Source organism: Sciurus carolinensis, chromosome 6, assembly GCF_902686445.1.
Source record: "Sciurus carolinensis chromosome 6, mSciCar1.2, whole genome shotgun sequence".
Classification (NCBI taxonomy): Eukaryota; Metazoa; Chordata; class Mammalia; order Rodentia; family Sciuridae; genus Sciurus; species Sciurus carolinensis.
The window spans coordinates 14,487,050-14,775,407 of NC_062218.1; the positions used below are offsets into that span (position 1 = coordinate 14,487,050).

Genomic DNA, 288,358 nt, shown 5'->3' on the forward strand with positions numbered 1-288,358 from the left:
AGTCTGCGGCTCAGAGACCAGCAGGAGTCTTGAACAAGAGCAGATCCGGGCAGATGGAATGGACTGTACAAGAACTTGGCAGAGGCATGACCAAGATGAATTCAGAGGCGCTGGCCAGCTCAGTGTGACTGCATGGGACAGAGTACAGACAGTCCCTGGCTTGCAATGGCTCAATTGAGGATTTTTCAACTTTCCAATGATGCAAAAGCAATATACATTCAGTAGAATCCATATTTTGATTTCCGATCTTTTCCTTGGCTGGAAATGACGTGCAACAGCAGCCAGCCACAGCTCCCAGTCAACCACACGATCAGGAGCAGAAACAACTGGGGTGCAGGATGTGCCGTGTGGCTCAGCTGTGAGGTGCAGCAGGCTCAGCGTGCTCAAGGTATTTTTGACTTCCTGGCATTTTCAACTCAGGATAGGTTTATCCAGTCATTGCCCCATTTGAAATCAAGGAGCCTCTGTACTTGAAAAAGACTTTTGGATAAACAGATCAGATAGAAGAAAATTTTGAGTATCATTCACAGAGCTTGAGACCCAGTCCTGTGAACAGTAGAGTGTTCTGGAGATTGTGGTTCCTTTGTTGTTGTTGTTTGTGTTTCCCAAAGAAGTGACAAAATCAAAAAGCACCTATCTTCTGAGGTCCCTGGAACTCCAACTTGATGCCCGTGGTGTGACTATCTTCAAATCCAGGTCTCCAAATCAGGTCTCCAGTCTCCAGAGGTATTTCCTATGCTAAAATTAGATTAGTGGAATGTAGAGGAATAATTGTGAAAGTTACAACCCACAAACAACCGGTCAGAGTGTGTACTTGACTTGTCACGTGTTACTAATTTTAGCTCATTAGAAGTTAGGCACAAAATCTGGTGGCACTTTAGGTTGTGATAACGGCTGCAGGCCTGCAGTTAACTGGTGTGACAAATGCCCTCTTGGACCATGCATAAACAGCACAGCAGGTGTTTCTTTTTTTAAAAAAATGTAATTTTAGTTGTTAATGGACCTTTATTTAATTTATTAGTATGTAGGAAACGAACCCAGAGCCTCACACAAGCTAGGCAAGCACTCTACCACTGAGCTACAGCCCAGCCCACAGCAGGTGTTTCTAACAGCCAGCACACTGCAAGGCTCAAATGATTTCTGAAACACGGAAGAAATATTAAGATTGTATTTGTTGTAGTTGACAATATATATGTCAGCTTGTAGGTTAATATATTGAAAATTGATGCTTTCACCAGGCCTATACTCCCAGTAACTAGGGAGGCCGAGGTAGGAGGAGGATCACAAGTTTGAGGTCAGCCTTTACCACTTAGTGAGACCCTGTCTCAAAGTTAAAAAAACGGAAAGGTCTGGGGATGCAGCTCAAAAAAAAAAAAAAAAAAAAAAAAAGAAAAGAAAAGAAAAAGAAAAGGAGGGAGGGAGGGAAGATGGGAGGGAGGGAAGAAAGCAAGATGCTTTCTCTCTTCCTCTAAATTGTTTTCTTTTTCTGCTTAAAACACTTCTGACACCAAATAAGTAGGGTTTTCCATATCAATCACCAATTCTCTAACTCTCCAGACACAAAGGACCAACAATTCTGATGCCAATTACCTGGAGTAAGCATCAGAACCCACAGGGTGGAGGCTAGATCCCATGAGGCTGCCGCTTCAGATGCCAATCACAAGTCCCTGGCTCCCACCCGGTGTGACCTACCACATATAAATCAGGGGTTTCCATAGCCACTCCTGACGTTTGACAATTTGCTTGAACAGCTAGAAAACACGTTATTTACTATTACTGATTTATTCTAAAAGATGTTATAAGGGATAAAAATGAGCATCCTTTGGCAAGGTCCCCAACCGTCCCAAACATAGGAGCGTCTATCTCCAGAAGAAGCCCCTTTGGGGAGCTGACATACTCTACCCTGCTGGCACTGGAAACATGTGCTGACCAACCCCAAACCTCCTCACCAAAGGTTTTTTGTTTTTGTTTTTTTTGGTAATGGGGATTGAACTCAAGAGCACTCCATCACTGAGCCACATGCCCAGCCCTATTTTGTATTTTATTTAGAGACAGGGTCTCATTGAGTTTGTTTAGCACCTTGCTTTTGCAGAGGCTGGCTTTGAACTTGCGATCCTCCTGTCTCAGCCTCCTGAGCCACTGGGATTACAGGTTGTGCCACCGTGCCGGTTCTCACTGAAGGTTTTAACGAAGCTTGCAGTATGTGGGCGAGATTGAGTGAGCCGCTGGCCAGTTGCGATGAGTTCATCTGCAGTCCCTCTTCCTTCCCTGGCGTCTGGGAGCTGAGCTGAAAATGTCAACCTCTAATGGCACAGCTAGTTCCTCCGGCTAAAGACCTCATTCTGCAGTTACCTAGGGACCCGCGAAGAATCACCTCACTAGCCGAAGCTCAGGTATGGCTGAGAAGGGCTCACGGTGAATAAAACACCTACCTCTCACTCAGCACTCAGAAGTGCCCAAGGATTTAGAAGCGGAGGGTGAAGACCAAATATGTACTCTTATTACGTCAGGAGGTCACCCTGCCCCACTAGCCCCTCACTCCTGCCCTGCAGGACTAAAACCAGGTGCTCTGGAGCAGCAAGCAGAACTGTCCCAAGTGGCCTTGAGCCTTCAGTCAGGGTGTGCAGACCAGGGCCTGACTGGGACAGAAGGTCTCTTGGAAGCAGGTCTCCCAGATTCAGTGGTCCCGTCCCAGCCAGTTCCCACAGATCCTCGAGTTCCCCAGGTGTGGGCAGCTGGATGCCCGAGAGCTCTGCAAACTGCTAGCTTCCAGTGTGCTTGAGGACCGTGTTCCCGGTGGCGGGCTGTTCTCGCTCTCGTCCTATAATGAGATGCGAGGGGCTCCTGCCTTAGAAATGTCACCTAGTGGATCCCAGACAGCATCCTGGCCCGGGCACAGACCTCTCTGGGTGGTTAAGAGGAGTTTGAGGAACTGTCCTCCTGAACCGGGACCTCCCAATTTCCCCTGGAAAACCTCCTCCTTCCCCGCTCCATGAGGGGCCGTCCGACTCCTCACAGGCTCTGTGGGCAGGACAAGTGAAGGTCACAAAAGACTTTCCTTGCTAAAGAAGTGGCACGGACAAGAGCACCTGTAGTCCTCAGGGCAAGAAAGAGGGTCGTCACTCCGGAGTCCCCATCGTCCCCTCTATCTGGAGTAACCAGCCGTGCGTCCGGCTGTCCTGGTGTGTGTCGCGTGCTTGCCGTCTGGCGTGGTTATCGGTGGTGCTTCCCTCTCTTCCTCAGACCTGCCCAGCGTGGATGGTACACTCCATGGGTTCCCTGCTCTCTCCAGTCTACCGACCAATGCTGCGAACTCCCCTGGAATGCTCCCCCCACGTAGGCCGGTTCTTGAGTCTCAGGGCCTCAGGCAGTCATCCTGGCTCGGGCCTGTCCACAGGGCAGCTGCCTCCTGTCCCCTCTTTAGCCCAACCATGTGCTTCTCCTTTCAAACGCTGCCTTCAACTCATAGCACCCACCCCCAAGTGCTTAGCCACGCCCCGTTTTCTAGAACCATAAGGCTAAATCACTCTGAGCTGCCTTTCAGACCCCTGGTTCCATCGCTTTCTAGAAGCCGCGCTCCTCACTGCTCCCTAAGCTGAACGATTGCCTGTAGCTGGTCTCACTTTCCTGAGTCCCTGCTCCAAGCAAATGTTCTCATCCATGCTGCTGCTGATGCTGTAAAACCCTCCACATCTCCCCAGCTCTTCACGCCTCCCTGTATCTGCAGCTCAGCTCCCACCTCGTCCATCAACTCTTGATAAGTGGAAAGAACGCGGGCTTCTTAGGTAGGGCCGGAGTTGACCGTAGATGCCCTCTCTCCACTAACTACTATGTTTCATTGAGTTCAAGGAACACATTTTTCCTCCACATTCTAACATACCTCAAAATGGAATGTTGCTTACAAATATGAGCATCTTGGATCCAGGGGAGTGTGGCTTCTCTGTAACTTTGTGTCACAACACAAACTCTCTGAGTCTCAGTGCCCTCGTTGGGACGGTCGGTCAGAGTGACACTTAACCCCCCAGGCTGCTGTGGGAATTGCTTGAGATCACTGTCCTCAAGACCCAAGGTAGGAGTATCCCCGTGGGAATCTGGATTCTCTTCCTGGCCATTTTGTAGTGATTCCCTGAACCACATGGGAAAATCCCATGACAGGTACCAAAGCTCGTACAGTAATGGAACTGCACAATAGTTCTCTGCAGGGGAAAAGGCGGAAAGAGAAATCAGTTGGGGTCACAGAGGTGGTTTAACCACAATACTCTACCAAGAACTCTGTTGGAGGAAGTCACCGAGGGGACATTGCTCCAAGGACAATGAGCCAAGCAGCTTTTTGTTGGATAAATGTCCTTTGCACAGAGAAAACAAAAGTACCCTTGTCCTGAATTTAGTCTTCAGTAGGAAGTCTTCAAAAGCTGATGTTATGTTAAGAAGTCCGCAGGTGGGTTTCTGAAGAATCAGGTCACAGGTGTATGTTTGGATAATGTCCAGTTGAACAGTTGTCCTCCTTTATAGCTTGCCCCCTCCAAGAAGGCCCTGGCAGCCAGCAACCTGGGTACAGTCCAGCTGCTGGCCAGGAAGTCATACTTTCTGCTCCCCGGCTGCCAGGCCCAGCAAGAAACTCAGCCACCACAGAGAAGAAGCCCATGCTCAGGTCCTGGGGTCGTTTTACCTCTTGCCCTTGGAACTAATGAGGGTTTTCAGAGAAGTGAGCTAGAACTCGGACTGGGGTGGGGGATGGAGAAGCCTGTGGTGTAGGGCTAGAATGGAAGCCATCAGCAAGTAGGAGATAAAGACCTAACGTGGCCACTGGAAAAACCTAGAATCAATGATAAACCCAGAGCACAAAGTTCATTTTGGGACCAGATAATGGTTTCTTGCCAAAAGAACCTGAATTCCTTAGAGAATGTGCTGATACTCTGTCTGACTTAGGAACATCTTGTGTGCCAGAGAGCAAAGACGTGTTCACAGATGACTTAATAATCTGTGTCAAAAGGACACAGAAGTCAGTTAGGGGAGGGACGCCGTGTGACAAAATTGAACATTTGACCTAAACATAACAGACAGAGGAATCCAGAATGTGGGACGTTCTGCAGATCAACCAGCCCTGGTCTTCAAAGAGCTGAACGTCAGGAACAATGAGATCAGGGAGAATGGAGAGGAAAATTAGCCCAGTCAGTGTGGAGCTGGACCTGGCCCAGGCTCAAACAAGAGTGTTGCTATCGAGAACATTCTGAAGGATAATTAGGGAAATGGGAGCCCAGAGCATATGTGGGATGACCTTGTTAAATTAAGTTGATTTCCTTAGGGTGATAATGGGGTTACGGTGGCTTAAGAATATGTCCTGGTTCTGGGTGGTGCAAGATGAATTTAAGGTCAAATGCCATGACAGCTGCTGCTTGCCTCCTGCAAGAAGGAGGTGTGTGTGTGTGTGTGTGTGTGTGTGTGTAAGACAGAGACAGAGGAAGTAGGTGTGGTCAGATGTCGGGGAACCTGCGTGAGGGGCATCCGGGTGTTCAGTGTATTGTGCTTTGAATTCTTCTGTGGGTTTGAAATTTTTCAAAACAACAAAAAAAGGTTGTTCAGAAGATGTTAGGAAAATTCTTATACAAAGTTTTTTTAGAGATCATTTTATTCTACTTCTTCCCTAAGATTGTGCCCCTTGGTGATAGTGGTTTCTCCTTTCTGTGAGCTCTTGCTGACTTGAATCATCGGGATATCACTTAGCAGGGAATCCAGTGAGGGCTGACATGTCTGTCAGCAACAGGAAATATCCTATCAGGCGCAGTGGCACACATCTGTATTCCCAGCAGCTTGGGAGGCTGAGGCAGGAAGGTCCTGTGTTCAAAGCCAGCCTCAGCACTTTAGCAAGGCCCTAAGCAACTCAGAGAGACCCTGTCTTTAGATAAAATGTAAAAAAAGGGACTGGTTTATGGCTCAGTGATTAAGCAATCCCTGGTATCAAAAAAATATTTTTTTAATAAAATATCTTTATTTTCTCCAGAAGCAGAAGTTTGTGTCTTACATTCAAATTTGTTATATTGAGATTCAACTATTTCCAGGATCCTGGGAGACAACTGGTGGGAAGATAAACATTATGGTCTCTGCCACCAAGGGGCAGGAACCAACCCATAAGACACTCAAAAAAACACTGCAGCTAAACAGAACACTGGGACTGGATGTCTACGAGTGAGACATGGGACCAGCCCAGATCCCTCGGCTTCTGGGAAATACAAGTACAGTTAACTTCAACATATTTCATCAGGTTTATGAAAAGACCATTATCATTTTCAAAAAATTATAACCAAGCATTCAGTACAACTTTAGAACAAAGAGTAACTCTAAGCCATTTTTTAAAGAATAGTTCAAAAGGCTTTCAGAAAAATCGGTAGCATAGCTCAGTTGGTAGAGTGCTTGCCTTTTAACTTTTAAGCACAAGGCCCTGCGTTCAATCCTGAGCACTGCAAAAAAAAAAAAAAAGAAAGAAAAAAAGAAAAGAAAAATTGGTAGCCAACTGGACATGGTGGCACATACCTGTAATCCCAGAGACTTGGGAGGCTTAGGCAAGAGGATCACAAGTTCAAATCCAGGGCTGGGGAGATAGCTCAGCTGGTAGAGTGCTTATCTTGCAAGCACAAGGCCCTGAGTTCAATCCCCAGTACCAAAAAAACAAACCAAAAAACAAGTTCAAATCCAGCTTCAGTAGCTTAGTGGTAAAGCACCCCTGGGTTCAATCCCTGGTACAAAGAAAAAAATATGTATATATACGTAGCCATCCCAAGCAAATGAGACAGAATGTGGGAAAGCCTAAATGTATGAAATGAGCATGATGTATTGGGGCACTGACAACTAGTTGATTTTGGCTGGAACATGGGGTACTTATAGAGGAAACAGGAGAGATGAAGCTGGGAATTTATCTTGGTCTAGTTGATAAGAGTTCTCATGTTATATGTGCAAGTGTGAGCTGTTTTAATCAGTTTTTCATTGCTGTGACCAAAAGCCCTGACAAGAATAATTGTAGAGAAGAAGTTTGAGGTTCATAGTTAAAGAGGTCTCAGTTCATAGACGGCTGAATCCATTGCTCTGGATCCAAGTGAGGCAGAACATCATGGCAAGAGTGTGTGGTGGAGGAAAGCAGCTCGGGACATGACAATCGGGAAGCAGAGAGGTACAGCTCGGCTGACCAGGGGCAAAATATATACCACGAGGGCACGCCCCCAATGACCCACCTCCTCCAGCCACACCTACCTGTCTACAGCCACCACCCAGTTAATCCACTCAAATGAATTAATCCACAGATCAGGTTAAGACTCTCAAAACCTGATCATTTCGCCTCTAAACCTTCTTGCTTTGTCTCACACAAGAGCTTTGGGGGACACCTCACATCTCAACCATAACAAGCTATATCCTATGGGTGACAAGCAGCCACATGGACACTTTGGAGCTAAGTGACATGGTCAGATCAGACGCTTATTCAAGGAGGTAACTCTGTTGATGGAGTGGCAGGTGGTTTAGAAGATGAGGCAGCGAGAATGGGTGGGAGATTTTTCTAATAGTTCAGCTGAGAGATGCAGAGACCAAAGCAAGAGCCGGGTAGCAGAGACAGAGTGGATCTGGAGAGCATAGGTAGCTTGCAACACAGAGCACAGCTACAGAGGGAGGGCTGGGCAGTGAGCTGGAGGTGTCATGTGGACCAATAGAGTGTGTGTGCATGTGTGTGAGTGGGTGTATGCACAGAAGGAGAGAGAGATTTTAAAGACCCGACTCACTCGATTGCAGGTATGGGCAAGTCCCAAAACTACCAGGTAGCTGGCAGTCTGGAGGCTCCAGCAGTAGATGATGCTGCAGTCTTGAATCCAAAGGTGAGCTAGAGACAGATTTCTTCCTTCTTGGCAGAGGAGTTTTCTCCTAGAGGAATCTAGTCTTTTCTTTCAAGGCCTTCATCTGATTGGACACGGCCCACCCCCATCGCAGAGGGTATTCTGCTTTACTCAAAGTTTACTGATTTAAATGTTCATCACCTCTTGAAAAATACCTTGACAGCAACATCTAGACTGGTGTCTGACCAGAAAACTGGGCACCATAGCTTAGCGAATTAGATGCATAAAATTAACTATCCCAATCCTTTACCAAATCCTTTACATTTTGGTGTCACTACTAAGATATGGATAGAGGACAAGGGACAAATCCACGAGGGGCTGCTGGGGTCATCAGTGCTTTTGGCCCCAGGGGCTAGATGGCTGGCCATTGGCTGGGCTGATGTGCCTCAGTTTCCTTCATGTGGAGCCTCCTGTCCTGCAGTTGGGGATCCATGAGGACAAGCCCTTATTGGTCTCTGTTCGGGTCACATCTTCCAGTGTCTCAGTGACCACGGCAAGTTAACATGATGCTCTAAGACATGCTAAGTGCCAAGAGAGGGCCTGAACGGGGGAATGACAGATACACATGAAGGGGAGACTTCCACAGGCAGCGCGCTCGGGAGGTGACATTTGAGCAGAGACTCGAACAAGGTGGTCCCGGAGGCGAGGCCATCCCAGACCGTGACCTGCACATGGAGAACGTGGAGTCAGGACTCACCCCAAGTGCCCGAAAATCCAGAGAAGGTGAAGACAGGAGAGCAGAGGGAGGCAGGCCGAAGTAGAGGAAGGAAGGGAGACCAAGAGGAAGGCCCGTGGACCGTCCTGCAGGTCTCTGCAGAACATCACCGGGAGTCTCGATTTCATGGTAAACACTAACTAAAAAACAAAACATGGAGCTAAGTCACCGTGAGATAAGAGCAAGAAGTCCTGATGTGCTATTCACTGTAGGGTAACTATAGGTCCCAAAAATCTACTATATGTGTCTAAAAACTTGAAGAGCTGGGCGCAGTGGTGCGTGCCTATAACCCCAGCAGCTGGGGAGGCTGACGCAGGAGGATCTCAAGCTCAAGGCCAGCCTCAGCAACTTGGAGAGGCCCAAAGCTCAGGTGAGGACTGGGGGTGGCTCACTGGTAAGTGGCCCCTGAGTTAAATCCCCAGTGCCAATAAGTAAGTAAATAAATAAAAACTTGAAAGGATTTTGTAAGTGTTTGCCATAAAGAAATGATAAAAGAGGAGATGAGGGGCTGGGGAGATAGCTCAGCTGGTAGAGTGCTGGCCTCGCAAGCACAAGGCCCTGAGTTCGATCCCCAGTACCGCAAAAAAAAAAAAAAAAAAAAGAGGAGCTGAACATGTTCAACGTGATTTAACCATTGCACAATTTACACATGCATGAAAACATTGCACGATACCCTAAGTACAATTTTATGTTTTTGTGTATGGGTTAACAATATTTTAAAAAACAAGTGAGGGATTTTGTGCAAGAAGTGACTTGATGGAATTTTCATGTTTCATCACTGATGAGGAGACAAGGATAGAAGCAAGGATATCAGGTAGGGGCTGCTCCAGCAGTCATAGAAAGATACTGGTAGTGCTGGAGGTGGTGAGAAATAGTTGGGTTTGTAAAGAGGTAGAGTCAACAGGACTTGCTAATAGAGTGTAAGGGAGTCACAGACTTGCTAATGGAGTGTAAGGGAGTCACGGGGAGCACAGAGGACAGCAAGGAGCTAAGGATGCCACCTAAAAACCGAGAGAGCCAGAAGATTTTGGAGAGAAAAATCAAGCATTCTCTTTAGGATGATTTCTATGTTGTACACAGCCCAATGGAGACACCAGGTAGAACACTGGATAGAAAGACCTTATGCTCAGGGAGGGAAAGCCAGTCTCTAAATGACATTAAAGCCACAGGGATATGTGGGATGAGTTGGAAGACGCCATAGAAAGAAGATGCAAATGTTCTCTGCTTATTCTTGGGTTTTCACAATGAAATCAATGAAGGATGGACAGAACAGCTGTAGGAAGTTATAAGAAAAAGGAGTTTGGAGACAGAGGTCTTTGGGTGCAGCATGCCATGGGAGACTGATCCCCCAGGGTGGTGGGAAGGTGAATGGGAAGGGGCTCCTGGCTCCTGAAGCTTGGTCATGAACTACAGTGCATCAGCATGGCTGTGGGTATCTACAGCAACACCCAGCACCTGCCCGCGTCCATGGCGCTAGCCAGGGCTTCCCAGAGAGACAGGAGCAGGGAGTATATGTATAGGTATATATAAAGATTTATCCTGAGGAAGGAAAAAGTCCCGCAAGCTGCTGCCTGCAAGTCTGAGCCTCGGGAAAGCCAGTGGTATAGTCCGAGGCTGAGATGCACAGCCAGTGTGCACGTCCCAGGCTGGGCTAGACGGCCCGAGAACCCAGGGCTCCGAAGGCAGAGGCTCGGAGAGCCAGCACAGCAGCCAGCAGACAGTGGCCGCAGCTCTCCTCTCCGCCCCATCCGTTCAGGTCCAACAGACGGCGCCATGTCCACCCACACAGGGGAGGGCCATCTGTGTCCTGAGTCCACCAGTTCAAATGCTACTCTCCTTTGGAAACATCCTCACAGACACACCCAGAAATAATGTCTAGGCAGCTGTCTGCCTCCAGTGGCCCCGTCAAGTTGACACATCCAGGCTTGGAGAACCAGGCTCATTGGTGGGTGGAATTTTCCAAGACAAGCATAGGAGACGAAGGGACCAGGTGGGAGTGGAAGGTACCTAACAAATGAAAATGAAGTGACCGGCCAGAGATCCTAAGCGGGGGGAGGAGGCCAGACACTGAAGGAGGCGGTGGCCTCAGGTCTTCAGGGGACGTCAGCCACTGTTGGAGAAGAAGCACTAGCAGGTGCGCTGAGAAAAGGCGGACATGGAGCGGCTTAGGAGAGGAGGCTCGAGCGGAGAGGGGGAAGGCTGGGGAAGGAGGGAGGTCAGTGGGCCAAGAAGCCAGTCACTGGGTGGATTGGCGGTGAGAAGGGAGCCTCTGGAATAGTGGTAGAGAGAAAGATGGGGCGGAGACGTGGACAAGGAAGGAGAGTGGATGGATGGACCAATGGCATTGCTTCAAAGTGCCTTCGGACTTTCTGCAAAGAAGCGAGAGGGGGAAGCACACGGGGCTGGTCATCGCAGCCAGTCCTCGCTGACGAGGTTTTGTCGTCTGGGGGTTCACTTAGAGCCAGGCGGTGCAGAGAACTCAGGGGACTGGTGGCAATTAGGGGTTCTGCAGATGGCAGATCACGTGCCACAGAGCGCTCAGGCGAGCCGGGAGAAAGGAGGCGTCTGTTGGGCATGAAGACAGAGTTTTTCTGATTTTTTTTCTTATTTCTTTTTGGTGCAGAAGAGGAATCGGCGAAGCTCACGTGGACAGTTACTAGTTACTCACATGAAGCAAGTTTTGCTTCCTCGCAGATTCCTGGCCCTGTTCTGAATGATTGTTTGCCAAGTAAGAACCATATGAATGATTCGTCATTACAGAAAATGTCACTTACTATGTTTTACTTACATAACTCTGTTTGAAGAAAGGATCCTACATGTCTCATTTATCGTCAGACATTGTCTTATATTCTAATTTAAGGTCATTTGACATTAGTTCCAAAGACAGGATTCTAAGGAAGAATGTGGTACATTGCACATAGTGTGCACTCAGGCCAAGCTCTTCTGACCCGGCAATGACGCCACATCTGGCACAGCAGGTGCCACGGTGACTTACTCTTGGCTGAGTTTGCCATAGGTCACTGTCATCCACTAGGATCACTCTGGTTTTAGCAAGGCCCAGACTTGTGAATTAAATGGCAACCTAATGGGGTCGACCGCCCATTCCTGCCATTGGCTCCAGGATGCATGTTGTCATGGAGGAGATTCATTTCACAGAATTGTCCTGGGTCCTCTACTGTGATAGTCTTACCCTAAGCCAAGGAAGCAATGTGAGATTGTGCACTACAAAGGATGTCTAATTTCATTATATATGTGGGTCATAGACGGATGACCATTGGTTGGCCTGCAGACCACTGGTCCCGGGAGGCTGGATCTGAGTCAGTCTCCATGTTTTGCCCAGCCCCAATATTCTTCTACTGTGTCTGGGGGCCACGGTGTGGATTTGTGTCCCTATGTATCACATCTGTTAACACCTTGTCAACGGTCTCAGTCACCTAGGCAGATATCTTGGGGGAGTAGATCTAGGACCTCATGCAGTTGCTGAGTTCTTCCTCCTGGGGACCCGGACTTTTCTTCAGTTGGTGGGCCTGGCTCCAAACAGGCTCAGGCCTAGAAACTGTAAAGAACTGTGACTTGTGGGCTCCTGATCATCCATCCTTGATTTCTTTCCATTACACAGATTGAGTGTCTCGTTAGCTGCCCATTTCGTTCCTAGGAATTCAGTAGCTCATCTGGGTTTCGAGTTGACTTACTTTTGTGTTCTTCTTTGGCAGTAGGAGGAGTTTTCTGTATTTGGGGGAGTCTTTATGGATATTTCTTGGCCAGAGAGGCAGACTGTGGCAGCGGCAGCTCACCGACCAGCATCGCTCTCCCTTACAGAGCGAAGCCCTGTTACTGAGGGGTAATTGCCCAGCCTGCAGCTACACTTCCCAGCATCCTTTGCTCATAAGTCATGCCACCTGACTAGCTCTTGCTGGCAGATCTTAAGCAGAGGTGACATCAGCTCTGGACTGAGGAGGTCAAGAGGCAGAGGTCCTTCCCAGTCTACTGCTTCCTTTCTGTCCGCAGTTTGTGCCAGGGAGACTGTGTAAGCTAAATATTAAAGAAGGATGAGTGTCTGTCAGTCCAGGCCCTTGAATAGCCACAAGGAATAGCTAGCACCCTCCCACTGTTATACCAGTATTGAACTGTCATGTAAGCAGGAAATCATCTTTGTGCTAGGTAGTAGAAATAGAGGGTCTGTTTGCTAAAGCAACTAGAGCAACTACATATATATATACACATGTTATATGCATGTTATATATATTCTGTTTATAAATTCTATATCAAATCTAAATAAAAGGGGCTGGAGTTGTGGTTCAGTGGTAGAGTGCTTGCCTGGCATGTGTGAGGCCCTGGGTCTGATTCTCAGCACTGCATATAAATAAATAAATAAAATAAAAGATCCACTGACAACTAAAAAATAAGGGAAATCTGTTTCTGGCTACATAGCTTGGGATCAGGTTTGAAAGGTATGTTGTGATGGGCTTGTGTAAGATTATAGCTTATGTGACACATAAAATTTGCTCTCAAGGGCCAGGAGATGTCTTATGGAGCTCAGCAGTGATTCTTCACAACCGGAAATGAAGTACGATGGAAGGCAGTGTTCATACAGTCGACTCGCACACACGCTCTCTGCCCACACTGCTGAATTTAAGCGGCCGTTTTAACCCTGGACTCCCGTACTCAGCTCATCCTGTGCACCTCTTCAGCTTCTCAGGGCCTCATCTGCGCCCCGGGCTCCAGAGGCCTGTGCAGCCTCCCAAGATGGCCCACCGACTCCAGCGGGGCCTCTGCTTTTCTACCCGTAAGCCTGACGTGCAGTGTACCTGGAGTCTCTGGATCCTCCTGCCATGAAGTTGGATGAAATTCTCCGCTACAGGGCGTGTAGATCAGCTTCCGATTGCTGCTGCAACAAACTAGCAACAGTGATTTAGAGCAAAATACATTTTCTTACGGTTCTGGGGGTCGAAAATCTGACGCGAATTTCACGAGTCTAACGTCAAGGTCTTGGCAGGGCTGGTTCCTTCTGAGGACTCCAGGCCCCTCTTGGCTCCAAGGCTGATGGCATTCCTTGGCTTGTGGCTCCTTTCTGGCGTCACTCCAACCTCTTCCATTGTCACATTTCTTCATACTGACTCTGATCTCCTGCCCTCATCTTATGAGGGACCCACTTGGACAAACGGCATAATCTTCTCCTGTCAAGGTGCACAACTTAGTCATGTCTGAAGTCCCTTCTGATAAAGTAACACCCACAGGTTCTGGGAATTAGGACCCGAGTATCCTGGGGGCTGGCACCAGAGAGATGACATGGGAACCTGGGAAGCTGGCTTCCATGAGGGAAGGAAGGGGAGGCAGAACCAAGCCAGGAAGATAGCTCATCCTTCCTGCCCCCGGATGGGCTTCCCTGGCTGCCCCTGGCCCTGGTGGGAAGAGCCGGCCCAGGAGAGCCCACTGCTTCCCAGCCTCCCGCCCGCTCCCTCTCCTGGCTGCCCTGGGATCGTACTTCCCGAAGCACCTGCAGTTCATTTCTGCCTCAGGCCCTGTTCTCTAAGGAATTTCAGCTAGCGTGACCCCAGATGGATAGTTACACATTATTCACTTAAGAAATTCTCAGGACCTAGACGTTCAGACGCAGTTCTAGATAACAGAGTGATAACAGGAAACCATTTCTGCTCTCACAGAACTTACAATTCTTGTTGGGATAAAAATCATTTAGGGCTGGGGAGAGAGCTCAGCTGGTAGAGCGCTTGCCTCGCAAGCACAAGGCCCTGAGTTCGAGCCCCAGTACCGAAAAAAAAAAAAAAAATCATTTAGGGGCAAGTGCTACTTCAAACGGTGGAGCAATAGTGACTCAGATTTGGTGGTAAGGCAGGACCCTCTGGAGGCGATGTTTCAGCAGAGGCTGGAATGACAAAGAACAAGTCCAGCCCCATCGGGGCAGAGGGTGTGCCTTGCCGCAGGTATCAATTTCAATCAATGTGCTTCCTGCATGGGTGATTCCGGGGACGAAGGCAGGAGCTGAATAGCAGCCGAAACTCACCTCTAAAAAATTCATGAGTCTACCACGTAGTGGAAGGTCAGCTGGATTAAATATGAAATAAACTTTCCACGCGGGAGCTCTCTCTCCTAACGAATAAATGGGGCTCTCTCTCTGTCATGAAGGAATGAATTTTGTTTTGTTTTAGAAGTTAGATTGTCCTGCCGTTTCACATTCAGCACAAGGACCAGCAGAGTGAGTTATGCACTGGGCCTTCCTCATCTGCGTAGATATAAATCGGGTGGTCCGCCCTGGTTCTTTTCCATTTGATACACAGTTTTGCTGTTATGGTTGGTTGACATTCACATCAGAACAATCTCCACCTTTCATTTCATATGATTTTGTGAATCAATTTACTTTTCAGGGTTGTGGCTCAGGGGCAGAGCGCTTGCCTACCACACGTGAGGCACTGGGTTTGATCCGTAGCACCACATAAAAAATAAATAAATAAATAAAATTAAGGTATTGTGTCCATCTACAACTAAAAATCTTTTTAGAAAATTTACTTTTCAGTTCAGACTAGCGTAAAGAAGTCAGGGGCTGTGACATAGGAGGACACTGTTTCTTTTAGATTTCCTTTCAAAGGTTAAATGCTTGTGATAGCATGGTAAAGGTATCATTTTAAAATTTTGTTTTATAAATGTTTGTTGCTCCTGTATAGAAATGCAGTTTTCTTTGCATTAACCTTTATCTAGTGATCTCACTTTATTCACTCTAATAGAGAATTCAGCATGGTCAGCTGAATACCTAGCTTCATCAGATCAGCACCTTTATACGTAACAGTTATTTCTTTAGCTTGTTCCTATCTTTTAATTATATGCAGCAAAACGAAACCATGTGGTCCCTTCAACATCTTCTCTGGGACCCTCCTCAGCTTATTAGGTACATTTTCTATTCTCATGACCACAGTCAGCAGTGTTGCTGAACTTTCTACCATTGGCTCACAAAGGACTCCTTTCTTCCAACTTCCAGCAAGAAGTTTTCTTTCCTTGGTTCCCAGTAAATCCTCACTGACAACCACCTATGGGTACTTCTGCTCTCTTTGAGTTTTTTTTTTTTTTTTTTGGGTACTGGGGATTGAACCCAGGGGCCCTTAACCACAGAGCCACATCCGCATCCTCTTTTTTACATTTTATTTTGAGACAGGGTCTTGCTAAGTTGCTTAGGGCCTCTCTAAATTGCTGAGGCTGGCTTTGAACTTGTGATCCTCCTACTTCAGCCTCCTGAGTTGCTGGGATTACAGGTGTGTGCCACCACACCAGGCCCTTTGAGATTCTTGACCTTCTTCATGGTTCTTTTTTGGTACTGGGGATCGAACTCAGGGCCTTGCACTTGCGAGACAAGCACTCTACCAGCTGAGCTATCTCCCCAGCCCTTCTTCATGGTTCTTAAGTTCAGCTTCTTCCCATTGCTTGACTCCAAAGCCACACGTTTTAGGTTGTTATGGCGGTGCCCAAGATCTAACACCAAATACTGTGAAACTAACCACACCCAAACTTAGTGGTTGTTCATTTATTTTGCTCATGAAACTGAAGTGTGGGCAGATCTTAGCTAAGAGAGTTCCTCTTTGTTCTTTGTTTCCCTTGGCATGGGTTAGAGTGGCTCAAAGTTAGAGTCTAGACTAATCTGAAGAGTCATGAGCTGCATCTTGATTAGGAAGGACAGCAGCTGAGGGATGGAGGACCTGAGGCTTGTCAGGCATCTTTCCTCTATAGGACTTTATTTTTAAAAAATTTTTTAGCTGCTCTTGCTTCTGAGCTCTGTGTTTTACAATTTATTCCTTTTTTTTTTTAACCTTTTAATTTTTTTCTAGGTGGCTTTTTTAGCATGGCAGCATCAGGTCAGAGAGGCTTCTGTGTGAGTTGAGCGTGGTGGTCCAAGAGCATCCACCACAGGCTAAGACTTGGGAATCCTAGTATCAAAAGGCAGGAGGAAAGAGTGGACAAATGATTGTGGGATGGTCACCTTCTTTATGAGAAGAAATTAAAAGCTGAAACTGGTTGTCACATGAATAGGGAGGAAGGTCGTTTCATGCAAGGGAACATAGCAGGTCCGGGAAGGGAGCAATGTGGGCACCTTGCAGCTTCACATCCACAGTGCAGGACCAACAGGAGGAAGCTGGTGGCAGAGCGGTGGACCATGCCACATGCAGTGGGGCAGAGAAATGGAGAAAGTGCTTCTGCTTTGTATACTCTGTCCCGAGTAGTAGTGGGATTTTCAGCAAGAGTGGCAGATTACTACCTGGCCCCAGGTCTTCATCTAACCTCACGCTAAGTGACTTTGTGGCAACTTCCAGCAAGATACAGTGTGGCTCCACCCACCTCTTGATTAGGGTCTGGCACTGCGTCTTCCTTTGGCCAAGAGAATGTGGAGGAACTAACAATGTGCAGTTTTGAACCTAAATCTCAAGAGGGCTCACCTGTCCCCATTAGTTCCCTTGAGACCTTGTCAAATGCTCTGTGACAAGCCGAGGCTGGCTAACTGGAGGACAGCAGCACCTGCAGCAGAGCCCCATCAGCTCATCTGAAGGTGGAAACGTGGGAAAGCCAAGGCTAGATCAGCCAACCTGGCCTGGGGCTTGAAGTAAGGATCAGGAGCGACCAGCGGGAAGGGCTGCCCAGGTGACCCAGCTCCCATGGACAACCTATAGACTCAGGAGCTAAATTAATGGGTGTTGATTTTAGCCACTGAAATTGGGGGTGACTTGTTCTACAGCAAATCTAACTGCTAAGCAGTGCGAGTGAGTTACTTTCCACATCTCGGCATCGTCACTGTAAGGGATTGGCGAGAACCTGCATCCTGGCTACCGAGGACAGAATGGGAGAACGTGGCAGTGCACTTGGCCCCGAGCCTGAAGCGGATGTGCTGAGTGAATGGCAGCTGTTGCCCCATCACTTAGAGAGAACCACCCAGAAATCCACTCTGCTCACGTTCACTCCGAGTTCGCTTCATTCGTTTGTCACTGCCCTGGCACACACACTAAATGTCACACATCTGCATGTTTTGGCTCCATGTCCCCTTTCAAAACTGCCTCTGTGCACTGCTCTTCTTGGGCCCCCTCATCACATGCAGACCGCCCACAGATGCTGCTCTTCCAATTGTTGTATTGTTTCCTGTATTTCCACCCTTGCTCCCAGCGAGGCTGCAAGCTACTTTCTGAGGATACTTTTGTTTCCTTTGAAATCCCAAGGAAGGAGTGTTGTTTTTTTCTCATCCAAATAGCAACAGAATAGTAAGTACTTATTAAAGTTAATTAAATTATGTTATGGTTGGTGTCGATCCTTGGGGTTATATTATCTCTAATCGAGAGGCCTATTAAATTTCCTCAATGCTAAGTCACATGGTGTATTCACAGAGAACTGTCCTCCCAAGAGATCAGATTTATAGGAATGATTCCTTTCCTTTTCTGGCCTATCACGGGGACATGACAATAACTATAATCCAGCAACTGTTTGCTACCAAGCAAATGTACGGGTGCCTGAGGGGTCACGGACCTGTTCGGTCTCAAACTGCTCATCAGGGCAATCCTGTCACAACTTGAAATGGAAAAGAGAAGTGCCTGGGAAGAATAAAGAGAGAGGCAGATTCTGTATTTTAAAAACATCTTTTATTTTCCCACATTCATTCCCCACCCCCAAGCAAAATGCCTAAGGCTTTGTAAGTTTCTACTTCCTTCAAGGTTTTCTTCCGAATAAGCAAGTGCCAATTCTTAAAGACTGAAATAAAGGACATTCCCTTTTCTGTGCATATATCATCAGTGATGTGCAGGCCCTGGCTCCTAGCAGCTTGAAAACTAGACTGTGCATCTCATTCTAACTCCACATTCAGTGATGCCACCTCAGAGCCTGAAAGCAGCCACCGTGGGCATATTTACACCTAGAAAACCAACAAGCACTCTGAAGTAGACCTTTGTTCCTGGAGAGCTGGCTGAAAAACATTTACCAGGCATCACTGCCGCAGTTCCTAAGGCTTAGGAATTCCAGCTCTGGTCTTGTGGGGTGCAGGCACTGGGTGTCACCAGTATCCATTACCTTCGTCACTGCTGGGTAGCAGAAGACCAAGTCAGGGACTGATAAAATGGGGACGAAATGAAAGTAGGCTTTTGGCTTTGCACCTTGCCCGCCCCACGCCCATCTCTACTCCACACCTGAGCCTGTGTTCTTCAGGGCCCCTCAGCAGGAATTTCTTCCTCTCCACCACCCTCGTCCTGCCACATTGCAGGCCCAGCTCAGGGGCCACCAGCCCTTTCCCACCCATCCATCTGCCTGCTTTGGGCGTCTGCAACACCACTTCCTGATACTCACCTGACTCTTGTTGGGCTACCTGGCACTTATTTAGCATTTTCATGTATATTTATCTCATTTTCATAATAAATTTGCTAAAAGTGGGGCTGTAATTTGTTCACTACTTACAGCTAAGTTGAGCCCCTACAGTATTTGAGGCAGGCAGGATGCTGGATGTCCTGGGGCAGGTGGAAGAATATCTTTATCTGGAGAAACTTTATAATCAGTTTGCTGACAGATCAAGTAGAAATGAGAGGTGATGCTGAGTTAGTTTGTAATAATGAGGAAATGCAGGGAGAGAAGGAGATTCACTCAAAATAATGAACGAAAACAATTCAAAAATCTCAAAACTAGGGACTATAACACATAGAATTGCATAACATATAGAATCGAAATTCTAACCACAGCTGAAACTGGTTATAAAAGAAATATATTTCCATAGTTACCTAAACCAGCAACGTCAGTAAACCCTTCCTTCTCTCTTTCATGTTTAATTGAGAGATTGAACCCACCGATGCTTTACCACTGAACCACATCCCCAGACCTTTTTTGTTTTTTTGGTGGTGCTGGGGATTGAACCCAGCGCCTGTGTGTGCTAGGCAAGCACTCTGCCAACTGAGCTACATCCCCAGTCCCTAAATAAAAGCTGTGATGTCTTCCCTCGCCCCCACCCCCAGACCTTTTTAAACTTGAGACAGGGTGGGGCTGGCCTTGAACTTGCCATCCTCCTGCCTAAGCCTTCCGAGTCCCTGGGATTACAGGTGTGCCACTGTGCTTGGCAGCAAATTCTTTCAATCAAGTATGAGACAGTAAAGATTTTCAGACCTGTGGGAAGTCTCTGTTGGTGGCCACTCAACTCTGCTGGTGTAACACACATGTACCTGTAGGTGCAGATCTGTTCCAATAAAACTTTATTTACAAAAACATGTGACAGGCTAGATTTGGGATTCAGTTTACTGAAACCTGGTCTAAAAGATTACATACTTTGAAAACAGAAGTGCCAAACTTAGAATCCAAGTCCAGTATTTTCCAGTATGTATATCATAATGCTTCTCTGATCAACTGTATGAAATAGCTATAAATACGTTGGTTAAATTTAGCTCTGGAGGCTGAGGCAGGAGGATTGCAAGTTCAGATCTGTCTCAAAATAAGATTAAAAAAGGGCTGGGGATGTGGTTCAGTGGTTAAGTACCTTGGGTTCAATCCCCAGTCCCACCCCAACCAAAATTAGCTTAGGTATATTTAGTTTTTTTCTCATACTGAACCAGACTTTTGGTGCGTCGGGATCTTTGTATTTTCTCTAACTTGCTTTTATACTTGTGCAAGCAACACAAATATTTCTAGAATTTATTTAAGGTCCCCAACACATGACCTAGATAATGTAGAACTTTATTATGGCATATTTTTACATCGACTTTAATGCTGTCTGAATCAAGTCTCATAACTGAAAAAAAACTGCCCTCTTAACTATTTTTAGAAAGAAATTAGGTGGCCGTTCCTTTTTCCCACAAAGCTGTCTGCTGTACTCTACACTGGTTGAAAGGAATGAGAACATCTCTAAGTATTAATGAAGAATGGCAGTTCGAATAGTGTTCTGGGGAAAAAGCAAGGTACAAAGGAGTATATGCTTTTATATTTTCTTTAAAAAAATAACAGGCCGAGGGTACATATGTGAGTACATGTTTGGGACAGTTTAAAGTATTCCTGGAAGACTGTTTAAGAAAATGGCAACAAAATTAAAAAACCTTTCTTCTTTGGAAGGAAAACTGGGCTGTGTTGGGAGGAAAAGTCAGTTTTTACCTTTAGTGTTTGAATTTTTAAAAAAATCACCTGTGTATTCTCTTCTAAAAAATTAAAAATGAGAAACGTGGAAATGCAGTGTTCAGATCTGAGCGACGCTGTCCTTCTCAGAGGCCACCCTCAAGAGAGAGGGCAGGGCACTTGCAATTACCCTGCCCACCGCGTTCCAAGTCATGGACGTCCCAATACTGATGAGCACGAACAGAACCGGGGACTCAGAATGGATCTTGGGTCAAGGAAGCCCCGGCTCCTCCCCAGGGTGCAGGTCCAATCCCAGCACTGCAGGGTGGGATCACCGGGGACCCGGTGGCATGGACCTCTCCCCCTGTATGCTGCGCTGCAGTGCCCTGTGAATCTCCAGCTACTTCCAAAGATAACATGAAAGGCACCCCAAGCTACTGAGCGTCAAGTGGAGGTGTGTTCTGACACCTTGATTGAGTGGTGCCTCCCCTCCCCTGCCATTTCCTCACTGTATTTAGAGGGTGGGGGTGCCCTTCTTGGGTGGCAGTCCCAGAGGGGATCCAGCCTGGACAGCAGTGGAAGCAGCTCACCAAAAGGACAACAGGCAGCAGGCCTCTTCACCCGCCTTCCTAGCTCCCTTGAGACCACAGGTGTCAATAGCGCCTGGCTTCAGGTGACTTCCCAGGGCACATTTGTGGCCAAATCGCTTACCTGCGTACTCTGCAGCACAGTGAGCTACAGGCAGGTCTGGATCATGGATTTCAAGGTTAGGCACATTTTGGAGACAGGCAAAAGAGACTGACATAAGCACATTTCAAATTTTAGATTTGTGTAATGGCATTTACCAGTCCTTTCACCTGAGAGCATGGTCAAGAGCAGGGAGCCAGCCCTCCACATCTACTGCTTCCGCATCCATGGGTCCAACCAACCACAGATCAAAAACTAAACTGTTCTGAGCAGAGCTGCCATCAGTATTCCCAATACAGCACATGTACAGAGCACTGACCTTATCAGTATCACATGTAATCTAGAGATGATTTACAGTATACGGACGGATGTGTGAGGCTTATGTGCAAATACTGCGTGACTTCACCTAAGGGAGCTGAGCACCTGCAGATTTTCACACATGCAGGTCCTAGAACCAGTCCCCTGCAGATACCGAGGGATGAATATACAGGAAACACAGAGCTTAGACCCTCTGAAGCCAAAAGCAATACAACCAAAAACCTAAAGAAAAATGAACCCCTCACAAAGTTATTTAGAGTCACCCTGATAAAGGCAACACATGGTGTGTTAGCTAATATCTTTTATTGTCAGACTTTCTGTGAGCCAACAAACAAGTTCACATAGTTGTTCATAAGGGATAAGGCCAATTTCTTTTCTTTTTTTTTTTTATTTTAATGGGTAGACTTCGTTGGCCCAAGTCTTTATAACTTTTCCATATAAAAATAAAGGTCCAAGTTCAGGTTATTCTTCCGGTTGTAAATGGTGATTTAATTGTAGGGGCCTGTTCTGACCACCAACGTAAACTTGGGGTAAAGCAGGCGCATTTCACCAAAGCGTCAGCTTTTAACGCAGGTGCTTCAGAGACCCCCCATGTTACCCCTTGCGGCAAGGCAGCAGCTTCCCCGATTCAACGCCGTTATGTATGTAATCTATCCAGAGCACGGGCCAACCTCCAAAGGAAAACGTTTTTTAACTTAACTCTTTTAGAAATAAAAAAAACCCTCCAAAATGACTTCTTATTGTTCTAAAGACAGCACTGGAGTTGGTAGTTGTTAAGAGTGGTTCATAAATACAGTTATTTTGTGGGTTGCAGATCTGTTTGCAATACAGCAGACACAGAGTGCAGATTTTGCTACATATAAAACAGAACTGAGTCAAAACATGATCTTTCAAAATACAGCAATGACAGGAAAAATCCAGGATACCGGTTTGTTAATAAAACCACCTTAATAAAGTAACAATTGAAGACTATAACTCTGAGCTATGAAAATATACAGACTGTTTACACCATTGCACATCCTCTTCCCTTTGTGTTTAATGCTCATGGAACAATGATTAAAGTGTTGAGTTTATGAACACACGCATGCACAGGCAAGCACAGACACTCGGAAGATGAAACGAAGCGCAACAGTTCCTAGTGTCCAGAGGGAGGCCGCCAGCAGCGCTCCAACCAAGACACCGCCCCGCCCCCGCCCCGCCCCCGCCCCGCCCGCACGCACGCAGGGCAATCGGGCTGGGGGCTAGTGCACAATCCAGACAGGCGACCCGTCTCCCGCCGGGTGCCCCCCTCAGTAGCACAGTTAAGGTCCTCGGGCTGGTTCCCAGTTAAGGCACTTCTGGCTGCTTTGGTGGCAGCATGATTCCCCCCCTTTCTTTTTTAAGGCATGTGTCATCTAAGAGTAGTAAAGCTTTGGAAATTGTGCAGACGGTTAAGGTTGACAGCTTAGTACGTGATCATTGAAGCTGACAGGGCGAAAGGATCCCTGGAGATTCCTCCCTCCAGCGAGGGGCTTCCAGAAAGCCTGGGCAGGTCGGCATCGGCCAGACTCAGGACCCCGGAGGGGCCGAAGCCCGAGGGTGGCGTGTTCAGGTACCAGCCGGGTGGGCTCTTCCGTCTTCACCTGGAGCTGCCCTGGCTGCTCACGGAGCGGGTGGAGCTGTAGCGCTTCTTCACGATCATGCTGATGTAGGCTTTCATGAGCTTGGCCACGTCCACCACCTGCCGGGAAGCAGAACCCACGCGGTCACCAATCTCCATCGGGTCAAAGGGCCCAGCCTAACACTGCCTCTGCCCGTCCTCCGAGCAGAAGCCCCAGCACTCCATACTAACACGGGGCTCCAGTCTTGAACAGTCAGCAGTTAACTGCCTCACCCTCTCCCAGCCAGGGGAAGGCGAATTCTGCTTCTCCAAAGGCCACGTGCGCCACCTGGTGGTTCATGCACACAAAACGACAATTTTTGCTTCCGTAAATTATGAAAGCTTGCAGCCAAGCAAGTCAGAGTATCATGCGGGCTGCAATGACTTTCCTCACTGAAAATTAATGTGAACTGTGGAGTTCACGATCAGTCCTGAAGTCTGAATCAATCAATTCTGGTCCACGCCTCGGAGGCAGCTAAAGAAACAGAACTGACGTCTCGGAGGCCAGCAGAGAGCTGTGTGGCAGGCTGCCCCGACAGGGGCCTGCTGCTGTTCCCTACCAGCCACCTCGTAACACTAGGAGCTCCCATTAGCTTCTTCCACTGCCACCCTCTGGCCAGCCCTCCTCACTGCTGGCTGTGTCCTGTGACATCCTACCAGGTTTCCATTTCCCAGGTCCCTCCGCCCTTCCAATCCCACCCCAGATCACGGCTGGTAAAATCACTGTGGAAATGTCGTGCCCGAGATCCCACAACAGCCCTCTGTTGTCTACTGGATGCACCCAAATCCTGCAGCCCTGCACTTGGGGCCCTCTAGTCGGGGAACCCCCAGCCCTCTTCTCTCAGTGTGCATTACTCTACCAGGCTCGCCAACCCGCTGCACGGCACCCTTGGCCTCCCCGCCTTCCAGCACCTTCGACACCCTCCTCGTCACCTCTCCATTGTGCGGCGGGAGCATTTCCATCTACCTCTTTGCTGGCCAGCAGCTCCCTTTGTGCAGAGTTCAGTAGGTTTGTATTCTGGTTACATTTTCTAAAGTTTGGAGCTGATAGCACAATATGTAGAGGTTATTTTGTGTATGACCCTGAGATTGAGAATTTACGCCCAGATGGTCACACCACGTGGCTCCCTTCTGCTCTGTGGTCACCACTGCAATCAAGTCTCACTGCTGCAATTCTTTGTCACAATTATCTAATCTTCACATTAAACGTTATGCTTCTTCATGGACATCTGTATCACTTCCTTTCTTTTCCTTTCCTCCCTAATAAAATAGAACCAAATTTCTCTATAAAAAGTAGACAGAAGAAATTTGGGCTTATCCGAGTTTGGCTTTTTGGGAACCTGCCCTTGGGGGAGGTTCATATAAAAACATGGTGAGAACTACCTAGATGGTCAGAGGTGTCGGGAAGAGGGGTGCCACTGACCCTTGCCAAGGCCATGGGTGGACGCAGTGCCCGCTCTGCCTCTTACCTCGCTGGTTTCGAAGAGCAGTTCCCGCTCGTCCACCACAATCTTGTACGTGTTTGCCAGGGGAGCCCCGAAAGAGAGGATGTGTTCGTACTGGAAGACTTCCAGTGGCCTTCCCTCTCCACGCTTGTAGACGGAGACGGCGTCCGCGCTGACGCCCAGCCAGAGCTCCTGGGGGAAGCCGCCTTCCTTGCACTGGGGGTCAAAAGAGTCAGGATAAGGGTTTAAGGGCCAGGCAGGAAACACACAGTCGAGAAGCCGCAAGACAGAGCAAGACAAGAGCTCAGCATGGAGCTGCCTGCATTCGCTGCGCAGGCTGCTGGGGGCTTGCCCCAGGAGAAGTGGCAGCTCTCCGGCTGTCCTGCCTTCTGACTGGAAAGCCCAGTGAGTCTGAGGCGGCGCGTCGACTCCTCACTTCTCGGCACAGTCCACTGTTTAGCCCTCTCAATCGGCAACGTGGAAGAGGCCTGATGAGGCGCACGCTGGCCAAGGAAGCTGAGGAAGCTCTCGGCCACCAGGCACCCTGAGCCACTCTAGGGTGCTGCCTCTAGTTCCTCCTCTAATCCCTTCTGGGATGGTTACTCTTCAACTACGAAATCCAAGGCCACGGAGGGAAATTCTCCCAGGCCCTGTGTGCCGGGCAATTTTGGCTCTTCTCCATAGAGTAGCAGCGGCCTTTTGCCTGTTTGGTGTAAGCAGATATTTCACTAACTCAGACTTTCTTACGTAGATCGGTGGAAGAACAGCAGCCTAAGTGGAAAGAATAGCCGTGCAAGCTAGTCTGAACCAGTGCACACAGGGACAGGTATAAACTGGGGACACTGAAAAGAAGAGGAAGATGGTACGAAGCACCTGATTCACACCAGGGAACAAACATAATTGAACCAGTCAATTGACCAAACCCAAAGAGAAGCAATTAAAAGATCTTAAAAACTAAAATCGACCTGTACCATTTTGAGAGAGTCTCAAGTTAAAGTCATCAGATAACATGCTGAATTGCTGTGACTGTAAGAAAACTGGAAGCTAAGCCAGACAGGAGAGGAACTATTTAGGCTTTGAAAGTCATGTGGTCTCGATCACAACAACTCTACTGTTTCTGCATGAAAGCAGCCAAGGAAAATACCTAAAGGAATGAACATGACTGTGTTCCAATAAAACTTTATTTATAAAAAAACGGGGGCTGGGGGTATAGCTCAGTTGGTAGAGTGCCTGCCTCGCATGCAGGGTTGGGTCTGCATGCCACAGTTTGCCAAAACCTCCTTTTGACCATTGGTAAGAATTCCTTTCAATCAATGGTCTACTTAAAAAAAGGAAAAAGGGAAAGAAACCACAAATTCATTATACCTCAGTGGGTGGCTGAGGCATAAACAATTTGCATATCCAAAGTTTCTAATTCAAGTACATAATTCTAAAAAATTTAAACAACTTAAATGCAGATTTCTACCAGCATTTAAAAAATGAGTGCTGTAGCTTTCATAAGAGTAGAAGTTATTCAAGAACAGATGATATCTTAATTTTGTGTTCATTCCTAATATCATAGGAACATCAACTACAAAAGGGAAAAAAATGCTTTGGGGAGGTAGCGGGTGTTAATGGTAAGGTTTAGGGGTGTTCATGAAACGGGGTGCGAGTGTTCCAGCTTGACCTCCAGCCAAGGGACCTGGCCACAAGGGGTACCCTGCCTGCCCACCGCGCAGCAGCCAGCTCTCACCTCCACGTCAAAGAGTGTGGACCCGTAGCCAGGCCACTCCTTGATCAGGGCCATGTACTTGGCCATGGCCTGCTCCTGGTTCATCCCCTGAAATTTCTTCCACTTGTCGATGATGCTGGCTCGAGCGGAGCACACCTCCTCCTTGATCCACATGTCCAGCATCTGCTCCTCTTCGGCCTTCTGCCGAACCCCGGAGCCCGTCCGGAAGCTCCGCCTCAGAGTCCCCTCCAGAAAGCTCGTCCTCCTCTTCTCCAGCCGCTCGCAGGGGGTGAAGCTTTTGGTGGACTGGCTGATGCGGGCTCTGAGTCTCTGCAGGGAGTAAACCTCTTCGAGAGGCGGGACTGCGGCGTGCGGAGTGTGATCCCCCTGCAGGTACTGGAGCCGCAAGGCAGCGAGAACCTGGAGGTTTTCTTCAGGGGCTGGATGGTGGCCATGGATTACGGCTTCGTGGGCCTGAAAGGAGGAGGCAACAGCTCTGGGGTCAGAGCAGCGCTGTTACGGGATGCCCACGAGCCTCACTCCCTTGTGACCGCTCTAGAATGTCACCTTCCCTGACAGCCTGAAGAAAATCCTACCCTAAGCCCCTTCGCCATTTTCACCTTAAATTCCTCCCTGGCACAGATACCATTTAACTTGTTCCAAGGCTTCTATTCCTCATGGTCTGTCTGTCTTCCTCAAACTAGAAGAGTTCCTGGCAGGGAAGTGAAATAAACTATGCAGAAGTTTCACTCTACAAGTGAACACTAGAGGGCTGGCCTGTCCTGCTGGGAGATCTACCGCCATGTGCAGCTTCTGAGGGCCAGAGAGGATGATTTATAAGGTGCAGTCAGGGGACTCTCCTGCTTGCCAGCAAAGGATCTATTTTAAGAGTTCCCTTTACCTGTTCAAACATAAATGCAAATTCCACACTGTCTTTTGGCACGTTGTCCGTGTCCAGGAAGCAGTAAAGTTTGAAGTAGAATTTCCAAGGCAAGTCCCCTGCTTCTGATGTGGCAGTCAGTCTAGAAAGAGAAGTCACAAGACTCAGAAAGCACAATGGGAGACAGCCCTTGGGTGGCCTGCGGGGAGCTGACTTACATAGCTCATTCTCTCTAGGACGGAGGCACTAACCATGCTCAGGTGACAGTGAAGCTGGGCTTGGTGATGGGGATGGGACTCATCACAGTTCCTTAGCAGTTTTATTTAACTAGAGGTCTCACTCTACAAACAGGAAGGCTTCAGTTATGGAACTAGCATTTTCTGAGGGTCCCAGATTAATCAGTACTGGTTAGGTCTTACACTGAATCCACAGAACAGAAAGAAAGAAAGGTCATTTCTTCATTCCCTTTACCAATCCTGAAATAAATTATAGCAACATTCATAAATATTGAATACTCTTGAATGGAGATGGTGTTTATGCTGAGGAGTAACTTTTATGCTACCACTCGGGGGACACGAAGTCAAAAACGAAATAGTGTATAAATGTAATATTGCAGGTGCATTTTACATTGGAGACATCAAAAGTGGTTTGATAGATTTTAAGTCAGTTGATGTCTACTGGCCTAATTTCAAAGCTTATGACAAGTGAAAGCCTAAGAATTGAGAAATTCTAAGACAAAGGACACAACAAGTGACTGAGAAAGAGAATGGGATGAAGTCAAGTTAATCCATCTTCGAGACTGTGGCTTCGTGTAGGAACCATGGAACAGCTGGCAGAGATGAACAGCTCCATCTGCTTCAGCACAGTAAAATAAACAACTTGAACATACAGTGACGCGCAACGTGGAAGGGCGGTCCAAACCCTCAGCCCTCGCTCTGACGTTTTTTATTTGCTCTTCCAACCCTTTATGAAGAACTTACTTTTCAAACTTTGCCAGGACATCAGCTACAATGGTTCGGCTCTCGATGGCTTTGTCCAAGTGTCCGTTGTACTCAAACAAGGCGAACATGTTCCTACTGTCCTCCATGGCGAGGCCCCGGATCAGCTTCTCCACCACCTGGAAGACACACAGGAAGCCCTCAGCTAGGAGGCTGTTGTCCCACCACATGCTTCTAGAATATGTCTTCCAGGGGACCCAGAGAGAGCTGCTAGCACATGTATGGTCACCCAGAATCTCAAAGGTGACATTTTTCTCTTTTTTTTTTTTTTGGGTACTATAGATTGACCCCAGAGGCACTTTTAGAACTAAACCACATCCCCAGTCCTTTTTAAATTTTGAGACAGGATCTTGCTAAGTTGCTTACGGCCTCGCTGAGTTGCTGAGGTTGGCCTCAAACTTGTGATCCTCCTGCCTCAGCCTCCCTGGTTGCTGGGATTATAGGCATGTGACACTGCACCTGACTTTCCCTTCTCTTAAAGTAGCCTTATCTCTTTCTTGCCAAAGTGGAACGTAAGGTACTTTACCAATCAATGGACACATTTCTTGCAAACCCATACTAGTAGGAAAAGGAATGAAACACTGAAGTCCTGTCTTTTTAGCTAATGAATTTGTGAACTCCAAAAAATAATAATGATTTCAAATGATACCTCTTCCACACAAGAAGCCTTCTGAGGTTTTACTGCACTAATCCTTTTAGCCAGTGAGTTTCATAATGCTAAGAGTAAATTTAATGAAGATAATAAGCTGGGCATTGTGGTACATCGATATAATACCAGCTTCTCAGGAGGATGAGATAGGAGGACCTCAAGTTCAAGGTAAGCCTGGGTTATTTAGTGAAGCCTTGTCTTAAAATTAAATTAAGAAAAGGGGAGTGACTGTGCATGCAGCTCAGCAGTAGAGTGCCTGCCTAGCATGCCCTGGATTCAATCCCCAGTACTGCAAGGAAAAAAAAAGTTCATCTGACCCAATGATCTCAAAATTCATGTGGCAGGGGCTGGGGAGATAGCTCAGTTGGTAGAGTGCTTGCCTTGTAAGCACAAGGCCCTGGGTTCAATCCCCAGCACCAAAAAAAAAAAAAAAAATTAATGTGGCAAAAAGAAACACCCTGGGGGGCCGGGGTTGTGGCTCAGTGGTGCAGCACTTGCTTAGCATGTGTGAGCACTGGGTTCAATTCTCAGCACCACATAAATAAAATAAAGGTATCGTATCCATCCACAACTAAAAATATTAAAAAAATAAATAAAGAAAGAAAGACCCTGGGGCTGGGGTCACAGCTCAGTGGTAGAGTACTTGCCTCACCCATGTGAGGCACTGGGTTCCATCCTCAGCACCACATCAAATAAGCAAATAAAATAAAGGTATTGTGTCCATCTATAAAAAAATACTTAAAAAAACACCCAGTTGCAGAAATAACACGATATATCCTTGTCACTGCAATGTTCCTGAATCAAGTCTGCTGCCTCTACTAGATTCCCAGCTGCTCCTCAGATTAGCAGGATTACATCTCAGATATTTTGGCCTGAGTTCAACTTTTTGTTTCCTCTCCTCTTTAGTAACTACTTGAACTCTATGTACATGTGATAGGTTGCACTTATTTCCTTGTTTACTCAGCAGCTGCATACAGTACAAGACAGTCTAATCATGCGCCCATCTAATTCAGCACGACTTGCAGACTCGGGTGTGGGTAGTTGTGCATCAAGCGGGATGAGGGGCTCCGCCGTGGCCTGACCTCGCCGGCTGTGGTGTGGGAGTTGATGGTGATCTTGCAGGAACCTCCGCCATGGCAATACACCGTGGATGTCATCTCCTGCCTGTGGATCAGAGCTTCGATCTCATCCCGGGAAGGCACAAACTCTCGGCATTTGGTTTTCTTAAGTGATTCGTAGATGAAGAGAGCGTATTTTTCCATCTCAGTTCCTGGAAACTGTTCCCGTATCCTAGGAGACAAATGTGAACTGTTAACTGTAGATGGAGGCTGGCCGGCCCGGGGAATCTAGGCTGTGGGAAGGTCCAAGGGCTCGAAATGGTGAAGCGGGCAGTAGCTTTCTGCTGGGTGCCCAGTTCATCCTGTGCAAACTCAGCCTAAAGACCAAAAAAATAAAGCGCTGGGGGCACCCCCACCGCCAAGCACCTTGCCAGTGCCATTAACATCTGACAGACTCATGCTGCTGCTGCTTTTTTTTTTGTACTGGGGTTGAACGCAGGGGCACTTAACCACTGAACCACATTCCCAGCCCTTTTTAAAATTTTTTATTTCAAGACATGGTCCCACCAAGTAGCCGAGGCTGGTTTTGAACTTGTGATCCTCCTGCCTCAGTCTCCTGAGTTGCTGGGATTACAGGCGTGCACCACTATGGCTGGCTCATGCTTCTGAATGTCTTCAGAAAGCTGTTTCCCCAGTTAACCAACTCAGTAGTTTTTAGCTCTTGTCACAGATACACATAGAATTAAGTGAGGTAATAGATGCGTTTATCTTCTATACAATAACCATTTTACTATTTAATGTATCCAATTAAACTATTTTGTAAACCTCACACAATTACCAATAAATAAAACACAACTCTCCAACATCTTTAAAAAATTTAAATCAGATTGTTTCTACCTGTTTGGCCTGAAATAAATATCCAAGTTGGTTTTTCTGTTTATGTAAGAGTAGTGGTAATCAAATGTACCCAACATCCTAGGATACTATGCCCAATGTGACCTGGTCCCTGACATGGCCTTGCATGACCTGAAGAAAGAAAGGACACGTGTGTCCTGAGAGCTTGCTGGAGCAGACCAAGAGGCCCCTGCCTACAAGGGGCTCTCTATCAGAATTGGGGGACCCCCCCCAGTGAATCAGGTCTGGCTCACCTCGTAGCCAGGGGCTTTACCTTTTCAGGTGGAACTTGAGATACTTGAGGATCCCTCGGCTGGGCAGGAAGGTACAGCTCAGGCATGTCAGGATCTGCCAGCTGTACAGGTTGCCCACGCTGCCAGGATGGGGCACTTTGTTGGTCTGCTTGATGAGCTGGCAGTACAGCTCGTCCCGCAGAGGTCGGAGGTCATGCCCCGTCTGCAGGATGCCCTGGATTATTGGGATAGGATCAGACATGGATTCCAGCTGCTGAAGGGAGTTGAATATCTTAATGGCTTCATCCTGGAGGGTTGTGTAGCCTTTGTCTTTGAGCACTAGGAAAAGCAAACAAAGGGAGGTCTCAAAGGAGCATAAGGAGATGAGAGGAAGGAATGAATGGAGACAGCCACGTCCTGATGCAGTGTCCACCCTGTGCCCCACACATGAGAATCAGCTGAACAAAGCAGCAAAGCAGGTGGGGAAGTTACACTGTTGTTATATGATTACTTTTTACTATGTGAAATGCTTTCTTAAAAAGCAGTTTATGGCTGAACAGGTTCTGTGCTTGGAATGCAAAACTGTTTAAGATCTGTTTATCTGGTATGGATGCACCTCCAGCTAATGGATGGGGTTACAATCTGAAAAGTCTATCATAACTTAAAAATATCCTAAGTCAAAACTGGATTAATGCACCGGGCTACAAAACATCTTGCTTAAAATGTGTTCTGAACACATGTGCGTGAGCCCACATTTTAGTAAATTCATCTAATGCAGGCCTATTTCATCATTTCATAATGAAGAGTTGAATAGCTCATGTAAATTACTGAGCATTCATGTGGAGTGCTAGCATTTTGAGTCCCTTCAAACCTTTTCACGACTCTAATAGCCTTTGCATCTCTAAAACCAAACTCCGAGATTCCCACTCATGATGACTAAGCATCTTTGAGTTAAACCAATGTAAGATGTTGAGCTCAGAGTTATTATGGAAAATGAAATCACAGCCCCTGAGTGTCAAATGGGATTCTGGACTTACAGTTGAGATTGATGTCCCCATAGGGGAGGGGCAAGAGAGGAGAGTGCAGGGGGTGGTGGGTGTATCGCAGGATGGGGTTCCGCTTGTAAATCTGCTCCACCACGTCTGAATTCAGGCAGTTCTCCTTGAAAACAAATTAGTCATTACAAAGAAAGCAAAAATATATACCTAATTGGGGGCTGGGGAGATAGCTCAGTCGGTAGAGTGCTTGCCTTGCCAGCACAAGACCCTGGGTTCGATCCCCAGCACCCAAAAAAGAAAAATATATATATACCTAATTGAACAAAATTGATGATAATTTTCCATACATAGAAAAACTGTGCCTAAAAACTCAAATATCCACAACAAGCTTAATTGGGCAATGCTGGTGGGAAGCTAGAGATGATCATTTGAAACAAAGAGAGAACCACAAAGTGGTTTAAAGAAAAAACACACAAAGGTACCTCCTTGCATAGTTCACTCTGTTTCATGTGTATATATTATTCCCCTTATTAAAACTGCCCCTTTAGCCAGGTGCAGTGGTGCATGCCTGTAATCCCAGCAGCTCGGGAGGCTGAGGCAGGAGGATGGCAAGTTCAAAGCCAGCCTCAGCAACTTAGCAAGGCACTAAGCAACTCAGACTCTGACTCTAAATAAAACACAAAAAAAGCGTGGGGATGTAGCCTAGTGGTTGAATGTCCCTGAGTTCAATCTCTGGTACCCCCTCCATCCCCAAAACAAAAACTGTTCCCTTGGAGATTATACATACTTAAGAAAATTAATTTAAACTTCTCTTCCTAATGATCTGGCCATCAATCATGTGGATCTCCCTATATAATTCATTTTTAAATTCCCCTTGTTAGTTCCTTTTCCCTCCAGCACTGGGGATGGAAGCCAGGGCCTCAGGGTCTCACCACATGCTAGTTTTTTTTTTTTGGTACCAGGGATTGAACCCAGGGGTGCTTAACCACTGAGCCACATCCCCGGACCTTTATATTTTTCTGTTTTGAAACAGGGCCTCGCTCCTCCTGCTTCAGGTTCCCAAGCTGCAGGGATTACAGGTGTGCGCCACCGCGCCCAACTCTTCACTAGTTCTTAACTGTTCTTCTGAATTCTCTCTATACCTGAAAACTACACATGTTCACGTGTTCTTGGGGAAATTCTTCCTTTATATGCCTGCCCTGAAAATTAAGAGATCTTCCCACAGAATTAGATCATATATTGATGCTCCTAAAATGTTAATCTGGAATATGAAAAAGCTAAGTTACTTTTAGAGCTTTAAATAAACAAAAGCTGGAGGAGAGGCGATGAATCATTCTTTCGTGGTAATTTCATTTCCACGATGAAACTTCTTCAAATAACGCCCAGTTTGAAGGCCAGAAGAAAAAAATTTTAATTACTTTAAAAATTTTCTATGGACTTAATTAGGATAACTTGTCTCATTTCTTATGCAGCATTAATTCATATCTGGAAAATTCTATTTATTCTTTGAACGTCTGAATTCGTAATTAGAGAATATAAAAATAGATACAATACAGCTTTGAAGAGACAGTGTAGCTGAAATGCAATTTCTTCTTTACTGTCTTTTCAAAAGAAACCTTCAAGAAATTATTTTTTTTTTAAAAGCTCAAAATGAAATAATTTATATCCAACATCCCGGGTTTCACGGAAATCTCTGGAATGTTAGAGAATAACTTGTTAGAATTTGGACCCAAATGCTTACAAACATCACTTTGGAGCGAGGAGGCCAACGTCAGTCACCTCTCAGCCCCTTTCCCTCCACAAAGGCACCTTCGCCTCCTGGCTCCACTGACTACACTGTCTTTGATGTACATTAGTAAAGCACCTCCTCACTACCATTCTCACGTCTTCGTTCCGCGTCAGAGACGGACAGCTCTGTGAACAAGGCAACCAGGAACACCCTTGTCAACATTCCACTCCTGGGAAATGGGTGCAATACTCTTGCCCATGGATAATCATTTATTGCTTCAACTGACACACATTTGCTGAGTCACTAAACTTATAAACAAGAAATTACAATTTAACATTATCAATGTTAATCCAGAGACTTGGAGCTTCTGGGCACAAGGAGGTGCCTGTCAGGGATGCCAAGAGTGCTAAACCAATCTGGGCTGTTCATGAACCTGCGCCTATGGTCTAGAAACTGCACGGTCAGAGCAGAACTGTGGTCTTACTCCTAGAAGGTCCCCGACTGGAGCTGAGGACCTGAGACTGAGCCCTGAGACTGGTCAGGACTCAGATCGTGCACATCACTGTGACCAGGAGGCCCTACAGTCCATCTGTCCTTCTGCCTATCTGTAGGCTTTTGTCAGCAGCAGCGTCTAGCACCTTCCTATAGGCAAAATGATTTTAGTGTAATATTTCTCTTAAAACCTCACATTTAGATTCCTAACTTCAGATTAACCACGCCCTCATTTTGACTGCCCTGGCCCACTCTGTGGTCTGGATGGCCCAGGGCACAATCTGTGCGCTACTCTGAGCTACTCCCTTTACCTTGATATCCTGGATCAGCTGCTGGGTTGGGGTGTCAATCGGAGCCTTGGCGTCTGTCACATTTTGAATGGCACTGGACCATCTGGTGGCCTCGTTCAGCAGCTTGGTGTAGAGCCGGTAACAGTGCTTGCGCCCATACACAGTGACATTCCAGTAGCCTGCAAGGGCAGCAGAGCGCACACGTTGATGCCAACTCTGAGACCGAGGCGAGGTTCTCGCACCAGAGCTCCGGAATTTAGTGCCATCAGAAACCTATGTTGTTCCCGACTGGGGGCCCCTTTAAATTAATTAGTGATTTAATTCAATAATGACTAATAAATCCTACATGTGCTCAGTATCCAAGAACCTTAAGAAAAATGTGTCTCTTGCACTATGGAGGGAAAGGTATTAAAACAAGAAACCCAGAATTTCAGACGTAAGCTGTATGTTCCCTCTCACAGAGAGGGTGTAGCCAGTGTTCATTTCTAGGCTCCGGAGTGAGCCAAGAGCCATCCTTGGATTTTGACTCTCCACCCCTCTGTGCCCGCTTCTCCTGCTGTGAGGACAAGGAGCTAAGGGGTGGGTATGGCACAGAGACCACCTGACCCACCCAGACCTGAGGCGACCGTGTTTAAAAAGCACAAAATCACAACTAGAAACAAAAGCCTAAGAGAGCAATCTTCCAGAACACTTTAGTAACACTCTTAGGAGAAAAACAAAACAAAGCAACCCTGTATGCTCGCACCAGAAGTCAGGCCTTCCCTGGCGTAGGCTGCACACCCCTTAGGGCTCAGGGAAGAAAAGGAGAAAACACCAGTGCTAACAGAGCTCTGTCGTGTGCTCCGTCTGTTTATGCTTTCTTGTCCCCATCAGTCTTTCTACACCTCTGTGAATCAAAACCCGTTTACTCTGGCTTAAATGTGAGGAGCTCAAACAGCTAAGCACAGCCAGCCTCCGAGATAACTCAAGAGCAACATTCCTCTTTCGGGGTATGAAAGTACACATGGTACCTAGGAATCTCACTCCTCTGCCTGGGGCAAGCCCAGGCCTTGAGATTCGATGTCCGAGTCGCAGGACAGCCTGTCTCCAGCCCACAGCCTGGTTACCTGTCTCCTTGAATATCTTCTCATCTGGAGGCACAACGGAGCAGAGGCTGTTGAGGACCAGGGTCCCCAACTTCAGGGCGTTCTTCTCTGAGCTCTTGTAGTAATCCAGGGAGTTGTGGGTCAGCACAAACCACCGCTTCTTCAGCTTCAGTGAAGACGTCTTAGGACTGTTCTTTACTTCTTTGTGTAACCACCCTGGAGAGGAAGATTCAAATGTGAATTAAAACTATGAAGAGGGGTTGGGGCTGCGGCTCAGCGGTAGAGCACCCACCTAGCATGCATGAGGCCCTGGGTTCAGTCCTCAGCACCACCTAAAAATAACACATTGTGTCACCTACGACTAAAAAATACATATATTTAAAAATGACAACAACAACAAAACTATGAAGAATTAAAAGAATTAAAAACTACGGGCCATAGAGCAGTTAAGTAGTAGAACACTTAACAGCACACACAAGGTCCGGGGATCCATCCCTAACACTGAAAAATGAAAACAGAAAGTTGTGAAGAATTGGGTGTGGTGGCCCATGCCTGTAATCCCAGAGGCTCAGGAGGCTGAGGCAGGAGGATTGTGAGCTCAAAGCCAGCCTAGTAACTTAGTGAGGCCCTAAGCAACTCAACAAGACCCTGTCTCTAAATAAAATGTAAAAAAGGGTTGGGGATCTGATTCCATGGTTAAGCAACCTTGCTTTCAATCCCCAGTAGAAAAAAATAAATAAATTAATTAAGTTTATGAAGAGAAACCCCAATCCCGAGCAGACATTTGCCTAACACAAATGGGTTGCATTTCTACCTGCAAGGAAATGGCCATGGTTTTTGCTTATTTATTTTTAAAAACTTCAAGAATCAAAGTGACTCAGAAAAGTTGCTTCCTGTGGAAATGATGCACATATTTACACAAAGAAAAACAGAAACCCAGAAAAGAAGCCTGGAGGGCAGTCACCTCTCACTATGAATTCCTGGCCCTCCACTCTGGTGTCCCCCTTGGACCTCTGCAGCAGCGTGATCCAGTGGTGCATCTCCTCCGGCGTGTCCGCGTTGCAATGCAGCACCCGGTTGGCCGTGATGATCACAAACGAATTGGGTCTGAGTGACAGGGCAAGAAGGAAGCACAGCCTGTTAGCGCTAGTGTCAGCATCACCTCCGTGCGCACCGGACCTAAATGCCTTTTTCCTGGCTTATGGGTCACAGGGAGACACACTGTTGGGCTATTTGTACTTTATGTGAAGGCAAACTTTGCTCATTTCTGCAGGATTTATTTTATGCATCATTAACCTTTAAACTTGGAGCAACACATTCATTCCAAAGGTCCTAGGAGGGAAACATTTCTTCATGCAAAACTTTCCAGATGAAACTCAGTTCCGGAAAGGCTAAATAAGGTGACTATGGGGGAAAATTTTTTTTTGATGTTTCTCCAAAGTCAATTTCTTTTTGCCTCTGGATATTGCCTTGGATAGTGTTTCTGCGGGTCAGGAATGAGCATTAGACACCAGTAATAGAAGAGGATCAGTAAATACGTGTAAGTGGAACATCTTATGCACTTGGTTATGCTTGGTACAAAAAGCCACCTGGGTCCACATTTCCAAAGCAATCCAACGAGGGCACATCCCTCCCTGGGGATAAAGTGATAATGGAAATTTACTTTCTCCCTCAGCTCTTTCTCTCTGACAAAGCACTGAACTGCTCATGAGTCCATGCTCCCACTTAATTCCTATACCGAACTGCCTGAGTTAGTTAATCTGACTCTTCCTCTCAAGTGTTCAAGGGCTCCCTGTAGCAGTGAAGTGCTACCACAGTTCAAGAAACAGAAGATTAATTGGACTGCAGTAGGCAGGGAATTCTATGCAAAAAGATTGGACTTAAGGTCCCCTTAAAAATAAAAGTTCTTTCTCTCAAGAAGGGAAAAGGTTGGGCAGCGGAAGACAAAATCTGAACAAGATGCTGAGTTTACAGCCTGGACCATCATGAACTGAGTAAGGGGATGTGGGAGAAGAGAAGGTAGATTAGGTCAGGGACGGACCTAAGCATTACACTGAGAGCCGGGACTGTCAGCGCACTCCTGTTAAATGTTCCTAATGAATCTTCATGAGAAGGTGCAGGTTTGCCGCTGAAATCAAAGAATCTGTAGTCTGGAGGAGCTGTGTTGATGGTAGGGTGCTGGAGGACCTCCTGCTCAAATCCCGCCTCGTAGACGCTATTTTTGTCGTCAATTTTAATACGCTCATCTTCACATTCTGGCTATCTTACCAAAAGCATTAGTCAGTTTTGCTTCTGACTCTGTCCTAGAGTAACTTTTACTGCAGACCAAGAACAGAATTTACAAGCAGCAAAAAGCAGACAATAAACAGAGCTCACTATGTACAAAGACTCTGAAGATGATTTGCCTTAAGAAAGCAAAACCCATAGCGGGATGTGGTGGCACTTGTCTGTAATCCCAGTGACTTGGGAGGCCTAAGCAGGAGAATCACAAGTTTGAGGCCAGCCTCAGCGCCTTAGCAAGGCCCTTCCTCAAAATTAAAAAAAAAAAAAAAAGAAAGAAAAAGAAAAAAGATGGGGTTGTCGCTCAGTGGTAGGGCACCTTGGAGTTCAAACCCTAGTACCAAAACAGACACCCCATACATGTTATTTTAAGGGGACAGAGAAAATAGAAATGTCAAGAAAAGGAAATACTTGTGATTTGATTTATTAATGTCTATATTTACACTGACATCAAAATTTTTTTTCTCAAATTTATTACCAAGTACAGATAGAAGTATACCCTCCTTATGAGGAAATACCATTTTCTTAATAAGTGATTTTTCCCCACAAGAATCCAAAGTTTGCCCCTCCAATCAAACAAAGAATATTGCCCTTACGCTGCTGTTGTTTTAAAGTAACTGTGCAAATTAGGTCTCCGCTGCTTCCGTCAGCACTCCAAAGACAGCCAGAGAGGAGGTGATGTAATAAAACTGGATACCAGGAAGGAAAACTTTGGATTGTGGGAGTTGCCAAGGTGGGAACACACGGTTCCGTGGTGTCACAGTGCAGTGAAGGGGAAGGGAAAGGGGGCCAGGCACAGGATCTGTGGGCACTTGCAAGTGCTCGGTCACCTGAGCTTACCTGTCGGGGCTGTCGGAGGCGCACACAGAATCAATCAGTCCCACATCCAAGGTGCCCTGGGAAGGAGCAAGGAGCAGCCAAAGTGAGAGAACCGTCAGGGTGGGGCACACCGAAGAGCAACACCCCTAGACGCTGACACCCTCAACCAGCAAACCAGAGACCCCTTCTTTTTCAGTTATCTGCAAAATAACCATTAACCAGAAGTCCCTTTGGCTCAGTGAGTATGGACAAACTTGAGACAGGCAGATTCGACAGGCCTTTCCTTAAAGTTCTGTGATTAGTCATTGACTCATGTTCTCAAAACACCTTCTGTGAAGAACATGCGTGAATTTCTCTCCGTAGTATAAATGTTCTGATTTTTGCTGTATTTCACTACACTTTAACCACACTCTGCTAAGAGATTTTATTCGATTTCAAGTTTTTCTTCTGAGGAAATAAAATTTATTTATAAACTAGTATTCTATAACTTTGTTTCTGGGATAAAGACAGAAAGAATACAATTTAGAATTTGCCTAGTCCTTTGAAGAAAAAGTCTCACATGCTTCCAAGATGTCAGAAAAATTGTAGTTTATTTCTTCATCCTTTGAAGGTTTGGGGTAGGAGAATTAGAATAGACCACATTTCCAACCTTCTATAACTTATTGTTTTATTTCTGTGCATAATTTTTAGCCCAAATGGGTCTGCTTTTCTCTTCAGTTACTACACTTTCACGTCAGAAGGTTCTCCAGAGGTTCCCAGGCCTGCCCTTGTGCGTCCCGACTGCCCTCCCCTCGCCCCGCAGGACACCCCGCCAGCCCCAGCGCTCACGCACCACGGCATTTTGTGGGTTCGCCTGCTCGTCGTGCATCTCCCGGATCTCCTGGTCCGTGGACGCGTGGACCTGACTCAGCACGCTGAACCACTGGCTGTGGAAAGAGGGCAGCTGTCAGGGTTGGCCCGGCCAAGCAATGGCGCCTGTCCCCAGGTTCTCTGGGCAAATGACATCTCCTCCGAGCACTGTGGCTTCTCCTTAGGCAAATGCAGGATTCACTCTACCAAGTGGGAAGTTCAAAAACCAGCCAAAGCACCTTGAGGCATCATGTGTTCCGATGTCAATGGAAGACCCCTCCTGCACGTCCCCATAGAGAGCTGATGATGGTGAGTTCCTTGAGAAACTGGCTGTAAATAACGAAGTCCACACTTCTACCCAAAATACTTACATCCAGGACATCTACTGAATCTTAGGCATACCCTAGGGGACACTCAGACTCCTTCCCGGTCTTGAAAGTGAATCACGAGGCAAGAAGGTCAATACTACAACAGAACCCATCTGAGCAGCACAGCACTGCGTGTGTGCTCACTACTCCTGACAGGCCTTCTACTTAAGTGAACACAACCACTGGAGAGGGGCGAGAAGAGACGATCGCTTAAAGCAGAAAGAGGAAGTCACTTCCACCAGAGAACTCTCCTGTCTGCGTTTCAAAGGAGATTTCTCACTTCCAGCCTCACCATAACCCGAAAATAAGGGAAAACATAGGTCAACTCTGGAAAAAGCAGGATATGCCTGAGGAAAATGACCATGAACGGCCATTCATTCATCCAAGAGTAAGTGACTACGGCATGTGAGGGGTTCCAAGTAAGAGAGAGAAGCTCCGGCACTCTCCTCCTGCCGGGGCCTGCAGGCATGTTATACATGTGCCCCTACTAAACAACACAGAAGGGTTAAGTACCTGATAGGTAACGGAATAGTTACGCAAAAAAATAACACCCATAAATTATTTATATTCTGTGATTCATGGCGAAGAAAATGTGTACAAGATCTTGAAAACATTCAATCTGAACATCTTAAGGAGCCCAAGGCAAGTATCCTAAGATGGACTTGCCCCGTCAAATGCTGGTGAGCCAGAAGGAAACCCTGCACTCACTGCTGAGCTCAAAAACCCCCCAAATCAAAACATATAAACTCAGATGTATGCCATACAGAATCACACACACACACACACACACACAGAGAAGAAGAAGAGAGTGCAGTGTGTACAGATGCTCTTAAACTTATATAATTTCTTCAAGTTCTAACTTGGAGTCTGAAAAAGAATTTTTAAAAATGTGTTCCACTGGTCGGGGGAAAAAGTCCTTGGCTAAAATATCCCAGATGTTAAATTTAGCAGGTTCATTAAGGCACAAAACAGACAGGACAGCTGCCACATACTGGGTCTATAATTCAGCTGAAAAGCTGTGGGCACTCCCTCCACCGCAGAAAACCACATGAGGTCTCTAGGAGTCCCAGACGGAATGATGGTGCTGTAATTTCAGGTTTGCTTGCTTTTCCAGTTTGTGTTATAATTTATGAGTCAAACCAGGGTTTCAGTTTGTTCCCATGGGAAGAATTACTTTCTGGTGTCTTTACCCTTAATGTTGCTATCGAGAGGTTATATCGACTTGAAAACATTCAAAGGACGAAGGGTAGTGAGAGGTCCTGGGAACTCGGAGGGTTCTAGTGACTTCTGGGCCGAGAACTGAAGAATATACATAGGTCACTGGATGTTACTCTCATAATTTGGAACCTAGAGCTGCCCAAAGCAGATGACAGTCACTTCCAACATAACCCTACAAAGCAGCAGGAATGGATGGGACAGAGTCTCTGTCCATCAAGTCCCATCTACTACGTGACTTTGTGATGTCTCACTGAAAAGCAAAAATAATTTCTCCTGAACTTTTTGCTCCATGTCTTCGGCACTCCAACATGGAAACCAGAGGTCCAGAAACATTAGGCAACTTGCCCTGGCCAGTGAGGGACAGCCTTTTCTCTCATCTCAATAAAAAATGAAACCCCTTAAGAAAAAAATGTAGGAATCTTAATGCTTCCATTCAATAGAACAAAACTTGCATTACATCACATTAGACTATCCTTTTCCCATACCTTCATCTCTCTCTCTGCAAAGTACAAATAGTGGTAATAATACCCCACAGGACTGTGGTGAGTTCATACACATGAAATATTAGAATACTGCCTCCAACAGAGTCAGTTTTCCATAACGTAGTATCTTGTCTCCCAAACGCTTCAACAAAGAGACTTTTAAAAGCCTCCAGTGGCCACAGCACTATCATTTATTTAAACAACCCCTGTTTAAATAATGCTTTTGTCCCTAGATCTTTGTGCAAATACAAGCTGTTCGCTTTCAAAGTTGGAAACTTCCAGAGGGTGGGCTTTCAGTTTTGTTTATACTCGCTACTAAAAAGCCAGAGCTGAGATACACAGGCGGTCTGGGCGAGGCACAGGAGGATGAAGTCCCAAATCTGTGCTGTGCTGAAACACACGTGCCCTGGGGAAAAACTGCAGGACAGAACAGACAGAAAGCCAACTAGAAAGGTGGTCAGGTGAAGAGTGCCCTGTGTGCTGCGTACGCCTGTGAGCAAGGGGTGGTTAAGCCGAAGCTGACAGTCAGACCCCACCTGGCATCCTCTGGGGATTCGGCGATCAGGTGGAAGGTCCTATCGGCCATAACGATATCAATCCCGTTTTCTTTGCTGGTGTTATCTATGATCTCTCTGCAAAGAAACAAAAGCAATGAATAGAAATCAAGAACACAGAATTCTTAATAATAACTGAGAAAAGCAATTTTAAGGCTAAGCTGAAACTTATTCATTTAAAAAACTATATGCACTAGTACCCATTTATTATTATAAGGCCTGCCAAAAATCAGACTGTACTAAACCCTATGTAAATTATGATTATTTTTCCTAGGTTGAAGATTCTTTATCCAAAATGCATGAAATAAGAAGTGTTTCAGATTTAGGTATATTTGCATGTATATGATGAGACAGATGTCTTAGGGATGAGACCTAAGTCTGAACATGAAGTTCACTTGTGTTTCATGGACACCTTAGAAACACAGACAGAAGTTGTTTTATTCTGGTGCTGGGGATTGAACCCAGCGCCTCTCACATGCTAAGTACACCACTTACTACTGTGCTAGACCCCCGAGCTCCCTGGAGGTGGTTTATAAAGTATTCTTAGTACGCCTGTATTTTGACTGTGACCCGTCACATGAGGTCAGGGGTGGAATTTTCCACTTGTGGCAACATGTCAGCACTCAACAAGTTTGGAGCACGTTGGATTTGGGGGTTAATCCATGCAGACATACCTGTAATGAAGTTTAGTTTATAAGTCAGGCACAGTAAAGAGATCGACATCAGTAAACAACAATAAAACAGAACAATTCCAACAATATACTAAAATAAAAATTATATAAGCATAGTCTCTCCCTCAACATATGAAATTTTCTGCTTAATATTTTCAGATTACAGTCAACCACAGGTAACTGAAATTGTGGAATGTGAAACAAGGATCTGGTGGGACAAAGGTACCCACACCAGCTTTGTTTGATTTTTCTCTTAGAAAGGAAGAAGATCCCAATGACCTCCAGGGGGAGCCAGGCTCCTCTCTGCCCCCAGGGGCAGGTCTGCACGCCGTGTCTCTTGGCTTCTCTAGGGAGGGGCCGTTCTCCACTGCCTGCCCGATGCCTTACCCCTCAATTTTTGTTCATTACAAATCACCTAGTCTGTTACAGCAGCCTGAACAGACTAAGAATATAGTTTTCCATTACAGTTAAAGGACAAGGCTTCCCTTTGGCTCCTGTCTGATTTCTTTTCCTACTTTATAATGGCAGCTATGATTTGACATGTTCCCCCAAAGTTCAGGTGTTGGAAACTTAATCCCCAGTGCAACAGAGCAGAGAGGAGAACCTCTGAGAGGAGATTAGTTAGGAGAGCCCCACCCTAAGAACGGATTCATGTTGATTGTAAAAGGACTTGAGGCTGCAAATTAAATTTCTTGCCTTTTCTGCCTTTGATCTTGGACTTCTCAGCCTCCAGACTATAAGCCAAATCAATTTTTGTTCATTACAAATCACCTAGTCTGAGGTATTCTGTTACAGCAGCCCAAATGGACTACAAATACAGTTTTCCATCACAGTTAAAGGACAAGGCTACTGTCTGATGAGGAACACCCCACAGGGATACCCTATTTCCACCAGGGGCTCTAGGTGAAGAGAGAGATTTGGTATTTCTGGAGCTCCCCATCATCGTGATCTTATCCCAACACTCCCTAAACAACTCCTGATATGCTGAAGGGTTCATTAATGAACTCAGGGTAAAACATAAGCAAATGTTGGGACCATTTTATGCAGAAGTCTTGGGGATAAAGGCAGCTTGCTCTGACACCTGAAGTAGTATAACTGCTCACAGTAAAACTTAAACAGTCTAACTGGACAGAAAGACTGTTCTAGGAAGCATATTGCTATAATCACTGAAAAAAGATAAGTGTATATTTCTAAAAAAAAAAAAAATAAAGAACAGAATTTGCACAGTGGTCTGTGATGCTCCTCTGGGTGGAAGGAGAGCCATGACCCAGGGGGTCCAGCAATGGAGCCTCTTGGGAGATCATTCCCAAGGTATACTGAACTGACCACTGCATCTTGGATAAACCCCTTTCCTCTCAGGAATTTGAGTACCTCATGTAGAAAGCGGGGGTAAAACCCTGGGATCTAGCTGTGAGGCTGTGGTTCTGAATCACAGTGGTCCTGAGAAGCACTCAGAAACACAGGCAGGGCCCAGGGACTCAAAAGCTTCCCCCACGTTGGCAGGGCTCCAATCATGCAGCTGGGCCCTAATTCAGGACTCCTCCCAAAGCCTCAAGTTCAAAGTAATAAAGCAAACACTCAGGAGATCTTTGTTTATACAGCCTGAATTTGAAAAGAGTAGGCAACATCTTATATCAGAAAGCAAGGAAGTTATTAAAAACTACCAGGACAACATGAGAAAGACAAGGGAACATGGAGTGGCTTCCCGGTGAAAAGCTGCAATGGCTGGAAACCCACTAAATACATGAAAGTCCATGAGCTCACACGGATACTTGGACAAATAAATGAAATCAGCAGAGTGGCCATCAGCGGAGCATGTGGGGGAACCCACTCACTTTCCTGGAAAAAGGGGTGGGGGTGGGGGCCAGCATTTATGTTGCCTTTCCTAAATAAACAGCACTTTAGGACAACCACTACCTGGTTAGAAGCCTCTCTTTATAGAAATCTAGGTAATAAATGAGGGCAGTTGGCCCTTTGGGTCTGTGGTCTGCTCAACAGCTGGTTGAAAATATTCAGAAAAAAGCCTGCACCTGTACCCAACACCTACTCACTCCTTTTTGTCATTATACCCTAAGCAATAAAGTCCAATAACTATTTACACAGCATTTACACTGTGTTAGTTATTATAAATAATTTAGAGATGATTTGCAGTACATAGGAGGGCGTGTAGGTTACATGCAAATACTATGCCGTTTCGACAAGGAACTTGAGCATCTGTGGATTTGGGTACCCCCGAGGGGCAGGGTGTTCTGTAACCAACACCCTACAGACTCTAAGAGATGACTACCACTATTCTGTAACCCCTAACAGTCTAGGGTCATACCCCTGAATGTGCTAGGTCTTGTCTCTCGTCCCTGAAGAATTAATACTCTAGGCGACAATCAATGATTCTAACAGGGACAGACCCTGCCATATACAGAGCTCTGGTGTGCAGAAGACCTGAACTGGATCCCCCTGGAGGTCCACCAACCAACCAGTCCACAGAGAAGAAATGAGAACGAGGAACGTGTTCAAGAAGGCACTGGCCTGGCGCCAGCGAAGGCGAATGAAGGTGTTCAGCTGCAGCTGACATTGAAAGACGCGACTTGGTGCAGGGGAGGGGTGTCTATCAATCCAGAGTCTGGACCTGGGGCTGGGGAGAGAGCTCAGCTGGTAGAGTGCTTGCCTTGCAAGCACAAGGGCCTGAGTTCGATCCCCAGTACCGCAAAAAAAAAAAAAAAAAAAGTCTGGACCTTGTTTGGGTTCCAATTTGAAGAAAGAATCTATAAAACCAACCTAAGCCACCTCCATTTGTGAGACAACTGTAGGAAATGGGAACAATTGGAGTTTGATACTAGAAGCTAACTTTTTTTTAAGGTACCAGAGATTGAATCTAGTGGTGCTCTACCACTGAGCTACACCCCCAGCCCTTTGTATTTTTTATTCTGAGAAAGGGTCTCACTAAGTAGTCCAGGCTGGCCTTGAACTTGCAATCCTCACGACTTAGCCTCCCCAGTAGATGGGATGGCAGGCATGAGCCACTTTGCTCAGCTAATATTATTTTTTAATGTATATGGGCATTGACCTATGAATTAAAAAGAATCTTTAGATGCATACAAAAATATTTACAGATAAACTGAGATGATGTTGGGGGCTTGTTCTGAAAGAATGTAATTGTTCAGGAATAGGCAGGGGGTGATTCTGGGTGAAATGATAGGCAGATAGCCATTGAAAGCTGGGTGAGTACATGGGAGTTTTAATTTTTAAAATATATATATATTTTTTTAAAAAAACATTTTTCTGTAGATGGATATAATACCTTTATTTTATTTTATTTTTTTAATGTGGTGATGAAGATCGAACCCAGTGACTCTCACGTGCTAGGCAAGCACTCTACCACTGAGCTACAACCCCAACCCCTAGTACATGTGTTTTATTTTATTATTCTACCTACTTTTGCCCATAATTGAAATTTTCTATAATAAAACACTTCAAAATAAAGTAAAAAAAAGATTATGTGCTAAAACCCCAACTCACTGTCCTTGCTCTACAGAATGTGACAGAAATAGCTAACATTTCTATAACCATATAACTTGAAAAAGTGTCTGAAAAATAGAGCTTTCTTAAGAAGCACAGAGCAGTCGGTTTAGCACCTTAGAGAGATTCTGTCTCAAGATCAAAAATAAAAAGGGCTGAGAGTATAACTCGGAGACAGAGCACCCCTGGGTGGAGTCCCCAGTGCCCGGGGCAGGGAGGAGGTACAGCAAATCGCAAAACTAACAGTTTGCTGGCATCTTCAGCAAACCTCCTTTGGAGACCAAAATGTGGGCATGCTTAATAAGGATCATAGTAAAATGCGGGGGGGTATTTTGGTTATAACCTACATTCATTCTCTTGTACCCTTTAAATCGTGTCTAGGTTTCCTGCAATAGCTAACGGAATGCAAATGTTATACAAATAGTTGTTATACTGATTATTTAGGGAATAATGACAAGGAAATATTCCACTCTCAGTCTCAGTCTCGGGGCATTTGGGGCCCCAACTATGAGACAATGAAGTGGCCCACCAGCATCTGGGCTGAGACTGGGCACCCAGGATGGCAGGGCAGTGCCAGCTGTGAACACCTGCAGTAGGACTCACACCTGAATTTCCAAAACACCCAGTCAAGTTCCTAATAAGCCCAAAGGGGCAGCTTGGAAAAGTCCAGCGCTCCCTCTCTGCACTTCATGATTTGTCCTAAAGCCAACACAGGGAGGACCTTCCTCTACTCATGAAACTTTCCACTGTCCCATGAGTAATTTTCTGAAGTTGCTGAGGCTGACTGACGAGAAACATTTCATTTTTTAAGTCTTATGACTTCAGGGGTTAATTCGATCTCTCCAAGTTTACTCTACCACTGTCCTAAATATTTACGGTTGCTCAGTTTTGAGTGGAGTACAGTCACAGATCACTCTTAAACAAGTTCGTTTAGTGCCTAAGTACCCAAGAAAAATACCCCTGGCATCAAAATGTTTTCTTATAACTAATAACTTCATACCTAAGTACCCAAGAACACCAGGTACCCTAGCATCAAAATGTTTTAACAAAAATAACAAGCCCTCGATAAGTCCAAAGCCTTGGTTCTCCAAGGGGTGGCAGAGAAAGTGGGATTATATATGGGATTATATATGGGTTATATGGGATTATATATGGGTTATACGGGATCATATGCCTGCCCCTCTTATTGCTGAGAATGGGGAGAGCTGGCATAGATGATAGATGACCCATTTCACAACACACCTGCAGTCTGTCAGTCTGCTCCCAACTTAGCTAATTAATCTCCTGGCTAATAGCCAAAGTGAGGAAGAACTGAAAGAGCTAAAGTCACCCATGAAAGGACCCTCAACCAACTGCTGCAGATTCACACCATCGTTCCTGCATGCCGACATAATTCCAGTGGGTTAGCTGTACGTTCAAGGAACCATGTTCCAAACGAGAGCCCTATGACTGAGGGTAACCATAAAAAGCAGATTATCCACCAAGTCTTGCCTCCTGGCTTCCTACTGATCCAGGGCGCTGAACTGTGCTGTCAGAACTCACCCAACGCCTCCTGGAGTCTCCTGCTGCAAGAACCCTGCCGAGGAGCACTACACCCCCGGTGCCCAAGCACACAGCCACAGCTCTGCCCGAGGGCCACGCCCAGGCCATCCACTTACTTAGCCGTCCTGACTTCCACGGTGCCCTTGAGCTTCTCCTCGCTGTCATTTTCAAAGTACATGAGCCTGGACTGGCGGAGGACAAACCAGCGCTTCTTCCAGTTTCTCCTGGACAGTGTGGAGGAGCCGCCGCCCTTCTTGTGCAGCCAGCCTTGCTTGAGGGCCTCCTGCTTGGAGCGGAACCACAGGAAGGTCTCGTCCTTGAGGACACACCAGCGGCGCTTCCAGGAGTTCATCAGGCCACCTGATGGGAGGGAAAAGTTTAAGAGGTCAGTCGCCTGGGATGACAGCGTCTGCAGCGGGTCTCAAGGCGCAGACGACCTTGGGCCGCGCCTGGCTGGGCTGCTGGTTCTAGTTGCACAGCCACTTGGCGCCCTCCTCACACTGAACAGCTCCCACTCCCGGGGCTGCCAAGTAAGGAACCCACGCTCTCGCCCAGGAGCGAGTCCAGAACCCTTCTGTGTATGGACAGCGGCGACCTCCAAATGCCCCAGAGAGGGGAAGTTGTGTTAAGATGGGTGTCCTTCACATGTCGCCTTCCTCATGGGTCAATGGGGAGCAAGAGGGATTCCACAGTTTAGTCATAAAGTCTAATAGATCAAGAAAACACAGTGTTTTGAGGATATAGCTCAGTAGCTCAATTCCCAGCAAAATAAATAAATAATTTTAAAAATATATGGTGTTTTGTATAAACATGTTTTTTTCAAAGAGCATTATCTGAAAATGGCTTAAAGGAGAAGGTGTAAGATTGACACTGTTGAGGGGGGGGAAAAAAAAAAAAAGCCAGGGAGTTGGACCTTAAAAGAGAAAGTTCAGCTGAAATTTGTGTAGTAGTCAAGTTTCTAGCTGAAATTAAAAGAATATGCTAATACTATCTTTCACAGAATTAAAAATATTTCTATACACTTTCAGCAGGATACTCTGGTATTCAGATTCCATGAGGATGCTTAGGAGTGACACCATACCACGACTGTTCAAAAACCTGATTTAATTAGTACACTGTGGAACATAATCTACTTCAATTTCTTATAAGGCTTCTCATAGTTCACTTTTGCATCCAAATCCGCAACAGAAATAAGAGACGTTTTGACATAGATATGTAAAGTAAGCAAAAATGACACTTCACAGATTGGAAAAAGAGGCGACCTTTCCTCAATGACTGGGGCGATGGATGTGCAACTAACCCCCCACAGGAACCCACAAAGCGGTGGACGTCCCCTGGCTTTGCTGCACTGCACAGATGCTGTCCCTCTTCACTTCTGAAGTGCTCCCTGCTCGCTGGCTGAGGCCCCTTTGTGATCAGTCACGCTCCAGAGCTGTTTCCTGACCAACAGCGAACTTGCCAAGGGCTCCAAGTGAAACCTTTATTATTATTATTATTATTATTATTATTATTTTTATTATTATTATTTCTATTTTTTTTTTTGGGTGCTGGGGATCGAACCCAGGGCCTTGTGCTTGCAAGGCAAGCACTCTACCGACTGAGCTATCTCCCCAGCCCCTATTATTATTTTTTGATTTGTGACTTTAATCTGGGTTTCTCAAAACAAGCCCAAAGGAAAACTGTAGTATAAAGTTGCTCCATCACCTCCTGGTTAAATGATGGCATTCACTCAGCTGTTCAGAGACAGCACCGGTCGCCACAGCAGCTCTCGCCAGCGGAGTAGAACCTGCCACTCCCGTTCCTGCCACGCCAGCCCTCCGGTGGGATTCCACAAGTTCTTCTGAGACAACATCACGTAGAGAATGTGATCAATGCTGTTCAATTCCTAACTTTGAACACCTTTGGTTGGCTATTTGGCCATAAATACAAGGTGCTGATGGGATTTTCTTTTTGAACTGGTTTCTCTGAAAATGTTGGGCATTATTTTATTCAAGAGTTTAATAAAAATTAATTGATGTATATTTAGTCAGTTATTTCCTTTAAGTTTTTAAATTAGTTATCTCCTTGAACTCTGATTTAAATGTTCTGAATATATATTTTTACTTTTTCCTAATTATCTTATTTTAATCAGACAACTGTATTATGAATCAAAGTCACATACTTTCATTTGTTTGCTTTATTACTGTGGTACTGGGGATTTATCCAGGGGGCATACACCTAGTCCTTTTTTTTTTTTTTTTAACCTTTTTTTAGTTGTTGACGGAGCTTTTTAAAAAACTTACATGTGGTGCTGAGAATCGAACCCAGTACCTCATGCATGCCAGGCAAGCGCTCCACCAATGAGCAAAGACCCCAGTCCCCACCCCTAGTCCTTTTGATTTTTTAATTTTGAGACAGGGTTTCACTAAGCTGCCTAGGCTGGCCTTGAACTTGTGATCATCCTTCCTCAGTCTCCTGAGTAGCTGGGATTGCATGTGTGGCCACTGTGCCCAGCTTCAATGCCAATATTGTGATCAACTGTGATATTATAGGGACTTTAAAGCAAATTTATAGAACTAGAAATTAATTAAGGGAAGGAAACATATTAATAAAAAGCTTATATTTAGTCTATCTAAGAAATGTATAAGAAAATCTTATGAAGCCATGATTAACTACTTATTGGATCAGTAGGTTCTGATCTGTGATTACATTTGTTTTCTGTATCAGGTGTTCCAATGTGGGTAACTGTCTTGATTAAGTATTCCCCAATCTATTTCCTTTTAATACTCCTCCCATAAAATCCTTGCCAACCAGTGACTTCAGGCAATTAGAGAAGTTCCCCCTAAACCAAACCTGGTGGGGGTTTTATGAGCACTTTCAGGATCTGAGGCAGAGGATGAGAATTTGAAAAGGACTGATATTAATCATTAGAGTCCTGCTTTACAAGGGGAGCAGTCATAGCAAAAATAAATCAAATGAAAAGAAAACCACAGGAAGGACAGAAGAAAACATGAAGGAGGGCAAAGACGACATGTAAAAAAGACAAATGTGCCAAGGAAGAGGAACAAACTGGGAAGAAAAGAAAGCATCCAAAAGCAAAACTACACAAACAAAAACCAGGAAGAGTGGGCTGGGGAGATAGCTCAGTTGGTAAAGTGCTTGCCTTGCAAGTACAAGGCCCTGGGTTCGATCCCCAGCACCAAAAAGACAAACAAAAAAACCAAGAAGAAATAGGGAGGAGCCAGAATAAAAGTTTCTCAAGAGAAGGAAGAAGAGGAAAAGGAAGAAGGAAGAAAGGACAGGGCAATAGGAAATAAAGTGAAGAAAAGCACGTGATGGCTTGATGGGAGAAAGCAGGAACAGGAGACAAATGGAAGGGCAGCAGAGCCAGACAGCACCCGGGGAGGCTGGCTCCTGTTCTCCCGCCCCATTCCTGGGTTCTCGACTCTTCCCGCCATCCAGTACAGACCATGAAAGAAACAAGAGGTCTCCTCTTGCCTACCCATGTAAAACTTCTACCAAACACCCGATCACAGGTTTTCATCATGCCTGCCCCCGAGGGGGCAGGGAGCCAGGAACAGGAACAAGGCGTGAGTACCAGGTCCTAAGTAGAACATTTTCCAAAAGACATGTGGCTCAAGGTTCCCAAATGTTAAGTTCCAATATAGTAGATCCAACATTTAATAGCAATTAAAGGAAAATCCTCTCCAGAAGCGGATGCTGTAGCAGTTTAAGCTGGCTGTGGCCCTGTCGCATCTTTACCCCATACCCCCCCGAGCTTTCTAGATGCTCTAACACCCTGAGCAGGAGGAAATGCAGTTTGTCGCTAGAAGGGTTCCTACCACTTCCAGCAGAAGCAACACACACATTTGTTTCTAAGTGTGTGAGAAAGAGAGTAAGCGAGAGAGATGGAGGGCAGCAATAGACAGGAGAGAGGGACTGAAAATGGATGCAGTGGTTGCCAACTCTTGGTCCCATCACTGTGGACCGACCCAGGGGCGCCAGGGCCATGCTCATTATGGCAGGAACCACAGCCATCCATGTCATGCCAACCCAGCGTAGTGTCCCCACCCACTTAAGCAGCACATGAGGAGAGGTACAGTGGAGTGGCTTTCCCAGGACCATCAATCAGCTCAGGGAGACAGCCCGCTTCCCACTGCTGTACCCTGGCCCAGCCTTCTGGGCTGCAGATCCTACCTTTCATGTACAGAAAGCTGTGGAAGTAAGGCAGGGTGACACAGCTATACACAGAGTCACGCCGGTAAGAAAGTTCGTCGTCCGTATCGAACCTGGAGTCAAAGTCCTCTTCACTGTCTTCAAACTGGAGAAGGGGGAAGACGCAGAACATCAATGTTGAGAAAGGATGGGAATCCAGCAATGAAAATACTGGCACGGGTAAACATGAGAACATGCCAGGACAAGACGCTCACAACATTACCATGGAGTGTGGCAAACAAAGGAATTCCGAATAACAAGACTAACTTTTAGGGTCAAATGGTCAGTTGAACTGATACCTAAAAACACAAGATATACTTTAATCCAAAGGCTTGATTCTAAAAAGAGAACAGTTCTTTAAGGGTATAATTTTAATCAAACCACACAAGGGTTAAATCTCCTTTAAATTACTCACTAAAAACATTTTCAAGTCTTAGAAAGTAAAGACAGCATTTAATGCACGACCGAAGGGAAAAAATAAAAGTAAACTATAAATAAAACTAGAAACTGGAAAGAGCAGTACAAGACACAACATCATGTGGTGTGGACAGTGAGGTTACTGTAAGGAAGGTTCTCCCACACGTCCTTGGCAAGGTAAATTCCAGTTTGGGGTGTGATTGCAGCAAAGCAAACCTAAGGCTCCATTAAAAAGCCAGTTTTCTAGGGTCCTTGGCGAAATTCAGTTCTGGGCTTTGTGTTCCAACCAAGGACACATTCAAGTGTCACTTACTAATTCAAATGGCCTTTGGAAAGAGAAAGGGGTTTAAGATCACCTTGGAGCACATGACTTTGATCTTTGGTTCTAGATGTCTTAATTCGGCAGAGGACACGAGGGGGTCTAGGGTGGACCACTTCCACAACTGGGGACAAGCCTCGGGCTACTCACCGAGGACTGCGCCCCTTCCGAGCTGAACCTGTAGGCCCCAGAGCTGTTGTACGTCCCCACCGAGCACCGGTAGTCTGGGGACCACTGGCTGCCGTAGGAGTTGGAGAAGGTCACGCTGCTGCCAGAGGTGATGGCGCCGTCCTCGTAGTCGTCCTGGTCGTAGTCGTAGTCGCCGTCGGGCGAGGGCAGGTCCCCAGTGTTCTGGGGCATGCAGTAGGTGGACTCGCCGCTAGAGGAGTCGTGCACGGACGGCGCCAGCAGCACCGTGCTGTCCGCGCTGGGGCTGGTGGGCACCACCGTGTCGTTCATGTAGGGGTCCTCCTCGGAGGAGTCGTCGCTGGTCCGGATGCCGCTCGTCCGCTGGTCCGAGTGGCCGTGCTCGCTGGGGTTGGGGGAGTCCTTGAAGGCGTCGTCGTCGGCCTCGAAACCCTCGTCCACCTCCTCCTCTGGGTAGGGCTGGCTGAAGTTGAAGCTGGGCTTCTCCCCGCTCGCACTCTCCGCGAGTTCACCGAGCTCGCCCGAAAACTCGCTCCCCACGGACAGCGAGCGCTCGATGTTGCGCACGCACTCGTCGATCTCGTCGAAGTTGAGGGACTCGAGGAACTCCTGCGCCGCCCGGCAGGCCTCGTCCTCCAGGCGCCGGAGCTCCTCGTCCCGCAGCTGCTGCAGCTTCTGCAGGGAGGCCTCCGTCAGCGACAGCTCCTGGCGCTCCTTCATGCGCTGCAGGTCCTCGATCTCCTTCTCCAGGCGCAGGATCTCTTCCACCTGCTTGTTTTCCTTCTGCTTCTCCAGCTCCCGGGTCAGTTCGGCTTCCCTGCGACTCTTCTGCAAGGCTTCCAGCTCTTGTTGCTTCCTGGCTTCTTCCTCCTGAATACAAGGGGAGGTGGATTTTAGAATGCCGCCTCCCCAAACCCACAAGCATCTTCTTCCTTTGCAGCTATGAAGAAATATGGTCGCTCTGGGCTGCACTCTGCCCCCACAGACTCATGTTGAAGCCCTGTCCCTCTGCACCTCAGGATGTGACTGCACTTGGTCACAGGGCATACAGAGGCGAATGGGTTAAAATCTGGTGCTCAGGGTGGGTCCACACCTGATCTGACAGTGTCCTTGGAAGAGAGATTAGGACACACAGACACCCTGGCTGTGCAAACACAGAGGAGAGCCCATGTGAGGACAAAGGGAGAAGGTGGCCATCTGCAAGTCCAGGAGAGGGGGCCTCGGGAGAAACCAAACCTGAGCACACCTTGATCGTGGACTCCCACCCTCCAGAACGTGAGAAATTCAAATTCCATTGTTTAACCCACCCAGTCTGGTACACTATCACAGCAATCCTAGCAAACTAACATAGCGGTTATCACTGACTTTAAGAAATTATGTCGCTGTGATCATAATAAAATTTTACATTCACTAAGCTTTCCCCAAATGAAACAGGTAAGAAACTGAATCATAAACATTTCTTCAAGCTTCTCCATATTGATTCCCACGAGCAGGGTTAGAAGTGGGAGGGAAGCAGTTACGGTAGAGGCCAACTGTCACGGCGATCATCACCTGCTGGGCACGGAGCTCTGCTTCTCTTCGCGCTCTCTCTCTTTCTCTAAAAATAGAAAAGAGAAAGAAGACGAAAATCAACAGTCAACAGTCGGAGAATGACTCTTCAGCAAGATCTACCCTTTTTTTTGGTGGTGGCTGGAGTGGGCCCAGGGCCTCACACATGCTAGGTAAGTGCTCTACCACTGAATTACATCCGCAGTCCAAGATGCAACTTTTATTTTTTACTTATTCAAGTACCAGGAATTGAACCCAGGGGCACTCCACCACTGAGCCACATTGCCAGCCTTTTTTATTTTTTATTTTAAGATAGGGTTTAGGGCTGGAGTTGTAGCTCAGTGGTAGAGCACTTGCCTAGCATGTGGGTGGCACTGGGTTCAATTCTCAGCACTGCACATAAATAAATAAATAAAATAAAGGTCCATCAACAACTAAAAATAAAATAAAATAAAAAAAAACCACAGAGTTTAATTTCTTAAGGCTTTGCTAAGTTGCTCAGGCTGGCTTTGAACGCGCAATGCTCCTGTCTTAGCCTCCTGAGTAGCTGGGTTTACAGGTGTGTGCCCCATATCCAACAAAATGTAACTTTTAAAAAGACTCTGCTAAATGCAAATTAAGAAGCATGAAGGATGCAGCCTCTGCCTTTCGCACTGTCCCTTTCTACATGTGAACAGAAATATGTACAAAATTGGGCTTTCAACACTGCCAAGAAATTTTACATTTCAGATGCCAAGAATTCCTGTTTGTTTCAATGGTAGGTGCTGCCATGCCCACTGGGAATCCTCGAGAGACTGAGCATAAAACTCAAAATGTGTCCTATTGTTTCATCCAAGCAAGAAAGACATCGTACCTTTCCTCTTCCTCTCGTTTTTTCTTTTCTTCTTCCTCCCGCTTCCTCTTTTCTTCTTCTTCCCGCTTCTCTGCCAGCAGTTGTCTATAAACTCTCCGGGCAAGCTGGCCTCTGAGTTGCTTCTGGAACACTATGGCTGCTTTTTTCAGGTGTAAGAATCTCTTCCTCAGAAGGAAGGCTCTATAATTCTTCTGTATTGTCACTACACCATAAAGGACCTTTCTGTATTGCTTTCTGCAAAGGAAAAGAACAGTAGTTGAAGTAATGAGGCTGTGAGCTATTCAAATGTGCTTCATTAAGGCTTCAAGACAAAAGGAAAAGACCTAGTTTTGGAAAGATACTCTGGGATACTCTCATTAGGAGACTGAAGAGAACAAGGAGGCCCCTTTGTTAAAATAAAATAGAAGAAAACAAAAGAATAATAAACAAGTAAGAACTCATCACTATCTTAGCTAAATAAATAGAGAACCCCCAACACTGACTTTGGATTGCCTGGCAGGAAGCTGGGTAAACAGGATCCAAGTAGATAACGATATTCTCCTGTTCATATGAAAACAAAGAAAGCAAAATACCACCTCAGAAGGCAGCTCTGTATTTCAGAAAACGTGGCAGTGTAGATTTTCACATGGTGCGCTTTTACACACAGCAGACAGAACTAAAATGCCATGAAAGGCGGTGCCTACTTCCCCCAACGACCAGAGAATGCAAATACACGGACGAAATGATACAGGCTGTGCAGCCCTCTTCTAAGACTCTGAAACTCTGAGTGCTGACACAATGCTCAAAACTTTTGGGTTCTTGGGCCTGGGGAGTAGCTCAGTGGAGAGTGCATGCTCAGCATGTGTGAGGCCCTGGGTTTATTCCTCAGTACTGCAACAAAAAGGCAATCAGATTCTGGAACATTCTGAATTTCAGATTGTCAGATTAGAATACTCAACCGGTAAAGTGCACGCAAACATTCCAAAATCCAAAAATTGTGAAATCTAAAACTTTTCTTGTCCCATGCACTTTGGACAAGGTATACTCAGCCTGCAATACCAAAGCAAACAGAGGCGTTGTGGTTTCAGCATAGGATGCAAGCAACGGGCAAACAATTTAGGCATCTCGTAGAGTCCTCTAATAAGACTGTTATAATTGAAAAGTCAAAAAGTGGCATGCAATCTTTCCTGCTTCTTCCCAGGTCAGGCTTGCTGGCCTTGAGCTGCCAGTGTGGCTACGGAAGAGGCCCGACCTGGGCCACTCCTCTATGCCAAGGACTCCGGCTACACCACTGGGGACACAAGCCCTCTTCCCCTGGCACGGGTCTTACCGTGCCAAATAGCCCAAGATGTGGGCCCGGATCACCATGGCTGCCCGAGTAACTTCCTCTTCCCGCTGTTTCTCCAGCTTCTGCTCCAAGGATTCCCGAAGGAAGACCTGCCCAGAAGGAAGTTGGAACTTGGTTGAAAGAAGAAAGGAATGTGGTTGGTGGAAGGAAGGCACCTCTGAGTCAGGGTTGCTTGTTTGTAGATAAGGCTTTTCCCTTCTCCTTTTGTTCACTGCAAATTCATATGGTCATGCTTTCTAGAAAAGTCTTTTGTAAACTTCCCACCTGCCTTGGAGTAATATATTTGTAAAATCCAACAGAGATATATTACAAGAGGCTTGGTTACAGTGGCACACACTGTAATCCTAGCTGCTCAGGAGACTTAAGGCAGGAGGATCATTATTTTGAGGCCAGCCTCAACAACTCAGCAAGACCTTCTCTCAAAATAAAACTGAAGAGGGTTGGAAATGTAGGTCGGTGGTAGAGCAACCGTGGTTCAATCAATTGCCAGGATTGCCAAAAAAAAAGGTATGTATGTATGTATGTATATATATATAAAATGTTCAAATCTCATTGTTTTTGTTATTACACTAGAGTCAATAGGCATAAAATGACTATAAAATTGCTATTGGAGTTTCTAAAGTTTTATCTCACTGTGGGCCAGGACACAGTTCATGGTCCAGCATCAGTACATTAAATCTCAGGAGTATGTGAAGGGTGATTCAAGAAAGTTCTAAAATGCTATTTTGATAAGAGGAAGAAGAAACCTCTCCAGTTTGTTTGTATTACAGTGTATCAAGCTCAGGGCCTTGTGGTGCTCCTTACATCCCTCAGCTCTTTTTATTTTTTACTTTGAGACAGGGCCTCAGTAAATTGCCCAGGCTGCTCAAACTTGTGACCACCCTGCTTCAGCCTCTCGAGTCTCTGGGATTACAGGTTTGCATCACTGCCTAGCTGTGGGGAAACCCTCTCTTCACACCTACTAAATGATTATAATCAGAGCATCTTGGCTTCAAAAACTTACACGCACATAAAAATATCAACATTACAAATGTAACTCTGAGGGCCGAGGTACAGCCTCGTCCATGAGAGGCCCTGGGTCACACTGCATTGCATGTGTAGGGGCAGGAGGACTGGGCAGGAGGACTGGCTCTTTGGAAAGCTAAGTCCTGCTGCCTGCATTTCTGTGTCTTTCCCATGTGATAAGGCCCTGGAGAGGAGTGGGGTTTTGGCAGTTCCCTGACATGGGAAGAAAAGGCTATTCAATTGATTTTATAGGTGATTTTTGGTGTTCTGGCTAGACGGCTTCCTACTTATCTCTGTCCAGCGTAAGCGGTTTAAGGGCCTCTGCCCCTGCATCATGTTCCAAAGCAGATTTTACTTCTCACTGTCTGGACTGCGCTTCTGGCAACCTGCAGGATTCCAAGCTGCTTGCTGGCTCCTGCACAGCAGCTGCTGCGGTAGCAGTGACACCATCCAACATTCAGTTACCGACAGCTGGAAAGGTTGGGGGGTCTCACTTCTGAAATGTTGAGGACTGCCTAGTCCCATGACACTGAGACACTCATCAGCTGACACATGTTGTCTGCTTGAATACACACGACTGTTTCCATGTGTCCCCTAAGGAAACACTGTCCCTGGCGAGTCAAGGACTTCACATAAAGTGGCGTTTGGAAGACAAGAGGTGGCAGTGGATCCGGCAACGCGAGCTTGTTCCAAATACTAAAAAGCTAATGGTGAGAGGAGTCTTGGAACAGCACCCCTCTCGGGCGTCACCCTCCATCTCTCCAGTTTTGGTGGCAGCTGTTCCGTCCCTGTACCTTGGTCTTCCCCAGCTGCCACTCGCTGTTGGAGGCGTCGTAGAGCTGCAGCAGCGCCGTGCACTTCCCCCGGACGTCCTCGGGCAGAGCCAGGTTCCTCATGAGCACTTTATACCTGCAACGCAGAGATGCCCAGTGTTACCTTGAGCTGGGGTTCCTTGCTTTCTCCCACCCCTTTGAAAAGAAAGAGGACCCATTTAGCTCTCTCTTGCCTTTTGTAAAAATCCTGAAAGGGTCTTCGGACGGCATACCCGGCTTTGCGAATCCTCACCGTCTCCAGCATCCCGGAATACCGCAGCTGGTTCAGCACAACCGCCTGGTCAAACTGGTCTGGCATCTAAACGTGAGAAAGGCGAGATACAGCAAGATGAGAGCGTCAGATAAGACGGGGTGACGAGGCCATCCCCACCACTGCCTCTCATGAGTGTGCACGCGCAGTTGTAGAATCTTGAACAAAATACCCAAAAATACAGGCTAGGAAATGAGCCCCAGTGAACGTACCACCTCCCCCCAACAACCACGGCCAGTCAGCCCTTCCCACTCGGGAGCCTGCGTTCACCCTCTTCCTCTGTTTTCAGGAAAGTTCCAGATTTCATACCACCTCATTGTAAACATTTTAGTATATATCATATTTTAATATAACACCATTGTATCTTAAAACTTACCAATAATTTCTTAACATAAATATCTGTGTTCAAATACCTATCTTGCAAATATCATAAGTGCACCACTGTTTTTTAAAATCTATCCTTTTCCAAAGAATCTAAAAGTGTTATAAATATTACTTTGTTTTACTTTTTAAACATCAGTTTAGGGCGGGGAGATAGCTCAGTCGGTAGAGTGCTTGCCTTGCAAGCACAAGGCCCTGGGTTCGATCCCCAGCACCGCAAAAAAAACAAAAAAACAAAAAAAACACATCAGTTTAAGAGCATTTTTAACCCACAGAATACTGTGACCATTGAGGGTCACACACATACACACACAAATGGAGGGACAGGAAAAGGGGACCAAACAATGCTGGCTAATGGATGAGAGAGAAAAAAAGAATTGAAATTTGCTCAGTTTTTAGTCAAATAGCTCATTTGTTGTGAGTTCCATACTAAGCATAGTTGAGCCCAAGAACATACAAATTCAAGACAGGAAATCAAATCAAGACTTAGTGTCTGAAATGTGCTCTCTTCTCTGCTCAGTTGCCAAACAAATTGGCATTGCTTCCAGGACAATAGTTTTTTGAGGATAAAGCAAAAAAAGTGGGTCATTCCTCATTTACAGCTTTTTGGACGGCAATTCATTTTTTAATCCAACCACCCATTCCCTTTAATTAACTTCTATTTTGTTATTCCACACAACCGTGAATAAAAGGACTGAAAAATAGAACCATAGGATGTAATTGCTAAAAAGTACAAAAAATGCAAAGGAGCTTAATCTGTGGTCTTTAGCAAATGCAGTCAGTCACGAACACAAAATGAGGCTTAAAGCTAGGTTATCCCGCACACTTCCAAAACTAACAAAAACGAAAATTAAAGAATGCTCTGCAAAGCCCCTGACAGCTTTTGATGGAATAGCTGCTGTCTTCTAGCAGGCTGACTCCTCTCAAAAATTTCTTATACAAACACTGGCCAAGTCTCTTTACTTAGCAGTATTCTAACCAATGCAGCCAAGAGATCAGGGCAAACAGCCAAAGAACTGGGGCTCTCCGATTAAGAACCAGGGCTCTCTGATTTTTCGTTTTGATTATTTAAGCTATCCTAGGAAAGTAAGAAAAGCGCATGAAAATATGGAAACAAAATTACTCTTGGCAGACCTTAGGCTGGGTCTCAGGTTTAGAAAATAGGGGTGGAGGTTAAGTAACTCGTTCCTAAGTTATTTGGTTCCAATGCTTCTGTTCTGTTTAACTTGGGGACATAATCGGAACCAACAGCAATCTACAAAGGACAGTGCCAAGCTTACACCAAACGGACACTGAATGAAGCATCCGACTTGGGCAACTTTTGTTAAGTTCATAAGATCAGAGAAACCCACACTGCGGAGCTAATCACCTGAGCCTCAGAAGTTGGCGCAAAGTCTCCAGCTTCGGCTGTTCCTGACGCAGACTCTTCCATCACTCCCCCTCCGGACTCTAGTTTTAAGAGCCAAAGGTGTCACTGGAAGGGCCTCCCCCTCCAGGCAGCTCGCTGGGCGCACTTACCATCTTCCAGGCTCTCGGAGGGGCATTCCACCTTCAGCTGGGCGCTCGGGCCAAAATTCATATGGAAAACAACGGCCACACTGACCTTTTCCCCAGAGCGAAAGACACGGAACAATAATGAACACCATTCCTGCGCTTTAAAAAGTGCCCGGTCGCCATGACAACCCCTTCCACCCTCGGGCTAATTAGTGTGGTGTGGCTGTAGGATTTGATACAGCTCAGGGAGGGAGGGAGACAGCCGCTGGGAGCGGCCGCTACTGCCAGACTCCCACCACCATTGTCCTGCGCCCCTTCCCAGTAATTCAACCAGGGGATGGGGGATCTATAGGCTGACTGTCGCCCTGGGCAACCCACCCCGCGATCACGAGACGGGCCAGCCTGGCTTTCCATTGGTGCTTCTCTTTTTGCTGGCAACTTCCTTTTCTGGTGAATTTAACTTTCAAAGATGTCACAGCTGGAGGCTGGACGAGGAGCAACTTAAAGGCATTTTGCCTTTCAAAACTTTGCTAATGCACTCTAGTCCTGACTGGTAACGCGTTTTGCAGAGCTGGAGTTTGCCCCAACAAAGACTGCCCGCGGTGTGCTAACAGCGACCTTTGGATGGTGACAAATAGGTTGGATTTTGGAAGGAACAGCTCTTACCCCCCCCACCTCAGGCAATTATGGTCACAGGAGTCCCAGCTGGATCCGGTTGGTGAATAGTTATTAAACACCTACTGTGTGCAGTTTCCTGATTCCTGGGGAAGATACACAAAAGGGTCGGAGGCTGGATTTTGTTTCAAGGACCCTGAAGTTTAGGAGGGTGCCAGGTACGGACAACTACCACCACTTATGGGGTAGGAAGCCTGGTATTATACCACGTTAAAGATAATTTGTATTTTTAACACAAATTAAGTTCCTTAGGAACACAGGAGAGGTCTACTGAAAGACTAAGGGCAGAGCGTGGACTGGAACCAGAGCTTGGGGGAAGGGACACTCCACACAGAGAAGAGCAGGAACAAACGCCATGAGCAGGAAAGACCCTCAGCCTGGAGGGGTGGTGGGGGCTGGCAGCGAGGACCTGGGCTGAAGGTAGGCTCAGTGGATGTGCTGTGTTCAAGAGGCGGCACTGGCCACAGACACAGTCAGACCTGTGCTACGGAAGGAACCCTTGTCCACAGCTACAGCACCGGGAGCAAGACCATCACCAGAGGGACAGCTCTGATACCATGCGCATCAGAGGAACAGGGTCCACTCTGATACCATGCACATCAGGAAACAATAGCAGCCATGAAGAAGTAACACCAAATGAAAAACCTGCCAGTTGACTCTGGCCCTTCCATGTCTTCCTGAGGAAAGGAAGCTAAGTTCATTCCATAAAAGCAGGGACAGCCCTTCGCCACCACACCTGCCCCATCTTTGGATGTGCGCATGAATATACAAGTCTAGATAATGTCATGCAGAAAAGCAGGAAAGACATTAGTGGGGGGGTGCTGCTAAGGGTGGTGGCAAGAAGTAGCTCCAAAAAAGGGAAAGAAAAAAAATTAGACTGCACTAAAAGAAGGAAACAGTTACATAGATGAATATGAAAAATTCCAATACTGTATATCTTTGGAGACATTTCAAAATAACAATTGTTACAATGGAAAAAATCAGACAGAATAAACTTTGGAATGGAACAGTGTGAAAGGTGGTCAGAAGGGAGGCTGGGAAGGTCACCTGGAACAACAGAATGTCAATCAACTGATGAATGGATAAAGCAATGATGGTATACACCTGTCTAGTGGTATACAGTTGTCTATTGGCATCTGAGAGGGGGAAAGGGACCAGGACCCCCTGTGAATATCCAAAGCCTCGGATGCTAAAGTCCATTATTTAAAATGGTGTAGTATTTGCAAATAACCCACATGCATCCTCCCCCATACTTGAAATCATCTCTAGATTACATAAAATACCTACTGCACCAAAATGCTATGTAAACCGTGTTCAGAGAATAAAGAAAAAAATCTGTACATGTTCAGTACAGATGCAGGTTTTTTCCAAATTATTTTCAACCCATAGTTGGTTGAGTTCATGCATAAGGAACCCAAGAACACAAAGGGCTGACACACATGTGCACATTCACATTGCAGAGCATGCTACAACCTGACATCATGTCAAGTGAAAGAAGCCAGGCACCAAAGACCACGTGTCATATGACTTCATTCATATGAAATGTCTAGAACAGGGAAATCTCTAGGAAGTAGACTGATGATGGGCTAATGGGCGAGATGGGGGTCCATGCAGGAGGGTAGACAGCTAGAGAATCAGGGGGTTTCCTTGTGAGAGGATGAACATATTCCCAAACTGACAATGATAAAGGTTTCATATGTGTGGACATTTGTAAATCACTGAATTACACTTTTTAAATGAGTCAACTACTATATGACCAGTGAATTCTATCTCAAAAAATGTTAAAAGTGTGTTGAAGGCAAGGCTGACACTGAGGCATTTAAAATGGCAAGAAGGGAGGGAAGCTTACATCCTGGAGATGATGAAATACATTTAGCTTCAAGTTATACTTGGGATAATTTAATCAAAACCCCCCAAATTTGAAAAGCTTCTTGTTCTATAATCTGAAATAAAAAGAATGCAAAATACTAGACAAAAACAAATGACTGATAAGTGAGCACATTAAACTCTCCATAAAAAAGTCAATTATGGCAAACCTCATCTCCTGCTGCTTAAAATTTAAATAAAGAACAGAGGTGTTGACAACTGGGGACAGAGGGGACACAAAGACCAGAGAGGATGGTTTACAAAGAAAAAGAGGAAAGAGGTGCATGGGCTGGGGAGATAGCTCAGTTGGTAGAGTGCTTGCCTGTTAAGCACGAGGCCCTGGGTTCGATCCCCAGCACCACCAAAAAAAGAGGTGAATGTGTTGAATCTGACTGTCCTGAATGTTACCCGGCCTTCCTTATTTCATAAATATTGCATAGTGACAATAAAAAGTATGACACCTCCCTGCGGCGAGGGAGGTCAGTGTGCTCAAGAGAGAAGACAGAGGGGGTCTCTCATCTGTGGACCTCCACGCTCTACTGCTTTGCCAGCACATGAGCATGGCCACCTGGGAATACCGGGAAAGGTGGGGGGTGAGAATCCAGCCTGCCACACTGGGGCCACTGGGCTTGGCCGGTGCCAGCCAGGACTGTAGGGAGACCTCCCTCTACCCACGAAGGCAGGACTCACACAGACTGATCCAGTTTTATAGTGCAAGGAAGCGTTTCAGGTGATGATGGGGGAAACCAACCCTATGGCTAAGGTGAGACTCTCCACACCCCGCAGCCTCTGCAAGGGAACAATACTGAACACCTTTCACCTCCCAAGCGGGAAGGGCACGCTAAGTAAGGAGACAGGGCTGGCAGGAAATGGATCTCACATCACCTCGCCGGCATACAGTATCGCGTAACACGGATCTGCAGGATTACTGCTAAAAAATCCAGTTTGAAGGGGAAAAAATGGTTCCCTCTAGAAGAAATGATGCTTTATCTGACTATAAATTTATAAACTGAGCACTATATAGTTCACTGTAATAGTTCACTGTAATTAACTCATGCCCTACCTTTGGCCAAAGAGGAATTAAGGCAGGCTAACATACAGTGAAATTAAATATGGTGATTAAGAGGGGAAAAAAGAGAAAGAAAATGCACTGTATTGCCCATTTTGCCTTGGCTGACAGGAAACTCGAAGCTGAATTTGATTTTCAACACTATGTATCATTAACCAGGTTATTTTATTTTGCCTTAATCTCAGAATGAATTTTCATAGAGGTTAATCAATAGATGGCTCAATTTCCTTAAGAAGGATATAGTACTAAGTCTAAAATAATCATAAAATGTTGAAAAACATTAATACCTCTTTAAAAAGAGAATTCTATTATTCTAGCTTCAAAGATCTGCTATTCCTTATTCAGCAATTTTGAAACTGAAGGAATTTCAAACCTTCAATTTCAATTTCAAATTCTTGTTTAGAAGCCCTGAAGCAACTGCAGGCTGCTTTTGTTTCTTTTTATGTGAATGAGGTGCTGATAGCAATCCTTCAACACAGACGCTTGATGGGGTGGCTTAGGTGTTTAGTATTATTCCATTTTGTAGATGAGAAAACTGCAAGCCAGCAAGGAAAATGGCTTATTCAAGGTGCTTTAATATTGCTTAAATTGGCGGTGCTGGGAATTTGAACCCTTGGGCCTTGTGCTTGCAAGGCAAGCACTCTACCAACTGAGCTATATCCCCAGCCCAATATTGCTTAAATTGAATAGTTCATTTGGTCAGTGATAATGGCCATGAGTTCAATTCCCAACTCCAAAAAACAAAAACAAAACAAAAATCAAACGATGGAGAAAGCGAACCACAAAATCCAACTTGTGTACATCAAGCCTACTTTTCTATTGACATATTTCTAAAAACTGCAGCATGTTTCCTTAGAATATTCGGTGGTACACACCTGCAATCCTAGCTACTCAGATAGCTGAGGCAAGAAGATGGCAAATTTTCTGCTACCCTGGGTGATTCAGAGACCCTGTCTCAAAAATTTTCAAAAAGGGCTAGGGATGTAACTCAGAAGTACAGCACTTGCCGGCATGACCGAAGGCCTGGGTTTAATCCTAGCACTCGAAAAGGCAATTAACAACAGCAAAACCCCAATGTGCTCTGTATTGTGGTGTTCCATATAGCCATCTGTTTTCTGGAAACACATTCTCCCAGATTTTGGCACCAACTGAGATCTTAGGGACCAGTTGTCAGGTGCTGACTTGATCTAACACAAGTGATTTAAAAAATACCAATTTTAGCTGGTGTGTGCCTGTAATCCTAGTGGCCCAGTAGGCCAAGTCAAAAGGATTTCCAGTTCAAATCCAGCCTCATCAATTTGGCGAGGCCCTGAGCAACTCTGGGAGACCCTGACTCAAAAAGAAACAAAACAAAACAAAACAAAACAAAAAAACAAAGGGTTGGGGATATGACTGAGTAGTCAATCGCTCCTGGGTTGGATCCCACCACCTGCAAGAAAATAAAAAAATAAAATCCCAATTTTGGTGGGGCTCCGTGATAGGCACTGGAACCCATCTACTCAGAAGGCTAAGGCAGGAGGATTCCCTGAGCCTGTGAGTTTGAGGCCAGCCGGGATAACACAGCAAGTTCCTATCTCTAAAAATCAAACACAAAAAGAAAAAAGAAAAACAAAAAAACCAAACCAAACCAAACCAAACCAAAACAAAAACAGCCCACAATTTGAAGGGCTACAGTGACAAGGATAGGAAACTGGTTCACTACATGTGAATTTAGTCAAATATCAGTATGCGGAATTGACCCCTGAACCAGAAAACCTCAGAAAATCAAACAGCGCACTCAAAATCAAAGCCAACCCCCACCCTCACACCAATGGTGGCATCCTTACTTGCAGCTCAACTTCAGATAACTGACAAGAATCCCAAAGTTCTTTGACCCACTATGGTTAAATCCACCTGCATCTCTGTACCCCCTGGATATCTGCCAAGGGCAGGCTTTCCCAAGGGTGAACAGAAGGGCACACTCGGAAAATACCAAACGCACCCGTCATGTGTGACAACATATTTAACAATGACTGCTTTTGCTTTAATAACAAATACCAAATACAACTCGGCATACTCTTAAGGGTGTTTCTAACAGGTTGTAATTTATTTCTAAAATGAGTCCTTTCCTCCTTTCTGGGGAGGTAATTTATTCAAAGTCTAAAAAATTAACTATGATCATGTCTGGACGTTTATGTAAATGTAAGCATTAATTATTTTAATTCTCTAAAAGTATTTATTGAAAGCCTTCCACAGACTGGGCAACCACTGGGTGTATGGGATGCACCAAAGCCAAGCCAGCCCCTGCCTGGAACTGCCACCGAGGCTGTGGGACTTCATGCTGCTTAGAATGCAAAACAGCAGCGAGCCCTGAGCTGGCCATGCATGAGCTCAAAAATGGCCAGAGAGCCAGACAAAGACCACAGCATGACACCCACAGTTCTCGCTGCCCCAGCAGCATATTCAAGAAGACATTTTAAAAACTCTGTATCTTTTAAGACTTAAACCTTCCCTCCACCTTGGTTGACTGTTTTTTCTAAGTCAGTGGCATAACTTTCTAAAATTAAGGAGTTCTACTTTCCCTTATATTTTAAAATGAATCCTGACCTACTTTACTTGAAACACTTTAAACTTTATTTACATACAGATTAGGTCTCCAGCTGAGGAACTCATTACCTAGTTCATATTATGAGGACTGATCCCCAGCATTCTAAGCAATACAAAACATGCTAATTTAGTAAACTGAACCATTACATGATTTTTATTTTGATAAGTAAATATCTCGGGATCGAGAAATACTGCAACTAACCTTATAGAGAGCATTTTATATATTAGGCATATTTCTATTTTATTACCCCTTTCAATTTTAAATGCAAACAAACCTACCTTATTTTCTGAAAATCCTTCTTCAACTTTGAGAAATTGAGGATTCCGTAGGAACTTACTGCAAGTCAATCACATTTTACTAATAAAATATCACTCCAGGTCCTACAATGACTGTGAAGTCTCACCCAGGAACTCCCATCAGGCCTCTGACTAATTCAGAGGACCCTGCAGGTCATCTCAATCTCTATTTGCTTTCTTAGCCACATCAAACCCTCAAGAGTGGAGAAGGAATAAATATTATCAGATAAGAAGTTTATCATGCTTTGAACAGTGTTTCAAAGCCTGGTTACTAAAGCAGCAATATAATTTCCCTGACCTTGAACAGGCAGTAAACAAAAGCCAATTAAACAAGCGACAAAGGCCCTTTGTACTTACATCAGTTATTTTACTCCCAGGCTGTTAAACATTTTACACAGTTGTTGCCACTTGCTAATTTTCACGTTTCCAGAAAAGAGGCAGAAACTAATTTTCCCTGCAGAAAAAGCAACCCCCCAGGTGAGAACAGGAAGCTAAATGGTTACATGACTTGCAAAAGTAGAGCTGTGAGTCAGTCACTGGAGGTCAGATTACAGAGCATGGAAATTTCTCACTCAGCAAGGACTGCCTTCAACCACACCCCTGGCCCCAGAACAGTTATCACCTAAGCAAGGAGAACCTGGTCCCTGAAGCTGGGAGCTGCCTAATCACCACAGAGCCACAAAGACGGTACACCTGCTTCTTACAAGGAAAAGGGTGAACACAGATAATGTGCACCCGTGCACATTCCTCCTCCCTGACCCCCAGCCACGTCACATCAGACCCTCCACAAACGCCAACTCAGACTTCACATCCAAGGTCCCTGAAGTTTGGCTCCACGCTGCCTTTCCACTCAAATACACAAACCCTGCATTTTAGTCCAATTATAGTTTATTCTAGTTTCTAGACTCACCCCTCACTTCCTGTCTTCACCGCAGCAGAAGTAGCTTCCCCACCAGAAAGGTCCTCCTTCTAACTCGGTGGAGTCCGCTGGAGTTTCTAGATGTCTCTCAAATGCTCCCTCCTCCATATCACTGCCTGAGCATGCGTGGGTCTTCTGCAACCTTCCCCTCCCCTGGACTGCTCAAAGTGACCATGTTCACACTTTCCTTCATGGCCTGTAACTGCCTGGCATACCAGGTACACGCTCACTAATGCTAGTGTGTTGCTTCAATGAGATTGTGGTTCCATTTGTACTTGTTTCTAATGTACTTGTTTAGTAAGCAAACAGGTTTTGCCTGTGTTACAGATTTTCAAGAAATGAAAATGTTCTTTGCTATTTAGAAAGTGTGTGAGTCTATATAACTATAATCGACTGATTTTTGACAAATAAGTCAAGGCAATTAAATGGAGAAGGGACAGTCTTTTTAATAAAGGGTGCTGGACATCAGATAAAGCACTCATCTCCAGGATATATAAAGAACTCAAAAAACTTAACACCAAAAAAACAAATAACCCAATCAATCAAAGGAATTGAATAGACATTTCACAGAAGAAATACAGTCGATCAACAAATATATGAAAAAATGTTCAACATCTCTAGCAATTAGAAAAATAAAATTAAAACTAAGATTTCGTCTCACTCCAGTCAGAATGGCAATTCTCAAGAATACAAGCAAGAGTAAATTATTAGTGAGGATGTGGGGAAAAGGTACACTCATACATTGTTGGTGAACTGCAAACTGGTGCAACCACTATGGAAAGCAGTATGGAGATTCCTCAGAAAACTTGGAATGGAACCACCATTTGACCCAGTCATTCTATTCCTAGGTTTATACCCAAAGGAACTTAAAATCAGCATACTATAGTGAAGCAGCCACATCAATCTTTACAGCAGCTCAATTCATAATAGCTAGATTGTGGAACCAAGCTAGATGCCCTTCAACAGATGAATGGATAAAGAAACTGTGGTATATATGCACAATGGAATATTACTCAACCTTAAAGAACAATGAAATTATGGAATTTGCTTGTAAATGAATGGAGCTGGAGAATATCATGCTAAGTGAAATAAGCCAATCCCAAAGAACCAAAGGCCAAATGTTTTCTCTGATATGTGGAAGCTAATTCACAATAAGGAGAGGGGGCAGGCAGGGAAGGATGGAGTTACATTATATTAGGTAGAGGGGAGTGAAGAGAGGGGAAGGGGTATGGGGGTAGGAAGAATAGTAGAATGAATTAGACATTATTACCCTATGTGCATGTATAACTCTACATCAGGTACAGACAGATGAGAAGTTATACTCCATTTATGTATGATGTGTCAAAATCCATTTTACAGTCATGTATAACTAATTAGAACAAAAAAGAAAAGCAAAAAAAAATTGTGCTGGAACAACCAGATATCAATATGCAAGAAAAATCCATTTGCAGATATTATAACATTCATAAAAACTAACTGCAAATGGATCATAGACCTGTGTGTGTAATATAAAGCACAAAACTTCTAGAAGAAAACAGGAGATAACCCTGGGTTGTATGATGACTTAAGATACAATACCAAAAGAACCATCCACGAAAGAAAAACTGGTAAGTTGAATTTCATTCAAATTAAGAACTTCCTCTGAGACACTATTAGGAAAATGAAAATTTAAGCAGCAGACTAGAAAATACTGGAAAAATACACATCAGATAAAAGACTATCAAAAATATAAAAAGAACACTAAAACTCGACAGTGTGAAAATAACCCAATTTAAAACGTGTGCAAATTATCTGAACAGCTACTTCACCAAAGGAGATATGTAGGTGGCGAGTCAGCATATGCAAAGGTGGTCACCACCACTGGTCTTTAGGCAATTATAAATTAAAACAACAGGGAAGCACTACTGCATACCTACTAAAAAATTAAAAATCCAGAAAACCCACAATACCAAACATAGGAAAGATTTACAGCAAGGGGAATTCCCACGCGTGGCTGGCAGTAATGTGAAATGCAATCAACGCGAAGAGTTTCTTAATAAAGCTCAAAGCCTTAATATGTGATCTAGCAACTGTGCTTTCTCACATTTACCAACTGAGCTGAAAACTTAATGTCCATGCAAAATCCTGCACATGAACAATTAAATAATCAGGTGGCAGATGGTGGGGACCCAGCTTCTTACGCATTGGAATGAGCCTTTTGCAAGAAAACTGAAGGGAAATTAATTCTATTTAACTAGGTTTGATTTACTTTCATGAAAATAGCAGAAGAGAATCCCAGGGTCCTGGAACTGGCAGGGCTAAGAGGTAAAGGATGCTGGTTATAAGACCCAATGAGTCCTCAAGAGGGTCTGTAGAGAACATGCCCAAACACAGCTCCACACCCCATGCCTTTTTTCAATTATTTACAGGACAGGACTGGGATGTACTTCTATGGGAAACAGGTCAGCAGCCAGATGTGATGAAGGAGTATTTTGGTACACAGTTTAATGAGAATGGACACCAAAGAAATTAAGGGATTAAAGTTGTCTCTTTTGTCATTAATTAGTTGCTGTTAAATGAAAGAAAAATGCATGCAAAGCATTTGTTTTTAAATCAGGATATACAGAAAGTATTGACTGTAAAAACCCCACAGCTCTCCTGGAGAAAACCACTCTTCCCAGTTTTTGTCTCCTTCTGGATGTGTTCTGTGCAAGTATAAATACTGCACACACACGTGTCTTCACAGGTGTGCAGAGGCACGCAGGGGCACCTGACCACCGAGTCAGGTTCCCAGTCGTTTTTTGTATTTTATGTGGAGACAAGCTGACGCTGAGTTGCTTAGCACCTTGCTTTTGATGAGGCTGGCTTTGAACTCCTACCTCCTGCCTCCCAAGCTGCTGGGATTCCAGGCGTGTGCCACCTCACCCAGGCCACACTTTGCTTTTTAAAAATGTAAATAAAAACATTTCACACTTGCCCCTAACACCTAAGGAAGTCCTACAGAGTCTGTGTGGAGACACCTGGGTCTGTCTTGTCCCAGCTGCAAGCCTCCCATTACCACAGTGCACTTAATCGGATCCCCACTGATGAACCTTTAAGAAGTTGCTGGTTGGTAGTATTTTCTTATCCAACTCTCAGGACATGAAAAGAAATAAAAAAGTACCAGCACGAGCGTTCCCGTCAATACCTCCTCCCTCTGCCTGAGGACTCTGTTTCATGGTGAATCTGGTCCTACACTTTTGGTGGCCGGTGACAGAAGCACAGTGAATTGAAGACGACCACTCCAACCTACAGCTCTCCAACCTCCTGCAGGTGCCTCCAAGAAAACGCTGCTCCTCACGAGGCACCGTCTCCAGGAAACACTGCACAGCTGGTCTCTGGCTGGTCTCTGGCTGGTCTCTGGCTGGTCTCTGGCCTGCTTAAAAAGTGTCTGTATAGGGCTGGGGCTGGGGCTGAGCGGTACAGCGCTTGCCTAGCACCTGGGAGGCAATGGGTTCGATCCTCAGCATCACATAAAAATAAATAAATAGAAAAAACTTGCGCTCATCTACATCTAAAAATATTTAGGAACTTTAGACTATGTAGAGGGAAATGAGAGGGGTATGAAAAGTGGTGGAATGAGACAGACATCATGACCCTATGTACACGTATGATTACACGAAAGGTATGAATTTACATCGTGCACAACCATAAAAACAAAATGATGTACACCATTTGTGTACAACGCATCAGAAAGCAGTCTGTAAAAAATAAACATAATAGAGTGTCAGTGTTTACTCAGTGTTAGTTTGGCATATTAGTCTCTGTCAGGAAGTAATTACTGATGATGAGAAGACTAGTGATTTAATTCTCACATTTTTCCTATTACATTCTGGAATATTAAATTTGGGAGCTCATCTATCATATCATGTAACAAGGTCATTTAATAACATTTCTAGTCCAAATGATGGAATTCTAAAGAGCTGGGTTATGATAAGATGCTATATCTTAAAAATAGCAGCTACCTAGCCATTGAATGGAGACTGTTTCTGCCACTGGACTAAGTGCTTTCACGTTATTATCTCATTTAATCTTTAGAACCACCCTAGCAATTCCCTCAAGTCCATGAGGATAAAATTAAGTTTGCGATATAAAGCAGAGAGGCAACCACTTGGGAAATTCTGTCAGCTATCATTTGAGTATCACTTTACAACCTTCAGACTACTCTACAGACACGATGACGTCATTTACTTCTGAGGCTACTCTGTGAAGAGGGCAGGATCTCTCTCAGTGGTTTCACACAGGCCTACTGATGGTGAGTAACCTGAGACATTTACCAGGGGAGAGAGCAACAGGGACCCAAATCTTAGTGTTAGAATCCCTGCAGATCCTGCCAAAGCTCCCTTAGAGCACAGCAGTGCCTCTCCTTAAAGGGCAAGTTCAAGCACAAAGTGGCTGCCATGATCCCGTGTGGATGACTTCCTCCATCATGTGGACTGGTTTCTATTCGCAAATCTCTGTGGTAGTGGTGGTGTTGAGAGCAGCACTAATTCTGCTGCAGTGACAGCATAAGAAGTACTGTGAGCAGCAGCACTAGCGAAGCTGTGAGAACAAAGGCTAATGGGAGCTAAGGGCTGCCACCAGGCACTAAGCTAGCTTTTGTTTCACTTTAGCAACTCTACGGGGTAGGCATTACTGTCATCCCCAATTTACACCAGAACCTGCAGCAGGGACAGACACATGAACTCGTCTAGAGTTTCGAAGTTCATGCCCGACACAGCCAGGACTCCAATTCAGACAGAATGGCATCTAAGTCAACACTATGCATCGCACGGCTCTTCCTGCAAGGTGCAAGTTCAGGAAGCGGGAGGCGAGTTCCTGCAGTTCCAATGCATTCATTATTTAACAATGAAGTTTATTTCCTGGTCATATTTCCTGAATATTCCTGAATGAAATTCAACACAATAGCTATACTGGTAGCAGACCAAAATAGAATCAACTTCTGAGGATAAAAACCCAACTGAAAGAACACACTTAGTTAAAGCATGGGTGGGCAAAGGACAAGCTGAGAGCCACATCCGGCCTGCCACCTGTTTTTGTAAATAAAGTTTTATTGGAACACAGCCATGAATTGTCTATTTCATGATAAACGGGCAAAGCCTGAAACATTTACCAGAAAAAGTTTGCCGATCCCTGAATTCAAGAACAAAAGCCAGCACTGGGGATGTAGCTCAGTGCAGAGGCTGTGTCCAGGATGCAGGAGGCCCTGGGTTCCATTCCCAGCAAAGAAAGAAAAAAACCAAACAGGCAAAGCAGAGAGGGCATTCAACTAGTGAAAACTGAGTTGCGGTCAAAGTTACTTATACATCATATTTCAAAAAGTCAGCATGAAATGAACAATGTCAGGTGTCTCGATAATTTTTGAGACTTTGCGTGTTCAAATCGTTAACATTTTGGATATACTGGGATAAATATATATATTACTAAAACTCATTTTTGCAAAATTAATTTCTTTGACACTTTTAAATATGGCTCCTGGATAAGCCAATCTCAAAAATCCAAAAGACAAATGATCTCGCTGATAAGCGGATGATGACACATAATGGGAGTGGGAGGGGGGCAAGAATGGAGGAAGAAAGGACTGTATAGAGGGAAAAGAGGGGTGGGGGGGATGGAAAAAATAACAGAATGAATCAAACATCATTACCCTATGTAAATGTATGATTACACAAATGGTATGCTGTTACTCCATGTATGAACAGAAACAACATGTATCCCATTTGTTTACAATAAAAATAAATTAGAAAAAAAAATATGGCTCCTGGAAAATGTTTGTTTATATGGACTGTATGTCCACAGGACAGTGTTCTCTAAGAAATCAGAATCTCTGCTCCATAAAGACTTGAAGAGTAACAGAAAATTAAGGTTAAAATTATAATTTTTTGCCTTTGACACCTGGAGCATGATTTATATAAATGAACTAACAAGTGGCAGAGGGAGGGGGTGATACTGGGGAATTGAATTCAGGGGCACTTAACCACTGGGCCACATCCCCAGCCCTTTTTTGAATTTTATTTAGAGACAGGGTCTCACTGAGTTGCTTAGGGCCTTGCTAAGTTGCTGAGGTCGGCCTTGAACTCACAATCCTCCCACATCAGCCTCCAAGCCACTGGAACCACAGTGGACTACGGGTGTGCGCCACCAAGCCCTGATGTCCAACTATTGTAATAATACAAGGTTCAGAGAGTAAACATATTACTTTTTGCCAACAACGTTATTTCGAGATGAGAAACAACACTCAGGCAAAAAATGTGGACTAGAAGAGACCTCACTAATAGTTCCCACCAGGCTAATGAGTCTGAATGAATAAATTAGATGTGAAGAATTTCCATTAACTTTAGATAAAGTAGGTGAAATATCAGGTGAAATATCTTTCAAGACACAGACAACAATTCTCAAACAATATGTTAATTCTACTTTTTCTAGCAATTTTACATTCGATTTCTAAAGGCACCCCAAGATTCCCAGGACATTAAGTTTTTGTTTTTTAACAAGCCAACGAACCTTAGCGCCTATGGTGACAATGAAAGAGGGCCACCTGGGGACTGTGGGCCATGACAGGCAGAACAGGCCCAAAGGGCGGCACGCACACTCGGATCCTTACTGCCCCATCAACCTGGCCAGGAAGTGGCCGGCATGGCTGGTCTGAGCGTGCTCCGGCCTGCAGTGCAAGCCCTTCTCTTGCATGGTGTCCAGGGGACATTCACCCTGGAATCTGGGCTACCGCTGTGCTTGTCACACTCGTTTCCAAAGCCCATGAGTGGTCTGAAACCCTGCACACTGGGCGTCTGGTGGAACCTTCCTTGCCTGCAGGAACGCAGGCCGGTCGCCTCCACAGTTACTTCCCTGTCCTCTCCCCCTTCCGTTTCCTGCCTGGAACAGCGGCTGCACCTGCTGCTCTCGCTTCCCCTCTCCCTCCTCGGCCAGGCCCTTGCACACCGCCCACCGCTGGCCCCGCTCCTGCTCCTGCATGCTGCAGTGGGACTCCCCGGCCCTGCTCCTTCATCCTCAGGAGTCTAGGCAGTTCCCCATCTTCACGCCTGAATGCCAGCTCACTTGGGCACAGGCACCTGGGGACTTTCCTGTGGCACATGCTCCTGCTGCCCTGCTGGGAAGAGAAAGCAATGTGCCCCTGCAGAAGGGAAGCCCCAGCTTGCTGAGGAGAGGGCTGGCATCAGCCTTCAATGCCACCTTCTCTCCTGAATTAAAGGGAAATGGCAATGCACTGATATTCAAGTATGGACTGCAATGTGCCAGGGATTTTTATTATCTTAATTAAATCTCAAAGAGCTCCATTAAGACCAGTGGGCAAGACAGGATCATCATTCTGTGACAGACATGGATACAGGGGAGTGGCTTGTCCAAGGGCACATGTCTAGTGGGTTCTAGGGCCTGGCTCTTCCTCAGAGGAAAACCCAAGCAGGGCCTGTGACGGTTGTCGGTCCGTGCTGAGACCATGCCAAAGATGAGAGTGCACATTTAGGAACTTTTATGCCAGTTTGACACAGCTGCATCATTTTTATTGTATTTTTCAAAAATATCAATCCATAACAAATAAGCAATAAAAAAATTTTAAAAATTGCTTTGCCACATATAGTTGGATAAGTGCTGTTCTAGATGGTACCAATGCTAACTTTGTGTACTACCTGGAAGATCTTTCTTCGTATTAGCATGTGCAGATCTGCTATCACAACATTACTCAGTAACTGCCTAAACTTCTAATATTTAACATCGAATCAGGCTCAACGCACACAGAAAATACATTTAAATCTTTCTTTGAAACTGTCAGAAGCGAAAAATGTTTAGTCACAAAATCTGACATCACATTATTGTTAAAAGTTCTCTACTTTGCACACTGAATAAAACCTGAACATTTTTGTGTTTCTCCCTTTCCATCTCACCCCTCTGGGTCTACAGTTTTACCCTCCAGAGGGGCCCATCCGCCACCCTTGCACAAGGCACTCCAACTGTAGTCAGGACTGTCCTGGGGATGAGATCATTCCAAGCCAGCCACACCAGCTCATTCACCTTTGCCAGACATTCCCTTTCTTGGCTTCCAGTGCAGCCAGGCTCAGTCTTGGCCCTAGAACCAGACAGAGAAGCCAGCAGACAAACCTACTGAGGGGCTTCTGGGAAAGGCTTTCCTTCCTAACAAAGGGAGAGGAGCCCGAGAGGAGTCTCTGGCTCAGCCTTCTTTCGAGGATTAATGTTAACTCTGAGAAGACAAGGGTTTTGTTTGCTTTATTGAGAGGTAGAACCCAAGGATCTAACAGGTACTCAAAAATATATTTGTTGAGGGATGGGGCGTAGCTCAATGGTGCCTAGCATGCACAGGGCCTTGGGTTCAATTCTCAGTACCTTAAAACAAAAAATTCTGCTGGAAAAAAGTTGAATGGTTAGGTTCTATGGGTTGCAATGGTTGCAGCTACGGCAGCCACTCTGTGAACTTGAGCAAAGACTGAGAATGGCAGATGGCGTTGGCTAGAAGTCCTGACGATGTGGAGAATGGCTTTTTTTTTTTTTTTTTTTTTTTGTGGTACTGGGGATGGAACTCAGGGCCACATGCATGCTAGGCGATGCTCTACCAGTGAACTATATCCCCAGCCTTTGGTTTCATTTTTAAAATTTTATTTTGCGACAGGGTCTCACAAATTACTCAGGGTGGCCTTGGGTTTGTAATCCTTCTGCCTCAGTCAACCTAGTAGCTAGGAGTACAGGAATGTGTCACCACACCTGGCTTGAAAGTGTCTTATTAAATGTGACATTTACATGGTTTAACTGCACAGGTCACTGAGTTATGGTCTTACTCATGGAGAGTGGGAGGCTGCCCCCGGGGGACTGAGGGGCGGCACGTGCACGTGACTCACCTGTATAATCTACTGGTGGACGGAAGAGATTCCTATGGAGAGGGGAAGGAGGACCCCCCAGGAGGAGGGGAACTCCCGAGGGAGGGGTTCAATCTTGGTAATGTCACCGTCCAGCCAGGCCAGCCGGTTCCACCCCCAGCACCACGGGGATCTGGGGTGAGGGGGACCAAGGTTCACCTAGGAACTGCAAGGATGGTGCAGAGTTTGCAATGTCACAGTGACCAGCTCTGAATCCTGAAAGCATCCTGAGGGCACAGAGTGTGCAGCAGTGCCAGCGGTACTGACGCAAGGCCAGAAGGAACTCAGGGCAGCGGTCAGCTGAAACGCGGCTCAGAAGTGCGCGAAGTGAACAGGACAGAGGCCTGGGGTTCCCGACGGAATCAGATGAGAATGACAAGGTGGTGGGCTCGTCCAAAGCACCCGACGCCCAGGCAACCTGAGATGGGGGAGCCTGAGGAACACGGTACTTAAAACTCAGTCAGGCTCTAAGTGGGCGCGAGACCAACCAGGCTCAGGGGACGCGCTCAGGGCTGGTGAATCACGAGGTGAGGTCATGTGCTGGCGGGCAGGTGAGGTCAAGGCTCAGGGGTGGGACGTGCCAGGGCAATTGGGACAGGGAGGCTGTACCCCAGGACACTGCAATGTGGGCCAGAGCTGATCAAAGCACGTTTCTGTTTTCCTCTCTGGCTCTTTCTTTCTGTGGTGCTGGGGACGAAATCCAGGGTCCCAGACATGCGAGGCAAGTGCTCGTCCTCTGAGCCAAGCCCCAGCACACAGAGCACATTTCTTGATATTGTTCAGCAACCCGGGGAATCTGAGGGCGAGAGCAGAACTGGCTATTACCCAAGACGGGAGGCCAGGGAGCCGTGGGATTTTACAGAGGCTGCGAGCGCATGACTACGGCTATCTCCTCCCTGACCTGTGAGGTCATATGCCCGAGTTCACTTTGCGAACATTCAAATCTGAACATTTGGATTTGTGCACTCAGTTTTCTACGGCTGACCAATAAACCTGAGGCAAGGAAATAACGAAGTCCTTAAAGAGGGCTCCTAGAGACACTAAGTAAGGGACTGAAAGGTTTGCGCGGCAAAGAGTAGCAGGTTCTGTCTTCAGGGAGGGCGGGAGCAGGCTGGAGGGGCGCATCTGAAACGATGGACAGATCGTGTGCATTTAAAATCAGGAGGTCAGTAATTTGAGATATTTAAAACAGGGATCCTGAGAGTTAAGGAAAATGTTGGGGGCTGGGGTTGTGGCTCAGTGGTAGAGTGCTTGCCTGGCATGTATGAGGCACCAGGTTCGATTCTTGGCACTGCATTTAAGTAAATAAGTAAGATTCATCAACAACTGAAAAAAAACAAAGAAGAAAACGTGCTGTGGGGCCGGGGGCGGCGGTAGAGCACAAGCTTTGCCTGCTGGAGGCCTGGGTTCCATTCCCAGAACCCAAAGAGAGGGCTGCAGGAAGCTCTCAAGCCAGAGAGGGCTGGGGCTGCAGCTCAGGGGGTCAGCACTGCTCAATCACCAGCGCGGCGAAAAGGAAAAGCCAGAGATGGGGTGGAAGGGAAGCAGGGGCTAAGGATTTATTCCAGATCAGACCAAAGTCCCTGGAAAAGGTGGCAGAAAGTGCAGAATCCTTAAGGGCGGCCCCTCCTACGTACGACTCGCTGCCTTCCTGCCCAGTGCACCCCATGGACCCTTCCTACTGCACAAATGGAAACCCCGATCTCCCCCGCTCACTGCTACTCCGCTCCTGCTCATCTGACGAGGCCACCCTCCCCTTTATTCAGGCTCCCTCTGGAAAATCATGCTGAGAAATACAAATTAGGAGGGCAGCTGTCTCTGTGTGCGGATGTTGGCAAGAAGGGCTGTGGGTCATCAAAACGCTAAAACAGCGCAGAACTCACCGAGTCACTTGTTAGTCACCAAGGTTAGGTCCACGCAATCGGGATGCTGAACTAGAAACGGGGGTAAAGTAAGGGGTCCCGGGGCCCAGCTGCCACATTCCTCAATGTCCAAAGCCTGGAATAATGTCAACCTGAGATCTGGAAGGCTTCATCAGAGTGCACATTCTTAAAATACGACATCAACAGCCTCATAAGACCTGCCCCCCCAGCAGTGTGACTCAGTGTACAGATGGCAATCACGACAATATATACATGCCCGGTTCCTTGCTTCAAAGTGCTAGCATTTCAGATATTCACAAAACTTCTAGAACTGAGGAGTCTAAACTCTCACAAAGAGGTGAAAAACACCCAGCCACCAAACAGAGGCCAAATGTGAGAAAGAGCTACAGCAGGAGCTGGAAGGGCAGAAGGCTTCACACCCCCGCCCCACACAGGAAGAATCGGATGAAGGGGCTTCATCTGCATAAAAATATGCAGCTGAGAAGAAACTTCTCCCACAATGGATACAGCTGATTTATAAATATTCATGAAGATATGCTAAAATACCAGAAGAAAAAAAGTTGAACAGAAATTTACTTCAAAACTGCACAATGCTGTGTGCTGAGTAGCAATTTGCTGGCAAGTCCTTGGTCAATTCTACTGTCCAGAGGGAAGGCAGGCCTGGTGGGAAGGGGCTCTGGAGAGTGCCGCATCCTAGGAGTCCTTTCTCCTGCCTATTCATGTATCAAAGTGGTTGTCTCCACGTCCTAATGGGAAATTAGCCAGCCTGCGATCACAGCCAATATCTGTTAAGTATAAATTAGAAACACCACAAAATATTGCACTGAGTAGCTGGGGGTTGCTAGGGAACAGGAGGTCAGGCGTCTTCAAAGGCCAGGTTATTCCCATCCTCAGGGCCTCTCTGGACTCTATTCATGCTGGACTCGAAGCACAGTGGGCACCAGGGCCTGGAGGGCTCAGCATCCTAGTTCACACCAGCCAGCCCATCTAGGCTTCTGAGCTGGGCAATCCAAGCTGCTTAAATCTGGAGGTCCCCTCCCAGCCCCAGGTCTCCACTTCAGGAAAGTGTACAATGCATGAGGCGCCATGTTGGCGTCATGTGCAAACTGGTACTTTCTGCAGGACACTGGTGTCTAGGGTTAGTGTGAAAGAGTCACAAACAGAAGGCTCCCACGAAGCAAAATGTTCAAAAATAAAATCGGCTGGGGCGTGTGGCTCAGTGGTAGAGCACTTGCCTAGCATTTGCAAGGCCCTGGGCTCAAGCCCCACCATGGCAAAAGATAAAAACAAATAAAATAATTAATTAAAAAATAAAAGGAATTTTAAAAAAAGGAGTGGGGAGTACACGCTCCTAAATCCAAGCTACAGGAAACAAGACTGCACTGTGACAGTATTTTCTGCCCTTGGAATGACATCTTCCACCCACTTCCATTTGTGATCCAGGGAACTGAGCATTGACCCATCCTGGATTTAAAGACTAGTTTACAGGGTTCTGATAATAACTTTTCCATGAATTTGTCTTTCCCTGTGTCTGTGCCAAAAGGAACATGTGTCCTTCACAAATTGTAGTTGGAAATGTGCCGCCAAGTTTAGAAAATGGTAATAAGTTCAAATTACAAATTAGGAGAGGAAATGAATCCCTCTCTTGCTGGGCAGCTGAACAATCAGCACCCGAGCTGGCCGCCAAGGCACCTATGTTGCTTTTTTCCACAATGGTGAATGGGATGACCACTGTTCACTAGTCCCTTGACCATGAGTGGTGATGTGCTGGATGAGCGAGGAGTGAGGGGCACGTGCGGTTAATCAGGCCTCAATCCCACCCTAAAAGAGGAGAAATCCGTCCTCACATCATCCATGAGCAGACAGTACTGAAGTGAGAGGTCAGTGACCCAGGGCTGGCGAAAGGTGGGAGGCAGTCTCTGTAGAACTGCACTCAGTCCACCCTGATATGTGACACCTCCTGATCTGCGCCATTCATCATTTCCCTCCACAAGTTTGAGAAAGATGACCTGCTTTGTCTCCTGTTAATCACATGTGGTCTAAAGCACAGGCTGCTTTGTTCACTGGGCAAACAGCAACAAAATAAATATGTTTTTCAGGAATCTTGAAAGCCTTCTGCAGTAGCCCCACAAGATGTTGGGAGAGTCCTGAGTTAATGAATTGCTGTGGAGTGACCAGGCCAGAGGAATGAGAACAGGGTGCAGTGAATTCTGAGTCACACGACAAAACCACGAGACCAGGCCACATCATACAGGGGAGCACTCTGGAAAATCCGCCAGGCTCTGTCTCTGCACCTTCCCACATCATGAACTGTGATCTGAGTAAGAGTGAATAGAAAGAGAAGGAACTTGATCGTGAACAAGGCCTGCTCATCTCTTTATTCCTACTTGTGTTCTTGTGCCCATCCCCTCAAAGTATTAGCACGCATCTTTAGAGTCTCTATGTGTACCTCCTTGATCAGGGCCCCCTCCAGGCCCAGGGCAATCAGCAGTCTGCACAGCACCCAATAGGTGCAATCTCTTTTAGGCATGCAGCTGCACACCCACCAAAAGGACCAGAACAAAGAACAAAAAAAGCCTGTGCACCCAGGCCAGTTGCTGAAGGCTCTTTTGAGTATTCCCAGGCTGCCTGCTCAGTCATTTAAATACTGTACAGCAACATGCTATAACAGGCAGAGTGGATGCGTGGTGAGTAGGAAAGGTGAGTCATGGAGAACAAGTGGCGATTGTCTTGCAGTGAGTTACTTTTAACAATTGAGCATGAGATGGGAAAGCTTTCACCCTGTGGACCTTGGCGGGGCCTGAGTTTATGTCAAGCAGGAAAGGCCTCTAGCACGCCCCAGAGAGCAGGAGCTACCCAGAAGATGTGGCCTGTCTGCTGTGCGGCCAGGCTGCAAACGCGTTCCTCTGAGAGATGCCCAGCTGCACGGACCTTTGTGTGCAGCTTTTGTACCATTTTCCCCCTTGGATGCCCGGCCCTGAGCCTCTCACTTGCTGTCAGACCCTGGAAGTCGGAGTCAAATGACATCACCACCAAGTCCAACCTGCCCTTCCACCTCCACACAGGCCCTCATTTGCCTAATTTGCAAGATCTGGCTGACGGAAGCCTCCAAGGGCTGCCAGTGTGCACCTGGGGGTCCAGGGTACCCTGACTGGTCTGAGCTCTGCAAGAGGTGACGGAATGCCATCAGTCAGTCAAACACATGAAACACTTCAGAGTTAACACCAAAGCAAGAAGAAAAGAAAAACGGAGGTTAATTTTCCCTCCGCAGGTCCTCAAACCACAATTCACATGGCAATGATGCTTTATGCTGGGCCACAACAATCCCCCGAGTTGACTCTCTCTCTGACTCAATGTCTTAGTCCTCTACTGAGTACTGTAATAACCTTATTTAAGCTTAGTTGTCTCCTAAGAAAACAGCAGCAACATATGCCGACAAGATTTCACATTCAAATCTGGTCTTTTGCCTATCAGCCCAAGAACTGTTTTAATTTCAGTTTTCTAAGTTTACCAATATTCTTACCTCGTTTTCTTCCTTATCCAAAGAGATCTTTTAAGAAGACTTAAAACGACTTAAACATTTATTTTCTAATACAATTTTCATCTTCATAAATGAGGAGGGAAAGGAAAAGCTGCTGCAGTATCTTTAACTGGGCCACTTCTATTTTGGCGGGGGCAAAATTTGAGCATATAGAGTATGATTCCGAAGCCAAACAGTATCCCCTTTAAGTGAAATACTGACAAATGGAGCGTCTGGCACACTTTAATGAGCTGCTTTATCCTTTCAGAGTGGCTGAAACTAGGGCAGCCTTTCATCTGAGGAAGTGGCCAGCCCAGAGACACTGCACAATGGTACAAGACACAGGCAAAGAAAGGCCCCGACAGTTTCCAATCTCTGCCACCACTTACGAGGAAAGGAAAAATACATGCCTAACATAATGACGCAACGCACCTGGAAAATGTTAGATGACACACAATTCCCTATGGTCACAATAAACACTAAAGCACAAGGTTAAAAGCAATAACAAATGCATACTAAAAATTAACTTGTGGGTAGAGGCCATCTTCCCAGAGAGTAAAAAAAAGAAGAAAAGAGTAGAGAACCCAAACCAAAAAATGATCAGCTTTGACACCTGACCCCATGGTGTCCAAGGAGGGCCAGTTTGGACCCCTGGAGGAGTAAGTCACAAAACTGGAGCAGACCCTGACCCTGGGAGCAGAGGGGAAGGGAGGTCTGAGCTGGGAAGCCGGTGCAGAGGTCCCGGTACTCACCCAGCCACAGCTCCAGAGAGAAGGCGGCCTTTCTTCAGGAGCAGGGCAGGTGAGGAGGCGAGGGCAGAGCCCCGGGCCATGCCTCCATCTAGAGGAGCCAGTCAAGAGCACGGCTTGGGGGTGGGGCAGCCTGGTCAAGATGCCAGGAAGGAGGGTGATTAGCGGTGTCCCAGGTCTAGGGGAGTGGGTGGGGATCTGGAGGCAGGGTAGGGCACCCTGCAACAGGAAGCCGCAGACAGAAGCGGGCCCAGCGCAGCACTGATCCCCAGGCCTTAGAAATGAGATGTGGGCCAGACTTTTGGAATGTGTTTAGCAGTGAAGAGAAAACTGCTCAAGGCAGGGCCCAGCCAAGCTCCAGTTCGCCTGTTTCCTCTCTTTCAGCAGGTCTATCTGTCTGTGCATGTGCATCTGCATCTCTACCTCCATATCTTCCAAGGTAGGCAGAGAAAGTCAACTTAAAACAAAAAAATAGGATGAGATGTTCCTTTTGAGAAGTTTGCAATAATCTGAACTCCAGGCAGCAGAGCACCTTAATGGCTGTTCCTTCAAACAGTCACAGATCTTGGGATGTTATTAAAAAGCAACTCAAAAGCCAGGTGTGGTCGTGCAAGACTGTAATCCCATGGATTTGGGAGGCTGAAGCAAGAGGACTGCAAGTTCGAGGGCAGCCTCAGCAACTGAGGTCCTAAGCAATTTAGCAAGACCCTGACTTAAAGTAGAAACCAAAAAGGACTAGGCACATAGCTCAGTGGCAAAGTGCCCCTGAGTTCAATTCTCAGTACCAAAATAAAAAATAAAGCAACACAAAATCAACAATATCATTCAATATGCACACTACCAAAATTACCTCACTATTTTAACGTGTGCTTTCTTATGCTACTACGAATGTCAGGTTGGGCATGGTGGCACGTGCCTATAATCCCAGCTACTTGGGAAGCTGATGCAGGAAGACTGCAAATTCAAGGCCAGACCCAGCAATTAGCAAGACCCTGTCTTCAAACATAGAAAGAAAATGAACTAGAGATGCAGCTCAGTACTTTAAACCCTAGTATGGTGGGCAGGAGGATGTTAGGTTATATTTCATTTATATTTAACCTTTTGTAAATTTCTTGTTTATGTCTTTTACTAATTTTTTCATTAAAATATCTGTCCTTTTCTCAGTGTTAAGAGCTCTTTATATATTAAGGCTATATATCCTTTGGTATACACTTTGCAAAAATTGTTTCCATTTGTTTTTGGTGTTAATGAAGGGTATTGTGGCTACATGTACATGCATATGTGCTCTGATTTAGTAAATGAACTTTCAAAAATTTAAGGAAACAGTAATTAGACACATAATATAGGATTGTTTACAACAACAAATAAAGGAAAAAAATCCAATAGAAATTTGACTTTAAAGTTATTCACTGACAGAATTCTATAGTCATGAAAAAAAGCATAGGAATGGTTCATGATATGTTGTTTAAAAAAAAAAAAAAACAACAACAAATCTGAAGGACAGTTCTCTTTTAGCACTTTCTCCCTTCTTCTCTGCTTTGGTACCCCACCTCCGTCGTTTCTGATGGGAAATCCCACCATTCCAACCTCTGTTCTTCCACAGGTAACACATCCTGTGTGTTTTTAAGTTTTGTCTTTGGTTTTCACAATTTAACTACAAAGCAAACACATCTTGGGAGTTAATTTCTTTTTCTCCTAAATGGGATTTTCTCTGCTTCTCCCAACTGCAGGCTCGTGTCTTGACTAAATTTGGTAAGTTTCCAGCTGTTTTTTCACATCGTTTCAGCCTCAGCCTCAGCCTCTAAGGACACAGGTGTTCGCCCCACCACTGCCCCAGGCTCTGTTCATTTTCTTAAATTCTTTTGCTCTCTTTGTTCCCATTAAGTTCTCTGGATCTGACTGAGTGAACAGGCTCCTTCCTCTCTCGTGTCCATTCTGCTATGGAACCTGGCCAGGGAGGTTCTTTTTTCTTTCAGGGACTGTGTTTTTCAGTTCTAAGAGTTGCTTTGGTTCTCCTTTGTAACAGTGGTCCACTTCGTTTTGAATGCAGCCCACACTGCTCTGCCACTGTCACTTATTTTTAAAAGGACATGTTTCTTTCTCTTCCTCTTTCCCTCACCTCCCTGATCACTCCCTTTCCGAATCTTCCCCTCCCTAACTTGGGCAGGTAAAGGACAGGATTACCTTTCTTCCCCATCCTAGGCAGAGTTATGTCCTTGGGCACACAACCACCCCTGGGATGAAGTAATTCAGACCTCCAGGAGGGCAGCAGAACATCTAAGAAAGGAGCATCTCCCAAGTTAACAGGTAATTACAACTCCGGACAGGGAACACCTGGGAACACCTGCAATGTAGCCTTTGAATCACCTCTTCAAAAACCCATTGCTCCCCCTGATTGGCAGAATCAGACTGAGACAGGAGTTTCTCATGTTTCTCCTTTGCTTCAAGGGCAATAAAACATCTTTTCCCTTTTTCTCAAAACAAAACAAAAAACAATGGAAAAAGCAGGTTAGCAGGCCTAGGTGGCATATGCCTATAACCCAAGATATTTGAACGGCCTAGGCAGGAGGATCATAAGTTTAAAGCCAGCCTGGCAACTTGGTAAGATCCTGTTCCAAAATGAATAAAATAGGGTCAAGCATGCAGTTTAGTGGTAGAACATGTTTGCTAAGCATGCACAAGGTCCTGGGTTTAATTCTCCTTATGAAAATTAAAAATAAAGTAACTTACAAAATTAAGGTAGATTATGAAAGAAAAATACACATTCAACCAAATGTAAACCGGATTGTATTTGGGTGGTGAAATCATGTCTAAATTGTAATTTTAACAAATACTTTGCAATATTTTCCAAATATTTATAATCAGTAAGTATTGCCTTCATATTGGGGACAAGTGGAGACAAAAAGCAGCAGTTATTTAAAAAAAATTTTTTTAGTTGTAGATTGACACAATAACTTTATTTTTATGTGGTGCTGAGGATGCAACCCAGTGCCCCACCACTGAGCTGGCCTGAGAAGAGAATAAGAAAACTACCCGCAAGGCGGAAGGAGAACATAATGAAATGTTGAGGGGAGGCTAGAACTAAAGAGGACCTGCTGTAGGGCTGAGAGAAACCCCAGGGGAGCTTTAGTCCCTGGGCCACCACCCTGGAATCCATCCCTGGGCCTGAACCTCTGGTCTCCAACCTCAAAATAACCCCTCCACCCCAGAGCTTTCTCTCCAGGTGTGTGTGTGTGTGTGTGTGTGTGTGTGAACGGGATGAGAGGGGAAGCTGCTGGCAGTAGAATCAGTCCTTCCCACAGCTGCCCAGTGACCAGGGGGAGTTCAGATCAGACACTAAGAGAATCCACACAGAGGAAGTTGCCCTTGAAAATGTTAATGTGGGGCTTCTCACTCCACAGGACAACAATCCCGCCTGCAAGGAGTGGCTCAAAGGTGCCACTGGGACTCCTGTTTGATTGAATGACATTCAGGAAGTCAGAGCCAGAGGGCTGCCTAAGGAGGGCCATGGGTACTGCTGGGGGGAACACAGCAGAAGATATGCATCCTGTTTAGCACTTAGTACCTCCCAGGTGGGAAGCAAGGAGGGCAGCCTGGGGTCTGTCTCGGCTGCATCCCCTTTCTGGCGACACCCCTTAACATTCCATGGCATTCATTGGAAAGAGTGAAAAGGCGGATGGCGTGTAGCTCAGTGGAAGAAGGTGCATGAGCGAGGCTCTGGGTTTGAATCCCCAGCAAAGACCACACACACACAGTGGGCAGGGGGCTATCACAAATCTAAACTTAACCAAGTGGGTGAGATACCATGTTTAATGTGAGCAACTTAAAAATGAGTGGTTCTTGCCCATAGGCTACCTTTTACTTTAGGAGGGTTATAAATTGATGTCAGATTATTTACTCTCACATGCTAATGTTTGGGTTTCCACTTACTTCTAAACATTTTATCTATTTCAATTAAGGTAGACTTAGCCGAGGAGCAGTCAGTTTGATTATTATTCATTTCTTTAAAGTGTAACTCAATTTACTATGAAAGACCACCCTCACGTTGAAAACATGCACCCCCTTCAAGGGCGCATTTAGCAACTGAATGGATATCAACTGAACACCCGTCCTGCAGCCAGGGTGCAGGCAAAGATCAGCATTTCTGCCAACCAATTTAGTCCTTTCTTTGGAGACCTCTCACTTTGGGGAATAAGATTCCTAACAAACTGTACCTCATCAGGTTTCTCCAGGCTGAATGCAAAATTCCCACGTGTTCCTGGGTGTGAAGCAAGCACAACATTCAACAGATGACCACTGAACTCCTACGACCTCTCACGTTTCCACACTTGTGTAAACCAGGTTATAATGCAACTCAAAAAGAGTCGGATTATTCTTGTGCAGATCTTTCTAACGCTCAAAGCAAGGAAAAGTTATATAAGTAGTGTGTTAAGTTTTTTAGAGAGAAGTACTTTGAAGTAAATTTAAACAAAAGAAACCACCACTACTGTCCACCTTCCAATTCAAAATTATTTTTGTTATAAAAGAAAGACTGTCAAAAATATAAAAATATATCACATTACCAATGACTTATCTGATAATTGGATTATGTCCTTCATTTTTTTTTTTTTTTTTTTTTTTTTTAAGAAAGGATTAGTAGTTCAAACTTGTACAAACAATCAGAACCAGTACTTACCCATTTGTTTAGAAACTAAACACTTCTGGTGCTTGGAGAAATGGCAATCCACTCCATTCCTATTTGATCTCTAGAGAGTTTTACGCCAGCACAACCATTGCAAAGTACAGGAAACTTTTAAGCAAAGAAAATAAGAGGAAAACCCTACCTTGGATTTCCTTTCTCCCCCTTCAGTTTTTGTCCACGGTAAATGGCTGCATCTTTAGCAGTCTGGGCTGCGAGCATCTAAGCTGACAGACACAAAAACGGGCTTTCTTCAGCTCGATGGTGTTCCCAGCCTTTTATGTGGTGCCTTGGGCTGCGCTTGCTTAATTCATTCCTGATTCTACTCAAAGGACGTCCAGGCTGGCTAGGCTGGCGTAATGATCTTTGCTTTAGATTTTTCTATCTATGGGAGCAAGCTATCTCATACATACCATGTGCAAATACATTTAAGAGCCCAAAGAATCTTGATTTTAAAAGATAATCATTTTTTTCCTTTTTTTTTTAACTGCTCCAGGGCAAAATCAATTCAGTTGTGATCTTGGAAAATCCACCCTGAGAACAACACTCTTCATTTGAGCCCAGCTTCATTTATGGCTATTTATCCTGGTCTTTAGAGAATAAGGCTGAATAGTTGTCATGACAACTTGGTAAACAGGACTGAAGTGACCACTGAGGGGTTTACTGGATTGTTTTGTTTGAGGAGAAGAATGGCTGCCTTAATGATTCCTTTACTAAAATTTCCTCAAAAGGTAAAGCTGCCTTTTTACAGGTCTGTATAAGATATTTTCCAAAGTCAAAAGAAGATGCTGGCAGTGGTTGCTTGCTCCAGTTGCAGGCGATGGTCAAAGGCAACCAGAACATTAGAGGTAATCAGAGAAAAGGCAAACTATTCAAGGTTAGTGAATGCCAATAGAATCCCCTCCTCAAGAATGTAGAGAAAGCAGAACCATCTCAAAAGGCTGAAAGTCACAGGAGCTGACAGTTGGGATAACTTTAGAAAGTCCCAGCTCCCTCGTTGATGCCTCTGCATTCTTTATCAAGCCTCTTCTATATAAAACAAGATGCACAATTTGTCATGTGCAACAGAAACCTCATTGTCAGTGCCTCAGCCTTCAGCCAGACAAGCAGGGACTACCCTGTTCTTGTAAAATTTTACTCGAAAAGAATTTTTATCACATAATGCACAGATTATGAACCTTTTGTATTTTGACACATTGTGACCGTATGTGTTTCACAAATCTCGGAGAACCACTGGGCACAGTGGCACATGCCTGTACTCCCAGCAGCTCAGGAGGTTGAGGCAGGAGTGCAAATTCCAGGCCAGCCTCATTAACTTAGGGAGGCGCTAAGCAACTTTGTCTCCAAATAAAAAATGCAAAGGTCTTGGGATGTGGCTCAGTGGTAAAGAACCTCTGGGTTCAACTCCCAGTATAAAAAACCAAACAGAACAAACCTCAAGAATCAATGACAGCACCAGAATAAAACACTAAAGTAGACTTTGGACTTTCATAATAATGTAGTAACATTGGTTCAATATATAATAAACACCACACTAATGCAAGATGTTAATGAAAGGAAATTGGGAATGTGGGAAAGGGTGTAATATGGGAACTCTGTATGATATGCTCAAATTTTCTGTTAATTTTTACATGTACTAATAAAAACTGAAATAAAACATTCATCCACTAACAGTGCCAAAGACTATAACGAATTTTTAGCCAGGTGTGGCAGCACACACACACACACAAGCGTATACCTATGATCCCAGTTACTCAGAAGGCTGAGGCAGAAGGATTGCAAATTCAAGGGCAGCCTGGGCAATTAGCAACACCCTGTTGCAAAATAAAAATAAAAAAGAACTGGGGGTACAACTTTGTAGTAGAGTACGCTGGGTTCCATCTCCAGACCTTCCTCAAAAAAAAAATTTTTTTTTTAATGAGAAAGAAAGAAAAGGCTATTTAAAGCAATTTATCAGGAGTATAAACTTTAAAACTGAACTCAAAGGGTTTGTTGGTGCATACCTGTAATCCCAGAGACTTGGGAAGCTAAAGCAAGAGGATCAAAAGTTCAAGGCCAGGGTTAGCAATTTAGGAAGGCCCTAAGCAACTTAGTGAGACCCTGCCCAAAATTAAAATAAAAAGGGCTGAGATGCAGCTATCCCACTCCTTGCTTTATACACAAAGGACTTAAAATCAGCATACTATAGTGACACGTTCATGTTTATAGCAGCTCAATTCACAATAGCTGAACTATGCAACCAACCTAGATGCCTTTCAACAGATAAATGGATAAAGAAAATGTGGTACAGTACACAATGAAGTATTACTCAATCTTAAAAGAAGAATGAAATAATGTCACTTTCTGGTAAATGGACGGAGCTGGAGAATATCATGCTAAGTGCTATAAGCCAACTCCAAGAAACCAAAGGCCGAATGTTTTCGCTGATAAGCGGATGTTGATCCATAATGGGGTGCTGGTAGAAAAGAATGAAGCCCTAGGAGCCCCTGAAACAGAACACAGGGGACCAATTACCCAGGTCCTGCAGTAAGGGAGTATTCGCAGGGCAGGGTAGGGAGTGGCTGGGTGGGGTGGGGGTTAAGGGGAAATGCTAGCCTTGGGAAAAAAAATCACAAAGTAAGAAACAAAAAAGGTGAAAACAAACACAGTAAGAAGGCAAGCAAAGCTCTAGAAAACCCAGCAGCCTACAAGGGGCTTGGGAGGATGTGCAGGAAGCAGGAAGATGGTTCCATTCAGAGAATTGTCCCGACCCACGGGACATCAATGCGGACGGCAAACCTAAGAGAGAAGGAATGAAGGGACAAGAGACGCAGGGAGAGACAGCAAGACAGGAATTCTGATCAAGCTGCAAATTTTTATTGTTCTCACGGGTATTTATGCTGAGGGAATGAGGGGTATGACGAGGTGCAGCCTGGTTGGTTGTATTCTTCTGCTGGGTTCCTGATAGGGTGCAAATTCGCGCTGGCGGGAAGGTGAAGTTCGCGCCGGCGGGAAAGTGTAGTCCCGGAAGAGAAGCCGTGGGCGCCATAGGCACCATACTGTCAGAATTATCAGCCAGGAGGGGGGGCGGAGGGGTGCTGCTGCTTATTGTAAAGGTAAGAATGTTCTCAGAATGAGAACTTCTTGGTCCCTGACAGAGAATGAGAGAATTGGCATGAAGCGCCAACCCTCAGATGAAGTGAGTATGCTTCTTGCTCAAAGCCTCTGATGTTGTGCTTGGCTGGTTTTTGTTTTTTTGTTTTGTTTTTCCCCCGTATTTTGGGACCAGGATTTGAACCCAGGAACACTTAACCACTGAGCTACATCTCTAGCCTTTTTTGTATTTTATTTAGAGACAGCGTCCCACTGAGTTGCTTAGGGCTCAGAAGGTTGCTGAGACTGGCTTTGAACTCGTGATCCTCCTGCCTTAGCCTCCCGAGTCGCTGGGATTACAACCATTCACCCCTGCACCCGGCTTGTGCTTGGCTGTTCAACCCAAGGGCTGTCCTATCTGAGAAGGGGTCACTTGAGAGGTGCAGATGGGGTGAAGTAACCTGTTAACATGCAAGACTGGTACATATTAAGGATGCTGCCCCAAAGTGGACGCACTGGTGCACACCTAGGGTGACTTCCAACCACACACGTCAAAGATGATCATAAGGGAAAAACATGCCAAACAAACTATATAACTAGAACAGAACTTATGGCGGTGATGATTAACGACAGCACACACGTCCTTATGTTGGCAGAGCTGGGCACTCACCCACCAGGGCAGCTGCACGGCATGCCCTCTGAACAGCTCAGGTGTAGGGCGCACACAGCCAGCCCACGGCTGAGGTGTGCAGCAGGACAGGCAGCAGGAGACAGGCCTGCAGAGCAGGGCTGGGTCAGGTCTTTGGCCCACTTTATTCACAATACAGGATTAGGGTGCAGAGACCAAGGCCTAAATCCAGTGCAAAGGGCTGCTGGGAAAAAGCTCAGTAAAGCTAGAAATAAGAGGCATGAAAGAAGACAAAGACAGAAGAATAAGACTAGAAATTCAAAGGAGGAAACATGCCAGGATGTTATCAGAATTTTTAAAGAAATGTTTTTGTTTAAAAACAAAAACAAAAAACCTAGAGGAAAAAAATGGTCGGCAGCACCTGCCATTCCCAGGATCAAGTGTGCTGGATTAATGGGACCTGCTCATCACGTTATCACACCTCTGGAAGCAAAGGTGCGTGTTTCCACGGCGTCTGCACAGGCTCTCAATTCCCATGTGTCATCACGAGGATTTGTCAAAATGAGGAACTTTGTGCGACATAAAAAGTAGCATCATGCTAGGCACCGTGGCGCACACCTATCATCTCAGCAACTTGGGAGGCTGAGGCAGGAGGATCACAAATTCAAAGCCAGCTGGACAACTCAGTGAGACCCTGTCTCAAAATAAAGTAAAATGGGCTGGGAGTGTAGCCCAGCAGTAGGGCGACTTGGGTTCAATCCTCAGTACTGTGCCAAAAACAGAAAAAAAGAAAACATCATGACAGAGGGCCACCAGGATTCTTTTAGGTAAAAGGCACTAACACTAAGTTCATCTCCATGAGAGGGTTACGGGTCCTCAGGTCTCAGGACGGAGACAGGAAACTCAAAACCTTCGACCTCGGCCTGGCTCACTCACTCTCTCCAGCTTCCTTTCCTCCCAGGGTTTCCTTTTCCAGCAAGCAGGACCGTGGTTTACCTGCGCCACCTCTGGCTGCCCTTCTCTGGAGCTGGATCTGCAGCCTCCCCTGGGACACCGCGGCCCCACTCTTCCCTCGGAAGAGAGCCTTATTCCAGGAGGCCTCCTCTGCTGGATGCCTTCCTCCACCAGATCCCACCCCTGGGGAAACGGAGGTGACCCCAGTCCCTTTCGCAGAGGAGACCTGACAGAATCTTTCAGGATATTGCTATGTCAAGTTAAAGGAATCCAGGATGCTTCCCTCCTCAAACCAGAGTCCCAGTCACACCAAACCTAACCTACAGGAAGAAGGGAGCCGGGAGGCAGGCCCAGTGATTCTGCAGCAAGTGGCCTGGCCTCACTCTCTGCTTGCAACTGCAGACAACTGGTTCCCACAGAGGCAGGTCTCTCTGATACTTATCAGTCTGTTCCCATCTTTAATTCTGTCCTGAACCTCCTCAGGGTTTTTCTGAGGAATGTTAATGAGAGACTTTTCTGACTAGAACTTATGTGCTAAAATACTAGGCGGGGAGAGATCACAGGCCAGGGACGCCCCTGGGGAGAGATTCTGAGGAGGCCAAGCAGGTTTGCTCTCATCTGGAAACCTGTGGTCAGCGGGGGCACTTTGGGCCAGCCACCGCTCCTACCTGAGCAAATCACAATAAAGGCTGAAAGGCCACATCAGCAATCAAAAGTCACCTAGTGGAGAAGTCTGCCCTTTGTGAACAGCAGATTTTAAGCTCCATGGAGGATTCCATCCTGAGGACCCTGAGGACCGGCTGCAGACTTCCTCCTGTTGGCAAGTGTGTTTTCTATCCCCGTCCTAACTCGGTGCCTGCCAGGAGGATTTCTCAGAGGTGAGAGACGGTGCCCTTGATACAATGCCCAGGATCAGGGAAAGGCTGTTTATAAAGACAAGGCCACATGTTAAGAGTTGAGTTGACATGTGTTCCAGCATTTCAGTTACAGTCTCCTTCCAAAACACACACACACACACACTGTGGGCTGTGTGGTCCCACTTGCTGGGCCAGTGTATGAATCCTGCACATGCTACCTGCTCTTAAAAGCACCGAAGTAGCAATCTTCTTTTTCTAAAGCCATAGCTCTCAAGCCACAGAGTTTAGAGCTGTTTTCCTTATCTCTTTTTTGGCCACAGAATCTCAGCAAAACAACACCCTCTAGAATCCTCCCAAACTCATTACCTGTTGTTCCTGAATGATGCACAAAATACCTACATTCACCTAGAATTGAATACAGGTCCCCAAGCTCCAGGGATGAGCCAGCTGGAGGAGGACATGGGGTGAGATGAGACTCTCCTCCACCGCCTGAAATTCACCTTCCCTGTTGCTGCACAGGGGGAGGCAAGGTTTTTCCTATAAAAATTTCTAGAAAAATTTGGACTAAATCTTTGGACTAAAGAAATTGGCAAAAAAACTGCAAGTGCGGGTTGTTGAGACACACTTCACGGAACATAAACGTCAGTAAGAATATTTTCAATGGAACCAAATGAATGCTAATTGATGCATAGCTTAGTATTTCCCTATTCTAATTAGCATCTTGACACTTATAAATCACACCTACATCTCAGAACTCAGACAAGTCAGCTCTTGCGCCTGAGCCTTCACTTTCTGGGTGCCTTTAAAATGGCAGCAAGACATTTTTTACAGCCCATCTCTTGGTGTGTTATTAATTAGTGTGTGCTCGAAGTCAGAAAACAGAAGGGCCAGGAGCCAATATAAATGGGAACATGAGGTTGAGTTGGCTCATTTTAAAAAGTGCAAAATCCAAAGCAACTGGGTACAATCGAACCTTAGCATGGAAAAATAAACATCAAACAGAGGTAATTTCTTCAATATTCTGACTGCTTAAGTGTTTTCAAGCAGGCCTAATTTCAAAAGCTGCTACAACTTAAAGGAAAAAAATAATTCCATGTCATCCAAGAATGAAACCCAAGCCCCTGAGGACCGAGTCTGTTTTCAAACTGAAATTTCTATCCTCAGCACAGTACTGCCAGGACATGTTCCTGTCTCACCGAATCTCAGATGCCAACCACTGGCAAACTGCAAGACTGTAGGTTATAACAGGAAGAAAGGAACAGAGCATCTCCGAAACCAGGCTCCCTAGAAACTGTAAGATGCACCCGGTGGTGAAGTCTTCAGACTGAGAAATACGGTATTATCACCCTGCCATAAAGCAGGGAAGAACTCGGACAGAGATCAAGCAGCGCCTGCCGTGTATGCCTGACTTGCCAAGCCCGTCCACACTGCTGCACACACATGCCCCACTGAGGTTCACCTGGCTCAGCAACGGGAATACAAACCAGTGTACACGACTCAGTGTGACGTGAAAAAGTTCTACCTATTAATTTCTAACACTGTGTCCAAAAAACCTTACGTATATTATGCTGCCATTTTTTTGCTATGACCTAAAACATTTTAATACAGATTTGAAAAATGGAAAGATGTTACTTTGAAACTATAAAATGGTATATATTTAGTCATTTCAAATCTTGGATATAAAACCTGTTGGGGCCAGGTTCCTGCCCTCACACCTCACAGGCAACAAACTCAAGAGGTTTACTAGAGAGATGCCCACCTGTGCCTCTCAAGAGGGAATTTGACACTGTGGTTCTTGTAAATACACACCTGAGAACTACAATTGAGAAATCAGAGTAGTATTAAGTCAGAGGCAATTAGTAAACAATATAAAAAATAAGATGAAGTATCAGCAAAGTTACCAGAATGTAACCCAAGCCTCACGGGAGAAAGTCCAGGTCAGATTTCTCATCCTAATCCTCATGATGGCAGTTCTTTAATATGAGGGAGTTCTTGAAATGACTATCGTGAAGGTTTTTTGTCCCTTTAGAAAGGTTTCTAAGAGGCTTGTCTGCCAAATCAAAATTAACTTATTAATAACACCTCAAGGCAAGGTACCCATTTAGCCTTGGATTTAGTAACCACACATTTCTAATACCCTTTTTAAAAAAACAGGTACCTTCTCCTTTTTCACTCCCCAGTTGTTTCTAACTGGGTTCCATCATTAACAACTGAAGAGCCTTTATGTTACAATGACCTATATGGTGTCTTTGAATTGGTTTTAATTTAACTAAACTTAAAATTCAGCATTGCTACTTAGATTATAGCTTCTTCATCATGTTTAACAATAAAGCAAAAACAACAACAGTAAGTCAAGCACAACCAAAAAATCACCAAGAACTTTTTCCAAATAGGTAGACTGTACTTTGGAGCTGTATCCAAGAATGTCAATCCAAATGCCAAAGAAAAATGCAAAGGCTTCACAATGTTTCCTTTTAAAACAGACTTCCCTGAAGCCTAAAGTCATCGTTCAAAAGCAGACCAATGGGCTCAGAGGACAAAGGGGATTTTTTTTCCATTTAAGTCAGGTTATAAGAATATCATATTCGTTTCCAACCATCTGAAATGAAAGAACTTGGGAGAAACCAAATCTGTGAGCAGCCGCCCCAGGAGGCTGCGTCCTTGAAGAAGAGACAGCCTGATACCTCATGAATCGTACCTTCTGCATGTTGGGCTTGATACAGCGAACGAAGAAGGGGTTGGAGGAGCTCAATGTTGCCATCAAGGAATGCAGGGAGTCCTAGAAAAAGAAAGGATACGTGCTGATGTAGTCTCTTATTAGCTCACTTCACATTTCTCAACATCCTATGTACTTACTGGAAACAAGGATAAAAAAACAAAATGATACAAATCATAGGAATAACTTAAGAGATTTTCATTTTTAATTATGTCATGCTAATGTAAAACAAGGCAAAAGATATTACAATTCATTACAGCTGGACTTATTCCATAAAAACAAAATGTATTTATTAATTCCTTTGAAGCAGAACCTTTCTAAAAGACCCTTCTGGCTGGGTGTAGTGGTGTCTCTGTGGCTTGGGAGGCTGAGGCAGGAGGATCGTGAGTTCAAAGCCAGCCTCAGCAACTTAGCAAGGCCCAGAGTAACTCCTCCAGACCCTGCCTCTAAAGTATTTAAAAAAAAAAAAAAAAAAAAAAGGGCTGGGGATGTGGCTCAGTGGTTAAGGGCCCCTTGGTTCAATGCCTAGTACCAAAAAAAAATCCATTCTGTCAACAAACCAAAAACAACTTTGGGATCCTTCAATGCTTAACACAGAAAAACTGAGCAGTATCTACTTTTCACAACAATTAGTTCTCCAAACTCATTATTTCCATCAAAATAGCCTAGGACAGTACTGGGCTGGTCTTTGAGCCATAATCTCTCACTCTAACCTTCAAATCACCAGGCACACAGACTTTACATTAGTCTGTAATTCTCCTTGCTAAACTTTCTCAGGTTGTTTTATTATGGACGATTTTTCACATTTTTCAAGCAGACACAATGTGTCACCAGTCCTCTTCTCCATCTTCAGCTCACGGCTAATCTCATTTCATCTGGTCCCTGTGTCTCTGTACACTAGGTCTGCCACTTATGGAAAAGCAAATTCTAAACATTCTGTTATTTCACCCATCCATATTTCAGTATGTATTATTAAAGGCCAAACACTTTTAAGACATCAATCCAATATTAGTTCACATAAAAAGATTGATGGATTCTTTAATTAACATCAAAATAAACATTAAAATGTGCAATGGCTGAACATTTCTCATTTAAAATGTGTTTTGCCTCAGATTTTATAATTTTTAAAATTTCTTTTTCTTTTTTGCATCAGAATGAAATGGTTCATGCACCACAGTTGATGTTATCTTTTATTTCTCTTTTAAATTTATCGTTTTTCCCTCATACTCTTTTTTCTTACAGTTTTTCTTACAGTTTTTCTTACAGTTTTTTCTTACAGTTTTTCTTACAGTTTTTCTTACAGTTTTTTCTTACAGTTTTTCTTACAGTTACAGACTTCATCAAGTCCTTTTCTACTCAGAAGCTTTAGGATCTCTATAAGGACAAAGATCCTGGCATTCTTAGCTCTTTATGTTCTGGTGTCAAGGTGCACTGTCACAGGCCCCTGTCTGTGGAGAGCCTCAGAGGGAAGACCTAATCCCTGACTCCAGCTCCAGACTCTCCTGTCCTGGTCTCCACCTGGAAGACCACCCCCCCTTTTCCTTCGTTCCTCATCCAATTCAAGTCCCAAATGTTCAAAAAGCTTTCTAAGACACTCCAGGCAAATGAACAGGGCACCCTAGAGAGAGAAAGCATTTCCACTGGAAGGTTAAGAGTCAGGCTGTCCAGTCAGACATACTGAGGTCCAACTCAACTCTATGGGCCCAAGTGGATCTGCTCTGCCCTAAACCTCCATTTCATCGTGAGTAAAATGGGGACAATAACATGCATGCATGGGGTTACGTGAGCAGTGAACCAGACAACGAATATAAACCAATTAGCCCGATGGGCGGCACAGAATACGCGGCTGTTATTATTGTATCTTAGGTTACATGTATATTGTGCTTATTATGTTATTATTATACATAATCTGGGTCACACCTGCTCTTCCCACTGCACCACCCAGACGGTTGGCATGCTGGTGTGGCAGCTCGCCTCCACCTACAGTGTAGGAAAGCTGCGCACAGTGCACCCGAGCATCCCTGTGTGAGCAGCCAAAGGGAGGCCAGCTGACTGACCAACTCCATTCCCTTCACACTGGGATTTTCACTTAAGGGCAAAACAGACAGTAAGTGAGGGCAATATCTTCATTATGCTCTCCCTTTTAAGCTAGATAAAATGCTTATGCATTTAAAATGCAAATAAGAATCATTTTCCTTGAATTCCAGACATCTGGACAAGGTAACTGACATTAATCTTATCTAAATATGAACTTGCTCACTCTATCTAGTTGTGATACTGTAAACATACCTGGGAAAAATCAGACATTCAGACATGGGAAGAAAATAACCTATTTTCACAGGAGCTTCTAAATACAAATAAGATGATAAAACAAAACTTCATTTTTTCTTTATTTGGTGTGTGGTACTGGGAATTAAACCCAGGGGCATATTACCACATTACCAAGCCTTTTTATTCTTTATTTTGAGAGGTCTGAGTTGCACAGGATGGCCCTGAACTTGTGATCCTCCTGCCTCAGCCTCTGGAGTCACTGGGATTAGAAATGTGCACCACTGTGCCTGGCTAAAACAGACCTTCTTCAGGAGATCTGTTATTTCAAAAGCTTGGGCTTAAAGGAGCACTGGAGTGTGTAGAGGGAAATGAGGGGAGGGGAGGGGCGGGGAAGAAAGATGGTGGACTGAGACAGACATCATTACTCTAGGTACATGTATGATTACACGAATGGTATGAATCTACATCGTGCACAACCATAGAAATGAAAAGTTGTACCCCATTTGTACATCGTGCACAACCATAGAAATGAAAAGTTGTACTCCATTTGTGTACAGTGAATCAAAATGCAGTCTGTAAAAATAAAAATAAAAAAGGGGAAAAAATAATAAAAAAAACATGTTTTCATCTGCTTCAGGAAAAAATGTGTATATTTTATATATGTTTATATACATATGTGTGTGTGTGTGTGTGTGTGTGTGTGTGTGTGTGTGGATTGAAGCCAGGTCTCCAAGCATGCTAGGCACACACTCCACCATTCAGTTACACCCCAACCCAAGGAGTGTATGTTTCTAAAAGACTATTTTAAAAGCATGATATAAAAGAAAAGAAAATCAAATATTCCCGCAGTCCTTACATACACCTGACTCCTCTTTTTGGTTCTTAAAATCATGGCAACACTGAACTCGCACGAGCCCCAGTGAGACTAACCTTGAACTGTGAGCTGACTGTGGGCCGCCGGTGTTTGCTTCCACATTTCAAGGTGTCCTGACTGTTGCGGCTTGAGACGTGTTCGAAGAGGTCATAGATGAAGTCGAACCTGTGCGAGGGAAGAGCAGGATCGTGAGGCACACACCCAATTATTAGCTGCCCGATTACTGTAATTATGGTGCACTTTCCCACTGATAATTGAAAGTGGCACTCTGAGGCCTGGAAGAGCTAAGGACAGCTTCCAAGGATTTTAAACTAACCACTGCCAAAGAGCTTCAGGCACTGAAAAACCGTGCCAGCCTTCAGAGTAGCAGACGCTGCAGAGAAGTGGACAGTGATCCTGCTGGCCTCCCACTTGGGAGTGTTTTCCAGAGTAGCACCTGAGCCTAGGTTTCCTCACCCGTAGGGCATGACAGAGTCGCCCCTCCAGATTCACAGACTGCTTCCGGGACCCCAGTAGATAGCAGAATCCAAGATGCTCAGGTCCCTCGTGTAAAATGGCATAGTATTTGCACAGAATCTATGCACATTCTCCCAGATGCTTAAAATCACCTCCAAATGATTTACAGTGCCTAATGCGTGTATATGCCATTGTTGAACTATACTGTTTAGGCAATAACAACAAGAGAAGGCTGTACGCATTCAGTAGAGATGCAATTTTCCCCCCATTTTTTTAATCCATGGTTGGTTCAAACTGTGGGAGCAAAACCACAGAAATGAAGAGTTTTGCCCTCACACCATCGTGAAGATGCTACCAGTTAACGAATGGAAAGATGCAAGGAACACTAAATCTGGACCGAGGCAGACTAAGGTTCAGATCCTGCCCCTACCTCACCATGTAGCTATACTACATGGATGAATCTTTCTCTCTCTCTCTCTCTGTGTTTTTTCATCAGGAAAATGGCAATCATTTTAGAGCTCATCTCCTAATGCTGAGGTGAAGACGAAATTCAAAAGGCTGAGAGCATGGTCCCTGGCACTCGGTAAGTGCTGACGTTAACTGTCATTGTCATTACTATTAAGAAGTTCTAGAAATTCCATTGCCACTACTGATAAAATAAAAAGGTTTCCCCATAATTTTTCATCCTCCTTGCATGGAAGACATGGGCTATAGTGAGGAGTTTGGTGGCTTCTCTGTCACCAGGAAAGGTAGGGAGGACGGACAAGGGCCACATCCCCCAAGGTGGCAATGTTGGGGCTTCTCCAGGTCTTGCTGTGCCGCGGCATTTTTTCACATGTGTCCCAGGTGCTCTGCGAGGCTGGGTCCAACTGCGCTTGGACCTCTTGGAGAAACACTTGGCTTCTATTAAAAGGTTTCAGAGGCAAAAGGATGGAGAGAGCCAACAACCCAAGCCTTCAGCTTGCAGAAGGACGTGTGTGACTGAAAAACCAAGCTCCTCCCCATCACAAAACGGCCCAGCGCTAGCAGAGAGGTGACTGGCCGTGCCCCATCCAGCTGCTTCTGGCCTGTGATCTTTCCACGCTAACAAACTGCTTCTATTTAAAATCAATATGCAGCTTTTATTTAAATGTATCATTTAAAATCTTTTCAAACTGCTCCAACAGACAGCATGCTGTGGTTTTTAAAGCATTATTTTTTTTCTGGGTATGAAAACTCATCTGAAAATGAAAATCACTGTTAATGTTATCAACAGTGGAATTTTCTCAGAGGAGAGTTAAAACAAGTTCGAAGACCAAATGCTTCAAACTCTGAGCCCTCAGCTAACAGATTAGCCTGGCTCCCTTCACCCCAATTCACAGCCACTAGCTAAGTGACAGGACGGCCACCTGGTATTTACATTTTGAAAAGTATTATAGCTTTTTTTTAACAATTGTGCTACTTCCTTCCTTAGATATCAAAAATGTATTTCTGTGTGGAAAAAAAAAAAAAGCTTAAAGTGATGTGGGGCAATTTCAATAGCTTTAAAAAAAAATAATGTATTTGCTATAGATCCACACTAGATCCCACACATTATCAAAAGCTTTCAGGCTAGGCTTTTCCCTAAACTCCTGCCTTCTCACAAAGCCTGCTAACAATAGGAAGCCTCCTGGTTTTACACCTACAAACAGCTAAACTAACCATTAAAATTTCTGTATATTTTCCTTAACTGTTGATTTAATGGTGTGAATTCATAATTCATAAGTCAGTAAGTGAAAGTGTAATAAATGTATAATTTTGGCTGAGTTAATAACTGCTTAATATTATTGAAACCTCTTGTGCTTACAAGAGACATATGGATCCTACAATACCAAGCCTGAAATGAACATACTGCTCAAAGTGAAGAAAGGAGGTCTGACTGATGAAGGTCTCAGGTTTCTGAGCCAAACAAAGCTCTATAGCTCAGTGGTCACCAGCAGAGGGGTCTTAGGCAAGTCACTTAACTACTTGATACCTCAGTTTTCTCATCTACATAAGGGGATCAATCAAAGTACATAACTCATGAGTTTGCTATTATTTTGACATCTCATTAAATGATAGTCACTGGTATTATTTTATATCTCTTGTCTCATTTTATTGATGAAATATTGTCTGGAAAAGACAAGTGTTTCCACAGCAGTAATATGTTCTGTATTCATGAACAAGTGCATTTGTACAAATTTTAATTTGCTTGCTAATGACATCACAGAGGAGACATACCGGCTTTCTCTTAGCAAGTTGAGAAGGTCATCTCGAAATGTGTCTCTGTTCTTCTCCAAGATGCCGCGGACATCATACTGAACCTAGTTGTAAAAAAAATAAAAGAGGTGTTGGGAAAGTGATTCAGTGGTAGAGCATTTGCCTGGCATGCGTGAGGCCTTGAGTTCGATCCCCAATAATGCAAAAAAATAAGAGAGAAGGGCAAATTGGTCAACAGAAAAGTTCCAGGTCAGAAACAACTTATTTATTTATTTATTTATCTATTTATGTATTTATTTTTAGTACCACGGATTGAACCCAGGGTGCTTAACCACCAGGCCACATCCCCAGCCCTTGATTCAGGGCCTTACTAAGTTGCTGAAGCTGGCCTTGAACTTGCGCTCTTCCTGCCTCAGCCTCCCCCATTGGGATTATAGGCATGCTCCACTACACCCAGCAAGAAGCACCTCTGAAAAGCTAGACTTGTGAAAAAAAAATCATTTCAATAAATTTATGACTGTTTTCTGAAACTACTACTTTCTCTTAATACCAAATGCACAAGTTATTCAAATTATTAAGTATCTTAATAAGAAGTTACCTCACCAGCGTAGTGTTTCACCCCAAAATTGTTGACTGCAACTCTGGGCTTCACATAAAAGTGGTTATTCTAATAAAAAAAAAAAAAAAAAGATACCAATGCCTTATTTCACTCACTGATTTCCTTGAACTTCTAGAGACCACACACAATGGGCAGTGAAAACAACTGTAATGGCCAACACGTACTGTCTGTGGACACAGCACAAGACGCACTTGAAGCACCTACCTCTCCACTGCCTCAGGACAGTAGGTTAAAACGCTTCAGTATTCCACTCATACAATAAACCTAGGAATATTGTGACAAACAGCCCCAAATCTCATCTTATTCAGTTTAGAATTAGAGGAGAAAAGCTTTCATTTGAGAAATAAATAAAATGTGGGAAGAACAGTTGAGCTAAGATACATTTGTGTATTATCTTCATGAGCAGAAAAGCTATTCAGAAATAAAGAACTGGCAGTGTCGACGTACAGCATGTTGATTGTGCAGTTTCTCCAATAAGGTGCTGTCTGTGGCCTGTGGAAAATGGCTCTCTTCATTGATGAGGGCTAGGAGGCCAAGTTTCTATGGGAGGCAAGGAAAAGGATGAATGAATCAAATGTTGAATGCTCATCTTTCCAACTACTTTAGAGCTTCTTTCTCTTCTCTATGGAGCCAGTGGTCAAAAGAAAAAGCACGTAACTTTTTGGATCAAAAAATTCTGAATACTAAAACATAAAGAAAACCCATTAATTGAAATTCCATATAAATATTTTTAAAAATGGAAGCCAATGCAATTTTGGGAATCAGACTTTTACAACTGGACAATCTACTCCTGGATAAGCCTGTTAAGGCTTTGCCACTGACTAAGATCTACGTGAAGCCAATTCACACACTGCCGATGATAAAACATCGAGTTCAATGAAACAATAGGTCTGAAGCAGCCAAGTATTTAAATTCAACCTCGCACATTTACATTTACGCTTCCAAATGGCCCATTGTGTTCCAAACATTCACATCTTTGATGTACGAGTTCGTGCAAGTTATTTTGTTCCCATAAATATGAATCAGCCCAGCCGGACACCCTTGGGACTGTGACTATTCTTCAACGACCGCTTACCTTCTCAATCAAGTCCAGGCACTCTCCATTGTCTATCCAGTCGATATCTTCCCACACTAGTCCTTCTCTGTGGAGAGATGAGGAAGGGCCGAGTAAAGTCAAAATGCACTTGTAAACTATCTGATTGAGCGAATTTAAAAATAAATAACTGAAATGGAAGCCTGCAGGTGCTTACCTGCTATATTCTAGTTGTTCTAAAGAAAAAATATGCTTATTGAAGTATTCCTGAAGTTTCTCATTTGCATAGTTGATATTGAATTGCTCAAAGTGGTTAACCTGAGAAGGGAAATGTTCAACAAAATCTTTAGTGCCCTCACCACTACATGTAAAAGTGAAGAAAAGGGAAAAAAAAATTGACAGAGGAACATATAGATGTCTGTTTCAAGAGATTCGCATCACAGCTGCTCAAAGAACAGAATAGGATTCACGAGTCCCACTCTTTGGAAGCCTACCTCGAAGTTTTCGAATCCAAAGATGTCAAGGATGCCAATAGATTTGAAGTCATCTTTGCCCTTGATCCTGCTGTTGATCTTCTTGATCACCCACTCAAAGCAGCGTGCATAAAGTGCCATGGCCAGGGAGTCTCTGCTGTCCACTGCCTGCGGGAGAGACCTTGCAGTCCCAGCTACCCAAGCCTGCTGGAGGAAGGACCTGGACCCCCACTGTTAAGCATCTCCACACCATGCAGGAAGAACAGACATCTAAAGAAAGTATAAACTCACTGACTTTATAGTACGATTCTCCCAAGAGTTCCTTGAAACATCAGGATTCCAAGCTCAACTGTATATGTTCAGTTATGTGAAAGAATCTGAGTCTACACGTATGGGTACACATTTCATCAGGTTTAAAACACTGATTAAGACCTGAGTTTTAAAATTTTCATCTTCTCATTTTTTACTTTATACACATTATAAAGTTTTTCTTCATGATATGATTAACATTTTTACTTATCCAATTAAGAAACATATCAGAAGGGCTAGTACATATAAATTGGCTCAAGGGAGCAGCAGAGGCAATGAGAAATGCCCTGCTGCACTGTCTTCATGTACAGGAACAACACGTTATTATGGCTAATGTTTATTTAGAGCTTATTCTGAATGAGCCGTTAAATACTTAGCATATATTTACTATTTTTACCCTCCTAAGAATCCTATGAATTAGGTGTAATAATACCCTTGACTTACAGAGGAGGACACTGAGGCACAGTGAATATATTTTCCACGAATGGACTCTAGTAAGTGGAAGGACAAAGTTGCAAACTCAGGGGCTCTGTGTTAGGCCTGTCCTTGTAAACACTATACCACAATGTCTCTTAGGAATTAATTCAACAGCTTGCTCTAATACCCAAACTTGGATATCTTCTACATGTGGACCATGAGCCAAGTTATTTAAATGGTTCAATCTCAGTCACTGTGTGAATGAAAGCCACGATCTGAAACCCCAGGGGTGTCTTCTAAGACAAGCTTTGATGGCAAAGTGTATGTACCTGCTGAACATTGAGAGGCGTGAGGATCTCTTCTCCCCTGAGGAACATGGATCTCTGGGTCAGGGCATCGGTGAGCTGCGTTGGGTCCAGCCCAAGTAACTCTGCAGACCTGCCCAGAGCTAAAAGCAAAGTATATGGCACAAGTGGAACCACAGCTAGTCACTGGACCTCAAATAGGTTCAGAGCTAACTACACACAATGACACCACAAAGCAAAACATTCCTGAATCTCTTTGGCAGAAATTAAAGAATATATATAAATATATATATATATATTTTTTGGTACTGGGGCTTGGCACTTAACCACTGAGTTACATCCTCAGCCCCTTTTAGAAACAAATTAATTTTTAAAAAAATTAATTTAATTTCCAAGCACAGGGCCCTGGGTTTGATCCCCAGCACCGAAAAAAAAAAAAAAACCTCGCCTATAAAAATTTAATTTAATTTTGAGGTAGGGTCTCGCTGAGCTACTTAGTGCCTTGCTAAGTTGCTGAGGCTAGCTTTGAACTCACACTCTCCTGCCCCAGCCTCCTGAGCCACTAGGATTATAGGTGTGCACCACCGTGTCCAGTAAGAACACATTCTTATTGCCAAATTATTCACTCCCTTAGTGGATCCTAGGTTAGTAGCATAGAAGAACCTCATGCATGCACAATGTGCAGGCTGGCAACTCTTGGGGTCCAGGGTCCCCAAAGTCCTATCAGAGGCTTGAGACTAGTTTTATTAACAGCAATAAGATATCACTTGCTTTCCCACTCTCATTCTTTCATCAGTATTGAGAAGTTTTTAAAAGACTCCATGACATCAGCATCTGAACAAACTCAATGAAGAAGCAGGCATGAGAAGCTGTCCTTTACCATGTCAGACACTGAAGACACAATGACATCTTTATTATTAAAGGCAATGCGAAAAGGTAATATAATGTAACTGTTCTCAGAACAGTGGTTTTCTATTTGGGAAGACAGTCTTTTAAATAAAAACATTTATTTAAATATGATACGGGTCTATTATTTTTATTTTTAAAGGAATTAATAAATCTTTTTAAATGCCTTTGTTCTAATTTCTAATGTTTAAACACACATAACCCACATTAAAAAAGTTCTCTGGGATTCCATGATTTGAGGATATGGAGGAAGCTGGTGGGATCAACATCTGAGAACTGACCTACAGACCGGACTCCTCAAGAGACTCAGGACTCCTACAGCTGCCAGCCTCTATCTCCCCACCCACTGCTTCTATCAGGAAAGTACTTAAAACACCAGTAAATGATCCACTCCAGGAAAATGAAGGCTGACATACAGCTCTCTGTATATGAACTCATTTTATCTTGACAATATATCTCTGAGGTGAGAAGTTACCAGGGTTGGGGGATTAACAACAAAGGCCAGACCTTGTGGCAAAGCTCGGTTTTGGACCCAGCATTCTGGCTTGGAAAACTAATGACCTTAACTGCTACACTACCCAACCCCCTAAAAACCAGGGCAAAGCTCAAGTCCACCTGACGGAATATTTTCCCTACATTAAGTCCTGCTTGATCCTATTGCAACTTACTTGGCCCATTTTCCTTCTTTCTTAGTCAGAAGGAAAACAAGGACACACCTCCCAATCAGTGGTCACTTTCATGTGCCCTGACCCTTTACGAGCTGACACTTCATCAGGTACAGTTAAATGTCTTCAGCTATTTGGCTGGGGTGGGGGGGAAAGAGTGACAGAGTGTGCTCAGCACAAACATGTACGAGAACCCAGGTTCAATCCCCAGCACCAAAAAGAGAAAAAGGGTCGACAGCTCTCAATCCAGGGGTCAGAAAACCTCTACTGTACAAGTCAGTCAGTCAATTTCTAGGTTTAATTTCCAAGAGGCAAACTCCAGGAAGGGAGGGAGGCAGAAGGCAGGCAGCCTCACCTGTTTTGAAGGACACCTGCGCCCCACCGGCAGTGATGAACTCGATGTTCCCGAGGTGCAGGATCCCAGCCAGCAGCCTCAGCACCTCCCGCACTTCCTCCTTGCTGAACTGCATCACCTCCATTGCCATCTGCAAGCACACAGATACATGTGATTTTGTGTTGATCCTGACATTGAAGAAAACGAACAAATATTCATGGCTTGATAAAATTATGAGGTGTTGCTCTTAAGGCAAGAAAACAAGTGAAGATGAGTAATCACTCACTTTTAATGATCCATGTGAAAGAAGAAGGATAAAGAAAGGACCTGGAATGCTCAGAGATAGCCCAGTCGATGGAATAAAATAAATATATGCCGTACACATAAGCCCTGTATTTCTGCTACAAAAAATTACCTGAAGGAGACACTACAATGACAGTGATAATGGGACTGTTTCCTGCAGATGTCGAAGAATAACCAACACGGCTTTCTTAACATGAAACTGGCGGGGGGCGGGGGTGCTGTCATTTGGGGGGCAAAGGTGGTGATACCTGATGAGACTCCAGGGTAAACTGAGGCCCCTGCCTGATGGTTATATACCAGAGGGGCCAAACAGGTGGAATAAAATTCTTGGCCAGGAACTCCATAGATGGGACCTTCTTTTCTTTTGTATAACAGATACTGAAGGAAAATCTGAATAGACCGGGATCTGTTTCCCCTGGACAGTCCTCACATCTCTATTTTTAATTTCTCCAAAGGATGTTTATGACTGTGTCCCTGCCTCAGGATAGTAGGTGGAAGTTAACACATGCTGTTTTGGGAAAAATAAATGGGCGCCTCCAGGACTTTGTTACCAGGACAAGTATCTAAACAACTGAGCCAGGTGTTTTCTGAATCAGATCTAAGATTCAGTTGTTTTCCATTGTGATTCAGAAGCATGTTCTTTTGAGGAAAAGGCTGTTAACAAGAATCTGCCCCCACACCCTGAGGACAGAATTGCTGGCACACTGATGACAAGGAGCTGCACAGAGAAGGGGACTGGACCATGACTAGCCGGAGGTCAGGAAAAAAAACGGAGCCATGTGCCACTTTGACACAATAGAAACTGCAAAGGAAACAACTGGAGATTTAAAAACGTGAATGGTTTAATTTCTTTACAGGGAAAAAGCAATAAAGCCAGAAGGAGAAGACAAACAATGGGAGGGAGACATAATTAAAAGTTCTCCTGAAAGACGCATGAGCATGAGCGACAAAACCAGAGCAGGCACTTCTAGGAGGAAATGCAAACCCACAGAGAATGTTTACCTTCCCTGAAATCAAACATGTGCAAATGAAAGCAAATCTGAGAGCACTTCTATCAAACTAGCAAAACATTTCTGAATTATCAACTTAACGACGGGTGGAACAGGGAAACGTATGCACTGCTTGTTGCTACAATAAATTAGTAATCTTTTGGGAAAATAACACAACTTATGTGGTAATATTGTGCTAGGTCACATTTACACCTAATCTTATCATTTTAGTAACTGGGGAAAAAAACAACAAAGGTTCATAGACATTAAATAACTTTCTGGGTTACACAATCATGACTCAAAGTCAGGCTCAAGTAACTCAAAGTTTAGAAATTAAATGTTATTATCCACTCAATTCTATTACTTGCTAAGGTCATAAAAAGAAAAAAGGAAATCTCTTAATGTAATCTCCAATAATATCAAGGCCAGAAATCCGTTCCAAGAAAAACTTCAGCAGAAAAGTTTTGTGAAATATTCACTACAGAGGAGATCATAAACATCTTAACAGGGAAAAAAGTTCTTAGAATGAGACAACTCAAATATAGTAAGCAGACTTGTAAGAGTAGTTTTTAAAGAAAATTACATTATACAGAAGTGATTATATTTCTTATAGATTTACTTAAAAAATGAAACAAAACAAAACAAAACAAAACAACAACAATCCTTTTGGTCGTGCTGGGATGGCCTCATCCACATTGGGCAAGTGCTCCACCAAGCTACACCTTCAGCACCCAAAACTGCATTTTTGTACCTTTTTAAAAAAATCAAGCTGGTAGGAAAATTTACAAAAGTGATAATAGTTGCAATAATAACCATTAGGGTTAACTGTTAGTTAATGGTTTTGAGATGTATGAACATTATGTTGCAGCATGTCTTACAATGTATTGATAATATTTTTATAACAAAAAATTAGACCAATCATGGGTAAGTAGATCAACAAGATTCTGACTATTCAATGAAAAAAAAAATTGTACAGTGATATATTCCATGTAGGTGACAGGAGGAAGCTAGATAGGAGAATACACATTGTATTGTTCCTCTTACATGAAACTAGAGAAGATAAATCTATACTACAGGGGCTGAAATCAAATCATTAGCATCTGAGGGGCAGCTGTGGGGGGCTGGAATTCTCTGGAAAAGGGTACAGAAGAACTTTTTGGGTAGAGAACCACTCCTTACTTTGATATTTGTTGTGGGATCAAAGGTATATAAATTCAAAATTCACATAGATTTAAATAGAAGCATTTTATTACATGTACATTATATCTCAACAAAGTTATATTTTAAAACCATGAATTACTTAATCAAAAGTGAGAAGACTTATTTCATGGGTAAAAGGCAAAAATTGATTCAGAGAATAAGAACTATTTCTCAAGTGCTTATCGATTTTAAAAAAGTCTGTGGGAAAGTATTTATTCAAATTTAAAGATATTTATCAGTGACTTATTCTAAAAGATAAAAGCAAAGCCGTAAGGTTAAGAAAATAATTTTTTCGTTCTTCCTATGATTAAAATTCTCAAATAAAACATATTCAAAACTAGTTTATTAAAAAATATTGTGTGTATGTGTGTGTGTGTGACTGAGGATTGAATCCAGGGCCTTGTACATGCTAGACAAGCACTCTACCACTCAGTAACATCCCAGTCCTAGTTTACAACAATTTTCTAAGTCAACCTTACAATGACAACAGAAAATGAAAATCTTTACCAATTCAACTATCTAGACTTCACATAATACTAAAGAGAAGAAAGATTAAAAAAGAATAAGTACATGGTAGCAGAAAATTCCTGTCAACTGAAAACCCTCGATACAAGTCCCCTCCCCCGCCTGCAAAAAAAAAAAAATCCTTGGTTAAGTTCTTAAAATACATAGAAAGGTTGTCTATAGAAATATGAAATGAAATGAAATAAAATTAATGTGCTTACAGTATTAATAAATTTGTGACTTCTTTGCTTTCAAGTTCAGCTCTAAGTGATTAGTTAATTAGCAGTATAGTGATAAGTGGTAATTGCATTAATCATATGATGGGGTAATTTAATGGCTGCAACCAATTATCACCACTGTGGGTGTGTGTCCTCAAACTTCTAGCAAGAGCCTCCATTTACAGTCTCTTGCTGTCCTGTTTATAGTCAGTTCAGCAAGCAATCCCCCCTTGGCAAGAGTAGCCAGTTTAAGGCTTATTATAATTATTTTATTATCTCAATAATATGGCTCAAGACTGAAAAAACCCTGGGAAATTCTCAGTGTGGCTCAGAATTGCCAAATAGTAACTTCTTATAAAACTGGTACTGAGTTACACTAAGTACTTTGAATAAAAGTTTTTATTAAGCACATAAAAAAATAGGTGCTTGTGAATGTGCATGTGTGTATGTGTGTGTGTAGAGAGGCAACAGATATGTGATACAGTCTCAACTATCAAGTACCAAAGGATGTTGCACTGGAAAAAGGAGTCACCCTCTCAGAGGACGTAGGGACCTCAGGTGAACCTTGAACAAATGGTATGACTTAAATGCAGTTTGGGACACAGCAAATTATAAACTAATTTGAAAATAATTTATTATGTAATGCTATGTTATATTCTATGATTAATGACATTTAAAAATTTTTATATGTATAAAATTGTTACACCTATGAAAGTTGTCAAAATGAAAATGGAGTCACTTATGTCAAACTTAACCAACTAAATATATAAAGCCAAGAAGTTGTGAAGGTGGGGGGAATCTCATGTACCTGTGCCCAAGAACAAGAAGTTTCACAAAAGACTGCAAGGACCACAACTGTGGACACAGGCTACTGCAACCTCACAAAAAACACTTCTGCGAGAACGTCTACACAAAAATTGCCTGTCCATCCTTGGATGGATGCATCCTTGTCATTGACCTTTATAGCCTATAGCTATTACTAAACAAAGACAAAAACAACAAACTTCAGTAATCCTCCCCATTTTGCCTTTAAAAACCTCCCCCCTGCCTCAACATCCTTGAATACACATGCAGCTTACTATATTCCCATTACAGTGTTGTTTCTGAATAAACTCCCTATCTGTCAATGAGCTTTCTGTTTGTTATTTAGATTGACAACTTCTGCCTTTTCCAAGATTGAAAGAGACTTATATTTCTACCTTTGGCAAAATGAAGCACAAAGTCAATCCTTTAAATCTTAATAAAATCTGACTCATGCTGAATGAATGTACACATACATAATCATGGTCACACGCTACTTGAAACCCATGGATGAAGGCAGTAAGGTCTGTGTGGTCAGGAAATCCCAGCTGTGGTCTGTAGCCACGCATGCTGTAAATATTCGGTATTTGTGGTATAGACTGAAGAGACCATCGCTCATCAAAGGCTCTTGTTACCTCACACGTACTTCATTAGCCACCATTCTAGTGGGTCAAATACGGGAGCAAAATAAATTAGTTGTTACTTCTGAATTGAAATAGTTTTTCATCCTCACTGAAAAATTTATAGAGAATTTTAGAAAGGTATATTAAAAATGGTCATAAAATAATTGAGTGTAGGTTCACTGCCTCTGCCACAGGAAAAACCAGATCTCCCCTAAAACTTCATAAACACCCCACAGGTTCTTACTCCTACTGTAAGCTGTTGTCGATGATGCATTCTAAAAAAAACATAAAACATATTCTCAATGAAATAAGCAAAATTTTCAAAAGGTTCTACTGCAGAGTACACTGACATTAAGGGTCACAAAGAATAATATACATATGTAATGTTTTTATAAGTACATTATAGTTCTGTATAATATAGAGATCGTTTTGACATATTCATAAATGGATATAATGTAGTCAAGAAAATTTTAATAGCTACAAATAAACACCAGAAGTGACACTTGCTTACATAATTCACAAAAATAAATTTCTCTCCCTTAACATTTTAACATATTCTGTAAACACATAGTCCCTGAGCCCCAACAGAATGTGGTTCCTTCCCTTTGATTCTACCAGTTCTGAAAAGGGAGCTTCATGGAAGTAAAATACAAACATATAAATTTATATGGTATTCGGTACTAGAAATACTGAGACAAATGACTTAAAACACAACAGTGTCATCTGTTCCAAATCTTTTCCTTTCTCCAGCATAAGGCAGGTAACATGTCTGACTTGTTCACTGCAGGCTTTGGTGCTTAACGCAGTGCCTGGCATGAGGCGGGTGTTCACACGCAGCGCGTGTATAAAAACCAACTTCAGTCTGAACAGGTTAATGTCATTTGTGAACCACATCTGTTACTCTTGGCTGCTGAGTGCTGCGTTAGGCGGTAAGGTGGGCCACTGTTATCAGTAAGGACACATACATGCTCAAGTCCTGGATGTAAAAATGATGCAGCATTTGCATATAATCTACACACATCCTCCCATTTACTTTAAGTCACCTCTAGATCATTTATACTATCTGACACTGTATAAATGCTGTGTAAATGGTTGTTATACTATATTGCTTATGAAATAATGACAAGAAAAAAAGGTCTGTACATGTTCAGTACCAACACAACCACTTTGGATCTACAATTGGTTAAATCCAGGGATAAGGAACCTATGGATACAGAGGCACTGACTGCATTGTAGAAATTATGGTATTAGGAAAATGATCATATAATAGTTATTAAAAAGTTAATATGTTCTTTAGGGGCACAGTAGTATACTCCTATAATCCCAGCAACTTGGTAGGCTGAGGCAGGAAAAAAGCAAGATCAAGGCCAGCCTCAGCAAGTTGATGGGGCATCAGCAACTTTGAGACCCTGTCTCAAAATTTAAAATAATAATAATCAAAAGCACTGGAGATGTAGCTCAGTGGTAATGTATCTCCAAGTTAAATCCTCAGTACGGAAAAAAAAAGTTAATACATTTATTGCAAACATATTACAGATAATGATGCAGAATAAAATAAAATCCTAGAATTTTGATCTTGGTATACATTTTTGTTCTAATCTTTTTTCTGCACATATAATTGCTATATGTATATGATATGAAAATGCTTATTTTCAAAGGAATATATATATTGCTTTGTATAAGTAATTTACATAAAGAATATCAAAAAACATATAAACTTTTTTTCACTATATGTAGAGAGCTACCTCCTATCCTCCTGACTTCTTACACAAAAAGCAAAGTTTTCCATATTATTAAATATACCTGAACTGAAGTTTTACTTGGCATAAGGGAATCTTGTTTTATGAGTACAACAAATTACTTAAAACTATTCCCCAATTCTTGCTTATCACAGGTTTAAGAGGACCAATTCTTATTGTATATAGAATAAAATATCTTTTTCTTTTTTCTTTTTCTTTTTTCCCCAAAGTTGCTCCTTTCTTTCTTTCTTTCTTCTTCTTCTTCTTTTTTTTTTTTTTAACGTATTGCTTAGAAATTCCAGAACAATGGGGCTGAGGACATAGCTCAGTTGGTAGAGTGCTTGCCTTGCAAGCACAAGGCCCTGGGTTCAATCCCCAGCACTGGGGGGGTGGGGGGGGTGGGGGGGGTGGGGGGGGTGGGGGGGGGGGGGGTGGGGGGGGTGGGGGGGTGGGGGGGGGGTGGGGGGGGTGGGGGGGGGTGGGGGGGGTGGGTTGCAGAACAAGGTTAAATAATAACGGCAAAAATGTCCCTTATGTGATCTTAATGAACATCAGCTAAGTTTTCACTGATACTTCTGGCGAGCCAACACTAAAAAGTCTTTATAAATTAATGTTTAGGGATCTGTGAACATATTCTACAAGCTGGGTATGTAACTAGAATAAGTTAGGTATATTCGTATGTCATGCCTCTCAGTGTACAAACTGTAAATTTCCCTTCTTTTCTACAGGATATACCCTGTGGTCATAAGATTTAATTTTAAATGCCAGAATCTTTATTTTGATTCAGCAATAAAAGCTAGCAATCAGTGAGAATAAACCTCCCTCCTGAAGTCTACTTGTAGCTAACAAAAAGAACAGAGTTCTGAGTGGGAAAATGGTGCTCCAAGAGGAAGAGAGTATAACTCCATCAGGAGAACGTCTGGGGCGCCTGCAGGCCAGGGAATCCCTCACTGCCAAGTACACCCTAGTGGCCAGCCAGCACAGCAGGCATGGGACCTGTAGTGAAACCAGATTCCGATATTTAGGAGTCCTGTCTGTCTCCAGGAACAACATCTTTTGATCACACGTTATTGTTCTTTGGCTTGAGAAAGAAAAACAGAAAAAATTCACAACACAAGCCTTTTTTGCCCTACTCACTGAAAATGAGTACTTCTTCCAACAAATGATCTTTTCAACAGAGATAGTAGCAGATGAAGGAAGAAGTTTGGAGGAGTAAGAAGAGTCTAGGAGACCAAGATAAAATAGAGAAAGATAACTACGGACATAGTATATTAAGGAGACCAAAATAAAATTGAGATAAATAAATAAAAATAGAGTCATCCCCTGGCATCTGTGAGTGGTTGGTTCCAGGAGACCCCTCAGATAGCAAAATCCACGAATGCTCAGATCCCTATATTGTTTAGGGAATAATGGCAAGGAAAAAAGTCTGTAAATGTTCAGTACAGATGCAATTGTTTTAAAACATATTTTCTATCTGAGCTGCTTGAATCTATGCACGTGAGACCCAGAGAAACGGAGGCTGACAATACTTAGAAAAACACCTCATAAAGCATAGTTCAAAGGGCTGGTCCCCATGACACTCAGTGTACACCCTGCAACTGTGCTGTCTACAGGAAGCCACTAGCAGGTTAAGGAAGAGATGGTGTAGCTCGGGGTAGAACGCTCACCTGGCATGTGTGAGGCCCTGAACCCAGTCACAACCAGGAGGAAAAAGAAAAAAGAAGCAGTGATAAAAACCATTCTGAATTAGAAATGGAAGACTGTGACATTTTTAAAAGATAAAGAGGAAGACGATATTAGGGTTTACCCTCTCTTGAAATTTCATTTTCAACTTACAGATATATCATTAGATATGGAAGATTATGTATACTTTTAACCCACTTTAAAAATACTTCTATTGCACAAGGCATTTTGTATGAACCAATCTATGAGACCAACAGGGGATATGGAATATACAGTTGTTGGTATTTTAAGACAAATCTGAGGCACACTGAAAACAGGTGGGCCATGTCTGGTAGTTTAGAGACTGGAATCTGCAGTTAAGAGTTCTTGGAAGCATCCCTGTAATACCAGTGGCTCAGGAGGCTGAGGCAGGAGGATTGCTAGTTCAAGGCCAGTCCCAGCAATTTAGCAAAGACCTAAGCAAATTAGTGAGACCCTGTCTCTATAAAAAATATTAAAAAGGGCTGGGGACGTGGCTCAGTGATTAAGAACACCTGGATTCAATTCCCAGTAAAAGAAAGAGAGAAGGAAAGGAAAAGGAAAGTGTTTGGATACAGAGTGTTTGAATACTGGCTCTACCACACGCTTCATTAAGGTAGGCTGGTCACTAACCTTCCTGAGTCTCGGAACAGAGACAACTGTTCCAATGACCTGACTGGGTTACTAAGAGGACAAATGTAACTCCACCTAATGATCCTTACAATAAGTAGATCCTTACAGTAAGTGTCCCTTGATATCCATAGGGGACTGGTTCCAGAATCCCCTACAGAAGTTAGAATCCAGGATGGTCAAATCCCCTCTACATAATGACACACTATTTGCATATAACCTCTCTGCACATCCTCTCATACACTTTTATTATCTCTAAAATTACTTGTAACACTTAATACAATGGACATAAGTAGCTGTTATATTCTATTTTTTAGGGAATAATGACAAGAAAAAAATCTGCGCATGTTCAGTATAGACACTTTTAAAAAAAAAAAATTCTGTTCCACAGTTAGTGGAACCTGACGATAGGAAACGCGGATCCAGAGAACCGACTGTGCTCGACTCGTGTTGGCTGCATTTGTGAGGATGACGATTATAAAGATCACCAATCAACCCCAGTTGCACCATATTCCATGGCTCTAGAAAGGGCTCTGACGAGGGTCTGGGCCCGCAACGCCACAAGCTCCTGGCCGTGCCCAGTCAGGTGGGCTGTGGACAGTGCTGGACGACCAGGTATCCGGGTGCTCCTGTGATATGCGAGAACCAGCAGAGACATGGCACGCCACGACCCCGTCTTGAGATGACCACTGCTCATGTCATCAGAAGTGGCTTCGCATTCAGGCTCCAGGAAATGGGTGACACCCCAGTGGTCATGGGGTCCGACGGCTGAGGGATTTGTTTTTAGCTGTGGAAACTGACTTTCAAGAGAAATCTTACTTGTAAGACAAAACTGGGACCTCTTTGCTTCAATGCAAAGCCCAGAATTTTTTGGTCTTGAGCAGGTGAAGGCAGGCATTCTAAACACACTGTTTCAAGTGAACCACCCCTGGGTCCTAAATGACAGACTTGCCCACCTTTTAAAGAAAGAGGATTCCTTGAATTCCCTTCCAACCCGGGGGACAGTCTTCCTCACTACTTGGAATAAGACGGAAATACCTGAATTCTCAAGTATTCATCCAAGTGTAATTATTTCTATTAAAGAAAAATTTGTTTTTTTGTAACGTAAGATGAAAACTGTCACTCTTAATAGAGGGAAATAAAAAGAAAATAGCTTACAATGACTTCCTTAAAGGATTCTTGGTCACTGATTGTCTTGTCTTCTATACATCCAGATTGATTCAAGTAATGATAGTTTTCTGGCACAGATAAATAAAATTCTTCTACAAAAAGAAAAAGAAAAAGAAAGCATCAATATTCATTTAGCCGGGATAAGACAAAATCCAAAAGAGTTCATGTTGTGGTGTGTGGTGTGTGTGTGTGTGTGTGTGTGTGTGTGTGTGTGTTTTATTGTCTTTTTTGTTCTGGGGGTTTCATTCTGTGCTTTTAAAAATCCTACATCCCTAACAACCCCTAACAAGATCACTGAGTTCCCTTATAACCATCATTTAGGAAAAACAGAAAAACCCAATGGGATGATAGAAAAAGTCACTGGGAAAAAACAAAACAAAACATGAGGATAGTTTTATTTTTTCTCTTAAAAAATCAAGTTTAGAAATTAGTTTTATTTGGCTGTGATTTAAAAGTAAAACCAGATATAACATAATACGTGTTTTTCATAAATATCCTTCAAATTAAAAATGTACCAAGACTCCCAAACAAACAAAAATTCAAAATTGCTCTACTGATCACCCTCTCTAGATATTATTTTCCCTACAGTGAATTGGGCACATTATGGTACCCGTGTAAGGCCCATTTCATGGCCATGGATGGACGAGGACAGCATCCAGACACAGGTCTCGTCATTTGCTTGTGTGTCTCAAGTGCAGAACGAGACGTTGACCCAGGTATCCGCGGCTGCCCTTCCCGCATACCTCTCTCTGCATGTTCCAGCCCTGCCAGCAGCGCATAGAATATGTGATAATTCCTTTCCCCAGGATTTTGCCTTACTACTCGGTTCTGCGGAGAGAAACCAAATTTATATTCAGAGATGTTTCCTCTGCTTAATTCACACAGACCAATAATTTCTGAAAACCGTTACCGTGGAAAACATGAACTCAATCACATACTTACTTTTTCTAATAAATCTTCATGTGAAAAGCAATGGCAAGTCAAGGAATAAAACAAAGATGTTACAAGATAAATTAGTGTTTGATTTTCTATTCTTCGTTAACTGAATCACCACAGCTCCTTACAGATACAGATCCCTGTTCCTGTCATCTGACACTGAAATTTGCAGTGCCTCCCAAAAACAAGCAAAGCACAGAACACTTCATCTAAACTCAATTCCAAGACTGACACATGGTACTTTATCATGTCCCAACCTATCTGATGAAAATGATTTCAAACAAATATCTGATGTTTGATAACTGCCATGGTTTGGATATAGTTTGAGTGTGTCCTTCAAAGGTTCACAGGATGGAACTCTGGTCACAGGCTTGGTCTCCAGTGTGGAGATACTGGGGGGTGGGCACAGAGTGTGGAACCTTTACATAGTGGGGCCCAGCTGGGCGTGGTGGCACATGCCTATAATCCCAGTGGCTCCGGAGGCTGAGGCAGGAGGATTGCCAGTTCACAGCAGCCTCAGCAACTTAGCAAGGCCCTAACAACTCAGTGAGACCTGGTCTCTAAATAAAATATAAAAAAGGGCTGAGGATGTGGCTCAGTGGGTAAGTACCTCTGGGCTCAATTTCTGATACCAAAAAATGGAAATAACTAGGTAGAACTAGAGTAAAAAATATTTCATGTTCCTTTTGAGGCCTTGTGATAAATCGGAACAATTTTCACTGATAAGAGTTACATGCTACAGAAAAACAACTAAATGAAACAGGATACAATCTACAATTCTCCCGCCCTGAATATTTCCCTTCTGACAAATGTTCAGCTGAACGAACTTCCCGAAGCGACTGGAGTTGTTGTTGTACACTGTTTTTGCATTTCCAAAAGCTTCCATGATGGGGCTGTGAAAAGAAGAACAGTAGGTGAGTATTAATAGGGAGATCTGAAAACAGCAAAAGCATTTCTCACAAATGTCAAAATATACAAATGCAAAAAAAAAAAAAAATCTGCAACCAAAGGAACCTAGGGTGACTGTATTTATTTTCAGAAAAGGCAGACTTTGCAAACACTTGCTTAAATGGATTTCTCTTGCACATCCATTTTGAGTAAGAGCAAGAATCTACAGCTAGTGATGCTGGCAAAGGAGGACCCTCGCTAAGGCCACAACAGCTCATCCCTGCACAAACTAGCTTCGGTTTGTAAATGCATGTCAGGGACTGCCCGAAAAAGCCTGCACTCAAATCCTAACAGCTGAAAAGGTTTCAGTCCTGAAAATTTCAGCCATTTTTTGTACGTTCTGCAGGTGACTCATCTAATATCTCTGAATCTTCTGCCACTGAAAAATGGAGTCAGGCTGGCCAAGGGTCAGCAGCTTTTTCTGTAAAGGACCAGACAGTCCATGTTTCATGCCTTGCAGACCATGAGGTCCCTGTGGCAACTACTGAGCTCCTCCACTGTAGCCTGAAAGCAGCCAGACATAATGCGGTCGAGTGAGGCTAAGTTTCAACAAAACTATTTGTGCAAAGGGCTGCAGGAGAGGACAGAGGTTCTGGAGACGAAGGGTGGGGACAACTGCACAGTCATGTGAATGCACTTACAGCTACTGAGCTATACAAGGAAAAGCTGTTAGGATTTCAAGTTTTGTTGTGTGTATTTTACTATGAGTTAAAGAAATTAAGTGTTTGCTTAAAAAAAAAAAAAAAAAGGTTGTATGACGTATCAGCTGTAATCTGCTGATCCCTGGAAAACTGTCTAAAGAACAGGATCTGCAATGCCCCCTACCGGTTCTGAGATCTTCTAAGGCACAAATCAGATACCAGGCAATTACGAATCTTCCACGATAATTCAGATGGTACCTGGCACACGGCCCTCCTTCAAAGTTCTGAAGCTCCCTATTACGAAATGTGTGCTACCGCTCTGTGCCAGCAGAGGCTGCACAAACGCCATTCTGCTCACCCCGAGCCTCCCCACGGCCCAGTGCTGGACAGAGCCCTCCTCATCCTGCACACTCAGCTCTGGGACACAGAGGCTGGTGGTTGCGCTTCCACTGATAACAAGGGCTCCCAAAAGCCACTGGATTCTCCTCCACAGCTGCCATACTAGCTAGCGCCCCATCTGGCCCAGGTCCTTCAGAAACTTGGAAAGCCCAGGCTGGGAGGAGGTTGCTCTCCAGCACATTCAGCAGCATCACAAATGGCCCAACAGTAAAGGGTCAGGAGCCTCTTCCATGGGCAGGAGGGGTTGCCGGGGCTACTAAAGGTACCACGTGTGCCAAGACCGCTTCTTAAGGAATTATAAAAGAGAAGTCAAGAAAACTGATTTAAACTATTCCATGCTGAGGAAAGAAAATCCTATTAGCTGGAAACAAGAAAATCGATAAAAGAAATACCTGCTTTCAAGAATAGCTTGTTCAACACAGGATGTCTTCTCCTCTAAGGACAATTCCAAAGACTGTTGGCTGATGACCGAGAGAAACTTGAGGATCAATTTAGTGCTTTCGGTTTTCCCTGCCCCACTTTCACCACTGAAAGACAAAAGGCAGAAGTTTGTGCTCCTAAGAATAGGTGCTGTTTAAAACAACCAGCTTGGTCAACAGCACACAATCCCCTCAACAGACAGCGGGTGAAAAGTGGAAAAGGGAGATCAAAAGTCCTTTGCAGAAGAGCTGAGTTGCAGGGGAGGAAAAGGTCCTTTCTCCTGCAGGCTGCCCCATCGCTCGTCTCGCACAGGCTTCTTTTAGCACACGGGTACACAGCACTGTCTTTTATTAGGTAAATGTCTCAAGACGGATGGTGCCTGCAGGAAAGGCAGGGAAGTCCTGCAGGAGGTGGGATCTTGTTGTGTTCTCTTGTAGCCCACACACTTGGACAGAGTGGTGGGTGCTTGGTGCGTATTTGTTAAAGATGTAATTAACAGTATCTTTCTGGGAAACTTCAAGCAGGTGAATGAATGTGAAATCATTCATCAATTTTATGAATGAATGAACGAGGAATGAACCTGCAGGAATGACCCACACTGACTCACTTCCTTCTCAGTCATCCTGGAAGGGAGGCAGCAGCTAAGCGAGTCAGAACAGAACGGCTGCCCTGAAGCCCCTCGGAGACCAGGGACCAGTGATGGCTCAGGAAAGTGAACAAAGCAACTCAGACAGAAGGGGAGGGAGAGGCAAGTAAAGGAGGTCTGAGAAAGGTCTTCGAAGAATGGCTAACGGGAGGCAGGCATGGAGGACGGGGGGCGGATTCTGGGTGAGATGGTAATCGAGTCAAGCACGAAGCCAGCCAAGCCTGGATGGACCCTCACAGGACATGGGACTGCCCAGGGCAGCTGGACTACACCGGAGGCAGCAGAGAGAGATGACCGAGACTGAGGCATGAGCAGGAGGTGAGACGAACCCGTTCAGGGCACCGTCCTGGAAGGAATCTCTAGAAGGGCTGAAAGCTCCCTCAGGAGACTGGCTGCTGCTGCTATCCAGGCATGGGACGGTCAGGTCCAGGATAAAGTAATGGGGCAGCAGAAGCAGAGGGACGTGCAGAGATGAGACCGAGTAGAAAGGAGAAGCCTACTTGAATTTGTGTTAGGCGCCACGCTTGGTACTGTGGGGAGAACAGCAGGAGCAAAGAAGCCGAACTTATAAAGGCAAGTCGACCAAGGGAGAAGCAGGAGCACCGCGGCGCAGACGCCAACCCGGGCGGCAGGCTCATTAGTGCTCATGGGGCTTAACAGAAGAGCCCCTCCGTCCTGAACTTCTGTGGAGGCAGCCACAGCCGGCGTTATCGGGAGAGGAGAGTTGCTGAAAACGCGGTGAATGATTAAGCAAGTGTAATCAAGAGAGGAAGTGAATCAGAGATGAGGGGCAGCAGAGGAGCCAGACGGGCACCGTGGCCCTCAGGGACTGCGCTGGTCCAGGCCCGGCACCGGCGCTCCATGCCCTCCGCGAGCATTAGGGTTGGGCACAGGAGGGCGTCAGGATTCCCATCTCAGAGACACATCGTGGCTGCCAGGGCTCCTGGCATGGTATGTACACACCCTAGAATGGCTGAGCAGAAATGCCCCCCTTCCTGCAGACAACAAATACCTGAGAATCCACACCTACCTGAGATCACAATGCAAAAGCCAAGAAAAGCAGAGAGGAGCCCAGCGGGCGTGGCTGAACCCCAACCTTGACACTGCCCCACCTCGTGTTACTTGAGATAATCAAAGGCCCATGCAAGTCGGGCCAACTTCGGCTGCGGTTTCCTTTAACAGCAGCTGGAATCTTCTGAGCACAGGACTGAGATTTCACCTTCACATACCTGGTACACGGGAGGCGTCTGACAGCAGTCACACACACCTGAGAGAGTTTCAAGGAGCGTTTAAATAACTCTCCCTATTTCACAAATACATACCTACCTAGCAGCTGCTGGTGACTGAATTATTAAAAACAAAAATGAACACGAGAGGGTAAGTTCTCTAGTTAAAACAGGGGAGGAAGAAGCGACGTCACGCATCCCCTGAACCCACTTCTTTATCCTCCAGCCCACAGAAGGGGAGGGTCCAACCTGCCTTGCAGTGAGGGTGGTCAGTCGGCCCAGGGGGCTGAACGTGGCCAGTGGACAAGAGAGGAACTGAGCGACTGAGTGAGAGCCATACGCGGTGGCCAGGCCTGTGCCTGCAAATCCCCTCACGGTCCCTGGGCTCTCCATCCTCCTGCCATCTGGACACCCTCAGGGTGGCACGTCTCCAGAACAAAGAAGCACATAGAGGAGGTCAAGTCCCCTGCCTACCCGCAAAGAGCTGTGAAACAAGCAACAATACACCACCCCTGCCATATTCCTGAGATTTGTGCACCGTGCATAACATAACATGGCAAAAACCAAACAAAACGAAAAACACCAAAAACCAAACCGAACCAAAACTACAAAACAAAATGGAGAGCACAATGTTCAAGCTCCAAGCAAAGACTTGGTCAAGGGCAAGAAAAGAACTGTCCTTGTCATCAACTGTGACTGCTAGTGACATGCACTTAAGGATTTGCTACACAAAGGGAACCACAGGGCTGGAGGCTGACGGCCACAGGTACCAGTCTGCCACCTCCAGCTACACTGTCCTCACTTGTCCCACCCCCTCCAAGCGTCCTCAGCACTCCTTGTGATGCATCAGTACAGCCTCAGATGCCAGTGAAACGCCCATGCCTGCAGTGCCCTCTCTGCAACGGAGTTCTCAAATTCGGCTGCTCATTGTTATCAGTCAGTGAACGTATCCCTCATCCAACCCCGCAGGGTAGAATCAGCACTAAGAAACTTTCCAGATGATTCTATGAAGCCAAGTTGAAGAACTGTTGCTCTTAAAAGCAGCTTCAAAAAATTTAGCCAGGACTGTGCCGTTGTTTAGATGTTGAGTGTCCTCCAGAGGCCCAGCAGAGGCCCATGGCTGGTCCCCAGGGTGGTGCCACTGAGAGGTGACGCCTTTGGGGAGGTTCTTAGGCCACTGGCGATGTGTTCCCCCAGGGCACTGTGGGACTCTGGCCCTTTCTTCTCTCTTTTGCTTTCTATCTATAGGTGAATTACATTTTGTTCCATCACATACTCCCACCATGATGTGCTGCTTTTGGGAACAGGTCCAAAGCAATGAGGCCAATCCATCAGAGACTGGAAGCTTCAAAACTATAAGCCAAAATTTACCTTTTCTGTCTATAAGTTGATTATTTCAGGCATTTTGCTATAGCAATGAAAAAAAAGTGACTAACAGAGATTGCACCAGGAGATAAATGGTGACTACTCACACATGGGGATGTGGAAATGTTACATTAACAAGACAAAGAATAAAAATAATTAAATAACACACAAATTGCTAAAACACAGAAATATGCCAGTTGTTCCCAGACATTAATGTCAATAATAGAACTGTGCAAGTAGTACACTTTGATCTAACTCTCTTCTATCTCCTCCCCTGTCCCTACTTCTGTTTGATCCTTCTTAAGTCCATGACAATTATAGTCCTCTGCCTTGTTGACAACAGGACAGTATATACAAATGGGCTTCAGCAAAGAGGCTAGCTGCATGAAATAAATGATCTGATGTTATTAAACCAAAATAAATAAATAAATAAAAACACCTGAAAACTCTAACTATAATAACAAAAATGAAAAAGAGAAAGAAATAAAACCCAGAAGCACTGATGTGGAGCTCCATGGGCTGTGTTAAAAATGTTGAGTCTTTATAGGGACAACGGAAAGTCACAAGGCGTCTCTAAGCAGGAGAGTGGCAGGCCACACTAAAGATTCAAAAGAATGGTTTTGACTTGTGTGTGGAGAATGGACAGGAGCAAGGAGGCTGGAAGCAGCAGGGAGGCTGGAGCCACGTGGCTCTATAATTGACAGACATCAGGAATGACCCCTGGGCCCCAGGGAGCCTGCCAGTGTGATATTCGGGGTGTTGGTAACAAAGGACTATACATCTGGGAAGATTCATCAAGATACACTTAAGATCAGGATGTTGTACTCTATGTAATTTTACTTTAAGTTGGAGGAAAAAAGAATGAATGACTTTTGAAAAAAATTTTTTTTGTAGTTGTAGATGAACAGCATGCCTTTATTTTGTTTGCTTATTGGTGCTGAGGATGGAACCCAGTGCCTCTCACATGCTGGGCAAGTGCTCTGCCACTGAGCCACAAACCCGTAGCTCAGTGGAAGGTGGTGCACACCTGCAATCCCAACTACTCAGGACGCTGAGGCAAGAGGATGCAAGTTCAAGGCGAGCCTCAGCAACTTAGCAAGCCCCTGTGTGGTTCAACGGCGAATGCCGAGTTCAGTCCCCAACACCACAAAGAAAAAAAGAATGACTTTTACATTAAGAAGAGTGGCTTTCAGCCTCAGGCTTGGGGAAGGACAGGATGCAGGGTCCAGGGGTTGGGAAAGGGAAGCGCAAGAGGAGGAGTATGTTTCTGGATAAAACAGTAAGCGTTTAGAATACCCCACCACTTTGAGGTGCCCTTAAGGCATCTTGGTGATGACACTGAGGAGGCAGAAGTCTGGAACCCGGGAACTTGGGGGACACAGGTTAGTCTGAAGAATCACACAGACACAGGAGAAAACAGCAGGGTAGGGAATTTAAAAGAGAAGGAGGTGGAAAATGACTAAGGAGCCTTAGTGGTCAGAGAACTAGGAAGAAATCCAGAAAGATGGAGCACCACGCAGGACAGCCGGGTTGGCTTGGGCAGAAAGAGGGTGGCTTAAGGAGGGTGGAACCAAAGCCACATCCTTTTGTCCAAGAAGGAACATATTAGAAATTTTTGAATGATAATGCCAATGATCCAGCAGAGGAGGAAAGGTCAGTTCAGGGGCAGTGAGGCTCAAGGACACAGTCATGTCCTCAGAAATGGGCAGGAGGCATCCAGAACACACCTGCAGGAAGAGCAAGCTGTGGGCACAGGGCAGGCCCTCTGCACTGGGTGGGCTAGTCTCCTAGCAGGAGAGGCGATGCCCTAGTTTCCTAGATCCACTGCAGTGTCAGCAAACTATGACCCTCAAATCAGACCTGCTGCCTGTTTTTATAAACAGAGTTTTTCACAGCCCACCCCACCCATATTTCCATCCCCTCTGTGAACACAGAGCTGAGTAGTGCAGGGGTGGTCTTGTCCACAAAACCTGAAATTTATTTTTTGTTCCTTTACACCTACTTCTTGTTGGCACCTGACAAACATTCTTTTTCCTGTGAATCAAATTCCTGAGTCATGTGATTTCTCCAATATAAATCAGATCACTTCCTAGCTTTTTAGAAGACCTTGGAAGCATCTCTACTGTCTGAAGAATTAAGTTTAAAAGTCTCAGCAAAGGAAACAAAACCCTTAAGACATGACCCTATACCAAGAAGGATTCTCTTATGTCAGAAAGCCTTAAGTCCAAACCCTGGGTTTGCTGCTGACAGCTAGTCTCTTTAGTAAGTTGCTCTACAGCTCCCCACACTGCGTCTCAGGCTTCTTAGAGCATGACGCACCAATGAGTCTTCTCAATGGACCTCGGTTCCCTTTTGCAGCCTTTCCCATCTCATCTCCTTCTGCTGAATTACAGCAGCACAAGTCCTGACCCATGCCCTGCTCTGCTTGGTGCCTATTCCAATCCAGGACCTAAGTTTTCTTCAGCATTCCAAAGCCATCATTTCTAGAAGCAGAAAAAGATCAAACACCCAATTATCATTCCAGCATACAAAAGACACAGTGAAGCAGAAATCACTCACATTCTGAACTCCCCGCCCCTCCCAAAAAAAAGTAAGCAAAGATCCTAAACCAATAGTCATTCTGAATTATTCACCCTGCTGAAAGCTGATCTCTACCAGACCCTCTCCTGGCTGCCAACTTGCTAACACAAACAGGCCTCAGAGCTTGCTCATTGTTAAACAAAAATAAAGGGAGGTCACTGTTTGGGTTGGGCTTCTGCAATAGCCCCCAAGGACCAAACCAAAATGGAGTCACTCATGCTAATTGCCACATAATCAAATGGAAGCTTTGAGTCCCAAAACAGAGTAGTTTTTCCTGAAAACAGGAGACTGCAGTCTACTGAATCAGTGTGATAAGGAAGTCTCCTCTGTTTAGCCCTGACAAGAAGATAACCTGATATTGACCAACCAGTCACTTTTCCACAGTTCTTTCCTTGTTCACACCCTACAAAACCCTCTGCTCTGCCAGTTCCCAGCAGCATCTCTCATCTATTTAGTAGAAAAAGGCTGCCTTGCTTCATAAATCATGAGTAAGAGTCAATGCAATATGCAAGTTAATCTGCTGTAATTTCATCTTTTGCACTTCTCTGTATCTTAAAAAGGTCATATATAACGAAAAGACCATAATAAACTAAACCCTGACAGCCCAACAAAATGTCTGAAAAACTAAAGACAAATGTATGGGGATGAACGAAGGTCAAATGCTGACCTTATTAATTAGATGAGAAAAAAAAAATTTCAAGTGAGTTTTAAGATCATATGTATTCAGTTTTATTTTTATATTTAAAACTATAAAAGCATAAGATTCCATTTAAATGTATGCATAAAAGTAAAATAAACCTAGAGTTAAGAGAGACAACAATTTTAAAAATGAGATAAAGAAAGAGGTGTGGACTGACTGGAAGTACAAAGGCTTGGGGTCTCCATGTCTCTGGGGATAGTGGCCACGTGAGGCACACACACAGGATAGAAAACTGGACCACAAACTCCTGTCTGGTTCCAAAGAGGCTTATCTTTTTACTCATTTGTTTATTTGTTCTTCCATTTCTGGGGCTAGGGATTGAATATTTTCTGATTTTAACATCGTCTAGCATTGCACTTTTGAAAGTAGTACTGCACATTGGACCCACCAGAGGGCAGATCACACCCAAGGAAAGCTAGCTAGGGCTCCCGTACCCAGCAATTTATACTTTCTGACTCTATTTTATTCTCTTAATTCCACAGTTCCACCCCTCACTTAAAAAAAAAAAAAAACCCAAAAAACTGCTGGAAAGACCTGTTAAAAGTCAAACCATATTTTAGTGAGAAATATATTCTTAAAGTCTGTTTCCTGAGTTAATTTAGATAAATACAGTTACTCTTTTCACATCAGCCTCACATAATGAGAGCTTTCTATTTGGGAGTCACTCCCCACCCCCTTAATTTTTAAATACTACAGTCTTTGGCACAAAAATGTCAGCCCCTTTCCATTTTATTACACACACACACACACACACACACAAACGCACGCACAATGACTTCATTTGATTTCTCACTTTCTTCCTAAACTGCCGTGTCTAGCAAGTGATGTATTAGTCATGCTCTCATTTTTTCCACTGAAAGTAATAAACACAAGCAATTATCAATGGAAAATATTTAGGTATGTAAGTGTGACTAACAATTTGATATTCTTAAAATAGGTTAGGTGTTCTTTCTGTTAATCTTATGAAATTATATAGTGTATGCTGATACAATGACCTTTAATTCTAACTTCGAAACTTTTAACATAGTCATCCAAGAAATCCACACGTAGTGCCTTCACGAGAATCGTAAGTCGAGTTATATTATTGGGCACGTTATTTTTAAAAGTTGTTTCTATTATAAGAAAGTGGCTTCACTTTGATGGACTGCACATCAGGTGAAAGGAGTATACTGACAGTTCCTCCCTCCAGGCTGCGGCTGGCTACAACCTCCACGTGCACACCTTGCAGTACAGGCAGGGAGTGGGCGCAGCTGTTCCTATACTGTAATTCCCGGCTCTTAGAAACGAGCAATCACCACAAGAACAACGGGTTAAAACTGCCCTAAGAACACTCCCCTGAAAGTCACCTTCTGAGAGGCACCTGGAGGTGTCGTACAGAGTGCCCACATCAAAGCTGCTGGAAGTGTTCCGTGCATCGGTACCTGGAAAGTTCCTGGCATAGTGCCCAACACACTGTAAACCTTCAGAAAACATAAGCCATTATTTCTTCCTCACCTTCAATTAGACACCACAGGGAACAGTGTCAACATGTCCCATGTGCCTTCAGTAGGGGGGACTCCTCATTCCCTTGCCTGGGTTTTAAGGGTCTTGGGAGGGGCCTCCTCTGGCATATCTGCCCTCCCCCAGGGGCAGGTGTAGCTTCCCTGGTGGGAGGAAGGCTGGGCACATTCACCCCTCTGATCTGCTCCTCACCATCTGGGAACTGGCTTCTCACAGTAGTTGTGGCCACCAGTTACCTGGCTGTACCCATTAACAACCAGGTGAGTCTGTTGGTCTGTCTGTCGAATTTTGGGCTACAGTGCCAGCAAGCCTGATTGGCTGGAAATCTAAAGATGGCATATGGCCCTACATCTATCTTCTTGCATCTTATTTCCATTTAACTGGAAATTGGTGTGTGTGTGGTCTTCTTATCGTCCTCCTCCAATGTAAACGTTTTGGTACCAGGGACTGAACCCAGGGGTGCTTAACCACTGAGCCACATTCCCAGCCCTTTTTACTTTGAGACAAGATCTCGCTAAGTTGCTAAGGCTGGCTCTGAACCTGTGATCTTCTTGCTGTCTCCCAGCCGCTGGGATTACAGGTGCGCACCACTGCACCCAGCCCCTTTCTTTTTGAAATAATTATAGTGCCACAGCTGGGACTGGGAAGTCATCTAAAACATGTCAAAATCTTTCACATCAGAAGTTTTAGTAGACCGTCACTCCTCAATGATGGTCATCTTCCATGAAAGCACGACTAGAAGGATAAATGAAAGAAGAGCTTGGATAGTCCATGGAAACCTCACTACAACTAACATTTACCATGTCTGCTCTGGCAATCATCCAGGGGAGTCCTGATCACAACTAGAACATGATTCCAATTTAAATAATTAACAAGAAGATAGGACCATGCCACATAACTGAAACAAACCAAAGAACACTTAAGGCAAACTGCAGGGAGGGAGGGAGGGAGAAGATGAGAGTGCATGCATGGGGGGAATGGAGTGATTCCAAGCAAAGGGCCAAACGACAGGGTACCTCTGCTTTTCCGAGCTTTCTTTTCTAAGGTTTCTAAGCCCATGCTTTCTGAACACTGTAGTCATCGAGTTACTCCAAACGGAAAGCTCCTGAGAAATGGGCAGTGAGAGGAGCCCTTCCCCAGGCTCCCGCAGTGTGAGCTGGGGCTGACCCTGGGGAAGCCCTCGGGGCGCACCTCCTCCCGCTCCTCCCGCGCGCCCCCTGGCGGCCCGCGCCAGCCTCGCGCCGTTACCTGATGAGGACGCACTGGTTGTCGTGGCGCTTCCACAGGCAGCGGTAGCACTCGTTGGCGATGGCGAAGATGTGCGGAGGCAGCTCGCCCAGGTGGCGCTTGCTGTACTGCTCCATGGTGGCGTGCTCGTACAGGCCGGCGATGGGCTGGTAGGGGTTCACGGAGGCGATGATGGAACCGATGTAGGTCTGCAGGCACAGGGTCGGGGCAGGGATGCGTGCGTTACACCCAGGGACGGGGCCTGGCCCGAGGCTCCCACGCCGCACACCGACATCCGCGTGTCAGCACAACCCACTGGTGGGCACTGCAGCGAAAGGGGACCCCTATTCCTCACTTCTACTTGTCCCCACCCCTTTTGGTGTAAATTTTGACCTTCTGCACAAATGAGTGGGTCATTTCAAAGTAGGCTTTCAGGGAAAGGTAAACAAGAGAGGAGTATGGTGAGCAGCCAGGCCAAGCCCCTGCCTGGGTGGTCTCCTAATCCTAACCCCTTCCCCCGGAGCGAAGGTAGGCTGGCTCCAGTTGCCAGCTCCTGGGGTGGTCCCTATAGCAGGGTTAAAAAGGAAAGTGGGGGAGAAAATAAAATAGAGGCAACTGGGGGCTGGGGACAGGGGGCAAGCAGAGTCACTTAATGAGCGCAGAGTGTCCGTCCAGGGTGATGAAAAAGTTCTGGAGGTGTTTAGTAGTTATGTGGAAGCATAACACTGTAAATGTGCACTTAAAATAGTCAAAATGGCAAATTTTACATCACGTATAGTTAGCCACAGCTTTTACAAAGTGACAAGAGCATTTGGAAAATGCTAGGTCTTCATCCAGTAACCACAGTACACCACAAAGTGCCAAATAACTTATCTGGAACTTAGATGGCTGACAGTCACCTTTCTGGGACAATCTCAAGGCCAGAAATTAAATACAAATTTCAGACCAACTAAACAGAAGCAACAAAGTTACAAAAGCTTAACGCCTTGGGTCCCTCCACAGAGACATCTAATCACTTGTACTTCCTCAAGAAATGCTGAGACAGTTTGGTTACCTGGGGTCCAGGCTCAGTCCCAGGGAGCAAGGAAATCAAACCTGAGAGCAAGCAGCGTCCTGCAGCAGCCACCAACACCTTTTATGGAGCAAATGCACCAGGCCAGGGGCTCTACAGAGTGTCAAGGGCAGATCTGCATCCCCTTCAAATTCATGAGCTGAAGCTCCCAAGCCCCCACGCCCAAGAATGGTACTGTATTTGAAGACAGAAATTTTAAAAGGAGATTACTTAAAATTAGGCTGTTAGGGGGGCTCCTCATCCAATCTGACTGCATCCTCAGAAGAGAAGATGAGGACACACAGAGACACAAGGGACACACACATGGAGGAAGGTCCAGGTAAAGATGCAGCAGCAAGAAGGCAGTCAAGGAAGGAGGCCTCAGGGAATCAATCCTGCTGATGCCTTGATCTTGACTCAAGTCCTTCCTGGCCTCCAGAACTTGAAGAAAATACATATCTGTTGCTTGATCCATCCAGTCTGTGGGACTGTGTTAGGGCACCCCAGCACACCATCCCAGGGGCCCAACCCTTAGATATTCAAAATAACCTATGAGGTTGGTGGTATTACTTGCATTTATTTATTTTTTTTAAATGAAGAAACTGAAACACAGGGAGAAAATTTTGCAGTCACGATCACAGAGCCACTAAGTGGTAGAGATATTTAAATCCAACCAACCTAATTACTGAGCCTTCTCTTAATACATCTTTAAAGTATAGCAAATCAATAGAGAAAAGCAAAAAAAAAAAAAAAAAAAAAAAAAAAAAAAAAAAAAAAAAAGCTAGACAGAAAGTCCAAATATGCTGAAAACCATATTTTAACAATTTGTAGTAATTTATAGTCATAGTAACTGCCAGGAACATCAACTGAAGAATTGTATGTTCTATATAACTTTTCAAATATAAGACAGTCTATATTTTGGAAATAATTTGAACCAAAAAAAGTTAAAAAACAAATGATATTACCATAGCAATTCCACTCACAGGCTTATAAAAAAGAAGAATTGAAAGCAGATCCTCCAAGAATGATTTGGGCACCCCATTCGCAGCAGCACCCGTCATGACAGCCAAGAGGAGGAAACAGCCCAGACACCCATCACGAGCTCAGTGGAGACGCAGGATGTGGCGCGTCCAAACAACGGAATATTAGTCCTCCAGAAAAAGGGAAAAGCGCAGAGACAATGTGAGTGAGACTTGAAAATATTACACCACATTAAGGAAGCCAAAGTCACAGCAGGAGTGGTGATTGCTAAGGATGGGAGAGGGAGGAGCAGGGAGGACTGCTGAACGGAGAGGGTTTCCATCCAGGGAGAGGAAAACAGTTCGGAACGACAGAGACTTTGGTTGCACAGCACAGTGAGTACTAAATGTCTCTGGATTGCATAGTGATTCATTTCTAGCATGCACCTGGCCCTCGGTTCAATCCCCAAGACTGCAAAAATAAACAGAAATAAGATGACTAATTTTACATTAATTGTTACATTTAATTTAATTTAGTATTAGGGTGTACACTTACCATTAATAAATCTTTTTTTTTTTTTTTTGGTACCAGGGATTGAACTGAGCGGCACTCGACTACTCAGCCACATCCCCAGCCCTATTTTGTATTTTATCTAGAGACAGGGTCTCACTGAGTTGCTCAGCATCTCACTTCTGCTAAGGCTGGCTTTGAACTCATGATCCTCCTGCCTTAGCCTCCTGAGCTGCTGGGATTATAGGCATGTGCCATTGCGCCCAGCCATTAATGAACCTTTCTTTAAAAAAGATACACATTTACCTTAGATATTCTGCACCTCTTGTGCCTAACATATTTGTATGAGTATTGTAAAATGCTGAACCAAATCCTCCCGTTTTCTTTGGTACTGGGGATCTAACCCACCAGGGGTGCTTTACCACTGAGCCACATCCCCAGCCTCTCTTTTATTTTTTATTTTGAGACAGGGTCTAAGTTGCTTAGGGCTTCACTAAGTTGCTGAGGCTGGCTTTGAACTTGGGATCCTCCAGCCTCCAGAGCTCCTAGAATTACAGGCATGTGCCACCATGCTCTTTGCCTGAGCCCTTTTTTCTTAATGCACTGATTTACCCATAAAACAATCAATAATTCTAGTCATTAACATAAGCTTTCTTTGAGAGAATGCTCATTTCCGCTAGAATCCCACAGCCATGTTACCCCTTCATGGTTGGGGAGCCTCACCAACCAGCGTCCTTTAGGTTATCGCTCCTTCTGACAGTGTGGGTGACATGGTTTTCTGTAGGGCAGGACGTGCAATGGCAGTAAGCTTGTCATTTAGTACAGGTGAAGAAACAATTCCCAAGATGATCTTACGGCTGTTTCTGTTTTGCAGTAATACACTGCCCCTTGCCCAGGAAGAGAGTTCAACGTCTCAGGCTGGAAATGTGGCAGCTGTGCCAATTAGACCCACACAGCCTGCAAGTCAAGGTCCTGCCTGCCTTTCCCACCCAGTCCAGTGCTTCCGGAGGCCAAAGGAAGCTGGGTATTCTCGGCAGCAGCCGTTCCGTGTGAAGGCAGCCCACAACATCCGCAGAGAAGTGGCCCACCTCTCGGATCCTCTTAGAGCATCATCACACTTTCCCCTGCTGACCCGGTCACTGCCACGCAGCACTAGTGCCACCAACTGCAGCTGGCCTGTGACTCAGAAAAACCATTTGACACATCTGAAGGCTGTTCTACGGAGCCACCATGTTTCAGGAGGGAAGGAACCACTCGTGCCAGGGGACAGAACACTTCCACCAGGGGCCTCCAATGGCTCGCCTGGGGGTGGGGCTCATGAAAGCCCAAGGGAGAGCAGTGCAGGAAAAGGACCAAGGGGAGCGAGGCCAGAGGGAGGGGCGAAGTGCTGGGGAGTGACACTGGTCAGCTACACGGTTACACTGTACGCTTGAATGAATACGTAACAACAAATCCCATCACCATGTATGATTATCATGCACCGATAAAAAATGGGTTAGAAAAAGCACCTGCTGTGGGGGTGAAGGACAAAACCCAACGGGGTCAGTGTAGTCACAGCAAGACGCGGTTCATGGTCAGTGGCCACCATGGCTCTGTTGGAGGTGTGTGCTTTCTAAAACCACACTGAGCTCCAACACCGAGCTCATGAGAAGGTGAAGATGCGCTGCTCAGCAGTCAGCTGAGTTACGGTGAAGAAAGCGTGGTGCTTGCTTATCACGCGCCAGCATGAAGTGAAAAGCTCCAGGCTGATCTTGCTGGCTGACTTTAACCACTTTATGGAAAAAAGCCTCAATTTTGCCCACTGTGATGGAAAACTTCGGAGGGGTACAGCATGCACCCTCGTGTCCTTAAACCCAGGTTCGTGTGGTTGATTAAACATTGTTTTGAGGACTTTTCCTCACTCAGACTCTCAGTCCACTGCAAGTGAGGTTATCTTCTAATCTCCTCTGAAATCTTCACTGGGCTTCCACCTGCTTTGTGGCTCAGCCTGCTCCTTCTCAACCCTGCAGGTTGAGAGTGTCTCCAAATCCCCTGCGGAATAAAAGGGAGAAGGCTTCTCCTCCTCAGGCAGGCCCTGTCAAAAGGATGGCTAAAGGTGAAATCTTCACAGACAAAAGACAAGCTAACTTCAAAACTTAACGGAAGATACCTACCCAACCTGTGGTTTAACTTTTCATTTAGATACCAGATAATACATCCAATGAAAAGAAAAATTCCAAGATGATCTGCATTTTGACACATTCCCTGCTAGGACTGGGGATGTAGCTCAATGGTGGAGCCCTTGCCTGGTGTGAAAGAGGCGCTGGGTTCCATCCCCAGCATCGCAAACAAACAGAAAAATAAAAAACCAACTTTTCATCTTTCAAAGTAAGTTATACCTAAAAAAGTTTCAGTACTTTAGAAGCTGCCTGCTCTCAAGTACTGACAGTCCTTCATGCCCCATGATCTGCTTGTATAGCTTTAATCCAGATCACGAACTGAATTCTCCCACCCTAAAAATGTTTGGGACACTTCTCCACGTAAGTATGAAATAACAGCTGCACCTGATTTTTAAAGACCAAGCACTTACGGTAAATGGCAACATCCCAACATGACCCTCTCTGCAACTGTAGGTGCCACTGTGTGGTCCTCTCTATTCTGTGGTTGTGAATCCAACATTCATATTGTGAGTAAAGGGAAAGATACCTGACAAAAGTACCTAAACTGGCAGTTTAGGCCATATTTAATACTCTAAACAAGGAAAGAGAAGAAAATATCCTAGGCAGGATTGGGGCGTTAATGAGAACAGTTTCAGTTTTGCAGGGTAAAGAGTCCCAGGATGCTGCACAATGATGTGAATGCACGTAAGCACTCCTGAAGTGCACGCAGAACAATCTGGAAGACAGTAAATTTTATGTAATGATTATTTTGCTACAATCAAAACTTTTCTTCTCTTAAAAGAGGAAAAACAAACCTAACTGCAAAGTTAGATTTGCAAAGAAGCACAGGCTTCTTTGCAAACATTATGGTCCCTAATCTTAATCTAATCTTAATGAAGTATCAGAGTATGTGCCTTCAAATTTTAAACCAAAGTGAGAAGCAACATGCTATAGTGACAAATCACACACCTCAGCAAGGGAGAGGACAAAAGACATTTAGATTTTCAGGGGGGAAGTAGCTTCACCAGAGCTCAAATAATTAATAAAAGCATTTTGTCATGGATGACTGTAAATTTAACGAGTGGACTCCCACATACGAACAGAGACATCAGAGTTTGAGACAAACTTCAATGATCTAACCTCTCCTCCTTAAATTTAAAAAAAAAGTAAGGAAAACATAAAATGTGTATCTGGCTGGTTATGGAGAGAAAATTTGATTTTTTATTTTCCTTTCAAAGATTATAGGAAACCTTGTCTCATTAACAATTAAGTGCTGGGCTGGAGGTTCAGCTCAGTGGTGGAGTGTTTGCCTGGTATTCACAGGACCCTGGGTTTGCCCTGCCCCCCCCCCCAAAAAAAAAAACAAAGCCTCCCTTTCAGTGCCCCATCTAGTACCAAGGGTAAACAAGGCTCTTGCACATAAATGCGTCAGTTTTACTATTTTACTATGTCACTGACAACATTATGTCATTGCTCCAAAGGTCTGAGGATCTAGAAATTCCTTCCTTGTCACAGATTTAAATGACAATTAAGATACATGTTTCCCAAACAGCTTGAACTGACATGTCATAATCCCCTGGCCAAGAGGGCTGCCCACTATCCAGCCCTCAGCTGCTCTGACACAATCCTGGTGTGAGCAGGCAGAGGCTCCTGCTCTTCTGGCAGGAACAAGGGGGCAGTAAGATTCTGTAGTCTCGGGGAAGATGAGTGACAGCGAGGACGGGGACACTGATTTTGACAGAGTGCCACCTTGTGGATGTATAGCGACTGCCTTCAGTCATGCACAGCATGCTGCCCAGTCCCAGGGTCTCCATGTCCTGGACACTCCACTTCTAATTATGTCTAGGATCCATCCTCCCTCCTGCCATCTATGATACCTGCCCTGTTCAGGGCCTCACCTTTGACTCAATTTCTACAAAGTCTCCATTCTCCATGATTCCCAGTCTTGCTCCCTCAGTCCAACCTCCAAAAAGACGGATAATAACAGCACAGGTACTAATGCATCAGTCATGCACTACACAATGATGTTTTGGTCAAAGGATGGGCTGCATACAACAGTGGCCCCATACAACTATAATTCACAGTGATATCACAGCCAACTTGGTTTATGTGAGCACACTCTACTATGTTAATATGACCACAAAATTGCCTAAGGGTGCATTTCCCAGAATGCTATCCCAGCTGTTAAATGACACATGACTATATTCTTGTAACAAGTTATCTAAGGGGGCAGGGGCTTCAGTCCATCAAAGGTTCTTTACTATTGAGCCTTCACTGTCTGCCCATGTACGTGCCACAGGGCACTTCGATATCTGCTAAGACAGAGGTGTAACATGAAATGGCAGTCACGGCAAGAGTTCACAAAGGTCTTTTCAAAGAAAGACAAATTACAGTACTTGAAACCTCAGAGGTTCGTTGGCAAAAGTAAGTATGGCCAAGGACACCACCGCCCCCACCCCTGTCTTAAACATACCACCTCATCTGATTGTCTCACTAAAACAAAGGCTGTGTGTTTCAGAGGAAAGTCCAACATGCAACATAAATAAAAATGGCAGCTGGAGCAAGAACAGCCTTGTGCAGAGGATCGAGTAAAGAAAAGAGAATGTCACAGGAAGTCCTGAGAGCTGTGGGGTGGCATTTGTTGCATACTTCTATCTGTTCACATTCTATATGGGGTATTATTACTGCTCCAAAAATGGCCATGACGACTTGATGCAGCTTAAGACTATGAACACATGCCACCCCCAAACATGAGGCAGGGCCAGGTACCAGCTTCCTCATGTTGGATTCCAAATTCCACAAAGAATAAATAGCCTGGTCTCTTTAATGGCTATTCAGAAATAGAAAGTACATCCTATTTTGAAGCACACAGAAAATTTTCTAGTCAGAAACGTTCCACACACCTCACCAAAAAATACATTTCCTTGCCCATTTTAATAATTTGGAACAGCTGCAGCACATATTGCTTAAAAATGTTGGAAGAAACTGTTTCTTCAGCCCAAAATGTACCAGGCATAAGACCTTATATCTAACCCCCACTAAAAAAAAGAAAAAAAAAGTAGAATTTGACTGCATTATGTGTCTATGTATCAAAACTCATGCTATATATCTCAAATATATACAACCCCACCCCCCACCTTTTTTTTTTTTTTTTTTTGGTACCAGGGTTTGAACCCAGGGGTACTTAACCACTGAGATAACATCCCCATTCCTCTTATTTTTTTTATTTTGAGGCACAGTCTTGCCAGGTTGCTTAGGGCCTCTCTAAATTGCTGAGGCTGGCTTTGAACCTGCAATCCTCCTGCCTCAGCCTGCCAAGTCGCTGGGATTACAGGAGTGTGCCACCATGCCCTGAATATACCATATTTTTAAAAATCAAGTAAAAGTAAGGAAATCTGTAATGACCCAGGGGACTCGGATGCAGTCTGCTTGTAGATATGAAGGGGTCCATACTATTGGTGGGACATCACAGTTCCAACTAGGACCTGCTCATCTGGACACATGCTCAGTCCTGAAGCGGCCTTCTCTGGTCCTAAACCCCTCTGGGCCTAAGATTCTGATCAGTAACAACAAGGCATCCTGGGTTACCCCACTCGATTATTATTTGGAAGTGCTACATAAATCAGAGGTATCTATTATTGTTATTGCTAATGAAAATAAAATCACAACTGCTTTTCATCATTGGTCCTGCAACGCTGGGTGTAAATCAAGTAGGTTGAAATGCACTGGGGTAATTGATTATTTAAAGCTGTGTCATGCAGACTCCTAAAGGGAGAATTGTTAAGAAGGGGAATCATTATCCAGATTTACTCCCCACCTATCATTCCCCTCTTTCCTTCTCCATCCCAGCTCAGTATGGCAATGACTTACTCTCTAAATCTTTACCTTGAGTGCAACTTCAGTTTAAGTTACAAATCTGTGTGCTGAGTGGTCTACCGGAGGTCCTCCCTTGGACACCCCAGGATGGCTCAAACTCAACATGGACAAGGCTCTCCAAACACCACACAGTCACATCCTGCTGCACCAGCATCTATCCAAATGGGTAGACCAGTAATCCTAGGGAAATTCAGCCTCCGTGCCCACCAAAGCCCGCTGAACACTTGGATTCTACTTCAACCCCGACTCCCCTGATTGACACATCGTCATTCCCATCTGGTTTACTGGTCACCTCACCTCCCAGATCTGCTGCCTCCTGCACTCAATCGCCAACCTCTCACCAGAGAGGGTTTTCAAAAATGCACGTCTGAAGTTGTCCTCTGAGATTTTCATGAGTCCATTGGGCCTCGCTAACTTGCACACAGAGCCCATCCTTGCCTGCTTGTGGCCATCCTGCCAGCCAGTGGCATGGGGTCTTTTCTCCACAGTCTTAAATAAATCTAGACCAATGCATCATGCTGTTTTGATCACATGCCAATCTGCTGCCAGGACAGCCACCCTCCTCCTTGGCAAATTCCCTATATGTGCTGCAAATTCACGCAACTAATGCCTCGTCTGGGAGTCATTTCCTGACCCCCTTTCTCACTCTGATGCTCAATCTCTGTGCTCCCAGTAATTTTTATTACACTCCTAGTCATCCTGAGCTGCTGTCAACAGCTTGGTGTCTGACCTCACCGATCAATTAAGTGCCTTATATTTAGGCAATTTTTCAGCAATTATCGTGAACAAAAAATAGTTCTGCAGCCTTGGAGCCCAGTACAGAGCATGGCATCTGAGCAGGGCTGAATCAGTGTAGACATTGGGGGGCACATGGTCTGACCACCAATCCACCTAAGAAGCTCATGTTTTAATTCTGTTCTAGTGCTCAGTGCACACTGCCCCCTACAATACAAAATTATTTGTCTTGGTCCAAATACACAATGAAAAACATTTTCAAGGAATTCTTAAAAATGTTAAGTATGCAAGTGTCTTGAAAAGAAGTCAAGATTACAATAGATATCTCCTGAAGTTCAGCTCTTAGAAGTTCTGGCACTTCCACTTCATTTGATGAATTTCTTTTCTTTTTAAAGACTAACTAGGATTTATTTAGTTAGCTTTTGTTTGTTTTGTTTTGTTTTTTGGGTGGTGGGAACTAAATCCAGGGCTTCCCCTGGGCCAGGCAAGGGCTCCGCCATTGAGGTACAACCCTAGCCCTCAAGTGAATTCTGGCTCAAATCCTCTCCTTGTTAAAAGGAATCCGAACCAAAGGACAGGCGGAGGGGTGGGGTGTGGGGGGGAGACAGACAAAAACAGTTTCTAATTGCCAGTATCATGTGCTGATGTGGAAGTGGCCACTAAAGAGCATAAATGTTTGGTAAAGTTTGAAAATATATATAGTCAAACAGATGGCTGTAATTATCTTTTGGCAACGTAAGTCTTGATTTCATGTGAAAAAAGAAAAAAAAGCCCCAAACCAAGAACCCCCTGGCAAACTGCACCATATTCAGCTGTTCTTGGTACGTGTCACACATCAAGACTGTGCGGACCATCTGACCGGGGACCATCCTGAGTCTACGAAGGGCACGCTGCTGCCGGGTACCACCTTGGAAAGGGATGGAAACAAACCCAATAGCCAACTTTGGGAAGACTCAACTCGAGGAAATGAAACACAGGTTTTGCTCTGCATTGTCCCCCAAAGAGAAAACTGCCCACTGCAGAGCGCGGCTGGTCTGCACACTGCAAACAGCTGCGATCTCCCTGCAGGTGAATAAAATCAGGGGTCTTTAACTGGCTGGTGCCTCCTAGCACGTTTCGCTTCACAGAAGCAGGCTTGAAAGTTAATTCAGGAACAACATCAAACACACTTACAGATTCAGGCTGGAATGCCACATAACCAGAGAGGAATATTTTTGAGACACCTAAAAATACATTAGCTGTGAGCCATCTTTTGTTCTTACGAAAGCATGTCTCTTGAGACAGCCTCACTTCTTCCAATGGGCTCCTTTGATTCTGATCCCTGTGCCGTTTGTTCAGCAGGACCCACAAACTACCCGAAGGGCGGGGCAGAACACGGGCGGGCTTCCTCTGGAGCCTCCTCCGCTCCACAATTGCAGGCGGGCTCCAGGTTCCCCGCGGCTCCCCTGATGTGGTTTTCAGCCATTCCTGAGTGGTTGGGAGAGGCGTCTCCTCCGTGCGATCGCCCTGTAATGGAGGGAATGTGCTTCTCCTCCATTTGGCAGAAGACACAACTGCCTCACCCTGGAGCTGGCAGTCCCTGCACTCTGGACACAGGGCTTAGAAACCTCGCCTGCTCGTGTCAACGCTGTTGAGATGCTGGGCACACAATTTGGGAAGATCCAGGCTCCAGAGAATACAGTAGGAGAGGCATCCAAAACCCAGCCGCCCTCCTGCTCCTCCCAAGGAGCTGCCAGACCTGTCAGCACCGTGTCTCCACTCCGGCCTCCACGAGGCTGGGTCAGCACGGTGAGCCTCCGTCCTGCCTCCGTCCCTCCCCAGGCCTCTCAGGGCTGCTCTCTCTCACTTCTGCTGCTCCGCTGGCCTAACGCCCTCATTTCTTCACTGGCTCCTCCAACCAACCCACTCTTTCTATTGGCATCTCCTATCGCTTCCCTATCCACTCTTCTCAAATTTTTCTCAGGGAAATTCTCCCTTCAAAAACCTTTATCAAAAATGCTACGGTCGCCATACCATCGATCCCACACTTTCCAGATTAATTTCATGGTGGGAGGGTCCCAGCCTGCGCTACTGACAACCTGCGCCAGATCCCTCCTTAGGGGACTGTGCTGTGCACTGAGGATGCTGAGCAGCATCCCTGCCTCTAGTCACTAGATATCATTAGTTTTCCCTGACCCATCTGTGACAACCGAAAACGTTTTCCAACATAGCCAAATGTCCTCCAGGGGTAGGATCTTCCAGGCTGAGAATAAATGCATCATGGTTTTCTAACCCTGCCTGACTATCCCATCTAATTTCTCAACATTCCCCAGCAAACACCTGAATCCAAGGCAAGCGCAACCTCGGATTTAGTGAGGTCTACACACCAGAATATCAACTCTCCATCTTCCCGTAGAGGGTCCCACCAGCCTTTTGATCTGATCAACATGTCTACTTCCTTTATAAAGACCACCCTCTCCACAGAGCCTGTTGCAGCAAGTTCGGGCTTTCTGACCCATCCATAGATTCTCTCTTCCCATCTCTTACTCTTTGTACCACAAACGCTCACCCAACCCTTCTCTTCTGGAGTCTTAGGAACTTAACAGTATAGGTACTTGTCCTCACCATCAGGTAGTAGGAAGAAAAAGGAAAGCGGTGTTCTCATCAGAACCTCTCCCGGGACGGGTCACTTCCCCCTTCCACGGCAAGAAGTGCACAGCCAGAAGGTTTAGGGTGGAAGCCATGGTGGCTGGGAGCCTGGTGCTGGGCAGAGGCCTCCACTAGAGGATGGAGAGCAGGAGCCTCAGATGGTAAGGACCTGGAGGTCCAGGAAGCGAGTGGGCACTAGGGCTTACATGGCAGGGGCCACACAGCACCGGCAGGAGACTGGGGTTGCCCAGCCCCAGCAGCAAGGCTCCAGCCAGGCGGAGCACACTGCCAACGAAGACTGCAGCCCGGGCAGGCGCATACCCATAGCAACAGCGAGGAGCCCAGGTAAGGGTTGGGGGTCCCACAGACCAGGTCAAAACCAGGAGTACGTCACCCTCCCGGATGTTTCACTTAACAAAAGACTTTCTTCAATGGTTCGAGACCATGCACTGGGCACTGGCCATGGTCTTGTCTCTGTGTTAAACTCCAGGCTTTGAGGTTAGGCCAACGTATACCTCTGCCAAGCCCCACCGAAGGCAGGGCCAAGCTAAGGCGGGAGCTTTCTAAATACTTACTTACTCATATGAGAGGAATACGCTGGATAGGAAGAGAAGTTTCCAAGGGGTTCACCTATTTTAAAACAACCTGGCCAGATAGGGGGGACTGGAAAACAACAAATTAAAAAAAAGCAGATATTCTGGAAGATTAAATTATTCGTGTAGCACTGAAGAGACTGGTGAAGAAAAGGAAGGCTCAACTCTGATCTGCTTGGCCTAAAGGCCTTATCTTTTCATCAGTTTTCACACCACGCCAGTGAAGATGCAGAAATCTAGGGGGAAAAGAAATATTTCACTAAGTTCTGATGAAGTCCTTCGACAAAAAGCCTGGTCCCCAAGGAGAAAAGCTGAAGACCTTCCTAGCAGAGAAGGACCTCTCTACCTGAAGGATTCCACTCACCAGCAACCTGGGTGGCCTGGCAGCTCAGAGCAGAAAGCCAAAGAAAGATGCGAGATCCACATCCGAGTTGGCAGGGGTGGTGAGCACAGGGCCACCAGAGGAAACCCTTCTCATAATGGGGGCAAAACTTCAGCTCCTCCCCAGAGACCTTCACAGTCATCCCTAGGGTCCAGTCAGGTATGGAAATGGGACTTACAGGTGTGAATAAGCATGAAGATGTGCTTATAAACCCTGAGATGGGGAGACTACCCAGATGGTGTGACCAAGAGTCCCCAGCCGGGAACCCTTTTTGGCTGTGGGGGTGCGGGGAGACAGAGGCAGAGAGCAGGAGAGATTTCTTGTGTGTGTGGTGCTGGGGATTGAACCCAGGGCCTTGTGCTTGTGAAGCAAACACTCTACCAACTGAGCTACATCCCCAGCCCTGGAGGAGAGATATGAAGCTACAAGAAGGACTCAAATCCCAAATCAGGGAACCACGAAATGTGACTGGCTTCTAGATGCTGGGAACAGCACTCTGGTGACAATCGGCAAAGAAACAAGGACCTCTGCCCACAACCAGAGGAGCAGGAAGTGATCCTCCCCTAGGACCTCCTGAGTGGGTGTAGAACCCCCATCAGGCTTCTGACCTACACAACTGCAAGGAAATAAACTGGTTATTTTAAGTTGGTACATTTATGGCCGTGTGTTACATCAGCAACAGAAAACGAATACAATACCTCTGGTGAACGTCAAGTCATTTCTCCCCCTACAATCTTTTAAAGATATAGATAGGTAGCTCTCAGAGCCAAAATTCAAGGTAGAAAAATGGCAGTTTTTCTGACAGTAGTGGTCTTACTTCCATTTGAGTAGTCTGGCAGATACTGCATCCCTCAGTGGTAATAGCAGAATCATGGGGGCTGCTCTATGGATAATAATACAATTATCCACATCTCAAAAGGGAGACGCATACACACACACACATATAAATATAAAATAAACTGAATTAAACTGCAAATTGGATGCATAAAAATCCTGTGGTTTTCCCTTGAAACAGGACCACGATCCTATTCAAAGGATTGGTTGGCCAATTTAGCAATGAAACTTAACAACATTATTATGAAAAGGGAAAAAGAAGAAAAACTTGGAAAGGCTCTGCCTTTGTACCTCTTAGGTAGGTTTTCCCTTCTAATTGACTTATATTTTCTTGCCTATTGGAAAAGAATAATAAGAACTTCCTTTTCTGTAAAGACAAAAGGGTACGAGTTTAAAAATGCTTATAAGAGATATACTACAAACGAAAAAACTCAAAATCTAGCTTCACATCTTGGTATCCACTAGAACAGGCTCTTTGTAATACGTGTGGCATTTATTTTACAAACGTTTATTGCACAACTACCAGGCGCCTGGCAGTGTCCTTGGCCCAAGGAAGGCAAAGGAAGTCCTTAAGAAACTTGGCAAGTAGTTACCTGACAGCGTGGAGGATTTAATAATGAAAATAGCCGCACAGCGCAGCAATAACAGAACCCTGAGTAGTGGGTGTTCTACGGGTAGTTAATTCACTGGTCACATGTAAGGAGATTTTAGAGAGGGAAACAAAAGAATAAATGCACGTTCTGCCAACACATGCAAAATGCAGAATATATGGCCACTTTTACATAAACATGGATAAACATTACCTTTTCTGAAGAACATATGGAAACCATTTTAATCTAGAGACTTAGGGTAAGCAAGCTCAGCAAGTCAGAGGACTACAACACAATTTACCGGGCTGCTTGAAAACATTTGGCAAACATTAGGTAAATCTGGCAAAACTAACACTTTCATAATGTAAAAAAAGGCAAATAAACATACTTTTTTTTTTTTTAGCTGAGGAAAATGAAGCATTAAACCCACAAATTCCTGGTTCTTCCTCTGTCCCAACCCTTCCTCCCCAGTCTAAGGGAGACAGACATACTGGAGAGTCCTGAGTAGCCAGCAGCCTGGGGTTTCAGTTAACACCTACTAGCCATTTCAAAGGCTAATACTATTATTAATCAGAATCCCCAAACTAGGGCTGGGTTGTGGCCCAGTGGCAGAGCACTTGCCTAGCATGTGTGAGGCACTGGGTTCGATCCTCAGCACCACAAATGAATGAATGAATGAATGAATGAATGAATGAGTAAATAAATAAAGGTCCACTGCCAACTAAAAAATATTAAAAAAAAAAAAAAGAATCCCCAAACTATTGGTAAAGTTACATATAAATCCAAAACATTAATAGAAGGTCAAGGATTTTTCAAGTATTAAAATTTGGCACTTTAAAAAATTATATAAATTGACAGTTTACTATGAAGAATTGCAGAGTCAGATGGAAAAAGGAATAAATCTTCAATCAATAAATCTTCACAGGCAGCGTAATATCTCTAATGTCAAAAAGTTATTAGAAGTAATTTTTACGTATTACTTTATAAATATAGGTTTAGTCACATTTCATGAAACTAGGAAGAAAAATGTACATGTAAGCTTTTTCATGGACATTTCTCCATTCAAAATAGCAGAACGATAATCCCACAACTTAGCTGAATTCCCTTGAATGCAAAAATCCCCCAGGATGAGCTCCAGAGCCAGAACAAGCAGTAAACACCTAAAAGAACAGAAAAGTAAAGGAAAAAAGAAAGCAGCTTAAGCTCAGGTAGCCTTTCTGCAAGTCGACATTTACCCCAGAGTCCTTGACTGAGGAAGTCAAACGACCCCAGGTGACTTCTTAGTCACTTAAAACAGGGACAGGGTGAGCACTCAAGAAGAAAGAGGGCAAAGGACCTTTCGACAGAAACCAAATCCCCTCTGAGAAAATCTGGGCAATAAACACACAGAGAAGACGGTTTATTAATCAAGTTTCTAATTTGGTAAAACCTCTGAAAACAGTTTTACTTAGATTAACAGAGGGGCTCAAAAGGTGAGAAATACCTGCAAATAAAAATAGTCACTCGACATAAGGAATTTCTTCCTAAGGGAAGTGCAGGTGGAACTCACATAGATCTGATTCCTCTTGTATCGCTGGAACAGGTTGTACATGATGGAGCCTCCATGGAGCTCTGTCAGGGCCGCCATGTCGTCCACGCCCTCCTCGTTCATGGGGTGCATGGCCGTCACCTTCTGCTGGGTGATTGTGCTCTGCTTGTAAGTGAATACCTGAAGGAGGGAGAGGAACTCAGTTGTTTAATCAGCAGGAAATGGTTTTCACAGAAGTGTCCCAAACCAACCACACACTCTCAGTATAAAGATCCTCGATTAAAACAACGCTGCAAAGAAACTTTTCATTTTCTTGGTCACCTATATATTTCTAAGGGAAGCAATTATTTTGACAGTAGCTATCAGGTATTCCCAAGCGTTAGTTCAAGTACTAACAATTCTTTGAAAAATGCAGAAATTACAAATTTATAGTTCACGTCTCTGTGTACTTCTCCAATTGCTATAAATCATTAACAGCTAAGAAACTAGCTAAGTCCTTAGAAAGTAATTTGGTTTCCCCATATGATGTCTCACATTGGGTCAAAGCTTCAGTAAGGTTCATCAATACTTCAATTAAGTATTATGTAATTTTAGTTTCAGTAACTCAAATATATAAATTCATATTTATTCCGTATATATTCCATGTATCTGTTTGAAAACACTCATACACACATAAAAAAACAATTTTCTGGAATATCTGCAGAACTTCTAAATTGGAAATTCTTTTTTTAAAAAGCAACCAGCTACCTACATGGCAACAAATGGTATGTTTTTGCAAAAGTAAATAACACACCAAGAATTGCAAAAATACCAATCCAATGGTTTTCCTAAGCCATGAGAAGTGGCATGTTTTATTTTTCTAGAGAAAAATGAAAATTTCAGTTGTGGCATCTCTGCCACAGGAACCACAAAAGTTGGTCAAAACCAGTCCTGAGAAAGTGCTCAAGGCCAAATCATATACACCCATCTCTCCTGAGCAAGAGCCAGCTCATCAGCTGCTCCTTGGGCTCCGACCTCCACCAGCGAAAGAGGTGGCCCCACCTCAGGGCACAGGGGCCAAGCCTGCCCTGTGAGCGCTTGGGCTGGGCAGAGGCCTGGGGCTGCTGGGGACGTAGGGTGGGGTGTGCCACATCCAGAAAAACAAGCATGAAAGGAAAAGACAGCAGGGCATTCCAGAGTGAAGACACACGCCACCTTCGCTTCTGAGTCATAAATACCACAGAAGAAAGTTGAAGAAAAGGAAACTTAGACCAACAGTAAAAGTAGTCCTAAGGCAGCCAACAAAATTCCAGATGTTAAGCAATTAAACCCTTCCCCGGGTTGCCACATCCTGGGACACCCATCCAGGTAGATATTCCAGAAACATGGCATTTGGACAGGGGGCTGGGTCTCCACAGAAAGTGACGGTGGGGTGGAGTGGGGCAGCGGCAGAACTTGCCTGGCCCATCAACTCCTGCCCCCGAGGAGCAGAAAGGAGGCACTCGCTGCACGGCCTCCCCAGAGGCCTTCCAAGTCCCGCCAGCACAACTCCACTCGCCTCTGACACTTTCCTCCGGAAAAGAAGACAGGGCGCCAAAGCCGAGGCCGGGGAGACTCACTGACACCAAGCCGCACCTAGTGTGGACACAACTGTGCCTATCCGTTTTTCACCCTGAGTGTGTGAAGCCATCCAGAATTAAAGAGAAAAATTACTTAGAATATTAACCTTTTTAGCAATAGGTAAAAATCATGTTGATGCTGCTTTCGGGAAATAATCATATTTATCCTACAACACTTAGTGTCTCTCTGACTCGCATGCATACACACAATGATGACTTTATGATATGTGTAAATGTTTTCTTTTCTTTTTAATGTATTGGCAACAGCAAGACAGTGCATGAGCCCAAATGAACAGCTCGGAGTTGGGCACACAAGTCACTGAAAAGAAAAAAAAATGGGTGTAATCTGTAAACAGAGTCCCCACCTTCCTGCGTTTGACTTCCTCATACTGTCAGGAACACACTGTGTACAAAATGTGGTATGTGCCCATTCTAGAAGTGGGGAAAATTTTAAAAGTACAGCTATTCTTTCTTTTGACCTCAGGAGGATAATCACGGTAAGAGATAACAGACAAAATCAGAGGCTATAAACAGAAAAATTTTAAAAAGCATATGTCAAGATATAGGGTTGCAGTTGGTAAGAAAAAAGAAATGGAAGAAGAAAGAAAAAATATATTTGTGAAGGAAAGGCAAGGATAATCACCCATCCAGAAATGGGTTAATATTGGTAAAGATCTTTGAGCAGTATCTGGCACATATAAGGGTTTGAAAATTTGAAAATTCAGAAAATCCATTCAAGTCAGTATGCTGGGGATAGAGCTTATATTCCCATTCAGGGGAAGGAAGCTAAAAACAAGAATCCAAGTAACATTCAGCATCACTGACTCACATCTATACCTGTGAGGAGGGGAAGCAAGGACAAGGCAGACCCAGGGAGCTGTTCTGCATCAGCTGTTTGGGGACAGCCTCACTGATGGGTTAAAATCAAAGGAGAAATGCTACAGAGGTAAGGGACAAAACGTGACCCTGCATTCTGCTGTCCTAATGTATTACTGGCTGAATGAACAACTGATTTAATCTGGAAAGATTTCAAAGGATTAATAAGACCCACAATTCCATTCAAGAAGTTTTAAAGAGAACCTCTTGAACTATCAAAAGTCACCATTATGTGCAACAATTAACAGAGTATTAGTTATGCAAGATTATTCCCAAACAGCAGAGAATAAACTTGTAAGTTTAAAGAACAAGGTTCTTTCCAACAGGACTGTTTGTGAAAGAAATGCCAACCACGACACAATAATGAGATATATTTCTAAAACCTGACTCAGAATAAGCAGTTACTTCAATGGAGCAAATACCAGGAAAAACATGATGTGTTTAGAAAATGAGCCAAATATGAAGATTCACAGACAGGAAATCAACTTAGGGAAAATCAAAGAGTTGTTCCAAACAGCTCTTGTTATAGAATTATAAACCACTGGTCACAAGATGGACTGGGTGTGTGTGGGAGAACAGAGGAAACCAATCAACACTAATGAAAACAAAGAAAAGAAAGGAAGAATACTCAGAGACTTGACCAGCCGTAGGCCCACTGCTGCATAAAACACGAAAAGGCACGGAGTCAATTAGATAAGCAGCTTTAATCCTTAACCTTGGCGAGGTAGGAATATTGCAAGGAAGCCTCCACACACTTGTAGGGTTGACAGCACTCAGACATTTACAGAGTTCTTTTGTTGCAATTCATTAGGAGCCTTCAGACATAAAACCTAACTTTCCCAACTGACAACAAGTAAAAATGAAAAAAATCCTGACATGATCAACAGAGGGGACACAGGACACTCTCAGTCACGGCGATGTCCCCTCACGTTAGCCTAGAATTTCTGTTAGAGCGGCGGTTCTCATTCGCTCCCCAGGAAACATCGGGCAGGGTCTGGAAACACTTCTGGTTGTCGTAGCCCAGGAAGAGGAGATGGTGTCGCTGATGGGCAGGGGCAGGCATGCTACTACCCGCAAGAGCCAAGCGTGAGGCAGGTGGTCTAGGAACGCCTGGCATGCCAGACAAGAGGTCCTCGCAGGTACCGGAAAACGTGGCCGCAGTGAGCCAGAGCCGACGGGCGAAGTCTTCATGACGCAGAAGTAAGTATTTAAGAAGGGTGACCAGAGGGCAGTAAATAGCTCGGAGATACTGCACAGGCAGTGTGTTGTCAAGCTACCTGGGAGAGGGCGAGGACGGTGACTTCCAGGCACTGGGATTTGCTCCCGTTCTGTCGGCATTTTTTAACTATACTGCGTTGTGGTCCAGCAGTCCTGTCCACTCCATCTCTGCTCCTGGGCACTGTCCCCTGCTCTTTCCTGCCCAGACTGGCACACCTTGTCCTGTGTCTTGACTGCTGTCACCCTGCTACGCTCCCTCAGGTCTCGGTCCAAACGGCATCCTTGCAGCCAACACTGAGACGCTGCCCGGAGGACCCCCTGCCTGGTCCCTGCTCCAGCTGTGCTCACAGCTCCTTTGCAGTTCCTCACGGTTTACCCCCCCACCTTGTTTCAAAATCACCTGAACCCCCACACGGATGACCGTTCCCTGGTCAGGATCTTTCAAACTCTTCTGATGACAGTATGTTTTTCCACTGTAAACCACTGCAGAGTCTCATCAGTTTCATAAAACTACACTGACCCTCACCAGCTCCTGAGAAGATGCTGGAGCCATGCTCTTGGATGTCCCTGTTTCCAGAATCCTGAGCCTACTAAACCTCTATTGCTAATAAATTACCCAGTCTTGATTATTTTGTTATAGCAACAGAACAGAGACTAAGACAACAATATTTGAGGCATCCCCATATTTACTATCTTTTAAATGCTGGCTGTGATTTGCAATGACTTATACCTCACTACACCAAGGGCAGGAAGCTTGCCTATCTTGCCTCCCAGTGCTCAGCCTTAGCCCACTATACAGGCTCAATACATACTGAATAATGACCCTGGCCCTCCAAATGGGTATAAAGTATATGGAGAGGCAGAAGGAAATAGGAGCAATCATGCCTTGGAAATCACATTCATCTGGATTAATTTCCCCTAAACATATGCTACCTATCACTCACTTAAGGGCAAGAAACAAGCGTCCTCATTTCTCCAGCCCTTGATATCCCCCATCTGTAAAATGAGGATGATGATGATGATGATAAGAATACTTAACTCATAGAATCCCTGTGAAGACTAAAGAAAATAATGTAGGCCAAAGTCATAGTGACTGGTAGCCCATGAAACCCAACAGAAGTAGCTCTTGGCTGGGGATGAGGCTCAGCGGCAGAGAGCTTGCCCAGCATGTGACCGGCCCTGGGTTCAATCCCAAGTACGGTGGGGGAGGTAGCTACTCCTATGGGGACACAAGGCAGGAACAATGCAGAGTGTCCCACAGGGAAACAATCCAGTCTAGGGAGCAGGGGAGCCCAGGATGAAGATGAGGGCTTGAATGTCCCCATTTCTGATGACAGCCTTGCCTTGTAAGACACCTGGTGGAAAGCTCTTCGACGTAACACTTGCTTCCCATTTTCATTCCTTTGCACAAATTTGGCTGGTCTTGTGTAGATTTTCCTTGGAATTCTACCTGGCTTCTGGGGATGCCTCTCCTAAATTTTCCTTCTTTCTTTCATTTATCAGCCCAATAACTCAGGAACCACAGAGGTCATTAGACATCCGCCTCCCGACGTGTGGCTAACACGAGCAGTCGCACCGCAGGCTTGAGCTCCGTGTGTGAAGCTTCGTGGGCTCTGCAGGGTCGGTGGCTGGCGTGTGCTCTCCAGTTCCCTGATGATAGTCGGCCCTTGGCATCTGTGGACTCTGTGTCCTCAGATTCAACCAACCATGGATGGGAAATATTCAGGGGAAAAATGTGTCTGTGCTTATTATTCCCTAAACAATTCAGTGTAATAATTATGTACAGAGCATTTACACTGTATTTGGTATTATGGTAATCTAGAGATGAATCAAAGTCCGCAGGAGGACACACCTGGGTTACATGTGATTCACATGCTATTTCATCTAAGGGGTTTGAGATCCACAGATTTTCGTATCCTGGGGGGAACAGTCCTGAAACTGTCTGAGGATGCCAGGGAGGACCTCACTCTCTATTTATGTGCACTGTTATGTTTCTTTGCACCAAGAGCCCAAATGACAACCTGAGGACTGTGAGGTCCAGTCTAAGAAGGGACCAGTTGACCTAACTGTAACTCTGCCCTGCCTATCACTTCTGCTGCTGCCTCAGGAGATTGTGGGACAGAATTTGGGAGATGCACTTGTGAAGGTCACTAGCAAGTCACACTGAAATCTAATCAAAAGCAAACTAATACTGGCCTGGCCAGTGTGCAGGAGAAAATAACGGGGCCCTTCTTTCAGCTCAACGCTGTCAGAGATGGCATCTGAGTTATCACAGCATATCTTTATGTAAACGAATACTCTGTGACTTTGTCACATTATCAACTACTAAATATAGATAACACAAAAATTATTGGCTTTTTTTTTTCTGCAGCACTGGGGATTGAACCGAGGGGCTCATGCATGGTAAGCAACCCTTCTACACTGAGCTGCACTCCCAACACTTTTTATTTTGAGACAGGATCTCACTAAATACCCAGGCCAGCCTCAAACTTGTGATCCTCCTGCCTCAGCCTCTTGCGTAGCACCACCATGCCCAGCTTAGTGAAGTTAGGTCATTTCGGTTGCTATCAGGTTTTCAGCACCTAGCATATCATTTGGTACCAAAACAAATTAAGGAAGTGGGCCAGGCAGGAAAAATGGGCACTAAGAATTGTTGGCTGCAAACATGGGGTACACTGCTTATGGTACCTCTTTGATCTATAGAAGGGGAGGGAACACTTGCTCAATTTTTTAAGGATGAATTCTCAGAGGATCAGATAAGTTAGGGACCTTGCCCAATAGCACACAGCACAGGGAAGCATACCTGGAAGTCTTAGAAAAGCATGCATGGTGAAGTCATGCCTTTGAGGGACAAAGGGCACCTTTGAACTGTTCAATTCAGGAATTGAGGGACGCCTGTTGAATTCCAGTTCCATCAGATATTTGCTGTGAGTCACTGAGCACATTCCTCAGCCTGAGCTGATCTTCGAGTGAATCCAATGAAGTGAGACTGTCTCTGTGGCAAGAGGCTGAGAGGCTCAGCACTAGGAGGGTAGGGCCCCCCCAGAGCCCGCCCACTTATCCCTCCATCTTTGTGAGCTGTTCCTCTTCTACACCAACTGAGGTCAGGGGAGAGGGGGGATGATAAAACCATGAACATGGGGCAAAGAGCTCACTAAGGGCAGAAGGAAATGGAGTAAAAAGGGAAGAATTCCAATGGCCCTCTGAAGGACAGAGAGGAAGGAAAGGCCAGTTTGCATCACCTTCCCCAGAGTCTAGGTTTAGCCTTGTTCTCTTTTTTCATATATTTACTCTAATTTCTTCAGTCACTCATGCCAGGCTGTGAACGGACAATGAAGGACATCGATAATGAATTCAACAGCCTCTCCCATGGAAGAGCTCACAGGCCCCCGAGGGATCAGAAGATCAAACAGGCAAGCCAAATCCATGGGGGCTGGGTCAGGAAATGCCCCCCACACAAGGGGAAGACGCCACACGGGCAGACAGTGGCCAGGAAAGCAGCAGACGCGGAGGCAGGATGGCACAGTGCACCCCTGCGGCTGAGTTCGGCTGGGCAGGGCATGGGGATGTGAGAGGGCACAGGGACGTGCCGCCTCGGTGCTGGCTTGTGACCTCGGGAACTGAGAGCCACAGAAGCCACTAAGGAGGGGCAGATAAGTTTCCACTTACTATCACCATGAACCATTTTAATACCAAACACGACGCAGCAACTGTTTCTCTAGAGAGAAGACATGAAGAATGAGCCTCACGGTAAAATGCACATCAATGAAACCAACTTTCTAGAAACTCCACAGGAAAGCAATTTCCTTAATCCCGTCTACAAATGATCAGCACGGACAGGGCCGCCCCCAAATAGAGGGTTCCTCATGCTTTCATGCCCACAGACGAGACACCACCACCAGTGTCAGGAGGGCGTGCAGGATGTAACAAGGACAGGAGGCTGTGCTGACCCAGTCTCTGGACAGCAACCCTTTCCTGGCCATCTCAGACCTGCCCGGTGCCACTGCAGGCAGCCAGATGGAAGCAGAATCACAGACGCACAGGGAAGCCGCCTGTGTGCAGCACTCCTCCCGGGGAGCCACATGAACTGGACCAAAGCAATGAACTAGCTTGCACGGCTACAGCTCTCCAGCCAGACAGAGCCAGGCGACTCACTGGCCTGGACCCCTCTTACTGAACTGGAGAAGAAAAAGTGAGCGGCCACAATGAGCTGGTGAGCCAAAAGGATGGCCGACCCACCACACCCCTGAAAGACTGTTAGCACACTTGCATATTGTAGAAAACCAGACCTCAAGTCTGAATGTAAACAAAGTTAGGCATTGTGATTTTCACGGGAGACTTGTGCACAGATCTTTTTTTAATTTTTAAGTTTTAATTGACACATAATTTACATATTTACATATGGAGAGTGGGGTGAGTTTTCAATCCTTGCACACAATGTGATCAGGTTAACTGTATCCATCACTCCAAACACATCATTTCTTTGTGCTGGGAACATTTTGAAACCCTACTAGTTTTGAACACACAATTCAATTTTGTCAAACACAGTTATTTTATTGTGCTACAGAACATCAAAGTTATTTCTACTATCCCCCTACACCCTGTACCTGTTTTTTCTCTCCTCCTCCTCAGATTTATTCTAAATGCTGCACTACATTTACGTTTAAAAAAGGAAAACTTTATATTTCATTTTTAAAAATTCATTTTTATTGTAAACAAATGGGATACATCTTGTTCCTCTGTTTGTACATGAAGTAGAGGCATACCATTTGTGTAATCATACATTTACCTGGGGTAATAGTTTTTGATTCATTCTGTTATTTGTTTCTCCCCCCCATCCCTCCCACTCCTCTTTTCCCTCTATAGAGCACTCCTTCCTCCATTCTTGCCCCCTTCCTACCCCCTATATGTGTCATCATCCGCTTATCAGTGAGATCATTCGTCCTTTGGATTTTTGAGATTGGCTTATCTCACTTATTGATATTTAATTTTTAAGAAGAATCTACTGTGCAAAAGAATCACCTTTGTTGTGCCAGCTTCCTAAGGTGTTTACTCTAGAGCTTTCTTGTAGCTCATACCACCACACAGGCCAACTCTTCCACACACGAAAGATGTTCAGACCGTTTAAGCCAGTCTCTCCACACAGAACTGCTTAAGAAAATATGAAGAAAAAGATCACTGTAAAAAAATGTCTTTTCATTAGAGTTATGCTAAAATTAGCTTGTGATATATTTGTACGACATGCCCACATAGTGTACTCCTAGGTTTATTTTATAAAATGCACACGTACACGGGCAGGCATGCACACGCGCGCGCACACACACACACACACACACACACACTCACAGTAATCTTGAGCATTCAAATTCTGGATAAATGAAAACTTAAGTTTGCACAAAAATTTGCACATGAATGTTCATAGCATCTCTATTTATAACAGCCCAAAGCTGAAAAAGCCAGTCCCAGAAGTTTATTTACATGCTGTGTGGCTCCATTACCATAACATTCTCAAAATGACAAAATTACCAAGAATGAAGAACAGATTGGGGGTTTCAGGAGTTCAGGAGGGTAAGGAGTACAACTCTACGAGGGCCACAGGAGGGTCCCTGCGCTGAGGAGACTGTACTCGACTATACCAGTGTGGATACCGTGGGGCGAGACTGGGCTCTTCCTCCCTTGCTTCATCTGGGCAGAACTCATTTCAGTGCCTTCGTGTTCTGTGACATGAACCCAGTATTTCTCAAATTAAGAGTCTGAGATGCATGCATTTTTATTTTTAATTTTAGTTTAATGACATTGAAAATTCTAGTTCTGATGTTGATTTTTCTTGGTGCTAATAATTAAAAAATAAAGGTATTTTTAGAAATGAGACTTTGGTTTCTTTAGCTGGTGTTTCTCAAATAGGATCTGCTGGAATCTTTACTCTTTAAAGAGCAAACTGCAAGTTGGAGCCACGTGGGCTGGGGTGGCTCTGAACCCGCAGAGCCTCAGTGGCCCGGCAGTCGTGACTGTGACGGTCACTCCTCTCTCCTCAGTGACACAGTGATAAAACACAGGCACTTCACTGTGAGAACAGAGTACGATCACCCACAAAGGATTCACACAGGTCTCGGTACTGGCTAGGACTCAAATCTTGAGTCAGTTACGTCACTGTCAGCAATACAATCTGATCACACCAGGACTGAAATTCTTCCACAGTTTGTTTCCAGTGGCTTCCAAGATAAAGTATCCATTCCTTAACAGGGTTTCTCTCTAATGTCCTTCCTGAGCAGCCCTGGCCACTCCTCCCAAGCCGACTACAGCTTTATCAGATTGACCTGGAGTCCCTGGGCAGTTAACTCTCCTGGCCACGTCCTCCCGGTCACTGCTCTTCACCAAGCCCTGCCTGAGTCACTTGTGTCCACAGCACCCCCGGCAGAACCCTCTCCTGTCACTTACCACATTACATTCTCATCTCACCTTCCTCACCTGTCTAGTAATCATGGTAACAAAGCTTTCAGTTCACACGTCAAACTGGCCCATTTCCCTAAGCTCCCTGGTGAGGATCTGGGGCTGCATCTAGGCTGATGGGAAGGAGGGCGAGAAGGAATCAAGGTGTCTACACCCCTGGTGTAGCTTCTCACTGTATTGACCCATCCACGAGGACCAGGATGCGACTTCTAAAAACTCTAGGTTCTCACTGCTTCATCAATGCCTGGTCTCTAGCTGCTTGATAACTCTTTGCTAAAGGGATGACCATTAGCTGCCCATCTATGGTGCCGCCACCATCTAGTGAGGACCTTTAACTTGCCATCCAGAGCCTAACTCCAAGGACTTTGTTGGAAGTCAACATTTTTCGTGTACTGCCTGCTTTGAAACTGTTTTAAACTGAGTAATAGGTCAGTAATTCCTTGGCTACTCTTTAATGAAATGAAAAAGGCCTCACTGAGCCAAATGTGCACACATCTCTGAGTTTTAAAACACAAAGTCTATTTTATGAATCCTAGTTTTATGCACTATGTTTTCTCTGGTGCCACTCATGTCAAAAGAACACATTTCCAAGTGGCAAGTAAGAATTAGGAGCTAATATAGAGACACCATGGAGGTATTTATGAATCTAGTGAACAAAAATAGAAGCTGAATGATTCCAGATTGCAGACTGAAACCAACTTGTTTTTTGGCGGTTTGTTTGTAAAAGATGTACAAAGAGGGCAAGAGGTCAGCCTGGCTTGAACTAGTGGTACAGAAACTAGAAGAAAACATACCATCCAGAAGGTAATCAGAAAGGCCAGCGACAAAGCACAACAGTTTGGAACATGAAACAATTATCTCCCCACTTCCCCTATACAGCACCGCACCCCACTGCCAGGGAAATTTGCAGAGATGGAGAAAAGTCTAACTGAATCACTGAAAGGATGAGGGAAGGGCAGAAGAAAGGACTGAGAGAAAAAGGTCACTAAATAAGAAGGGCAAAGGTTAAAAACAAAAACAAAAACCTAGCACTTTTAATAACTTTGGGAAAAAAATTAATAGCAAGTACTGAGATAATTTTCCCAGTAAATGGAGCACCAGCAAAATTAGAGGACTAAGAAAAACACCCTTGGTGTCAATAAGGAATCACTGTTGGTCTCTAAATGTCTAGGGAGAGAAACACTGTAAAAGTCCTGCACATTCTGTACCAGAAATCTGGACCACATATCTAAAAGCCAGAGAGTATCTGAGGGTTAGGGAAATTAATGGGAGCAGAGCTGAAGCCTTCCAGAGAGCCAAGGTCACGAGTGATAAACACGACCGTGGTTTTGTCAATATCGTCATTCTTTGCATAGCTTCCCATAGCTTCCCATCCCCACTGGGCTTCCCAAAGGCAGAGTCTGGAGCGCCTTCCTTTCTGGTGATATGCTTTATAACACCACATTTCTTCACATTTCCATTTTCTAGTGTCAACAGATCAAAACACAGGATAGGAACAATGCACTCTGCCACTCGCTATCAAACGGTGAGCTCCCAAGGAGCAGATCCTCCCCCTGCCGCTGCAGACACCGAGTGCCATCCATGCCACGGCCGCTCCCACTTGCAGCAGCCCCTACACCTGCAAGGTTCTGGGCCTGCATTCATCACCTAGTGCTACCTCCATCTGCTTCCCAGGGACAAAGACACCAAAGGACGCCAAACCCAGATACTCCTCGACCACATGTGATGCGAAGATGGTCAGAGGGAAACTGACGAAGACAAGGGTATCAAGTGATGCAGCCCTCACCGTGTGGACGTTGGAGAATGGAGAACGTTGCATGTGTTCAGAGTAGCTGACTCTCAGATGCTTTAGGATTCATTAGATATTTTTTAAAATAAAAAATTATCTGTTCTGTTAATCTCTTGACAGTTACATATACCTCTTTGAAAAGTGCATGGGTTAACACGTGGCAGGTGGAAGTGAAGTGGTACAGATGCTTTGGAAAAGAGTCTGGCATTTCCCCAAAATATTAAACAGTGCAACCACAGGCAAAGGGCCCAGTGATTCCATTTCTAGGTAGAGATACCCAAGATCCAAAAACATGTTCACACAGAAAGCTGAAAACAAATGTTCAAACCAGCATTATTCCTATTCATCAAAAAGTAGAAATGATCCAAGTATTCATCAAGAGATGAGTGGATAAATATAACATGGTACACCTGCACAGCGGGACATTACCAAGCTATTAGGAAAGACACGCTGACACACGCGGAGACAGAGATGAACCTTGAAAACGTGACAAGTGCAAGAGGGGAGACACAAAACGCCACATATTATATGATCAAATAAGCAAATCCAGAGAGGCAAATTAGCAACTGGTAGGGGCTGAAGGGGAGGGGATGGACTGCGTGTGGGTGGGTCAGGGTTTCCTTCAGGGTGGTAAAAATGTTCTAAAATTGTGTGGATGATCGCACAACTCCATGAGTATACCAAAAAAAAAAAAAAAAAAAAAAAAATCCACTGAACTGTACAATATAAAGAGAGAAATTCTTTGGGGCTGGGGTCGTGGCTCAGCGGTAGAGCGCTTGCCCAGCATGTGTGAGGCACTGGGTTCAATTCTCAGCACCACATATAAATAAATGAATAATATAAAGGTCTATCAACACCTTAAAAATTTTTTTAAAAAAGAGAGAGAAATTCTGTGGCGTGTGATTTATATCTCAACAAAGCTGTTGTTTTTTAAAACACACCCAAGTCAGGCACTTAGCACAGAAGCGGACACATCAGTGCCAGGCAAAGGATGGGCTGACCTGTGTATATAGGAGGAGCAGGGTGAAGCCCAGCTGGGCTGACCTGTGTATATAAGGAGGAGCAGGGTGAAGCCCAGCTCTGACACCTTCCCTCACGTTTCCTACCAGCAGACTGTGACACGCCAATTAAAGAGGAAGAATAAAGCAGAAGGGCTAAAGCATACCTGTCCTATGAAATTCTTGGCTCTACACTTCACTAGCGACACTGGGTTCTTTCAGTTTTTCAGATGGCCATGAGAAAAAAATACTACCATTCTAGCACTAACGATGACCAGGAACGGAGTTGCTACTGCATGGCTGGGCACATGGCACATGCCTGTAATTCCAGTGACTTGGGAGGCTGAGGCAAGAGTATCACGAGTTTGAGGCCAGCTTCTACAACTGAGACTGTCTTAAAATAAAATAAAAAGGGCTGGGATATAGTTCAGTGGTACAGTGTCCCTGCGTTCGATCTGCAGTGCTGAAAGTAAATAAATAAAATGTCCAGAAGCTGCAGATATGCATAACCCTAAAGACAAATTCAGAAAAAAATACTCAAACAATGTACACTTTCAAATGAACTCAATTTTAAAGTTATTAAAGCCTTTTCACTGTGTGAAAAGAGCTGAGGCATTAAGGATAATTATTTTGTGAATCTGAGCTAAGCTTATTAAAGACAGAGAATATTTCTGTACAAAAGGTCAGAACACTTTACTAACAACTAGAACAATTCTCTTAAGTGGGCTAAACGTCAATGGAAGATTTTCCATACTTTTAGAAAAATGGCTTCATACTTACTGACAACCAAAATTTGTTTCTGCAAATTTAATACTCTTTACATTATGCATCAAGCAAGCACCAAACAGCAAAGCTAGAGATTAATTTTCATTAGAAAATTGCTTTTATTTTTACCATTTTTCAAAGACAGAAAGGACGGTTATGTTTCCATGAGCTCCACGGACCATCAAATGCATGAGCCCACAAAGCCTGCAATACTAACACCCAATTCAGGCTCCCCTCCAACAGATCCAAGTTCTACTTGAACTTTCAACAATGGAAGCTGACTTCTATGCCAACTTTTCTTGCACACTGTTTTTCATTAATAAGCTTTTTTGTCAGTGTGTCTAATAATAAAGCCCATGATCTCTTTGTCCTAACCTCATTATTCTACATTCTGGAGGGTGGGGGGCTTGGAATTTTTTGAACATACTAGCTTAAGCTCCCCACACCATGACATTTCCTGCTGAGAAGAGCACAATATCTGTTAACTAGACAAAGAGGACTCAATCACAGAAGGCATGAGACACTAGCCTTGGGGGGAAGAGGGTGGGAGGGAGTGGGGGAAGGATCACATAATAAACAGAAAAGCAGGTGGCAAAGAACACACTTACCTTCACAGGATAAAGCACAACCTTAGCAAGGGGCATCTTAGAGAAAAACCCTGCACACATAAACACACTTAGATAATGCGCCCTAGACCAGTCGAAGTATAATTTCTGACTCTCATGACAGAGGTTTAAGTTGCCTCCTTGCCCACCTTTTGCTCAGATCTCTTTTGTTCAAAATGTACTGACTCTGTACCCAGGCATGTGCAAAGCTGAGGAAATGGACAAGTACGAAGTGCCGCCACAGTGCACCAGGGGAAGGAGCGGGTGGGGAAACAGCCCTGGAAGTGCCCTTAACAGGTACTGCCATTAATGCCCACGGGCTCCAGGCAGAGGCCAACTCCACCGGGAAACGCGTTTCCCATCAGCCCTGGGTCCCAACCAGCCCTGTCACTAGGTGAATGTGTAACCAACAACTGTCACTGTACTTCTGGGAACCCATCTTTCCCCGCAAAGAATCCCCCCTTCCCGAGTTCACATGGCTGCTGGAAGCATCAGACAAGTGGTCAGGACAGGCAGGACTAAGGACTTTGAAGTGCAGGCTGCTGCCAAGACGCGACTCTAGCTCCTATTTGACAGTAGGCCACGGGTTCCATCATGACACTGTCAAGGTGTGTTTCCTTGGAAATCCAGGTGCAGATTCTGGTTCCTCTTGCTCTGCTTCTTCCCTGAGCCCTGGACACACATTCACCAGTTCATTCCCTACCAGGTTTGACAGCCAGGTGACACCACACCCAGCTATCTTGGTCTAGCACTGACCTCCACACACCCTGGAACCTCCCCGTGCTCCTGCTTAAAGTGTGTGCCCCGCCCCCCCTCACCTTTCAACTTGCTATGGCAGTGACTACTCTGAAAACATTGTACCTTATATGTGCATGTAAAGGACTATATACACAAACATGCACAAATATCTATATATAAACACAGATATATTCATTATGGCAATTCTTATCTGGATAACCTAGCCAATATCTATGCTACATCTGTCAATCAGCCCTCTGGAAGACACTGTATTTATCTTAATCATATAAAGGAGAAAATGAGAAAATTGAGGACCAAGGAGTTTAAATAACTTGCCTTAAATCATACTTGTTAATACATGGCAGGCGGGGCCAGGAGCCAACTGGCCATCTCCAGGAGTGTGCCAATGTGCACACCACTGGTACCATCAGCATATGCTACATCCCGTTTCAAGGTATGTTTTGCTTGCTTCCATAAGGTCCTGAACTCCCTTGTCTAATTTTCTAACTGAAACTAACTCAATCACTCTTGCCTGTCCATTGCTAAAAATCAAGTAAACAGTATTTTCAAAGCATTAATTATTTGTACAACATGTCAAATACTTAGCAATGGGTAAATTAAAGACAAACTCTAAAAAAAAAAAAAAAAAAGATGTGACACAGTTATGGGAAATGGACAGTTAACACTTAACCAAAAAACCTCTTAAGTCTTCTGAAGTTCATTAATACCCAAATTAGTTTGCACAAGCAGCTAGGAAGGTTAAGCAAGGACACCAATAAATAAATAGTAACGACACGATTACATAAGAACTTCAAACACTTGTCCATATGACTTCATTTTAATTTATCCCAATATACAAAAAGACTAGTACTGAAACAGGGCGAAATGGGCATGAGTTAGTGGAGAGTCCCGTCACACACCCAATAAGCTGCTGACTAGCTAGTCCCGTTTTTCTCCCTTCCCTCACCCCCATAAATATGAAGAACTCTATCCATTTTCCCATCCAGACTTTCCTGAGGATGCCTGAATTTATTCTCTCTAATCATGCTAGAAAATAGTTTCCTTCCAAAAAAAATTTTATCTACTTTTTTCTTTGAACAATTAATCCTTTGTCCAACTCAGAGTTGATTGATGGGGCTGTGTGGATTTCATATAAACCACAGAAAAAAACAGACACTTCACTACACTCAGGTCCATGTTTCACTTGCACAGACCTTTAGCGTCAGTGTAGTGAGGAAAGTGGAAAGAGAGCAATGCTTCTTGAAAATAATGATTATATTCAGTGACTCTGAAATGTGTCCCTTCTCCAAGAAATGAGTCTAACTGGCTGTCCCTGTTTTAATAGAAGAGAAACAAATAAAACATAGTTATGAAGGTAATTATGGTAAAAACTAGAAATAGTTTTAAATGAAGCAAGAAAACTCAATTCAGCTTTCTGCTGGTTAAATTCACCTACCAGAACTGAATGTCTGGTTGTTCCTCCCACACGTGGCCTTGTAGCACTCTAGGGCACAAAATGGCATAAACTGGATTCTAGTACCTAATCCACACTTGACTGCTAATTCTAAGTGTCATCTTGTGCACTGGGTTTTGTCCTTACAACTGATGTCAATCCAAATGTGAAGGTAGGTGACAATTAAAGCAACATTAAGCATACGCGCTGTGTTGCCTAGACCAGTCTCAATCAAGAGTTTTCATAACCAAGTGTGTGAAACTCTACAAGTCTCACAGAAACCAGTTAGGAAACGAAGGAATTCTGCTCACTTCTCCTTACTTTGCCTATAAAACATGTAAATTCTCCAATAAGATTTTATTCACATAAAGGAATTACATATATATATATATATATGATTTAAGTTACATATATATATGTGTGTGTGTGTGTATATATATATATATATATATATGATGTAAATTACTATCTTAGCCAAACCTGTAACTGACACCTTAACCTGATGTGTTAAAATGATCAAAAATCTTATTTTTAAGTGAAAGGAATAGAATAAAGTGCCTGTAGAGAACTAAACCTCTCTCTGAGACAAGGCCCAGGAACAAGGGGTTTTAAATAGGTAATAGAGCCCTATTGTTGAATTATCTGCAGAATTTCCAAATCCCTAACTGAGACTAACTTTCAGTAGCCAGAGGGGAAACGTAAGACAATGGAGTTATTCATAAAGCCTAACTTCTTCTATTTAAAAGGCTGTCCCCTTATTCTGAGATTATGTCCTTCCTGTTTGGGGTATGTTAAAATTGTCTTTGAAAAGTAAAGGACAGCAATAGTTATCAAATGCTCTTGCCTGACAAAATCAAAGATAGGACAAGTCTATGTTGGTCTCCTAGAAATTTCTCCTGGCTGTAGGAATCCAAAGGCCTGGGAACCAGTGAGTTACAGTACCCAGGTGCTAAAGAGTATCAAATGCTGACTGACCTTGGCCAACTCCTTTCATGGGCTGGATATTAATTGTTTTCTAAGTGAAATGAGGCCAAACAGAAAGACAAGGTATTGGCAGACTAATTATAACGTTACTGTCATTAAGTATTATAAGACTAAACAGGATTTGGATGCAATTTCCTTCACGCCAAACTTTCTTACATTAAAAACCACCCGAAGTCATTCAAGGGCGACAGTCATTTCTGGGTGTGAGACAGAAATGTTCTAGGATGGATCTGTCAAGTCCCTTTTCTTCCTTCCTACCCACACCCAAGCATAAAGATTAACACCTGGCTCCATGAAGTCTATTATCATAAAAAGAAAGTCTCCCAAATTTTGGTCATCAGGAAAAAGCACCAGCTTCACTCATTTATTTCCAAAACCTGTCCTGTCTGGCTCTTTGCTGTGAGAAGTATCTAGGATAGGGTGGAGAGATGTGAGTGCCACAGACGGTTCCATCATCATCGGCATCGTTGGTATTAAAAGGTGGGGAGGAGCACAGTCATTATGTAGGATCCACCTTTGGGATGGTGAATGACACATGCCAGGGACAGTTACTGAAGCAGCAGGCAGGTCCCTAAGCACTCCCTCCCCACTCCTCAGGCCGACCTGGAGCACATTACCATCACCATTTCACGGATTCACAAACAGACACCAAAAGTTATTTTAAAATAGTAAAATATCCTAATGGAACTCACAGAGGACTCATCCTAGAGAAACAATGTTGGTCTGAGCTGGTTATCATTGAACCTAAGAACCCAAACGAACACAGTAACCACAAAAACGAATCATTATGGAGTCCAGGACATCCCCAAGTGAATGCATGTTACCGAGCACTAATTTTATAAATGGTTTCTCTTGCTGTTTAGGAACATGATTAAACAAAGACTTGAACATGTTTCTTTACTATAGAAATTAAGATTAAATGCAGCTCTAAGTTTCTTTTTTAAAAAAAGAGAATATAATAAAGTGGCATTTCCTGGACTTAATTTAACCCATCTCTCACTCACTTCTCCCATCATTTAGGATTCATGTTTCCTAGTAAAGTCTTTGGGAAAAACTTGGGGGTTGATTCCTACCAGCTGCTCACAGAAAGGTCAGTCTCTGCCAGACAGACAACTCAGAGGCTGATGTCCACCCACCACCACGGACACTGCAGGTCCCAGTTGCCATCATTGGCTGCTGCCTTCGGGTTTAGTCCTCAGGTGTGGACTCGGCTCCTCCAAGGGCAGCAGCATAACTGGGGGGCGTGTCAGTGTTTCCAACTGTACTTAGAAATATGACTTTTACTCAGCAAGGCTAAAATCATAGCAATTACGAAAGCATCAAATAATTCCTTATTTGCATTCATTATTTTAAAAGTATTTTCCCCTTCCATTTTATTAACTGAAAAATGATTTCAGTCCATTATCTGCATGTTATAGGCATTTAGTGATAACTGCAATCTAATCTGCTGCTGGACAAAAGGAAGAGATTTAATCCCCTCACCCCAGTGTAATATATTATATTTTTTGGTACTATAATAGCTTTTCCATAGGTAGCTAAAAATAAATTCAAAAGATAACCTCTAGGCATAATCTTAAGAGTAACAGATTCATTAGAACTTAGTTATAACTGAATGTTTATTAACAATAAAATCTTGGTCTGTGCTCCCAGAATAAAAGAAGTACCTATAAAAGCATGGGTTAGCAAAGAAATATAAGGGAGAATTAGGAGAAAGCATTTAGAGACTGTCACAGGGCTTTGTGGTTGGGATTATCCCACAACATTTCCCCATTTTACATTAACATAACATCAAAACATTTCACCATTTGACATTCTTTACTTGTATACACTGATATCAAATCCTAGTTGCGAGATTCAGACATAAGTTAAACATCTGGCCAAAAGACCAGATTAACAGCAAATTTGGAGAAACATCCAAATGGTGTTAAATAAATGTACTTATTTCAGAGGATACTTGTTCACAAAATATTTCAACTAGTAAACTTAGTCATGAAAAAAAAAAAAAGATTTATTTTTTTGTCCTTTCCCAGCTTGGTTTGAAATCTTTTCAACATTTCAAAGTAGCTAAAATATATGCCAACACATACAAAAGAAATTAAGAAGGCAGGCTGCATACATCTGCTTTGACCCAAAAACAAAAGCCGTTTTGCTCTGTCTCTAGAGCCAGCTGTAATAAAAGCACAAAAAGCCCAGATGGCTTAGATTTTCTTTACACAAAGTAACCGAGAAGGCTGACATTTAAACTATTTATTCAGAGCTGGAGTGTGGCTCAGGGCTTGCCTAGCATGCATGAGGCCCTGGGTTCACTCCCTGGCAGTGCCCCCCATAAAAAGTGACGCTAAACTATTTATTTAGCAAGTCTGATCCTAATGGCAATTTTAGACGCAGAATCAATATGAGACAAAAAGGAATGCTTTCAGGCAAGTAAAAAATTAATGGGTGTATACTAATATCCCTCAGAGTATCCGTCTACTCTGCCTAGCCCAGGAAAGCTGTCTTTATCTGAGAGCACCACCGTTCACTGCTTCTTATTTATATAGGCTTCATATACCAATCCAACAGGCCAGCCTCCAGCTGCTGACATATTTTTAAAAATAATTTTGAAAAAAAAAAAAAAATAGATTCTTAGAATATAAGACCTGAAATGACACTGGCAGGGAGAAGCGGCAGAGGGAAGGGCCCACCTAAGTGGCATCCATTCCCATGCCTTAGGGTCCTCTGAAAAGTTTGGGTGGGTGGGAGCAAAGGTTTCACCTGGGTTTTTCCCATCACATAAAATGGCTTTTACTAAATAGCAGACATAAAAACTTCATTCCTACCCTGGGGTCCATTTTACATTTCTGAACTTGGGGAGAATTTTAAAAGTGGCAATTGTGTCCTGGTGACTTCTTGTTGTTGTTGCTGCTCCCCTGCATGAGTTCATGCAGAAAAGTTACCAGTAAACCTAGGCCAGTGGCCTTAGGAACCTTGTCCCCGCCTACCAAGCTGCAGCTTATACTTGGGAAGTCAGGTCCCTGGAATGACATCCTGAAACCGCGTCTGTTGGTGCAACAAAGCGGTGGTAATCAATAGGTGTTAATAAGTGGCAAGTTAAAATTCAGAGACTTGGGTCATGTGCTTGTCATGAAGATCAGAACGAAGCGCATCTAAAGAAAACACGCTGCGCGAACTGTGGAGAGTTCCACTCCCGACGGGCTTGGGTCGCACTTCCACCCACCGGAGCTCATTTTGCTGCTCAATTGGTAAAGCTGGGACAGGGACCTTTGGAGACTGTTCAGATTTCCAAAACCACGACTGTGGTTTCTCTTTAATTGTAGCAATGGAAAAAATCACACCAAACAATGCAAATTTTAAAAACAGTTTCAATTAATATGTAAATGTATGATTTAACTAGCTAACTTAGTTGAAGAAATCAGGAAATTCTGCTGATTAACAGGAAGAAGAGAGGATGGATAGAAGGACAGATACACTGAAAAACCCAATGAAAACAAAACCTTACATCACTTTAGGTAGATTAAGAGGGTGATACAGTTGAAATTACTGATTTTTAAAGTCACAAGGTAACAAAATACACGGACTCTAGGTCACCTGTGCTGTCTACTGCTGTCTTCGGACACTGGCTTGATCACGAGCATAGAGGGAAGGCCCGCTCCATGAATACGTAAGCTAACTCGTTTATCAGCCAGGGTGTCATCTTCAATTTTATCCTAAATGCATTCATTCATAAGAGTTTACCAGGCAGCATGTACAAAAAAACTAACTGAGGGGCTGGTGATATGGCTCAGTTGGTAGAGTGCTTGCCTAGCAAGCACTAAGGCCCTGGGTTCAATTCCCAGCACCAAAAAAAAAAAAAAAAAAAAAAAAAATGTACTTAATTAAAAACTAACTGATCTCAAAAGAGACTAGCTAGCCCTCACTCTCCTCAAGCAGAAGTGGCCTGTTACCCTGAGTGAGGCCTGTCCATCAATGGGAAGCCATCTTTCCTCCCAATTCTTCTGTTCTCTCATGTGACCTTGACGAAAGCTCTCTGGTCCAAGCCTGATCACACGTAAGATGACAAAGTCAACTAAATGATCTGGGAAGTCTTTTCTTCCCCCAACCCCTAAGTTTAACAAATACCCAATAAATAAAACTTGAATTAAAATGACCGGCAAACCTCCTAGAAGTCTCTTCCAGGAATTCCTAGAGAGCCCTTGCTAAGCAGCTACACGGGAGCCGAGGAGTAAGAGCAGTGCACTGGACTCCTGGAGACTAGTGAGGGTGGGACTTGAAACAGAAGGCAGATGATCTGCCCTACACCGGACATAAGCCAGCACTGCAGACCACTGAAAAGAAAGCCTCGAGAGTTCCCATAAAAACACAAATTCACTGTAAAAATCGCTCCTCTCTACAATGTTGCCAGATAAATGCCAAAGCAACCTGCAATGGTCACTGTGTAGCCCTCTCACCTGCGTGGGCATAAGAGGCAGGAGGAAGATGGTCCCTGGCAACCTCCAGGTGTGTATCTACGCCATTACTACTTTCCTAGACAGAGCTGTTTTCAAAGGCTGAGCCCCATCTGCTGTGGAGCTGTCCTCTGTCCCTGACCTCAGCATCAGTGCCTCCTGCGCTACCTCCTCTAATCCAGGCTGACATCCATTCTTCCTGGGGAGACAGTTGCTGCTCCACACTCTCCATGTTTACATCAAAACTCTTTAATTAACCCTAAACCTCTTCCCGACTTAATACCCCATCTTCTGGGCTTCTTGCATGGAGTCCATTTTTAAAGCCTTACTGATCTGTCAGTTTTCTGAGAACTATGAAAAAAATGTGCCTCTTTTCATAAATGAGACTGGAAGTAGTTTAAGAGAAAAACCTAAACTGATTGCTTAAGCATGTAAAAATTAACTCTGTTCTAACTACAGTTGTGATCTTAAGTTTGTACATCGAAATATCCCTACTTTCAGAAATATTAAAATGGGACCCATTATGAAGCCCACAAGAATTGGCTAATAATGGCTGGCCATTCTTCCCTGTTTTTTCTTTTTTCTTAGGTTTAAAAGACCAATAAAATCTTTTAAATAAAATGTAGCATATCCATACAATGGAATATTACTGAGCAGTAAAAAGGAGTAAGGTACAGTACAAGCTACAACACAAATGATGCTTGAAAACACTAGGCCAAGTGAAGAAGCCAAACAAACAAAAAAATAAAATTGTAAGGTGTCTTTTCTTCTTTTTTTCAGTGCTAGGGATCAAACCCAGGGCCTTATGTATACCAGGAAGTGCCCTACCAAGTGAATTATACTCCCAGCCCCCTAAGTTCACACACTTATGATTCTACTCATACGAAATGTCAAGAACTTCCATAGGAAGGACTCTGGAAGATGGTGCCCAGATCTGGAGGGAGGATATTGGGAGGGCTGAGGATGACAGTTTAAACTTTCTTTACTGAGTAATGAATATGTCAAAAATTTACTGTAGTGATTACTACATGATTCCTTGAATATACTGAAAGTCACTGAACTGTACATTTGAAGCAGATAAATTATATGGGATATGAATTATATTGCAAAAAATCACTTAAGTTTAAAAAAAACCTTTTCTATTTCATACCATAGTTCAAAATTATGGAAAAAAAGTTTTATGAAAGAAAGTTCTTAACTCATCAAATCGTAGGTACTAAAACGTGGCTTTAGCTATTTTTGCTGTTAGCTAAAAGTAACATCTGTGAACTATTTTAAAATTTCTATCAAAGACAGCAATGAGTTCATAATGGACACTCTGAATGTAATGAATACTTTTCAAAGGCAGAAATTATTTTATAGGGTATTTACATCATTAGAAAAATGTCACAAACAGGGGACATCTAAAATAAGCATTTTGGCTGCTGAAATCTATACTCACTATTGCCCCCTCCAGCAATACCTACAAGGAACACCATACTATTTTTCAAGACGAGTTAAAAGTTCTTTGGTGAAGAATAGTGAGAGAAGAATAAACATTTTAAATGAGCTATGTTCAAATTTTAACTCTAAACACACTTTATATCAGAAAAATAAATACAAAAGTTAAAATAGCTGCAATTTCAACCTCCCTAGTCTACACTGCTTGAGGAAGGAATTTAGGTTAATCGGACAGGATTTGTCCTTTACAAAGGCATGCTGGCAATATTCCCTGGAGGCGTGGTCTCCTTTGAGTCCTTTGTTACCAAAGCTTCCTGAAACTGGGGACAGCATATGTTCCAACCCATTGTCACAGGAGGGACTGTCTCTGGGCTCAGCCAGTTAACATCTGTCATTAGGTCTGTTTGCAAGAGCAAAAGCAGATGCTTGGAGGACACTGTGAACTCTGACGTGGCGGGAAGATGGCTCCGTTTCAGAACAGAGGATCATTCCAGGAGAATGAAATACTTTCTGAATTCTCAAGGGTGAGCTACCCAGTTACCCTCACTAGAAGATTCAGGAATACTATTAATTATTTCAAAATTACTCCAAGAACCATTTGGAACACCCAAACGGCAGCTAGATGAAAGGCTGACTTGGAATGAAGTTGCTGCATTTGAAGCTATAGGCCATGTGCTGAACTGACAAATGTAATAGTAAAGAATTATATGAGATTGCACAAGACCTGCTATAAAATTTTCATCTAGAAAATCCTTTGGGGATGTTTTTTTTCCCCACTCAAAAAGGCATTGGAGGGCTGGGGATATAGCTCAGTTGGTAGAGTTCTTGCCTCACAAGCACAAGGTCCTGGGTTCAATCCCAGTCCCAAGAGGGGGGAAAAAGGCATTGGAATAATCGGCATATCTCACCAACTGCAATGCATACTTTGGTCATTTCAGCTTAACAATTTCAGAAATGTATCAACGTAGAGATTTATGAAGAATCTCTGAAGAAAGAACTCTTCCAAAAAAGTATTTCCTTGGAATAAAGTTACTGATGGAAACATCAGAGTTAACCAAGAGGTGAGTCTGATCCTACAGAGGGGACCTCCTGAACTCGGGAGTCTTGCTCAAGCTCCTTGGTTCTGATGGGGCAGGGACGCAGTGAGACCAGTCAGCCGGGATGAACCCATGCTGGGGTTCATACACGACCCTGAGCAAGTGTCCTTTACCTTTCCCACCCTACGGCCCTGCCTGCCTCACTGAGTCCTAGCCTCTTTCTGGTTACCGGCCTGCTGTTCTTTGATGGCAGCTGATAGGAGCCATGGGAGAAAAGAGGGTACCAGACAGAAAGTTATCTAGAAAAAGCCTGGGAGTTCTGGCAGCAGCTTCAAAATAGAGACTCACCCTCCTTCTCAGTACCTAGCAAGACAAATGGTGAGAGAACAACTGAATAGCTCTTCATGTTAATAAAAAGCATCAGGGCAAAATTTATACAGCAACTTCTGGATGTCTATAAGCAAATCAACTTGCTTTTATTATTACTCCAAGAAGGCCTGGATGGTCCCTGGAAATGTGTTTGGCTGGAACTAATACACAGCATGCGGGCTTCTCCCATTTTTGCTGTGCCTGGGAGCAGCTCTCCATTAAGCCAACCCAGAAAAAGCCACCAAGTTATAGACTAAACCACTGACAGGTGTTAGTATTTAAGACTAAGATCTCCAGACTCTGTCTTGTTTCTGACACAACACTGGTTCCTTTATGGCTGAAGCAGTCAAAAAAGGTAACTTGGCCTGTGTGAGTGACCATCTGTGTTTTTAAAGAACGTGCTCTCGGAGGAAGACGGTGTATCAGATGCTTTTATTTAGAACATGGATTAAAAAATAAATACAGCCTGCCAAGTCCTACAAATGTGTTTCCAAAGCGTGGATTCCAGACCGGCAGCATCCACAGCTCTGAGAATCTGTCAGAAATGCAAATGTCCAGGCTCTACCTGAGACTGCTGAATCAGGAACTCCAGGTTGAAGCCCAAGATTCAGAGGTTCAACAAGTCCTCCAGGGGATGCAGATGCCTGATCAATTTTGAGAGACACAGCCCTAGGTGGCAAGAAGATTGTTTTTTCCTACCTTTACCTTCCTACCTGGACTGTCCTAGGCATTTCCCCTCACAGGGAAAGCCAAATGAGGGGGCTTACCAACGAATGGTCTATGAGCACGTCATGAGGTTTGACAACACAGGCTCAGGCTGGCTGAGCTGGATGTGGATAGTTTTCTGAACCCACAACCAGGGAGGCTATACCTGCGGCAAGGCCCAGGAACCTCACTGAGAAGGGCTTCAAGTAAGTCCGATGTACAGCAGGACCAGGACCACTAGGAAGGCTGCACTAAGTATCACATCAGAAGCAACTGGGGGAGTGATCCTTCAGATTGGGGTCGGCAAACATTTTCTGCAAAGCAGCAGATGGTCTGTACCTCAGGCGCTATGCCTCAACCACACCGTTGTCACATGAATGCACTCAGACAACAGGCCAAGCCACGGAACAGCTGTATTCCAATATGACTCTACTAAACTTGAATTTCATATAATCTTCATGTGTCATAAATATTCTTCTTTAGACTTTTCGCAAACATTTGAAAATGTGAAAACCATTTTCTGCTCGTAGGCCATGGTCTGCTGCTCCTGTTCACTTCAACACCAGAGTAATGACACAAACACGGAGTTGTCATGTCTTCACGACACAGGCTGCTTCAACACAAACAGCTGCCTTCCAAACTGCTAGGTGCCACTTCTTTGAAATATGGGGTTTAATTTGCAGGTTACATACAGCAACATACCAAGCATTTCCATTACCTTAGAAAGTTCAGTCTGTCACAAGTACCCTACATTCGACTTCTGCATAATTAGATAGTTTGAAATGAAAGCTAGAATTCACACTTTGACTATGATTCTAAGTACCATACGTTCCTTAAATAGAAGCTACCAGCTAGGCACCCACGTGGCATATGCCTCCTCCTCTCTCCAAGATGACCCATCCCTCTTCACCCTGTGTTCTCAATCAGCCCAAGGAGGGGACTCTCCAAGGAGGGCAGAGGGTAGGAGTGCACTGGAGAGAATGGGAGAAACAAGTTGCCTTAGCCGTTCAGGCTGCTAGAACCATCGCCAAGATCTGGTGGCCCATAAACAATAGGAAAGTGCTTCCCACAGTTCAGAGCTGGAAAGTCTAGGACGAAGGTGGTGGCAGCTTCCGCATCTGATGTGGGCCTCCTCCTGCTTCCCAGATGGTGTCTTGACGTGGTGGGAGGGCCAAGGCTCACTTGAGCCCCTTATATGGGCACTAATCCTCGTTCATGAGGGATCCACCTTCCACAGGCCCTACCTCTAAAACTATCACACTGGGAGTTAGAATATCAACCTATGAACTTGGGGGACACATTCATACCATAGGAAAGTCCTTCGAGAAAGCACTGCCTGCAACCACCGCCAGGGCACTCCTCTACTGGGTGGGTCGCGGACTCCTTCACCAAAACCTGGCTCTTCCTTCTGGCTCCAACATCCCTGCTTGAGCTAGGAATCGGTAAAGTTTTCTTCAGAAGCAGAAATACAAGTCGCCGGACTTATCTGAACTCAGAGACCACCACTGATGACCCTGAAGTATAGCTCGCCTGAGGGGACAGACAGGATTTTTGGACGCTCAAGCGAAATACAAATGGAAAAACACTGAGACTTCTCTAAATACAATTTAGAAAAGCCTTTACTCTCTCTCACAGGATGGAAGGAGAAGGGCCCAGACACTGAGTTCTGTTCCGGACAGAAAGAAAAAGGGCAAGACCTTAAGAGAGAAGAGAAAGTGAAAGACTCAAACTCCCCTGAAGCTTTACACCCTCAGGGAGGCTGGCCCCTTCCAGGACCCATGCCTGCAAGCAACCAGACTTGAAGCCAAGCAAATAAGGATGAAGGGAAGAGAAGAGGAGGAAGACACTCATCCCAATTTCTATCAGGTAAGTACCAGCCAGTCAGTGGCTCTCCAACTTCAGGATGAACAGAACCACCTGGGCAACTTCTTAAAATGCAGATTCCCAGGCCATAATCACTGAGCACTGGGCTCAGGTGATCTCAAGTGGCACCAAGGAACCTAAATTATTAGCAAGGACTCCAATGATTATGGGCAGGTGGACACAGAATCACACATGCAGAAACACTGCAGTGTTTGGGACATTAAAACCCAAAGGTCCCACTCTAACAGAGTATCCAACTTGAGAGGTTAAAGAAGAAAGGGGGAAATGGGGAAAGGAGAAGAGGCAGAGGCCCTGAGGAATAGATGGACGAACTCCAGAGTCTGGCAGACAAAGGCCCAGTGAAGGTGAAAAGACAGGTGGATACACAGAGGAAGCTCTGTAATAATTACAGAGATATTGGGGTGGGGGGCACAGAAGACACTTCACTGAAGCACATGTTCAGTGGACTGTCCCCCAGAGCCTACGTTGAAAGCATGATCCTCAACGCATCAAGGTTCAGAGGTGGGTTCTAGGCAATGATTGGATCCTGAGGGCTCTGATCTCACCATTAATCCATTTAGAGGATTAATCCACTTATAGTTGAGTAGACTCCTGGCAGGTGGGAACTAGTTGGCAGAAGTAGGTCACCGGGCTGCCCTGAAGGGCTTATCTCCTCCCAGGCCCCTTCCTGGTTCCTGGCTGCCTGAACTGAGCAGCTTTTGTCCACTGCACCCTTCCACTCTGGGCCTCATCTCAGGCCCCAAACCAAAGCCCGCCAACCATGGACTCGAACCTCTGAAACAACGAATCCGAATAAATCTTTCTTCCTCTAAGTGGTTGTCAAAGATTTCGGTCACAGTGAACAAAAGCTAACACACCCTTTAAGAAGAGAGGTTCCGTGAAGGAGCTTCCTGGGAAAACCTAAGGCCGGACTGTTGAATATCACAGGTAAGGGCTGCAGTGGTAGCTCAGGGGCAGAGCGCCTGTCCAGCACAAGTGAGGCACTGGGTTCTAACCTCAGCACCACGTACAAATAATTAATTAAATAAAGGTATTGTATCCATCTACATTTTTAAAACATTTTTAAAAAGAGTATCAGAGGTAAAACCAGTGCCTTCTAAGTCCAAACTATAAAAATTATGCTCTTTCAATTTGTAAAGTAATAGTTTGAGATAAGTCATTCAATCAATGAGACCGTTCAGAATCTGGCTGCTCATTATGCAGCATGTAGGAAGCTTTGTAAAAGCATACCCTGAGTTGGACACGGTGGCGCACACCTGTAATTCCAGTGTCTTGGGAGGCCGAGACCAGAGGATCTTTTCAAAGCCAGCCTCGGCAACTGAGCGAGGCCCTAAGCAACTCAGAGAGACCCTGTCTCTAAATAAAATAATAAAAAGGGCTGCGGATGTGGCAGTGGTTAAACACCTCCGGGTTCAATCCCCAGTACCATACACACACACACACACAACCTTGGCCTGAGTCACCCGAGATTCCAGTTTCCTCACTCTGAGCAGAGCCAGGCTCCCTGCAGAAGCTTCCCAGTGCATCAGAACACGCACTCGGGCTGAAAACCACTGTCAGTGAGCAGCGTGGAAGCCACTATGAACACAAGACCATGAAGCACCCAGAGGAAATGGGACCCTCTGTCTTCCAGAGCAACGACCAAAACAAGCATGAAAAGCCACCACAAAGTGAACGAAAGCAGGGGAGATGGCGTGGGAGCCCGCCATTGTGAAGAGTGACCTGATGACAGCAAGTACAGGAAGCCCCTGAGCCTACAAAGGGGAAGATGCACAGAGCCAGGACAGGCGACAGCCACCACCCGCCCCGTCTCACGCCGTCTCATGTTAGGAAGTGTCCTGCAAGTAGGAAGATGAGACGCTCCGGATGCAAACCGGCCCAGCGTGGCCCCTTGGAGTGTTACCCTACTGAGGACCCCTCTCCGTATCTTACACCTGGCTGGCTAACCCTTCGGCACAGGGAAGTGTGACAGTTAAACAGGACCAACAGCCTGGAACACGCTGGTGTGGTCCTGCCAGAGATGTCAGCGCACCGCCTTCTCTTGCCTGAGTTCGCCCACGTGGAAGCCGACCCTGATGGGGCCTCCTCCTCGCCAACCACCAGGAGGACGTGGCTAAGAACGAGGAAGCTCCTTTTCCCTGCTCCCCAGGGAGGGTCACAGGAAGCAGGGGAGTCCCCCATGTCACCACTGTGGCCTGGAACCCTGAACACATGTTTCAAAAGTCAGAGCCCAGCGATTGAGGGCTGGAGCATCACCCTGGCTCTGGAACACTGCAGATGCCTGAACAGGTCTTTTCGGTGGGCTGGGGAATCAGTTCACCATGAACACCACGAAGTCTTTGGAAAAACTTGTTCCAAATACCAGGCCTGTAAGTGAATTTTTGGAATGGTACGCAACCCATTCACAGACAACCGACCAAATTTAATAAATTGTCCCTGCTTTTTCCACTGAAATTCCATCCAACATTAAATGATGCTGGGTCTAATTCACATAATTTCTGAATTGTCTGTTTCTAAATAAGGTCTTCACATACATTTTCCACCAAATGATATTTACAACAAAGGTATATTATTTAAATATTCAAAATAAAAGAATTGAGTTTGATTTAATCAGCTATTTCATTTCTTCTAGTCACAAATTCCAGCATGGTCTGAGCTTGGTGTCTAGCCTTAATTGAGTATTTTTAGCATTCATGTGTACCAAGGATGAAAGAGAGTACCCCAATTACCTTCAAATACGAGCAATTTAATTTGCTGAGCTAACCCCCAAAATGAAAGCAACGATGGAGGTCTATGGCCCCCGACATCAGCCCTTCTTCTTATGCTCAGACACTCACGCTGGGAAACCAAGAGACTTCCTGCTTGCAGGAAAGATGTGGAGGTACCACAGGCTTGCCCAGGAACAATGGGTGGAGCTACCCGGAAGCTGAGCTTGGAATCTGAAAGTCAATCAGCGATGAGAGGCACAGGCAGGTCAGAGGCACGCCCTGTAACAGACCAACCCCAAGTGCTGGCAAGAAGAGGCACACTCACTGGGCCCTGGGAAGAAATGGAGTCCAAGGTCCAAGAAGATCCACCAGGGAAAAAAAATCAACAAGTGGGTCCAAAGGAGGACAGGAAGCCAAAGAGGGTCACGACCCAAGGCAGAGGCCATCTGCTCTCTCTTTTATGTGTGTAATCAGCAGGAGTCTCACTGGAGCCAGTAAATACTGCTATCAGAGATCCAATCCCTTCCCCCCCATGGGGAGGGCAGTCAGGGAGGGCCCAGCTGCTCCGTCCAAAGTGGCTGGGGTGGGAAGGCAAAAGACAAGTTCTAGAAAGAAAGGGTCAGAAGTAAGCTGGCTTCTAAATCCACTTAAACTGGATTAACTTAAAGCAGCAGGGAAATGGTTCACAGAAACTAAGGAGGTCTTTCCAGTGGTTTCTTCAGTGGTGCTAGAAATATGGCAGATCCCAGCAATGGGTGGCCTGGGCAAGCAAAGGTCTATGACACTTTGCCCAGTTCACATTCCTCAGAACACAAACATAGCTGATAGTGTTTGTCACCATAAGTGGTTTCCTGTTTCAATATGGCTACCGAAGAATATGGAAAAGCAATCTCAGGTTTGAAATGCTGAACCCTGAGGAAAGAATATGAACTGAACTCAACATCCACTCGCCCCAGGAAACAGGAATACAATTTAAAAGTCTGTGGAATCTATCAAATGAAATAATTCCCTTGAACAAGCCACTCTTCCTTATCTTTGGTTCATTCTGATCCTACAGTCTATAGGTGGCTTACACACCTCCTGGGAAGAAATAATACAGTAAAACTCCACCATGACTCCACCATGAAGGGCTTGTGTACACGGCCCTTCCCTCTACCACCTGTGGCCTTCAGGATCTATGATTTCTTGCCTTACAGTCCCGGTAGCACTTGGGAGATTGAGGTGGGAGTCCTGCTTGATCATGAAGTTCAACAGCCTGGGTAACAGAGACTGTCTCACATTAAAAAAACAAAAACAAAAACCTTTATAACGTCTTTATTAAAATGTCAGCTGGGCACAGTGGTACACACCTGTAATTCCAGCAGCTCAGGAGGCTGACAAGAGGATCACAAGTTCAAGGCCAGCTTCAGCAATTCAGTGAGGCACTAAGTGACTTAGTGAGACCCTGTCTCAAAATAAAAAATTATAAAGGTTGGGAAGGTGGCTCAGTGGTAAACTGCCCCTAAGCTAAATTCCCAGTACCAAACCAAAAAAACAAACAAAAAAGTCATATAATAGTCCTAACAGAGTACACAACATTCTATTGATTTGTTTGGCTTCGAGGGGATTATAAATGGAGTGTCTGCCATCCATTCAGTATTTACAGTAGAATACCTCTGTGGGCCTGGCTCATTCAGCAGGAGAGGCGAAGGAACTCTCTCTGAGAAGGACATACCAGTGTGCTCAGCCCTGAATGAAGGCAGGGGAACTAGACCCATCTCTGCAGGAACCCAGTGTCCAGGGAGGTAAGGGAGCAAGAAAGACTTGGCCTGCGTAAGCCAGAGTTTCCTCCCAGGTTACAATAAGTGACCTTCCCATGCAAAGCTCTGCAGAATTGAAAGCAAATACATGTTTTTCCTAGAGCAAACTGTAGTAATAAACAAGTAAAGTTGTTTTTTCTTCTTCTTCTTCTTTCTATAATCCCAGGGTAAAAATTAGTGGAAACATTTGACTTTCCATCTTTTGGCCACAAGATGCCAAACTACATTCCTGGAAGAGGTCTAGAGAGTTAGAACCACGTGGTTTATAGAGTAGGAAAACATTTTTTTTTTTTTTTTTTTAACTCAAAACTAAGGAAGTTGGACAAGTAGCGTTTTCCTTGGTCTTGAAAGCAAGACAAGTCCCCATGTGTTCGGTCCCTGGAGGATAGACCTCTGATTCTAAGAAATCCCACAGGCTGGTGTGTCCATCTCAGAGACGGGTATTTCCAGGATGCAATCGTGATATGTGAGAAAAGCACAGAGAATTCAAGAGCTTCCCAGCTCAGCGCTCCGTTTAATACAGATGTACCATTTCGAGGGAAGTGGATTCCAAGAATAACAGATGGAGCCCTACTAAAGTTTTGAGGAAAACAGAAAAATACATCCAATTAAAAAAAAATTATCTGGTCACATGTCACCAGCACGCCCCCTTGGTCCCTATTTTTAGCCCACCCACCTTATTGAGAAGGGCCCTTCACCCATCCGCAGAGCATGTGGTCAGGGCTGAGTGGGCAGCTGTGCTGGGAAGATTGACACTGGACCATTGGGTTCTCCACTCTGGGAACCCAGCATTGGGTTGAAAGCCACCTTTCTTTACCTTATCTATTCCTTAAGGACTGGGACAAACCAGAATTTCCAAGGTGCTATTATTTTTAAAAGCAGCACAAGAAAAATAAGTATAAAATAAGTACCATAAAAATAAGTATAAAATAAGTAGTATAAAAATAAGTTAAATAGGGTTCAAAATTTTGCGGGAGATTAAAATGTTTTGGAAATAGTGGTGATGGATGCAGAACTTAATTACATGCCTAAAATTGTTAAAATGGTTACATTTTATATAAGGTCCATAAAAAAATACATGCCACAATAAAGAAGCCACATACACAGTAGAAGGACCAAAAGAAAACATAAACTGCACATTTATTCATTTTCCTTTCAACTTCAATTTGGATATTTGTTGAAGAGACCAATCATGGCAAATCCTTTACATTTATTAGAAAAAGTAAAAGCTCCAAAAAGAACTTGTTAGCACTTTGCAAACACGCATGCCCAACAGCTGTGAATTAAAGCAGGCGGTGGCACCCCAAAAGCCAGGCCTTTGCATATGCTTTGCCTCCCGACTAGAATGCGGAAAAACTATGTATTTTGTTGAACTTCACTGTAAGTCATCAGAAAAATCTTACATTCAAATCATAAACAGACAGATAAACTAAAATAAAAATTAAAGTGGAGAGCCAGAACACGCTGCTAGGCTGAACCACACCAACTGCTGCTATTCAACTCTTTCTGACCTCTAAGAGGGACAATTTCATAGGTTGACACCCATAGGCTGATTTCATTGGAAGCAGCAACTGCAATACAAGGCCATCCAAGACTTGAGAAGCTAGAATGGACCAAAACCCCAACAATTTTCTGTTTCTTTCCTCTTGAGAAAAAAATGGGTAAGTCATTCCTATTAAGTACAGTAATCCCAAAAAAAAAAAAAAAAAAAGGTAAAAGAAAACAATGTCTGGGAAGGAGATAAAATAAACTTTAAAAAAAAGTACATATAATAAAACGTATTAATAACAATAGCAAAGGAAACTGTCCTCTTTGTCCCAGCATTTGGCTCTGAGTCACTGGACTCATGACACCACTTTGTATCAATAACTGTTGACCCCAAACTCCTTTCCCTCCATCTTCACAAGTCAAGCTGACTCCCGGCTGGTCTCCCCTTAGCCCACAGGTCACCACCCAGCAGTGCTTCCCAGGGCTAGAGCTGCCCCAGGGGCCTCTCCTGCTTGCCATTCCCTGTGGGGCCTCACCAGCTGCTGCTCACTCACTTCCTGTTCCAGCCTCGTAGGAGGTGCTGGGTAAGACCATACTCCAGCCTCCGCATCTACCCAGGCAGCTGCCTCCACTCAACAGCTGGCTGAGCCTGAAGCTTGGAATGCAGCTTCCTGGCTGCTGGGAATGCAGGCTGGGCTGCTGGGCTCTCTGTGAAATTAACCCCACTTTCCCTCCAGTCAGATCTGAATTCTGCCCACCTCGTGGTGAAGTCACTGAGCTCCAGTTTTCCAAACCCTGATCACTGCAGGGTCTGCTCTAAAACCTGTCACATGCTGAGCTGCCCCCACTGTCCATTTCTAGCCTTCAACAGGCTTGGGAGATTTCTCCAGGAGACAGCAGAAAGGGGAGTGAGGAGGAGGTGTGAGGAAGTCAAAAGGCTGCCCACAAAGTCACCAGCAGGCACAGCCAAGACAGAAAAACAAAAAGTAAAAACAAAGCATCCAGACAGGGCAGAAACTGCGAAAGTCACCACACTAGCTAACCCTCTATCAGGCTTCATAAAATCAGGTCCACAGCACTGACTCCAAGAAGTCAAAATAAGATGCTCGAATCAAAGGGGTTAGAGCCAGCTTTAAACAGTAGCTGTGATTACAAGTGAGTAGTACTGTTTCCTGTGTGGCTTGAAGAAGTGGGACTTTCTTAGGGGGTGGGAACGACTTGGTAGAACAGGGCGATTTAATGACTTTTGGGGAGATCAATAAAATGAGAAGAATAACTTTAAAAATCAAATCTAGGGCTGGGGTTGTGGCTCAGTGACAGAGTGCTTGCATGTGGGCACTGGGTTCAATTCTCAGCACCACATATAAATAAATGAATAAAAACAAAGGTCCGCCAGGCACAGTGGCACACTCCTGTAATCCCAGTGGCTCAGGAGGCTGAGGCAGGAGGACCACAAATTCAAAGTCAACCTCAGCAAAAGCGAGGCACGAAGCAACTCAGTGAGAACCTGTCTCTAAATAAAATACAAAACAGGGCTGGGGATGTGCCCCTGACTTCAATCCCTGGTACCAACCCCCCACAAAACAAAACAAAACAAAACAAAGGTCCATCAATGATTACAATTTTTTTAAAATCAAATCTAATATTTGTTGCAAATGAAAATAGAAGGGGATGAAGGAGGACAATTACTTATAGATTAGGGTGATTAAAGCCCCCAACAGTAAATATTTTGGAAGACCCCTAATAGAGACAATTCAAACAAAATCAAAAGCTATCATCACACTGAGGAAGAACTTTTGATGAAGTTCACTAGGGTAAATTAAATAACTACTCTTAAAATACGATTAGGTAAACTGATATCACTAAGCCATTTCAGAGCAATCAAATTAGACTCTCCGGAAAAAGATAATAACTACCCCTTAAAATACGATTAGGTAAACTGATATCACTAAGTTATTTCAGAGCAATCAAATTAGACTATTTCCAGAAAAAGATAATAGTCCAGTCCCTCCAAGTGAAAGACCTAATTTAGAACTTATTACTCAGTTTTACAATATGCAATGATGGCCACTGCACCTCCTGAACATTCCAGAAAAGACTAGGTTCAATGCTGTCTTGCATTTTACTCTTTTGCAAGTGTGGATCTTTTAGCTGTATCTGTACTCTGCAGAACAGTAGTGCTTTTTAAAATTTCATCTTCCAAAGTTCTGTCCCTACCTTGCTAAGCACTAATCCTGAACTTGCAGGATGTGCTGTGTACTGTGGAGCCCAGAGGCCAAACTGATGCATATTTTTCTACAAAGTGAGAGAGTATGTTATTTGCTCATTTTTTTCTTCCATCTGCAAATACTTCAGAGAGTACGACTACGAGTCAAAGGGAACGTTTTGATTCTCTGTATTCCTAGTTTTAACATACAGCATTTTAAATTTTAGAATGGAATGAAATTTTAAGTGGACATTTGTTTTGGTCTGGATATGAGATGTCCCCCCAAAAGCTCCTGTGTTAATGCAGGACTGTTAAGACATAAAGCAATTAGAATTCCAAAGCTGTAATCTAATCAGTCCATCCTAATTTAAATGACTGACAGGTATGTAGGAGGGGTATGGCTGGAGGAGGCGGGTCACTGGGGGAATGCCCTGGAAGGATGCATCTTCCCTTTGGCCCCCTTCCATCTCTCACTCTGTTTCCTGACCTGCCAGTAGTTTATTATACCTGCCAGTAGTCTAGGTTATGGACTGAATCATCCCGGTTCATATGTTGAAATCTTACCCCCAAGAGCAATGCTGTTGGCAGGTGAAGCCTCTGTGGAGTATTAGAGTATGACAGTGGATCCTCAGGAAAGGGGCTCAGGCCTTTATAAAAGCGACCTGGGAGAGGTGCTGACCCTTCCACCATGTCAGGACGCTGCAAGACGACAGACAGGGATGCACCTGGGAACAGGGCTCTCCCAGACACAGAACCAGCCGGTGCCTGAACTTGAACCCGCCAGCTTCTAGAATCATGAGAAACAGATTTCTACTGTTCGGAGGCCACCATGTCACTGGTCTTCTGGTGGGGACACTTGCTGTGCTCCCTTTGTGAGGGCTACATCTCATCTGCCACATACAGTGTGTGACATTCTACATGTCCTCTGGGATTCTGATTTATCACCGAAACAAAACTTCAGGGTGTGTGGGGCAGGGGGCACACTGTCCTTGGGTGACCGGAGGCAGGTGTGGAAGCGCAGGGACTGGCTCTTACCTGACCATAGTCCGTCCGGAAGACGACAACACCCTCTGCACAGGAATTCACGGTACTGGGGAAATGCTGGCCATTTTCCTTCAGCCAGACCCGTGTTCCCTGTCAACAAAACAAACACAATTTAACTGTGAGTTTGGCTTGTATTTTGTGGCAAAACACCAGCTCGCAACTACCATGACCCTACATGGCTTAAAAAAATCTTTTTGAAAAGAAAATGTCTTTCCCAAGGAGAGAGAAAACCTTCAGAAAGCATGGTCCACGGCCCTTCCTATCCACGGCGTGTCAAGAATCCCGCCAGACGAAGCAGGACAACAGCAGTCCCTGGTGTCCTGGTGAGTGAGTGATTCCTCTAGATGACTGAAATCGACTCTCACAAGCACCCTATGGGTGGGCAGCACGATCAATCCCATTTCATAGGTGGAGAAACCGAGGACCGCAGGTAAAGTGACTTGCCCAACGCCAACCAGCAGCAGCACTGACCGAGAACCCGAACCGGACACCGGGCTCCACACACAGCATCTGACCAGGTCACAACACCCGAAAGCCTTCTGGGACCTGGCGACTCCCAGATCGAGATCACACACACTAGGGTCCTTTGAGGACATCGGACCATTCCACTGACAACCTACTAGTACCAAAATCTACACGTCAACTGGAATCTCCAAAGAAGACTAAAGAACTCAGTGTGAAATCTGTTAGGATTCCACCCCCGAGCACTGCAAAGCGTGAGTCTACAGCCCAAAAGACTACAACCTCCCCATCTTACTGTTGAAGCTGTATTTTCTGGCACTGATTCCATTTCCATTTTTTAAAATCTTCCCACTGGGTAAAGGAGCAGTGACCCAGGCAGGTCTTAAATCAAGACTCTCCGATTCCTAATCCCATGCTCTTTTCACACATCACATTGATTCTGTCTCCTTAACATAATTCATAAATAATATGCACTCATAAAGCTGCCAACAATTGGAATACAACAACAAAGAGGTCACCTTAACTGGCCAGTTTCCTCATATAACTATTCTCTTTCCTCCTCCTGAAAAGAAAAATTTCAGAAGATATAAAATTTAGACTTAGTAGTTCTTTCCCTTGTGCCGATGAGGACCTTGTTTAACTCTCTCAGCCAAGGACCTAAAATGTCTGCTGTCACCAGTTACTCAGCATCCCTACTAAGTCAACCTTGAGTTCCATGAAAGCATTTAGGGCTAGCTAGCTAGACCCTGGGGTCCCAGAGGAGGGGCCACAGGCTCAGGAGGTTCTGCAAGCATTCCTAAGAAGACTGAGGTGGCTGGAAGGGCCAAGGCTGAAACACCTTCCTCCGCCGGGCAGACTGGCTCACCAAGGTCCCCAGTGGGTTCAGAGGCTCTCCTTGCACCCACGACAACTCTGTGCCAGGTGCCCCCGACCGATATTCATCTCCCTGGGTTATGGGGATTTTGAGTTGTTCACCCCATCCCTCGTTCTTTCCTCCTCTCCCCAAGAGGGTTGGAATTCCCCACTGAAAAGGAGGAAAAGAGCATCAGAAATGAGTATCAAGTGTTTCTACTTAAAGTCCTGCAGGCTGCCTATTTAGAGGACACACATTAACATCAACAGGGGCCAAGTTCCCACTTCCCCTCGCCCAGTCACGTCCCTCTGACTCTGGCTTCAGGCGGAGACGCTGGTAACACATGGAAAGAATGACACTTAAAACTGCCTGTCACTCGCAATTGCTTTATTAGCAGACAGCTGCTTCCAAGAGAACACGGACTTCAGGCATCCGCTAAGACCATTCTCTCAAATATCATCCCATACCCTAACCGCATTAGCTGTAACATCAGAGAAAGACTTCCAAGTTCCTGAATGCCTTACTTCATCTTCTTTTTAATTCACATATCAGAGACCGCAACACTGAAAGCTTTGCAATACCTCCAAACACACATGCACTCTCACACAGCGCAAATTCCCAAAGCCTTACAAGGTGAGAACTGTCACTCAAGAGGTTAAAATCATGCCAGTGCACCTCCACCCCAGGACCCTGGGTTCACAGCTTCCTGTCAGTTCTGACCACCGCCAGCACTTTTCAGCAAAAAGGATCTCACACACCTGTTTCCCACTTCATTAAAATTGTCCTTTAAGTCAGAATGAAACTATGATTTTATCACACAATATTTCTAAATGAATATAAATCGTCACCAGGATTCACATAAACCTCCTGACTTCCAGAGGCCACGAGACCTACTGTGAGTCTGGAGTGTGGATTTTTCCCTTCCTAGCTAGAGCCTTGCTGTGGTTCTCTTCACCTTCTCCTCTGAAAGCCCTTTGTTGACACAGTGCTACATGCTCAAACACACACCTCGGCTTCTGCGTCCAAAGGTCTTTTTCACAGGTGTGAAGAGCTGCTGATAAGCAAGTTTTATGAGAATGCCAATCCAGAGCCCACTGGCCACTTCCCCTAGTCCGTAATAAACAGTTGTCTTCCACAAGGAAGAAAGGAAATGCCTTCAGAACGCTCTTTGTTCTTTGAAAGTGTATAAACATAATTTTCACAGAATCAGGACTGCAAAGTAAAACCGCTGAAATGGGATATTTTTGCACAGATTGTTCTTGGCGGTTTCTCTGAGCCCCAGTCTTCCTACTTCCATTCTATGAGAACAGGACGCACATGCCCAGGTCCAAAAGAGGCCACCCACAAGCATCTGAAATCGAAGTCACAGGCAGACATTTACCAGACCATCCAAGTTTGAGTGGGGAAGAAAACTTTGCCCGCCATATGCAAACCATTATATTCTCCCATTGTTAAATAAGGCTGATAATTTAATATACAATACAGGCAAACTAACATATGGAGAAAGCTCACAATTTGAGTCAAAATTGCCTTTATAAGCAAGTGGAACATGTTTGAGCCTAACATACATGTTTTATTAAAACTTGGACAAGTTTTCATCTCTCTCTGAGACAGATATGAGTGTTCAATTTAACCACTAAAAACTTTTCCATACGTAATGACCAGTAACATTTTTGCAATACAAAGCACTTGCACATAAATTCCCATCTCCTTTGATCTTCAGAGCAAAGCTGTAAGACAGACAGGCAAGTAATAACACCCCTTTCTTCTAAAGTGAGGTTCACAGAGGTTCCATTTCCTAGGGCCAACAAATGATTTCCTGGCTATAATTTAAAAAAAAAAGACTGACTCTATCAAATATTGGTGAAGATGTAGAGAAAATGGTGGGGATGTAAATATTATTTCTACTTCGAAAAACGGTTTGGCAATTTCTTTTTTCTTTCTCTTTTTTGGTATTAGGGACTGAACCTAGGGATGTTCTATCACTGAGCTGCATCTCCAGTCCTTTTAATTTTTTTATTTTGAGACAGGGTCATTAAGTTGCTGAGGCTGGCCTTGAACTTCGAATCCTCCTGCCTCGGCCTCCCAAGTCACTGGGATTATAGGCGTATGCCACTGCACCTGGTCATTCGGGCAATTTCTTATAAAGCTAAGCATAATCTTATCATATGGCCCAACAATGCAACTCCTTAGCTCTACCTCAAGTATTCATAATTGCCAAATACTGGAAAAAATTTAAATTTAAAAAATTTACCAGTCTATTAACTGTCAGAAACAAATAAAAAGGAGTGATGGAACACCTCAGTTAAAAAAAAAAAAAAAAAAAAAACCACTGAGAAGTTCCGATACATTGTCTAATAAGGACAGCCCTCAAAAACATTACAGTGAGTCAAAGCGGCCAGACACAAAGATCACATGTTGTAGGCTTCTACTTAAGGAAACTTCTAGAAAAGGGGAATCCATAGACACAGACTGTAGATGAATGGCTACCCAGAGCTAGGTATGGGAGACAGAGACCAAATGGGGAAAAAGAAGCTTTTGAGAGTAAGGGAACTATACTCAATATGGACTGTGGTCATGGCTGCACCACTGTATGAATGTACTAAAAATCAGACAACCGTGCTCCTGCCTTGATAATTTCAAGTCATTTAAACTTTTTAAAATTTGATTTCCTATATACTTCAACTGTACATGAACACTCTTAGCCACTCCACAGCAGGAAAAAACAATTCCATTTTTATAATTGAATAACTAGTTTCAAGGAGCATACCCCTTCCCTCCAAAAAAAAAAAAAAAAAAAGGAAAGGAAAAAACTAACTAAAATGATGTCAATAAAAGGACAAAAGCTATGGCAAAACTCTGAAGATCCCATAGTGAATTAAGTCCCCTCTCTCCATTTAAACAGATGAGGGGACTAGGAGACCATCTGAGAAACTTGCCCAAGCTAAGGGTCCCAGGCAAAGGATGACACTGCGGTAGGCGGTACTGTCCTAACTCCCTGGCCAAACGTCTTGTGACTGGCAAGGAGCTTCACCAGGACCCAGCTAGGCTTTGTCATCCCCTGTAAGCAAAGCCAAGTCCTTGCACAAGGCCTAGAATATTTACCTTCTAGCTTTTTATTACACATAAAGTTCCTGATCCCTGCTTTACAGTAAAAAGGACATTATCACCATCAGAGATTTCAGCCTACTATTATCCTTTTAAAAACTGATCTATTTCTTTTGATTTAAAAAAATGATCAGCCTGAAGGAAAAATGTTTACAAATGAGGTAGAGAACTTGAAAAGGAAATGAGACTGAACCTTCGCAGCTCTGTTATGTGACATGTTCCAAACAGGCTCACAAAAAAGAGAACGTCCTTTGGCCAAGTAGACACCTCGGTCTCGGACCCAGGACAGGGTTCCAGGTCCCCAGGTCTCCTAGTCCCCAGCACCAGCTCACCTGGCCCATGGTAAGTACCACAGTTCAGGATTCTCTAGCAACCTACAAGATAAAGTCACAATTTGCTCCTGAAAAGTGGTCTGTATTTTTTGTTGTTGTTGCTTGATTCAGGGTCAAAGAGTTTTAGAATGGATAATTAATATGGATATTTAAATCTGTGTTAATGCAGCAGACAAAAGAAAGTGCATTTTTGCCTGCAACAACCTGACTTGGAAGATCTCTGGTGTAAACGCATTGGGAGTGGCAGGGACAGGGAGTGGGTGGTCCTGGTTCTTGATGAATTCCAAAAACTGAATGTAGGTAATATACTACAGCAGTACTGACTGAAATAGCACTTTTTCTGCTGTTTTACAGTCTCCCTTTCTTTCCCACTTGTAGGAAATGGAATATTCTTTTCCAATTTATCAGGTGTTTTTCTCTAATTCTTATTACTCAAATCTACATCGAGGGACACATGGCTTTTATAACCAAAAGTTCTAATACAGATTTCTCAACCTTGGCACCATTTTTATTGTGGACTACATAATTCTTTGTTGGGGGTCAAGGGGTTTTCCTAGTTGAGAACCACTGTTCTAGAGTAATACAAAATTCTAGAGTCTTGGTCAGATGGAGGGAGTTTTCCAAGTCATTCACTGTGAGTGACCTAATTAATTGAAAGCAGATCCCACTGTCTAAATTCTATGAATTTCAACAACCTCATGAAGTAGGCTCTGTCCAGATAAAGCACACCTGGGGCAGATCTAATTTCCGGAGCATTAAAGCTGGGTGCACACAGCACGGAGGGTATGCAGCGGCAGTATAATTCAAACCCTTTGACGAACTGTGACACAGAAAGAGGCCTAGGGGACCCATGGTCTGATGGTAGTGTCAAAGGGACTCTCTCGTTGTCTTCCTTTCTGCCCGCTGGGCTCTGTTTTATGAGAGAGCTGACTTTTAATGTTCCCATGAAGTCGACTGGGACTATGGACACTGCATGACCACTGTGCTCTTTAACCTCAGGGCAACCTCAGCCCCCCAAAGCTTGCAGACCCCAATGCAGAACTCTGCAGAAAGCGCGAGCTGGTGCAGAGGAGAATGAAGAGGAGCAAGGTGAAGGGCAAAATCACTCCCAGGAAATGGTCATGAAAACTGCAGCCCTGGATAGGGCCGGGGGCTTAGGAGCCAAAGGTGCAGGTGAAGTCTAAGCCTTTGCCCCTGCTGAGACTGCCCTCCTCCACCTGGCAGGGGCCAGGAGAGAGTGTGAAGTGACAGGCACTCTCCCCAGGCATCTCCGCCGTCGCCATCGCAGTGGGTGGCCTTTCCATACCCTTGCCACTCAGCAGGCAAACAGGCAGGACCCACAGGGCTACGTCAGCCTCTGACTCATTTCCCTGTCTTCTGGCTGCAGGTTCTGGACCTGAGGTTGGCAATCATCTGTGGACAACCGATCGGATTCCGAGGAAGAAAGTGTAAATTCAGCCTGTGGCTGCACTGGCTCTGAGCGGAACCGGGCGGTTTTAGGCGAGGTAAGGGATGCAGAGGTCACCCAGTCACATCGGGCTGAAGTGCCACCCTGCACCACTACTGCGGAGGGGGACCTAATAAAATGAGGTTCCAGCGGGGAGCCCTTGGGAGCAGGCTGGAAATACGTGGCTTGAGGAGCCCCTGTTCGTGCCGTCTTTCTGCTGTTAGGGAGCAATGGCGGGGTTTGTTTTCTGCCCAGACAGCCCAAGGACAGCTGTCCCACACCCATCAGAGCTGATGCTGCCATTGAATTCCAGAGGAAAAATGTGTTGCTGACATTCTGCTCAAAAATGACATCACAGACTTAACCTGCCCGCACCAAAAACTAGGCCAGAAGTGTTGGTAACTCCTTCCCCAGAACGTCCTAGCGAAGTCTAAGTACTGCCAAGTTACCACACACCTTCCCAAGGAATGCATCTCAGTCGTCTGTAGCTACACTGTATCTGTAGCTTTAACTATATCATCATCATCACCGCCACTTCTTGGCTTGCCTATGGGCTTAAGGGCCAATTATAACACTGATGCCACAGCTGACCGAGTGTTCCACGACCCACCAGCTCACATGCACACCTGAAAAGCAGTCGGCTGTAAGCTGAGGCAGGCTTGACTGCCTTCATTATTATAAAGTCCACCGAAGACTGTCCCACGGTCTGTCCAGGGCTCTAGTGCGTCCGATGAGGCTCCTGGGACTTCCATTCTTTCCCACTATCCTGCCAATAATGTCAAATGCTGTCACCACTGTCAGCTGCCAGGAAAAGCAGCTTCCATGGAGAGGATATCAGGACAAGTACGTGGACAGCATGAGGTGGACAGGAGGGAAAAGGGAAAGAAAACAGTAAAGGATCTTCTTTTACTACCAACCAACTACCCTGACTGCCCAACACTGCCCAGGTGTAGAGACAAGGATGCACTGGCTTCCCGCATTCCCAAAGCCAAACCCAAAATGAACTATGCCAAAGGGCGAGACGCCTAAATTATGAGTGTGTGGTTGTGCAGCCCGAGTTGATTCCCCCCGTGATGGGGTTCCACCATGCCAACCAGTTTAGTCCTGGTTCTTATACTCTGATTTCCTGCCCACCCCCAATTCCTCACAATATACCATCAGTTACTCTTCTAAGTTACAGCAACTAGAAATAATCCCAGAAAAGAGACATCTCCCAGTTGCTGAGATCATCCCAAAATCTGTAGGAATATGTTTAATAGAGAAACAAAATCAAATTATTCCACCGATGAAGGAACCAACCATCCATGAGCACTTCCAACACTCACTCGTCCATCCATCAGTTGCTCCACTCACCTCCTGCCCTCCTCCCACAAGCTCCTCTTTCCAACACATACTCCCGCCAGGCACTGAGAAAGCTTTACCAGAACATGAACCCGTCGTGGCCACGAGATCACAGGCTAATGCTGCCTGTTCTACTCCCCCCCTCCCACCGAGTCGCTTGGCTCTGCAGGGAATAATCATGCAAGATAAGAAGCAGGACATGCGGTTTTTATAACATGTATAAAACTCTTCCTGTTCTAAACACTCTCTGCAACCAGTGGGAAATCTCTTGAGGGGACCCAAGACAATGAGAGCCGTGTTCCATCCTTCCACAGAACAGAAAGGGCAATGAAGGACCTGGGATGTTCACACTCTGCGTGAAGCTCAGCAGAAGTCCCTGGCCTCTTACTTCCTAGTTGATTGTCCTTTCTCCACAAGAACCATCTTTAAAAAAAAAAAAAACAAAAACTACAAATAAACAAAACTGATAGGATTATCTTAATGAAATCCTGGCTGTGTCCTGGCTACCATCTGTCTTTAGAAAAAATACACAAACGTACTCAGAACAGGGTTTTGTTGCTACTTCATAAAAATGAATGACCCGAGAGCACAGTAGGAGGTAAAGACGCTTGAAACAGCTATTTCTCATTCCTGTTAAATACACATTAATTTCTTTGCAGAATTCTATTAAATTTCAGAAACAGCCAATGTTCTTCATAAAATCATACTTCCTGAATTAAAAGGTACACACAAGATCAACAAGCCCAGTGGAAAAGCAGAGAATGTGGTGAGACGGTAGATAAACCAGAACCTTCTCACAAGGCCAAGGACAAGACAACATGGGGCAGCTGTTGTGGAAAAGCCAGGCAGTTCCTCAAAGTTACCTCTCAGGTTCTCGTACGACCCAGGAATTCCACTCCCAGGTAGATACCCAGAAAAAAGAAAATACCCACAAAAACTCACAGCAAATGTTCACAGTAAATAACATTGTTGACAATACCCCAAAGAGGAAACAATCCTAATGGAATTTTTGTTGGGGGTGGGTACCAGGGATTGAACTCAGGGGCACTCAACCACTGAGCCACATCCCCAGCCCTATTTTGTATTTTATTTAGAGACAGTGTCTCACTGAGTTGCTTAGCACATCACTTTTGCTGAGACTGGCTTTGAACTCTCAATCCTCCTGCCTTGGCCTCCTGAGCCCCTGGGATTATAGGCGTGCGCCACCACGCCTGGTTGGAATATTTTTTAAATGTGGTATGTCCATACAATGGAGTATTATTCAGCATGAAAAAAGAAGGGAGAACTAAGAGAAGCTGGGATAAGCTTTAAAAGCATTATGCTAAAGGAGAAAAGCCAGTCAGAAAGAACACTGCTGAATGACCCGTTTACATGAAATGTCCGGAGGGAAATCAATGCAGACAGAAAGTACTCTGGAGACAGGGAGAAGCTACAGAGAGTAGTGACTGACTACTAAGGTGGGCAATGAACAAAACGTGAGGATTAGATAGTGGTGACGGCTGAACGACCTTGGGGAGAGACTAAAAACCACAGCAGAGTACAGTTTGAAAGGGTGAAGTTTATGATGTGTGAACTGTGCCACAAAAACAGTGAGAGAGAAACTCGCTCCCTGGCTTCAGCTGTCCCAAAGGCCACCTTTGTCCCTGCCCTCCCTCATTAGGTATGCCTGGAAACTCGTCTTCTCAGTGTGCACAAGTTTCTGTCATTTACAAGTAAAAGAATGCTGGCTATGATTTCTGTTACACACAAACATCATGACTTTCAGAAGGCATCTAGAAAGGAATTCACACTCATTAGAAGACTGACAAATGACCATAACTAGTTGGTTATTTGTTTTATTTTGGTTTTGGTACTAGGAACTTCACCCAAGGAACTTTACCAATGAGCTACATTTCAGTCCTTTTTTATTTTCTGTTTTGAGTCAGGGTCTTCACTAAATTGCTGAGGCTGGCCTCAAACTTGCAATCCTCCTGCCTTGGCCTCCTAAGTCACTGGGAATATAGGCCTGTGCTACTGTTACTGGTTCCTAACTAGTTTTTATATGACTTTTCTGGAACACCAAAACAAGACATTTGAGTTCTTGGACTGGGTACAATACTAATAGTTTTACAATGTTTGTGTCATTTGTGTTACGGAAGGCAAGAGAGGATGCGTTTGACTCAGCCCCTGGAACAGGGCAGGCAGGCTGGATGCGGCTGAGTACTTAATCCATTCATCCTCGACCCCCTGCCCTAGCTCGGGCTCTGCTGGATGACCAGCAAATGCAAAGTAGCTTTAGAGGAATCAGTGGATCACAGAGAGGGGCAGGGTCGCCGAAAGACGTCGGTATGAGGTCACAAAGATGGCACTGGAAGCGTCCAGAAGATACGGACTCGATTCCAGTCCTACTCCCTACGCTCGGCGCCATCCGCAGAAAGGAGGTGCTGCGGGGCTCGTCTGGTGCCAGCAGCAGGGCCTCGCCGGCTGGCCCAGCCATCTGCTTCAGCTCCGCAGGGCTTTCCTCCTCCACGAGCCAGTGTGGGCATGGGGGGCACTGGGCACCCCTGCGGCTGCCACCCTGGGTCACACCCAGCTGATTTTCAGCCACCCCAGTGCTTCCTCCGAGGGCCTTGCTGCAGACCAAAGAACCGCAGGCCCCACCTTACCAGCCGCACACCAGCCTTGCTCCAAGCCGCCAAGACAACCTCGCCCGCTTTCCAGTAGCAAGAGTCCCAGAACAACGACCAGGCCAGCGACACCCAGCCTACCGGCCCTGCTCCAGGAGTCAGGGGCTGAGCGGGACAGCGATTTCTAAGTGGGCTGAAGGGCTGGATATCCACAGGGACCCGCCTGGTGACACGCTGCAGCCGACCCTCCTCCGCTCCCTGGCGCCTCCTCTTGGCGTTCCCAGAGGCTGGAGGACAGGCCGACACTGCTCTTTAAAAGGCAAGGGCTGGGCGTGAGGGCCAGCGCCACACAACACACAGGCACAAGGCGGCGTGCCAGCCAGCCTCTGCCGCCGGTTCTCTACCACTCCTGTGTGCTGAGATCCGGGAGCCTCTTCTCCAAGGCCCCCCGAGCAAGGGGGGGATGTGCACAGACACGGGTGTGTGTGTGGAGGGGAGGCACTGTGGATTTGAGTAAGTTCTTCATCTTAGAAAGTTTTAGAGGACGCAGAGAAGTTGCAAGGATAAGGACCTGGGCGCCTTCCCCAGGTTCTCTGTCCCCATCGTACGTTACTACAGCCCATCTGTCACACTAAGAAGCCGATCCCGCCACATTACCCGAACTGGATGCCACACTTCATTTAGATTTCACCAGTTTTCCCCTGATGTCCCATTTCTGTCCCAGGATCTCTTCCAGGACACTGTATCCAGCAGTCCTTTCTCCCTAGTTTCTCTCTGGTCTGTGGCAGACTCAGACTTTCCCTCTTTGACAGTCTTGATGGTTTAAAAAACAAACAAACAAACAAAACCCTGGTCAGGTGTTGGAGATGTCATGATTATACTGAAATGCGGCTGCTAAGGTTTGAATGTGTCCTCGGATTTCACGTGTTAGAAACTGGTTCCCAATGGGGCACTGTTTAGAGGCAGGATCTTTGGGAGGTGGGTCATGAGATTGGATTAATCCATTCATGGATAAATGGACTAAAGCGTTATTGAGGAGTGGCTTTGTTATAAAAGGAGTTTTCTCGATCTCGCCACATGATGCTCACTCTTGGCCATGGTACAACAAAGATAAAAGGTCCTCACCGGATGCTGTATCATGTTCTTGGACTCCCTACCTCCAGAATCAAGCTAAATAAACCTCTGTTCTTTATAAATTGCCTGGTCTCAGGCATTTAGTTATAGCAACAGAAAACAGACCAAGAGAATAGTGATTTCCAGTGATGATGACTCAAATCAGGGGATCAAAATGCCTGAACAGGAATTCTGGCTCGATCACATCTGGGCCAAGTGGCCTGAACAAATTAACCTCCATGGGCCTCAATTTATTTAACAACAGAAGAGATAAAACAAATGCAATCATCTTGTAGGGGATTAAATAGGGGATAATGCTGAGAATGCAGGAGAGTGGGTGTTTGGAAGTTGTTCCCAGAGAGCAAGGGGTCCCTGTGATTCACTTAACCACCAGATACTGTGCCAGAGACACCAGACAGGATTAATAACAGACACACCTCACTTTCAGAAGCCTGAGGTACAACAGGGGCAAATTTAAATTATATGCCACAAAACAAATCTGGGGACACATTCAGAGTACCAAACCCCCAGGATGTTGGTGAAGGAAGCAAGAAGACATTCTCACAGGGGCCGAGTGGGCCAGGTCCCCATCCTCAAGTTGAAAGGTCCAATTTTCTGCAAATTAGCCAAGCGCCAGGGTAGGCTGAGACACACTGTAAATTGGCTTAGGCGGCTTTACTTAATCACCATCCATAAACTATTAACAGCTCCACACAACTGAACAATGAAGGCATTCACCTTTGTCCGGCACAGGAACAAACAGTCTCACAAGCTCACCCGCCAAGCCTAGAAATCACCAAGGACTAAATCATCTCCCCTCACCAGCAAAATGTGGGCAAAATTACTTTGTTATACAATACGGTATGCTTTTTTTCAAATTATGTTTAAAATACACGCATGGGACTAGGGAAGTAGCTCAGTGGTCGAGTGCTTGCACAACATGTAGGAAGCCTGGGTTCCAGTACCACCACCACACACACACACACACACACACACACACACACACACACAGCAGCTGTGGGAGCCAAGTCGTTCTGAAGGATCACTTTCCAATCGTCTCAGTTTAAAAGACCCTTAGTCACTCAACACTGGGACACCCTGGGGACCTCCTTCAGCAGAATGGGTGTGGGGAAGCAGGGGCTGCGTAAGAGCCCGCTGGTGTGAACAGGGAGGACCAGCCGCCTCCGGCAGTCTGAAGTCAGGCTGCCACACTCCTCGAGCTGCGTCTCTCTGGGGCTCTGAGGTCTGACACAGACCCGTTCCTGCACTTCTTCCCACCCCTGGACGGCAGGCCCCACCTGGACCAAAGTGGTCCTGGTCCAAAGTGAAGGCTGCCAATTCCCTTCTTATTCCCGGGAAGCCTCCAGCTACCTGAGGACCAGGGATAACAGTGGACAGCAGGCTCAGTCCAGCAAGGGAGCCACTTCCCTTGACCACAGTAACCCAGGGCCACCCAGCCCTCTCCCCACCCATCATCCTTCCCAAACCACCTGCCCCGATTTAAGCACTTCCCAGCACAATCTACCCCACTCAGTTGGCATCCCGAGTCCCAGGTGGAATACAGGACATGCATGGGTCAAACTGGCGAGGGCAAGAGAATCGCTGAAGAGTCAGGGTACTGCCCGACACTTGACTGCGCATGACAAGCCCAGCCCCCGGCCTCTTCACCCTCAATACTCCTGGTCTCACTTAACCTCTCTGAGAAACGAAGCCCTCCACAGGCCGGATGGGAGGAAAGAAACAAGCACAGTGAGCTAAGGACTCAGAGGCAAGCATCGCAGTGGCCAGGCAAACTCCCAATAAACTCTCATGGGGCAGAAATGGTCTAGAAGGAGGCTCCTGCAGCAGCATCGAACCACCGTGGGGCCCTTAAATGTTGACAGTGCCCAGGGAGCAAGTCCAGACTCGAAGGACTGGAATGCTAGGGTTTGGAGCTCAGTGCTCCACCGTGACCTGGGCCCTGTGGGGTGGCCCCTGTCTGGGTGACTCTCCTGCGGAGCTGAGCCAGTCAGTGTTCAGCAGGATGAGGCCAGCATCCTCCAGAGTTATCCACATACACAAATGCTCCTTCTCCTCCTATCTGCAAGTCCACCAACTCAGTGATTCTCAAACCTGGCCTGACTCTGAAACAAAATCCTCCCAGGAAGCAAACACCAGCTCACACACAGAGCACTGGGTGTAAAACTGCGGATTCAAATAGCGGGCCCAGAGCGGGGAGCATTAGCTCCAAAGAAAGCCAGGAAGGGAAGGAGGGGGAAAGGGAAGGAGGGAGGAAGGAAGCCACGCAAATATTCTGATCACAAAATGGAATGCACTGCTCCTGAGGAACTGACTACAAAATGCTGACATACATCTCTGCAGTTACGATTTACTCCAATAATTAACATTCACTGCACTGTGAACATTTGTTTTTAAATTATTTAGTTAAAAGGTCAGCCACGGCACAACCTGCCATTAAGAAATGGTTTCAGAAGTCCCCACAGTTGTGTCCCTATAACAAATCTGGCTTGCCAGATGCTGTGGTTTGAATGTGTCCTCCCAAGTTCATGCGCTGGAAACTAAGTCCCCAGCAGTGGGGAGAGGCAAGGCCAATATCCTTATCTCGGGGATGGGTTAGTTATCCCAAGAGTGGGTTCCTACAAAACGATGTGCTTGGCCTTCTTCCACCTGCTCCCTTCCACAAACACCCTCTTGTCCTTCTGCCTTCTACCATGAGAAGATGCAGCAAGAAGTTCTGGCCTGATGAAGGTCCCTCCACCTTGGACTTCCCAGCTTCCAAAATGACAAGAAGTAAGTTGTTATGCCTTAAAAGCTCACCCAGTCCCAAAACCAAACAAACGAAGCCACTAAAGATCGCCTGAAGTTTGCACTTTGTAAGAAAATGTTTTATTAGTATGATTTAAGGATTCTGTGACACCATCACATATACACCAATAAGATATCAAAATAAAAGTCCTACTCAGAGACATCTGAAAATTGCCGGATGGTTTGAAACTAGCACCCCTAGATGACCTTCTCTGTTCTCCATACAACTGCCACGGAGGTCTGTGAGCAGACCCTGGAAATGTAGGGAAAAAACCTCCTCCACTCGGGCACTTACAGGCTACCATGACTGTCCCCTAGCACCATTCTAGAAGAACAGAGCCAAAAGGGTTCTTCTTATTTAAGAAGAGCAAAAGCTCTCCAACTGTTTAAAATGCTAGTGTGTCCTAGAAAAACCAGCAGGAACAAACAGCCTAGGTGGCAAACACAGACTCCAGAAGCATCATCCCGAATCCACTGACCGCCTGGGAGCCTCTGAAGAGTGTTGCTAAGGCTCTGCAGACCCTGATAATCTCAAGAACTCCTTGAACTTGTTTTGTTCTAAGAGTTGGCCTACAGGCGAGCTGTCATCAGTCACAGATGGTGATAAGCAGAATTCCTCTGAGGCTCACTGCTGGCAGGCAGGGAGGTAGTCACCGCAGAGGTGGCCCAGAGGATCTCCTCGCAGGGGCAGCAGCAGCTCCCACTGCTCCAGAGAGAAGTTTCCAGAAGCTCCTGTTCAGTGGTACTGGTTCCATAGGAACCCTTCTTGTCTGCCAAGTAAATTCGTACTTTGAGCAGCAAGCAGTCACATTTAAAACAAAACAAAACAACAACAAAACAAAGAAAAGTGCCAAGCAGGGTTTGGTGGCATGCCTTTAGTCCCAGCTATTCAAAAGGCTATGGCAGCAGGATCCCTTGAGCTCGGGAGCTGGAGGAGAGTCTGTGGAACATAGCAAGGCCCTATCTCAAAAAAAAACACCCAAGTAACAAAAAAAGGACAAAGAAATCGGAGGGATAAATTACAGATAACATTATCTGTTCTTTAACTCAACAGATTCAAATCAGTATCATCTCAACAAATCTCCAACACAAAATAAGTATCCCAGACCTTTGACACTCCTTTAAAAAAAATTTTTTTTTTTATTTTAGATGACGGGAAACTTTAACTTTTTTATCTTCATGCGGTGCTGCTGAGTGAGCCCAGCGCCTCGGCCGTGCTAGGCCAGTGCCCCTCCGCTGAGCCCCAGCTCCGACTCGACTCGCTTCTCCCAACTCCTCACAATGAGCTGCTTTGATCCCCATGCACATCTCAGTTGGGAACGGCCACAGCCCAAGTGCCCAACAGCCACATGCGGCTCGCGCGCACGTGCCGGGTGGTGCTGTTCCCAAGCCTGGGTAGACACACAGCTAGGGTGGTGAGGGCAGCGAGATGAAGGCGCGAACGTGACGTCTTCTTCATGTTTGCTTTTCCTCATTTCAGGGAACACGTGTACAAAATTCCCCAGTGACAACAAGCAAAGGTACGCATGAATGAGTCACCAAGTCACCTGCCTCACCCAAACTACTTTAGAAGCAGAAAAATCCTTCTACCTCTGAAATAATAAAAGAATAGGATAAATCAGAATCGCACTAAGATTAAGAATGTAAATTCTCAGAGTCCAACACGTAAGATGATTTCACCAGTGCTGGGACACAGCACACAGACTGCCCGGGACATTTTTGGCAAAAGGGAAGAAAAGCATCAATTTACAGCAGTGCAAAACACACAGCAATTTCCGCAGGGTGTTCTCTGAACCCTCGAGTTCCTAACTGCACGTGCCAACTCACTGTCCCTGTTACTGGTCCTTCAGAGCGAAGGCAAATAAAATCAATTAACTAAATAGTAAGCAGCAGCAGACACACTGTGATCTCAAAACTGCTCTTTTTGTATCCAACCAGGCTCAGATATGTCTAATGTGATAAGAGGAGGAGGAGAGAGATTGTGGGCTGACTGGCAGTGGCCCGGGGTGTGCACAGGTGGTGACTGGCACCAGAAAGGGAGGACACAGGAGAGGATGTGGGTCAGAGGTAGGATTCATAACAAAGACCCAAGAACAGGTGACTTAAACTTTACCAGGGGGACACTTTGCCAGGAGTGTCTGCCTTCTACCAGCCATGCCCTATCGACAACCTTGACCTTTCTGTCCAGCTCACTGCCCCAAGCTCACCTCCACAGCACTTAAATAGGAGCCAAGACACACATTCTAAGGTTCACATTTATAGAAATCAACTGCGAGCGCTACACCCCCAAATGTAGCATATCCTAAAATATCTATCCACACCCACTGTTTTTCAGAGTTTCTTACCAGGAGCAGCTCAGCCCTTCTGTGCCACCCCCAGGGCAAACCGGAAGGTCATTTCCTAGAGGCACAGGGCCCCAACCCCACTGGCCCCCAGCAGCTGCTAGACCCAGACCCTCATGAGGCCGTATTTTTCACGCAGGCATGAGTTCATTTAAAATGAAAGATTTAAGGAGTTACTTGCTTTTCCGCCCGAGCCAAGGTATGCAAAAGTTCGTTCAGAACTCTAACCTTGTGTTCTTCTGTCATGCATTCCAAGGTAGGTTCATTTTACCTGGAGAGCCACCATCACCTAAAATTTCAAATGTATTCTTTCATTCTACAAATATTTATTTAGCCCTTATGACTGATGAGGCATCATGCCAGGACCAAGAAGGACAGAGAATTCACTGGCAAGGACGTGACATTCAGAATCCAGTGGATCAGGCTCTGATCCCCCGCTGGCTGGGTAACCCTGGAGAAAAGTGGTAAGTACCAGCAGGCCCAGCGACCGTGCGGCAGCCACTGTCCCGGGCACTTCATATGCACTGATCTGTTTTACTTCTTACAACACCCTATGAGTGAGCCACTCATAATGCTCCCGTTTTGCAGATGTGGGAAATGAGTCTGAGCAGTTCAAGAACCAAGAGCTAACAGGTAGCAGGACAGGTTTGGATTTTCTTTTCTTTTTTCAAAATAGCTTTACCGATGTGTAATTTACATACTATAAAATTAATTGAGCCCAGGCAAGTCCGTCCTCAAAACTACACACAGTACCCCTTGACCCACCCACCTTCACTTAGCTTTCCCAAGCCACAGAGTCCTATTTTACGAGATGCAGATGACAAACTCTAATCCACAAAGCAGTCAAGGGGTTCAATGAGAAAATAAATAGTAGTGAAACAACACAGCTTGGCACAGAGGACTGTGCAAAAACCAGGCTGCTCTTAAAGAGTTTAATCAGAGACAACACTGGTCAATGCAGAGTCCTTTGGGAAGGAGAGAAATGACTAAGTGCAGTTCAGGCACAGAGGGGACTGTGTGGTTAAAGAGGAGTGAGGTCCTGTCCCGTGAGCTCAAGTATTTGAAATGATGGGTCGGGTTGAAAACGCCGAGTTTAATATCAGGCTAAGTCACTTGTGCGTAAAGAGCAGCAGAAGGCAGCGCCTCTGAACAAGACGAGTCTTGCTGTTTCACAGAGGAGGCAGGAGTGGGGCAGGCTGTGCCGAGCAGGCCAAATCCCCTTCGGGAGATGGTATGAGGATCTGTAAGCCAACAGCACACACTTGGCTTCCAAACCCTCTGAAGGAACCGCCTCCAAGTTGGGACTGAGTGTCCTAGGCAGATGCAACCTTGTACATCCTCTGCAAAGCTCACCATTGTCCTGTGAGGATAATGAAGTCCCCTGCTGACCCTGAAGCCTCTTCTCCCATACGGTTACTATTGTCCGAGTCTGCCCTTGGAGCCAGTCCCCCGCTCCAAGATTGAGGCAGGTGAGTGGGAGTGAAGGGGCAGCAAAAGGAAGGTTCTCCCAGCCCAAAGGCCAGCAGCCCTCCCTGAAACCCAACCTGCAGCTCCCACAGGAACGAACCCCAGTCAGGGCAACGGGCCACTGACTAACAAGTGCCACCAAACTAGCAGGTTCCAGTCTAGGGCCTACCTTAGCCATAACCCACAATTCAAACACATTTTATGGCTCTCAAGAATCCAATGGCACTAAGTAATCTTCTGTTTGTTTTAAAGACTAAACTCCCTTCTAGGAGTGAAAGTAAGAAATGTAACTCCTGATTTCAAAGCTACTGGTTATCTGGGTGGTCTCTGCACTCCAAGTCACCGTGGGCTTTACACACGCTCAGACAATGAATGTATGGACCCGGGTGACAGCCTGAGGAGTTACAAGGACTTGTTAACACAGTGACATCTGAGGAGGGACAACAATCCAGCAACTGTTGAGTGCAATCTCCTGTTCTACATCTTTTTAAAAAATAAATGCACTGTGAGATTATGCTGGACACGTCCCCAGCTGCAATCCATCAGAAGCATGTGATTTCTCCTACCTGGCATTTTCACAAAGGTGATGATGTCACACACATGACCCATATTCATAACAGGCCCCGAAGGCAACTACCACCTGACATGACACTGCTGTCCCCACCCTGTGTGGTGGCAGACCTACAGGAGGACCGATGGGCATGAGGGGCAGGTGCTGAATGGCTCCTCCACCCTCCACACAGAACACTGGAATGAAGAGCTCATAAGTTGTTCCAAGGACTGATGGAATGTCAGCCCTCAGTTCAGGACGGCCTAAGGCAAGTCTCTCAGCAGTAGCTCTGCTGACATTTGTGTTATGTCCAGTGCCTGACCTTGACCTTTTGTGTCAATGTCACAAAGGTCTGACAGCATCCCTGGCTTCTACTCACTGGATAACCTTAGTCCCTAGTGTGACAAGCAGAAATATCTGCAAACATTACCAAATGTCCTCTGGGGACCAAAATCCACTCCTGGTTAAGAACCACTAGTCAGAAGAAAGAGGACCCTTTCTTCAGGCCCACAGCCATTCCGACTGAGTAAGGTTTTAAATGAGTAACTACTAAACACTGGATGTCAGAAGCCAGCCTGGCTCAGACCACCTGATCATCACCTCTCTAACCTCCTCCTCTGTTCCCACCTCAAAGGTCTCTGCCATCACTGGCTTGGCCAAGCTACAAGGGGACCTTCTTTTCACTCCCACCCTGACAACCAGAGGTACCGGATCTTCCATTCAGTTGGTTCTTACGTTTGATGTCTCCTGGGGTACCCGCTCTCCTCGCAAGTCCCTGGTTAATGCAGAGAAGGAAAATATCTACATTTGAGACCCCAAAAGGACATGGTCATTTCTGTAGTCAGCTGAAAAACTTTGCTTTCTGTTTGTTTTTTATTTGCCTCTTTGTAACTCTTATGTATTCAATGGTGGAGCCAAGATTCAAAACAGAAGTAACTCTAGGGCATGTGCACTTCTTATCACAAACAATTGCTTCTCAAACAGGAGACAGAGAACGAACCAAGGAAGGAAACCCAGAAAGAGCGGAATAGTCCAGGAAGCCTAACAAAGGCTTGGAAACCTGAAGAGCAATCACTAAATCCGTCTGTCCTTAAGCATATTGGTTTAGAGTGATTTATTGGAAAATGACAACAAAAAGGGATGATTTCATCCATCCCTAAATGAGCCCCCAAGAACTACCTTATCCAAAAAAGATTACCCAATGTTTAAAAATGTCATTATAACATTTACATAAGGTAACATACACTTCCTCTTTAAAGGCCCTACAGAACATACACCTTCCTTGTACAGAAAGGCAAACAGCACATATTTCTGATTTGGTTTTTAAATGCAACCATTATGGGAAAAATAAATAGGAATCTATGCTTAAGCATTTCCAGCTAAGCAGCTGGGAAGAAAATAAAAATGAGCAAAATGCACACCCATGTGACTTCCTTTTTCTGAGCTTTCAATTTTACTTTAGAATATAAGACAAAAACGTATCTCTACCTCTCCTTTATTAAAGAAGCAAAACTTTACTGCCAGGTGTGGTGGATTCTAGCCACTTGAGAGGTTAAGGCAAGAGGATGGTAAGTTTGAGGTCAGCCTGGACAACTCAGCAAGAGCCTGTCTCAAAATAAAAATTAAAAAGGCCCATGGATGTAGCTCAGAGGCCAAGTGCCCCTGGGTTCAACCCCCGGTTCCAAAATAAAAAATAAAGGAGCAAAAGGTGAGAACCACTTAAAACGAAAGCACCTCTGAAGGTTCTCTTAAGCTGTTCTAAGTAGGAAATCTGTATAGTCACATCAACTGGCACATATTTAAGACTAATGATGAAAATGACATAAAACCATGAGACACGAGGCATATGTGCACATCCAACTAAACTGACCAATGGGGAAGCCCCAGGCTCCTGTGAACGAACTACCATCAAGTGCCTCAAGATAGGGTTACAAACCTCCAATGGCTTTTACTGCTTGTGTGTATTCAGGGGACATAAACTACTCCAATATGTTTATTAGGCATATCAATTGAAAACAGAAGTACAGAGTGGGACTTTTGGAAGAGCTACCACGACACTAACAAAAAATAAACCCGTTCCAAACTAGATGTGGGCTTTCTTGCCAGACAGACATCAGCAGAGAGAAACATAGAAATATACATTATGTATGTAAAACAAATGATCGGTATATGTGTATATATTCTTACAATGTGTTTCACACATACCTATTTAAAATCAGAGCCAATGCTAGAAAAGTACTTAACTACAAGAAGAAACGACAAATCCGTGCATGCTTACAATACAGATGGATCTTGAAAGCAGTATGCTGAGTGAAAGAAGCCAGACACACGTCACCTCATACGTGATTCTGTTTATATGAAACATTCAGAAGGGGTAAAGCCATAGAAAAAGCGAGAAAGTTTGTGGTTGCAGGAGGCCAGGGGAGGAGAGGCTGGGGAGGGACTGCCTCATGGGCACAGGGTTTTATTGGGGGAAGTGAAACTGTTCTGAAGTTAGATGGAGGTGACAGCTGTATGACTATGTGCACCGACTGCCACGAGCTATACATCTGGAAGTGGTTCATTTTATCTTAGGTGAATCTTATCTCAAAAAATGAGTAAAATTTTAAAAAAATCACGGTTGACAGAATCGTCCAAGACAATGCCGTCCAGTCTTTCTGTTTACACATGAGAAACCTGAGTTAGAGCCAGAAGACAGCGACTTGTCCACATTTGCAGATGGTAAATGACAGGTCAGAGAGCTCCACCTGGGTTTATGCCCTACATTCTTTTCCCATAAAAATTAGTGCTGTATACCTGGATATAGTGACGCACACCTATAGCCTCAGCTATTCAGGAGGCTGAGCCAGAAGATCACATGAGCCCAAGAGTTCAAGTCCAGCCTGGGCAATAAAAAGGGACCCTGCCTCAAAACAAAAAAAACAAATAATGTGATTTCTGCAAGATGGGGATAATAATGTGTTCTTAAACTGCAGTTATAAGGATCACATTAAATTTATGTGAAAACGCTCATAACCATGCTCCCCACTAAATGGGCATGAATATTTTGAAACTTTAGTAGTAATAACAACAGTGACTGCATTATCTAATATTTTTCAGTGCTCACTGACACCACTCTAAGAATTTCAAATGCATTCACCATTTGATTCCCCATCAACCCCAGGTGGCAAGTATGCTTTTTAGCAAATTCTTCCAAGTGGGAGTGTCAGGCACAGAATGGTGACTAGCTCACCTAAGCTCACACTCCCAGCAAGCATGAAAACAGCATCGAAACCCAGGCACCCAGGTTCTCGTGCTGCCAGAACCTTCTCATCTACGCTCCACTCCCTAAGGCACTCTATGGTCACTGTTGAAGGAATGCTAAGTCACAACAGGGAAGGAACAGAATCTTAGTATGACGTCCATTTCTCCAAACCTCACATCTCTGCAAAAAATAAAGGAGAGAGCAGACTTCTAAAGTACAAAATTAAAATATTTTCCTTCCTTCAAAAGACAAGATTATCCAGTTTCTATCCCTGGATTAACCAAGTGAAACAAAGAATGGGCCAAAAGGCGGCATCACATGGAGATCAAGTCCAAAAATGCAGAAATTAAACCTAGGACACCACTGTCCCAAAACAGCTGCACAACAGAGTAAATACTTTGGGATGCAAGCCAAAACTAACGTGAAGGAAAATACAAACCTTCCCATCCCCTTCTGCTCAAAATTAAGACGCGTCACTTTTCACTATCTAAAGAGGACAAGCCCCAGCCAAGTTGTGTTTGGGCCGCTCAGGAAAAAAACAAAGCATGTTGTGTTACTTGTCAACATTTTATAAACTGGAACATTTCATGGAATAATCTAGATTTCTGGCCTCTTTCAAAAGCAGAAAGGCTGGGGATGGGGCTCAGTGGTTAAGCACTCCTGGCTTCAATCCCCAGTACCAAAAAATAAATTAATTAAAAGTAGAAGGCCTGGCAACACGAGCCCTCCAAGACCTATCTATAAGCACCAGTAAGCCACAGTCTCCACCACTCCCTCTTGCCCCTCCCTACCTGCTAGTCCCTGTGGGCCAGTCTTTGTTCCCCTTTTACACAGAGCTCCACATAGTCTGGGTCTCACTACAGGTTTAAAAAATGTTTAAAAAACAGGGTTTAAAAAAATTGTTTTGTATATAATGCCCCCATTCTGGGTAAGATTTTGAAGGGATGTACTTCAGTTATTTAATGGACTCATCAAGCAGGGATCTTTATTCAACTTGGCTCAAATCAAAAAGAAAATGAGTATGAGTGGAGCCTGGTCTTGGATATAACATACTGAATCATCCCTTAGATCAGACCGAATGGCAGAAGAAAACCCTTTCTTCAAGTCTGTATTTTAGCCACCAAGTGAGTAAGTATGCTATTTATAGTCACCAAGGGTTAAGCTTCTAGACACCACCCTTCACCGCCGCCCTCCACCCCCAGGTCCCCTCCCTGAGATTGAATTTCACCTTCTGCAAGTCAGGTTTTCCCTTTAGTTTGGTTTGGGATGATTCCTGACCGGCAGGCACACATTCTGGCCATCTGCCAACCAAGCACCAGAAGGCGACGAAGATGTTTATTCCTCAGAAAATGAAGGAAAAAAAGATTCTGCCTTCCCCTTGGTTTCATACAGTTACCAAAATAGAGCCTCCATTTCTCAGAGTGATTCCTCCTCCTGTGATTAGCATCAAACAAATATAAAACATTTCTTTCTTCTCTCTTATTAGAAAGGTACACGTAAGTATCAATATTGTCTTAAAACTCTTGCCAGTTTAATTTAAAAATTCAAATGCTGAGTCTTCATCGAGTCTTCCTCAACAGGCACGAGGCAGGAGCGGAATCCGTGACAACCCTGGAAGGAAGCCAGACCTTCAGGACGTGAACGGCTTGTGAACGTTTCAAACTGCAATTTTCTGCCTCCTTGTATGGCCAGCTGAAACTCAAGACTGCGTGATTCATTTCGAGTTCCCCTGGTTTTGGAGACTCTCCTGCTCTATGGGATTGGGAGTGGAAGAATCTTTTGAAAAACTGCATCTGCAGGGTGGACACTCCAGCTTAAGTGACAAGAGGGCACGTCGCGTCACTGTGACCCCAGGAGGGCACCAAGTCAAACCTGTAGGCAGCCAGTGCCAAGCACACCAGAGAAGATCAGCAGGAGGATGGTCGAGCACGAGAGTGGGACCAAGCTGGGGCAGCGACAAGGGTCACAGAATAGGCAGTTGTGCGATCCGGTGTTAGGTTGTGGCCAGGAGTCCACAACTTCTTAAGCCAGAAAAAGAGAGACAAGTTGGAATTATGCTACACAGGTGCACACTAAGGTCAGATAAAAAGCTGGCCAAATCAGGGCTCCAAATACGACAGGCAGAGCAAAGTCCAGGCCTACAGAGCAGGAGGGACAGGGGAGGAAGTCAGTGTACAGTGCTGAAGAGGCACAAAAACAAAAAGATGGCCAAGAGGCAGGTGGAGGAGTGACCTTGGGCACCTGTGTTACTGTCTGCACCTCTTAGAGGGTTTCAGTTGAAGAAGAGTGCAACATGCTGAGCTGGCGAAGCAGACGCCCACGTCCTACCCCACAGCATCGACTTCAGTGGCATGAAGGATCAGGAAGAAAAAGGAACAGAAGCTACCCACAAGCCAATGAAGAACTACTGTTAGTGTGTTCTTGGGAGCTGAGCCTCATGTTCAAGATGGCCGTCTTCCTAGAGCACTCTGGGAAGCTGGTTAGAGCACAAGGTGCTTTATCCTACCTATGGACAGCAGGGCCGAGAGGGCCCACCCACAACAGAGCCCACCTGCTGGCCCCATGGCCTTTCCTCACTGCCACTTTGTGAGTCCACAAGCAATAACCTTCCCAAGGACACAATGAGTTCTTGTAGCTCTACAAAGCCATGGGACTAGCTTTGGAAGAACCTGCTGTCCATTATAGGGAAGTCTACAGTAGCAGAGAGTGGACACCAAAAGGGCATCCAGCACGTCCCAGACCACTGCCTGCAGGGCCTGGTGAAGTCTGAAAACCATGGCCCACCTTGCTCACTGCTGATTCTGCACACCTGTTCTTCCTGCTGAGTGCACTACTTTTGCTTTGCCTATTTGTAAATATTGAGGTTCCAGCCCCAGATATGTCCTACATTTGAGAAAGTCCTAGACAAAACCGAGTTCCCATGCCATGAAAATAACCTTGAAATGCAATCTCTGCCTGATGGGACGATGCACCGGCTGGGACAGCTGTGATAAACACTTGCACAGCAAGTTGGAAGGAAAGAAACAATCACATAATCCTGGACCAGCCAAGAGACCTGGATCCCAGCTAGCTGGACGACCCGACAAGAGATTAAGTCCTCTAAACCTGTACGTGGGATTAGCTATGGAACCTGTTATGGTTTAGATATGAGGTGTCTCCCCCAGGAACCTCATGTGGGAGACAATGCAAGAGAGTTTGGATGTGAAGTGATTGGGTTATGAAAGCCTTAACCTAATCAGTGCATTAATCCCCTGATAGGGATTAACTGGGAGGTAACTGTAGGCAGGGAGGGTGTGTCTGGAGCAGAGTCACTGGGGGCAGGCCCGTAGGGTTTATACTTTGTCCCTGGTCTGCAGTGTCTCTCTCTGCTTCCCGATACAATGTACAACATCGCTTTCCTCCTTCACATTCTTCTGCCATGATGTTCTGCCTCCCCTCAGGCCCAGAGTAAGGGAGTTGGTTGTCTATGGACTGGGACTCTGAAACCATGAGCCCCAAATAAACTTTTTCTCCTTTAAAATTGTCTTCAGGGTTTTTTGGTCACATCAGTGAAAAAGCTGACTAAAACAGAAAACACACAGAGGATTCAATGAGACCCTGAGTAAGTGCCTAATAAGTGTCCTCTGCTATTGTTGTTCCTGTTAGTTTTAGAGGTTCCTAGTTATAGATGAATCTGAGGAAACTTCCAAAAGTTCATCAATGACTCAACTGCCCTTGCTTGGTGCTCTCTGCCACCGCTTAGCATCATGCAGTAACGGTAGGGAGTGGGACTCTCCCCAGCTGCCAGGACAGCTTAGTCTCACAGCATGCCAGGTCAACCAGAAGTCCCATGGCACCACTGAATCATGTGGAATTCCATCAACAGTGGTCTTTAACAAACAGCAATCTCTAATGCAAGGAAATCACTCAGCATAGTCTTATTTCTAATCATTAATCTGGATTAACAGAGCTGATGAGCAAATACTGGGACATGTCACTTAATGGTTGAACAGCCTGGTCCAGAGTGTTAACTTCTTCATTGGTAAGAATGTCACTGCTGAAGCCTCAGGACGAACCTGTCTAGCCCAGATTCCATCAGGAACCACGTCCAGAGGCCTTAATTCCGCATCAGGTCAGCTAGTGCTCAACAAATTATCCACTTAGTAAATTCATTTGTAACCAGCAGATAGTGATGCCAACTCTTGATCTAACAAAGTAAATATACCATTTGGAGTTCCAAGGACTCCTTACTAAAATTACATCCAAATAATAAGCAGGTCATACATGACATTAAAGTTCATCTAGCCTAATTAATTAATTAATTTTTTGGAAAAAAGTTCATATAGCCAGATGTCTTGTACACTTAGTCTTCCAATGTTAAAAAAGCAACAAAGGCTGAAAGGGAAGCTCAGTGGGCAAAGTGTGTGCTGAGCACGTGCGAGGCCCTGGCTTCAATCTCTAACACTGGGAAAAAAAGAAGAAAAAACAATGAAGTCAATGAAAAATCAGATTAAACTATTTTCTTTTATCCTCCTCCTGATAGGACAGAAAAATCGGCAAGGAAAAACATGGAAAGAAGTCACTCCTAAACCACAAATTAAATCAGGAACCTTAAGAAGACCCAACTGTTTCAATCATGCCTGAAGGTTTAATGAGAAGAGTAAAAGTGTGAACTTGTAAGTCATCCTATTTTCAACAAACAACTAAGTGCAGATTCAATAGCCCCTACCCAAATTTGCAAAGGGCTTGCCAGTGGTTGGCAAGAAAAACACATGCTTGGTGAAAATTAGGCAGAAAGAAAAATCACACACTCATCAAAACTGGGAGAAATGGAAAAGAAAAAAGGTGTGGAGCTTGCTAGCGAGGTTCACTGACTCCACTCAAAGAGGCTGCCTCTGCATTATCAGGGCTGGTAACCTAAGTGTTTGGTAATTAACGAAAATAACAAAGGGCAAGAGGAGGTTCAGCAAGTAGACTACAGATTGCCAATGCTGGCCCCTCTATCCGTCGTCCATCTCAGAAATACACGTATCGGGTTCCGGCACTCTTTGCCAAACTGGTCCTTTGGTCCATGCCTTTCCGTCTTAGGATAAGTGGAAATGCATCAGCAAGAAGGTCTAGAAAATCCAACTGCAAGCCAACTACTCACTAATGCCATAAAAATCAATGTTGGAATAAAAGAACTAAGATACCATCAGAGATAACCAAGATAAACTAAAAGTAACAAAGATAATAAAAATAATAAAAATCAGATGAATGCATTATTCACAGACACTCCAAAAAGGACACCACAGGAAATTTCTTCAGCAGTGATGATTTTACCTAAAAATACAGACGATTAAAATAACAAATTAAAAGAGTGCAGAATCTTACAGAAACAAGCCAATCTTTTCTTCTTTTTGGTTCTAGGGATTGAACCCAGGGGCACTTAACCACTGAGCCACATCCCCAGTCCCCCCCCTTTTTTTTTTGGGTGCTGGGGATCGAACCCAGGGCCTTGTGCTTACAAGGCAAGCACTCTACCGACTGAGCTATCTCCCCAGCCCCTCCAGCACTTTTTTAAAATTTTTTATTAAGTGATAGGGTCTTGCTAAGTTGCTTAGGGGCTCACTAAGTTGCTGAGGCTGGCTTTGAACTTGCCATCCTCTTGCCTCAGCCTCCTGAGCTGCTAGGATCACAGGCATGCGCCACTGTACCAGGGTAAGCCAATCTTTATCCAGGTTTCTCAGTCTTGACACTGCTAACATTTTGGATCAGGTCAGTCTTTGTTGAGGGAGCTGCCCTGTGCAATCTAGGGTGCTTAGAGCATCCTTGGTTCCTAACACAGTAGACACTAGTTGTATCCTCCCCACATTGGTAGTTAACGACCAAAAATGTCTCCAGATATTGCTAAATATCGAGACAAAATTGAGTACTGCTATTCCATATAAAGCATTACTCTAACCCCACCCTGATGATGTATCCACCCCTAGGCAATATCCAGGCGGCACACTTTATCGCAGAGAATATATCTGTTGATCTAACTATGCTAATAATTTCTTTTTAAACTATAAAATCTATATTCCTTAGGAATGAAAAACATGAACAGCTACCAAGTATCACTACCTTAACTGAATTACAACTATGAAAAGTTGACTTAAATGTAAACCATTCATTATCTTTTAAAACCTCACACTGGGGCCTGGGCTGTAACTCAGTGGCAAAGCACTTGCCTACCATGCACAAGACCCTGGGTTCAACCTCCAGCAACGAATGGAAAAGAAAAAAAAAAATGGTAGTGGAATCAATTTCCAAAATAGTTTAAAATTTTTATCACTAAACTTGATTAAAACAGCACTTTTATCTAGTTCTGGTGAGGAAGGTGTGAACAGACCACAACCACAATGCTGTGACAACCGCCAGTCATTTACATGAACCAAGTGGACATAAGTGTCAGCTCAGCAAATTACAAGCAAGATTTATAAACTGCATGGAATCCAAAGCAAACACAGTCTATGGGAATCTGAAGTTTACTAAAAACAGACTACAGTCCAGAAAAATGATTTAGGAAATTCAGTGTGACCTGAGCATTCAGTAGGGACGCTCCCCGGACACATACAAAAACTACTGGAACTATTCTTTGAATCTTTTCCCTGAACAGAATTCCTTAAGCCTACCACTCAGCTGCAGCCACCACAAAACAGCAGGAACTCTGTTTTTGCTTTGCTTTGTTTACAAGAAAATTTCTATTCCTTGCTCCAGTCACTGACAAAAAATAGGGATTTCTTCTTGGGCTTGTATCTCAGGATGCTGGTCCACTTTGTATGGAGAAGCAAATACACATTCCTGCAGATTTCCACAGATTCCACTTTCATCTCCTTTACAAACTTGCACAAACTCCAAATGAATTCATGTTTCCACGCAGCTAGACCCCTTCCAAATCCCAGTTCTACCACTTCCCAGTGGTGTGAACTTGGGTACATAACTTCCCGTTTCTGTCTTCTCATATATAAAAAGGAGATAAAAACCATACCAACTGCAGAGGACTATGGGACAGATTAAGTGAATTCATACATGTACAGATGTAGCGCAGTCCCAGGCTGTGGTAAGTGTTCAGTAAATTTTTACAAGTCAAAAAACTGGATAGGCCAGGTGTAGTAGTGCACGCCTGTAATCCCAGCAGCAGCTCGGGAGACTAAGGCAGGAGGATCACAAGTTCAAAGCCAGTCTCAGCAATGGTGAGGCACTAAGCAACTCCCTGAGACCCTGTCTCTAATATAATACAAAGCAGGGCTGGGCATGTGACTCAGTGGTAGAGTGCCCCTGACTTCAATCCCCAGTACCACAAAACAAACTAACAAACAAAAAACCAACTGACAGAAGGAAATGCAGACTCACTGAGGCTAAACTGCCAGCACAATGGCTGAGCCACAGGTAGATTTGTACTCATTCAGATTTGCACCAAAACCTCTGCACCCCATCAAATCTTTAGTACACATATTTTCTTCCTTTGACAAATACACTGCTGCCAAGTTAAAGAACACTGCTATTACACAGAATTTTTTTTTAAAGGTAATTTTGTCCTAAACTGAACTGTGACAAAGACAAGATATACCCTCCTTTTTAATACTCCTCTAAAATTATGCTTTTCATGAGGGAATAGCTGCTCAACTGCATCAAACATTTCATAAGACAAAAGAAAACTCTCATGTGGGTCTTTAATTCTTCTGAGGCTATCTAATTTCATTTCACACGCACACGGCCAACTCTAAAGACTCACATTTAGGGACCTGGTGGAGGTTTAAAAGCCAACGGGGATTTTAAGAGACTCAGTACAAAAAATCTGAGTTGTTATGTTTCTGACCCCATCATTTCATGGTAGAGTTTAGATGAAGTAACATTGCTATCTGTGCTGAAGAATAAAAGGAATCTACTGGAAATCTCAAAGATAACATGAAAATAAAGTCACATTCCTGCTAAACGCCCTCTTAACTCCTTGAAAGGAGGCTTCTCTGTTTCAGAAGCACATTTTCTTAAAATACAAACAATACATATGCACAGCCCACAAGCGTGCTGCAGCCAGGCTACAAGCATTTTTGCTCCCTGTTTGCATTCTCAGAACTGATCACTTATGTTTTAATTTTCTATGGTAAAATACTGGAAAATAATAAGGATGACAAAAAGACAGCTGCATAAATTACCCTTCACAACATAGGCAAGGAGTCCCTGATTTGTTTACTCCTCAAAATACAGTACGGTAAAAACCTAGCCCTAATTTCATAAGGAAGGGCATATTTTATCAAATGTTCTTTTTCCTAACAGATACTTTAAAAATAAGAAGAGATCCCATCTTTTTAAGTATTTTATAGGAAAGATGAACTGGCCTTATGTAAAAGAAGTGACTACAGTTTTAGAATCTACAACACAGTAAGTAACTGAATTTAACCAGATCTGCCCTAAGGTAAGAAGGAAATTGTTACAGCTCAGAAACTCCATCACCATGAGGAAATCAGAGAATTTCAGTAGTTCTCAAGGTCTGAAAAAAAAAAATATCAATGCAAGAATTTACAATCTGTACCTGAACTTCATAACCTTGAAGTTGAATCTGGCACCTATTTTTGAGAAGACTCCCTAAAGAAGGAAAATCTTGGCAACACAATTCCTGACAGACAAAACATCCCTCTGATGACCCCATGCCCACAAGGCAAGGCTGTGTGAGATGGTGGGGAGGCTGCTTCCAGCTCTTATCTTCTCAGAAAACGGTCAGCAGTTCAAAAACAAGGCTGTCTGAAGATTCTGCTTCTCTTTAGCAAATAGCTTATTTACTAGATTTAGGCAACAACCTTTGGCAACACAGTCTTGGTAAAGACTTCATTTTCCCATGCCAACCGCTGTAAGTGCCTCAGCCAGGAACCATGAAGCTCCGATGCTCTATCATGCGCGCGCGTGCACACACACACACACACACACACACACACACACGACATACACAGGGGGCATCTGCAACCCCAGGTTCTGTAGCTACGGATTCCACCAACCATGGTTCAAAAACACTGAAAACAAAACAATAAAGCAGTCTGTACTAAATGCATGCAAACTCTTTTCTTCTTGTCACTGTTCCCTGAACAACAGTTTAACAATGACTGACACAGCATTTACATTGTATTTAGTATCACAAGTAATCCAGAGATGACAAAGTATTTCAAGGATGTGCACAGGTTAACAGTGCCATGTTATATAGGGACTTGAGCATCACAGGGTTTTGGTATCAGAGGGGATCCTAAAACCAATCCCCGTGAACACTGAAGGACAACTTATGTTAGACTTACACACACACACACACACACACACACACACATATGCTAATTTAAATCAAAGTCTTTCTCTTTTTCATAGCTGAGAGATACCAGCTCACATATCTGTTGTGTTGCTGAAACACTAGACACACTTTACACACACACGTGGGCAAACAAACAAGGGCAATTGGATGTTTTTCATATAAAACAAGAGTGTTCCAAAGAAAATTAGTATGTAGAGGAATTTTTTGACTTGACTTTGACAGACAATCTCAGTGGTAAGAGCAGAATACAGGGTGTCTCCCCCGGGCTCAGAACCAATCTCAACTAAGATTTTAATTACAAATGGGAAAGACAGCAAGATGGGCAGGGAGGCGGGCTGGTGGAGACAAGAGGACAGCAGGCCAGCTCAGAAACTGGCAGTCATGGTAAAGGTAGGTCAGACAGTTCCAGGACTGGGAGAGGCGGAGGCAGCCCCACCCCTGGCTGATCAGGTGGCCCTCACCTGGTGTAGTAAAAAAGTGAAAGAAAACACTGCACTCTCCTGGGGTTTGCCTCTCTTTCAAGATTTTTGAGGGTCTGGTTTGGGTTTGGTTTTGCCTGCACCCCACAAGCATCTCTTCTTTCAAAGAATGAGGCCAGAGGCAATCAGAAGCAGGCCATAAGAAAAGCCCCTGTCCAGCATGAAATAACCAGAAAAGTACTCCCCTAGCTGCCCTACTGGCCATTCCTCCCCAGCAGAGCACCAGCGCACCAGAGTCTGGAAGGATCTGAAGGACTACGCGCATGCTCGGAGCAGGTTCCTCGGGAACACCTGGTTCTGAAAGCTGAGAAGCGCCACCCGCTCCCACAGAGTGGCAAACCTTTGGAGGAGTCTGTCCCATGCCTTCTCAACTTTTTCTTGTCACACATCTTTTCATGAGGACAATCCACTCACTGTCACCACCACTATTATGTCTGAGTCAAAGAGACTTTGTTCACAGAAGTCCTGGTTCACATCCAAGAAATCCCCTGTCACTTGGTCCTGCTGAGATGCTAATGAGTGACGGGACATCCTGTTGCATTGTGTTCAGGGTCCCCAGAAGTGCTGTCCAGAGCTGGGGTGCAGCTCAGTAGTACAGTGCTTGCCCCGTGTGCCTGAAGAGGCCCTGGATTTGACCTCCAGCACCACAAATTAAAAAAAAAAAAAAAAAAAAAAAGAAATGTAAAGAATTCTTGTTGACTGGAGACTGAGGCAGGAGGATGGCAAATTCAAAGCCAGCCTCAGCAACTTAGCAAGACCTTGTCTCAAAATTTTAAAAAAATCTAAATTTTTTAAAAAGAGCTAGGGATGTGGATCAGTGATTAAGCACCCCTGGAACCCCAAAATAGATAAATAAAATAAAAATAAAGAAGTCTTGTCTATGGCAAACTCTAGCATCCATCTGCTCACCTGGCTATTCCATGTGGGGCTGCTTTTTTTTTGTTTTGTTTTGTTTTCTGTTTATTTATTTATTTATTATCATAAACAAATGGGATACATTTTGATTCTCTGTACATGGAGTAAAGGCATACCATTAGTGTAATCATAAATTTACACAGGGCAATGTTGTTTGATTCATTCTGTCATTTTTTCCCCCTTCCCCCCTCCCCACCCACCCCTCTTTTCCCTCAATACAGTCCTTCCTTCCTCCATTCTTGCCCCCCTCCCTAACCCTAACCCTAAACCTAACCCTAACCCTAACGCTAACCCCTCCCACCCCCCATTATATGTCATCATCCGCTTATCAGCGAGATCATTCGTCCTTTGGTTTTTTGAGATTGGCTTATCTCACTTAGCATGATATTCTCCAATTTCATCCATTTGCCTGCAAATGCCATAATTTTATCATTCTTAAGGCGGAGTAATATTCCATTGTATATATATGCCACAGTTTCTTTATCCATTCATCAACTGAAGGACATCTAGGTTGGTTCCACAATCTGGCTATGGTGAATTGAGTAGCAATGAACACTGATGTGGCTGTATCTCTGTAGTATGCTGATTTTAAGTCCTTTGGGTATAGGCCAAGGAGTTGGATAGCTGGGTCAAATGGTGGTTCCATTCCAAGCTTTCTGAGGAATCTCCATACTGCTTTCCAGAGTGGCTGCACTAATTTGCAGCCCCACCAGCAATGTGTACCTTTTTCCCATGTGGGCTGTTTTAACTGTCAGCTCAAAGGAGCTAGATCCCAATAGCCCAATCATGCAAGTTCCTGAAGTTTCCATTTCAGGTAAAGAGACCAAGTCTAGGCATTCCTTAATCTGTACTATGATGAGCAAGAGTTCAAAATGCATCAGGTCTGACCAAATCTACATCAAACTTGAGAAATAAAGTTGGAAATCAAAAAGTTCTTGGAAAACAGCACTTGTTTAGGAGAATAGCAAGGACAGCCAGGAGCATCTGAGCTCTTTACAGCCATGGGACAGTGCTTTTACAGGGAACACTATGCAAATGACTGTCAGCCTCAGAATGATAATGGTGCACCACCAGATGTAAAAGCGTGCCTGAACAGGGACCGGCACTCGGAAACAGGATGGGCCACCACTGGCACCCAGAGCATGGCGAAGGCTCTCAAGGGCAAAGAGTGAAAAAAGCTGAGGTGAGATACCGACTCAATGGCAAAATCATAGAGAAGACAGGTAAGCGGTTTCTGGGGGTTGAAGGGAGGGAGGGCAGGTCCACACAGCAGTGGGGGTGGGGACCGTGGAACAAAGGGTTTTTGTTATGACAGTGTGGCAGTCACTGCTTAGAACTACACACTACATAGAAAAATGAGTGTAAAACAAGTGAAAACTGAAGGGCTGGTGACTGCATAAATGTCAGTTCTGATACTGAACCACTATAATGTAAGATGTCACCACTAGGGACACTGGGGACAGATACACGGGAAGGATCTCTCTTACTGCTTGGTCAACTTCTAACTCAACTCTATACATTTTTAAAAAGTGATTCCAGAATAAAACTGCACAAAACACGCGGAGGAGAGGCCGTGACAGGCAACTCACCTTGCCAGGTCTCAAGGCTTTAGGAGAGAAGACAGCCCTCTTTTTCCCCCGAGAAGAACTGTCAGGGTACTTACTCAGTAGAACCAAATATTTCTCTAACGCTCTAGGGAGAGGATCTAAAAGAGCACTTGGGGTGAAAGAACCCAGACGGAACCAGCGGAAGCCTCAGGGCAGAGGGCACACTCTACCCGTGTTGACTAACTCGACACATGACTCAAATGGCAAGCTAGGACGAAAATGCCCACGCCTCCTGGGGAGAATCTGGATCCCAAGTAGAACGCAACTTCAGCACTGATGAATGTGTGGTCCCATCACTCAAAGAGATGAAAACAATCAGGAAAGAGTAGAGATGGGCAAGGCTGAAAAAAGTGCTACTGAGACCTAAACTTAATCTACAGCCAGAAGAGTGTGGACCAAGCACAACAGCGCTCAATTGGAGACGACATCCCCAGACTCGTGGGGGCTACCTGGTGATGTCTGGAGACACTTGCCTGTCATAATCTGGAGGTATGCAGTGCTACTGCACCTAGGGATTAGAGGACAGGGATGATGCTCAAAATCCTTCAATGCACAGGACAAGTCCCCACAACAAAGATTTAGTTGAAAACGTCAAGGACGTCAGGTTGAGAAGAACTTGAGTGAGGGAACACTTGCCGGCATCTGAAAATCTGAGGTTGAAAAACCACCAGCAGGTGGTCCGCCTTGGCCTGTAGCTCAGGCCTATAGCAGTAAGTCAGAGAAGAAGATGCTAAAAGAACCTAGCAGGGGCAGAAGTTAGTGCACCCAATCCAGGAGTTTTGTTTTGTTTCTGACCATCTGCACAGGTAGGTTTTGAGAACGTGTGCTCTTTTACCGCAGTAGTAAGATGGTCAGTCTCAGTGAGAGTACTAGTTATTTCAACCTTCACATTGATAAATCCCCCAGGGTCACATCATTATTTCCACCCATAATGTGGGTGGAAATAAACAGAAGCAAACCTGTCCTAAATGACAATGGAATACATTGTTAAAGGTGTTGTGTATTTTCACTTGGTACTCAATGCTTTCATTCTGAAGTCTATGGAAAGATTTCCTGGGTTAATAAATAATAAGCTTAAACATACCCATTACCTCCCGCCACACACATGACGGGTTCCAAGGTACTTAAATACCCACAGTCAGAATAGCAACCACATAATAATGATTGTTGCCCAGAGTTAACGCCAAGGACACTGCAAGACAAAAGAATGAAAATTAGAAGAAAAGTCCACACAAAACAACCCTCTAAGCAAACTGTCCAATGGCTCCCAGGTGAGAGTCATCCAAGTCTAATTCTGGATTGTTGTCTAGTTTTTGCAGAGCTGGGCATTGAACCCAGGACCTCACCATGATAGGCAAGTGCTCTATCACTGAGCTACACCACCAGTCCCATTCAGGTCCCTTGGGGGTGTTCTGGCCTTAGATAAACATCAGAAACCAGGCTGGGATAGAGGGAGGGGTTAAGTCAATCAACAGACTTGCTTATAATTAACCAAGAAGCACAGAAGAGCCTAAGAGTGGACACATAAATCTAGGATCATGTGCTCACTTCCTACACCGACAGCGTGTTTCATCGAGACTCTCATGAAGCCAGGTGTGGTGGCGCACACCTCTAATCCCAGCACTTGGGGAAGCTGAGGCAGGAGGCTCGAGAGTTCAAAGCCAGCCTCAACAACGGCAAGGCACTAAGCAACTCAGTGAGACCCGTCTCTAAATAAAACACAAAATAGGGTTGGGGATGTGGCTCAGTGGTTGAATACCCCTGAGTTCAATCCCAGGTACCCAGCCCCCTCCAAAAAAGGTTCTCATGAGAAGCTACAAAATCCCCATGACCATAAATACACCATGGTGGGGTATCTCAGCTGTGCTTCCTATAAGCTCTACTGACTCCTCTCTTAAGCTTTTGCTGCCAAATAGTGCAAGTCAAAATGTACAAACCATTTGATCAAACAAATCCACTCCTGAAAAGTTTTATCTTCAAGAAACAGTCAGACAAGTGTGCAATGAACTAGATACAACAATGTTCATGTGCTGTTATAAAAAGAAACATCTAGAAACAACCTAAAATGGTCATATAATTAACAATATATCCAACCCCCAAATGGGCAGTGCTACCCTTAGGCTCAGACACCCAGGAACCCTGCCCAGGGATGTAGACTTCTGAATGCCCACACTTCACCATGACCAAAAAAAAAAGCCTGCAGGGGATGGGGGTCAGAAATTTTTCAAAGTGCAAATCATGGTCTTTGGTGGAAAGTAGTTCTGATTTTGAATGTGAACTAGCAGCAGGTATTTGCTCTGTACTATCACTATTAATAATATTATCAAACCTTCCCCAAATCCCAAACAGAACTCATTTGACCATTTCATTTTAAAAACACGCTTCGAATAATTTGAGACAAAATTCGCACTTAATCAAAAAGGAATGAAATGTGAAATATGCAACAAACACGATATTTTAAGAAAACATTTAAAAATTTGAATAAGAAAAAAAAAAAATTGCGTGGATAAGAAGGAAAAGACTCCCAGACATAATCTCCAAATAATTTCACAGACCCTTTTCTGGGCAATGAGCATTGAGGTATTGTCTCATCTCTAAGATTTTTAACTAACTAATTCCAGCCTTCGGTTTTGGTTACAGCACTGAAGAGGGTGAAGAACAATCTAAGAAATACTTGCTTTGGAGCAGGGAGTACAGCTCAGTGGTAGAGGGCTTGCCTACCAAGTGCAAGGCCCTGGTTTCAATTCCCTGCAATGCAAAAGAGAAAAGAGAGAGAGAGGAAAAAAAAAAAAAAACTTAAGAAATGGTGAGAATGATAGAGACTTATGAAATTCAAATATTTTGTAGTACTTCATACCATCAATAATCATCTGCAATCCGATTCATTTTTTAATCTAAATATTGTTCTATGAAGTTTATTAACAATGTCAGTATGTACTAGCCTGCCTCAGCAAAGCAGGCCTCCTCTAGACTGAAATTAATAAAAGAACAATCGAAGAATCACAATGATTCAAACAATTTGCCTTTGGTTTTCTACTACGGTGTTACTGTCTATAAAATACAGATTATATGAAAATCTTCACTATAACCATATAATTAGTGATTTCGCTGTCATTAAATTCCTATGATACTGTGCTTTCAGCAATAACTATCTTTAAATATATTTTTCAATTCTGTCTTACAAAGGTATATTAGTCGATGCAGAATAGGAGACATTTTATCTTCCAGTTTGTGAGCTTGGCTCATAATTTTAAATATTCAGATGTGTGATATGGGGCCTACATTTATTCTCTTGGCCCTGGCCCTGCATATCAAAGAGCTGCCTGTGCACATGCAAGTTTCCTGACATTTAAAGCTCTTCTCAATCAACTCTTAAGTAAAAAAATATATATATAGGTTTATATACACAGAGGCATGGGAGGGAAAAGATAAAGCACACACCACTAAACACAAAAGAGCTTCTTTTCATCTGCTGTTGACAGCATTCTCTACACCTAACATATTTTCTAAACTTAGTACATATTCATTGCAGGATTAAGAAAAGAGAAAATGAATTTAAGGATGACATGTAAACATACAGTCAAAACTTTAGAGTAAATCTATGTTTATTTAATCCAAGCTTTTATTTTTTTCTATTTTTTTTTCCCAGCAAGAGCACTCATAATTCTAAATGGATTCCTAGTAACCTAAGAATCTGTGATGCTAAGAAGAAGCAAAAACATTTAATGGTAGCCTCAAAAATGATATGCAGTTTAGATCAAGTTCGCTGAATTTTAACACACAAAGTAGATCTCACGAGCAGACTCCTCAGTTAAGCCCACACCTCCACACAATGAGATACCACTGTCAGTGGATACGACCCACATATTATTCACTGACCCTCCCCCCCAAACCAAAAAAAAAAAGTAGAAGAATTACAGAATTCTTTGGGGACCCAAAGTTGGGTAAAATACCAAGTAAACACTTGCATTCTATTTACATCCCCAAATCCTGTTTTATCTTGGCCTAAGAATCAGCAACAGGTAGTAATGAAGGTAAGTATCCCCACCCCCCATGGTAAGAGTCAACCTCGCCTACCTCTTCTATTATAAATATCTCATTTTTTAATTACTACAATTTAAAATGCTTTTATGCCGAGGCAACTGCCATCTTTAAGAGCAGACACTGAGGGTGAACAATTAGTTGCACAACTCCCATGTCTCTCCCTCGCGCTGACTGTATTTCAACAGGCCTGCAGAGGCTTTGCCACAAGAACTCCAACACCTTTTCTTATAACTGGCAGAGTCAGATGGTATGATGTCATGTGATGTGAGAGGCCAGATTTAAATTGGGGACTCACGTTTCTTTTTTGAGGCCTGGTGGACACATTTTCCAAATAGCTCTTAGCAAGGCAGCAAAATGTTTTATTCAAGGAATGCTCTTTGAGAAGTGATCCGACCTGCTGTCAGTGATCGCTCCCAAGAATGAATAAGCTACAGGGCGAAAGACAACCGATGCGGAGAAAGGCTGGAAAAGGAGCCAGAATCTTTCATCCAAAGAAAAGATAACATCAGAAAACCTCAAAGAATACCCCAATAACTGAGTTAGAAATGGCCAAACAAATGAGTCTTACCTTTTCTTTCAATAAATTAAATACTTCTCAGAAATCTAGTTTCCTAAGTGCCTTATTATGTAAACCTTCCTCCTACCCCATGAGGTTGGGGCTGGCAGCTCCAGAAACTACATTTGACAAGGAAAGAGAGGCATTTGTCTTTCCCAAGTAAAAAGGAAGTCAAATAGATATTGGTGGCATGTTCAAAATCTGATCATCATTTTTCTGCTGGGTTTTCAAAGTTTCTGGAGTGAGGACCACTTACTCTCCCAAACTTCCAAGTAGTTTTCAACTCAAAAAATCACTTTCAAACTGCTTACTATGTACAGAACTTCAACAACTAAACCTAGAAAAGGTGACACAAGCCGAAGGCAAAGCAAACCTTCGGATGGGCAGAAAAGTTCATCGGTAAGGGCCCTTCACAGTGTGTCCAGGTTCAAATAATAACCAGTTTACCTTCCAGCTGTGTGACACTGGGCCAATTACTTAAGCTCTCTGGGCCTCATTTTCTTTATCTATGGAGTGGGTATAATTATAGAGCCTTACTCATATGGTTGTTCAGTGGATTTAATGACTTACTGAATGTCAACTACTTGGCAGCATGCCTGGCACATAGTAAGGATTGAACAAACACCAGAGCCGTATTTACCATTGTCTTCAAAGAACTGTAAAGTGCTTGACAATCAAGGGAAAAGGCTAGAAGCATCTCCCCTCCATCATAAAATCTGCACTCTGGGGGAAAATACCTGCTATTTGAGGGGTCAAATCCCACCCCTGAGGACCTTTTCATGAACACGAGTTAATAAAGCTTATTTATAAGTAAGATGCTTTAACTTTCCCGGCTCAGTTTACACATTTGAAAAGGGAAATATAAAGGCACACAGAGGACTTCTGTGAGCTAGCAAGCCAACTAGGTTCTTCCTACGCCCAAGACCGAAAGAGAAGAACCAGGCTTGGAAGCAGAATAGGACTCCCCGGAGCGAGAGCTGCTGGGGACAGTTTCAAAGAGCAGGAGACAGGTAGGACCCGATCAGCAGGGGGAGGCGTGCACACACAGGTCAGCAGCGGGGAGGGCAATAGATCCTCTGGAGCGGAATTCATGTGGGGCAAAAGAATAACCAGAGTTGCGAGATCAGAAGGCCTTGAAAACCAGGCTAAGGATTTGAACTTGATTTTACAAGCCTCAGGGATGTTCTGTATACAGAGTTCCAGAAATACAAACGCTGCCAAGAGACTTCAGGTTGACGGTGAGAAATCAAACTGGCCCAATCCAGTCCAGGAACTGATCCTAAGGAACAACTCCCAGGCCACAATGTCCCTGCGCCAGTCAGTGCCAGTACTTCATCCACCATTGGGGGCCTCTCCTTAATTTTTAGGTACAGTTTCTGTAACCCTTTTCCCCCCAACAATGAACTTTTTTTTTTTTTTTTTTAATGTGATGCTGGGGATGAAACCCAGGGCCCTGAGCGTGCGAGACAAGCGCCCTACCACTGAGCTACATCCCAGCTCCTATAATTAACTTTTTATTATGACTCACTATATGCCAAGTGCTCTGTAAATCTTACCGTGAATTTGCCAAAAAACCAAGCAAGAGAGACACTACTATGCACACGTACTAACCAGACAGTTAAAGGCCAGATAACCTGGCTGGGAGGCCACAGGTGGTGAGGGGTGGATGAAGCTAGGCTTCAACGACTAGGAATGGGGTGCCGTTCACTGGGCCTAGGGGCATTTGGGCGGAAGGAAATAGTGGCAACCTAAATATAGTCTCAACTGGTGGATCATACTTGCATGTCCCCAGCAGATCAGTGACATGTGTTATGTATCAGGTCCTCTGAATCCAAAATCTTGAAATCCAGTAATAATAAGGTACCCAAATCCTACCAATCACAATAGTAGAGGCGCACAGCCAAGGTTCATGTCCTCAAAGGTGACCCCACTTAGAGCCAGAAGATCTGGAGAAGCAAACACTGCTCTCCCCCACCACTCGGGTTAGACAGTCAAGGTCCTGTGCTTGCCGGTTTGCGCCCGACTGGGGAACAGGTAGAAGACCAAGAACAAGGATTCGGAGCCAGGATCGGAGGGGAGAGAGCTTCCTGCCAGCCTGGCTAACAACTGCCCTGCCTGCAGCTGCTCCAAGGCTTTGCTGTCCTCAACACAGCAGGGACAAAAGAAAAAAGAGTACTTGACAAAAGAAATTCTTCTGGACCATGCAGAAAAGGCAGGGCACGCGAATGCCACTGTGAGACAAGGAAAAAGGGACCTACCTAATGTCCTCATATGAATTTACAATCGCCAAAGGGGCCGCCTTCGGGACCTGGTAAGACAGGGAGCCCTCAGGCACACTGAGAGGTGATTTGGGGTGGGCGGCAGCTGCCCCGAACAACAACGTCTCAGTGTTTTCCTAATAAGAAAAATGCCAGGAGAACACCAACAAAATACCAGAAAAGGGAGAAAAGGAGACTTGGGAACTTGCGTTCTAGCTTACAAAGCCCCAGGTGTCAACCAAAACCATGGTGTCTTCTCACGTTAAGTGGAAAAAGAGGCTGGTGCTTCCACTTCACATCTCAGGCTCGTTCATTCCAACCCAGATGGAACTAAGCTGTGAGAAGGAGGTGCAGCTGGGACATTTCCCCTGACAATTTATCCCTTACAACGTTAATACCTGTTTCTATATTTATATGTGAGTGTCTCACTTGTGTACATTTTTACATGATTTATTCTGAAAAATCAAAGTGTTCATTTGTCTCATTAATAAGCCTCAAAATATCTTGCATTTAAACAGTCATTTTGCCACACCTTTGCCTAAAATAGAAAACATGAAAAGTCAAGTTCATTTAGAAATTACTGGCCCCCACAGTACTCAAAGCACTGTACCTGGCCCTGGGGACATGGAAACAGCTCCAAAACATCAACAAGTTTGCACAGTAGTCTTGCCACTTCTTTGGCTGAGCCTTTTCTCTTTGCTTTTTTTTAATTGATTTTGGTTAGCCATACCTAAACTTGGTTTCTGCCTGAAGTCAACTTTTTAACAACTTACCTAGAAACGCATAAACAACAAGTTTCCCGACCTGTGCACACACAATTAACTCAAGAGAAGCCGTAAAAATCTAATGAAGGCCGTGAAGAAACTGAAACCCGACTGGGGAGTTTGGCGCCCTCCCTTTCTACAATCCTGGAGCGCATTTTGAAGTCAGCTGTGTCAGCTGACTGGCACAAGCCTCACAGGCTTCCCTGGCCCCAGGCCGGCCATAGATGCCTGATCCCATTTAGCACAGGCAAGCACAGGCAAGAAGGCGGTGTTTGCAGGATGCAAGGAGTTGGTAGGGAGAGGCAACTGCTTCACGAGTCTAGCTCAGTTCAGGTCAACTGGAACTGATTTTGTTCCTGTGGTTCATTCGGCAATATTTGAAGACATTTTGGGTGTGACAACTTGAGAGTGAGGTTACCAGTCTGTAGTGAGTAAAGGATAGGGATGCTGCTCAATGCACAAGACAGCCCCCACAACAAACGTCCATCTAGCCTACAAGGTCAACAGTACCCCGCTAGAGAAACCCTGGTCTGTGAGGGTTTCTCTTACAGAGAAAATAGCTCCTATTTTTTCCTTATTATTTGGCTATTCATACATAAAACACACAACATCTGATTCTGTAGGTTTTGTTTTTTTTTTTTTTTTTTTCAGTTGCCTGGCAAGCAACAAGTCATTATCCCTAAATCACAGTAGGAAAAGTTAGTAAGAACAACAGCGTACTACTTAGTGATCAGGAGAGTGATCAGGAGACCCTACAAGTTGGCTGGCTGGCCTTGGAAATCTATCACCTGCACACTTACTGTTTCTATTCTAACAGACATGACAACATCTTCAGGGCAATTTAACAAAAGGATGCCCTGTTACAAGACATCAAAAAGAGAGAGAGAGAGGGTCGACATTAAGAGGGTGTCTCCGATTAACACACCACTTGTTTGTATTCTACAGGCCTGCTGCTTCCCTAAGTTGTTATTTTTACGGGTGGAACTTTGAAGCCTGACTAGAAATTACTAGATTGAAAAATATAACCTTAAATAAACAAGAATCTCCCAGAAGTTCAAAAGTCCCTGGTAGCAAAGAAGACTCTGCATTCTGTAACATGTTCTTCAACCTTGGACAAGTGACTAACCACCTTTGGGTTAAGCGTCTTCTCGTAGAAAATGAAGAGGATGGAGTAGATGATGGATAAAGGCTGACTTCAGTATTATCTTAAAGAAATAAAAACTAGCATCCAAGTTTCCTTACCCAAAGAAAGTGCAAGGAAAAAGAATACTTTGCATAATCTAAAGTCCAATAGGGAACACTAGGTCAGTACTTCAGGTTATCCTGAAGTTCCTCCCACTTACACTAGAGGGCACAGTTCTTTCCAGTGGGAGCCACAGACCCCCTCAACCCAAGGACTGCAGGCTTCAGGATTGTGACCCCAGAAACTGTACTCAAATTCTATGCTTCACCAGATTTTCTGAAGGACCCAGAACACCAAAACAAACAAACACCAAGTAAAGGTTCTCCCTAGAGGCAGAGCCCCAGTTTTCTCACAGATGAAAGCAATTAAAACAGAAGCCCTGAGGTCATTTACCTTGGGACAAACTACAACTAGCAAAAGTCCTGGTGCCTTCTCACTAGAGAACAAAAGCCCACGGATTAGAAAACACTAAGGTCTCAAAATTATGCATTTTATGTATTTTCCTTTAAATAAACATAGGTATTGATGGATGATTAATTCCTCTCCAGTCTACCTTTCACAATGAATGAGACGACTGAAAAATTGAATATTGCTATCATGCAAGAATATATCACTTTAGCTATTAGAAGTAGCTGAGACCAGTAAGTGAGCATCTGAAGAGTAGAGAAACGTGAAATATTACATCCAATTAAGGGGGAAAAATAAGTTAACTAACACTGAGGCAAACCCTCACCAATCTGATTTGCTGGAAATTCCAAGACTATCCCTAGATTCACAAAACACCCCCGGGCTTTCAACGAAATTCACATCAGTCTCCCTCAAGTCAACCAAGTTTACTTTGAGCCACTTCAAACCTCAAACTTAAACAAAATTTATTAAATAAACACAACCAAGAAAGGAAAGGGAGCCAAGAAACCACAGCAAATCTCGATCCCAGAGGAGAAAAAGTTTCTAGTAATTGGTGTCCAGGCTAAAAGAGGGCATCGCTTTCGTCTTTTAAAATAACCACTGTTTGCCCTAAACGAATTTGCTTTAAATTCGAATCAAAAATTGACAAGGACAGACAGCACACATACAGGATCTTCTGATCCCATGCTCTGGAATTATCCAAACCCGACAAGAGCACTTCTTGGTGAGCATGCAACCCGTGCTCCAAGGAGGTCTGGCAGGCAGAGAAAACAGTAACTGATTAAACCCTTGTGGCCCTCTCCCACACTTCTCTGAGCCGGCTCCTCTGGAAGAGTCTGCACCCCAGCACAGGAAGCCCGCACGTTTTGCAAAGGAAATGCCAGACCAGACCTTTCTTGGAGAAAGGCACGTCCGTGCTGAACGTTTTGCTGGGCTTCCTGCACCCAGGCAGCTCTTTCCGGGGCTCACCTGGCACGGGTGCCGCGGGACACCCGGGGAGCCAGCCGCCCACGCACAGGGCCACGCACCTTGGCCACATCCCGGACACACCGGGAGCGGGACAAAACACAACCTGCCCGGGCTTACTCATCGCAGGCTCCGGCCGGTGAGGGGGTGGGAGACTCCGGGCGGCTCCCGAAAGTTGCCCTCCCGGGGCGGGGAAGGCGCCGCGTGCAGCGCCGAGCGCAGACCTGCGCCTGGGCGCCTCTGCGGGGCTGCCAGGTCTGGCGGCGGCCGCGGCCACTCACCTCGGGGAAGAAGTTGTCCATTGTTCCGGCGCTCCCCGGCTCCCCGAGTCCGGCGCGCGGTCGCGGAAGTCAGCGCGGCGGCAGGTCCGGGACGCCGTCGTGTCACGGCGCGGCCCCCGGCGACTCCAGCGCGCTGGGCGCCCCCGCGGCCATAGCCCGATCCCCTGCGCGTCTCTCTCACCTTTTGTTTGCCCAACCCAAGTCTCTACCGCATCCGTCCCAACTGCAGCCTTTGTCTCTTCTTGCTCCAAGTTCCTCACTTCTGGGCTAAGCGCTCCCGGCCTGCGAACAGCTGGTGGCACATTCCTCCCCCGGGCAGGGGGAGGCGGCGGGGGCTGGCGAGCGCGCCCCCTCCCTGTGCGCTCCGCCGCGGGCGCTCGGGGCGCGCAGCGGGACAGCCGGCCACAAAGCGCGCCCGAGTGGCTCTGCCCGCACCAGCCGCCGCGGTGAGCAGTCCGGCGCCGCGGCTCAGCCGGCTCACGCCCGCCGGAGCCTCGCAGGCACCGCGCGCCCCGCCCACCGCGCGCCCCGCCCCGCCCCGCCGGGAACCGAGCCCCGCCCCGTGCCGCCCCGGCCCCGCCCCCCGGGGCTCAGCCCTCGGCCCGCCACGGACGATTCTCCCCCCCTCCCACCCAGGCCCCGCCCACTGCGCGCCGCCCGCGTAGGGGCTGGGAGGTGCCTGGGTCCGGAGGCACCGGTGGTCCTCCCGCCCGGCCCATCCAGGCTCCGGCGGGGACTTGACTCCTCGCTTTAGTGATAGAGACTAAATAGTCATGGGAGGTAGGGCAGGGTCCTCACTGCCTTTGATGTTAGCGGACCCTGGAACCGGCTCAACCCCGATCTCATTAATGCAGCTCCGCGTTGGGAGATCCCGGGGTAGGAAGCGCGGTCCGCGGAGCTGCGCCAGATCAAAGCGGAAAACCGAGGCTGAGCAGAATTTCTGGAAGCTGCCTTCGCGCGTTGAGTTTCTCTCCTGCAGTCGGGTTAAAAGTCGTTTTCATAACTGCGGGGAAATGTAACTTTGTAAACTGAAAGGGGACGTGCCCAATAGTATCTTTAAAATGAAACCCTTTTTCAGGACCTAAAGGAAACGTGGAATGCTCAAGTCACATCTGAAACGGAGCCCTGGTTTCCTCAGGAACAGTTCCTCAAACTTTAGTGTGCCTAAAAGTCACCTGAGGATCTTGTTAATGCGGAGAGTGAGATTCTGCAGGATGACCCCTGACAATCTGCTATCTTAACAGGCTTCCAGTTGCCTCTGGAAGGGTGCTGCTTGGTCCAGAGCGGAGAGAGATTTTCAACAACTAGAGAAATTGGAAGTCAAGGTTTAGAAACGTTTGTAGCAATTTAACAGTGCCACTACATCCAACCACATTATGGATAGACTTTTGAACCCACCAGTTGGGTGTTGTCCGACTTACTTGTGAGTCACACCTGGCACAGCATATTGGCAGTTGGCAGATTGGGAACCAAATGACTGGTCCTTCACCACAAATGGTTTGAGAAGTTCTTCCCAGGGGACCTACCAACTGCTGCTCAACCTTTAAAACAACTTAAAAGGTATCTTCCGGGGGGCAACCCTCTGAGATGTCACTCCCCTTACCCCACCTCAACCTACACCTGCCCATCAGGTTAGGTGCCTGCTCCTTTGGGGTTTATTCCTGGAACTGAAGGACCGTGTGATATTGTAAGTCTCATGACTTCCTTAATGCCCTGACCACCTACAGTTGGGAGAATAACAGGTCCTCAAGGAAAGAACAGTGCTTTAAAATTTGCGTTCCCAGCCTGTTTCAGAGAATGAATGAAAGAATGACTGAAACAATCATTTCAAATCCTTGTTTGGAAATCCAAGCATCTTTGTAACTTAATCTCAGAGCACTTCTTTAGCATTAATATCATTACTTCCACCCACTATCCTTTGGAAAAAGTCAAGGTCTGAACTAGTGATATTGGGCTATGCCATTGTTCTGTTCCACAGGCTTACACACTTAGGGCTCTAAGCCAGTAAAAGTTGTGTTCAAGGTTGAAGGAAAGTTAAGATGGAGTCAGGATAAATATCAACCATCCCAACACCAACTAAAGTGCTTAGTCAAATGAGTCCTGTACCTAATTGTGTTCAGATACTGGAGCAGAACAATTACAGTCTTTATGGTGTTAATCTACACACAACATCTCTTGCAAAAGAAATTGCTAGGGAGCTTGTTCCAGTGGATGTGGCTTTGTTGCTCAGCTTCAGCCCCGTCACTGGTATATTGGGCAAGCTTTCAAATCACTCTCCAATCCAATAAAGGCTCTTCATTCGTAATAAATGTACCACACTAACGCAACATGTTAATAATGGTGGTGCAGGGTGAAGGGTTATATGGGCACCCAAATTTTTCTGTAAACCTAAAAATATTTTTTAAAAAAAGTTTGATTTTTAAAAATCATTTTCTTGTCGATAAGAAAATATGGGTGATAATTGCCCCAACTTGACTCATACAAAGAATTATGAGCCATAACCAGTAGATGAAGTTCAACTTTACGGAATCATTTTATTTCCTTAAAAAGTTCACATCAGTTTTACAATTGTGATTCTAGACTGTTTTATCAAAATCCCCTGGGAGAAGTTGTTAAAAACAAATTAAAACACAAACAAAACACTGACTCAATCCCTGAAGCAGGTTGGGATCCTAAAAATCTGTTTTTTAATAAGTAGTAGGTAGCCCAGAATTAGAGAATCACTGCTTTAAGTTATCAGAATTCAACAGATTGTCTTTATGCATGCACATTCTCAAAAAGGTGTTAAGATAAACTGCAGCACTAAGTCTCTATTTGCAAAACAAACAGCAAAGTGCATATTATTTTAAGCATTCTAAATAGGGTATCTAACCCCTGCCCCCCCCCCACACACATTTGGGATAAGACCAGTTGTTTGAAAAAACTGTGTTCAATTTGCAAGGCTTTTTGACATGGTGGGACAGAGAAGAGAAGACATTTTAAATCAATAGGTATCTAAGAATATCCATGCTTGCTATCATCTTTTGGGAGCTGTTTCTGTGCAGGGAACAGTTTTCCTGTTTGGACAAAGCCATTTAGGCTCAGAGGGCTAATTATAAGCCCTGTACTCTGAGACCAAGGCACTAGAACCTTAATGTCAGAACAGGTTGGTTTCTTGTAACTATCCTACTTATTTTCAAAGATCCCAAGCTAATGGTGTGTAATGTTTTCAAAATAAAACACCTCAAAAATCTCAAGTTCTATTGTTTAATGGCATCAATTGAAGACTGACAAAATTTTATTTTACACTGGATTGGACTATTTTCCCACTCTAAGGGAGAGTGATGTAAGTCTTTTAAGTAATACAACCTTCCTTGTTCTCTGCCCGGCTTATTTGTTTTCCATTGAGATGTGTTGTCTTAATTTCCTCTGTGCTTTCAAATTAAGTTGCTTTGTTGTTGTTGATGCTCCTGCTGTTGGTCCTAAATCTGTGTGCAGGCGTAGAGTCAGTTCCATTATCTTTATTTTTATTAAATACTCAGCACTTAATTGCTCCAGAGTAATGGTTTAATTACTAGTTACAGAAAGGGAAAGTTCTGCAGGGTTCTTTCACACAAATTAGAAGTTAATAACTGACACAGTTCTAAACTCCTTTTGTGCTTGACTAAACTGCAGTTCATCCTTTCTGCTTACTTACAGTCTTAGACGTTGAAAAATTCAAAGGTATTTGTCTTTTTAAACGAACACAAATTAAGGGAAATTTTCAAATGTTCTTTAAATTTTTGAGCAAGTGTTTCCTTAACAAAACTCACCATTCAAAAATTCTCAAGGGAATATTTTTCCTGTGAAATTGAAAACAATTATGAATTATTTTTATAGGAAGAATACATTTTTGAGGGTGGGGGGAAATACCTGAAATGTCTCACAATGCAATAAAATTAATCAAGTGCAGAAAAATAAATAAATAAATAAATAAAATGAGGATAAGACACTCAAAGAACTTTTTTTTTTTTTTTTTTTTTTTTGGTACCAGGGATTGAAAACCAGGGGTGCTTAATTATGGAGCCACATCTCCAGTCCTTTTTATATTTTATTTAGAGACAGAGTTTCCATGAGTTGCTTAGGCCTTATAAGTTGCTGAGGCTGACTTTGAACTCTCGATCTTCCTGCCTCAGCCTCTGGATCTGCTGGGATTACAGGTGTGTACCACTGCGCCTGGCTAAAAAACTCTTTTTGACAGCACTCATTTTTCTAGATAAGACAAGCTAGGGGCAGCATGTAATAGACCTCATTAGTCAGCATCAATGGATAGTGAATTCTAACTAAACCCCTGTCACTTCAAACTGTAAGAATGTTTTCTAAAGTGATATCCCACACAAACATGAGTGTTGTTTATATAAATCAATCCATGTCCATGCTTGGTCCTTGTTGTGGTTTAGATGTGAGGTGTCCTCCAAAAACTCATGTGTGAGACAATGCAAGAAGGTTTAGAGGAAAAATGATTGTGTTATGAGAATCTTAACCAAATCAGTGAATTAATCACCTGATGGGGTTAACTGGGTGATAACTGAAGGTAGTAGGGTGTGACTGGAGGAAGTGGGTCATTGGGGGTGTGCCTTTTGGGTATATATTTGTTTGTTGGTTTTTGGTTTTGGGGATTGAACTCAGGGGCACTCGGCCACTGAGCCACATCCCCAGCCCTATTTTGTATTTTATTTCGGGATGTCTCACTGAGTTGCTTAGCGTCTTGCTTTTACTGAGGCTGGCTTTGAATTCACGATCCTCCTACCTCAGGAGGATCAATGGGATTACAGGCATGCGCCCCTGAGCCCGGCTGGGGTATATATTTGTATCTTCTGATCATCATGTGAGCTGCTTCACTCTACCAAACTCTTCCACCATGATGTTCTGCCTTACCCTGGGGCATGGAGCCAGCCTCCTATGGACTGAAACCTCTGAAACCATGAGCCCCCAAATAAACTTTTCCTCCTCTACAATTGTTCTGGTCAGTTTGTTTAGTCACAGCAGCAAAAAAACTGACAAAAACAGTCCTGCCCCTGTTCACTATGAAAAATAGTAAAAAAAAAGAAATCTTCGAAAGCCTGAAAACCTCCATGAGGACCCCGTAAACCCACTTGGAGCTACACTTGACATCTCCCGCTCTGTCCTGATTTCTCTGTGTCTTCAGGTCTCTTCTCTCTTCAGGATTGTGTTTGTCCAAGCTGGAGGCTTGGTCCCTGATGTGATGGTGTAAAAAAGTAAGAGAAGCTGTTATGGTTTGGATGTAAGGTGGTCCCCAAAAGCTCACGTGTGAGATGAGCAAAAAGGTTTGGAGGAGAAATGATTGGGTCATAGCCTTCACCTAATTGGTGAATGATTCCCGGATGGGATTAACTGAGTGGTAACTGGAGCAGGTGGGATGTGGTTGAAGGAAGTGGGTCATGGTGGGGGAGCACTCTTAAAAGGGACTGACACCTGTCTCTGGAAGTGGGGCCTTAAAGGCAGGTTGGTGTAAGTGAGACCACCCACATGCAAGGCCTCTTTTGCACTGGTCTGCTTCCCCTGTTGCTTCTCTACCATGTTGTGAGGCAGCCAGGAGACTCTCACCAGAACCCAGCACCATACTGAACTTTCTAGTCATCAGACTGTGAGCCAAATACGTCTCTTTCCTTCGTGCATTGCCCAGCCTCGAGTATTCCATTACACCAACACAAAGCAGGCAACCCAGTCCTCACTTTTCACTTCTACCCTTTATCCCCCAAGCAAGCAACTATTTTTTGAAATTTCCTTAGTTTCGGGGATAGTTTCATAGGTGTGCGACCTGTATGATTAAGTTGCACAGAGCCCTGAGCTCTGTTGCTGCAATCAAAAAGGTTCTTGATATTTTTTTTAACAAATAGCCCTACTTCTCAGTTGGTTCTGGGCTCCACTAATCATGTACCCAGTCCTTCTCAACTTTTAAGACAGTACATTTGTCTGTCCTCTCTTCTTGACCAACCCCACCCCCCACCTTTCCTGTTCTTTTTTTTTTTTTTTTTTTTTTTTTTTTTGCGAGGGGAGGTGGAGTTTCAAACCCAGGGAGGGCCTTATGCATGCTAGGCAGGCTCTGTACCACTGACTATGTCCCAGTTCCTCTCTGTCTCTCTTGTAGGCTCCTTTTTTACCTACCTCCTCCCAAATGGGCTGAATCCCCAGTGTGTCTTCTCTCCACCACTAGATCTTAGATCTGCACCACTAACCCTCAGTCCTTCAGCCGCCATCTCTTCATAAATGATCCCCAAACCCACAGCTAACCTTTAAGGCCCCACATTTCCACCCGCTTTTGAATTTTCCCCAGCTGTTCACACTTCACACTCCCAAGCTAAGCCTTCTTCGTCTTTCCCTACATTTGTTAATGGGATAATTGATGAGAGTGTACGTGTCCTTCAGACCTGCTCTAAACCTTTTGGTGATCTCATCTGCATGCTTTGAGAATCCCCACGTTGCAAATCCCTCCAACCCAATGGGAATTTGCAATCTCTCCTGCTCCAAACATGTGACTTCAATTCTACTGATTGATAGACACACTCAAGGTATGATCTAGAAAACAAACCATAGAACATCAGTTTTTGTGGCACAGGCCCTGACAGAGGCAATGAGTCATGTGAGAAATCAGAGACCCATGACTTCTATGACATATTTTAAATCATATAATTTAATTTATGTATAATTATATATAATATATAACAATTATAGAATTTTTGTATATGATTTGATCAAAATGTTACAAAACTCATGAACCTCTATAATTTTATATATGATATATATACACATATATATATGCTCACACATACATACACACACATACACCTCTAGCCTTGAAGATCAATACAATAAAACAACACAAAGCTGGCCTTTCCTGTGAGAAACTTCCAGGTTATGATTACCGGATACATCACAGGATAATTTTTAGACAAACTCTTCTTAGCAATCTGGAAAGGTCTTGTTTTCCCCACCTCAAATCACTTGATATCACCCTTGATTTTGCCTTTCTAACTAGTTAAGAATGTGATTGGAATTGTTTTCCTAGAACTTCCATTAAATGCAAATGTGCTGTGGTTGAGAACATTAGGGCAAAAATATCAGATAATAGGCACACAAAGTTGTTTACCTAGAATTGTCCAGAGCAGAGTTGTTGAGGGTTGTTAAAGACCTGGATACACCAGAGTGTTTTCAGGAGACTGGTAAAGTAAACTCTGGCAAAGATGTACACAGCATACTGTTTGTGGTGGTTCCCTGTTTCTGTGCATAGAACCACCTAAAACTGAGTGGCTTAACACAGCAATGACTTGGTCCTTGCACTCTGTGTCTGGACTGGGCTGACCCCTGTGGCTGTCACCTGAATGCTCTGGGCAGCTGCAGTCAGGTGGCCCTGCATGTTGCAGCTGGGCCACCTGGGACTGCTGGTTCACTCTCTTCTCCTGGTCTTGCTTCACACAGTGGTGGTCTCAAGACTCCACCATGGTAAGAGCAGAAACCGAAAGACTTTTTGAGAATTTGTGCGGAAGGCACATCCTATTGCTTCTGGCCAGCCTAGATTCCAGAGTCTGTTGTTGGAAAGAGTTCCAAGAATCTGTGACCAAATTTGCCATTCTAAAGTGCATGACTCAGTGGCATTGAATACATTCACGATGTTGTGCAAGTGTCACCTCAAAAGGAAACCCATGCCCTCTACTCCAATATCCATCACCCCCACTCTCCGCAGTCACTAATTTGCTTTCTGTCTCTGTGGCTTTGTCTGTTCTGGATATTTCATATCAATGAAATCATGCAATAGGTGATGTTTTGTGACTGGCTTCTTTGACTTGCATGTTTTCAAGGTTCATCCGTGTTCAGTGTGTATCAATACTTCATTCTTTTTGTGGTTGAATAATATTTCATTGTATGGACATACCACATTCTTTTTAACCCATTCATCAGTTGATGGCTATTTGGTTTGTTTCCACTTTGGGGCTATTGTGAATAGTGCTGCTATAAATATTGACAAACTTGTTTTTCAGGTTTTTCTTGGTTAAATGCCTAGGAATAGAGTTACTGAGTCATGTGGTAATTCTATTCTTAACTTTTCAAGAAACTGCTAGATTGTTTTCCTTTGTAGCCATTTTTAATCCATACTCTGTGAAAGTCAAAATAATAGAGTAGCCAGGTATGCTGGTCCACACTTGTGATCCCAGCTACTCAGAGGCTGAGGCAGGAGAATTATTAGTTTAAGGCCAGCCTGGGAAACTTAGCTTCAATTATTTGACCCTGTCTTGAAATACAATTTTTTTCTTTCTTTCTTTTCTTTCTTTTTTTTTTTTTTGGTACCAGGAATTGAACCATGAACGCTTAGCTCCTGAGCCACACCCTAGCCCTTTTTTAAATTTTTTATTTAGAGACAGGGTCTTGCTAATTTGCCTAGGGCCCTGCTAAGTTGCTAAGGCTATCTTTGAACTTGTGATCCTCTTGCCTCAACCTCCTGAGCCACTGGTCAAAATGCAATTTTTAAAAAAGGACTGGGGATATAGCTCAGTGAGCAAGGCCCTGACTTCAAGTTCTAGTTCTAGGGTGGGGTTGGGGGGAAGATAAAGTGCTTCTATGTTTATTGATGTGGAGAAACAAATAATAAAATCTACAAAATGACATGTTTTGCCTGTATTTTGTAGAATTTAACAAACAAGCAAGCAATGGCTGAAAGCAGACCTGTTTGTTTTTCTGTCTGTCACAAAGACCTAGAGAGCTGAAAGGTTCTGGAAGGTCCTCAGGAATACAGCTCCACCCTGCTTCAGTGTGGCTCTCGGCCTCATCTCTGTTCCCCGGGGCAGCAGGAGGTAGCAGGGTTGATGAGAGAGGACACAAAGGCGTGCTTGTGGTCTCTCAGGGAAGATTCCTAGAAGTTGTCGTGTCTGCTTGTGTTGTACTGGCCAAACTTGGTCACCAGCTACCAGGAACACCAGGAAATGAAATATTGATTCTGTTTCATTTATTTATTTCTTACCCAGCTAAAAATTATTACTTAGAAGAGGGAAATAATAGATACTAGGGAACAACTGACTGTTCCTTCCTTTATAATAAAATTAATTATGTAGAGAGCTTTGAACAAAAGAACTAAAAACGGTGAACAGATGGTATCTACAGATGGTGGAGATAAGAGCAGCTGAAAATTATTCTTGACCCTTTTCTATATCTCTGATCATTTTAGTGATACCTATAAAAGTCCTAAAAGCATTGTTATTTTGAGAAATGAAATATACATTTCCTCCACCAGAGCACCACTTTATTCATTTATTCTTCCTTCCTCTCTGTTGTTTTAAGAGACTGTTTATTTTGTGCCTATGATGTCAGGCATTGCAAGATATGCTAATGAATAAGAGGGGTCTTTACCATTAAGGAAATCAGCAGATCAGTTGCACAGAGATACGTGAAAAGATCATCTCAAAACAACTATGGATATTTCTGTAATAAAAGTGTTTTCCAGGGGTACCCAGTGATTGCCACCTGTAATCCCTGCTACTTGGGAGATTGAGAGAGGAGGATCTAAATCTAAATTGCCTAAGCAATTTAGCAAGACCCTGTCTCAAAAAAGGCCCCTGGGCAGGATGGGGGGTTCTGGGCAGAAAGCTTGCCTAGCAAGCAGGTGGGTTCAATCTGTAGCACTGGAAGAAAAAAGGTATGCACACAGTTATAAGTGATACAAAAAGTGATGCCCAGTGACATGTTATAGGCTACATTGTGTCCCTTGAAATTTATTTATTGAAGCCCTGACTCCCAGAATGTCAAATTGTGACTATATTTGCAGATAGATTAAAATGAGGCCATTCTGGTAGGCCCTGATCCAGTCTGATTGGTGTATTTATAAGAAGACATTTGAACATGCAAAAAACACCAGGATGCAGAAACATACCCGGGATAGACCATGTGAGGACACAGCGAAGAGGAGAGAGGCCATTTGCAAGCTAAGGAGAGAGGTCTTGGGGAAACCAAACCGTCTTTTGGACTCACACTCTCCAGAACTTTGAGAAAATAAATGTCCGTTGTTGAAGCCACCCAGCCTGTGGTACTTCCTATGGCTGCCCTAACACTAATACAGGGAGTAGGGAAAGATTCCCAAAGAAAGCTGCCCTTGAACCAGTACTGGGTGGTTGAGTAGGAGCCCATCAGGTGCAGAAGAGAGGAAAGCACATTCTAGCCAAAGGCCAAGTGGGAAGGGCCAGAGGTGTAAAAAGCATTTTAGCAAAAAGCACTGTTGTTTTAGATGTGATTTGTCCCCCCAGGGTTCATGTGGCTGGAGCTTGGTCCCCAGCATGCTAATATTAACAGATAACTTTAAGAAGTGGAGCTTAGTACAAGGTAATTAGGTCATAACGGTGCTGTCCTTGGAAGGGATTAAGGTAGTTTTGTGGAACCGTGGTTAGGCCTCACCAGCGGATTGTTAAAAAGAACAAGACTGGCCCCTCTGAACTCTCTGATATCCTGTCTCACCACATGATCTCTTGCCACGCTGCTGCCCTGATGCCATCTGCTAACATGAGACACAGCCAAGCAGAGCTTGCACAATGTTTGGACTTCAGACTCCAAAATTATGAGCTGAATAGACTTATTTTCTTTATAAAGTATCCAACCTCAGGTATATTGTTATATAAATGGAAAATAGACTAATACAAATACCAAGTTCAGAGTGTTAGGGCAGAAAGTGTCATATGCAGCTAGTGAAGATGAATCTGAAAAGCTCGATAAAATGTCCATTAAGTTAGTTTACAACTAGTAGTATACTGGTAAATGTTTGGTAACCAGGGAGGAGAGCCCTGATAACATTTACTGAGTCCTGTGTAAATATGCTCACCACGTTTGAAACCAAGATTCCAACACCATTTACTAAACATGGATTTGGGAAGATGTGCATAGTTAGCCCATTATTATTTAGTATTTTTGCCAAAATAGATTCAATAGACAGAATAACTACAAGTGCAGAGATGATGGTAAAGTGTACCATAATAATTTGGAAACAATGAACTTCGAATGTTTGCACACCATCTTTGGTTTTAACAAAATTATTTAATTATAAGTTTTCGTAACTTAATAATGGTTATGTTGATAGCTCACAAATTCCCTGACATTTAACAATCTTCTCTCGTGAGTTGATGTGAGCATACCACTGTTTATATCTACTACTTCCTAAGTGACTGTGTTTATTGTGTGTGGCAAAGGATAAAATAGTACTTTGCAAAATTTATCATCTAGCTGAGGTCTCTGTCTCTCTCTCTCTGACAGACACACACACACATCTTGAAAAGAAACTTGAGGGAATTCCTACAGAAGGTAAAAGATTATGGGCATCAGAGGAAGGAGAATCTCTGTGACTGGCAGTTGTAATCAAACCATGACAGGAGGAGAGATTAGCTTGAGCCTTAAGAAGAGAGGTAAGGGTCATTTTTGGAATGCAGGAGGAAGATAAAGAAGATGTAGGGCTCCAAAGAGATCGGAAGAGAGGAGATTTTGAGATGGAGAGAAGGATGGATAAGGATTTTCTAATTGGAGGCCCTACATGATCTCGGCTTTTTAGTCAAACAAGATAAGTTGGCTTGCATAGCTGTGCTGATAAATGTACAGGTGAGCTGGTTTTTATCTTGAAAGCCAGTATTGCAACTTCAAGGGAGTAGATAAGGGAGGGGGAGAGAGGAGGATTTTGGCAACTACAAACCGTTGGGTGAGAGGATTGGGGGAGGAATCTCGTCCACAGTGATTCAGGACCAGCCGCTCACACGCAGATGGGAAGACGCTGAGGTAAGAGAGCCTGCACTTGACTGAGCTCCAGAGCAGCCAGAGGTGGTCCCTCCCCCAGCACCACCACCCTACCTGCTCTGCTTTCTGCTCCCTCCTTCTCCTCCTCGCCATTCCCTCTGGGTCCTGCATTTCCTCACCCCCATCACCTTCCTCACTCTGGCATCTTCATCTTTCCTTCTCGAACATTCCGACCCATGGACGACATGTCCTAACAGTCTCGTCTTTAAGCCTTGTGATGAAGGTGTGCCGTCCCCCCAGCTACCACCGTGGACCTCCTGGTCATCCTCTGTCCTGGGCGTCTCCACTGCCTTCCTGCCCTTTCTTCCCCGACCCTCCTGCCTCTCCTCCCTGGGTCACCAACGCTTTCTCTGCTCCACAGCACCAAGAGCCATCTTCTCAACGTGACTCAACAACCCTTCGCGGTACCTCTTAAAACCCTCCAATGGACTTCTTTTTTTTTTTTTTTTTACATTTAGCACCAATATCAGCTCCTTTAAAAAAATATTATAGTTGTAGATGGACACCATGCCTTTATTTTATTTGCTTATTTTTGTATGTGGCGCTAAGGATCAAACCCAGTGCCTCACGTGTGCTAGACAAGCGCTCTGCCACTGAGCCACAGTCACAGCCCCTACCAGCTTCTTTTGAGGCTGATAAAGTACTGCAGGACCAGCCTCCTCTCTCTATCCCTCCATTTCCTACCCACAACCACTCTGCCTGCTCTGTGTGAAGCACAAAAGTCCTACAGTGCCTGCCCCAGGGCATTTGCCCTGGAGTTTCCCGTACCTCCAACACTTCCTCACCCTCCACTCCCCTCTGTTCACCTGTCTTGTCTCCTCACGGAGGCCTTAGCTCAGGTGTTATCCTACCAGCCCATCTGTCCTACACTGACCCACTAGCCTACATCAGTTTCCCAACTGATTTTCCTCAGAACATTCATGATCACTGAAATTATGTTCTGTTCTCTGATTTTGTCAGGGGTCAATAAACTGCAACCCATGGGCCAAATCTAGCACAATTCTGTCACTGAAATGAGGTTTTATTGAAACAAGCCACCTGCATTCACTTACATGTTGTCCAAGACTGCTTGTGTGTTACAAGGGCAGAGCTGCGCACAGTAGCACGACAGAGACCATATGGCCTGCGAAGACAGAATACTTACAGTCTTTCCCTGTCGGAGAAGACTTGCTGATCCCTGGTAACTTGTTTACTATGTTCGCAAGTTTACTGTCTACCTTCCCCTATAGAAAGTCACGGAGAGCGGTAGGTTGGGTCTATTTTATTCCCTATTGTATCTCCAGTACCCAAAAGGCTGCCTGTCACCATTGCATAAGATGATGAAGAGTGAGGGTCTCACTAAGTAAATACTTGAAGGCTAATGTTGCCCCAGCCTAATAGCACAGTGCCACTACTACTACTACTACTACTACTACTAACTACTACTAGTACTACTACTAACTACTACTACTACTACTACTACTGGGAGCTAAGATGTATCGACAAGAGTCGGTGCTGCCGGGGCCACCAGGTGCTTCACTCGCCTTATATGATGTAATGCTTGTGTCAACCCAGTGAAGGACATTTCACTGTACCCAATTCAGACACAAGAAAACCAGACTCAGAGTTCAAGTAATTGCTCAAGGTCTCACTGTTGCTGAAGACTATGCTCTTCTTTCTGCCCTGTGTACCCTGGAAAGGACATGTACCTCAGCGTCAGACAGAACCGGGTTCAAAAATCAGCTTCACATCTGTGCAGCTGAGTCCTTGGCCACCTGTTTAATGTGATGCTGGGAAATAGCCACCCATGTGTCAGGGTCTTGAGGATTAAATAAGATAGGTAAGGAAGTCAACCAGATGGGTAAGGAGGATTAAATAAGATAGTGGGTGTTCACAAGTGCTACTCCCGTCTAATTTTTTTAGTACGCGTTTCTTTCTGTCCATTGCTTCCTCGTGCCTCGGGACAGGGCTGTTGAGCCTGCCCTCCAGCCTGGTGAAGCAGCTGTGCTGTGTCCTCACAGCTGGCACAGCGCTCACCAGGGCTGGAGACCAAGGGAGTCCCTTCTCCTTGGCTTCTCCCTTTGACCCTGGCCACTTGCCTCGATTGGGGACCATCCCATGGCCTCTTCAACTGCCTTCACTTTGAGACATGGAGTTTTGTTTAGACACCTTCTGCCTCCACCGTCCCCACCAAGCCCCTTATTCTGCTTTCTGCCCTCAAACAGAGAAATTTGAACAGAAGGTGACACCTAGCAATCAATGACTCCCCGTGGTCTTGGGACGGGCGTTTGAGTCAATGAGGAGAATCGTGCAAACAGGGAAAGTCCTGAAGAGTTTTGAAGGAATTTTAATATGCTGGAAATATGATAATCTGGTGTTGCCAGGAAAGACCATTTGGGGAGAGGGAGTTGAGGGAAGAGTGACAGGATAATATATTATGGGCTACAAATTAGTCTTGGGGCTCTTTGAATTAAACAAGAAAAACCAACTCTGGCAAACTTAACAAGGAGAATGAATTTATGAGCAGCATATCAGGTAGCTTGCAGAATAAAGGGCAGGACTCCTTCTCCCAGCCCTAAGCTCAGTTAGCCCTCCTACCACATACCTCGATATGCTGAGTGCCACACAATAGGAATCCTTTAAAATTCATGCACGTCTACATATGTCCAAATCGAAGGCACTCTATCAAATATTTGACTAGTACTCAAACTGTCAAGGTCATCGAGAAGAAGGACTGAGACTCAGAAACCATCACAGACCAAGGAAGCTAAGGGCACCCAACAATGAAATGCAAAGTAGAACCGGGTGAGGTGGCCCACGCCTGTAATCCCAGTGGTTCTGGAGGCTGAGGCAGGAGGATCCCGAGTTTAAAGCCAGCAAGGCACTAAGCAACTCAGTGAGACCCTGTCTCCAAATAAAATACAAAATAGGGCTGGGGATGTGGCTCAGTGGTTGAGCGCTCCTGAGTTCAATCCTTGGTACCCTCCACCCCCCGCCCCAAAGAAAAGAAATTCTATGTAGAATTCTGAAACAAAAAAGTAAAAAGCAAAAAGGACATTTTTAGAAAAACTAGTGAAATCTGAATAAAGTTCAGAGGTTAATTCATAATAGTGTACCAAAACTGTCTTCTTCATTTTGACAGATGTATCAAGATACTGTAGGATGTCAATCCAATAAAGGAAATCTCTATACTTTATAACTTTTCCATAAGTTATTTCCCCCCAAAGTGTGTGTGCTCGTGTGTGTGTGTGTGTGTGTGTGTGTGTGTGTGTGTGTCTTTTTAAATAAATCTGCTCGTAAGAAGTTCAGGGGAATTCACAAAGGTCCAAAGGAAGTCAGAGCAAGATCTGAAATGGCAAGAGATTCCCCAGCAATGAGAAATGGGAGACAGACTTTGAGATGCTTGCAAAAATTGGGTCCCTCAAAGGCCTACCCCCTTAGAAGCAAGCAGGTTGAAAATTTACAACTCTTGTCGGAGGTACTGACATGAAAACTTGTTAGCTTAGGCCTTGATTTGGTCTGAAAAATAGAATCTCCCCTGAGAACTCATAAACACAAGCAGCTCTTATTCTGGTTTAAAGTTTAAATTTATACTATCTGTTATGGGCTGAATTATGTGCCCCCCATTCATATGTTGAAGTTCTAACCCCCAGTCCCACAGAATGTGACTATATTTGAAGATAGGCCTTTAAAGTGGTGATTAAGTTAAAGGAGGCCCTTAGGGTAGGCCCTAATCCAACATGAATGGTGTCCTTCTAAGGAGAGGAGATTAGAACATACAGAGAGACAACAGGGCTGTGCATATACAGAGAAAAGAAAAGACCTTGTAAATACACAAAGGGTGGATGGTCTCTCAGTGATACTATAACAGAACATGACATTTATAATTTATAAACAGCAAATTCATTTCTCAGAGGTCTGGAAGTTAGAGGTCCAAGATCAAGCCACCAGCATGTGTGGTGTCTGGTGAGGGCCCAGACTCTACTTTCAAGATGGCACCTTGAGCACTGCTTCCTCTGGAGGGGAAGAATGCTGCTGTGTCCTCTTATGGTGGAAGAGCGGAAGAGAATGAACTCTCTCCCTAGACCCTGTGAGGTCTCTGCCTTCATGGCTCAATCATCTCCTGAAGGCCCACCTCTTAATACTATTCCATTGGTGATTAAATTTCAACAGAATAGTTTTGGGGAAACCAGAAGACAGTAGCTGTGGTCATCTGCAAGCCAAGGAGAGGCCTCAGGAGAAACCAACCCCACCATACCTTGATTTTGTTCCTTTGTTTCCTTTTTTACCCCACTCTCTTGAACCCAGGGTTTCATGCATGCTAAGCTTATGCTCTACAACTGAGCTATGTACCCAGCCCCACCTTGATTTTGAACTTCAACCTCCAGAACTGCTAGAAAATCAGCGTCTGTTATTTAAGCCACCCAGTCTATGGCACTTTGTTGTAGCAGTCCTAGCAAACTAATGCACTATCCATGTGTCCCAGGAAAGCCCAAACGAAAATATTAATTTTAAGCACCTGTAGTAGGTAGAGCCCTCTGGGGATGAACCATCTAGGGAAAATTCACCCTCATCCCAACATTCTAGGGATTCCCACAGATGAAGAACATTCATACATGAATACACCATAAATCAGAAAACCCAAATAATTGGGACTTCAATAGAATAAGGGGTAAGTTGCCATCTATGGCAAGTGCTGAGGCTCCAAGCCTGTTAGGCCCTTCAGGATTTTTATTCTCTATTTGGCTGATTGGGATGGGTATAAGAGACATTGGAAGAAGAATGGATGACACTGAGTATAAGCCTGCTAGGAATTTTGTTACATAAAGAAGCAGAAAAATGGGTCCATACCTGGACAGATAAGAAAAAAAGTTCTATTTTAAGGAGACTCCATCCACGTCAGGATGCTGATGGAATGGACCAGTTGAAAGTGGAACGAAGATTAGTGAAGAGTAGGGGAGTGTGGGTGGAGAGACACCTTGAGTGGGTGAAAGAGAAGGAGATTTGGCACCAGAGTCTAGTTCCTGACCTGACTAGGAATGGAGGCCTTGGAGAAGCAAAGAGCCCCCAGTTTTGGAAATGACACCAGCAGGAAATTGAACAGGAGCTTGCTTAACATAAGCCTGAGGGGTTCTCTCTAGTCCAGTTTCTCTCAGGGACTGTGAGGAGCCTTAGTAATGTGTTCCTATGGTTTCGTAAATCCTTCCCGAGATGTTTTTGTTATAATCGATAACTTTAAGACTGCTGCATCTTTCCACTGGAAGTCCTGTCTGCAATACTCCCATGTTTAAGGAGCATCGGAGTGAGTGGGGGACTAGAGTAAGCAGGACTTTAGAGGGTACAAAAGTTTTCCAGAGATACAGAACCAACAAAATATGTATGTGTGATGTTTATGCATGTGAATCATGTGAATGTGTGTGTATGAGAGAGAAATTCAGCCCCATATCTTCAGGGTTGGCCAGCAGGCTGGAAAGTCAGGGAAAATTGTGAAACAAGTCCAAGGCCATCTGCAGAATTCCCTCTTGTTTAGGGGAAGGCAGTCTTTGCTCCATTAAGGTCTTCCACTCTTTGGTTGAGGCCCACCCCCATTATGGAAGGCAATCTGTTTTACCAAAGTAACCTAATTAAATGTAAATCTCATCCAAAACACCCTCATAGAAATGTTCAGAAAAATGTTTGATCAATTATCTGGGCTCTGTGACCTAGCCAAGTTGTCATGTAAAGTTAGCCATCACAAATAGGATGTATTTTTGTGTGCTGGGAGGTTTTGTGTTTGTGTTTAAGTGAATGCTAGCTGTCTGAGTGTAGGAATCGCTTCAGAGAATGCTCTGCCTGCTGCATTCCTCTGTCAGGAAGGAGGCCCAGGGATGTGTAGTCAGAGGTCAGGACGCATCCATGGCCCATGCTACCCAGAAGCAAAAGTAGAAAATCTAGATTTGAAATAAACAGAGCAAGTCTGAAAAATTCTTCCAGATCTGACTGTTCATATTTTAAAAATCTGGATGAAGTCTGCCTCAATTTGCCAACAATCCTAAAAATGCACAATGGTGTTACCGTCTTCGTGAAGTAGAGAAACTCTCCTATGCCATTAACAATAAAAATTAAATTCCTCTTCATCGAGACTGAATTATCAGCCCATTATTTCTGTGGAAGATGTTAGCACAAAACAAAAAGCCCTCAGCTGAGGAGGTAATTGAGGAATTTACAGCCCCCAAATTGTGGAAAGCATTGCTACACAGAAGTATAGATTAATAACAAGCTTCTATAATGTGTGATTTGTGGCGATGCCTTCACCCATGTTACATAACTCACTTTTGACCTAATTTTGTAATTGTAATTAGGTATTAATTTTTAGATTGTAGGAGGGGAGTATGGGCCCCCCAAAACCAGCATCCATTCTTTCATAGGGTGGAAAAGGAGTCAATGAAGAAGCAAAGAAACCAGCCAGACTCAGAAGCAAGAGAGGCGCATTTCGAGGAGCTATGTTCCTGGCGGTGGGGAGCAGCTGACAATGATGCCTTGCAGATCTTCGCAGAGACAGTGCTGTCGAAATCTCACCTCTGGGCTTTAAAAGCTTTCAGGGATTGCGAACGGCTCCATTTCACAAAAACTTAGGAATTTATAAGCTTCCCATCTGCATGGGAATCACTAGGGATGGAGTTACCAGATTTAACTCCTGCAGATTTAGGATGTCCAGTTAAACTTGAACTTCACATAAACAGTAAATAGTTTTTAGTAAGAGTAGGTTGCATGCAATATTGCATCTTGCCTGCAACACTACTTTGGGAGTGTCTTAAAATTACCTTTTAGCAGGTTACCCAGGGGATTCGTATGTATGTTAAAGTAGGTGAACCCACTGTGGATTCCAGAAAGTGTTCTTGAAAGCATTCAGGTCACTGTTCAAAAGAATCCTGTGAACTATGAAAATTGACCTAGCCAAATTTATTTCCAATCCTTGTCCACAAACTGGTTGCTTACTCTTTATTACTGGGATGCTGAAATGTTTCCCTCATGGATTCTTTTATTCCCCAGGCAGAGCAACATACTAGATTACAGCACGTTTCGAGTCCCTGATGCAAGTAATTGATCCTGAAAGATATTGACTCAACAGGGTAGGTTCTTGGTCCTCATTCCTTACTCCCTCTTTACAGTGCATCTGTGGTGGTCTCAGTGTTCTGTAAGTGCCAACATAATAGCATCCAGTGCTGCTTCTTGGGCATTTGACCTGAACATACACTGTTCATAAGGGCCCCAATGCTTGTTTTAATTCTCTGCTGCCACCATCTTGATATTCATAGCTTTCTCTTTGAACTTGTGTTTTGCAAGTGAAATTCGATGGGACTATAGATCATGTGAGCAGAGGAGAAATACCCAAGAAGTATAAATAGACGTTCCCCCTTGTTTGTGTACAGTATACATGGTGCCTCAGTGAACCCAGGATGCATGGGGTTCAGAGTGGTTCCAACTGAGTACAAAGTAAGGGTGCCATGTCTGCAATTGATTAAAAGGAGATCTGCTCACATTTTAAGGAACACAAAAATGCTATTCATCTTACCTACCTGTATCAGCCAACTACTTGTGGAGAAAATGCTGATATGGAAAGAAAGGGAAAGGCAAACAGTACAAAGCTCCTTTTCCTTTAGACTCTTCCTTACTCCTTGATAAGGCAGAAAGTGGTAGTGAAATGTGTGCATATCAAGAAGCAAAGTAAAAATGGTCGAGTGGGTTCTGCAAATGTTTCCCTTGTTCTCATTAGAACAAAATACACAGGATGCATGTACAAAGAAGGAAATACGAAGGGTTCAGTCTGGTGAGTCCACTGGGGTTAAATGCGCTGATACTTTCATTTAAAATTGGCATTGCACAATGTGAAGGTGAATGGCAGAAATCCTGCTCATCATTTAAAATTTTAAGTTTTCTTTACTTGCAGTGACATTAAAGAGCACATAACACCATGACAAGGCAAGGGAGAGCACATAGAAGAAAGAAGAAAGGTGAACACTTTTCATTTTAGTACTTTTAAGGGCGATTTCCCCCTACCCTTTCAACAAGGGGGTCACGCGTTTTTCATTTTGCACGGGGCCCCATAAATTGTGTAGCCTGCCTGCACAGAACTATCTTCGCAGATACTACCATGCAGTTGTTTTATGTGCAATTAGGGCAGTGGGGGAGGGAGGGAGAGCTTGAAGTGCAGAGGGTGTTGTTTTAGGAAGGGCGGAGCTGGCCATGGTTTTGTGAAGGAATGCACTTCAAAAAATAAGAAGAAAGTGTGGGGAAACAGGCTTTCGCAGCACTGTTTCAGCCTTCTCGGACCCATACCAAGGAAGAGACCCCAGACAAAGGGACTAAAAAGGGGAGAAGAGAAGCCCAAGTCTGATGATGTTCCTTCTTCAATAAAAATAAGAATGAATGAAAATGATAGACTAAATCATTCATATTAGATATGAAAGATATATGTTTTTTTCACCCAAAAATCATCTTAGATGTCCAGTCCAAAAGATATTTAAAACGACTTTATTTTGATTAGCTGATCAATAAAGCAAAAATAAACTTAATAATCATGCCTCATCCTTTCAGATTGTTTAACATAAATATTTTATGGAAATTTTGGTAAGCCTACAAATATCAGAAACAACAGTCCTGCACTCCTTTGGCAAATGTTTAAAGTTCGTTTTCTTTAGAGGTTCTCTGAAAGAACATCAAAGTGTTTTGGATTGGTAACTTTCAAGGGTTTTCCCCCTCCTCCCTCTTCTTTTTGGAATCCTAAATATGTCCTTACATAGAAAACTTGGATTCCCAAGACAGAGAAAACTAGAAGAAACAGTGAGGATTTCTGGATTTCTCTGAAATGCTGCTCTCATCTATCAGTAAAGATAGCCAGGTGACACTAACAAAGGTAATCAAAATGTGTCTAGTCGTTGCAATCTGAAGCATGTTGAATCAAGGCCATTTGTCAGGAGGAAGAGCACAAAGTCACGCAACTTCACATTTTTAAGGAATTTGCAGCCAAATTCCCCAAGCACTAGGCAACATCTGGACTGCACTTAACTCTTCATTATTTTCTCTATCGTGCGTGACATTTTGTTAAAATAGATGATGCTTTTTAATATACTATTGACCAGCAAATTAATTTGTTGGTTAGCTATCTCTATGTCCTGAAATTTAAGAGGGAATCTTACATAGTATTAATGTGACATGTATTGAACATTCTCTTCATTTTGTGAAATTTATCTGAATTATCTACTTGAATCTTCCCAACAATACAATGAAGTGGGTCCCACTATTATCCCATTTTACAGATGAAGGCAGCAAGGATTAGAGGTGAGAATTCCTCCAACTCATGAAACTTGTGAGACAGAAAATTCAAAACCCAGTGCTTTGATGCTAGAATCCATTGAACTTAACTTAAACTCAGTCTACTAAAACAACCCCATGCACTTAGCTACTGTGTGGAGATTAAGATTAGAGAGGAGCTTCTGCATGAATATCTCCTCCTCCGCTTCACAAGGATGATTGTGCTTGAGTACCTTGTGCAAAGGCAAAAGGGAAGTATAGTACGGTATACATGTCCAAGGTCATTTGCTTCTGCTCAGGGTTTTCATACTTAAGCTACAACCATGGGCAAGACTAAAAATGGAACAGAATGTCCCATTTGCTGTCCCAAGTCTCCAGAAGTGGTCTAACAATACCTGATATTTCAGATGTTCTCAGAAAACACAAATGAGTAAGCTTGGTATGAGTCCTTATATAATTTTAGAATAATTATTTAATTAGATGATCCAGGAACACTTAGTATTAAGAATGTATTGATCTTTGTGAGTTGGCCATATTCCTACAGGGTGAAATTGCCACGCTAAGCTGATTTTTAAAGGGTTGCTAGAGTGATAATGGGAACGTTCTGCCAAACTTGAATAAGTACTTTGAAAATCCTATGGCTTGTGGCAAAGATGCTGAAACACAGACTGAATGATGCCTCCTGTGTATTCTTTTATAAAAGTTTTATTTTTGGAAATGTATCAGTCTGGAGAGTTTTCAAGCAGCATGCCACATAGGTTAATGCACTTGACTTTGTCCTAAGAAACTTCTCAAATCGGTGTTTTGACAAAACAGAGAGACGGTTTATCAGTATTCACTGCATACAGCATGATTGGATCAAGATCCCTAGACATTGTGAAATCCTTGAAGACTTGATCATTACAGAAAAGATGAGATTTAATGGGAACAAATGGGTAATTCTCTGTTTACATTTTGAAAACTAACTCATCTACGAAGAGAACTTGCTTCAGTCAGCATAGGCTAGATTAAGTGATGATAACAAATATTCCCCCAAATTCTACTGACTTAAGTCACAAAGTTTTATTTTCCATTTGCGTTACATACCCACAGTGTACCATCCAGAACCTTTGGTTCCCATTTTCCTCACTCTGGGTCCAGGCTGATGGATTCTGGCTGAAGAAAGCTGTCATCAGAACATTGCCGTTGACAGTGACAGAGGGAAATAGCCACATCACACATCTCACATTAGCTGTTAAATGAAGTAGCACGGTTCATTTCACATCACAATGGCCAAAGGAGTCTCATGAGCACATCTGACTCTAGAGCAACACATATACTCGTAGCATGTGCCCAAAGGAGAGAGAACAGGCCTGAGCAGCATCGCAGGTTAGATTCCGCACAATAGCTGCTCATGTGAAAAACAGCAAGAGAGCTTTCAAAGCAGCACAGTCCAAGAAAGAGTTGGTCGATGACAAAGCTAATGCCATCTTAGAGTGCTTCGATTGCAGGGTCGGTGGCAGGCTGAGTAATGGCCCCTTATTCACCTAAGTCCCAATCCCCATGGAGTGTTACCTTCTATGGCAAAGGAGACTTTGCATCTGTGATTACCTTAAGGAATTCAAATGGAAGAATATCCCGGATTATCTGAGTGGGTCTTGAATATAAGGCCCAGGTGTCCTTGTGTAGGAAGGGGACAAAGGGACACTGGAGCCATGAGCTTTGAAGATGAAGGAAGATCAGTCCTGCTGACACCTTGGTGCATTTCACATTCTACCTTCCAGAACTAGAAGATAAAAACTCATATTTCGAACCATTAACTTTGTGGTAATTTTTCTGCAGCAGCAATAGAAGACTAACACAGTGCCTAAAGCAAAAGTTGTTTTGTTTCCAGGCAAGAGAAGCAGAACAATAAAGAGGCTCAGTAGCACATCATATACAGAGCCACTGAGGCTGCTAGGGAGGCTCATCCTGGAAAAGAGAAAGAACAGACTTTCACATACAGGAGTTGTCTTGTGGACCTGGCTGAGGACTGCAGACTTGACCAGTGAATGGCCTTCCTTACAGGAATTGACTCACAGGAAGAACGGCACCTGGTCAGTGCCGTTGGTACCACCACCTGTAGGCACAAGGAGGCTGGGTGATTGCCAGTCAAGGATATCGTCAGAGAGAATCCTGAATTGAGTGGAAATTCAAACATATCACTTCTCAAGCCCCATTCCTTTTGTCCAGTAGCTAGTGCTGATAGTTAAGTTGATGAGGAATGAATGAGAGAATTAACTTGGTGAACTGTAGGATGGCTCACAGGAGTGGGAATGCTGGGAGCTCCCGTCGAGGGGGATTTATTTTTGACCCACCAGTTGGTAAAGGTGCATGTCAAAGGGAGCAGGTAACTCAGGTGAGAAGGGCCAAGGCTAAGGTCTGGAGGCAGGAGGTCTCCTGTTAGAACCCTGAGAAGGAGAGATGGGGCATAAGACCTAGAGAAGGGTGCAAATAAGACTCTGCTCAGAGGTAAACTGAAGCTTAAGTGGTCAAAAGAGGGGGTCAGGACATTCTGAGTGATCCTGTGAATGCCCATGTGTGTGTGCGTGTTTGTGCGTGTGTGCAAATGTATAAATAATTTATATATATATATATATATATATATATATAATTTTTTTGAACCCAGGAGTGCTTAACCAATGAGCCACATCCTCAGCCTTTTTCATTTTTTATTTAATGACAGGGTCTCACTAAGTTGCTGAGGCTGACTCTGAACTTGCAATCCTCCTGCCTCAGCCTCCTGAGCTGCTGGGATTACAGGCGTGCACCGCCAAACCTGGGTCCCACGTATATTTTTAAATCCTGTAGTTATCTGTATAGCTTAGAGGTCAGGGCGAGATTTTATAGGGACCTGACAATGTGTCTTTCTTCCTTCCTCTTATCCCTTCTCATTCTCCTCTGGGCACCCATCAAGATCAGATGTCTGTGGGTGACACCTGCATCATAACCACTTAGGGTGCTGGTCAACAAGGCCAGCATCACAGAGTGGGGCCTGAGCATCTCCTTTCATAGCCAGCTCCCTCAGGGGTGCCTTTGCTTTTTAAAGTATACATTAAATACCAACATTCTGCAAAGTTCTATCCTTAGGATTGTTTTTCTTTTACAGTCTAACTGGCATACTATCTGGCATATAGTGGATAGAAAAAATATTTGTGTAAATAAAGAAGAATCTCTTCCAAAGTCACAACTTCAACTCTTGCCTGTTTGATGACAAAATCTCCCTAAAAAAGATCTTGGGCCACATCTCTCCTGAGCCCTACGGCGGAGTCCAGCTGCTGACTGCACAGGAGGTACCCAAATTTAGAAATGTGAAGCAAAAGTGAGCTCATTGTCTTTCTTTCATAATCTTCTTCTCTCTTAAAAATGCAGTCCTTCTTCAATTCCCCCCTAATTTGTGCTGTCATCATATTCCCTGTTTCAAGGGGAACAAAATTGTCATCTTTTATTCGACCCCATTCCCCTTGGGGTACTCATGACCTCAGATCCCATAATCACAATATCATCTGGTTCCGCCTTTGTCCTTTGTTCCCCACTGCAAACATCGTAGTTCAAATTTCTGTCTTTTGTTGCCAGGAAAACTTCAGGAGCCCCCCACGATTCCTCCGGCTACCAATCTCCTCCCACCCCAGCCATTTCATCACTGCTATAAAAATTAATGTCCTAATCCATCGACTCTCTGACTCCCTCCTGATTTTGATAAGATAACTTCCAGATTCTTTGGAGGCTGAGAATAAACCCTTTGCAATTTGTTTCAGACCTCACCTCACATTGCATCTGAGCCAAGCACACATGTAATTTATGACTCAGTTACAAGGAGCATCTCATCCTTCTGGTCCAAGCAGCCCTTTGACACCTCTGTGTCTCTAACCATGCTGGGTCCCTTGCCTTAATTACTCACCACCTCCTCTGCCTGGAACTTTATTATCAGTTCACTTGACATCTCCCCTGTATGAACTTTTGCCATGTTCTGCAGATTTTCTGTAGCCTTCTGTGTCCTTCAACATCTGTTCACACATCTATTACAGAATATATGCCATGGAAGAGAAATAATCTATATATCTTAACTGTTCCTAAAACTATTTATCTAATTATTGCTACAAGCAATGAGAGAACATTTTCTAAGTTAAGTCTTATTTTTAGAGTTTTGCATTGCAAACAGGCCAAACTATGAAGTATTATAATGGATGCTGTGTTTATTCAGTAGAATCAACAATTAAATGTAACTAGATTCAATATGGATCAAGGCTGCCTTTTCCATGACTAATGCGACTGCCTGGGCTTTCTCCCTCTTCTGAAAGCCACTTCTTCTGGGACCCAGAGCTCTGTTCTTTCATGACTATCGCAATATCCATTTGGAGATCATGGCAACTCTGGATTAAAAGTTTTTCTTCCTATCTCCGCCACCCAAATTCATATGTTGAAATCATAATCTCCAATGTGATGATATTAGAAGGTGAGGTTTGGAGGAGGTAATATGGTCAGGAGGGTGGAGCCCATGGACTAATTTATCAGAACCCAATAACCATGGCACCCTAATCCTGGGCTTCTGGCCCCCGCAGTGGTGAGAAATCCATGGAATTCTGTTATAGCAGCCCAAGAGTGTTGATGGCAGAAGTCAAGGGTAAAGAATCTTCTGTTGCGTATTATAAAGTACAATTACCAATCCAGTGGTGATTTAGGAACCTCCTCATCTTAGGAAAGATGGAGGAGTGGATCCAGAGCGCAATTTTCCCCCCCTCTTACCTAGTTTCTTAAGAAATGGATGAAAAACAAAACAAAACAAAACAACAACAAAAAACTAGTGCTTGTGTAGGCGCATGCACACACACACACACACACACACACACACACGGAAAGAGGCAGAACCTCATGCTGGTACCTTCGTGTTGGGATTGGAGGCCAAGAAGAAGAACAGAAGACTCTGCTGGGGTTTTGTTCAGCCACTAAGAATGCTCATCAGCCTCTTCAGTTTGGAGAGAAGGGGACAGAAGGGAAAGACAAGGGAAAAATCACAGGCACTAGGGTCCGACTTCACCACTCCAGATTTTAGCACAGAACAAAGGATTTGTCAGGTTTTCCATTTTCCAAGGTTCATCACTGGTGGGTGTGGCTGAGCCTCGCCCACAGAAACGTCTCTAAACGTGGCCACACCTTCGAGTGGGTGTGGCGAACCTTGGCAGGGAACGTTTAGCATGAACTCAAGAGTGGAGCCCAGGCGAACCACTCGCACCTGAGCTCTCCTCTTTCCTCAGCTCCTTAGTATAATGCTGAGACCTCGGGCGGTAGCTCCAAGGGAATAATGCACGTCTCAGGAAAGGCGGGCAGGCAGTTTCAGAGAATTTACCCTCAATGAATGGAAAAAATGGAAAGCTTTGAGTTGAGTTGTCTACATTAGTCATTAGCAAAATGTTAAGGCATGGGAAGGTAACTAGGAAAGTGTTCTTCAGTAAGAAGGGGAAGAAGCAGAACATGGAAAAGACAGGTGAGTCTTGATTAGGGGAAAAAGCAACCCAAGAAACAGGAAAATGCCCCAGTGAATGTGTGCTATTGCTTACATTGACCTAGTGCCCAGTACATTCTAGACAGTTCTATGTTCCTGCACGTGCTATGAACTAAGTATTATTATTATCTTAAGTTTTTAGATCAGCCGAGGTGAAATCACTCATAGGCAGCAGATGCATAGTCCAACCTTCAAGGTCTGCTTTGGAACATCTTCCTATGCTGCTTTAGAATAATTTAAGAAGTAGGTGAGCAAGTTGGTCAAAAATGTGATAAGAAACAATTGAATAAACTGGGAGTGGTGGTCCATGCCTGTAATCCTAGAGGCTTAGGAGGCTGAGGCAGGAGGATCACGAGTTCAAAGCCAGCCTCAGCAAAAGCGAGGCATTAAGCCTCTCAGTGAGACTCTGTCGCTAAATAAAATACAAAATAGGGCTGGGGATGTGACTCAGAGGTTGAGTGGTCCTGAGTTCAATTCCCAGTACCTAAAAAAAAAAAAAAAAAAAAGGAAACAATTGAATAAAATGAGACTATAGCAATGATAAGAAAACTGAGGACCAAATCAACACAATTTTTTTTTATTGTAAACAAATGGGATACATGTTGTTTCTCTGTACATAGAGTAAAGGCATACCATTTGTGTAATCATAAATTTACATAGGGTGATGTTGGTTGATTCATTCTGTTATTTTTCCCCTTCCCCCCACCCCTCCCATCCCTCTTTTCCCTCTATACAGTCCTTCCTTCCCCCATTCTTGCCCCCCTCCCTAACCCTCACTCTAACCTTAATACTAACCCCTCCCACACCCCATTATGTATCATCATCCACTTATCAGTGAGATCATTCTTCCTTTGGTTTTTTGAGATTGGTTTATCTCACTTAGCATGATATTCTCCAATTTCGTCCATTTGCCTGAAAATGCCATAATTTTATCATTCTTTATGGCTGAGTAATATTCCATTGTATATATATGCCACAGTTTCTTTATCCATTCATCAACTGAAGGGCATCTAGGTTGGTTCCACAATCTGGCTATGGTGAATTGAGCAGCAATGAACATTGATGTGGCTGTATCTCTATAGTATGCTGATTTTAAGTCCTTTGGGTATAGGCCAAGGAGTGGGATAGCTGGGTCAAATGGTAGTTCCATTCCAAGTTTTCTAAGGAATCTCCATACTGCCTTCCAGAGTGGCTGCACTAATTTGCAACCCCACCAGCAATGTATGAGTGTACCTTTCTCCCCACATCTTCGCCAACACCTGTTGTTGCTTGTATTCTTGATAATCGCCATTCTGATTGGGGTGAGATGGAATCTTCGGGTGGTTTTGATTTGCATTTCTCTTATTACTAGAGATGTTGAACATTTTTCCATATGTTTGTTGATTGTTTGTAGGTCTTCTTCTGTGAAGTGTCTGTTCATTTCCTTAGACCATTTGTCGATTGGGTTATTTGTAGTCTTGGTGTTGAGTTTTTTGAGTTCTTTATAGATTCTGGAGATTAGTGCTCTATCTGAAGTATGATTGGCAAAGATTTTCTCCCACTCTGTAGGCTCTTTCTTCGCATTGCTGAGAGTTTCCTTTGCTGAGAGAAAGCTTTTTAGTTTGAATCTATCCCAGTTGTTGATTCTTGCTTTTATTTCTTGTGCTATGGGAGTCCTGTTGAGAAAGTCTGGTCCTAAGCCGACATGTTGAAGATCTGGACCTACTTTTTCTTCTATAAGATGCAGCATCTCTGGTCTAAATCAACACAATTTGAATGTAGGAAAATAAAATATGAATTGTGAGTGAACGAGGAGATGGAGCTAAAAACCAAATTAGTGGTCTGGAGGTTCATCTCAGAGGTAGAGTTTGACTAGCAACCTCCAAGGCACTAGGTTTAACCCCAGTAATCCCTGCCACACACACATTAATAGCATAAGAGAAAAAGTTTACCATAACCACCTTAAATGCAGAGGGAAAAAAACAGTGTAAAAATCAATGAAGAGGAGGTAAGACCTACAGAGGGAAAAATAAGAATGGTTAAAACTGATTCGGGAAAAAGATTCAAAGATATAACAATGCCTCACATGTCTGAGGCCGTGGGTCCAATCCCTAGTTCTGCAGAAACAGTAAATTTTTATTTTCAGAATCTAGAGTGGCATCCAGGAAAGAGAGCTAGTCCCTATTCAAATCTTGGGAGGGGTGGTTTTGTTAGTATTTCCTTCGTTTCCTATGAACTACTTTTTCTTCTATTAAAATTTTGTAAAAATACCATATTATTATCATCTAATTAATTTGAATACTCATTCTAGTCTATATACCTCTTTTAATATTATTTGATATTTCAATGAATGAATGTTAAAGTCTAGGGTTGTCTGGAATGAGGGTCACCTTAATGTCAATAGCAGTTACTGGGTGCTTTAGGGTGTGTTGGATGATTTGATATTTCCATCTCTGCATTTTTCTTCTTTACTTAAATGTTTTACAATGAGTGCATGCCTTTAAAAAGTAAAACAACAAAGTCACTCTTGTTTAAGAGAAAGAAGCCTATAAAAAACTTAATCTTGAGAAATCTGTCCTTGGCTTTTCCTGAGGATGCACTAGAGAAAGGATCATGGCTTGCAGATGGCTGCACTAAATACCTGATCTGATCTTGGCACCATGCCTGCTTGTGCCAACATGTCACACTGTACCCCAGACAAATATGTCCATTCATTGTGTGTCAATTAAAAATAAAGTAAATCTTAAAAAAATAAAATACAAAGCCCTGCTCTTCAGTGGACTAATGTAACACTCACTGTGTGAGTCAAAGAGCAACCAGAGAGGCTCCGGGAGGTGTCCAGGGAACTCAGGTCCTCCTTTGCAGACCTGGGGGACTGGAAGTGAGAACAGTTGACAAGGGAAGGAAGTACTTTCACAGTTTTTGAAAGCACAAGGACATTTAGGAAGGGAGCTAGATTTTTCACACTCTTGTAGTTTTTCAGTTTCTTCTTCAACCCCAGAAAGAGCTGGAGGGGCAAATCCTCCTAACATTTTTATTGTCAGATTAAGAATTCATTGTGTGAGGGAGTCTAACTCCATCTCTTCCTCTGGAGCCTCAGTTGTCCTGGCTCACAGTTACACTGCTTTTCTGCCCAAGAGGCAGTAAAATTTCAGGCATCAAAACATCACAGGGTCCTGTGTTTGACTCTAGCCACATGAGACTTGGATGACAAAAGTATTTACACACCAGAAAATGCCAATGTAACTGTTTAGGACTAAATCTTTTTAATGGATGATATGACCGACCCTAACGCTTTTGATGTCGAATGCACAGTCTTTGTGTTGTTAGTTCATAAAATTTGCAAATTGAACACACATTATTTATATATCCAGGAAAAATATAATTTAAAATTAAGAGATTTTTCAAGGGAGTTTAAAATTATTTATATTCCCAGATCCCTTGCCCTCAGCAAAACAACAACTGAATTAATTTCTCCTTTTTTAAAAGTTATTCCCTTTAAGGACAGCAACTGGTTAAAAAGGAAATTTAGAACAAATGAAAGGAAATAACTTCTTCATGCAGCTTGTGGTCAGCTAGAGGAATTTGCTGTCACAGAAGGTCAAATGGTGACATGCAGTCCTTGGATGGCTTTCCAGGCCAGTGAAATGAAGGCAGTAACTGCTGCAGGCACGGACGCAGTCACTTAGGGTTGCAGACTGAAGCTGCCCTAATGACCAGCTACAGAGGGAAGGAGGGAAGGAGACCTCTAGTTTCAGGATAAAGAAAAGTTTCAGCTTAAACTGGTAACAGGAACATGCTCTCAACCTTGATTTGGATATTCACAACAAAATCCCACTGACAAATTGCTCTTTAAAATTGAACCTATTTTTGTTTTAATGCCACATTTGACCTTTGGTTGGATCAGTGGACTCACACTAATTGGCCATGTGGCGGTCATTGTTATTCATGTGGGCGCTTGGGTATTTATTGAGTTTAAGGCGCTGAGCCAGGCACTGGCAAACCAAAAGCAAGTCAAAAGGAAAGAGCTCAGTCTACTTAGCAAAATAAATAAATAATAAATAAATAAAAATTTAAACAAGCTGTTAATACTACAATGTGAGGATGAAGTATCACGAGACCATGGAAGAAATTCATTCTGCTGAACTGAGGATCAGCAAGTGTATTTTCTGAAATTTCCTTAAAGTAAGAATCATTCTTGAACACTTGCTGGATGAATAGATTCCTTAGCTCCAACTCGGACTCAATGAGGAGATCCAGCGGAGAGACTGGACATTTGTGAATTTAACAAGTGGGGGAATATTACCCTGAGGCCATTGGGGACCCCTGGATAGGTAAGAGTTTGTCACACAAATGGGGAATAGGGTTTATTCTGAGTAAAGAAGCACTCCCCAAACGTCTGTGTGTCCAGGGATCACCTGGGATATGTGTTCTGACACCTTCAACTCTCCCTGCCATGCTGAATGCAGAATTGCAAGTTTGCTGGTCAGCCTCCGTCCCTGCCCTCTGCCATCTCTTTCTCTAGGCTCAGGACACACAGCCTGGCTGGGAGGAGCTGCTTCACAGTTGTTCATGTACTAAATTGTATTCAATTAAAGGTGTGTGTCGGACAGCTTGGAAAACATCGGTGAGAGCAGGAGAAAAAAAATTGTCCAAGGTGTTTTGGGGGTGGAATAACAGTACAGGGAGTGCTGTCCATGAATTTCAGGAAAAAGGGACTGACTAAAAAATGCAGAAGGACATGAGGGCGCTGGTATAAAACATGAACTTGAGTCTGCAGGGGCAGTCAGTAATGGAACTGCAGATCTCAAGTTTAACCTGTTCTGAGTCATGAAATCTTTGAGAATCTGATGAGAGCCATGGATCCTACCCTCTGAAAAATGTCTGTAGAAACAAAAAGACAAAAGAATGAAAATGAAATCTGGCACATGATTTCAGAGGAGAGTTTAGAGATTCCCTGAAATTTATGGACCCAGGAAGAGAACTTGGACATCAAAGGAGACCCGGAGGAGAGTATAATGGTGCAGCAGAGGATGGATTAAATCGAGCCCTTGGGCTGTTTTTAAAATAAAGTTGTTGGAACACAACCACCCTGTTCATTTAGGTATTGTCTATGGTTGCTTTCAAGCTCCAAATGCAGAACTGAATACCAGTGGCAGAGACCTTCTGGTCTGCAAAGCCTGAAATGTTTCCTAACTGGCCCTTTGCAGAAAAGACTCACTGACCTCTGGGTTAATGTGTCAGAGCATGGCCAGAGGAGGCTCCAGGCTGTGTAGACCCGGAGGGTTTCCTGCATGGTATTCTATGGTTGGCCTCTTTCAAAAACAGAGAAAAGAGTTTGTACATTTGAAACTGCATTTGCTTTTCCAGGTTAAAAACAAGTAAATTAAGCCTAAGACAAATCAACGAAACCCCGAAGAGCCTAATGCAGTGTCACTTTAAATGATAAATCCTAGAAATTTAGAACTAGCTGAGTGTTTTAGAGGTTGTGCTTCAATCTGGGTTGGGGAACTAAAGTTCTAGAACCCTGCTTTCCCCCCACTATTCCCAACAAAGGGGTGTTCAGTAGCAAAGGGAAGTGCAGTTATGTCACATGCAGGGGACCAGGGAGAAGCTTCCCAGGTGATGTAAGGTTAACGACCCAGCTGCTGAGTACCTCTGTTTCCTCCTTTGTAGCATAGAAGAGGTGCTCATTTTCACTAGCACTGGTGTGAAGATAAATGATATATTGCTGGCCTGGAAGATAGTTCTTGAGAAAAGTTAGTTACTAAAAATGTTGGTGTCTGAAAAAAGTCACAGTGCTGGTGTCTGACACATGACATGCCTACTCTGAGTTTCATTCAGCCTAGGTCCCCCTAAAAAGGACCAACTGTCATGCAATTCTGGGATGTGTAGTAAATTCAGCACAGAGATGGTGCATATTGGATTCTATAGAAAAACTTGTCTCATAATTAGATGAATAAGCGATGAGTGCTGAAGGCTTTTTCCTGAATATTAAAAGATGGCAACGTCTTTATATGAGATTTCCATTTTCTTCCATTTAGACACACAGTCCAGGGCTGGGGGTATAGTCCAGTGGTAGAGCACTAGCCTAGCATGTGCCTGGTCCCGGCTTCCCTCCAGCACTGCTTGTAAATAAATAAAAATACAATCCGTGGGGCTGGAGTTGTGATTCAGTGGTAGGCACTGGTTTCCATCCTCAGCAGCACATAAAATAAATAAATAAAGGTAATGGGTCCACCTACAACTAAAAATAAAAAAAAGTGCAATCCATGGAATTTGGGGGTGATTGAAACAGAAGTTTTTCTGAACTAGATTATATTGAGGTGAGAAACAAGTTATGCAAAGGATAACGAACTTCCAAGCCATAAATAAAAAGGAAAAAAGACCTCATTGAAGAGTGAGACAGGAACGGCCCATAAGGAAATTCTCCATTTTCATTTACCTGACATCCTGCCCTTTTACATCCTCTCCTCAGTCACAATTCATTTCGTTCCCATAAGAAATATTTAAAGAACCCTTTGTAACAACTCCGCAGTTGCAGCTTGGAATACAAGCTATCTCTTAAATCCTTCATAGGGCCCTTTTGTTTTCTGCCTGCTCATAATCTCTCAGCATGGATGTTGAAACAATTTATGGGATGTGCTTGCATTTCCTCTTTTCTTGTTTCTCTTAGAGCCTTTATCCCAGATTCCCAAGCTATTGGACATATTAACTCTTCTTAGAGCATTTTTAAAAATGACCCCAAAGTAGTGAAAGAATAAATGGAATTATTTTAGGACAGGGTATAGGGGAAGAGAAAGAGGAAGTGTATAAGGGATGGTTGATCTGCTTTCTAAAAAATTCACTCCCTCTTCTTATGGATACATTGCCTATAGCTGGGAGGTGGGGAAGCATTCCGATTTGAGTTACAAGAAGATACAGAATCTGCCAGGATCACAATGGCAAGAAAGGCCCTGAATTGTAAAATACAGACTGACCCACTAAAGAAAGAACAAAGTCCCTTGGGAATCTGATGTACTGAGTTTCAACCAGTCTGGGAGTTCAAGGTTGGCCTCTTTCAAAAACAGAAAAAAGACTTTGTACATTTTAAATTGATGGTGTCTTTTGCCCACCAAAGTGGTTTTCCTGGGGAACTTCTGGGTCATTCTTCTCTGTGCCCACAGAAAGCCTGGGCCAGCCTGACTGGTTTCCCAGTACCACTGTGTATTGGGCTTCCTGTCATCTCTGCTTTTACCAGTAGAAAAGAAAATGACAGAATAGTAGAGAAAACAAAAATTTTGCCCTCTCTAAGTAAATGTGTGTGTGTGTGTTTTCCTTCAAAGAGAAGATTTGTGAAGCTTAATTTGTTTATCTCTATAGAGCACTTTGATATTTTGAGAAGGAAAATGATCAAGGAACCAGCTTAATCTGGCCTGAAGTGGAATTATTTAAAATAATGTCACAGAGGTTCAGGATTAATACTTTTTCCTTCTCTTTGGAGACATGGCTTTTTAGAAAGCATGGGTAACCACCAGCTACAGAGCAGGTTTCTCTCTGGAAAATGTCCAGCTTTCTCTTAAGATTTACTTTAAGGAAAACTCATTAGGAAACAGGATCCTCACAGATCTAGCCCAGGCTACCATGTAACAAAAAAAGTGTATTCCTTCCATATAGGTTTATTTTTGGAAGTTGTCATCATTTAAAAACCTGTGAAACTGACCAAATTTAGGAAAACTTCAAAGTGGTAATTAATTTCATGTTCTTCCTGGAAGAAAAGCATTTGAGAAATTGTGTAGGGCCTATGGTTGGAGTCTTCTGCGTGAAACAGAAGATTAAATGTTTAAAAACAAAACCGAAAGATGGGGGGTGGGCATATGCCACAGGGTTAACCAATTTTTATCTTTATTGTGCCAAGAAAAAAGTTTATATTATTATGAACTTCAAAAGAAGACCTTATATTATTTGTTCTCTCATTTGTTTCTTCATTAAAAGGAGAAAGAAGACATGGGGACTCAGGAACGTTCTTTCCTTTAACTACAACTCAATTGAGTCCTGTCCTACCTGGGCCTCATTTCAAATGCGAATGAAGCAAAGGATCTCATGGGCACACATAACCACAATGACAGGAACAGCTGGTGGAGGGGGCGTCAAGCCTCCTGGAATGAGGTTTGTCTGTCAGCTTCAGAACAGGCTGGGGTTTTATTGAACGCTGACTAATTTGGGGTGTGGTGCTGAAACACAGGGATGGCAGAAATAACCTGACACCTCGAGGTTGTCCACTTGTGGGATTACCTGGGGCGCACAAAGAAATAAGCTTTGTTACAAAGAGAGAAAGAAGAGGGAATCATTATTCTCCCTTGGATCACATATAATACGGTTACCTTGATAAAACTTCCATGTTTCTGATTATAGAATATTATAATGTCAGTCCTGTTAGTTGGATAGATTTAAGAGGCACCTGTGTGTGTGGTCTCTTGGTGGTATGAAGTGTTTTGTTTTGTTTTGTTTTCCTTTAAAAAATTTTTAATTTAAAAAATTAAAGTGGTTGAGGGTCTCACAAGGTGCTGAGTCTGGTCTTGAACTTGCAATCCTGTTACCTCAGCTTCCTGAGCTGTTGGAACTCTGGTGTGCACCATGGTGCCCAGTTCTCTGTATGAAGTGACTTTATTCTCAGCTGTGGCAGTTCGCAGAAGTCTCCTTGCTTGTGTTTTGTCTGCCAGCAGAGCTGGTGGTCCTATAGTACAGGTTACACATAGACAGCTCTTTCTATTCTCTGAAGTGGATGAGCATCAATTTGTTCTGATTTATGAATGAGTTTTTCCTGGAGAACTGGTAACTTTTGTTTGGCATACAGCTATTTTTTATGTCATTTTTATTTTAGGGACTTTTTCTTATGGGCTTGCTCATTTCCTGCAGCTGGGCATGATCTGTCCATTATTTCAATAAGCCAGCTTGCCCTCATTCCCCTTAGTGGAAGGCAGCAGGACGGGCAGAAGAGGCCAGCCCGAGGTCCCAACTGATCTGTTTCTTTTCCAACAGAATTCCATTTATTTTCCAAGAGGAGTCTGTTTCTCTTTCACTTGTCCACTGCTTTCCCATCTCGCTCTCCTGTCTCAAGTCTCAGGAGCAGATGCAGATTGTCCCAGTGGATGGCCATTTCATTCTCTGACGGAACCCTTCAGGAAGCACCCGCCAGTTCTCTCATCACTGGTCTGCTCTGTTCCGAAAGCCTGAGTTGATTCTAGAAGGCTGGCATTTTGTGAAATAAAAACTGAAAGGAAGAGCAAGAAGAGAGAGATGGATATGAATAAGAAGTGTCAAGGGAGGAGAGAAAATCTGGGAGAGAACAATGACACTGAAGGAAAAGGAAATAAAAATGGGAAAGAAAAGGAAAAGATTTGAATTTGGTTTTTAAAAAAAGGAACACAAGAAAGATTCAGAACACACTATGGGCAAGTGTTTGTGTCAGTACCCTGACACAGCTCAATTAGTCTTGTTCCCCAAACTTTGAGAAGCTAGAATTAAGAGCAGAAATCATATGAGGAATTATGTGCAGAAATTTATGCCTATGGCTACCCTTGTTTGTGGAGCTATATGTACACGAGGAGAGTTTTCAAAAGTTAGTTAACCTACTTTTCTTCTCTATTAAAGTGCTTCAAGTGAGTGGAATAGCTTTCAAACCCAAAGTTTTAAAAAGGTATGCTTTGTTCTCATAAATCCCTTTTCTGTCTTGCAGCTGAGGTTGGGGGCTTTGTGAAGATCCCTAGCCCCAGGAGGTGCCCAGGGCTTGAGAGATAATTACCGGGCTGTGTCCCTCTCCTCCCACCAGAAGTCAGAACGTGTGCTGCCAGAGAGCAGGGAGGAAGAAAGTACAGATTTTCTCCTCCCTTCCAAAGCTGTTCACGTCCTGTGCTCCCATAAACAACTGTAACAATTGATTTCTGTGTGGTGAGTTGGATTCTCATTGCATCTTGTTGAGCAAGATACTAGATGGAGCAGAGTTCCTTTTCCAATGACCTCTTCTCTCCTCTTAATGGGCAGCCATCCCTGAACCACAAGGGCTTCTTGTTGGCCCAGATCTCCAGCTCACAGCCTCTAGTCACACATGCACGCGCACGCGCGCGCGCACACACACACACACACACACACACACACAGTAGTTTGAGCAGGAAAGCGAAGGGGACGTTCCTCCATAAAAGGCTTCAAATGTGCTTTGTGTGACAGGCAAATGCACACAGGTCCTTAAAGTAATACAAGTCAGAGAAAGGAAGTTTGCCCAAGAAGAGCTTGTGATATTTTTGGCAGTGATTTTCTTACTACCTGTACCGCGTGCTTGTGTCTATTATGATGTTTACCATGACTTGCAAAAGAATAGCTTCTATATTGGGATATGATGAACTCAGCTGGAGAGAGAACTGAATCTCACAGAGAAACAACACTTGGGATTTGAGATGCTGTGTTCTTTGTGGTTACATTTTGATGTTGGGATAAGGAAGGGAAAAAACATTTCCCCAAGACAGAAACAGCTAAGCTGTGTCCAGTGCATGGAAGGAAAATCAAAATGTTTGAAGTGAGCTTTAGAATTGTTTGGTCTACGTAGATAAAGGGCTCTAGACTTTGTCTACCTCGCTATCGTTTCCTTTTATATTTTTAGTGTGGTTGCTATTTTTTCCCCTCAGGATTTTGCTTTATTTCAGCAAATGTAGCAAATGTTTGGTGGTTCTGGGTAATATATTTACCATAAAACTGTTGTGTATTTCAACTGCTTTTCAAGACCAGTGATTTTGGGGAGTTGTTACTGGAAAGGAGTTTGAAAGCACCATAAAATCTCTCTCTGCCTTCAAGGGATAGTGACACTACAAATTCATGATTGATTGTTTCTGGGCTCCCTCAGAGGCCCAAGCCACACAATGTGAAATTGGTTAGCCTGGACTGGGAGGAAGTGATGAATGCTTTTCTCAGAGGGAAGCATTTAGGGTCTGGATGGGAGAACCTTAGGGCAAAACCCCACTCCCCAAGAGGATAATTAGTATAGTAAGCAGAGCTGGGTCTTGTAGAAAGTTCCTTGTAATTATCCTGTTAGGAATGTGCTCCGGACATCTTTTTCCCTTTATTAAAGGGGTCTCGGGACTATTGAAGGACCCATGTTCAGCCTCTTACCCTAAGGAGATTTTCACCAAGGCCAAAGTCCCCTTTTCTCATATTTTGCATTTCAGGGGAGTAATATCCGAAAAGCAGTGGTTCACTTGTTCACCTACTTAGATCTTTCTCTTTCCATAAACCAGAACACCATGCATAAATTACGTGTACATCATATTTAATATAGTATATATATTGTTTAATAAAACAAAATGCGTACAAAGATTGTTTAAATATAAATGTGCATACTGTTACCCCAATGAGATTTGAGGATAAAAGAGGTTTTTCTAAAATAATACAAGTGTAATAAAACATGTTTTGTTAAATAAAGGGCATTTTATTAGGCTCTTGAAAACTCATTGGAGAGCCCCCTTCCCATTCCATATTAATCCCAGGTGACTGATTTTTAAATTTGTTTTATTAGAAAGTTGGAGGGTTGGGGCTGGGGTTGTAGCTCAGTGGTAGAGCACTTGCCTAGCACATGTGAGGCGCTGGGTTTGATCCTCAGCTCTGCAAAAAAATAAATAAATAAAATAAAGGTATTGGGTCCATCTACAACTAAAAAAAAAGTTAAAAACATTTAAAAAAATAAAGTTGAGGGTTTAACAATAGAGGTTGTTAATTCTATTGTTACTCTATCTTCCTCTATTTACAGGAGAAAGAAAACGATTCTTGTGAAATTCGATGACCAAATTCTCTGGCATTAAGCTCTGCCCAGCTGGCACCCGTGTGCGCCTTGGCAATTAGGCGGGGCATCTGCCCAGTGCAGTCTGCATTCTGCCCACTTAGCTCTTGAGATGGTACAGACTTTTCTGCCCGACCCTTTGCCCTCAGGTACTCAGAAGCCTCTTCACTAGTTGCCCATTTTTTTTTTTTTTTAAATTTAGGAACACAATTTTTATTCCTAAAATTAAAATGAAATTTAAAAACTGATATGATTCAAATACCACAAAACTTTTAAGTCTGTTCGAAGTCAGCTGGATATATTAATTTAATTTTGAACTGTCAATTTCACAAAATCGAATATTGAAATACTTGGTTAAAAAATACCAGATTCCAAACAGTAACAAGAAAAAGCATGTAAATGTTTAAAAACATTTGATAATTTTTATATTGACCACAAATGAAATATTGAGACCTACAAGGTTAAATAAGACTTTTTATTAAAAGAATTTCACATTCCTTTTTACTTTTTTAATGAGGCTAGTCTACAATTACATCCGCTTGTTATATTTTTATCAGACAGTGCTGACCAAGACAACCATGCCCCAAACCTAGGTATTGCCATTGATTCCTTATTCCCACATAAAGCTGTTGACATCTTATTCCCTCACTCTTCATAGCAGGTTAAATCTGCAAACTCTGTCCACGTTTTCTCCATCTCTGCTGTTCCTATCCTAGTACAAGTGTTTCCATTTTTAAAGCCCTTCAATGACTTGATCTTACTAAAGTTGCACTTTGTCTCTTATCATCTCTTTAATTTTTTTTTTTTTTCACTAAACTTCAATTCTACCACTCTTGCTGTTCCCTAAACCTAACTCCTTCTTACCTTAGGGCTTGTCCCTGCTATCCTCTTTGGCTTCACATACTGCCCTACTTTCTCTCCCGTCATGTCTTTGCTCAGAGAAGACCTTCTCATTGAGGCATTTCTGACCACGTACCAAAATTTTGTTCTTTTACTCAGAGAAATGTTTTATCCAATCATGCTTTAATTTTCCCCATGAACTTATTATGGGACATTTTTCCTCTTGTTTCTAAACTTATTTATAGTCTTTTTCCCCCTCACTGGAAATAGGTAGTCACCCATTCTTGTCCTGGTTAACTCTCCTTGGCTATCTCCTTCTGAGACTAACCATTTTGCCTATTTTCTGATGTGCCAGCTCAGAGGCTTCTGGGATGGGAGAATGTTTATTTAAAACTTGATATATGAGTAAAAGTGTTTATGGGAAATCAATTAACTGTCTCAAAGTTAGAAAATTCTTAATTATCTATAGTTAACAGTGCCCATGAAGAGAGATGCTATTGAAGTACACATAGTTTAAAAAAAAAAAAAAAAAACGCTTTGGTAAACCAATGGTACAGTTATTTCTTAAGCAGACTTTAACTCCATCTTGAATGAGAATTTTGCTTTTGTTGCCCAACATTTTATTATATTAAGGACCACAGCTAGTGTGTGTATCTGTAATGCCAGGAACTCCATAGTTTGAAGCAGGAGATGACAAGTTTGAAGCCAGCCTGGACAATTCAGCAAGACTCTGTTTCAAAAAGGGCTGGGGGTGTGGTTCAGTGGTAGAGCAACCCTGGGTTAAGTCCCTGGTACTGAGGGGAGAAGAACCCACAAAAATACATCTAAGGCAGTTTGGTAGGCAAGTGGATTTAAATAGGGAACTAAGAATAAGTAAATTTAGTAATCAAAAGATGAAAAATGAAAAATTAAGGATAAAGAGATTCAAGGATAAAGGAAAGGCAGTAGAATTAATTGGACGTAACTTTTCTTGTATTTTTTTCTTGTATTTGAATATACTCCACATCAAGTATAACCACAAGACTAGGATCCTAAGTAGAATAAGTTATACTCTATACGTGTTTATTTTGCCAAGATATATTCTACTGTCATGAATAATTAAAAAGGACAATTAAAGTTTTTTTTTTTTAAAGACACAAGGCTAAAAACAACACTTTCTCTTTCATGCAGCCCACCTCCCTTGTAATATTGCCACATTTATTGAAACCATCAAAGAGGCCAGAACAAAACCCGTCACTGTGACTCATGCCTGTAATCCCATCTACTCAGGAGGCTGAGGCAGGAGCTTAGCAAGGTCCAGGCCAGCCTATGCAACTTAGGGAGAACCTCTGTCAAAAACAAAAATAAACAAAGGACTAGGGTTGCAGCTCAGTGGTGGAGTGCCCCTGGAGTGCCCCTGGGTTCAATTCCCTGTACTACAAAAAAAAAAAAAAAAAAAAAAAAAAAAAAAAAGGCAGCAAAGGCACACGTCGTGAGACGGAAGGAGCCTGGGAGCTAGGGACCTGGTATTTAGTGAGGACCAGTTTCCGACCGGAAATATGAAAAAGTTCTGCAGATGGTGGTGATGGTTGCGTGAAAACGAGAATGTGCTTAATGCCTCTGAGCTGTAGAACTCAGAGCAGTTCATGTGGTGGACTTATGTATATAAATTATATACCACAACAAAAATGCCCCACTACCCCCACAAAGGGAAAAGGAGAATGAAGAAAGAAAACAAGAGGTTCCAGGATCAGCTCAAGAAACTGACAGTTGAATTAACTAGAAAGTTTGTTTTTGAATCTTACTAGAAAACAGGCAATAATCCTCTTAAAATAATTGTTGGGCATAGTTCTACAGGAAGAAATGAGGGGAAAAAATCTCAACGGCTTAGTATTTGTAGGGTATAAACATGTGAAAAACATAATAGAAGGCCTTTATTTAAAGTGTGGTTGAAGGCCACTGAGTCATTGGATAGCTGAAGTGTTTGAGGCTTGAGTAATGGCCCGGCAGAGAATCCTGGAGTCAGCCAGACTTTCTTCCCTGGGTGGATGGGGGTGGGCGAAGGGTCAAGTAAATTCTATCCCATTCTATCTCAGATACTTTGATATTGTGACCAACTTCAAATTCCTCAAGTAGGAGAAGAATGTTCTGTGTTTTTGTAACCTTGATTAACTCATATTTCACACAAGGGGTACCACATGGACAAGAGGCAGGAAGGAAAGAGCTGAATCGGGAATCCATTTTTGTTCCCCGTTGATGATGGACGTCTTATGGCTGGGGTCAATGCCACATCTGATCTCATCCTGAGAAGACATTCTTTAACCAGCTGGGCAAAATATTTGAACTTGAGTGTGTGGCAACTTGATTGACTCAATGAAACATCTGAGGGAAATCTGAAATTATTCTGACAGGGCTTGCTGGTTATTTGTCCCGCTGAAGTTACAGTTCTTTCTGCATGTTTTCTGGCTGAGATAAAGTGATAATTCCTGAATCAGGTACTGGGAACTGCCATGACCCAGAGTTGCCATGGCGACCAGGTTAGGAGGATTCCAGTTATCCTGGGGTTGCCGTTGAGCAGGGTCAAGCAAGGATGTTCTGGCGCCAGATCTCATGAGTGTGAATTCCAGATCTGCCCCCTTTTGAGATCTTGGACATTTGCCCATATTTCTGTGCTTCAGGTTTCTCATCTCTAAAGTGAGGATGATCATAATAGGAATTGTGTTAAATGATTGTTGGGAAAATATGATTTAACACATGTAAAGAGCTCATAACAGTACCTGGCATTACAGGAAGTGATCTATGAAAGTGAGCTATTTAACTACCAACTATTGCTTCTTTGGAGGAAAGCTGCCAAAATAGTGAGAGTGAAAGCTGGTATGGTAGTTCTACCACTTGTGAATCAAAGACCAATTAACACTTGTGTTGGAGAGTTGAAAACTCTTGGCTGCTATAAACATACATAACTGAAAAGAAAGTGTTGGTTTTAAGGAATCAGTGTTGTGTTTGCTCATTTGTTGATTCACCATGTCTCAGGCTGTCGGGGTTTCGGCCGGACCCCTGGCCCTAGGTGGAGCCTGGCCAAGATGGCGCCTGGCAAGCTGCCAGTGAGGTTGAAAAACTGCTATTCTGCACGTATACAACTAACTTCACCTTGAGGAAGTCTCAGTAATTGGTCAGGGCCTCTGCATGATTCTTGCGTGATTCTTAGGTGCTTCAAGTTATACCCATATACGTCTATCTTCTCCCCACATATCATGAATATTCTAATTAGTTGATATAACCTATATAAGTGACAATAACTTCCCTAAAGGAGGAAGAAATAAAAAGAAGAATCAGCTGTTAATAGGGAAGTTTGCCACCCATCACGTCTCCGGGTCGTTCTTGCTGGCGGGAGCGACAAGTGGTGCTGAACCCCGGGAATCTTACGTGCCGCGGAGAGGTGAGTGAGGTGAGCAACGGATCGGTGAAAGTGTGCACCCAGATCTGTCAGTGGACAGGGAGGTTTCCTAGAGACGATAATATTGTGATTGTGATAAAGTTCCTAGGAACGAGAGGTGAAAGTTTCCTCAAAAAATGGGGAACGAGGTTGCTAGATATAGAATGGAAGGTCCCTTGAAAGAAATTCTTAAAGCTAACAGCACTTCCTTAAAGACAAACTGCTTGGGCATTTTTAAAGCAGGTAGAGGAGATTTCACCTTGGTTTCTGGAAGAAGGATTGTTAACTATCCCACAGTGGGAACACCCGGGGGAAGATTTAAAGCGCTGTCCGGTAACGCTCCCAGGGACGTTAGCAGTTTGGTCATTAGTCAGAACTTGTTTGCGTTCCCCTCGGGAGGCTTTACAAAAGGCAGTTGCGCAGGGAGAGGAAGTGTTAGAAAAGGTAAAAGAAGAGTCACAAAAGGGCTCTGTTAGCGCTCAGTCAGATTCTGATGAGAGCGAATAGGGACTCTCAGAGATGGAGTTAAATAAAATTAGTAAAGAAACAAAGTGTTCTCAAGCTGGTTCAATTAGTCAACAGGCATTAAGGGAATTGGAGGGCATAGGGCAGCAGCTAGAAGACAAAAAAAAGGCGTTACAAAAAAAAAAAAAGAGTTACTCAAAAGAGTTGAGCTTACAAAAATATGCAGTGGCGCAGTGGAAAAAAAAAAAAAAAAAAAAAAAGGAGAAAGTACAAATAAAACCACAAACAGAGCACAAAGAGAAAAATCAGTTTAGGGGAGGGTCCCCCTAGGCAGAGAGCTCAGCAGCTCCATTCCTTAAAAGTAGTAAAAAATAATGTTTTCTGATTTTCTGCATTCAAACCTAACCTGATTTCTCAACCAGGCAAAAAAGGGGTTAAAAAGTCCTGGGTGATCCTCCCTCCCCCTGCCACATTGAAATGTAACTACAGCGTCTCAAGGAGAAAAGGGGGGTAACCTAAAGATAAGAAGAAAAGAAGAAAAAAAAAAAAAAAAAGTGTCCGTTTTAACTCCTGGGCCGCTACAAAAAACTAACTTATTCTTCAGGATTCTTGTTTTGTTTTTTCTTTAATGCTGTATTTTTGAGCTCATAATTTTGATCCTACATACCTAGGTTAATGATTTTATTTTTGATCAGTTCTATTTTTTATTCAACTGAAGTTTTTTAAACAGCTGTTTCATTGCAATGAACATTTACCTATAAATTACAAGGCCTTTGATTTTGTGTTATTTGTATGTCGTACTGTCTGGTGTTATGTCTTATCTGCATCAAAACTGAGAGCTCTTAAAATTAAAATTTAAAAATGGATCCAAATACTTTTATTCACATGATTTAAAAAGGTTCAATTTAAATTGGGTAAACTAATAAAAGTAAAATATTTTTAAAAATAACTTGCAAGTTTCCAGGTGGTCAAACTAATGAAATGTTAATGTTAAACAATGTCTAATATCAATTGCTTCTAGGACTTTTCTTCAACAGGAAAGAGGCAGCAGATCCTGTTCAGGACACTTGTCTGATATCTTGGTTTTTATAAAATAAATAAATTGGAGTTAACATGTATGGGATTACTCAAATGTGTTTGTAGAGACGTCTGGTTAATTTACAAAGTTAAAATGCTAATTGTTAAATAACATCAAGTACTTTTAACTCCTCAAATTCCATGGGGTATCATACTTAAACATTATTGGTGTTTTCATAGGATGGTAAATAAAAGGGTTTAAAATTGCTTTGTGTCATCACTAAACTAAAAACAAGGTTATTAGAAGTTATGTCCTAACAAGTGGAATTCTATATATAAAGGGTCCCAAAAGTTTCAACTGTGTTTCAATTAAGGGTACTATAAACAACAAAATATTTAATCTTATTAAAATAGGGTGATTTATCTAAATTCAGAAATTTCATAAGAGTTGTTTCAAAATGTGAACAAAAAGGTGTCAACAGATAAAAATAAATAAATAAATAAATAAAAGGTTCTGGGTATAAAAATATATTTAGTAAAAGGTAAAAGAAAATGTTTCTGGATAAAAAAGTCTGTGTGTAACAAAGGGCAAGTTTCAACAAGTCTGTGTGTAACTAAGTTGGTTGTGTGTATGTAAAACAGCTAAAGCTATTTAAGGTTTTTCCTAAGGTAAAATACTAATGTTCTGATATAAGCCAAAGTTCAATCTATAGGGTAAAATGACATGGTAAAATGACAAGGATTTCTTAGAAACACTAATTTACTCTTAACTTTGTGTCTCTTAAGTTTTATTCTTTAGAACAATTGTCTTAAAAATAGGGGTTTATACAATTATGGTTAAACAACTGTTAAAGATTGTACTACGTTATAAAGTCTAAATTTTTCTTTAAAAACTAAAATTGGTAAGAACCAATTCCTCACTAAAATTAAAATAACTCTAACCACAGATGTACCTTATAACCCACAAAAACAAGGTATTGTTGAACATACACATCTCACCCTCAAAAATGTTCTTTATAAACAAAAAGGGGGAATAGAGGAGACCTTCAGGTCCCCTAAAGATAAACTTTCTCTTTGTCTCTTTGTTTGGGGTTTTTTAACTCTGGGTAATAAGGGTAACTCGGTGCTTTACTGGAGCTGTGGCTCAGTTTGTGTGTTTCCACGGAATAAACTAACTTACTACCTCTTTTTAGTCTCTTAGGAGGAACAGTTCAACTATGTAACAAAACAACTGCTTCTTTCAATTGTACTTTAGATTTGTGCTAAAATGCTTCTAGGTTCCTGCTGGCAGACTTAATGTGTGTTCCTACCTTCCTACCAGTCCCAGTCTCTGTTACAGATGCAAAATTGCCAGTGTTACTATCAAGAAACAGGAGAGAATTTGACATCACAGCGGCTATGGTCACTGCAATAGTGGTTTCTGCAACAGCAGCACTAGCAACTGCCATACCTACAGCAACAGCAGTCAATCACTTGGCCGAAAATATAGCTGCAGCCTTACAGACTAAAGAGACCCTAAACCAACATCTAACAGCAGGCATACTCCTTATGAACCAGCGAGTGGACTTACTTCAAGAACAAATGGACATTTTACAGGAACTGTTAAACGTGGGATGTATTTATCATCTGGCGGGACTGTGCGTTACACCTGTAGCTTACCATAACTTCAGCTATGCAGCAAACTTGTCTAGAATCTTGTCTGCTCAGCTACAAACAAACTGGTCTTACGAATTTGATAATCTTACTGCTATTCTTAGATCTCAAATTGTTAGTCTCAATGCTACTAGAGTTAATGTAGCCCCTATGTCCGAAGTGCTAAGTTGGCTATCCTCCTCTTTCAGCTTTGTAAGCAATGGGCAGGTATGGGAGCCTTTTGTATGTTCATGGTTATTACTGTTATCTTCCTCACATGCCTTATCATGCGCATGCGCCGAGATCAAGTTAGAGATCGTATCATCTTCCATCAGGCCATGGCTGCCCTAGAGGCCGGCAGCTCCCCACAAGTGTGGCTCGCGAGGCTGGACCATTGACCAGACGGGTAAGGTAGTAGGTAACGCCGTACCAACCTAAGACAGGAGCTGTAGCATGCTCTACAGTTATCCGATGACGGGTAAGGACGGTAGTTGACCACTCCGCCTAAGACAGGCTTGGTCCCGAGCTTTTCTTTTAAAAGAAAAAAGGGGGAACTGTCGGGGTTTCGGCCGGACCCCTGGCCCTAGGTGGAGCCTGGCCAAGATGGCGCCTGGCAAGCTGCCAGTGAGGTTGAAAAACTGCTATTCTGCACGTATACAACTAACTTCACCTTGAGGAAGTCTCAGTAATTGGTCAGGGCCTCTGCATGATTCTTGCGTGATTCTTAGGTGCTTCAAGTTATACCCATATACGTCTATCTTCTCCCCACATATCATGAATATTCTAATTAGTTGATATAACCTATATAAGTGACAATAACTTCCCTAAAGGAGGAAGAAATAAAAAGAAGAATCAGCTGTTAATAGGGAAGTTTGCCACCCATCACGTCTCCGGGTCGTTCTTGCTGGCGGGAGCGACATCAGGCATTGACAAAACCAAATCAGTTCTAGTATGATACTTGACCTTATGGCCCTCAGTCTAGAGGCGCAAACACTTAAAGAGATTATTACATAATATGTAGGTGCAAAGATAGAGATAATGTAGAAGGCAAGATGGAGGAGAAACCAGAACTAGGGGCAGGGGAAGGTGGGAGGAGTTGTCAGAATTCCCGAAGGAAATAATTCCAGAAAATGTCTGCTTTGTCAAGTCAAGATTAATTTTAACAAATCTGTGTTTCAGTCTATGTCTTAACGTAACTAAAATACGATTATTTGTCCTAAAGCGAATAACAACGGTTGCTTAACAATAACAGAGCATCCTGTTTTCAGCCGTCTCATGTGTCATATTGTTTTCTAGTTGGTTTGTTTGAATCAGGATGCAGATAAGGGTATGCCTTGTGATTGGTTTGTGTCTCTTGACTGTCCCTTAATCTTTATGGATTTCGCCTTCATCTTTTAAAAAATTTCTTGTAATTTATTTTCTGAAAAGACTTGTTTTTCTCGTAGTTTCCGTACTGATTGTATCTCCATAGTGCCCTGTAACATCTTCCCCTAGTCCTTCTATTTCCTACGAACACCTATTTAACTCTAAAAGCTTATTCAGGTTCGAGTTGCTGGGTTGGGGGACTATTCCACAGTGTGGGGATGTATGTCCCTCAGAAGGCACATAATGTCTGGTTGCCTCTGCCTTTAAGAGGCTCAATGCAGGAGTCCACTCATTGCTAGGATTGTAAAGTGGCCCCATTCCAAGTTCATTCTCTTTCTTTAACTAGACTTCCATAAAGAGAAACTTCCCTTTCTTTACTATTTGCTTGCTCAGTGGTGTAATACTTCTAGGAAAGGTATGGCCAGTCCTGTATTGAAAGTCCACATGAACAGTGGCCCTGCAGGACTTAACAGCCTTTAAAGTCAAAATTCCATCCTGTGTACAATATTACTAAAGCAGGAAGGCATACTGATGAATTTTTATAAATACTACTTGTCATGGGAAGAAGTTTCTGCTCACAACATAGCTTTAAAAACACTCTAACATTCCCCCAAGCTTTTAGTAAAAAAGAGAATTTTTCACAGCAATTACAAAAGATAATCTTGCTAAACTGAAATCCTAGACTACATCTGATATCATTTTAATTTGCAGTGACCTACTTACTGCATGGCATGATTTACAGTAGAGGTTTATTGCTTTAGCAAAATAATGCTTTGACTCTTCACTTAAAATACAAAGCAAAAACCCAACCCAACAAAACCGAACTGTCCAAACCCCTCTGTTTTATTCTCTGGTGGACAAAAGCTTTTAACAATCAACAATATTTCAAAGTTAAATGTTAAAATAATTTTGTACCTAAGGCCTATAATAGATTTGCACCTTAAACCTGATATATACAGAGTTTGTGTTTTCTAAAGGCAGTAGAAGAATATATTTCTACCACTGTGTGCAGGATGAGTCACACACACACACACACACACACACACACACACAGCAGCCTAATTTAAAATTTTAAAATGGAACCTTAAAGACGCATTTCATTTTATTTATTATAAGAAGCATCATATTCTCTAAAAGTTCCTTTTAAATTTTGTCCCAAGTGTGATCAGCTGTTTACATCTGCTTGGTGACATAAAACATTTACAGTTGTAGAAACAAGAGTAACCTGGAGCCACTGGGTTGCTGGGTGGACTCCGGCATGACCTCAAGTCCCCCGTTCCCGCCAAGTGGGACACTGAGCACCCCAGGTCTTGACCGGCTTTCCTCTTGCCCTCTTCCTCCTCATCACGTCCCTCCTTTGTCTCCAACCACATTAGGCCCATTCAGTGTTTCTCTTTTTAATGCCTCCACAATTTCTTAATATCTACAAAGGGTCAATTGATTCCTACCCCGGAATATGCCGGCAGGAAGCCGCGGGTGTGCATATTGGACCAGCCCCGACTGAAGGAACAGGCCAACAAGGGGGATATTGTCTTTCTTTTCATTCTTTCTTTTATTTTTTTAGAGCATTTTTCTTTCTTATCCAGATTAGTCTGACCTCAGCACAAGACAGCTATATATTACTTTGAACGGCAAACTTGCCTGTCGCCTGGGTTGCGTTGGTGGTTTTCCATGAATGTAATATGATAATCCCCAAGGAGCCACTCGGGCCACTTATTACTCTTACCCTGAGAGAAATACTTTGTTGGTGCTATTATGATGTCTTTTATTTTTAACCCAGCTGAAAATGGAAGCATTACAGAGCTTAGAAATATTAATGAGAAAATAATCTGTTTTACATGGCAGAGGACCCCCCTCACAATGGATTGGCATAAAAGTATTTTGTCCCAGTTTTACCTTAGTGGAGAGATATTAAGTGAGGCTTTCGAGCTGGGCTTTTAGGAATGAGACATGTGACACACACTGGAAATGGAAATGCCCTGGCATATAAGGTTGACCTTCTCTGTCGCACCTGTAGCTCCAACAGTTACAAAAGGAGTCGCTAAATAATGTACACGCTCTGCTGATTTACAGTGCATCTGTGCGCTGTTCTATTTGAGAAATCCTGAAGGTGAAAGCCTAATCTAATCCCTTCTTTGTCAGTTTCTTTCACATGACAGACCCTTGGAAAGGTTTCATTCAGGACTATTACTCATCTGAAGCTGACCGACAATATTAATAAGCCTCTGAGGAAGGACCTTCTGGTATTTGTTTATTAACAGATAGACACGGACTTTTTTTATTTTTATATTTTTTTGAGTGTACCGGGGATTGAACTCAGGGGCACTTAACCATTTAGCCACATCCCCAGCCCTCTTTTATATTTTATTTAGAGACAGGATCTAATTGAATTGCTTAGTGTTTCACTTTTGCTGAGTCTGGCTTTGAACTCATGATCCTCCTGCCTCAGCCTCTCAAGCCACTGAGATTACAGGTATGTGCCTGTAATGAGACAAGGAAATAATAGGAATTGTTATAGTTGTGTGTTATGTGGTAATAATAAGCTGTATTTGGCATTTGCCTGGACTTGTAAAACTAAGATCATAAAAGGCGCCTGGTGACAAACTTGCTGTGTGGCAGGATGACACTCCTGAACAATGCCGATATGAACCTTTATCTATGATTTGAGTGGTGGCTCCTAGCCTAGTCGTGTTCTGGTCTTTATCAATGAAGACCAGAGCATGACTGGGTGAAAATCACTATTTAAACCCCTGGACTTTTGGAGCAAACTGTCAGCAGCACTGTAACCAGAGGACTCCACATTCCTCTGTCTCTTGACTGTCCTGGCTGCTGTCCACACTATCACTGATTGCTGATCGACCACTGTCACTGAGGCCAGACGACTGACCACTGCTTCAGCGACAACCACTGCCATCCAGCCTCTGACTCATTGGACATCTGATGACGTTCGAGGAGCTGAGAGAGGCTGAGAAGAATCCCCTCAGTCTTGCTGACTGACTTCCTGGCTGAGAGACGTTGCACTGAGTAAGTCCATGGGGTTGGACTCTAGGTGAACAAGGGAGTGAATCTTCAATGTATTGGTGACTTGCTATTATTAGGAGTGTTGAGTTGAGTGTGCACTGTGTGAATAAAATCCACTTGTTGGAACCAAACTTGATTCCTCTCTCACTCACGGTTCACAACAGTGCCACCACACTGGCTGGACTTGCAATCTTACTATTGTTCTAACTAAATGGTGCCAAAATGCAGATGGATCTCTTCTTTCCAAACGATGAACTCACTACTGTCCATCAGGATGATTCGGGAGATGGCATGGCAATTATGAGCAGGAATTGCCTGTTGTCTTCATCTGTTGGGGCTGCTGTAGCAAATACCACACACCGAGTAGCTTACAATCAACAAGCATTTCACTTCTTACAATTCTGGAGTCCTGGAAGTCCAAGATGAAGACTCCAGCAGATTAGTTGTCTGGGAGGGACCTGCTCTTCACGGATGGTCCCTGGTATCTGTGTCCTTGCATGGTGGAAGGGGCTATCAGACTCTGTTGAGCCTCTTTTATAAGGCCTCTAGTGCCTTCATGAGGCTGTTCCCTCGTGATCTAATCACATCCAAAGACCTCGCCTTGGTTGAAATTTTAACAGGCGTTGGCGGGGTGGGACACATCCTTCAGATCACAGCACCTGGTGAATGGTTTTTTTCTGGTGTGATTCATGAGAATGAAAAGAGAACTCCTCCCTCCTCCCTCCACTGTCAGCCTATAGAGTCTTGATGCAACTCCCCCCAGAGTTTGGTTTAGATGTCAACAATGACAATGCAGAAGCAGCAAGAGGCTGTGGAGAGGTTTGCTGGTCACATTGTGAGGCTGTGAGGAGAGCAAGGTCGACTCCCAGGCAAGGTGCAGAACAACTGGAGGGAACAGGGAAGGGCAGCAGGCTCTCAATACCCAGAGGGGGTGGTCAGGGCCGAGGGCTGTGTGGTTGGAACTTGCATTGGTGTCAAGGAGAGGGCGCTTGGGGCTTCTTATCTGCTTGCCTGGATATAGGGAAAAGGGGCAGGAGGAGTCGTGGGACTGGAAAGACATTAGTCCCCAAACATCAAAATGGGGCCGGACTCGTAAACAACTCATTTTTAATTGAAGGCCTGATCCACTCTGAAAGGTGGTGAACATTCTTATATGAAAACCAGATGCAGATCAAGAAGTGAGGCTTTTTGCAGTATTCTCTGGACAGTTTTGGGAATTCTTGTGTATTTCCTTTTGGGATTTTTAGGGGCAAAAAGGTATACAGTCATTTTCTGAAAACAAATTCTGATTTTTAAAAAGCCTTACAACATTTAGACTATTACTAAGTATTCTTAAAAATTGAGCAGGTCCATGATTTATGGTTGATAGGTCATTTTTCACTCTTTAACCTAAATCCTTTGCACACTTGGTCAAGGTATTTTTTGGTTTTTCATACTACACTGGATGGAATGATAGGAAATTAGAAAGCAGAAGACCATTAGGGATTGTTTAGGATTATTTTACTCCTCTTTTGGATGGAAAACTCTTGACCTAGAAGTGTCTGTCCAGTGATTTAGGCAAAATTCAAGTCCTTAGCTCTTAAAAATGTACCTCAACTAGCTTAGCTCAGAGAATTTGGGGTTGTCTTCTGCTTTCTAAGGCTCTAAGTGACAGTGCTGTCTCTAAAGAACAGTACTTAAAACTTACTCTTGGGCTGGGGTTGTGGCTCAGTGGTGGAATGCTTGCCTAGCATGTGTGAGGCATTGGGTTCAATCCTCAGCACCATATATAAACAAATAAAATAAAGGTATTGTGTCCAAATACAATTAAAAATATTTTTTAAAAAACAACAAAAAAATCCTACTTTTAAAAACGACATGAATTTTGTATGTCACTTCCCCAGAATCTCCTAAGTCCAAATTTATTGCAGAATTTTAATATGAATTCTAAAATGGAGACTGTATATTTTGTTACACTGAAACTGTTAAAATGTATCTTATCATTGGTTATTATATCCACTCATAGATCTTTTCTTTTAGAAATTTAGAGTATTAGTTGTTAAAATGACATCATATATTTTTTTCTATGATTATTTCTTTCCCTTAGTACTAGATTCTGGGATATTTTTTCCTTAAAAATAAGCTTTTTATTTTAAAATGTTTGTATATTTATGGAAGTTTTTTTTTGGTTTGTTTTTGAGATGGAGTCTCACTATGTTGCCCAGGCTGGTCTTGAACTCCTGGGCTAAAATGATCCTCCTGTCCAGCCCCCTGAGTGTTGGGACCACAGGTGTGTGTCACTGCACGCAGTTAGATTTATAGAAGGTTTGAAAACAATACTGAGAATTTTCCAATATCCCATACCCAGTTAGCCCTATTAATCTTACATTAGAGTGGGATACTTGTCAAAATTGCTTAACCCATATTGATATGGTATTATTAACAAAGTCCAGACTTCATTCACATTTCCTTAGTACTCACCTAATATTCATTTTCTGTTCCAGAATTCCATCCAAGATACCATATTCCATTTAGTCATTGTGTCTTTTTAGGCATTTCTGGGCTGTGATGGGCTCTCAGACTTCCTTGTTTAGTGCTGATGTCCTTGAAAGTTTCAAGGAGCACCGTGAAGTATTCTGTAGAAAGTACTCAGTTGAGTTTTGCTGATGTTTTTCTCATGGTTAGGTGGAAGTGCTGGGTTTTTGAGAGGACAACCACAGAGCAAAGTGCCCCTGCCATCACGTCATGTCAAGGGAACACACTCCCAGCATGCTTTTCACTGCTGATGCTAACTTTAATCATGTGGCTGAGGTTGTGCTTATCAGATTGAGGATACAGCAGGTGTGCTGGAGACAGATGACTGAACGGGAAAGACAAAAGATTTTTAATATACGATTATCTACACAGGAAAGTCATCTTTCCCTGTGTGTTATACTCTTTGGGAGGAAGTCATTATGTGCAACTCCTTAATTTAAGAAACTCAGAGTTTTGCTTCACCTCCTTAAGATGGGAATGTGTACATAAATTATTTGAAATTCCTCTGAAAGGGCAATGTGGCTATTATTCCATATCTATCCATCCATCCATCCATCCATATCATCTTTCATTTACTTAGCTATCTAACAGTATGGACTCATAAATATTTATTTTATACTTTGTATAAAATAAATACTTTGTATAATTATACTTTGTATAATCTAATACTGCTCCATTTTATGGCTTATGTTGTTCAATCTTTGGCTGTGGGAACTCTTTTAGTTTTTGCCTATGTCCCTTTGACATACCCTAATAATGGTGGGTTTTTCTCTTTTTCTTTTAGAATTTCCTATTTTCTGGCACCAATGCTGCAATGTCATCTCACACATCTCCTGCACCAGTCCTAAAATCAGCCATATCTTTGAAGTTGATTTCTTTTGTTGAAGAATGGCACTAGAATCCAAGGTGGGGTTGTGAGGGATGCTTTTTGCTATAGGGTGTCATGGCTTCTTCCTGGTGGTTTTCTCAGCCACCAGGAAATATGCTGTTGTGCCTACCCTTGTATGTACACGTCTCCGAATGCTTCTACATGTATCCCTCTTTATATTAAACTAGCATGAGCTCTCCCTGAGTCTTCAAGTCGAACCCACATGGGTCACTCCAGCCTCCTTCCCTTGCTTATTTTTAAGGGAAACAGTGAGAACCCTGGTTCCCAACCTCTGCCATCCACTGGCTTAACTATCTGATTCTAGTTCTCCTAGGTAGTGCTTTCAGAGTTGTTCATCTGACTTGGGGATATTTTTTAACTTCATTTTCAACCCATCTCAGAACACCCCTCACCTACCACCACCTCTTTTATTTCCAAGAGTTCTTTTCTTTCTCTAACTTTTTAGTTGATTGATAGTTTTGTTTGTTTGTTTTTTTGTTTGTTTTAACCATCCTAAGGGCATTTTTGAAGTTAAAAGTCCATTCTGTTCTCTGGATTGTCTCTGTTTTTTCTTGTTTTTCTGTTTGTTGATCTTGGCCTCTGTATTGGTGTTGGAGGTTTTCTTCAAATATTTCATGTTAGTTGACTCTATCAACACATCCAGTCATGAGGCACGATGCTTAGCATGTGCAAAAGGGCCTAAATAAAGCACTATCTAAATAATTTCCTGTGCTAAAGGACTAGCTGATTAGTTATAATTATGAAAATTTACAAAGGATTTTTTTAACAAGTGTTCATTTATTATGACTAAAATGTTCTTTCTGAATCATAAGACAGAATTAGGAACTGATGCTTATATTTTAAATATTAAATACCCTGAAGAGTATAAGGATTTCAATTTTTGTATGCTAGATAGATGTGATGGATGGATGGAGGGACTGGCACTAAGCAAGCTGATTGGCAGCTGTGTGTCTTGGAGGAGGATTTGTTGACTGGAACCTTCTTCAAGGAGGGAAGCCAGCATTTTCTTTGGAGGAAATTCCAGAGAAGAACAAGGAGTTTATAGTAAGAAACAGATTTTATATAACAAGCCAGTAAACTCACACTCTACACAAGTTTCATGAGATAATTCTCAAATTTACAAAGTGCAAAATACTCTGGTGTTATGCAGTGAAAAGATCATAACCTACTAAATTGATTCTATAACCTAGTAATGAGTCACGACCAAAATGTGAATGAATTTAGCCTTAAAAACCTCCATGGTGTGGTCTCTGTGTGCCTCTTCATCTTGATTTTTTTTTTGATTTTTTTTTTTTTTTTTTTTTTGTCACTCCCAGCAAATGTCCTGTTAGATCCAAACTTCTGGTAAGTCCAGGAAGGGCTCAGTTCCCTTGAATCTGTGCTTTGCACTCCCCGTTCCCTTCCCCGATAGCCTCTTTCCTCTTCTGCCTGATAACTTCCATGTCCTCCTGATTCAGCATAGGCCACTTCATCTTGGAAGAGTTTCTTGGTCTTTGCTTCATCCTTGTTCCCACTCATTGCTGGGCAAAGTGAATTTTATCTCATCTGTTCTCTTCTGTTTCCCTAGCTAGGAATGCACGTGCAGTGAGCATATCCAACACACACAGACACAGTCTCATATGTGTCAATGAAACCACTGAGTTTGTTTCCACGTCTCCCATGAGGCCACATACCCAGAACAGGGACTGTGTTTTGTATCTTGTCCTTCTCTATTCTTGAGGTCTTGATCAGACAAGGAGTCACACAAGAATCAGAGACTGGCATCTACCTTCTACCTCCACTTATGAGACTTCTGGTACTGTGTTGGGTCATGTAAAGGAGATACATCTTGGTTCAGAAAGTTTTTCTGTAAGCCCTGCCATTCCTACTCTAAACCTGTAGAGACAGCCCTGCGAGTCTGACCCTAGGCCTCTTTGGACAATGCTGACTCCACATGGGGCCATAGTTGCTTCACACCGTGAGCACTGGAGAGCGTACCCTGTAGATTGGGCCTCCAGGTGCATTTCTGGAAATGCTTGGACTCAGCCAGATGTCCCCCATGTGGGAACAGGAGTGGAGAAACTGCTCTCGATTTGTGGTCATCTAGATAAACCCGTCTTCCCGTAGGCTAGAAAGAGAGGTGGAGAAAGGGAACAGAAGCATTTTCCCAAAATTGATACATCCTTTAGAGATCAGAACTCTCTTCTCTCTAGAGACCTGTGGCCCAGGGTATTGAGGATCTCATTCTTATATAACATCCATAGCATATGGTAAAATAGTCACTGGGGTGAGCTGCGAGCTCAGCATTTATGACTGGAAGGATAAATGTGGAAAACGATAATATGACTAGAATTCGTAATGATAAAACATACTATATATCAGCCCAAGAAAAGGGAAAAAGGAAGAAGGCAGGAAGATTAGAATATAATACCTTGGTGACTGATGGATTTGAGTAACTGTCTGCCTTACTGGGATTCTTAGATGGGATGGAGACAAAATTTATTAAAGAAGAAACTGAGGAATTTTGAGAACTGTGTATTATAAGCATCATTAGCAAGGACATTATTAGAAATATGGGAAGATAAGATAAGGGTAAGGCATGGAACAAAGATTGAGAATAAGTCATATGCTAAAATAATTTGAGGGCCTGATAGAATGTTCTGGAGGCCACAGATGACTATTCAAGGACAGAGAAGTTTTTATATTAAAAATAAATACTAACATAAAAATAAATGTTAAGTTAGAAACCATTTTTTTTTTTTTTTTTTTTTACACAATTAACAGGTTACATTCGCCCTCCTCCTGAAATATTTGTTTTTAGGATCAGAAATTAGGTTCACATCATTAGGGAGAATAATGCATTTTTGACTCAAAATAGGAGGAATGTTTTAGCAAGGATAATGCTAGATGCCAACAAACAAACTCACAATATGCAATTTATTTCTCACTCATGTGAAGTCCACAAATCTATGGCTGTTGAGTGAGTGGCTGGCTTCTAAGGATGATTCAGGAACCTGTCTTGCAGCACTGCCATCTTTACTGTGTGGTTTCAAGGTCGCTATGCTCAGCTGCACAAGCTGGAAAACTGAGAAGGAGCAGTAGGAGAAGTTACACGACTTCTTATCAACTTTGTGATAAAGTGGCATCTGACATCTCTGCCTACATTCTGCTGGTGAGCTCCAGTCAACAGGACACCAGGGAGACTGGGAATCCAGTTCCTGGTTACCAACTGCCACCCGACACTAAAGTTATACAACTGAGAGGGAGCTCAAGTTTGGGCAGATAATTAGCCATTTCTCCAGAGATCGATATTTAGGATTTGTATGTGTGTGTCCATGATTTCACAAAATAACTTTCAATAATTACAATAATTACAATGTAAAAGATAACTCTGTTCAGGAGAAAAAGAATTCTCCTGAATGTGTCATTGAGAAACGTTATATTATGAATAAAAAGGATTCCAGGATAGTCCTGAGCTGGAGTTTGGCCCCTATTGATCTGGGGCCAGTTTCCAGCTCTTCTTGCTTGATGTGCTGGTTTCTGTCCTTTGGCTGGGCTTCATTTTGGGGACTTTGGTTTTTGATGCCAGAAAAATTGTAAAACTTTAATTTGGACAAATGAGGATAATGATGCCTACATGCTACCTGACTTCTGAAAGTGTTGCCAAAATTATAGGAAGACATGACCCAAACAGTGACGGCTGAGGACAAGAGAGCTCTGGGTTTCTCATAGTGATTGACTTGTTTCCATGCCAGCCCAGAGGGCCAGCTATAAGCTGCTAAACTCAACCATTTCCTAGACCAGAATTTTCTACTCTTAGTTTCATTTTTAGAAGTCCACCTGAATGGATTTTTCTTATGCTTAATTGCATGAGTGGAGTTGTGTTATTTTTGAACATTTGTGGTACTTCAAAGTATAGTGACTTATCAATTAGATGTAACCAGAGTAGAAGGAAGAGTTTGAGGAGGCTGGAGGGAGCCAATAGTGTCAATTTGGCACCTATTTATATCTGATCCTTCAAGATTGGGAGCCAAATTGGGCAAATGGAAGTGAGACCTAAGCATATAAAACCATTTCTTGGCTTCCAGTCGCACCATCTTGTGCTTTTCATTAAATCTTTCCTTCTTCATTTCGGTATGCCTGAATTCCTTTTTCTTTTTCCAACTTATTTGTTCACCCTCTTCCTTGCTTCCTTGCTAAAGCAGTTGGTCTTTCTTAGCCATTTGGTCTGTTACTTCCTTTTCCTTGGTCCTCACTCCCAAACCATTCTCACTTGTCTGTAATGAAATGCCAATAGATGAATCATGCTTTAGAGGAATAAAGTAAGCAAAAAGTTTCTTCCTATCCTGACTTCCTTTTGGAGGTTGGGAATGTGAACAAGAACTGTGAAAAGGAAATGAACAGGGACCAGAAGCAGATGCAGGGAGAACCGTTCTCAGGCGAGCTGGGTTAATGCTAGGTTGGAGGAGTTGATAGGATCGCTCTTCTGTGACGGAAACTGTCACATGAGTCTGCCCTTTGAACTGAAAAAAGTGGATTAAGGCAAGGAGTCTCTTTTTAAAAAGTGATGCATTTCTTTTAAAGCCTTTGACTTAAAATATATACATGTACGTTCCTTGGCCAATCTTTTGATGTAGGGCCAAGGATTTTTTTCTCCTGTGTTTTTAGTTTGAGCTACTGATTGGAGAACAGTGTCATCTTTCTTGAGTAAACAACATTCTCTAATTTATCATCTATGAGTTCTGACTTTGGATTCTTTATAACAAAGTCGGATTTAACAACACCTGTGAAAGAAAGTGTACAATTCTTTAGGTTTTTATAACCCAGTCCCCTGTACTCATTTATAGTTGTTCCACCCAATTCACTTCGACAGCAGTTGTTAGACACTCGCTTTCCTTTTGTCTCGATAGTCCACTGTTTTCACTACAAAACAATAGTTTTTGTCTCACACTCAGATTTCATGGATTTTCATAGTAGTAAACTGATTTAATTAAATCCTTAATTAAAATAAGAAGTTTAATTCAGATAAAAAGATTTGAGAATAAATACCACTGAATTTTATAAGCACATGGTTCCCTGGTTGCATCTGAAAACAAATTTCAAAAGCACCAGCGAGCTGTGTGCTTATCAACAGAGGCTCACCCCACAGGGAGCCTCTGGTTTCTGGTTTTCAGTGTGTTGTGGGTCTCAGTCAGTTTGCTTTGCAGATAGATTGGAGAGTGTTGGTTTCCCCAAGTGGGTTAGGTAAGTAGAGCACCATTGGGAGAACTCTACTTTCTTCTCTAGTTTGCGAAGCTATCATTCCAGATTCAGGACATGGAATGATTGGACCTCATTACAGCTGGAAGATGTTATTGTGTACAACCTGAAGTCCCTGGTGAAGAGGTTTCTAGGCTCCATAGTTTCCTCAATGATATAAATGAAGCGCATGAAGTTCTGCTTCTGAGTTATTGTAATTTAAGATTAAGTGTTGCTTTACACAGGCTTTCTTTTAAATTAATGTATGTTTAACTATTACTACCCAGCTTTATTATTAATAACTTCTTTGAATTAGTTTATTAAATCAATTTCACTACTAGGAAGCACTTTGGGATGAGCAAAAGGGTTTCTTAAAGATATTTTTAGGTGTAGATGGACACAACACATTTTATTTTATTCATTTATATGTGGTGCTGAGGATTAAACCCCGTGTCTCACACATGCCAGGCAAGTGCTCTACCATTGAGCCACAACCTCAGACCAAGCAAAAGTTTAAGAAAGAGAAAGAGTACAGTAAGTAGAGTTTCCTAATCTATTCCCTACTTCCCGATATTTCCTAGAGCTGAATCTGAACTTGGCCACTTTATTAGTAAGGAGAATGGTCCAGAGTTTTTGAGACTCTACCATTTCCAGCACCATGCTGGTGTCTGGGCATACAAAGGGGTGTTAGTGAGCCATGGGCTTACTGATAAATACTTAGCAGAATACTTCTAGTTCTTATTTCTAGGGTAGGCAAACACCCAAGTGTAGTAAATTTTGAAATAGGAGCTTAAAGACAGGCTTGACAGAACAAGAATGGAGCCACTCACTGGCTGAGGGGCTTATGAAACACATTCAGGAGGAGGTAATTCTTGGGCTGAGTCTTGCTGGATGAATCCACATTTGTCACATAAGAAAGATGGGGGAAGGCACCAACCACATGGATTACTCTGCAAGGAGCCTGGACAGTGCTTGGGCAATTGTTTGGTTTATAGAATATGCAGGGCAAGGGGTCACAGGTTCAAAGTGTCTTCTTCATTTTCTTCTTCCGATAGAACTTAAATATGGGACAGTCCTCTCCAGCCTAGACATAGGCTTCCTGTTTGGAACTGGAAGACCACAAATGCCTACTAACTGCAGTCACAAAACCATGAAGGTCAACAAAGGGACTTCAAGATGTCAACCTATATCACCCAGCCATATTCGAAGAACTAAATGAGTAGAGCTAAAATTATGCAGGAACAAAGCACTGACAATTTGAGAGGCCATTCTGATATCATTCTGATATTTGTTGTTCTTGGGTCCTATCCCATGCATATCCATGCCTTTTTGCTAAATGTTGCACAACAAGCTAACCACAGTGCGTGGTGGTCCTACTCACCATAGTTTAATTGTACTAGCACTCACTACAGTTTTCTCACCGTATACTATGATCAGTTTGAGCATTTTGAATTTATATCAAACAGTGGTTTATTTATTTGAAAACTCCAAGCAGCTGCAAGTTCATTCCATACTGAAGAATGAACCAAAACCAAATTCCTTATTTGGGATGTGTCCTGTTTTGATAATGATTAGGATGATGACAATCAAAATAATAGCAATTTTTATTAATTATGGACTGATCCAATTTTTTGTCTATTACCTTATTCTCTTCATTTTACAAGTGGGTAAACTGAGACTCAAGGTGTTTTAATCTCAATTTAATTTATACAACTGGTTTGCTGCTAAGATGCTAGACTCTTTTCACATGTTTTTATTACTGCTGATAGTGACCTTAATGATTTGTAACCCAAGATGGATTTCTATATATCTACATTGACTATGGTTCCTATAGACTAAAATTAATGAAATATTACTTGGCAAGATTTCAAAATCACTTTTTCATGTAGGTAAGTGGAGGATCATCTCTCAAGGGGTATGTGAATTTATCTTTTATTCCTTTAGTATGTTATAGCTACATTTCCAAGTAGAAGAATCGGTATGTTCTGAAGAGGCGAAAGAATCAGGGAAGCACAAGGAGAGGTGTGAAGGGTGCTCAGTTTTGTCTGGACCACACGCGGTGGTTACACAAAGCTCCAGCTTGCATTTGGTTTTGACTTCGGATCATTTCAGGATTTCCCTAACCTGATTCCTGCCCGGGGAGTGGGACCCAGTGAAAAATCACTCCTCTCAAGCCCAGATGACATTTGGCCATGCTGAGATGTGACACGCTCAGGCAGTGGTGGAAAATTCCCACTGCGGAGGAACCTTGGGGGTCATAACATCCTGCCGGCGAGCTCCAGGGCACGGATCCCCAGCTTCCAGAGGCATGATCTTTTTGCCTGGGCCGGAGGAGCAGGAGGTCTCTGGTTGCCCACCTGTGTCTATTTATAATAGTCCACAAGACTTTTTTAGGACAAAGGAAATAAAGCACACTGTGCTAACTTAGGACAAACAAATATTTACGTTGATTGTGATGGCTTTTTTTGGTACTGAGGATTGAACTCAGGGGCGCTCAACCACTGGACACATCCCCAGCCCTAATTTGTATTTTATTTGGAGACAGGGTCTCTCTGAGTTTGCTTAGTGCCTTGCTTTTGCTGAGGCTGGCTTTGAACTCTAGATCCTCCTGTCTCAGACTCCTGAGGCATGCAATCAGGCCAATTGTGATGTGATGGCTGTGTGTGTGTGTGTGTGTGTGTGTGTGTGTGTGTGTGTGTTTAGCATCAAAGAGGAAAATAGCTCCAAACAGGAAAATAATGATCCTTGAATACTTTGGAAGGAGAATATAAGGGAGACATAAAGGAGATGTAAAGACACAACTGTCAGGTTTTCAATAGGAACTGATTTATGTATTCACTGATTCGTTCACTCACTCTTCCAACTAAAGATGATTAAGCTAACACTGAAAGCTAACCACACTCCTCTCTTCTGGGGAGACATTCAGAGGGTTTGCTCTCCACTCTCATTGAGTTTATAGTGGAAAAGAGGGAAAGGCAAATAGTCAATAGCTAACAGACAATTTTGTTTCTAGCTCTCCAGAAGAAACCTGGCAAAATATTACATAGACCTAGGTTAGTATCATAAGCAACCCAATGTAGACTAGAGTTTCTAGAAGGATGTATCATGTAAGTCCAGATCTGAAATGTCAGTCAAGGTCAGACGGGAAAAGGGCAACGGGAAGAAGGATGGGTGGAGCTGTTTTGGGGGAAGGAACCAAGTGATACT

The 288,358-nt window shown here is 44.0% G+C and overlaps 1 protein-coding gene, 1 long non-coding RNA gene and 2 other non-coding genes across 4 annotated transcripts; 2 read left to right on the top strand and 2 right to left on the bottom strand.

Moving 5' to 3' along the window:
- Window positions 1-21,944: 21,944 nt before the first annotated feature.
- Window positions 21,945-226,879, bottom strand: Myo10 (myosin X). Its single transcript, XM_047555005.1, has 41 exons — window positions 226,399-226,879; window positions 181,961-182,059; window positions 145,392-145,550; window positions 129,567-129,754; window positions 120,274-120,408; window positions 118,662-118,786; window positions 117,900-117,913; window positions 117,701-117,785; window positions 116,946-117,049; window positions 107,101-107,230; window positions 105,199-105,317; window positions 104,165-104,311; window positions 103,888-103,988; window positions 103,713-103,779; window positions 103,085-103,177; window positions 102,617-102,685; window positions 102,040-102,122; window positions 99,402-99,510; window positions 96,183-96,263; window positions 58,877-59,001; window positions 58,665-58,779; window positions 56,848-56,954; window positions 55,539-55,772; window positions 54,689-54,734; window positions 53,141-54,007; window positions 52,237-52,360; window positions 48,177-48,420; window positions 42,314-42,409; window positions 39,693-39,786; window positions 38,882-38,937; window positions 36,726-36,868; window positions 35,783-35,977; window positions 34,698-34,855; window positions 32,205-32,328; window positions 31,209-31,506; window positions 30,065-30,272; window positions 28,316-28,452; window positions 27,357-27,477; window positions 26,477-26,929; window positions 24,769-24,960; window positions 21,945-23,380 (listed from the first exon to the last, which is right to left on the bottom strand). The coding sequence occupies exons 1-41, from the start codon at window positions 226,417-226,419 to the stop codon at window positions 23,279-23,281; spliced, it is 6,168 nt and encodes a 2,055-aa protein (XP_047410961.1). The 5' UTR covers window positions 226,420-226,879; the 3' UTR covers window positions 21,945-23,278.
- Window positions 63,661-63,733, top strand: Trnan-guu (transfer RNA asparagine (anticodon GUU)). The gene has a single exon. It is a non-coding gene; the product is annotated as a tRNA-Asn (tRNA).
- LOC124986578 (uncharacterized) lies at window positions 83,540-87,826 on the top strand. Its single transcript, XR_007109041.1, has 3 exons — window positions 83,540-83,734; window positions 85,498-85,602; window positions 87,518-87,826. It is a non-coding gene; the product is annotated as an uncharacterized LOC124986578 (long non-coding RNA).
- Window positions 142,744-142,817, bottom strand: Trnav-cac (transfer RNA valine (anticodon CAC)). The gene has a single exon. It is a non-coding gene; the product is annotated as a tRNA-Val (tRNA).
- Window positions 226,880-288,358: the final 61,479 nt, after the last annotated feature.

Bases quoted from the DNA above. Each gene is read 5' to 3' on its own strand.
- Myo10 (XM_047555005.1), bottom strand. From the start codon at position 226,419: ATGGACAACTTCTTCCCCGAG. The intron at 129,755-145,391 runs GTGAGTTCCACC...CTGTGCCTGCAG, and splicing joins ACAAGAGGAATCAGATCTAT to ACCTACATCGGTTCCATCAT. The intron at 28,453-30,064 runs GTCAGGCCACGG...TGTGTCTTCCAG, and splicing joins CCCACACCACAGCCGGCGAG to GTGGTGGAGAAGCTGATCCG.